General features: G+C 42.3%; 4 protein-coding genes across 6 annotated transcripts; 3 read left to right on the top strand and 1 right to left on the bottom strand.

The window, feature by feature from the left end:
• Positions 1 to 38464: 38464 nt before the first annotated feature.
• On the top strand, positions 38465 to 79939 carry Soat1 (sterol O-acyltransferase 1). Of its 2 annotated transcripts, XM_021660393.2 has the most exons (16): positions 38465 to 38627; positions 47060 to 47173; positions 52362 to 52420; positions 63944 to 64095; positions 65525 to 65584; positions 67788 to 67895; positions 68359 to 68641; positions 69384 to 69462; positions 70214 to 70295; positions 70701 to 70746; positions 72170 to 72299; positions 73757 to 73854; positions 75146 to 75244; positions 77029 to 77164; positions 77840 to 77985; positions 78628 to 79939. In XM_021660393.2, the coding sequence occupies exons 2-16, from the start codon at positions 47086 to 47088 to the stop codon at positions 78682 to 78684; spliced, it is 1623 nt and encodes a 540-aa protein (XP_021516068.1). In that variant the 5' UTR covers positions 38465 to 38627; positions 47060 to 47085; the 3' UTR covers positions 78685 to 79939. The 2 variants fall into 2 exon arrangements, with proteins under 2 accessions (XP_021516068.1, XP_060220474.1); XM_060364491.1 differs by lacking the exons at positions 38465 to 38627; positions 47060 to 47173; positions 52362 to 52420 and adding an exon at positions 57757 to 57892.
• Positions 79940 to 89613: 9674 nt separating this feature from the next.
• Axdnd1 (axonemal dynein light chain domain containing 1) lies at positions 89614 to 194854 on the top strand. Its single transcript, XM_060365089.1, has 24 exons — positions 89614 to 90265; positions 91240 to 91412; positions 91944 to 92047; positions 99539 to 99650; positions 103035 to 103120; positions 104809 to 104865; positions 105805 to 105907; positions 108004 to 108125; positions 110005 to 110145; positions 110801 to 110905; positions 119499 to 119619; positions 125101 to 125202; positions 126476 to 126639; positions 129353 to 129428; positions 131034 to 131268; positions 140037 to 140238; positions 149845 to 149938; positions 159210 to 159412; positions 161853 to 161949; positions 165846 to 165956; positions 182784 to 182971; positions 190849 to 190918; positions 192792 to 193149; positions 194495 to 194854. Exons 1-24 carry the CDS (start codon positions 90169 to 90171, stop codon positions 194563 to 194565), a joined length of 3192 nt encoding a protein of 1063 aa, XP_060221072.1. The 5' UTR covers positions 89614 to 90168; the 3' UTR covers positions 194566 to 194854.
• Positions 194855 to 197209: 2355 nt separating this feature from the next.
• Positions 197210 to 214483, bottom strand: Nphs2 (NPHS2 stomatin family member, podocin). Of its 2 annotated transcripts, XM_021660403.2 has the most exons (8): positions 214124 to 214480; positions 212041 to 212144; positions 208045 to 208117; positions 206065 to 206147; positions 203356 to 203559; positions 201656 to 201711; positions 200354 to 200432; positions 197210 to 199509 (listed from the first exon to the last, which is right to left on the bottom strand). In XM_021660403.2, exons 1-8 carry the CDS (start codon positions 214395 to 214397, stop codon positions 199231 to 199233), a joined length of 1152 nt encoding a protein of 383 aa, XP_021516078.1. In that variant the 5' UTR covers positions 214398 to 214480; the 3' UTR covers positions 197210 to 199230. The 2 variants fall into 2 exon arrangements, with proteins under 2 accessions (XP_021516078.1, XP_021516085.1); XM_021660410.2 differs by lacking the exons at positions 200354 to 200432; positions 201656 to 201711 and having other exon boundaries at positions 214124 to 214483.
• Positions 214484 to 221145: 6662 nt separating this feature from the next.
• Positions 221146 to 288022, top strand: Tdrd5 (tudor domain containing 5). The gene is made up of 17 exons (XM_021660251.2): positions 221146 to 221377; positions 221887 to 222279; positions 224685 to 224878; positions 233349 to 233432; positions 235005 to 235061; positions 238372 to 238525; positions 241234 to 241442; positions 242418 to 242638; positions 248841 to 249053; positions 249739 to 249805; positions 256728 to 256928; positions 262381 to 262518; positions 264904 to 265062; positions 277100 to 277282; positions 277713 to 277856; positions 281030 to 281240; positions 284481 to 288022. The coding sequence occupies exons 1-17, from the start codon at positions 221146 to 221148 to the stop codon at positions 284759 to 284761; spliced, it is 3141 nt and encodes a 1046-aa protein (XP_021515926.1). The 3' UTR covers positions 284762 to 288022.
• The last annotated feature ends 336 nt before the right edge of the window (positions 288023 to 288358 follow it).

The following is a 288358-nucleotide window of genomic DNA, read 5'->3' as shown; positions in this document are numbered from 1 at the left end:
TGATTACTTGAACCAACGTTAACAAAAGTGACCAAACATTCAGGATTGGTTGGGCAGTTTCCTTCAATCCAGGACTTGCCATGCTAAAGCGATGGAAGTCCCAGGTACAATACTGGGATGAGATGACCCTTCTGGCATAGCCCTGTAACACCTGTTCTATGAGGTCCAGGATGCCAAAACCAAAGGTTAGTGAAACCTCCATTGAAGGAACCTCAGATGAGTCACCGACAGATGAAAGAGCATCCTCATTCAAGAGTCTGCCCTTAGCAGTGCGGATATCACGGTCAAAACTGTACCAAGAAGCCAAGCGTGCTGCCGTGAGCCTGTAAACCCGGCACTTGGGTGTAAGAAGAAGAGCAAGACAAGGAGGTGACTCTGTAGTGGAGGCAGGTTTATTTTAAGAAAAGGTCTCTCGTCAGAAAAGGCCAAAGAGCAAATTTCTTTCCCAGGCTGGGGTTTTATCACGTTCGGGAGGGAGTGGGAGTCCAGTTCTGCCCAGTAGTGTCAATGTCAAGCTGGGCTGTGCAGGAATGGTATTAGTGTTGTTGACTTAGGGAAACTGAACTCGTTAGTCACAGGGAAGAGGAGACCATGGAGCAGCCATTGGGTTGGAATGGGATTGCCCCTGCACCTCTGAGTCATCCTCTTGTTCTCACACTTTGGGCATGGAAACACAGAGATCAGGAGTTCAAGATTATCCTCTGCTATAAAGCAAGTTTGAGGCCAGCCTGGGATCTCTGTCTCAAAGCAAAGCAAAACAAAAACCAAAGCAACACAAAAACTACATCAGAGATTCAGGTGGTGTGGCTTATGGTAGAGAGCTTGCCTGGTATGCTAGGTCCTGGGTCAGGTCATCCTCAACACTGCTAAGTAAAGAAACAAGTAAAAGTATCTGTGTTTGTCTTACTTTCATTTTTGTTGCTATGATAAAAACAAAACAAACTAACGAGCACAAACTGATGAAACAACTTCAGAGTGGCAGGAGAGACTGCTCCGGGTTTAGCTCTGGTTTGCCTCTCTGTGACATTTCTAGCACAACGCCATCCACCCTAGGAGCTGGAAGTCTGTCCAGCTGTCACTGGATCCCCTTCACAGAGATGATATGCAGATTTTGGGCTCTGGTGTTGTCAACAGTTTATTATAGATTCTACCAGGAGACCCAAGGAAATTGGGAATTTATAACAGTGTGCCACCACCACTTTTTCACTTCAATATCTTGAATGCCTAGAAAGAGTCAACAGCAGGTTTTTAGTTTTTTAAGACAATGTTTCATGTAACACAGGCTAGCCTTGAACTCTTAACCCTTCTACCTCCACCTCCCAAGTGCTAGTGTCACAAGTATGCACCATCAAACCCAACTCTCTTTTATCATGAGGTGGAAGCAGTGTTGATTTCATCATGACCCTCCTCTTTGGAAGAACTTCCGTGGTTATTTAAATGAGAATGGTCCCCATAGGTTTATATATTTGAATGCTTGGTCGTCAGGGAGTGGCACTACTTGAGAGTGACTGGGAGATGTGGCTTTGTTGAGGTGGGTGTGGCATTACTAGGGGTAGCCGAGGGGGTTTCAAAAGCCTAAGCCAGCCCTTGTGTCTCTCTCTCTCCCTGATGTCTGAAGATCTGGATGTGGTACACTTAGCTATCTCTCTATCTCTCTTGTCTGCCTGTGTACCACCATGCTTCCCACCATGATGAGATAATGGAAACCACTGAAACCGTGAGCCAGCCCCAATTAAATGCTTTCTTTTAGAAGAGTTGCTGTGGTCATGGTGTCTCTTCATAGCAATAGAACACTGACTAAGAAAACTTTCAGTAGTTTTCTCTGTAGTTGTGGTTGCAACTTCTGAGATACTTTTTGTTGTTGCTGTTGTTCTTCCTATCCTTCATGGACACATCTGTAATAAGTGTGAAGAGCATACTATCTTGGGAGGCTTTTTGTCATAGTTAGTTTTAAGTGTCGACTTGACACATAGGCACCTAAGAAGAGAATCAATATTGAGGTATTGCTCAGATCAGATTGGCCTCGGCATATCTGTGGCAGGGAGGAGTACTATCTTGATTGCTAACTAATGCAGGAGGAAGTGTCCATGGTAGGCGGCACCATTCCCTGAGCAGATGGTCCTGGGCTGTGTAAGAAAACTAGCTGAGCATGAGACAGCGAGTGACCCAGGGAAGCAGTCTCTTTCTCTGTGTTTTTTTCTAAGAGAGAGAGAGGAAGAGAGGGAGAGGACATTACTAAGAGAGTAACTGTGTGAATGAATGCCAAGAGTGAGTGAAGATGCCAGGTGGAGGCTGGAAGACAGCACAGGATCCCTTGGAGTTGGAGTTACAAGTGATTTTGAGCTGCCTGATGTGGTGCTGGGTGGGGCATGAGCTTGGATCCTTTCAAAGGGAGCACTCTTAACTGCTAAGCCATCTCTCCAGCCTTTTCAGGTCTGTGGTTTCTTTCTTTCTCTCTCTCTTTTTTTTAAGACTTATTTATTTATTGTGTATACAATGTTCTGTCTGCATGTACACCTGCACACCAATAGACAGCACCAGATCTCATTATAGACCGTTCTGAGCCACCATATGGTTGCTGGGTATTGAACTCAGGACCTCTAGAAGAGCAGCCAGCAGAAGTCTCTTAACCTCTGAGCTATCTCTCCAGCCCATTTTTTTTTTCAAAGACAGAGGTTCTCAGTGTTGCCTTGGCTGTCTTGGACTCGATTTGTAGGCCAGGCTGGCCTTGAAGTCAGAGATCATCCTGCTTCTGCCTCTCAGAGTGCCAGGATTACAGATGTGTGCCACTGCACCCAGCGTTTCTTCTGTGGTTTCTGCAGTCAAGTTCCTGCTTGAACTCCTGCCCTGACTTCTCTCAATAATGGCTTATAATCTGTAAGATGAAACAAACTCTTTCCTTCCCTATGCTGCCTTTAGTCAGAATGTTTTATCACAGCAAAAGAGAGGAAACCAGGACGCTTTCCTGGAGAATTTCCTCCTTGTACAAATGTGGAAGCTTGGCATGGTTAAGTTGGCTGGCCAAAGCCTTTCCATTCAGGTTTATGGGGTCCCATCCAGTCCCTCCCTGTCCTGCTCCCTTCCTTTCTTCTGGAGATCAGATCTATTTTGATTTATGATTTAAGCATGCTGAGCCCAATTCCTCCTTCTCCTCTTCTTCGATTTATTATATATATAGCATTGTGTCTGCATGTGTTCCTGTGCACCACAACAATCCTCTCAAAAAAATGGTGTTTTTATAATTTATTTTATTTCATGTACTAGTAACTATTCTCAAAATGATTTTCTAAACCTAGGGTTGCCAGATCAAATATTGAATGTCCTGTACTCTTACTTGCTAATTTTGGCAACTATGTCTATAAGTCACTTTGGAGACCACCTCCGTTGTTTTTTGTTGTTTTGTTGTGGTGAAAGGGTTAGACTAACTTTGTAACCTGTATGTCTTCTAAAGCCTATAGTTTTGAGTTTTAGGTTCAAGTTAAGCTAAAGCCTCTTAGTACCTTTCCAGAGAATGGAAAAATGTGACCCTATCTGTGAGGACAGAAAAAAAAAAGGAAGAGCAAGCAATGACCTTCACTCAGCAAAAAGATGGACCAGACCCTTGTCTTTGAGGTAGTGTTTCTTAGCAATGAACCCAGACTTCTTCTGAGTAGCTTTTGACCTCCAGCCAAAAGTTCGCAGCCCCTAATCTTCAAGGATGAGCTAACCACTCCACCTTCAATTGCAGCTGCATCCACACTTGGCAGGACTGGCCAAGCTTGAGCACCTAAGACTAACCAATTATCTTACTTTATAGCTTCCTCATCCAATCCTAAATTGCCAAAACTGCAACTTCAAATTTCCCACAATTTTTCTCTTAAAAACCTAAAGGCCTTTGTCTCCCGGTGGCACTCTGCTGACTGGCAGGGGTGACCCCATTGTGCAATGGTTAATAAACCTCTTGCTTTTGCAACGAGTCTTGGTCTGGGGGAGTTTCTGGGAAGGGCACAATCTTAAACTCTTGAGCTGTGAGACCCCAGGTCTTAGAGTGGTTTTTGTTGTTGTAGTTGTAGTTGAGACAGGGTTTCTTTTGTAGTTCTGGTCATCCTGGAACTCACTCCATAGACCAGGGTGGCCTCAAACTCAGAAATCCATCTGCCTCTGCTTTCTGAGTTCTGGGATTAAAAGCGTGGGCTGCCACTGCCTGGTGAACCCCTCCATTCTTTTCTTCTTCACCTCCTTCTCTTCTTCATCTTAATGCTTTATAGTGGACCCAGCTTCTTCAGTCTAATTGCCACATGGATATGTCGCTTGGATTACTTGAAATTTTTATTGATTCCATCACTGAAGGTCTTTTATATCTTATCCTTCAATGTCTGAGGTGCAGAAATAACAAGGTTGTCATACCCTGTTGTTCTGTAACAACTTTTTCCAAGATTGAAACATTCCCTCTTGAAGCAGGGAGGTAAAAAATTCAAAGTAGCTATAGGAAGTCCCTGAAACTGACCATATTTATTAGGCCCCTCCCTGCCAAAATAGACAATAAAAGCTGAGAGCCCCTCTCAGAAGGCATTGTGCTTCAGAGAAGATTCTCAGACAAGCCAAGCTGCAAAGAAAAATTCAAGTCCAGAGCAGCTTCCTGGAAGAAACAGAAACCAGCAGAGCTACCAGGAAGAGGTTTGGACCAGCGGAGTCAGTTGAAAAGGTCATGCTGAGCTACCTGCAGGCTGTGTAATCTCCAGGTTTCCAGCTTGTCTGAGCTGTCACCAGTGGTGGGCTTTGGTGATGCAGCTGTCTTTGAGTCATATCTGCCCCTGTAAGTAACCCTTTACCCATATTTCTATAAGTGACCCCCAATAAAACTCAGTGTGTTACCTACTTGGACTTTGGTGGTGTCCACACTGTCATTTGTGGTAGGCTCCCTTTCTGGGGTGAGTAGACACGTGTGTTGCATCTCCCCAAGAAACGTTTTATCATACAACACTGGTAAAATCTGTGATGCCTGTGTTTTCTTCATCCTCTGTAATCTTCTCTTCATCATGTCAATCCTCAGAGCCAGTTGCTCTCTGCCACATGCTTCTAGTTCATGCTAAGCCATGGTGACTTGCTGTCCTTTCTTTCTCCTTTGTCTCTCTTCCTTGTGGTCTCTCTGCCACCCGAAAGCCCATGAACCTTAGCTCTGCCTACCTCTTTTCTGCCCAGACCAGGCTGTAGGTGACTTTATTTAGCCAATCACGGATAATTTGGGAGGCAAAGTTTACACACCCTCACTTAGGATATGCAAGAATTTGCTGGTAGAACAATCAATTAACATTCAAATACATAAGTAGCCCCAGATTTGACATAAGCCAAGCTTGATCCAGACCAGGGTCACCTCTCTCACTATAAATTGCAGAAATTTAAGTCCCAACCGCAATCACTCCAACTTTTCCAACCTTCATGTGATGGCACTGGAGACCTGGAAGAGCTGATGACATGAGTGTGATCTGAGTCCAGTGGCCTGATAAGCAGGAGAGCTGATGGCATCATGGATGGCTGTAAGATGCCATGTGAGTGCTGGGAATTGAACCCTGGTTCTCTGCAAGAACAGCAAGTATTTTTAACTGCAGAGCCATCTCTCCAGGCCTCCTGAAAAAAGGTGTCGGATTCCTCTGAACTGGAGTTACAGACAGCTGTGAGCTACCATGTGAGTGCTGGGAACTGAACCCAGGTCCTCTGGTTCTCAGACTCAACTCCAACTCATTGTGTAACCAAGCTCAAGTTCCTGATTCCCCTGCTTCTACCCTCAATGCTGGGATTACAGGTGTGTGCCACCTACAACATTCACATAGGGCCAGGCCGATACCTACTCGGGTAGGTGAGTACCTGCTTAGCATGTGTGAGGCCCTGAGTTCAACAACCAGCACTGCTAAAACAAAACAAAACAAAACAAGCAAATAAACTCGAGGCAGATTAAGAATGATTGGCAAAACTGAGCAGTGATGCTCATACCTGTAATCCCAGCACCCTGGAGGTAGAGGCAGGCGGATCTCTGACTTTGAGGCCAGCCTGGTCTACCGAGTGAGTCCAGGAAAGGCTACACAGAAAAACCCTGTCTCAAAAAGCAAAACAAAAAAAGCCTGGTTGGCAGAATATGCAGGAGAGAAGGCATGAAGGTATTCACTTCTTTATGATCTCCACTCACGGGCTATTTTTAGTAGGGTGATATATAAATGAGGCATTCCATGATATTTTAAAGACAGATATTTTATTTTATGTCTGTGAGTGCCTAAATGTATGTGTGTGCACCGTGGGCATGCAGGTGTCCACTAGGCCAGAGGAGGAGGTTGGGCTTACTGAAACTATAGTTATAGGCAAGTCATAACCTGACACATGGGTGCTGGGAAACAAACCCAGGTCCTCTGCAAGTTCAGAAAGTGCTCTTAACCACTGAGCCATCTCTCCAGCTCCATAGATGGCAATTTCTTTTCTTTTCTTTTTTTGGTTTGGGGAGGGAGTCTGAGTGAGGGTTCTCTGTGTAGACTTGGATGTCTTGGACTAGCTTTGTAGAGCAGGCTGGCCTCAAACTCACAGCAATTGGCCTGCCTCTTCCTCTCAGAGTGCTGGGATTACAGGCATGGGCCACCATGCCCGGCTAGATGGTGTTTTGTAAACTCTTCAGGCCTTGTAAAAATACTAGCACTCTTCTTAAAGCATGCACTGTGGCAAGACTCAGTGTGTATTAAAATTCTAATCACCCCAAGCCCAGGCAAGCCCGGGGTGTCGGGTTGCAACAGTCTGTGGGAAAGGCTATTCAAGCTACAGTGGAAATGAATATTCCCAGAACCCATGGTGTTATCTGGCAGTGACCTTTCCATCCCTCAAAAAGATCAAACATGCAAATTTCTGAAGTCTTACAAAAGAGATCTATGTTGGAAGAGAACAGGTAGATGCCAGGGTAACGTGGGACTCTAAAAGCTCCTGATATTCTCTGAGTAAAAATTCTTAACAATTAGAGGAGTATTTGAGGGTCCTTAAACATTTGGGAAATGTTTGTCATGGGAAATGTTTTTCTATTAAAGTTGATAGGGGAGGCTGGAGAGATGGCTCAGTGGTTAAAAGCGCTGGCTGCTCTTTCAGAGGACTGGAGTTCAAGTCTCAGCACCCACATGGTGCCTTATAACCATCTGTAATTCTAGTTCCAGAGACTTCAACGCCTTCTTGTCTCCTCAGACACTGGGTGTGCACACAATGCACAAACATACATACATGCATGCAAATCAACCAATACACATAAAAATAAAAATAAATCTTACAAAAATTTTAAATGCTGATATGGGGCTGGGAATGTGGCTCAGTTGGAAGAGTCCTTGCTTAGCATGCCTGAAATTTCAGGTTCTATCCCTAGTACCTCACCAGTTGTCGGCAAGAAATACCTGTAATCCTACCACTCTGAAGGTGGAGGTTGGAGGAGCAAGAGTTCAAGGTCATCCTCAGCTACACAGTGAGTTCAGTGTTAGCCTGGGACACATGAGTTGGTGTCTCAAATAATAATTAAGATATGATTATATAGACAGGCGGTAGTGCATGGTTTTAGTCCCAGCACCCAGAAGGCAGAGGTGGGCAGATCTCTGAGTTCTAGGCCAGGCTGGTCTACAGAGCAAGTTCCAAGATAGCCAGAACTATACAGAGAAACCTGTCTCAAAAAAAAAAAAAAAAGATAAATTATGTATAACAAAGCTTTTTACTAAACTACACTATATAGAAGTTAACTACCAATACAGCAAAGGTTGTTGTATAGGAAAGTTCTAGATTTCCCCAAAACTTCTCTGTCCTGTTTTTATCAACCCCTCCCCTCCACGACCTCCCCACAGCAGTAACTGGTGTCTTTTTTTTTTTTCTTTTCTTCCCTCCCCCTCCCCCTTTTTCTCTATTTCTTGACAGGATCTCATATAACCCAGGCTAGCCTCAACCTCATTGTGTAGCTGAGGATAACTTCGAACTCCTGATCTTTTTGCCTTCACTCTCCAAGTACGGGGATTACAAACAGTACACCCACACCCTTTGCTTGATCTGTTTGATGACCCATGGTTATGATTTTTCCAGGTTATCATATAAATAGAATCTTACAGTATCTAAATGTAGAAATACGGCTTTTTTTTAATTTTATTTTAATTCTGGGGCTTGAACCTACTGCCTTGCACATACTAGGCAAGTGTCCTCTCCCTGTGCTGTATCTCTAGCCCTCTTATTGCCCTTAAAATGTTTTTCTTGAGACGGGGTTGCCATGGGTTGCCCTATCTGGCTTTGAACTCACTTGGTAGCACAGGTGGGTCTTGATTTATGATCTTCTCACCTCAGCCTGCTGAATAGCTTGAAGTAGAGGCCAGAGCCAGCAGGCCTAATCAGTCTTGCCTGTTTTGTTTTGAGAATGCCTTTGAGATTCAGTCATGTTATTCTGTGTATTAGGAACTGAACCGTAAAACTTCAAAATGGAGCTTTTCATTCCAGCACTTGGGGGGCAGAGGCAGGCTTTGTGAGTTTGAAGCTGAGCTGGTCTGCATAGCAAGTTTGAGGCCAGCCAGGCTACACAGTGAAATAGTACCTCAAAACAAGCAAACCAACCTGCAGAATGAGGCTATAGTGAATCATCAAATCTCTTGTTGAAAGAAAGAAAGAAAGAAAGAAAGAAAGAAAGAAAGAAAGAAAGAAAGGAAGGAAGGAAGGAAGGAAGGAAGGAAGGAAGGAAGAAACCAGCAATGGTAACAATAATACAGAATTAAACCTAAGACCCAGGGAGACTTGGTAGATAAAGGGCTTATCACACACTCTTGTGAGGTGTGTGAACTCTGGAAGTTCAGATCCCCAGAACTCACATAAAAGACAGGCATGTGTGGCAGACACCTTCAATCCCATTACTCAGGAGACAGAGACAGGTCCCCAGAGAAAGCTGGCTGGACTAGCTGCAGTTGGTGAGCTCAGGGTTTGTCAAGAGACTCTGCCTCAATGAAAAAGTGGAGAGAGGCTGGAGGGATGGCTCAGAGGTTAAGAGCACTGGCTCCTCTTCCAGAGGTCCTGAGTTCAATCCCCAGCAACCACATGGTAGCTCACGACCATCTATAATGGGATCTGGTGACCTCTTCTGGTGTTCAGGTATACATTGGATACATAATAAAAAATAAATAAATAAATCTTAAAAAAAAAAAAAGAAAAAGTGGAGAGAGATGGGGAGACAGTGCCAACTTTGGGTTTCCATAGTCAGGGGAGCATATAGGTACTCTACCCCTAGACATGTGCACCCACACATATGTGCACTTGTGTGCACACACGTACACACATACACAGAGAAAGGTAGGCATCAAGATCAGCTAGGTATTCTCTATCTTACACGGAAAGTGCCATACATTACTTTAGCATAAGGCCCCTGTTTCTCTCCCCCATGCTGTCCTCTCACACTCTACTTCTCAGCTCCACCCACCCTATAGTCTAGGGCCCAATCAGGAATGTTATCAACAGCCCAGACTTTTGTTTGGGAGTCTCCATCAAAGCTCTTGAGGCCAGGAGGACCTATCCAGCTATGGCGACGCTTTTATCTGTTCTGGAAAAAATAGCTACAGCCACGCATTGCTCAACAATGGGGAGGTGTGTCATTAGTTATCTCACTGTTATGCAAGCATTACAGGGCAGAACTGACACAAACCAAGACGGCCATTGTCAGTGAGGGCATGCAGTGAAACCACCACATTAGACCACTCCATGCGGACAAAGAAAAGTTTACTGGGGAAACAAACTGCCACTTTGCCTCTGAGAATGCAAAATGAGCAGCGTGGCAGGAAAGCAAAGGGATTTTATGTGATAGTCATCAGGGTTGGGGGCTTTGAGCAGATACATGCTGTTCAGATTACTCGGGAACTAGATGCCCTTACCTGATGTACTCGACCACCGGGGATGGATAAGGGAGGTTATGGTTTTCCCAGTAAGCAGAAACCCACCTTGTGAGATTCCTGAGGAAGGCTAAGTTGGAGTTTCTGTTTACCCAACAACACTCCTTCTGTTTACCCACCCAGAGTCCTCCTGTTCAGGAATAAGAGTAAGCAATGCTAATATGGTAAAGCTCAAGATTAAAATACAGTGGCCCCAAGTAAACACCGTGTGTTGTTCTTTACATCATTATTTGAAATGTCTTTTTTTTAAAAACCCTGCTCAGGGCTGACCAGATGGCTCAGCAGGCACAGGTGCTTGCTGCCAAGCCTGACAACCGAGTTTAACTTCTGGAACCCTCGTGGTGTAAGGAGAAAACCAACTCTCTCGGTTGTCCTCTGACCTCACACACACGTCATGGTATACTCCCACTCATCATATACACAACTAAGTATGTATTATAATATTTTTAAGCCCCACACCTTATCTCTGTAGGCAATTTTGGCTTTATCAGTTGTGTTGAAGTTTCTTGTCTCTTTTTGAGTTAGCAAGAAAGGCAAACTGTATCCTAGAATAGAGGATGTCTTTCCCTTTCTTTTTTTTTTTTTTTTTTTTTTTTGAGACAAGGGGTTCTCTCTATAGCCTTGGCTGTCCTAGACTTGTTTTGTAGACCAGGCTGGCCTTGAACTCATAGAGATCCACTTGCCTCTGCCTTCCGAGTGCTGGGATTACAGGCATGCACCACCACACCCAGCTGATGTCTTTCCCTTTTCATGTTCCCTTAATCTTCCCTGTCTTTTTATTCTGCCTCAGATACATACATACATACATGCATACATACATACATTCCCACATATATCTATAGCATTTAAATCTCTATATCTCTCTCTGTCTGTCTCAATATCTGTCTATATCATCCATATATCTATATCCACCTCTAGATAGATAGATAGATAGATAGATAGATAGATAGATAGATAGATGTCCATGAACTAAATAGTGTTCAAATAATACCTGTACACACTCATTTCTAGCTGGATCATCGTAACAGCAAAAAGTACAAACACTTGCAAGTCTATCAACAAATGACAGCTATATGACAATGAAAATATGCACTGATGGAAAGGAGTGAGGTTCTGATACACATTTCATCCAGGTGGATCTTGAAAACATGCTGACACCAGAAGCTCCGCAGTGCGTAGCTGTATTTACCTGACTTAGCCAGAAGCACTCGCGCAAACAGAAAGCAGATGAGTGGTAGCCAGAAGATGGAGGCAGCAGGGATTAGGCAGTTATTATTTAGTGGCCCAGGATTTCCTTTTGGAATGATATAAAATATGCTGGAATTAGAAGGTGACAACAATCATACAGCAGTATGAATGTGATATGTGCCACAGAGTTGAACACTTAAGAAAAGCTGTGTGTAATGGTGCATACTCTTTAATCCCAGAATTTGGGAGGCAGAGGCAAGTGGGGTTTTAGAGTTTGAGGCCAGCCTGGTCCACATAATAAGTTCTAAACCAGCCAGGACTACATAGTGAAGCTCTGTCTGAAAAAGGGGCAGGGAACAAAAGAGGTCACTTGTGTGCTACATGTATTTGGGGGATATGTTCATGTGGGTGCATGTGGGTACACACCACACACACACACACAAACACACACACACACAGGAATACATACCTCCCCCCACATGTTGTGGATATAAACAGTTTTTGTTTTGGTCTCAGGTGTGGGATGTGGGACTGATTAAGATGGTCCACAGCAGCAGACTGTTTGCCTTGTGCAGGCTCTGAGAGCTTTTTGCCCGCTGCAGATAGTTTAAATCTGAGGGCTCTGGAGAGAGAATAAATGGCAGAACTCAGAGTGTGTGGAGTTCAGAAAAAGAACAATTTCGCTCCTGCTTTCCCCTTGCTGCTCCTGGTTGCTGCTGTGAGACAAGACATTGGAGATCTGAAATAAGGACTGGATGGGCTCCAAGGAACCCAATGACCCTAACTAGCAGGAAGCAGCAAAAGAACTGTACTCCCTCTACTATGAACCCTTTCTCTCTCCTAACTGGTGATGGGATGTTGGAAGGGATTGGAGATGGAGTGGGGAGAAAAAGATGTAAGAAATGTAAATAAAAAGGTTTTTAATAAGATCTCCAACATGCATACATATAAAGATACACAGTAGAAGCTCTGTACATCATGAGCACACATTGTACCTGACCATGTATTGATGTAAGGCTCGAGGGATTTCAGCTGCTGATGTAATGTTGTTGTCACTCTTGTTTGTTTTACACTGTAAGCCTCAGTCTCATTAACACACTGTGATTTGGGTGAGACACCAATCTCTGCTCAGATTTATATCTTACAGTGATGCATTTATTTCATGTTTAGCAAAATTATGTTCTACAATCATTACATTCCTATTAAGGATGACCATGGTTTATAATAGGATTTGGGCCTTGCTAGGTCTGCTGGTTGGTTTGTTGTTGTTTTTGTTTGTTGTAACTTGTCTTTGTTATTTTGTTACTCATCCTCCACCCCAGTTTCATTTCCTATCTCTAGGTAGGAGAGAAAGAAGGATGGGAGAGAGAGAGATCTGAATCTAATTTCTCTCTTCTTGTTTCTTCTTTGAGCACCACTACCAACAAACCACAATCAACCCCCATGAACGACCAACAACCCCCAAACCCACCTCCCAGAGCCCTCACATTTATATATCCTTTGAAAAGTTCCCAGAATTCCAAATGTCACACAGTTTCAGAAACTATCTGCAGCTGGCAAAACCACGCCACTGCTAGAGCACGAGGTAAACCATAGTCAGCTGCTGCATGCAGTCCTAAGGAGTACCAAATTCCTACATGTGGCATAAAAACGAAAACATATTCTTATAATATTCATGGTTTTTTAAAGAAGCCAAAACTTCAGAAATCTCACTACGTTTTGTTGTCGGTTTTGACACAAGCTAGAATCTCCTCTGCAGAGGAATTGAGAACATGCCTCCACCAGACTGCCTGTTGGCAACCCTGTAGGATATTTTCTTGAATGATGATTGATGTAGAAGGGCCCAGCCCACTGTGGGTAGGAAGTCCTTAAGCATATAAGAAAGCAGACTGGGGAGAGGGCGGAGCCAAGATGGCGACTAGCACACACAGTTTCTGAGCGGTGGAATACCTGAACTTCTGAGTTGGTGAATGGAAGGACCTCTAACCCAGGAAAACAACAGGGAACATCGCAGGAGGTGAAAACTTTGGTCTCGGGTCACCCGGGGACTTGTTTGGGGAAGGAGAGAAATGATCCTTTGATCTTGCAGCACTCCCCTCCCCCAGACCTCCTTCCTCCTCGGCACAGTGGCACAGCGGACTCAGCGGACTCAGCGGACTCATCTTTCTCAGCGCAGACCTAACTGCCTGGGGTATACAGCCACTGAGGCGGAGCTGCAAGCCCTTTAGCGGCAGGCAAAAGCCAGCAGTAAGTGTCCCAGAGTCCCAGATTCGCGTGGCAGCTGCACAATCCTCCCAGGGTATGAATCTGCTAGACGCCATACTAGCTCCACAGGATCGCCATCACTAACGGTACGGCCCGCCCAATCCCACAGTGACCGAGAATACACTATATACTCACCAAAACCAGGCAGAAACGTCATACAGCCTGGACACACCAGGCGCTGGGCCTCCCAAGCTTGGAGAGCACAGTGAAGAGACCCCAGGACTTCCCAGAAAGCATCAGGACTAGCGACCCAGTCTCCAGTTACAGCGGGACTTGGCCGCGGAGCAGCACTGAGCTGGCGGGGCACAACAGCCCTCCAGTTTAAGACTAACCAGGGCCAAACCAGAGAACAGAGAGCCTGGTTACCCCATCCCTGCTGATGTGACCACCCTGAAATCTCCAGAGGCAGCAAGACCTCAGAACCTGGCAGTGACAGCAGCACAGAACTGAGCACATCAAAGAAGCAGGGCCAAACCAGAGAGCAGAGAGCCTGGATACCACGATCTCTGCCAAGTGACCTGCCTGTAAGTGAGTGCACCCTTGAGAATCTGCAGATCCCCAGATCCTGGGTCTTCTAAAACAGAAGCCAGGCATCGAACCCCCTCCCACCCACATACCCACTTTGGGAAACAGAGGGGCACTAGGGACATTGAAGTTCCTGCTCTGTGGGTCTAATTGAGGAATTAAGGCAGTTAATGCCAGAAATTGCGCTGCGATCATCATTAGCGCCTGCGACATATACAGTGCAGAGCCCCTCCCACACACTCAAGGATTCAACATTAGCCATCACTCTGTCCCCCGAGACACACGTCCACGCACACTTACACACACAGACACACACGCGCGTGCACACACACGCTTGCATTTGCCCCGTTTGCGCCTGCATACTTTCCTCCCACAGGTACAGCTAGTCCTCAGCACATGCTGAGAGTTCTCAGCTTCCTGAAGAACTCTCCAGATACCAGAGAGAGACAGCACCAGTCTGATCTGCAGAATCCAAAAACAAACAGGGAAGGTTTCAGATAAGCCAATGGCCAGGGGTAGGCGAAAGAACACTTCCAACATAAATCAGGACATCATGACTTCACCAGCAAACCCCAAAATCGATGGATACTCCAATTCAGCAGAAGCACAGGAAAATGATTTTAAAGCCATGCTTGCCCAATTATTTGAGGCTCATAAGGAGGAAATGAACAAGTCTTTCAAAGAGCTGGCCAGTCAATTGGAGGCAAAGAAAGAAGAAATAGACAATATCCTTAAAGAAACACAGGCAAACATAGACAAACAAATAGATACACAAGTAGAGGAAAAATTAGTGGCATATAAAAAGGAAATGAAAAAAAGAAATAGAGGCCATCGTAGAGAGACAGGAATCCAAATTCAAACACATGAAAGAAATGGTGCAAGGCATGAAAACAGAATTAGAATCAATAAAGAAAACACAAAATGAGAAAACCCTTGAGCTGGAGAACTTGGAGAAAAGATCAGGAACCACAAAAGTAAGCATCACCAACAGAATACAAGAGATGGAAGAGAGAATCTCTGGAGCTGAAGACACACTTGCAGAAATTGATACTTCTCTCAAAGAAAAAGTAAAATCAGAAAAGTTCCAATCACAAAATATCCAAGAAATCAAGGATGCTATGAAAAGACAAAATCTAAGAATAATAGGAATTCATGAAAAAGAAGACTCCAGGCTCCAAGGTCCAGAAAATATTTTCAAGAAAATCATAGAAGAAAATTTTCCCAACTTAAAGAAAGCGATGTCCATAAATATACAAGAGGCCTACAGAACTCCAAATAGACTAGACCAGAAAAGAAACACATCACGTCACATCATAGTCAAAACACTAAATCTACAGAACAAAGAAAAGATATTAAAAGCAGCAAGGGAAAAAGGCCAAGTAACATATGAAGGTAGACCTATCAGAATCACACCGGACTTCTCATCAGAAACTATGAAAGCCAGAAGGGCCTGGGCAAGTATCATGGAGACTCTAAGAGATCACAAATGTTAACCCAGACTGCTATACCCTGCAAAGCTTTCAATCAACATAGATGGAGAAAACAAAATTTTCCATGACAAAACTAAATTTACGCAATATCTACACAGCAAACCAACCCTACAGAAGATACTAGAAGGAAAACTCCAATCCAATGAAAACAAATTCACCCAAAAAAACAGGGCATACAGATAATATCCCAACAAAAATGAAAAAAAAAAAAAAAACAAGCAATGAAACAGGGTTAGATCACCGACTCCATTACAAAAGGAACTAACATGCATTGGTCACTATTATCTATCAATATCAATGGACTCAACTCACCAATAAAAAGACACAGGCTAACAGAATGGTTAAGGAAACAGGATCCAACATTCTGTTGCATCCAAGAAACACACCTATGCAACAAAGATAAACACTACCACAGAGTAAAGGGCTGGAAAACTGTTTTTCAAGCAAATGGTTCCAGAAAACAAGCTGGAGTAGCCATCCTAATATCTAATAAAATAGACTTTCAACCCAAGTTAATCAAAAAAGATAAGGAGGGCCACTATATTCTCATCAAAGGAAAAATCCACCAAGAGGACATCACAATCTTGAATATCTATGCCCCAAATACAAGAGCACCGACCTTTGTAAATGAAACATCATTAAAGCTTAAATCATACATTGATCCTAATACCTTAATAGTGGGAGACTTCAACACTCTACTCTCACCAAGGGACAGATCAACTAGACAGACACCAAATAGGGAAATAAAAGCACTCACAGAATCCCTAAATCAAATGGACCTAATAGACGTCTACAGATCGTTTCACCCAAACTCAAAAGAATTTATCTTCTTTTCAGCACCGCATGGAACCTTCTCCAAAATAGACCATATAGTGGGTCACAAAGCAAGCCTCAACAGATACAAAAAGATTAAAATAATCCCTTGTATACTATCTGACCACCATGGACTAAAGCTAGACATCAACAACAACAGAAACAACAAAAAGCCAACACGCACATGGAAACTGAACAACTTACTACTCAACGACAGCTGGGTTAAGGAAGAAATAAAGAAAGAAATTAAAGACTTCCTAGAATTCAATGAAAATGAAGGCACAACATACCCAAATTTATGGGACACATTGAAAGCAGTGCTCAGAGGAAAATTTATAGCACTAAGTGCCTGCAAGAAGAAATTCGTAACATCACATACAAACAACTTAATGGCCCAACTGAAAAACCTAGAAAAAAAAAAGAAGCAGATATACCCACGAGGAGCAGACGGCTGGAAATAATCAAACTAAGGGCTGAAATCAATCAATTAGAAACAAATAAAACTATCTAAAGAATCAATGAAACAAAAAGCTGGTTCTTTGAGAAAATCAACAAGATAGACAAACCCTTAGCCAAATTAACTAAAAAGCAGAGAGAAACTATCCAAATCAGCAAAATCAGAAATGAAAATGGGGACATAACCACAGACACTGAGGAAATCCAAACAATTATTAGGTCATACTACAAAAGCCTATATCCCACAAAATTTGAAAATCTAAATGAAATGGATAATTTTCTTGAAAGATTCCATCTACCAAAACTAAGTCAAGATCAGGTAGAAAGACTGAATAGCCCTATATCTCCCAAGGAAACTGAAGCAGTCATTAATAGTCTCCCCTCCAAAAAAAGCCCTGGACCAGATGGCTTCAGCGCAGAATTCTACAAGACCTTCAAAGAAGTGCTAACTCCAACACCCATTCATGTTTAAAGTCTTGGAGAGATCAGGGATACAAGGCACATACCTAAAGATAGTAAAGGCAATATACAGCAAGCCTATAGCTAACATCAAACTCAATGGAGAGAAACTTAAATCAATCCCACTGAAATCAGGGACAAGACAAGGCTGCCCATTGTCCGCATATCTCTTCAACGTAGTACTTGAAGTCCTAGCCAGAGCAATAAGACAACTAAAGGAGATCAAGGGGATACAAATCGGAAAGGAAGAGGTCAAAGTGTCACTATTTGCAGATGATATGATAGTATACATGAGGGACCCCAAAAATTCAACCAGAGAACTCCTTCAGCTGATAAACACCTTCAGCAAAGTGGCAGGATACAAAATCAACTCAAAAAAATCAGAAGCCCTCCTATATACCAAAGACAAAAAGGCTGAGAAAGAAATTAGGGAAACAACACCCTTCACAATAGCCACTAATAACATAAAGTACCTTGGTGTGACTCTAACCAAGCAAGTGAAAGACCTGTTTGAGAAAAACTTCAAGTCTCTGAAGAAAGAAATCGAAGAAATCAGAAGATGGAAAGATCTCCCATGCTCATGGATTGATAGGATTAACATTGTGAAAATGGCCATACTGCCAAAAGCAATCTACAGATTCAATGCAATTCCCATCAAAATACCAACTCAATTCTTTACAGACCTTGAAAAAAAGATTCTCAGCTTCATATGGAGAAACAAAAAACCCAGAATCTCCAAAACGATCCTGTACAACAACAGATCATCTGGAGGTATCTCCATCCCTGATCTCAAGCTGTACTACAGGGCAACAGTAATAAAAACTGCATGGTATTGGCATAGAAACAGAAAGGAGGATCAATAGAACTGCATAGAAGACCCAGAAATAAACCCACACACCTATGAATACTCGATATTTGACAAAGAAGCCAAATCCATTCAATGGAAAAAAGACAGCATCTTCAACAAATGGTGCTGGACCAACTGGATGTCTACATGCAGAAAAATGAAAATAGATCCATATTTATCACCCTGCACAAAACTAAAGTCAAAGTGGATCAAGGACCTCAACATAAAACCAGATACCCTAAATCAATTGGAAAAAAAAGTGGGGAACAGCCTAGAACTCATAGGCACAGGAGACAACTTCCTGAACAGAACACCAACAGCACAGGCTCTAAAAGCAACAATCAATAAATGGGACCTCATGAAACTGAAAAGTTTCTGTAAAGCAAAGGACACCGTCATCAAAACAAAACGACTGCCTACAGATTGGGAAAGAATCTTCACTAACCCTTTATGTGACAGAGGACTAATATCCAGTATATACAAAGAACTAAAGAAGCTGAAAAGCAGCAAAACAAGTAATCCAATTAAAAAATGGGGAACAGAGCTAAACAGAGAATTCTCGACAGAGGAATATCGAATGGCAGAGAAACACTTAAAGAAATGTTCAACCTCATTAGCCATCAGGGAAATGCAAATCAAAACAACCCTGAGATATCACCTTACACCCATCAGAATGGCCAAGATCAAAAACTCAAGTGACAACACATGCTGGAGAGGTTGTGGAGAAAGGGGAACCCTCCTCCACTGCTGGTGGGAATGTAAACTGGTACAACCACTCTGGAAATCTATCTGGCGCTTTTTAAGACAATTAGGAATAGTGCTTCCTCAAGACCCAGCTATACCACTGCTAGGTATATACCCAAAGTTTGCTCAAGTACACAAAAGGGATACTTGCTCAACCATGTTTATAGCAGCTTTATTTGTAATAGCCAGAACCTGGAAACAACCCAGATGTCCATCAACGGAGGAATGGGTACAGAAATTGTGGTATTTTTACACAATGGACTACTACTCAGCAATCAAAAAGGAGGAAATCATGAAATTTGCAGGCAAATGGTGGGATCTAGAAAAGATCATTCTGAGTGAAATATCCCAGAAGGAGAAAGACAAACATGGTATATACTCACTTATATAGACCTATAAGATATGAAAAACATAATGAAATCTATACACCTAAAAAAGAAAATCAAGAGAGCAGACATGGGGTAAGATGATCAATCCTCATTTAGAAAGACAGATGGGATGTGCATTGAACGTATGACAGGAGTCTACTGAGCGCATCTGAAAGACTCTAACTAGCAGTGTTTTCAAAGCAAAGACTCATGACCAAACCTTTGGCAGAGTACAGGGAATCATAAGAAAGAAGGGGAGTTAGTCTGATGGGGAAAGGATAGGAGCTCCACAAAGACCAAATATATCTGGGCACAGGGTCTTTTCTGAGACTGACATTCAACCAAGGACCATGTATGGATATAACCTAGAACCTCCACTCAGATGTAGCCTGTGGTAGCTCAGTAACCAATTGGTTTCCCAAAGTGAGGGGAACAAGGACTATTTCTAACAGGAACTCAATGACTGGCTCTTTGGTCTCCCCACCCCCCAAGGGAGGAGCAGTCCTGTTAGGCCACAGAGGAGAACTTTGCAGCCAGTCCTGAAGATACCTGATAAAACAGGGTCAGATGAATGGGGAGGAGGTCCCCCCCAATCAGTGGACTTGGAAAGGGGCACGGTGGAGATGAGGTAGGGAGGGAGAGAGGGAAGGACTGGGAGGGAATGAGGTAGTGGGATACGGCTGGGATACAGAGTTAATAAAATGTAACTGATAAGAAAAAAATAAAAAAAAATTAACTGTCAAAAATAAATAAATAAATAAATAAATAAATGAAAAAAAAAAAAGAAAAGAAAGCAGACTGAGCAAGCCGAGAGAAGCAAGCCAGTAAGCAGCATTCCTTCCTGGTCTCTGCTGCAGTTTCCTGCCTCCAGGCTCCTGCTCTGATATCCCTCGTTGACGAGATGTGATCTGAGAGTTGTAAAAGGAAACAAACCCTTCCCTTCCCAAGCTGCTTTTGGTCATGGTGTTCATCGCTGCAACCGGACTAAGACAATAGGGACAGTTGCACTGTGGGGAACTGTTTAGTCTTAGTAGCTCCTCACTGTCCGGTAACCGTTTTAACTTCTTTACACAGTGGCTTTGTTCCGAAAGACTGATGGCGGAAGCTGCTGAGAACCTGAGGCTGTGGAACCCACAGGGCACCACTCTTTGCTGCCTTCTGTTGGTTATCTGAACTCATATCCCTACGCTCACAGAACAGGCACTTTACCTATTGTCTCTCCCCAGACCCCTGCATAAGGATTTTATCAACTAAAGGCAATCTCCAGAAATAAGAACTTGTTTTATTTCTTTATTTTTATATTTATCTTATTGTATGCATATGAGCATTTTGCTTGCATGTATGTATGTGTGTCATGTGTATCCCTGGTGCCCAAGAAGAGCAGAAGAGGGCATTGGATCCCCTGGAGCTGGAGTCACAAATGGTTGTAAGCTGTTGGTCGTGGCTGCTGGGAATTGAATTCAGGTCCCTGGCAAGAGCAGCAAGTGTTACTAGCCACTGAATAATCTCGCTAACTCCAAGAAAAGGTAACCAATCATTAATTAGCAAACAGTATATCCCTAGGGGTTAGAGAGATAGCTTAGTCTGTAAAGTGCTTGCGGTGCCAAAATGAGGACCCAAGTTTGAGCCCCAGAAATCAGGCATAAAGTGGGGTGTGGTGGCACTAACTTGGAATTCCAGTTGCCGTGGAAGGAGAGATGAGAATCCCTGGGGCTTGCTGGGCCAGCCTGGTCTAATCAGTGAGCGCCAGGTCCCAATGATGAATCCTGTTTCAAAATCAAGATAGATAAATGCCTTGTCCTTTACACGCATGCTGGAAATTTGACTAGAGACCTGAAAAGAGTTTTGTGTTTTTCTTTTCTATATGAGTTTTGTGGCTAGAGTGCAGGAACACTGTATTAACCTCTCAACATATAATCACTATGTTAAGGTTAAATAAAGGGAACATTTATAGAGGAGAGAAATGAAGCAAATTTTATTCTTTGTAAGGAAAAAACAGTATGAATTTTAAGTGTGGTAAGTTTTTCTCATATCTGTTCTTTTGTACTTTTTTTTTTATAACATGTTGGCTCATCCTGTACTTTAAGGTCTCACAGGAATCAATCAGGGCATCTGTTTAGAGTGTCAGCATGACTAAATGTATAGTTTCACTTCAGAATGCTTCTAGCACTGCAGATGCTTGCTATTATTTTTTGGTATTTATATGCTCCTGAAGGCAGCGTGAGAAATGGTTAGGTGCCAGGCAACAAATTCAGTATTAAGGGTTCTTGATTCAGATGAAGTCAAGTTCCAGAAAAGAATAAAAACAGAAGAATAAAAAGGCTGGTGACGGCTCTGTGGTAAGGAGCTTGCCGACAAGCCGTATTCCCTGCATGCTTACGGTGAGAGGGGAGAACTGATTTCCCTTCACTGTCATCTGACCCCCACATGCATCCTAGCACATGCGTACAGAGAATGATAAACGCAATCCAAAATAGAAACTGTCTTTACGTCTGTGGTGGTTTGAGTGGGTATGCCCCCCACAGACTCATGTGTTTGAATGCTTGGAGTGACTATGAGGAGATGTGGCCTCGTTGGAGTAGATCTTGTTGGAGGAAGTGTGTCACCGTGGGTGCCGCACTCTGGGATTTCAGACACCGAAACAAGGCCCACTGTCGCCCATTTTTCTGTTGCCTGCCCCTCCGTAAGTGGAAATCTCAGTTCCTTCTCCAGTGCCATGTCTGCCCGGATGCTGCCATGCTACCCGCCATGATGGTAATGGACTAAACCTCTGAAGCTGCGCCAGCCCCCATTCAGTGTTTTCCTTTATAAGAGTTGCCTTGGACATGGAATCTCTTCGCAGAAATAGAACCCTGACTAAGACAGCATCCATGGTTGTACAGTCATCTGGGAACTGGCTGCTCTTGCAGAGGACTCAGGTTAGATCTCCATCACCCACATGGAGACTCACAACTATCTCTCACTCCAGCCCCCAGGTGATCTGAAGCCCTCTTCTGGTCTTTGAGGGCACTGCAGTATATGATGTAAGCAACACACACACACACACTAAGAATGGGGAAATTCTGATGTCCAGCCTCTTTGCCTTTCTGGGTAGGAATTGAGCATTTTAGCAAGAGTCCTCCCTCTTGATTAGTTTCTTTAGGTGTACAGATTTTAGTAGGTTTATCCTATATTATATGTCTATATGAGTGAGTATAAACCGTGTGCATCCCTCTGCTGCTGGGATAGCTCACTCAGGATGATCTTTTCCAGATCCCACCATTTACCTGCAAATTTCATGATTTCCTTGTTTTTCATTGCTGAGTAATATTCCATTGTGTAGATATACCACAATTTCCATTCCTCTACTGAGGGGCATCTGGGCTGTTTCCAGCTTCTGGCTATTACAAATAAGGCTGCTACAAACATGGTTGAGCAAATGTCCTTATTGTGTACTTGAGAATCTTTTGGATATATGCCTAGGAGTGGTATAGCTGGATCTTGAGGAAGCGCTATTCCTAGTTGTCTGAGAAAGCACCAGATTGATTTCCAGAATGGTTGTACAAGTTTACATTCCCACCAGCAGTGGAGGAGGGTTCCCCTTTCTCCACAATCTCTCCAGCATGTGTTGTCTCTTGAGTTTTTGATCTTAGCCATTCTGATGGAAAAGAGGGAGTCAGGAGCCTGACACAGAGGACCTCTGAAAAGCTCTGCCCTGCAGACTATCAATGTAGATACTGAGACTTATGGGCAACTGGGCAGAGTGCAGGGAATCTTAGGAAAGAAGTGGGAAACAGTAAGATCTGGAGAGGACAGGAATTCCATAAGGAGAGCAACAGAACCAAAAAATCTGAGCACAGGGGTCTTTCCTGAGACTGCTATTCCAACCAAGGACTATGCATGGAGATAACCTAAGACCCCTGCACAGATGTAGCCCATAGCAGTTCAGTATCCAAGTGGGTTCCATTGTGATAGGAACAGGGACTGTCTCTGACATGAACTGATTGGCCTGCTCTTTAATTACCTCCCCCTGAGGGGGAAGCAGCATTACCAGGTCACAGGAGAGGACAAGGCAGCCACTCCTGATGAGACCTAATTGACTAGGATCAGAAGGAAGGAAAAGAAGTCCTCCCCTATAGTGGACTTGGGGAGGGGCATGCATGCAGAGGGTGGAGGAAGGGAGGGAATGGGACGGGAGGAGGGAGGGAACCAAGGGGGAAGGGATACAAAGTGAGTAAAGTGTAATTAATGAAGAAAAAAAAAGAATGGGGAAATTCTATTTTTAATTAATCTGGTAACTGAGGAAATGCAAAGGGGCTGACATGGGATTTGTCCATCCGGAAGTCAGGGTCTGTATTGCTATGGCTCTGGCTTCTTCCCTCCAAGCTTCTGAAACAGATTGCGCTTTCTTTCCTTGTGTCATTAGTCTCTGGTGTTGAAGTACAGGAGGCAGAAGGAATGTTTTGATTATACAACAAGGAATAGGTTTGCATTAAGTCATCTCTTTGATTCTGGGATTCATTTGCCATCATGGGAACATCTGTGATTCATGCAGATGATTCTGACTCTAATATTGACACCAAGGGATGTTTTATGAACAGTTTTCTTTCCTAACTTCAACTATAAGAAAGTTATGAGGCCTTAATTAGGAGATTCTAATCTTTGAATTAGGGAGCGTTGTTCCTCGGGAGTAAAGTGAAGTCAGAGAGGACAGAGAGGAAGAAGAAGGCAAGTAGGGAAGAAGAGAGAGAAAGAAAGGGAGAGAGGGAGAGAAAGAGAGAGAGAGAGAATCTTGAGGTTTTTTTTCCTTAAAGATGGAGTCTTGCTTTGTAGCTTGGAGTTAATTCCTTGGCCTGGAATTAATTCCTCATATAGGCCAACCTGGCCTTGAACTTGTGCAGTTTTCCTGCCTTAGCCCCCTGAGCAGGGTGTAAAAATAAACTCTCAAAAAAAAAAAAAAAAAAGAATTGCAATGGGTAGAGATGGTCTCACTGGCCTCTAAAGCACTGTGACCACTGTATAAGTTAGGTATGAGACCACTAAGTACTAAAGCACTGGGGAAATAGCTCAGCCCATAAAGTGTTTGCCTTGCAAGTATGAGGACCTAAGTGTGATCACCCCAGAACCCATGTAAATAGCCTGGCATGGTGGTGTACATTTGCAGTCTCAGTGCTGGTGAAGAAGAAAGACGTGTATAAGTGGGATTTGTTGGCCAACCAGCCAAGCCTTCTAGCGGAGCTACAGGCCAGTGAGAGACACTGTCTCAACAACCCAAAGAAGATGGCTTTTGAGACCAACCCCAACACACACACACACACACACACACACACACACACACACACACAATCTTCTACGTGTTGGAACTACTGTGTAGCATCACTGAAAGCACCTGATTAAGAGTCTTGATATGAGTCCGGTCTGTTTTTATTAACTACTTGAATATCATTGGGTAATCCAATTAAACCTACTTGTTTTCAGTTTTTCCACCCCTAGAACCAAATGCTCTGGCAGCTGACTCCTGCAAGTGCCATCACCTTCTGGTGCAGCCAGCAGTCTTTCCTTTAGCTCTGACTCGTGTCTTGGAATCTTTAATCTTTACTGAAAGGTAATTTTGCCAAATCAACTGGGCTTGAGCATTTAGCAAAAATGACCTCTTCCATTGCACAATTGCACAATCAAACTGAGAGAAGACAATTAATGCTGCTGACATAGCCTTGTGTCAGACTCTTCTATAAAACATCAGGAGTAGGCTTGCTTTTAATTAGGATCGCCAGGTTTCTGCGGGCTGTCTGAAGGCACAGCTTCCAGAGCTGTTGTGATTATGTGTGTAGCCTCTCACCTCTCTCTCCTCACCTCTTCCTCCTTTCTTACTGTCGCCTTTGCCCTAACCTTAAGTGACTCTACTTTCTCAATACTTTACAGTGGCCCAACACCTACTTCTTCCTAATGCCTTCTTGTCTACCTTCCTGCTAGTCAGTGCCTGACATGGGTGTGGTGGTGTGTGCCTACCGTTCCAGGCACACACATTGCACCTTCAGCAGATGGTGGAGGCCAGACAATCAGGAGTTCAAGGTCATTAGCTGGCTACATATGGAGTTTGAGTCTCAGGACAGTGTTGTCGACCAGCTTTCCCCTCAAAGGGAGTAAGAGTTTATTCTGGAGCCAAATATAACTAATCATTTCTGGGAACACAAATTTAGGTTACCTCAAATCCCATCTTTCAAGGCTGTCATAGTTTAATGACGTCTTTATAGTAACAGAACGAAGAAAGTTATGAATCAAGACATTTAAAATAAGGGAAGGAGGACCTCCCCTATCAGTGGACTTGGGGAGGAGCATAGGAGGAGATGAGGGAGTGAGGGTGGATGGGGAGGGGTGTCGGGAGGGGGCTACAGGTGGGATACAAAGTGAATAAACTAATTTATCAAAAAATAAATTAATTAAAAAAATAATAGATAAAAATAAGTTAAAATGACATTTAAAATATACACGTTACATTTATTGTTATTTATTTATTATTTATATATACAAGTCACATTTATTTATTATTTATTCATTTGTGCTACATACCAAGGCATTCCCGTGGAGGAGGTGGTATGGAGTTGGTTCTCTCTCCCATCTGTGTGGGCACTAGGGATTGAGTGAACCTAGATCACCAGGCTTGGAGGCAAGTACCTTTATCAGCTGAGCCATCTTGCTGTCCCCAAGACAGTTAAAAGATAAATACTTTGGTAAAAAAAGAAAAGAAGAGGAGGAAGAGGAGGAAGAGGAGAGGACACGTTGGCGGAAGCTGCAGGTAGGCAGGTTGCAGTGGAAGTTGGAAACGTGGGCCGTAGGCATCAGATGCTATCTGACGACACTTCGATTTTTGCGTTGGAGGATGAGAGGGATGTGTTCCTACATCCCAAAAGACATCTGAGGAGTACGAAAAAACATACTAAGATTAGGATAGAATGGCAGACATGGATGGACCAGGCTGGGAACGTTTTGAGCCCTGCAGGGTGTCCTCTAGACTCAGCTGGGCCAGGTTCTGAGGTTTTGCTGAGTAATTCCTGGCCTGGTGTGCCGGGAATTACACTGCGGTTCACTGGAAGAGCAGCCAATGTTCTCCTAACCGCTGAGCCTCTGTATCAGTTTCTCAGAATTATGCAGTGTATTTTGATCATCCCTTCTTCCCTAACTCTTCCCAAATCTACCCCCACTCCCTACCCACCCAACTTTGTGTCCTCCTCCTCCTCCTCCCCCATGAAGAACATAATCCCAGGACTCAGGAGGCAGATCTCTGAGTTGAGCCCAGCCCGGTCTACAGAGCAAGTTCCAGGACAGCCAAGGCTACACAGAGAAACCCTGTCTCAAAAAACAAAACAGGGATGGGGTAGGGGGAAAACAGGGGTCATGGGGAAAGAATTGTGCTGCCCAAATATTCGTAGAACTGTCATCTCCTACTGAAGCATGGTCAACTTCTCAGTGGCTACACTCTTAGAAAAAACTCTCTCAAGCCAGGTGTGGTGGCACAGCCTGTAAACCCAACACTCAGGGAAGTAGAGGCAGCTCTCTGTGAGTTGGAGGCCAGCCCAGCCCAATCCAGCCAAGGCTACACAGAGAAAATCCTTCTCAAAACTGAAAAGAGAAGAAAGAAACAAAACCCTCTCCATTTCTTAGTAGCTAATGATTGTCAGTATCTCCTTAACTTCAGTGGGATTGCGTGCCCTACACCCCTTTTCATGGTGGGATTGGCTGACTTGGGCTTTTGAGTGTTTTGTACATGCTGTCATAACCACTGTGAGTTCACACGTGGAGCTGCCCTTCTGTGTCCAGAAAACGTTTTCATATAGTCATTCACCAACTCTGGTTCTTAAACTCTTTCTGCCCTCTCCTCTGAAACGATTCCTGAGCCCTGGATGCAGGCCATGGGCAGAATATATGTTTTGTTTAGGGCTGGGAGTTCTGCAGTTTCTTACTCTTTTCACACTGGCTAGCTTGTGGGTCTCTGTCTTAATCAGCACCGCCTGCTGCAAATAGAAGCTGCTCGGAGCATAGAGAGATGCATTCATCTATGGCTACCATACATTGCTAGTATTAGTGTTAAGGAGTGGGGAACACAGTTGCCTTGTGTTTGTGTTCAAGATAGCCAGTCAAATCCAGCATATTCTGCAAGGTCCCTGTCAGCTTCCAGCTCCTCTCCTGACTGGAGCTTTCTCTGACTCTTCTGTGTCCCTGCCGTTGATACTTTACCCATGCTCTTTGACTGTCTAGGACTATTCCTGTCTTTTCAGTGATGGTCGTGTACTCCCAGCCGTTAAGATTTAAATATGATGTGTCCCAAGAAAGGCTCATCTGTTGAGAAGCAACTGGATCCTGAGGACATTAAATTCATCAGTGAGTCATCCAATAATAGATTGATAGCTGCATGGGCTATCAGGGGATGGGGACTGGTCATTGAGGTCACTCACTGAAAGAGCACCTTTGAAAAGTGTATTGCCCTGGGATCTTTCCCATCTCTTAGATCCTGCCACCACCAGGAGAGCAGCTCTGGCTATGACAGACTGCCCCCCAGAGGGGCTCCCTCAGAGGCCCGGAAACAATGGATCCAGCTGTGGACTGTCATCTCTGGAACTACTGAGTCAAATGGATCCTTCCTCCTTCAAGCCGTTTCCTTGAGTATTTTGTCACAGCTGCAAAGAGACCACCAAATCAGTAAGTGTAAGGCAGGAGAGTTGGCCACCTGAACTGCACTCCAAAGCAGGAATGCCACTTTTCATTTCTTTGGTTCTCTGAACTCTCACCACTTACCTGGTACCTGGCATATTTTACTTTACATGGCAGCCATTTGCATATAAAAATGTTTCAAGATTAGCTGATACACTGCTTAAGGGCAGAACGGCGTCTTTCATCATCTTATTCCAGACAACATTAAACCAGTGTCAGGTACATAAAAGTCACTCAAGATATGGCCTGAAAGAACTCATTTGAGGAGAAAAATAACTCCCCTGTTGCAGTTTGTCATTTGAGGAATTTCCAGGATGAGTCTCAAAACTGATGGCTAGGATGGGCACACCTGCCTCTGTTTCTGTTTCTGCACTGTTTTCACCTTTTAAAATCTCACCTCTCACTCCTCCACCATGTTTCCTAAACCATAATTGACGCAAGAATGTCCAGGAGGTAAGAGAAAGCTCTCAATGTATTTTCCCAGAGATAAGTATTTACCCAGAGATTACTTTTTAGAAGGGGTGATTAAGATGTGTGACATTTGGCACAGTTAATGTGCTTTGCCAGATTTTTTTATTTGAAATATTGTGGCAGACCACCTGACTGTTCTAGAACATGAGTGCAAATATATATGTATAAATATATTTATATATGTATACATACTTATTTATGTACATATGCCTGTGTGTGAGGCAAGGCTCTTAAAAGATACTCTGGCATGCTGAATTCTTTTCTTTTTTTCCTTCCTTCCTTCCTTCCTTCCTTCCTTCCTTCCTTCCTTCCTTCCTTCCTTCTTTCCTACCTTCCTTTCTTACTTCCCATCTTCCCACCCTCCTTCATTCCTTTCTTAGGTTTTTTGAGACAGGGTTTCACTATAGCCCTGGCTGTCCTGGAACTCACTCTGTAGACCATACTGGCCTCGAACACTCAGAGATCCTCTTCCTTCTGCCTTCCTAGTACTGAGATTAAAGGTGTTTGCCACCACTACCTAGCTGTCATGCTTAAATTTTAATAATTATATGAGTTTTAATTGGTTTAGGAATTGGGTACTGTTGGGCAAAATGGTTCAGTGCTCTACAAGGGGATGAGAGAAGAAATGCTATTATTTATTTGTCTGGAGTGGTAGTGCATACCTTTAATTCCAGTACTCAGAAGGCAGAGGAGGGTTGGGATTTCCAGGGGAGCCAGAACTACATAGTGAGATGTTGTATCAAAAAAAAGTTTAATATGAAAATGTGCATGCCTGGGCTAGAGAGATGGCTCAGTGGTTAAGAGCACTGTCTGCTCTTCCAGAGGTCCTGAGTTCAATTCCCAGCAACCGTGTGTGGCTCACCACCATCTATACCCTCTAATGCCCTCTTCTGGCATTCAGGTGTATATGCAGATAGAGCACTCATACATAAAATAAATAAATCTTTAAAAAAAGAAAAAAGAAAACGTGCATGCCCTAACTTTGTTATAGTACATGTCCTTGAGGAGTGGGCAGATCCTGATACCTTAAAGTCCTCTGGGATGCTGGGCAGGAGTGGCACATGCCTTTCATCCCAGCACTCGGGAGGCAGAGGCCGGCAGGTCTCTGAGTTTGAGGCCAGCGTGGTGTACAGAGGGAGTTCTAGGAAAGCCAGGACTACAAAGAGAAATCTGTCTCAAAACACAAACAACTGAAGTCCTCTGGGGCACCTCCTAACATGATTCCATTGTTATTCTGTTGCCTTCAAGTTGCCATCTCCACATACCTGTTTTGATCTGAAGGTTCATAAAGGGATCAGATCCCTGACGTATTCCTTGGACTGCCATCTCTTCATTTCAGTGATAACTTCCTTTCCATACAGTTCTTTAGCTAGGGACATTAGGCCTTGATCCTTGAAGCTAGGAACCAACAGGCAGCCTCTCTGTCACCTAGTCAGGCTTGGAGGCTCACTTTTCTCTCTAGAAGAAACTTTTAAAGGTGAGGTGGCTCAGTGGTTAAGAGCATTTGTTGCTTTTTTTTTTTAATGACTTTTATGTGAATGAGTGTTTTGCCTGCATGCATGCCTGTGCACCACTTTGAAGCCTGGTTACCATGGAAGCCAGAAGAGGGTGAATGATCTCCTAGGACCCAAGTTATAGAAAGTTGTGAGTTGCCGGGTAGGTGGTGGGTGTTGGACCAAGGCCCTTTGGGAGGAACAGTGTTTTTAACCACTGAATCATCTCGCCAATCCCACATTTGTTCTTCTAGAGGACCCAGGTTAATCAACCCCAGTTGCCTAGTAGGAAATCTTGGTCAAAAAACTTTTTGGAAGCTGGGTGTGATAGCACATGTCTTTAATTCCAGTACTCAGGGAGGCAGAGGCAGGAGGATCGATGAGAGTTCCAGGCTATCCTGATCTACAAAGTGAGTCTAGGACAGCCAAGGCTACACTGAGAAACTAACCAACCAACCAACAAACAAACTTTTTTGAGGGAGTGGCTTGAAGGCTGGGTTTTTGTTCTCTATTCTAGGCATGCCTCGTACTATGTACCAGGCCTTGAACTTTGGAAATCCTCTTGCTTCAGCCTCCTGATTTCTGGGATAACAGGTATGGGCCACCATACCAACCACCCTTTATTCAAATTATTATTTTGTGTGTATGTGTGTGTGTAGGCTCATCTGGTATGCATGTGTGGAAACCAGAGTTCAATATCAGTGCTGAGTTGAACTCAGATGCTCTTATGTGTACAGCAATTCCTTCACCCACTGACCCTTCATCTCTCCAGCCCTCAGATTTCTAATAGATGGTTATTGACTATACTGTTAAAGTAATCAGAACTGTCACTTGGACTTTTGTTGGTAGTTGCCTTCTTTTTAAATATCTATTATTTCGTGTGTATGGTTGTTATGCTTGCATGTATGTCTATTTGTGTACGGTGCCCAAAGAGGTCAGAAGGTGACATCCCCTGGAACTGGAGTTACAGACGGTTGTGAGCCACTATGAGGATGCTGGGACTTTTAACACAGGCCCCCTGAAAGGGCAGCCAGTGCTCTGAACCTGTGAGCCATCTCTCCAGCCCCTTTCTTGGTATTAACAGCAGACTCCAGTGGAACTGAAGAGTAGACTAAAGGTCCCCATGGCCAGATGGTCTATTAGAATGTTGCAAAGAGGCTTGTATATAGTTTGAAGACTGGCTCTTGCTTTGGGTATGAGGTTTAACGTCTCCTCGCTTTCCACTCCGAAAGTCATCCCCAGACACACGAGTCACTATCACACAAGTCTCTCTCTCTGAGTGAATGGATCTCTCACCTATATCAGTCCTCCACTGTGCCAAAGAGCACAGGCAGCTTGATATTTGAGGTTGGGTAATTGTTCTCTATTGCATATGCATTGTGTGTCCTGAGGACAGGAGACTTGAGTTTCAACAGCTGTCACTCTTGCCTGTTGGATTCCTGAAACACACCATATCTAGAACACTTCAATTTTTTTTTTTTTTTTTTTTTTTGAGACAGGGTCTCAGGTACCGAGGCTGAGTTTGAACACTCCATGGAACTGTAGATGACTTTGGACTGCCAATTTTCCTGCCTCTACCTCCCACCCTGGGTTACAGATATGTGTCACTACATCAAGCTTAGAAAGCTTTCCGAGATGTACTTCCTGCTTCCTATATGCATGATTCAGTGACATCCAAACCCTATTTATGGAGCACCTGTCCTATTACCATGATAGATACCATATAGGGAGGGCAGTATGGGTAATTACATACCCTTTCTGAGAGAGAGGAGAAAGAGAGAGATAGAGAGTCAGAGACTCTGTGTGTGTGTGTGTGTGTGTGTGTGTGTGTGTGTGTGTGTGTAGTACGGGTATATGTGTGCCATAGTGCACAGGTCATGGTGGAAGTTAACCGGCTTGATTTCCTCCTTCTATCTTCTTGGAGACAGCTTTCTTTTGTTTATGTCATGCTACAGACTCCAGGCTTTTTAGTTTTGTTACCGTTTTGTGTGTACGAGTGTTTTGCCAGGATGTATGTATGTGTGTATCATGTGTGTGTCTGGTGCCTGAGGTTGGAGGAGGGCACTGGATCCCCTGGGGATAGAGTTATATAAGGTTGTAAGGTGTCTTAAGCACCGAGCCATTGCCTCAGCCACAGTGTGAATATTCTTACATCCTTTAAACGTTCTCACATTGGAGGTACCTCTCCAGTGTGAATTCTCTGAAGGGGATCAGAATGACAGAAAGTTTCCCCATACAATTCTCACACATGTGGACTCCCATAACTGTGGATTTTTTCATGTATTTATGGGGAAGGTTAGCCCATTTAGAGACTTTCCCAGAACTATGGACTTTGATGGATCAGGACTTGGTTTTTAGCTTGGGCAGGTGGTACTGTCTATGTGCTGAGTTTTACAGCCTGAAGGGTAGGTACTTTCATCACGGAGTCAGTTGTGCTAAGGCCTCAGGCCTACTTAGGTCTGGTGCTCTGTTACAAAGTGAGGGCCTTTCTTTCCCACATTGATGATTTATGAAAGACCTCTCTATAGTGTGAAGTTGTTCATTCTTTGAAAGGAATAAGAGGTGAAAGCTTTCACACACTGCTTAGTTCATAGTGTTTTTCTCCAGTGTGAGCCGTTCCTTGACTTTGATCAGTACAGAAATATACAGAGGCTTCATTATGGTGGTGTGTGTGTGTGTGTGTGTTTAATTGTTATTAGTGTTTTACCTGTACATTTGCGTGTGTACCAGGAGTGTGCTGGCTGACTGTGTAGGCCAGGAAGGCATGAGATCCCCTGGAACTGGAGTTTTAGATGGTGGTGATGAGCGGCCATGCCAGTACTGAGAACCTAACTGAGTCCTTGCAAGAGCAGCCAGTGCGCTTAACCAGGGAGCCATCTCCCCAGCCCCACCATTTGTTTTCTAATGTGGGTTAAGTTACTAACCAGCGCTGCATACTTTCAACCTAAAGACCTCTACTTCTTGCAAGATGAATCTGTTAGCAATAGGTCCTCTCAGTTTTGGATAATGTGGGAATGCATGTACATTTGAGGGTTGCTGTTTTGTTTTGTGGACTATAAAATTCTTGGTTGACAGGTATTCCCCCACCCTCCAGAAACTTGAATATGCCACCTGACGGCTTTCTGGCCCTGTTGGTTCTGAGGAGTTGTTAGCCACTGATCTTTTCATGGCTCCCACTAGGCTGTTGCTTCCAGGATTTTCTGTCTCATAAGGCTAACACTTTTAAAAATGCTGTGTCTGAGTGTTAAGTTTTTCCTATTCAGTATCAGGTGAACATCTTGGCTGTTTAGGTTCATATTCCTAATCAGATCTCAACAAGTTTCCAATTTTTATTTATTTATTTTTTTAACTTTACTATTTATATCATATTCTGCCTGTATGTGTGCCCGAATGCTAGAAGAGGGCACCAGACCTCTGTAAGGATGGTTGTGAGCTACCATGTGATTGCTGGGAATTGAACTCAGGACCTTTGGAAGAGCAGCCAGTTCTCTTAAACTCTGAGCCATCTCTCCAGCCCAAGACTGATGATTCTTTTACCTCGTATTTTAAGACATCTCTTTATAGAAAACAAGTGATATTTCAAGTTGACTGCATCACTAAGGAAGGAATGAAATTGTGTCTGACCTGTACTCCAGGTCCTATTGCCTTCAGTTGGTTGCATTCCTTCATTTAAAAGATTTATTTTTATCTTTTGTCCCTTTTTTTCTTTTTCTCCCAGAGCTGAGGACTGAACCCAGGGCCTTGCACTTACTAGGCAAGTGGCCTACCATGGAGCTAAATCCCCAACCCCTCCCCTTTTATTTTTTAAGTGAAACAATAATTTAATGATTTCTCTTTTCTTTTTATTCATTTATTTTTGTTGATAGGGTCACACTATGTAGCCCGGGCTAAATTGAAATGAACTCTTGTTCACTTTGGACTTGTAGCTCAGCCTCCAGGGTGCTGGCGTCACAGGTGTGATGCTGCACCTGGCTCATTAATTCATTCAGTGCATTCAGCATGTGACACATAGGTATTGTGTTAGGTGCTTCCAAAAAATATAAACAAGGTGCAGTCCTCCAGGAGACAACTGCACCCCCCCCCACACACACACCCAGGAGTTTTCAGGGTCAGTTGCGTTTATATCTACATTCTGGAGTATCTGGCAGTCTCATTTTATTTTTCTGTTTTTGGTTATTTGGTTTTTACTCTTACCCAGGCTGGGCTGGAACTCACCGGGTAGTCTGGTTACAGACTTATGGCAATCCTCCTGCCTTAGACTTCTGATTACTGGGATTAAAGGTCTGTGCCATCACACACCTGGCCCTCGCCTCGTTCTTCCCCCCCCCCCCCCCCAGACAGGATTTCTCTGTATAGCCTTGGCTATCGTGGAACTTGCTCTGTAGACAGGGCTGGTGTTGAACTTACAGTGGTCTGCCTGCCTCTGCCTCCTGAGTCCTGGGATTAAAGGTGTGTGCCACCACTGCCCTGCCTTGCCTCATTCTTGATGAATCTATTTTCTATATGCTTTACTATATCAATGGCATGCTTTCGAGGGATTAACTATTTACTTTCCATTTGGTATCATTAAAGGAGATATGTTTCCCTTAATGAACTAAGATGTTCAGTTTTCTGTTGTTTTGTTCTATTTTTCTTTTTTTTTTTTGAGAAAGGGTTCCTCCATTTCCTGGTTGGCCTGGGATTTATTATACAGACCAGAATAGTCTTGAACTACCTGCCTCTGCCTCCTGAGCACTGGGATTGAAGGCATGCATCAACACGCCCTGCTCATGTTCATGTATTTTTAAAGTCCCTTTTTTAAAAGCCATTGTTCTCTTCCTTCATATCAAAATTTAGTTGCATCTTTAATTAATATATTAACTGACTTTTATATTTGTACCTTTCTTTCTTCTTTGTTTTCTTTTTTCCTGGTTCTGGGGACTGAACATGAGGCCTTGAAATTACTTGGCAAGCCCTCTTTAGAGTCAAATTCCCAACCCCTGTACTTTTCTGTATTTGGCTTTATTGCCTGTAGTAAGTATGTATTATTGATATAACTAGAGAAAACATGAAGGCTAGATTGCCTCTTCTTCAATTCCTTCAGGTCTCAGGAGTGGAATAATGTGGTTTGAACATTAACCTGAGTAAAGGTTTTTCTTGCTTCTTCTCCAGGATGTATAGTCTTACTTTCAACCTCATTAATTTCTGCTGCCCTACTTTCTAAGTCAATATATCATTAGTGTCCACAATCAAAATACTATTTTATTTTGTCCTTTAAACACCTTTTAAATACCAACTTCCTTTTTCTCAGAGGCAGGCTCTCATGGAGGCCCAGCTAATCTCAAAGTCACTGTGTGGTTGGGATAACTTTGAATTTCAGATCTTCTTGCCTCCATCTCAATGCAGGGCTGATGCATGAGCACCATCATGGCTGGGGGGGTGGTGGTGGTGCTGGGGATCAAACCCAGGGCTTTGTATGCTGGGCGATCATGCTACCAACTGAGCTACATCTCCAGTCCTTTCCTCATTCTTTCTATCCTAGCTGGCTATTGTATAAGTTGGCTCTTTCTCATCTCACCTATATTACACATCATCCTTCTAATTAATCTACCCACCTCCAGCTGCTTCTCTGTCCAGTCAGGTCTTCTAAATCATGAGTCCTTCCTACCTTGCATCCATCGCTGGCTCCCTGCTGTCTATGAGAGTCTGAATCAGATTCTCTCAGACACACTGGCTTACAAATTCTGCTTTATCTCTTGTTGCTTCTCAGGAAGTGCCCTGTAGTTAAGGAGCCTCTGCTTCCTCTGTGTTTCATGGATCTGACTCTTCTTTGTCTTACAGAGTTGGACATTGTTTTCCCTCTATTTTGAAAATTCATCCTTCCTTTCCCTGACAACTATTCGACTAGTTAGAAAGCTAGGCTCAGGATGCCCCTTCTCCATTCTCTCTCCACTCTACCTCAGTCTATCTGATCTTACTAGATCCAGACAAACAACAGAGACAGTGGTTGCCAGGGTTTTTTTTTTTTTTTTCATGGAAAGCTTTGAAAACACGAACCTATTAAACACAATGACCCTATTAGGTAGGCAATGCCTTAAACTTCTTTTTCTTGTCCCACTGTTTCCAAATGTCCTAGTTAGCTATTCTCCCAGTGGACAGTCTCAGTCAACTTCATGTCCCTAGCAACTGGCTACAAGTTCTCTAAATGGTCTTCTTCTTCATCTTCATCTTCTTTGTTTTTTTTTTTTTTCTTTGAATATGATGAAATCGGTAGCACTTAACTAAGCCTTGATCTTAGGATTAGGTGATGGGCGATTTCACAGGCCAGTGTGGAAGACACTTGGATTCCAGCCAGAGTCTTTGGCGTTCCTCTGTCACCTCTGCTCTAGATGATATTGCCACCCTCCTGGTTGCTCAAAAAAGGTGACCTGTAGTTACCTTGTGTCTACCTTTCTTCACATCTGCACCTCAGGGGAGTTCTCTGAACTCTTTCATCTTTTATTTCCACAGCAACTACCCCACTCCAGGTAACTGCTACTATCTACACCATATATTTACCCAATAACGTCTTTGTTATCTTTGTTCCATTTCTATTATCCTCCAGAGACCATTCTCCATAAAACAGGTAAAGATGTAAAACCCTGAGATGAAAACTAAACAACACACACACAAATAAACAAAACCAAACCCAAAACAACAATAAAGCCCAGGTTGGGTGTGGTGGCACAGGGCTTCAACACCAGTGGAGGCAGGTGATCTCTGAGTTAGAGGGCAGCCAGCCTTACTACATAGTAAGGCCATGTTTTACCCCACCCCCAACACAAGAACTCCATATTTTCTTTCCTTTGCACTTATGAATAGGAATCCAAACAACAGGATTGGACCCCTACTCAAGGCTCCAGCCTCAGTGCCTCCTTGCCTCCCTGCCTCCCGCAAGTGTGCTCCAGCCCTCTGCTCCTCCAACCAGCCAAAGCTGTTCAGTATCAGTCCCTTCACACTCATTCTCCTCGGTTGGACCCTCCCGCCATGGCTGGCATAACTAGTTCTTTACTTGAGTCTTAAGTTCAGATCACCTTCGAAAAATCAACCCTGCCTTTGTCTTTACAAAATGTAGTGGTTAATTGTTATGTGTAATTTATGTCCTTAAATTCCCTGTGTTATTTTATGAAAACCTGGGAAACCTTTAAAATTATGTCACATCTATCCCTGTATTTTCTGTATTTTCTCCTAACACTGATCTCAACTTGCAATCATCTTATTTTTCTTTTCCGCTAGAAACACACACTTGGCAATTGCAGCAGCTGCTTCTGTTTTTATTCAAAGTTATGCCTTGAAATAATGGGACATTTCAAGTAATTTAAAAAGCGACCTTGAGAATAATCAAAAAGTGATGCAGATAGATTTAGGACCGAGATAAAGCAGTTTGGCCTTGGACTTCTCACAGACAAAGATGTGGGTGAACTTAGGGTAAAGGTAGGTGAAAGAGAAAGCTAAAGGAAACAGACTAAAGAGTTCCTGTCGGCCTGCAAAAATTGAACTTCAGATCTTCCTACCTTTGTATGTGTGTGTGTGTGTGTGTGTGTGTGTGTGTGTGTATGAGAGAGAGAGAGAGAGAGAGAGAGAGAGAGAGAGAGAGAGAGAGAGAGAGAGTCAGGCTCTTCTGGAACTCATTATCTAGACCAGGATGGCCTCCAACTCACTTGCCTTTGCCTCCTAGGTGCTGGGATTAAAGGTGTGCACCACCAAGCCCAGGAGCTGTGTTACCCAGCTCTGTATTTTTTTTTTTTTTTTACAACGAATAAATGAAACAAGGAAAAGGAAGTGTCTTCTATATCAGAGTCCCAAAAGAAGTGAATCCCTGAGTCCCAAATGTTCTAACTGGTGGGACAAGAGGAGGAAGCAAAGGCGGCTGAGCACTTTAAGTGCATCACCCAAACTGTTGGCAAAAGCATTAGTCACAGTTGTCCCAGAGGTGGCAAAACCTGGGTGCCTTTGTGCAGGGCACAGCACTCTGAGAAGTGCTGCCTGCCATGGGCCTTGCTTGAAAGGTCTGTGGAGGAGGCAGTTCTTGGAAGTCTCAGGCATTGGTTAAGGGAATCTGACTTGGAAAGTTATGGTCAACTGGACAGAGTAGTGACTGACTCAAAGATTAGCGAAGCCTGTTTAGCTGACTTGTTTTGCAGGTCAAGAGGGACTCTTCAGTCTGTTTCTTTTAGCTTTCTCTCTCACCCACCTTTACCCTAAATTCACCCACGTCTTTGCCTGTGAGAAGTTCAAGGCCTGAACTGCTTTATCTCTGTCCTAAATTTATCCGTATCGGGTTTATTTATTTATTTATTTATTTATTTGTTATTTAGACCCAAGGAGGCTTTTTAAAGTACTCGGTCATCCCATTACTTTAGCTGACTCATTTCTGTCTTAGTTTGGGTGTTGCTGAAAGACTCAGTTAAATAGAATTTAGACCACAAAGCGACTTACGACCGGTTTTCGGCCACCGCTTCTGTCTTGTTCCTTAAACGGTAGTGTCAGACATCCCTCGTCCCACGCCACCACACAGGCTGCCTTTTCGGACTCTCAGGAAGTTGACTGGGTCCCAGGTCCCCTCGTGGCTAAGCCGGAGGAGGGCTGGGGTGGAGCCAAAGAGCCAGGTGTCTGCAGAAGCCCCGCGGGTACCCGAGCGCCGGGGAGGGGGCGTGGCAGTGGGCGTCGCCAGGCGCCGCAGGACCACCAATGGCATCCCGGAGCTCGGGGCGATGCGCGTGACGCAGCCGCGGGCTGGGAGGTTGGGGCGGAGGACGGGGGTAGGGGCCGCTGCTTTATCTTCCTCCGCAGCGGGGCTGGCGGCGTTGCGGGCCGGCGTGAGCACATCCCGACGTGGCGACCTTCCCGCGGCCGCCCAACCTACCGCCTGGACCGCCGCCGCTGCCCTCCGGCCGCAGGTAACCCAAGCTTCCGCTCCCCTCCTCCTTTCCCGTCCAGGTCTGCCCCGAGCCCGGGAGGAAGGGGACTGCGGCGGCGGCGCTGCTCCGGCTCCGCGGGCCTGGCCTGGGCCAGACGGTCCCGCCGAGGCGCTGCCTGCTGCCGGGGGAGGGTCCCGCCGAGTTGGGAGGGGAGAGCAGGAAAGTTCTCCGCAGCCTTTCAGATGACTGGCAGCCTCTCAGTATCAGGGATGTTTTGGGGTCCCGTTGCATCTTGTGGGTCTCTCAAGCCAGTCAGTGAAGAAAGTTGAGGATTAGAAGTCATCGCATTCTTTGAAAGCGCATTTTTTTATGCGCTCAGGAAGTCAGTGTTTTGTTTTGTTTTCTGGTGGGAGCGGGAGAGGTGTCTGTGAGGGAAAGGCGGCACTGCCAGACACCAGACTCTGTAGGGGCAGGGGCTCCAAAACCTTGAGTCAAGCTCACGCTCTGTTTTTAAGTAGCAGCGGGGAGTTAAGTTTCTGCTTTTGATCTTAAGTGTTAATAGGCATGTAACTTAAGCGATACATACATATATGTGTGTATGTACATGTATATGTAGATGTATGTGCATATATACGTATATATATCACTTATATTAGTTATTTGTGAGAAATTACCAGAAGCTCCATTCTCTGCATTTTATATGAAACTAGGAAAACTTTTGCCACTTTTGATTTCAAACTACTTGCCTTCTTCGTTAATGCGGAATCCAACTTGAACATTTTTTCCCCCTATTTGCTTTCAATTGGAAAGTATAAATGAATTGCTAAAAAACCGTCAGCACAGGCATCCGGGAGCGGGGCTTGCAGAGAGCTCTAGTGCTGTGGACAGTAAGCAGAGGAAACGTGGAGAAGCACCCGGCTCATGGCGTGTCACGTGCTTGGAACTGGTCTGGGTTTCACGTTCTCTTAGGACTCAGCCCAAGCAGGGCGCCTGACTTCAAGCCTGGGCGGGTTCTCCAGGCTCCAGCTTCCTTTCTTGTCCCTGAAAAAGCTTCCTCTTATCTTCTAGAGAATTTCCCCCAGGCCTTTTTTTTTTTTTTTTTTTTTTTTTTTTGCCCCCTTCTCTTTCTCGCATTCCTCAAACCAAAGATCACTTCCCTGTGGGAGCCACTAGCCCTCTGTAAGGGGGCTCTTTACCGGCAGCTAGTTAATCATCTCTTGGAAGTAGATGCTTTCATTGTTTTCTAGTGGCTTCACAAAGCTAGTCTTTTTTTCTGCCTTCTCAGGGTCTGGCCCAGTACATAGCATGAACAGAACTAGAGTTGGAGGGCCAAAGAAAGAACTTTCAGAAAACGGTAACTAGGCAATGCCTGTTTTCCTATGAATTCCACTTCTCAGACGAGACTCTTAGGACTTTTTTTTTTTTTTGCCAAGTTATATAACTAGTTGTATTTAATCATTTGTAAGTAAAATAAACTTGGTTGTAAATAAAGTTCTCTTGTTCTTCAGTCTTGTTAATTGACCCAGTCCTGTTAGCTACATGAAAAAGTTGTAGGATAGGACAAACCATTTTTGGAGGGAAGAAAATGACATTATGCTTTGGATGTTAATTTCTTACTATCCCTCTCTCCCTTCTTTCTTCGGGCAGGATCTCATTTAGCCCAGGCTGGCCTGACACTGTGTAGCTGAGAATGATCTTGAGCCCCTGGTTCTCCTGCCTCAACCTCCCAAGTGCTATGATTATAGGTAGTCCTACTGTGTCTGGGAGTGTTCTGTCAATTCTATCCACAGTGGTTTGTTTTCCACTGAACCTCAGGGAGTTGGTCACCTGCAGTAGGTACCCAGTATTTATTTGTGATACGGATTTTTAGGTTCTTTTGAAACCTTTGTTAATGAGAACACTGCAGACAGGCTAAAGTGGACATTTCTCTGGGACATGATTCATTTGTTTCTCTAATTCCTTTTATTTGCTTTCTGGAGACAAGTTGGGTGCTTACCACAGAACGTTAGGTAACTTCCCTGTACAGATCGGTTTCTTCCATGCTTGTCTACTCAGTGTGTGTGTGTTTAGCTCGGAGGGTGGGGGTGGTACACACACGCCATTGTAGTGAGTATGGAGGGCAGAGGGCAACCTGGTGGAGTTGGTTTTCTCCTACCTTTATGTGGCTTCCAGGGTTTCAGCTTGGGTTGTTAGGCTTTCGTGGCAAGCATTTTTACCTACTTGGCCACCCGACCAGCCCCACTGCTTAGCTTTTGTCACCTAAAAGGAGGGTAGTTCCACCACACGGATCCTTTCCGTCTTTGTAAAGGAAGTGGAAATGTGTGGTGGCTCAGGCCTGCAATCCTAGTACTCTGAGGCAGAGGAGGCAGAAGTAGGCAGATCTGAGTTCCTGGGCAGCCACTGCTATATAATGAGTCTCAAAAAACAATAAGTGAAAACCCTAACAAACGGGCAAAAAAAAAAAAAAAAAAAAGAACAATAAGAGGTACAAGTGCTAATGAACTTGTGCCTAGCTCTATGGATGGTCCTTGTTTTCTCTCGCTGTTGGGCCTCTTGTGAGAACAGTCCTATGATCTGCTTTCAGTTCCTCAACACGTTTTGCAACCTACTCCAATACATTTGACCTTCCTGAAGCCAACTGTCCACATAGTTAGTAAAACACCCACTTTTAGCACGTCTCCACATTGTGAAATACCTTCCCCAAGTTCCACCCTCTTTTTTTAAATAACCCTTATTATTAAAACAAAAACAAAAACAAAACATTGCAAATACATAAAAAACGTCACACTACCCTTCTTTTTGTGTTTGTTTTCTACTACTGACCCCAGAAAATCCCTCTGAATCCTCTGGCACCCCCCCCCATCCTTTGCTCCTTTTTCTTCAATAAGATCTTTGCTTTTTGCCCTTTCGCTGTTAACTTTTTAAATACCCTGTAATACTGGGGAGCTTACATAACTGTCTCTAAGCTGGTATGCTACTATCTGCTGCTTACTATGTTAAATAAAATAGTAGCCTCGCTATTTCCTGGGGAACCTACCCGGGAAACTTCCTGAACTTGTGCCTTAGCCTTAGCTCTCTGTGCACTGTTGCAGCCCAGATCACTATCTTCAGCTCAGACTTGTGTGTTCACCTGACCTTTTATACCTTGGCTGGCCTGCAGGCACATAGTACTGCTCTTATCTATGCCTTCTCCTTCCAATAATTAGCATGATGGTATGCCTAACCTTTCTGAATTAGCATACTCACTTGGGATCTGTGAACAACTGCCTTTTGTGTAGCCAGCTACACACCTCAAAGACTGCTCAGAGTTAATCATTTGCGAAGTTATCTGATCTCCCTTATCTCTTCCCTCTTCATTTATTTTCCCAATAAACACATGTCATATGAGTCTTCAGGCTTTGTATGTGGGCTTATTGTTGGCACTGCTGATCTTGCTTCTCTTTAGCACAGCCCTCCCTTTGGTTCTGAGTTAATTTTCTTTGAGAACTGAACTGAGGTCCTCCCAGGTACTAGACAGATGAATTGTCATTGAAGTTCACTCTGAGCCCCCAACCTTCCCTTTTAACAGGTGTAATTCTAGTGCTGTGTTTGAGAGGGAGAAGAAAAGGAAAACCAAAAAGACTAGAAGGGGATGGGGGACTAGGGTTAGGAGACTACCCATGGTGGTCAATGGAGATTTATTTATTGTGTTCGTGTGTTCCTGTGTGTGTGAGAGAGACAGAGACAGAGTCTCATTATATAGTCTAAGGTGTCCCTAAACTCACGGCAGCTTTTCTGCCCAGCTTCCCAAGTGCCAGGGATATAGACATTCCCCATGCCCAATAGTGCTTTCCACCTAAGTGGCAGATGTGGGAAGTAATTGGAATTAGGTATATCATGATTCTAGAGCCAAATGGATTTGCCTTGGATTATAAGGAAAACTTACACTTCAAGGAGAAAAAACAAACTTGTGCTAGAATGGCTACAAGTCCTATCGACTGGGATAGACATGACCACAGTGGAAGTGGATAGAATGTCAGTAGTTCGGGCAGAGTGCAGGGAATCTTAGGAAAGAAGTGGGAAACAGCAAGACCTGGAGAGGACAGGAGCTCCACAAGGAGAGCAACAGAACCAAAAAATCTGAGCGCAGGGGTCTTTCCTGAGACTCATACTCCAACCAAGGACTATGCGTGGAGATAACCTAAGACCCCTGCACAGATGTAGCCCATGGCAGTTCAGTATCCAAGTGGGTTCCATTGTAATAGGAACAGGGACTGTCTCTGACATAATCTGATTGGCCTGCTCTTTAATTACCTCCCCCTGAGGGGAAAGCAGCATTACCAGGCCACAGAAGAAGACAATGCAGCCACTCCTGATGAGACCTAATTGACTAGGATCAGAAGGAAGGAAAGGAAGACCTCCCCTATCAGTGGACTTGGGGAGGGGCATGCATGCAGAGGGTGGAGGAAGGGAGGGAATTGGGACGGGAGGTGGGAGGGTACCACAGGAGGATACAAAGTGAATAAAGTGTAATTAATAAAGAATTAAACAAATTAAATTAAAAAAAAGTGTCAGTAGTTCAAGCTAGGGGTGGTGCACACCTATAATCTTAGCACTTGGGAAGGTGAGGCAAGAGGCTTGCTCACACTCGAGGCTAGCCTGGGCTATAGAGCAAGATGTGTTCCCTAAAAACAAAAGAATGTCAACATTTGGGTTTGGGTTGTGTTCAAAATGTCTGTTGAACACCTACTTTGGGTTTGCTCATCAAACCTTGGTGGGGAATACAGTATCAGAGAAGTAGCATGTAGGTATTCGGGAGTGAACCAGTGGTGGCTGAAGCATTAATAGTGTCTTTCCAGAAGATGTGATGAGTAGATGTTGAACTTAGAAATGTTTATGAAAGAATTAGTGGTGGAGAGAGAGAAAGTGCTGAGACAGAGACAGAGAGACAGAGAGTGTGTGTGTGATGATGAGTAGATGTTGAACTTACAAATAGTTATGAAAGAATTAGTGGTGGAGAGAAAGAAAGTGCTGAGAGAGAGAGACAGAGAGAGCGAGAGAGTGCTGAAGTATCTGGATTATATAGTAAAGAGCCTCTAGGGGAGAGAGGTAGGGACTGAGGAATGCTGGGAGAACCTGGAGGCCAGATCCACTTTGGTATGTTAAATAGGCACCTCAGCTGCTTGTCTCTGGTCTGAATCCCAGCATTGCCTTTTAAATTTTACTCTTTAAAAGATTGTGTGTGTGTGTTTGCTCTTGCATGCATACAGTCACCTAGGGTTTAAAAAATTTTTTATATTTATGCATACGTGTCTGTGTGTATATATGTGTGTGTGGGGCTCCTTTGGAGGTCAGAAGAGAGTGTTACAGGAGGTTCTGAGCTGCCTACCACACCCATTGTGGGTTCTGGGAATTGAACCTGAGTCCTCTGTGAAAAACAGCAAGTGCTCTTAACCACTGAACCATCTCCCCAGCCCTGGAGGTGTTTATTTTTATTTCATTTATTTTTTTAGACAGGGTCTCATTATATATCCTGACTGACCTGGAACTCACTGTTTAGACTCACAGAGGTCCACCTGCCTCCATATCCCAAGTGCTGGGATTAAAAAGATGCACCACCATTTCTGGCCTGTGTGCCTATTTTAAAGCCCACATTTTCCCCTCGTTAAACTCTCCTTTTTGCTATGCCAATGCTCTTGTTATTTCTGATTTATACTTCTATGTCAGGGTTTTATTGCTGTGAAGAGACACTCTGACCATGGCAACTCTTACAAAGCAAAACTAGCTCACAGTTTCGGAGGTTTACCCCATTGTCAACGTGGAAAACATGGCAGCATGCAGGCAGACGTGGTGCTAGAGAAGGAGCTGAGAGTGCTCCATCTTAATCCACAGGTAGCAGAAGGTGCCTGTCTGCCACACTGGGCATGGCTTGAGCATAGGAGACCTCAAGGTCCACCCCCACAGTGACACACTTTCTCCTACAAGACCACACTTGTTCCAACACGGCCACATGATAGTACCAGTCCATATGAACCAAGTATCCAAACACATGAGCCTGTGGGGCCATTCCTAGTCAAACCACCACAGCTTCCTTCACAGGATTCCTCAACCTTCACTCCTAGTTACCACTGCTCTGATTATTTCAGTGGGATAATTAGATGCTCGGCGGCTTCCTCTCAGACTGTTATATGGTTGATTTTCAAATCTCTATCGGTAGCCCAGACCAGATTGTTTCTGAGTTCCTCCTTTGCACACTTAGGTGTTTATGTGTTTGGTTTTAGGTTTAGAGTTACTCATTTTATCTGTGAGGTGTTCTTCCTGTATGCATGTGTGTGCGTCATATGGATGCTTCCCATGGGGTCGGAAGGGGATCTTGGATCCCTTGGAACCATGGTTACGGATGGTTGTGGACCACCGTGTAGGTGTTGGGGACTGAACCTGTGTCCTCTGTGAGAGCAGCCAGTCTTCTTACGCGCTGAGCCGTCTCTGCAGCCCTCATATCCAGCCTCTGATGCGAGTGTCGGGGATCTGAACTCAGGTTCTCATACTCGAACAGGAAGCATTTTACCCCCACACTTCCAACCCTCAGTTTTGGGTTAAATTTTGTCTAGAATGTGAAATAACGATCTGTCTTAGCCTTTGCTGGGTATCTAAAGGCCACAAGAAAGTTGGTTTTCTTTTTCTGTCACTGAAGTGTCAGTCGAGTTCTCCTCATCCTGTCAGTCATCGCTGAGAAGAGGACTGCGCATGACATTGTTGCCACAGACTAGAGTACCTGTGACTCTGACTCAGCTCATCTTTACAGCTCTCAGTTCAGTTTCCAGAGAAAAGACAAGTGATCTGGCGGGCAGGACTCTGGTGTCACCAAGTGTCAGTAGAGGAGGGTTTGTGCTTGTTTGTCTCTTTGATTGTGTGTATGTGTGTGGATATGTGCTATGTATGTACAGGTGTGGGAATAGGGTGTTTGGTTCCCTAGAACCGTCGTTGTGAGCTACCTGACGGGGGTTCTGGGAACCGAAATGTGTGTCTGGAAGAACAACAACCTCTGAGCCTTCTCTCCAGCCCGGAGAGTTCTTGTTTTTAACCCATTCTCATGCGTGGAGTGTTCATCCTTTAAGGCTCAGTCAGTGAATGCCTTTTCTCTTGAAACCATTATCTCGGTTAGTGATCTCTCGGTTAGTGATCTAGCCTCCCTCTGATCTCTTAATGTTTGCAATTATTACCACTGACTTGCTAATAATACTCTAGCATGTGGTTTCATGTGTGTCTGTTCCCAAGAGATGTAAAATTAACATCTGCCTCCAAACTGGATTAGTACCAGCATCCCAAGAAATGACTCCCTCAAGTGCACCTAGGTGGGTACAGAGAGTTTACCAGGGATTGCTTAAGGAGCTGTGGACGACTGAAGATGGCTGCGTGCCCCCTCCCTCCGTACCCAGCGGCTGTGTAAAGCCTGTAATAGTTGAAGGGAACCTGGCTTGAGAGCAGGGCCCAGTGTTAAGGCAGCAGTGTGTACAAGTCACACAGCAACTCTCAGACAATCACCGTGTATGGCGCTACAGGGGACTACAGACTCAGCGCCTGTAAAGCATAGACGAGCGCACAGAGGGAAGCTACTTCTTTGTGTTCTACGCAGGGTCTGCATTCTTGCAAGACACCGGCCCTGGGGAGGACGGCTTGTTTTACTACAGTCTGCCGTGCAAAACAGTTAAAGGGTGGCTTGTGAAAGATGGAGGTCCTCTGGCTAGGAATCAAAGGACTTAGTCTCATTACACATCTTTGTCACCTTCTGGTCTTCTTTTGTCTTATTTTCGTTGTTGTTTGGAAGCAGGATCTCTCTCTACGGCTATCCTGGAACTCAGGATAGACCAGGCTGGCCACAAACTCACAAAGATCCCCAGCTGGTATTAAGGGCATATGTCACTGTGCCCAGCTGTTCTGCTTTCGTTAAGTTTTCATGTGTCCAGTGCTTTGTTCGGCTAAGTTGTTCTTTGAAAATGGCGGCTGTATCTAAACAAAGAAACAAACAAACAGGGCCCTTGGAATGAGCCATCTATTTCGTAGGGGCTAATTTCTTCAAATTTGTTGTAATATCTTATACTAAAAAAGCTGCTTGAGATAAAATCAGAGAAGGACATTATACCATTATTAGTTTTTACTTCTCTTAAACACAGTTGTGATATGAAATTCAACTAGCCAGATACTTAGTTTAAAACTTTTCATTTTTAAATTAAACTAATCTTTTTTTTTTTTTTTTTTGTGATACTGTGGTTCAAATCCAGGGCATCAGCCATGTATACTAGGCAAGGGCTATACCCTAAGCTCCATTCCTCACCTTATTCAGATTTTTAATGGACACACTTATTCTGCACCCTTTTGATGTACACTGTGCACTGATCAGTCAGGACAAGTAGCTTGTCCACGGCTTGATCGCTCCTTCATGTTGGGAACATCCAGCATCTTAACCCTTGGCCCTTGCTCTTCTTTCCTAGGCAGCTCGACGGTGGGAGAAGAGAAGATGTCGCTGAGAAAACGACTGGCAAAATCTGGTGAAAATCCCGAGGAAGATGAAGCCCAGAGAAACATCTTGGACACACAGAGAAATGGTAAGGGTTATAATGTTTCCGAGGTAAATTAAGGAGCTTAGAAAGCAAGTTCACTGATCAAGGGCAGGGCTTGTAATAATTTTTTTTTTGTTACCAATCTGTATTGGTGGTTTTATATATCTAATAAGTTCATGTAAGTTAATGTAGTGATTGGCTGGAGAGATGCTTCAGTGGTAAAGAGCACTTGTTCCTGGTTGCAATTCCAGCACCCACATGGTGGTTAATATCTGTCTGTAACTCCAGTTCCAGGGAATAGGCCAGTGCCATCATCTGGCCTCTGAGAATGTACTGCATGGACATGGCACACAGATACAAATGGGACAAAACTTCTGTACACATAAAAGTAAACAAATAAAAATTACTTCAACAAACATTTCTGCTGTGTTTTAGATATTAACCATTCATTTAACCAGTGTAGACTACAGTAATTATTGAAATGACCTGCTGGACCCTTGATTACAGAAGTGATCAATACATGCGTGTTTGCATTTATGGAGCTTCAAGTTACATGAATGGCAGAGCCCTCAAAATCATGTAGAGTTGGGGGTGTACTTCACTGATGCCTTGGGTTTGTTCCCCAGCATAACCAAACCAAACCAAACCAAAAAGCCCCACATAATTAAATTACTACAATTAAGTATAATCTTATAAAGCTACTAATATTATAATAGATATAAAGAACAAAATTGAGTAGGGAGCAGGGCCTGAACTGGTGTATAAATCTTGGGAGAAAGGGAGAAACTGGGGCATTAATTATTTGTTAATGCGTGAAGAGTACGATGCAGCGCTTGTTAAAGTGGAGGCTTATGGGTAAGCGTGGTAGATTTGTTGGAGCTCCAATCCTCGTGATGCCATCTGTTGCATCAGGATGTTTACCTTTTGCAGTGACATTTGTATCGTTATCCTTCAGTAGGGTTTGAAGCCGAGACTTGTTTGGTTAACAAATAGGGAAGGACTTCCAGAGGCAGGTTGTCTTTGGCATCCTCAGACTTCCTTTCATAGAGGGGCTCTCTTTAACCTTTCCTGCTTCAAGTGTCAGCAGCCAGACTGCAGCAGGGCTGGGAGTGAGGCTGTTGAGTTGGCATAATGAGGTTTATCAACATACTCTTAACTATTTATGACATACTGCACGTGGTCGGGTTCTGATGTGATAGAAAGTGAAATTTATGCAAAGGAGGATGAGTCAGCATTGGAAAGAAGTATTCTCCTTCCCTCTGTTATTCGTGGTCTTGTCTTGGTGATAGCCTGGATTTCCACACATTAGTTTTCCACTTATTTATTTATTTTCTAAAGTTGATACTTCTTAGAGACCAGAAAAGTATTATCGATACTTTGCGTCATCATCATTACATATATTTCACTCTTTGAAAAAGCTGTTTTGTTTGGTCAAGAGTGTTTTTCTATGTAGCCTGGCCTCAGCCTCCCAAGTGTGGGGATTAGAGGCATTCGGCACCATGCCCAGTTTCATGCAGGCTTCCTGCTCGCTAGGCAAATAGTCTATTGAGCTAAATCGCCAGCCCGGAGTTGTACTCATTCTAGGTTTTAATACAGCTGTTAAAAAGTTAATGTTGTTTAGCATAAATTCAGAAGTGTGACACCCTCCTTGTCTGATACAGGTAATGCTGATCGGAAAACAAAGTGTGAAATCCGGATGAGTAGAATGTGACCTTTAAGTTGCAAGGACTTGCAGGCCTTTCAGTGTGGATGAGCAAGCAGGCCAACCTAGGAGCCTGTTGCTTCACCACCTCACATGTGTTATAGGATTCTTGGTGGTCCATATACGAGTTAGAATTTGAGGTACAGCTTTTATTTATTTAGTTGCCTGTCTTTTTTTTTTTTTTTTTGAGACAAGGTCTCATATAGCCCAGGCCAGCCTGGAAGTTGTTATGGAGTTGAAGTTGCCTTTGAACTTTTGGTCCTCTTGCCTTTACCTCCTAGGTGCTGGGATCATGGGTGTGCACCACCATGTCCAGCTTGAGACACAGCTTTTAGAGTGTGGCACATGTCATTTGGGGTATGAATGACAGTCACCCCTGAATGTACAAATTATCCAATACAGCAGCTTGAGATCTGAAGCAGAGTCTCCTGGCGAGACCCTGAGGTGTGAGGTATGAAAGAGCCTGCTGTTGGTGCTGATTGCTTCCTGTGCTCAGATACTCCTGCCGAGAAGAACTGACACCTAACTTCATTATGCTTCACCAGTCTAACTCTACAGATGTAGTGGCACACGCCTTTAATCCCAGCTCTCTTTGGTTGGACTGATACTCCAACCAAAGACCATTCATGTAGATAACCTAGAATCCCTGCACAGATGTAGCCCATGGCAGCTCAGTATCCAAGTGGGTACCCCTAGTAAGGGTTACAGGGACTGTCTCTGACATGAACTCAGTGGCTTGCTCTTTGCTCACCTCCCCCTAATGGGGGAGTACCTTACCAGGCCACAGAGGAAGACAATGCATGTAATCTCCTGATGAGACCTAATAGACTAGGATCAGAAGGAAAGAAAAGAAGACCTCCCTTATCAGTGGACTTGGGGAGGGACATGTGTTAAGGGGGAGGAAGGGAGGGGTTGGGAGGGGAGGGAGGAGGGAGCTACGGGGGGGGATACAAAGTGAATAAAGTGTAATTCAAAATTAAAAGAAAAAAAGAAAACAGGAAAAGGACAGAAAAAAAAAATTTTAAATCAGTCTGGCCTTCAGTAGGCAAGAAAAACTTGCTTGTTAGCTCCTGTGCATTAGCTAATTCTGTACTTGCTGCAAGCAGATATAAGAGCTGAAACCTGGAAAATGACTTGTCACCTTGTAGCACTGTGGGTCCTGGGAAACCAAACTCAAGTCTGCAGCTTAATAGCAAGTACCTTCAGCAGCTGAGCCATTACCATCCCGAGCTGATTTACCATGCAGCTGGTGACCCAGAAAACAAGTCTATAATATCTACCTTTTGGCAAAAGCATATTAAATGCAATATTGTAAAGCAATGTGAGCTTGATATTTGACCCAAGGTAAAGTCCCAGGACTCTAACAAGTCTTCGAGCTATTTTCTTTTCTTCTGGAAAAATTGTTTTCCATCATATGATGGCATATTCCATCATATGATGGCATATGCTTACCATCATTTTTCTTTATCAATTGAGACTCTATCTACCTATACATACATACACACACACATATTTGCATACATATAATAAAATATTCAAAATACACTAAATAAATAAATAAATATTTTTATTTTATTTACATTGCTAGGGGTCTAACTCAGGGATTTAGTCCAGGTATTCTACCACTGAACTATACTCCCAGCTCCTTAGCTCAAATATTAATTGTCACAGTTTCTTACACACATACACAGACACACACCTACCCCTGTCCTTCTGAGTATTATAATCCTGTTTGTGTACCTGTCCTCAGAGTCCAAAGGAAGAATTTCATGTCTACAAAGTAGGTTTGGAACTGAATAAATGGATGTCACCTATCTGACAGCATTGTTGTCACAAAAGTGCAGGATTATTAAGGGAACAGCAGAGAAAACCAGCAGAGAAAGAGTGTAACTCGGAGTTGTTTTCAACCTTCGAGGAATAGGCTATAAACTATTTTTTCTTATGGTGTGTGTGTGTGTGTGTGTGTGTGTGTGTGTGTGTGTGTGTGTGTGTGTGTAAACTCAAGGTCTGAGGACACCTTGTAGCAGTCGGTTCCTTACTTCAAGCACGTGGGTTCTGGGATTGGGCTCTGGTCCTCAGGCTTGCTGGCAGGCAGGCGCCTTTACCCCTGGAGCTATCTCAGCGACCAAAAGCATTTTTACCAGATCGGTGACCAGCCAGTTTTGCACAGCCTCGGAATAATGCTTAGATGTGGCCGATAGAGGTTTATCAGTGTTAGCCGACTTAACTCACGGCAAGTCAACATTGCACAGAGCCTAATCTCTTCTCCTCCTCTTTTTTTCTTTTGTCGTGATTGTCTTTCTGTATTCATGGCTGCCCTGAAGCTTACACCTCAGGAGGCAAAGGCAGGTAGGCAGAGTTCAAGACCTGCTTGGTCTACGTAGAATGTTCCAGGCCAGTCAGGGATACACAGTGAGACCCTGCCTAAATAAATAATTTATACGACAAGCTAATGTCATTGCCCCTGCTGCTTCTCTTACAGTCTGTAACCAGGAGGAGCTCCTTTGTTCTCGGAACTATTAGAATCATTGAAGACCTTGGCTCATTCCTTGACCTTCCTGGGAGGGACTGTACTTATCTGTTGGTAGTCTGGGAACACAGCTTGAGTTTCCTTTTAAACAAACACACTCGGAGGTTTTTGAGACAGCAAAGGTTTAGGTTTCAAAATCCACTGAAGTGTCACAGGTTTTCAGAGAGACTGGACATCTTTTGAAGGAGAGACAGACTCATTTTCATTCTGCTCCATTCTGTTCCCTTCCAGGACACCGAGGACGTGGCCATATGGTCCTTAACTGTAAGGTGGTATTCTGTTAGACTTCCTATTCTGAAGTGCAAACAGGCCCTAGGTTTTGGCGTTCTGTAAAGAACTAGACTTCGGGTCCTGCTCCATGACAGGAGAGCACGTGCTGTGTGCATTTGGTCAGGATTTGGTTGCTTGTCACATATTCCTCAGGGTTCTTGCTTCACCTATCCTTTGTTGTGTGGACTTGGACCAGCTTGCAATGAGTCTGTTTAGGATTTTTTTTTTTGAAGTTTAATTATGTATTAATGTGTGTGCATGAATGCACATGTGAGTGCAAGTTGGCTAGAAGAGAGTGTTGTAGGCTCCAGAGAAAAGGGCAGGCAGTTGTGCACAGCCTGACTTGAGTGTTGGGAACAAGCTTAGGTCCTTTGCAAGAGCAGCACGCACTCTTAAACACAGAGCCTTAACCCCTCCCCCCCCCCCCAGCCCCAGCAATGAACCTTAAAAGCAAGCCCTTTCATTCTTAATGTTTTATTCAGGATCCTCATAGTCTCAGGTAAAGATCTGTTCTGGGAGCTAATTTCTCACGTTGCCAGAGTGGACCCATAGCTGTCCGTGTGATGGTCTTAAATTGTCTGTGCTTCTTTTTGAAGGGCTCTGTTGTGTTTTGCATCATGATGTATGCATTCATCTTCACATTTGCTTGCTTTTGACTTAATGGTTTTCTGCTGCTTGATAATCAACTTAAAGCTGCGTTTTAAACATTCAATTATTTTTCCTTCCCTTAGGTCACATTACCATGAAACAGTTGATAGCCAAGAAGAGGCAGTTGGCAGCAGAGGCGGAGGTAAACATCTTTTCTTTTTTTTTTCCCCAGAAGCAGGAACACGGGGTTTTAGGTAAAGTAACATTTAAATATTCTTAATTTATTTAGTTAAGTTTTATTTCATTTTTTAGACAGGTTCTCATGTAGCCCAGGACTGACCTGGCGTTCCTGAGCCTCACATCTGTTCTTTACTTTATTACTGTTACTGTGACTGTATGTTGGAAGTCAGTCAGACAGCAGTTCTCTCCTTCTGATTGAACTCGGGCTGCCAGACTTGCCAGCCATCTCCCTGGCCCAGCCCCATTTTTGTTTTTATTTATTTTTAGTTTTTTAGATTTCCCCATTGAATCCAGGCTGGCTTGAACTGTGGCTCCTACTTCCACCTCTGCAGTGCCCACGTGCTGGTCCATCATCTTTCTTGTTAGAGTCAGTTGCCTTTCTCGTTAGCTGACATTGTGCCATGAACAGGAAAATAAGATCTGTCACTTTGTCATCCACGTAAGGACACACATTGCCCTTCTCTCTGGTTCAATCCATCAGAGTCATCATCCGGCTTTTACAAGTAAATCTCTGCAGTGAACTCCATGAGCAGCTGATTGTGGGCATGCTTGTGGCGTGTGCTTGTGAAAGTCCCTGCCATCTGCTTCCATTAAATGTTCCGAATCTAGAAGCTAGTTACCTGTCCGGGAAGGAGAAATCATTTTAAAAACTAGTGTGGAGTCATTTTAAGTGTGGGCAGACTGTCCTGTGAACCATGTAGGCTCAGCAGTGCCTATATGCGGTTTTCTAAAAATTTGTGATTTTAATTTGACTGTGTTCAACTTTTTCCTCTTCCAGTGAGATCACGGTTAAAGTTCACTGACGAAATTGAAAATATACTCAGTGTCCAATGACCTGTTTTAGTTTTCCAGTTCCCTTTCAAGGCCATAAAAATGTTATTTCCCTTTCTTGTAATTTGTTTAAAACATAGCACTTTCTTTAGCCTTGGATGATGCTCTCACCAGAAATATTAGTACAAGAACCTATTCGATTAACATTAATAGATTATTTTCCACACATCATACTCTGAGTCCGTGGTTCTCAGCCTTCCTAGTGCTGAGACTCTTTAATACAGTTCCTCATGTGGTGGTGACCACAACCATAAAATTATTTCTTTGCTACTTCATAACGGTATTTTGCCACTGATAGGAATCATAATGTAAATATCTGATATGTGACCCCTGTGGGGTCACAACCCGCAGGTTGAGTACCACTGCTCTAAGTGTATTTGTGATGCCTGCTAACTGCTTTATAAAGTGGTACTCAAAGAAGTTGCTAACTTACGTTTTATTTATTTTATGCGAGCGTGGGCGTGTCACAGTGAGTGTGGCGGGCAGAGGACTGTTGTGGGTTGCTCCCTCCTTCCATCATGTGGGTCCCAGGGATTGCACTCAGGTTTTCAGGTGTGATAGCAGCTGTCCTCACTGGCTGAGCCGTCCTGCTGGTCCAGTCAGTGCCTTTTCTAACTAGTACTTCATTGCTCCAATGAAAGGGCAACAGGAAGTGCAGAATTGGGGAAAGTTTCACAGATGTAAGTTAACTTTTTGGGCTTGGTTTTGTTATTTTGGGACAGGCTTTCAGTCAAAGGTCAAACCTCACTTTTTGTTGTTGTTGTTGTTGTTGTTTTTTTTGTTTTGCTCTGTAGCCTTGTCTATTCTGGACTGACTTTATAGACCAGGTTGGCTTCGAACACCCAGATCCGCCTGCCTCTGTCTTCTGAGTGCTGGTATTACAGGCATGCACCACAGCGCCCAGCTTCAAACCTCACTTTCTATTTGGCTATGCAGATCTGGCTATATTCTTCTGAATTTCCTTTCTCATTTTACTCATTTGAAAAAACTAGAGAGACTGTGCCCTTGGAATGTTCGGCCTTTCAGATAAAGATGAAAGAGCTGTCCAGGTTTAGTGTAGACTCACAGGACTTGGCCTCTTCGCCTGCCCAGCACTGTGCTCATGCTGCTAGGTTTTGGAATTTTTTTGTTGTTGTTGTTTTGTTTTTAAGACAAGAATTTTATTTTATTTTATTTTATTTTATTTTATTTTATTTTATTTTATTTTATTTTATTTTATTTTATTTTTTACCTTGTAGCAAGATCTTACCTTGTAACCCATGCTGGCTTTCAAACTTGAGATATTTCTCCTGCTTCAGCCTTCCAAGTGTAGGGATTGCAGGCATAAACCACCATACCTCACCTATTGTTCTAGTCTATTTTATGGTTAATGAAACCAAACCAAAACATCAAAACTAGTCAAGGGATAATGATTTGCATGACAGGGGATTGGGGAACACTTTTTCTGCTCTATTTAATATCGCTGAAATTGGAATAGATACACTGGGCTATGTGTACAATTCATATTCTCTCTTCTTCCTCTCCCTCTTTTCTCCCCTCCTCTCCCTACTCCTCAGGAAGCAGGGTCTCTTGTATAGCCCAGGCTGTACTCAAACACACCATGAGATTGAAGATTGTGTTGAACTTTTGATCTTTAGTCACTCTATTCATGGCATGTGACAAGTCTGGAGAGGAAACTTTAATCTTAGTACCATACAGAAATCAGCTTCATCTAGATTAGATAAGATTCTTTAAAAATGAAAAGATAACTGGGCACGATGACAAACACTTGTTAATTATTCCAGCACTTGTACAGTGGATGGAGGAGGATGAGGTGTTCAAGGTGTCAAGTTTGAGGCCTGGGCATGTAAGACCCTGTCTCAAAACAATGCTAACAACAAAACAACCAAACCACAAAAAGAGAAGGTGCTTTGATTTCTCCTCTGGTTATATAATACTTTTACTAAGAAAAAAATGCTCACAGTTTAAGATTTTATCCTATTGTTATATTGTAACACTGATTGGTTTTACGAGCAGAAGGAATATATTTTCTTACACACTTTCTTTTCTCATTGCAGAGAACCCCTAAGAGAAACATTATAAAAAAGAAATAGCTACCAATTAAATGCTTGCCACCAGGAGATAACATGTTGTCTTATTTTCTTCCTGACAATTTGTTTTTCTTTCCTGTCATGCACACAGTTCTGTGTAGATATGTGTGTAAAGCTTGCATCTCTCTGTATAGGGAGGATATGCACACACACACGCACATTGCTCTCTGTTTAGTTTCATACTGTTCTTAACATTTGTGCTTGTATATTACATATTTTAATGTGTTTTCATTTATAGTTCTTTGTGTGGATGTCTCATTTGTTAACTCTGAGGAATATAATTTTACTGCTTTTCTACTTCGGATTTTCATAAAGACTAATGAAGGAGTGGAGGAGGTAGATAAAGAACATGAGAAAGTGAAATATATCCCTTGGTGACGGGGTGTGGTAGCACATACCTATCATCCCAGAACTCACTAGGCTGAAGCATTTCAAGTTCGAAGTTATCCTGGGCTACACAGTAAAACCCTGTCTTTAATAATACTAAACAAACTAACAAAACATTTGGAAGGTAAAGATGCATAGGCTATTTAAGTGGATAAATATGTTTTGGCTTAGTGTGGACTGATACAATGACAATATTGTAGACTAAACTGGGTGATAGCCCAGTGTGAATAATGACACGAGGTCTCTATCTCAAGTGGGCCTTCAAGTCTGTAGGCAAGGATGACCTTGAACTTTGCTCCTCTGGCTTTTCTATCTTACAAATGATGAAATGTCAGGTTGACAAAGTCACGGGTGGTTTTTGCTGTGCCGACAGCAAATCCCAGGCCTCCTGAATGTTAGGAGCATTCTGACAACTGATCTGTATCCACAGATGCTCTCTGTCCCCTCTTACCTTTTGAAACAGAAGCTCAAACTGCTCACCTAGGCTGGTGTCAGACTGGAAGCAATTCTCCTATTCCAGCTTTCCATGTACTGGAGTTACTGTCCCGTACCACCATGCCCAGCTTGCAAACCCCTGTTTGCATTCAGTGATTGACTTAACTGAATAAAGCCTTCCTTTTTATCACATTACCTGTCATTTTCAGGCTACATGTACACATGGACTTTTTAATTCTTTTAGACAGGGTCTTTCCATGTAGCTCTGGCTGTCCTGGACTTGCTATGTAGACCAGACTGACCTCAGACTCACAGAGATCCATCTACTACCTACATCTGCCTCCCAAACACATTTGATATTTTGTAGTATTTTTTTCTCCCCAAAATTTTGGGTTTTTTTTTTCTTTATGGTACTGTTCATATATAGAAAAATATTTCAGATTGTTTGGTGGAAACAAACAATAGCATTGTTTAAAATAGATGGTTCATTTGAGCTCCAATACAGTGTGATGAAATCTGAGGTTGTGTGGACCCAGGTTTTCCCCAGCTCGACAGGTTCTGGGATTTCTGCAAATTTACCCGCTTCTTTAACTAACCCACTTCACTCCAGGCTGGGGATGGAACACAGGCCCTCTCCCCAGCTCAGTCAGATCTGTCACCGAGCCACAGCCCTAGCTCTTCAGTTGACTTTTTAAAGTTTAGGTTTCCTATGTGTAAAATAAGAGCTATAACACTTACTTGTTTAAAGGCTAGGGATACTACATAGAAGCCCCCAACAGAGATCATAGCAGCCACTTAATAAACAGCGGTCACGGTGATTTGTTTAAAATTCCTTTTCCCTTTAGAGCTTCCAGGAAAAAAAAAGTCAAGGTGTGGTGTTTTGTTTTTGGATTTAGTTTTATCAATTTTTTTAAACAAGGTTTTTCTTTGTAGTAGCCCTGGCTATCCTGGAACTCCCTCTATAGACTAGGCTGGCCTTGAACTCAGAGATCTGCCTATCTCTGGCCCTGAGTGCTGGGACTAAAAGCCTGTATCACCACTGCCCAGCTTTGACTCGTTTTTAATAACCCATTTTAATATTCTTTATAACAAAGTTTATCCAGGAGAGTTTGGAACTGGTTGGTTCCACAGTTGTTGGGAAATTACAAAGTCATTGAAGTTTCTTTTATGAGTGCTGGGCGCCTAATATACAAATAGAGGCGGTGTTTAGCTAGACATGGTAGCACATGCTAGGAGCACCCTAGGAGGCTGAGGCAGGAGGATCACTTCCAGTGATCCTGGTCAATCTGGGCTAGACAATGAGGCTCTGCTTCAAAAGACTAAAAAACAAAACAAAACAAAAAACCCAAACCATTGAAAGTTGGGAAGGCAAACAGAAAAAAGAGAGATAAGAGCTTTTCAAATGGAGTTAAGTACAATGAAGGAAAAGAACCAGGAGGGACTTTCCAGGGCAGACCACAGAGTCAGTGGAGCGGTCAACCCAGAACCCGGCCCTCCCTGTTCCTTGTGGTGCTTCTTTTGTCTAGAAGGGCCAGTTTCTGTTCTGCGCCACTGTGAGCTTGAAGGGTTGTCAGCTCTGAGCCAGGCACTGAGTCAGAAACAGAACAATTCCCAGAGTATGAGAGGCAGCGTAGAGTCAGAGAGTCAGCAAAATCTTCCTTAAAGCCGTCTTTGAAGAAATTGTGATTAAGGTATGTGGGTTTTTGAGTTGCTAAAAACCTGTGCCCGGATTGACTTGCTGTGTGCTGCTTTTCCCAGCCTACTTGGAAGTTTCCCAGCCTCTGAAAGAGTTATTCATCCACAGCCGCTGCTCTTTTCTCATTTCGGCACTTGCTCCAGGGTAGCTTCTTTCTGGGAGCCTCTCTGGAGGAACTGCCCTCTGAGTTGTGGGTCACAGCACAATTGTAAATCTGTGCCTAAGATGTCAGTCCATCCTTGAGCATCTGTCTCACCCTGAGCATGTGTGCAGGCTCCTAACCACAGGATCTTAGCTGTTCCCCATTCTTGGAACCTTTCAGGTGATCTGATTCAGCTGCTTGTTTAAAATAGATGGTTCATTTGAGCTCCAGAATACCGTGCATTTGTTTACTGGGTTTCTGTTTGTTTGCTTTTTGTTGTTCTGAAAGGGGTCTCATTCTGTAGCCCAGGATAGCCTGAATACATACAGAATTGTGCTGGTTTTTCCTTCCAGCCCCAAGCTCCCAGAATAAAGACTTGTGAAACCCAAAATGTATTTACAAATAGGTTGGCCATATAGCTAGGTTCTTCTCTGACTATCTCATAACTTAAAATAACTCATTTATTCTAATCTACATTGTGCCACATGGCTGGTTACCTGTGCTCAGGTACAATGCCTCTGCCCTCCTCTCATCTTCCTGGGTGATTCCTCCCACACCTGGCTCTATCCCAGAATCCTTTCTGCCTGCTAGATGTCCTACCTTCTGTTTCCTGCCTCAGCTATAGGCCTTTACCTTTCTATTGACAGTTGATGCTTCCGTTCAGACACAAAATGGTCTCTCTACACAGAATGGCCAGCAGTCCTCCTGCCTTAGTCTTCCAGATGCTGGGATGATTGCTAGATCATCTAAACTTTCCTTTTTAAGTCAGCGTCTTTCTTCCCCCTCTACATCTGTCCATCCCTTGGGGTCCATTGGCTGAGTGAAATTAATATGAACAGATACAAGTTTGAGAGACTGCACCGTGGCACTTCAGGTGACTCAGCTTTTATCCTGACTTCCTGTGCTCACATTTTGGATTCTAAAGAGCAACATTTCATGTGCTTGGGGATCTTGGAAGGCAGAGGACCCCTCTATTAGCTGTATCTTTCTGTTCCCTCTCCCAGAGGGGGTGATCGTGTAAGCAGTCGCTATTGTCCTCTCTGTGAGGATTTTTGAAAGGAGTTTAAAGAAACTGCGGTCCCCACAAAGGCAGTTTTTCTGGGTCCCAGCAGTTTCTGTTGTCTTTAATTCCTCAGAGAAAGAAAGACATTAAGAAGGAACATTAGGCACTAATTATAAAGCTGTATATAAGAAGTGTTTCATTTAAGTGATTATTTGGATTCCTGAAATCCAAACTTGAGCTCAGGGAGAATAAAAGGCAGGAGTTGATCCCGATGAAATGCTTTGTGTGCCCTTTGCCGTGTCAGAGAAAACTGGAAGCCTTCTACTTTACTCTGGCTGTCACCAGTACTGCCTGTAAGTTCTGTCTCATAGTGTCCTGCTATCTTGTTACTCAGGGTTGTCCTTTCTGTGTCACGCTGTTGATCCTCATTGTTACACAAATGCAAAGGTTCTATGTTCATCTGTCAGCAAGCAGTGGATAAGAAGAGCTGTGTCATAGCTAGGCGTGATGACACATGCATGTAATCCATATTCAGGAGGCTAGTGCAGGAGGATTGCCTTGAGTTTGGGGCTATCCTGGGCTACATAGCATGACTGTCTTAAAGAAAGAAAAAAAAAAGACTCATCAATTAAAATGATTACATATATGTACGTGTGTGTGTGTGTGTGTGTGTGTGTGTGTGATGTATGTGCATTGTGTATGTGTGACACTCCTGTGTGCCATGGTGCACATCTGGAGGTCAGAGGACTCAGTGCTTTTTTTCTACCCAGGCTTCTGGAGCATCAGACTTGGGTTGTCAAGCTTGCACTGTGAGCGCTTTTACCTGCTGAGCCGCCTCGGTGACTGCCTCCCCCACCCTGTAACTAAGAAGGCAATTATTTAGTTGACATTGAATGAATGAAGACCTGACATTTGTATAACGTTCTTTCCCAAGCTGCCATGCTTTTACTGCCTTGACTTGCTACTTGGGTATGTCACACTGGTGCCGGGGTGTGAGGAGTGCTGGCGCCTTCACCGTGTCTCAAGAGCTGGGCCTCTCTTCAATGCTGGTAAACGTTGGAGGCTTGACTCCAAGCACAGGGAATGCCGAGGCCTTGTGTGTGGTTCGTCCCCTTCCCCCATTCCTGACTTCAGCTCTTGGCACTTTCTGTTCCAACCATGAAGGACTCCATTCCTGATATTTGTAGAACTTACCAAGGCCATTGCCACACTGTCAACACCACAAGGACGGGTCCTAGTTTGTGCATTATTTACTGCCTGTCTAGTGCCTCAGATTGCCCAGAATTTGTCCTAGCCCTGGCTGATCAAAGGATCCTGCCCCTTCTCTTTTGGTTTTCTCCTTCCCCAGACAAAGCACTTTACTTTTTACAAAGTTTCATTTTCGGGCCTTGTGTGGTGGTGCATGACTTTAATCCCAACACTTGGGAGGCACAAGCAGGTCTTATATTTCCAGCCATATCATCTGTGAGAACATATTAGCACATTCTCTTTGCCCTTCATACAATTACGTACATAGACATTTTTAGGCTTAATTTTTTTTGTTGTTTTATTTACTTATATCTGTCTGTCTGTCTGTCTGTCTATCTCTGTCTGTCTGTCTGTCTGTCTTTTAAGGCAGGGTCTCACGTAGAACAGCCCAGGTTATTTTAGAGCTCACTGTTTAGCTTAGGCTGGCCTCTAACTCATTGCATAGAATATATAAATATATTCAAAGGCTGGGAAGTATTTGTCTTAAAATGTTAACAGCTGGCGGCCCCAAACAGTAACTGTTGTCTATACTTTTTATTCGTGTGTTTTTGTTTCTTTTTTTTTTTTTTTTTTTTTTGAGACGGGATCATCCTGCTACTGTTTCCTGAGCGTTAGGATTACATGTATGCGCCACTTCACATGGTTCTCCATATGTATTTTCATAAGATGCATTTACATATAATGTACACACACTCTTAAAAGTTTTATAATTATGTGCAAATATTTAGATGTATAACTATGTACACATATATTCGTATTTTATGATTCGCCAAGTACATAGTTATGGAGGTGGGAATAAATATCATATAAACAGCTGTGACACAGAATGGCATGCTTTAAAATGTAAATTTGTAAGTTCTACAAATATCAGGAATGGAGTCCTTCATGGTTGGAACAGAAAGTGCCAAGAGCTGAAGTCAGGAATGGGGGAAGGGGACGAGCCACACACAAGGCCTCGGCATTTCCTGTGCTTGGAGTCAAGCCTCCAACGTTTACCAGCATTGAAGAGAGGCCCAGCTCTTGAGACACGGCGAAGGCGCCAGCACTCCTCACACCCCGGCACCAGTGTGACATACCCAAGTATCAAGTCAAGAAGCTGGAAAGAAGGCTCGGTAATTAAGAGCACTTGTTACTCTGGCAGAGGCCGTGATTTGGTTCCCAGCACCCACACGGTCGTTCACAACCAGCATCACTGAGTTCCAGAGGATCTGATGCCCTCTTCTGACCACCACAAACACAGGGTGCCCAGGGTGCACATATACACACAGGCAAGGCAGATACGATGAATTGTTTTGTTTTTAGTGTTTTTGAGACAGGGTTTCTCTGTGTAGCCGTGGCTGTCTTGGACTCACTTTGTAGACCAGGCTGGTCTCAAACTCAGAGAGATCCACCTGCCTCTGTCTCCCTGAGTGCTGGGATTACAGGTGTGCACCACTGCTCCTAGCTAAAGGTGAATCTTTTTAAAAAGCTGTTTAGAATATCAATTGTGGGAACTGGAGAGCAAAGGGATATTTTTAGGGGGAAAAATTGGGGTAATTACATAATATAGATATAATGCATTGATTTTTTTGTTTTCTTAATAAAAATATTATAAAAATTGGCTCAAGTACACAACAAGGCTATTTACTCAGCCATGTTTGTAGCAGCTTTATTTGTAATAGCCAGAAGCTGGAAACAACCCAGATGTCCATCAATTGAAAAATGGATACAGAAATTGTGGTACATCTACACAATGGAATACTACTCAGCAATTAAAAACCAGGAAATCATGAAATTTGCAGGCAAATGGTGGCAACTGGAAAAGATCATCCTAAGTGAGGTATCCCAGAAGCAGAAAGACACACAGGGTATATACTCACTCATAAGTGGATATTAGATATATAATATAGGATAAACATACTAAAATCTGTACACATAAGGGAGCTAATCAAGAAGAGGACCCTGGGTAAGATGCTCAATCCCCATTCAGAAAGACAAAGAGGATGGACTTTGGAGGAGGGAGAAATCAGGGAACAGGACAGAAGCCTACCACAGAGGGCCTCTGAAAGACTCTATCCTGCCGGGTATCGAGGCAGATGTTGAGACTCATAGCCAAACTTTGGGCAGAGTACAGGGAATCTTATGAAAGAAGTGGGAGATAGTAAGACCTGGAGAGGACAGGAGCTCCACAAGGACAGCAACAGATCCAAAAAATCTGGGCCCAGGGGTCTTTCTGAAACTGATACTACAGCCAAGGATGACTCATGGAGATGGCCTGGAACCCCTGCACAGAGGTAGCCTATGGCAGCTCAGTGTCCAAATGGGTTCCATAGTAATAGGGACAGGGACTGACTCTGACATAAACTGATTAGCCAGCTCTTTGGTCACCTCCTCCTGAGGGTGGAACAGCCTTACCAGGCCACAGAGGAAGACAGTACAGCCACTCCTGATGAGACCTGATAGACTAGCATCAGAGAGAAGAGGAGGAGGACTTTCCTTATCAGTAGACTAGGGGAGGGGCCCAGGTAAGGAAGGGAGAGTGGGATTGGGAGGGGAAGAGGAAGGGAGCTACAGGAGGGAAACAAAGTGAACAAACTGTAATTAATAAAAATAAAAAATAAATTAAAAAAAAAGAATTGTCTCCTTTTTATTTTCTGTGGTGTGTGTGTGTGTGTCAGTCCAGGGTGATGTCATACTTGCTCTGCCTCCACCTCTCACTTCTACCATCGTGTACCTTTGATATTCGTGTCCTTTGTTAATTTACTAGATGGTTTCCTTTAGCATCCTTCCAGGAGACTTAGGTATGTCGTCAGGCATGGTGCCTTGTGGCTGACTCCAGCACTTTGGACATGAAGGCTGGAAGGTCAAGGACAGCAACTTTAGGCCAATCTGGGCTACCTGAGATCTTGTTGGGGGAGGGGGAGAGAAAAAAGGTGGAGGGCATACATTTTTAATGAGGTGTACAGTATTTCTTTGTTTTCGGTCACCATGTCTGAAACTACAAGTCAACCATAGAGATTATTTCTTCTGCTTTTACTCCATGAACTCACTTGTTTGGTGTGGCTTTCTATTGAAATATAAAGGAATCCCTTTAGAGAAACAGTAATGACCCACAAATGTTGTGATTATTAATATTTACTATTGATTTATCTTTTAGGTAATCAGCGGTTATTCCTAAACCAGCTGTATACCCAAGTCACCACACAGAAACTAGGATTTCTTTAATTAACCTAGAGCACAATGCTGGCCAATAGTTACTCCATCCTAAACCTCCAAGCCCGCATAGTTTCTTACCATTCAGGTTTCACCCATTATACTTGCTTTTAGCCATATCTTAGGTCTGGTTCATCTCTCCACGTGGTTCCAAGACCTTTCCTCCGGCTTGTTTGCCCCTCCCTTCTTTTCCTGTCTCTCCCCTCCCGACCAGGATGTCCCACCCTATTCTCTCCATTGCTCAGCATTGGGACTGCTTGTTTAATTGACAGTATAGAGAACAAATGGTGGCATGTTTACACAAAATTGAGACAGGTGATGCAATGTCCAGATTGAAACCAGAGAGTAGGGTAGAGAAATCAGCATTTGAGTGAACAAGGGTAAATTGTATACATTCCAAAAGAACATACCAACACACAAGCTTGTGCTGATGTTTTCCTTTGTTTGTTTTAAAACTTGAGGAACTGAAGCCGCTGTTTCTGAAGGAAGTTGGTTGTCACTTTGATGACTTTGTGACCAACCTCATTGAAAAGTCTGCATCTCTGGATAGTGGTGGGTGTGCTCTCACAACCTTCTCCATTCTTGAAGAAATGAAAAGCAACCACAGAGCCAAGTGAGTATGTGAGCTGTTGCCTCTCATGACATCCACTCCAGGATATGGAGAGTGGTCAGAATATAGAGAGTAGTGAAATGCCTCGGTCATGCTGTATCGCCACTTTTACTTTATATTTTAAGTCAGATTCTCACTCTGTTGCCTTGGCTAGCCTGGAATTTCCTGTATGGAGGAGGCTGGCCTCAGACTCACAGAGATCTGCCTGCTTCTGTTGCCCAAGTATTCGGATTAAAGATTTTTTTTTTCCTCTTAATATGGGGTTCTGCTCATTTTATTTATTATATAGCCTTAAATATTTTTTACAGTCGTTTATTTTGTATGTATGTATGTATGTATATGGGGAACATGAAATACATAGTATACATGTAGAGGTCAAAGGCCAGTTTTTGATTGTCAGTTCTCTCCTTCCACTGTGTGGGTCCCAGATGAACTAAGGTTGTCAGATTTGGTGACAAATCTCTACACCTGCTAAGACATCATCACACTGGCCTAGTATTGGGTTGTAATGTCTGTACGTAACCTTCGTAAACTGCGCTCCTCATGGTGAGGTTTACAGTACAGTTATTTTCGTGGTACAGATTAGTGCAACTATTTGTGAGATCCTACATCAGGGATTGAACTCAGAGCCTGGCTCCAGAATCCTTGCTTTCAACTGCATCATTCCATGCCTGCTGTACTGTATTCAGTGCCCTACGGTTCTATGCGTTTTCCTGATTGTTTGGTCGCCCAGAATAAGGCGGGAAGGTATCAGTGGCTGACGTGCTAATTTGCCATTCCGGGCGCTCTGCCAGTCCCTCCTAGAGAAGGGTTTTGAGAAGCAATAGCCAACAGCAGTGCCCAAAGTAAGATGGTGTGCAGGGTGCTAAAATGTGTGTTTTTATGACCCAAAAGCAGCTGATACGATCAGCAGGCTGTTGGGAGTTGATGCAAGTTCGTTAATGCTGGGAAGAGTTCCGTAAACATCAGGGCGGAAGGTGCTTCTGCCAGGCCCGAGTGCAGCCCTTGGTTTAACCTGGGAGGAGGAGAGAACTGACTCCTGCAAGTCGTCCTCTGCCTCCACACACATGCATGTGTCACTCTCCCCAAACTATGTAATAAGTAAACAGACGTCAGGGCAGTGTGGACACATCAGTCACAGTGCACAGTGTGGTGGGGCCGCACACTGCCGCAGGGGCTCCAAGGGTGGGAGGCCTGGTGCTTCAGCTGGATGTCTGACCTAACTCCTGCCGGAGTAAGTCTGCATGCACCCACCTCAGATCACCGTCAGGAGTGCTGAGATAACTCAGCTCTAGACTTGAACGGAGGGGGTCAGGGAATGTTAGTGAGCCAGTGCAGGTGCTGGTAAGCAAAGCACCCTTTTGCTCAGGGGATTAAGTGTCTTTTCATAGTCTCTTTACCTATGTTTTGTTGTAATTTTTTTCTTTTCCAGAGATCTCAGAGCACCTCCAGAACAAGGGAAGATTTTTATTACAAGGCGGTCTCTTTTAGAGTGAGTGATAAATTACTTTTGTTAATTATCAGTTTGATATAGGAAGGAAAAAACTGTCCTGATTTGTAGAATCTGTCTGTCTCTTTGTCTCTCTGTGCCTATATCTATCTATCTGTCTGTCTGCCTGTCTACCCATCCACTCATCCATCCATCCATCCATCCATCCATCCATCCATCCATCCATCCATCTATGTGTCTGTCTGTCTGTCTGTCTGAAGTCCATATCATTCATGAACTTGGGTGATGTTTTTCTGTTGCTTTTTGCCTGTTTTTTAGTTTTCTATCTGGCTTCTCTGGAAAAGGTAAACATAAAAACAGCTATCTGTCCTTTGACAAATTCTTTGAAGTTTTACTACAGAGAATTGTTTATCCAGAGGGCTAGAGCAGAAGTTGTCCACTTGGGGGGAGTTTTGGAATTGCTGCTTTCTTAATATGTATGAGTTTTCTCACCTCATTTTCTTGAGTGAGATTTTTGATAGTTTTCTCAAAGCACGTTTAAAAAACAAAAACAAAAAAACCCTGATTGTCTAACCCAGTGGTTCTCAATCTTCCTAATACTATGACCCTCTAATACAGTTCCTCATGTTGTGGTGACCTCCAACCATAAAATTATTTTCATTGCTATTTTATAACTGTAAGATTCTGAACTGTAATGAAAATATCTGTGTTTTCCAGTGGTCTTAGGCGACCCCTGTGAAAGGGTGGTTTGGCCTCTTAAAGGGTTTGTGGCCCACAGATTGAGAACCAGTGGTCTAATCTTTTTACTATTGCATGTTATGACTGGATTGTGATAATTTCTAAACCAAAACAAAAGGTGCACTTTGGATGGAAGATGGCGGCTTCTTCTTTGCAGCTGTGTCCACTGGGATATTGATGGAATTTACCTGCGTTAGGACAGAAGGTTGGGTTGGTGAAAATTGCAGCAGGTGCTATAATGTACCTTTGTTTAAAAATGAGTTTTGTTTATTAAGCAAAATAAGTTGTATAAGGTAAACGGGTATGGACTGCCTAGCCTTGACAAGAAGGCGGAGTCTGCTAAATTCTGTTTATGTTGAGACTGGATTGTGATAAACACATAAAATAGTTTAAAATTTACTTCTGGACAAAAATGCAGGCAACTAAAAGGGAAGAATCGTTATTTTAAACACTTTAACATAAGAATTGCGTTATTGAAAACTTAAGAAAATGAAGGGAGCTCAGTGGCAGAATGTTTATCTAGAAGCCCAGAGTTAGTCCTCATTAATGGGAAGGGAGAAAGGGAAGGAGAGCAGGAGAAAGCAAGGGAGGAGAGAAGAAAAAAAATTATCAGTTAAAATATACTTGAACTTTAAAAAAAGGTGACCAAAGAAATGGCTTAGCTAGATTTTTACTGGGTTTTGAAGATTCTTTGAACAGAGGCTTAAGAATGTTTTAGATCCTTCAGAGTTACCTGGAAGCTGCGCACACTTCCCAAGGCCAAGGCTAAAACCCTCGTTTCAGTTGGATTCAGAGGCGCTCACTGAGGATGAGTCACCCAGAAGGTCATGTCTGTTCAAACGCAAACAGCTGGGCCTGACGTACCATCAGTCAGTGGAGGAAGAAGACGGCCTTTGGGAATGGCAAAGCTTATCGTTGGTGGGTGGCAGCTGCTTACTGTCATGAGCAAAGGAACACACACTTAAGTGAGTTAGTAAAACCAGGCCTTCTGGGGGGTCTGAAATAGGGTCCATAGTGCTTCTTCAGTGACCGGCCTTTGCTCACACAGTGAACAGCCGTTGGGTTTTCTGGATGCAGAGTGTTCCTCTCAGAGAGTCGTGCTGTTTCCTGTCAGCCACTATCTTATTTGGAAAGAAAATTTAAGAATCTATTATTTTTTATATTTAATTTCTGTGTATTGCAGGTTTAATATTGTTCTGGTTTTGAGTTTTTATGTTTTGTTTATCTGGTTGGTTTTAGTGTTTTGAGACAGGGTTTCTGTAGCCTTGGCTGTTCTGGAACTCACTATGTAGACCAGGCTGTTCTTGAACCCAGAGATCCACCAGCCTCTGCCTCCCGGGTGCTGGGACTAAGGTGTGCAGCATCACTGCCCAGTTTTGGAAATTTTAAACGAGATTTCTCAAAGATTAAACATCTTATAAACTGCTTTAAAAAGTGTCTTTGTTGTGTGATGCATGAAATGAAATACAGATTATTAATTTATGATTTACTTGACATGCATTTACAGTGAGCTGTTTGAAGTGGACCACATCAGAACAATCTATCACATGTTCATCGCGCTCCTCATCCTCTTTATCCTCAGCACACTCGTAGTAGACTATATTGATGAAGGAAGGTAAGACAAGGGGCCAGGTGGCTAGTCGATGTGTGAAAACTTGATTGTTCTTATTTGCTTAAAAAATTATAATAAAGCTAATAAAATCTAGGACCCACAAGTGATAGAAAACATGAAATATTTCTTTCTCTAAAGATGCCTCAATTCCCTTAGTATGATTATCTCCAGTTGTAACAGTTTTCCAGTAATTGATACAACTTCATTCTTTAGACTGGAAAAAAATTGCATTGTGTATATAAACCATGTTTTTCTTACGCATCCTCCATTTGTGGACATTTGGCTTGGTTTAGTAACCTAGCTGTTGGAACAGTGCTATACTTGACACCCATGAACTTGATGTGTTAATGTTGCAGTATTTGGAAAGCCTGTGTATGGGTGGGTGTGGGGGAGAGGGAGAGAGAGAGAATTTTAAGTTCTGTACACTCATTGCATATTAAAGGTTCACTTCTTTTCTCCTTGACAGGCTGGTGCTTGAGTTCAATCTGCTGGCCTATGCTTTTGGCCAGCTTCCTACTGTTATCTGGACATGGTGGGTCATGTTCCTGTCTACACTCTCAATCCCCTATTTCCTGTTCCAGCGTTGGGCCCATGGCTACAGCAAGAGTTCTTACCCACTGATACATTCCCTTCTCCACGGCTTTTTCTTCTTAGTCTTTCAGCTTGGAATTTTAGGTTTCATACCAACGTACATTGTGTTAGTGTACACACTGCCGCCGGCCTCCAGGTTCATTGTCATACTGGAACAGGTAAGGAGTTGAGCGCTGTGCTAAGGGGGTGAGGCTAGGCCTGTTTAAGTAGTGACGGTGATGATTTAGTACTGCTGCTGTTATTAGCTGACGCTAGTGCTGGATCCATGCTTATATGTAGCTCAACACCACATGTGCACAAGTCCTAATTTTTCCGTCACCTGCTCCCAAATCCTGGGCCTGCAGGCATGTGCTGTCATGACTAGCTTTAGATTTGAAGTGTTTAACTGGGCAATATTTTTAAAAATTCATTTTTCATTTTTAATTATTCATTTTTATTATTTTATATTTAAAAATTCAGTTATCTGGACCTGAAATAGTTTATATTGAACTTTTTGTTTGTTTTGTTTTGTTTTTTGAGGCAGGGTCTCTTGACATAACCCTGGTTGTCCTAGAACTCACTGTGTGAACCAGGCTGTCTTGGATCTCACAGATATCCTCCTGCCTCTGCCTCCCAAGTGCTGGGGTTAAAGGTCTGTGCATCATTCTCAGCCCCCTTCAACAGATTTTTAACTTCTCAACTTTTTTTTTTTAATAAACCTATAATACTTCTGTTAGGTGCAAAATAATTAGAGTAATTACATGTCCTTCTTTGGAAACTTTCCCCCTTTTATAAAGCCTAACTTGAGTTAGTTAATGCAAATTGAAGTTCTTTTATGTGAATATTACTCAGTGCAGTTCTGGAGTTACCAATAGGAGACAAGACAGAGATAGGAAATTCACTTTCCCTCTTCTTTGGCAGATTCGTTTGGTAATGAAGGCTCACTCGTTTGTCAGAGAGAATGTGCCAAGAGTACTAAATGCAGCCAAGGAAAAATCAAGTATGTAACCTGTCACCACGAAGAACTATTGATAGAATATTTCACCCTTTGGCATACTGTGATGACGCTGCATTCTGTAAAGTGTATTTCATTTTAAGTGCATGGATGCATATCGATTTGGAAGATGCATTATTTCCTGAGTATTCTGTTTTGTCCTTTTTTCTGCAATGCAAAAAGTTTATCTTTGGACTTCTGTAGCGTAGCATTCACGGAATGTTAAGAGCCTCACTCTATCTGTGCCTGCTTCCTTTGCAAATCATTGCTTCTCACTCTAGAATTTCTATCTTAGTCACAGTAATGGCTTAGAGAGATGGACAGTACTGGGTTCATGAATATCAAGTCATTTTAGGGGACCAGAAAGCAGAACAGGAGCCAAGAGGTCATGCTGTCTTTCCCTGTTTGTTCGTTTGTTCTTTTCTTTCTTTCCTTCCTTCCTTCCTTCCTTCCTTCCTTCCTTCCTTCCTTCCTTCCTTCCTTCCTTCCTTCCAGTTTGTTTGTGTGTGTGTGTGTGTGTGTGTGTGTGTGTGTTTTGTTTTTTTGAGACATGGTCTCTCTATATAGCCAGGACTGTCCTGGAACTCACTTTGTAGACCAGGCTGGCCTCAAGTTCACAGAGATGCTGCCTCTGCCTCCTCAGTGCTGGATGTGCGCACTACCACTCCCCCCTCCCTGTTCCTGTTGCCTCTTTTGGCTCTTCTAGTTTGCTGGGAGACATCCAGGATCTTGTAATTCAATAGTGTTCCTTTTTTAGGCACAGTTCCAGTACCCACAGTCAACCAGTACCTGTACTTCCTGTTTGCTCCTACACTTATTTACCGAGACAGCTATCCGAGGTAACCTTGCAATGAGGAGGAAATGTGCGGAGCACCCGAGGTGCCGCAGTGAGGGGACAGCTTTGGAGGAGGGCAGTCCATACAAGGCTACAGGGAGAATTGAATGCCTCACGTGCTCATTCTAGCGGGCCAATCCTAATTAATGATTCTTGATAGAAGGATACCATTTTGTCATGATTTTGATGTTAAAATTTGTGGGGGGAGGTTGGAGATCAAATTCAAGGCCTGGAGGCTAAACTACACAGTATCCTACTAAGCTATTCCTCTAGCCCATGAATGCTGTTCTGTGTAAAAAAAACAAAACAAAACAAAAAACATTGTTAGGCGATTTATACTGTAGATAGAAGGACAACAGAAACAGTTCACTGCTTATTTAAGAAAACCTTTTTCCCTCTTTCTCTTTAGGACTCCCACTGTACGATGGGGTTACGTTGCTACACAGTTTTTGCAGGTAACTTTAAGAATGCCTTGGATGTTATTGATATATATACACTTATATATTTGTATATTTATATATTTTTATATATTTGTCACCCAGCTTCTTGCTGGGTGGTGATGGTGCACACCTTTAGTCCCAGCACTCAGGAGGCAGAGGCAGGCAGATCATTTGGTCTGAGGACAGTCTGGTCTATGGAGTGAGTTCCAGGATAGCCAGGGCTACACAGAGAAACCCTGTCTTGAGAAAAACAACAATAACGACAAAAACCAAATGGGCTTTAAAAACATGTATGATTTATCCTTATTTTATGTGAATTGGTGTTTTGCCTATGTGTATGTCTATGTGAGGGTGTCAGAAGCCCTGGAACTGGAGTTACAGACAGGTGTGAACTCCATGTGGGTGCTGGGAATTGAATGCAGGTTCTCTGAAAAAGGACCCAGCACTTTGAACCACTGAGTCTTCTCTGCAGCCCTGTAAATCTTTTTGAGACAGGATTTCTCTATTATGCAGCTCTGGTTGTCCTGGAGCTCACTGTATAGACCAGGCTGGCATAGAACTCACAGAGATGCACCTGCCTCTGCCTTTCAAGTGCTTGACTAAAGGCATGCGCCATCATGGCTGGCTCTTTTTTAATCCATTTAAAATGTTGGTTGAGCAGGGGCTGTGTCTTGTGCCTTTGATCTTAGCACTTGGGAGGTAGAGGAGGGGGATCTCTGAGTTCTAGTGTCAACCAGACCCTGTCTCAAAATTATTTTTTTTTATTTTTATTTTTTATAATGTACGTCAACAAGCAGTTCAAATCAAAAGCTTTTGTTAAGATGCCTTCTGAGCTGCCCTGATGCAGGTGATGGTAGGCGCTTTGCCAGCGTCAAAGGTCATTCTTGTCATTAAAAGAGAATATTTAAATTAAAGTAATTCTGTTTTGTTATTTCAGTAAGAACCTACATAGATTTCCCTTTGCCTTTCCTGGGTGGGGGTGCTATGTGTGTGTTTTATTTTATCCTCACTCATTTTGAGAATCATAAATCCCAGAAATTCCCATTTTAAATTCTGTTCAGGTCAAATACTCAGTTGTAAAATGAGTTGTCTTATTGTAGGCTTCATAAACATGTTCTTGGATTTAGATGCTATTTGGGCCAGGTGTAGTGACATGTGTCTATAAACTCAGGATGCTGAGGCAGGACAATTATTGAGTTTGAAGCCAGCATGGGCTACACAGTAAGACATGGTCTTCAGTAAATGATTAGGGAAAAACACAAAAACCCATGGCAGAAACGAAGCTTGAACATTACCTCTCTAAAGGAGTGTGGCTGTTGTATATACTGGGGTAAATGAAATATGTGTAAATACTAGTCAAATACCTATTTCTTTTGAGGGAAGAAATGCCCTTCCTCTTTCTTCACCCAGATGTCATGGTTTTCTTTGCTGTGTTCAGGTTTTCGGCTGCCTGTTTTATGTGTACTACATCTTTGAGAGACTCTGTACCCCGCTGTTCCGGAATATCAAACAGGAGCCTTTCAGTGCTCGGGTTCTGGTCCTCTGTGTATTTAACTCCATCTTGCCAGGTAACCTGGGTGTTCATTAATACATGTATGTAGTCAGGAAGGAAGCTGCTGTCTGCAGGTACCTTTAGTTCCCTGATTTTTCCTGTGAACTTAGCTGTAGATATGCCCATCCACCACTTCTCAGCATGCTCGAGAAGTGAAATGTCCCTCTAGATTCACTTCCAGCAGTGGGCAGTCCACATTTGTGTGTAGCTCCCTTTTCCTGTTAGGTTCTCTGGAGTCTTTTAGTCTCACCAGGCCATCAAATACCCATTGTTCAAGTGATCAATGATCCAGTGCTAAACCATGGCTTAGCCATTTCCGGAATGACCTCTAGGAGACTCTGGATGCTCTGGCCACATGTTGAAGTCTCAGTTTGCCACTCTTGCTTATCTTTCTGCGTTTCACCACTCCTTATCTCTTAGTTTGTGTACTTGTTTCTGGTCATACACGAGTTCCTACTGTGTGCCAGTGCCGAGGACTCAGTTGTGAGCAATGCAAACACAGTCTTTACTTCTGGAAGCTCACCCTGAAGAGCTTCCTTGACTTAACGTTCTTGTCTCTACATTTAGTGAAGTCTGTTGTTACCTTCCACCTTCCCTTCCTGTAACAGGAATAACTCCTCTGGGGTAACTTAACCTCCTTGGCTACAAGCTCATTGGAGATTAAGGATAATATTTTAAGATTTTTTAATTTATTTTTATATTATATATATATTAGTGCTTGCTTAATGTGCGTGCACTGTGTGCTAGCAGTGGCCTTGGAAGCTAGAAGAGCGTTGTCCGATCTCCTGGGACTGAAGTCACAGACAGTTGTGAGCTATCATGTGGGTGCTGGGAATAGAACCTGGGACTTCTGAAGAGCAGTCCATGCTCTTAACCACTGAGCCATCTTTCCAGCCCCAAGGATCATATTTTAAAGACACTTTCAGTTTCTCCTGTATTGTCCAGCAAAAACTTTATGAATCTTTTTTGAATAAGCAAATAAAATAGGTGGGCGTGCAGTGAGTATTTTACAATACAGTGTAGTAAGTGCTATATAAACAGAATAACTTTGTGGGCTCTGTTTCTCATATTAGTTTCATGTCTGTTTCTCATGACATTTGACATTGATCATTGAAAATATGCACAATTAAAAATTTTAATTAAAAAGTACTGCCTGGAGAAAAGTGATGGGAAGGTTTTCAGACAGAAGGACAGATAGAAAGGCCTGGAGTATTTTGGAATGGCAGAAATCACATTGTAGATGGTGTTTGCAGCCCCCAGGGGAGAGTGAAAGGGTTTTGGGCACCAAGTTCAGCTCTATGTCTAGGCTGGACCCATCTACCTTCTGTTAAAATTACATAGAAATAAATTATTTTAAAGTTAAAAAGTCACCCCGATTTCTAAAGTGTACTGTATCACTGCAGGCTACACAGGTCAGCGCGTTCATGACGGCCAGCTGTGGGAAAGCTCCTCAGTTGTCACTCTTGCTTTCAGGTGTGCTGATGCTGTTCCTTTCATTTTTTGCCTTCTTGCACTGTTGGCTCAATGCCTTCGCTGAGATGTTACGCTTTGGGGACAGGATGTTTTATAAGGTATTGTATATTTGCTCTCGTTTTTTCATATTCTGTATTTTTTTTTCCCTAATTGTATGTTTCTCTGTGTAGTTGTGACTGTCCTGGAACTTGCTCTGTAGACCAGGCTGGTTTGAACTCACAGAGATCCACCTGCCTCTGCCCCACAAGTACTGGGATTAAAGGCCTGTGCTGCCATGCCTGGCATTTCTAATAAATTTTGAAAATGTATTGGGGTTGGGGAGAGGGAACACACATGTACCACAGAGTTCGTGTGTGTTCCAGAGATGGAACTCAGCTTGTCAGGTTTGCCAGCAAGCCCGTTGACCTGCTGGGCCATCCTGCCGGCCCTCACGTTCCATTTTATCTCCATATTGTTAAGTGTGGAGTTTTGTTGACTAGTATTACCAGCTTTTTGACATAAATCCTGTGAGATAATTTTCTCTTCTACCAGTATTAGCAATTTTAGATCTGAAACCCTGACACATGTATAATTAATGTAACCCTCTGGCACCTGCTCTCTTTAGATAGGGGATGGGTGCTGGTACATATTCGGGAGGCTGAGGCAGGGTGATTACTGTGAGTTCCAGGCCAGCCTGGGCTACAGTAGAGTAAAACCTTGTCTCGGCTTAACTCCTTCCCACCTCCACAAAGAGCATATAGTTTCTGTTGGATCCCGTGACGATAGTGGTGGCTATGGCGGGAAAGTGTTTGTCAGAGGGCATTATGCCAGCCCCTTCACTGTGCATTTAGATTGGCTGTTGCATTTTATAAAGCGGCCCCAGCAGGTTAGAGCGCGCATGACTGCTGAGCAGCTCACAAGGGAAGTAACTTCCTTCCCTTTCAAAGCGGTTGTTTCTGCTTCAAACGGTATCATCAGGCTTCTGAAGCTGGCCTTGTCAAGTTCTGTTGTTTTGCCTTCAAGTCGGCCACTCCCTTCTCAAAGACAGGAAAGGTGGATGGTAAAGTTTAGATGTCTGAATCTGTGAGTCTTACCTTTAAATTGGGAGCAAGAAGATGGTCATTGGGAACACCATCTGAAGTTCGATTGTAGTGTGTTCTGTATCTTCCATCCTAGCGTGTTTGATAATGAGACAAAATGCACTCTGAGACTTAACCAGTGCATAGTGCTAACGCATGTTAGTATTGGGTACTAACCGCCCAAACGCCTTTTGGGATTTTTAGCATGTGTGTGTGGACTAACAATTTTATCATAATGTAATCCAGGCTTTGTATCGGGTGTATGTGCTCTTTGGAAGTGGTCAGGGGTTTTGCTGTGTGTATGATTTTATTCCTCCCCCTCCCCCCTCAGGACTGGTGGAACTCTACGTCCTACTCCAACTACTACAGGACCTGGAATGTGGTGGTTCATGACTGGCTCTACTACTATGCTTACAAGGACCTCCTCTGGGTAAGCAGCAGGACCTAGCTGGTGTTAGGTAAAATAGAGGGATGTTGAGGGGCCCAGAGAGATGCTCCGCGGTTAAGAGTGCTCGCTGCTCCTGCAGGGAAACCTGGGTTCTGTTCTCAGAAGCCGTGCGATGCCTCTTACAGCCACATGTAACTACAGTTCCAGAGATCAGAGATCCTCTTCTGGCCTCTGCCAGTTCTTGCGTGCATGTGGGACACGAGTATACACATCAAAACACAAGAAGCAAATCTTTACAAAAAAGTCTGGACATGGTGACACATACCTCCCGGTCCTTGGGAGGCAGAGGCAGGATCTCATGATTTCAAGGCCAGGCTGGTCTGCATCATAAGTTCCAGGAAAGCCAGCCAGAGCTACACAGTAAGGCCCTGTCTCAAAACAAAAGCCAGCCAAACAAACATGAAGGAGTTGGGGATTCTTTTACAGGCTTTGCTGCTCAGGCTGGAAAAGCTTGTTTAATTACCTGTGAAGAAGGGGTTATAGTTTCTGGTCCATTTCACTAGAAGTTTACATCTAAGAACCCATATGCTGTGACATGTACTGACCATGGAAACCATTATATACATTACTAGGACAATAGCATGCCTTTCTCTGGGCTTCACCACCTGGTTACAAAATTACAGTTGTGTGTGTAGGAGCTGAAGTGACTCCCCTTCCAAGGACCTTTGGGAATCTCATTGCTCACAGATAATCTCCCTCTACCTTCACACACTCCGTCTCTCACCCTCCTACACCGTCTCCCTCTTCTTCTCATCTCTCTCCCCTCCCTCTTCTTCCCTTTGTAGACCAGGCAGGCATAAAATTTGCAGAGATCCTCTTGCTGCTGCCCACCACACCCACTTTCACTTGGATTTGTTTCTTTGTTAAAAGTGATTTGCAGGCTGGAGAGATGGCTCAGCAGTTAAGAGCACTGGCTGTTCTTCCAGAGGACCCAGGTTCAATTCCCAGCATCCACATGGCAGCTCACAACTGTCTATAACTCAAGTTCCAGAGGATCTGACACCCTCATACAGACATACGTGCCAGCAAAACACCAATGTACATAAAAAAAAATTAAACAATTTTTAAAAAAGGAGATTTGGATTTCCATCTCTCCATCCAGAGGCGGGTTTCTGTGAGCCATGCGTTAGAGTATAATGTACTCAGAGTAACTAAGTTTAGTCTGTACTGCTGGCTGACACTGGTGTCTCTAAAGCAGTTTTCAGTGCGAAGCAGGAGGGCCATCCGCCTCGGTGGCTGACAGCATCCTAAGGAAGCAGTCGTGTGTTAGATTGTGAGCGCTCCCACTAACACTGAAGTCCCGCGTCGGGCTGAGGCACGCCTCTTAGTTTAAAGCCTTCGCTTTGGAAAGGGTGCCTGCCTGTCCTGTGTTCTTTACAGTGTTCCTCTGATGACTGAAATAGGAGCCTCGTGTGGTTCTGTGAGCATTTGGCAGGTGGAGGAGAAAAAGATCAGGCGTTCAAGACTAGCCTGCAGTATGTGAAACCTGGCTGAACAGCGTTTCTGGAACTCCTCAAAACAGTATTACAGTCTAGAAAGCTAGCCCCAGCACATGCGCCTTTAGGCAGGACACTTCATATCCAAACTAGAGCACTGAGCGTGTTCTTGTAATTATTTTAATAGTTAGATTAAACTAAGGAGTAGGCTTGGCAAGTCAAATATGATTAAGCAGGTACCTTTAGCACGTAATGATTATGTCTCATATTGTTATTGATGAGTACTGTCTTTTTTAAGTTACTAACTCTGATATTTTCTTTGTGCCTTAGTTTTTCACGAAGAGGTTCAAATCTGCTGCCATGTTGGCTGTCTTTGCCATCTCAGCTGTGGTGCATGAATACGCCCTCGCTGTCTGCTTCAGCTATTTCTACCCAGTTCTCTTTGTGCTCTTCATGTTCTTTGGAAGTGAGTGATTTGGTCTGCCGTGGATACTGGCTGTTACTCTAAAGGATAAAGGAGCCGGCCATGGTGGCACACACCTTTAATTCCAGCACTCAGGGAGGCAGAGGCAGGTGGATCATTGAGTTTGAGGCCAGCAAAGTGAGTCCAGGACAGCCAAGGCTACACAGAGAAAGCCTGCCTTGGAAAAAAAAAAAAGAAAGAAAGTGAAACAGGAAGGAAGGAAACTATGAAGTCACTTTAAAAAAGCTGGATGGTAATGCCATTTTAAGACAGTTTAGCAGGTGATCAGAATATCGACTTTGAATAATTATATGCAGTTGTGTGAACAGGTGTTTACATGCTGGAGGGAGATGTGAACTAGGTCGCCTCTCGGGGATCAATCATAAACACTGTCACTGTGCAACTCTTGAAAACAGGCCCTTCTTTGAGTGTGTGGAGAGGGGCTCGGAGTCACTCCGTGAAATGTATTTTCACTTGTTCTCAGCACTGTAGGCTTCCTGTTAGTTAGTGACTGCTAAGTGTCAATACTTGAGAATCATCTACTTTAGAGTAAGTGAGCAAGACACAGATGCATATGAATGGCCACTAGCTGGGACCCAGTCACAGCCTGGATCTAAGCCCTCATCCCTGGTGGACTACATTCTGATAACTGTATTTTTGTTCTCTTTCTAACTGCAGTGGCTTTTAACTTCATTGTCAATGACAGTCGGAAAAGGCCAATCTGGAACATTATGGTATGGGCTTCTCTTTTCCTGGGCCAAGGAGTCATCGTGTGCTTTTACTCGCAAGAATGGTATGCTCGTCAGCACTGTCCTCTGAAGAACGTGAGTTGGCAGCCTGGCTAGGGTGCTTGTCACCCCTGATGTGAGAGGGTGGGTGGTGTTACAGAGGGTGGTACAGTAGTGGAGAGCAAGGGAGAAATATCAGATAACTCTGAGATTGCGTTTCCCTTAATTTTACTACTATTTTCTTTCTTTTTTTTCCCTGTGGTTACACTCAGGTTTTGCTTGTTTTATCTTTCTGTTTTGGAAATATACTTCATCTCAAATTGGATCACTAACTTAAAACCTTAATTATAGTCACAAACACATGCTTTATTATCCTAGTCCTACCGCTATTTAGATTTTAGGCTAAAACCAAGTTTGGCTTAAATAAGCTGTCCTGATGCTACGAGACACAGTGCCTATTTACCGTTTAATCCGCGGTCCATGGAGCTGAGTGCAGTTTACTGAACTTCAGACACTTCTCAAAAAGCTTCTCTGTTGAATTAATTGGTGCTACTAGTAGAAAACATCTCAACACCTTTTGAATCAGAGTTTCTTCCACCTTAAAGGTCAGGCAAATGCTGGGAGGCAGTCTAGAGAAAGTACAGTATTTAGCGCTCAGCCAATATCTTCCCTGTGCCTAATTAACATGTACCATCGACATAACAATAAACAGTTCTTCTCTTATTTTCCCCATCATAGCCTACATTTCTGGATTATGTCCGGCCACGGTCCTGGACTTGTCGGTATGTGTTTTAAAAGCCCCGGCTCTCCCTCCTTTCTTGTCACTGAAGATTGGATATTCTTCCTGACTCTGAGCCAGCAGTCTTCAGCAAATACTGGATATATCTATGCCACGTTGTTTGGACACTCTGACCTTTCCAGATGGCTCACCTGAAGCTGGGCTCTGGGAAATTAACTTAATGCTATTCTTGTTTTGTTTCCTATTGGGGAAAAAGGAGACCAATAACTGAGGTAATGGCAGATTCTTGTGGGGTTATCTCAGCTCAGGCCTTGGTAGTTTTATCTGTTTATTTCCTTGATTCTATCCAACTAGAGACTAAACATATCTTGGCCATGAATTAGCCAAAACACTAGGAAGAAATCATTTCAGTACCTCTGGCTTATAAGTTTTTCATGTACACTCTTAGGAAGTATGCTAGTTAACTGTGCAATTGGGGAGAAAAATATATCTGTTATTTATGGTAGAAAGAGAAAATACCTATTTTTCAAAGATAATCTTGTTATGCATTCTGCTCATATCTTTTTTTGCTATTCTGTTTTGCTTTGCTTGTAGCTGGGAATGGAACCCAGGGCCTTGCTCACTGGCAACACACTGAGCCACACCCCAGCACCTACAGTTGTATTTTTGAAAATTCTGGTCTATTCTTCCCCCCCCCCCCCGTATTCTGTATAAGTTGTGATTTGTTTGAAACAATTAGCATTCTTTCAGCTTGAACTCAACACTAGTGCAAATTCAAAGGTCAAAAGTTTCCTTTTGAAACTTCAAAAATCATTTTAAAACAGATTCACTTAGCTGGTCATGTATTTTAGTTATTTTCTCATCGCAGTTCTATGGAAGATTTTATTATTGTTGGTTTTGTTTTTTTAGAGGCAGGGTCTTGCTATGTAGCCCAGACTATATAGCTCAGGCTGGTCTTGAACTTTCTGTGTTGCCTGGCTGGCCTTGAATCCCTGACCTCTTGCCTTGGCCTCCCAAGATCACAAAAGACATCACCATGCCTGGCCAAGATTTTTGTTTTAAAAACTCTTTTGTTATAACTTCTTTGAAGTTACTTAGAGATATCCTTTGGTACAGTTGCCTTATTGTTTAACAAGTAGTGACTTTCCTTGTTGTAGACTAGTGAGTCCATAATGGAAGTGTTAATCTCTCTACTAATAATACTGAAATGGCTACTAAGGATCCAGAAGCTGGCTTCTGGAGCATCTTCTCAGTCATTATACTTTAACAGTATTTTTAAAATGAAATAAATTACTGTGTGATCATTTGTAAGGACACGTACTCATTATGTGACATTTCCAAGTTCTGAGGTGCCCATTCCTCACCTGGTGTGGTGGGGGGACCCACTGTGCTTGTGTGCACGGGTCAGACCATATGCGAGGACCATGCATCAGAGGGGCATCGGACCTTGTAGCTCAACCTCCCGCCCCAGGAAATGAGCCTTACAAGTTGCTTACAGGCTGGTCCTGCGGCACAGCCATTGGGAAGCTTTGTGGTCTTCTGGCAACTACCCATGTGCATTTGGGAAGTCTTTTCAGAATGATTTTAAAAATCATGTTGGGTCTCACAAGAAGATAGGTAAAGCTCCTTTACAATCACTCTGAATTTGAACCAGCTATCTCCAGCTTCATTTCCTGCTTTAGTCACTACATTCCCAGATGGGCTGGGTCTGTCTCTGCATATCAGCTCCCACCTTCAGCACACAGGTCTTTTTCTTTTTTCTCTTCCCAAACAATAGTGTTCTGTATTGTCACAGAACCGTAACCCCTCAAGAAGCCTGCTGTGAATAGAGCCTGTTAAGTTCTGACGTGTCTTAAAGATCAAGCCAGTTACTTTGTTGTATAATGGCATTTTAAATATAATGAGGAAACAGTTTGGCCTGGGATTTGGTTATAAGCCAGTCTTCTGATGAAAGAGGATGGGATTTCAGAGTGTCTATCCCTTTCTGTGAAGTGCTATATATGCATTTTCAGGAAAGGGCGGTACTCTATAGCAGCTCTCGATTTTGCATTTGTTGGCCTGATGGAGACTGCTCTTCCCCAATACCCACTCTTCTTGAGACAAGGTCTTTCTCTGCAGCCCAAGCTGGCATGGGCCTCACATCCTCCTGCCTCAGCCTCCTCAGGTGTGAGAGTTGACAAGCATGTGCTGCCGCACCCAACAAGGCCTTTCATTCCGGATTAGTTTCCTCCCAAGGTTTTAGGTGATAATAATGAGTGTAGGACTGCAAACTAGTTAGAATTCTCAGAGCATCTTAAGAGAACTTCAGAAATACAGAGCCCTTAAAGAGTTGGGCACTTGAGTGAAAGAAGACTGGCTTGGCAACCATGACCACGTTGAAAAAAAAGGGAGCCTTTTTTCAAGCCATCTTCTGAACCCTTTAAAGAGAAAATAAAACCAAAACCTCTTGCTAAAAGTGTGTTCCAAGCAGGTTTGTTTATTATACCCTGTTGTGCCAATGGGTGAAAGTTGTTTTTTGTTAAGAATACTTCTTATTGTCTACAAAGTAGGGGATTAAGTATTAGTGACAGCAACTGTGATTTGAACTGACCGTATAAGAAAAACACTTTCTGTACAGTATTTCACTTACATTTAGATGTCTGTGTTGGTCCTTTATTACCTCTGTATTGGATGTTTTTATTCTCACTCTCACCTAGAAAGATAGGGGTCAAGTTTAGTGGTTTATTTATTTATTTGTTTGTTTGTTTTGGTGGTGTATTAAAATTGTCTGGATAATGTTCTTGTTTCATATTAGAATTTAGAACACCAAGGCTGTTTTTTTGTTGTTTGTTTTTGAAACAGGGTCTCTCTACATAGCCCTGCCTTGTCCATGCTGGCCTTCCCAACACTGGGATTAAAGGTGTCCACCACCATACCTGGCCGGGGCTGCTTTTAATTTGTCTGTAATTGCAGCATTTGCCAGTGAGAAAAAAATGTATGCTGTTATATTCAAAGTAAAAGTTGGTGATGATGGCAGGTTAAGAAAAATACAATGTGGAAATCTGTATTTGCAAACAGATTGTTACAGAACTAATTCATTTGTGCTGTGTTACTTGTTTTGAAACTTTTAAATTATTCTTATCTAAAAATTGAATATTACAGATTTTCTAGGCAGTTATATTATGTTTGGAAGTTACTCATTTTGTCTATATAGTCTAAAAAGATAGAATTTAGCCCAGCGGTGGCAATCCCAGCACTCAGGAGGCAGAGGCAGGTGGATCACATATGAATTTGAGGTCAGCCTGGTCTACAGAAGAAATTCCTGGATAGCTAAGGCTACACAGAAAGACCCTATCTTGGGGGTGGAGGGAAAGATAAAATTTATTAGTTGTCAAGAGAGCTCATTCCAAAAAAAAAAAAAAAAAAAAAGGTTTCATGTTTGTTGGGAGGGGGTGAAGCTCGAGCAATGGTTCTCAACCTGTGGGTCTCAGCTGCTGATGGAGGGGGTTCAAATGACCCTTCCACAGGAGTCACAGTAAACACAGATATTTACATAATGATTCAGAACAGTAGCAAAATTACAGTTACGAAGTAGCAATGAAAGTAATTTTGTGGTTGGGGGTCACCACAACATGAGAGACTGTATTAATGGGTTGCAGCATTAGGAAGGCTAAGAACCACCTTAATTAATGACATCATTTAAAATAAATGAATTGTGGGTAATCCTCCTTGGAGGGCCTCCCACTCGTGAATTCTTTCTTACCTTTCCTTAATAAATGTACGTTTACTCTGCTCAAAAGAAAAAAAAAGGTAGTGGGGAGAGAAAAATTGTTGGGGGTTTGTGGAAGTGCTTGCCTACCACACACAAACCCTTGATAGGCTCCTCCATGCAGCGGTGCCCGAGCCGCATGAACTGGATGCGGTGATACAGAACTGTGGTCCTAGCTCTAGAGAGGTATGGGAAGGAGGATCAGAAGTTCTAGGTTATTCCTGGCTGCCCAACCAGTTAAGGTTGGAGACTAGCCTGGGATCCAGGTGGCTGTCTGTCAGGCCCCATCACATAAACAGTATACCTACCCAGCTGGATTCCTACAGCCGGGCACTTACATCAGAGTGACCCGAGGGCAGAGCCGCCTGCTAACAGAACCAGGAGTTTCCTCATCTGTACGTTGAGGACGGTAACTACCTCATAGAAACAGCCTTACTATTTCCTTGTACTCCAGACAGTGGAAACCTAAGTCTGGACTGAACCTCTTAAAAACTGCAAGGTCCCCAGAAGTCCTTACTGCTACTCTTATATACGGCCCACCAGGGACTTGCCCAAGATGCAGCCCCCCTGCCTTGCCTCCTGAGGGTAATGGGCTGGAGCCACGCCTTTCTTGTTGTTTTAAACAGACACATGTTCTGTCTTTCCGGACTGCCCTTGGTTTCTCTGCTCGGCATTGGCAAGCTTCTAGAGAACACTGCTGCCGCTGTTGCCTACCCAGTCACATCAAGCGTTTACAACTAGTGTGCCTAGCTCATAGCCAGGTCTTAGCACTGCAGAGAGGAAGGAACCTAGTGAGGACTTCTGATGGCGTGAGAAATGCTGTATAGCCTTCGGAGGCAGGATCCAGAAGACCACAGCCTTGGGAATGCTGGGTCAGATGGTCCAACCTTAGAAAAAAAAATTTTCTTAGCTGAAGATAGCTCATCACTTTGATTACTTTGATTAATAAGGTTTAAGTGTCTCACTAATCTTATGCGTTAATTTCACAGAATTTTTTCTGGTACTATGTAGCAGCCCACACTGGCAAAGAAATCTCAGTCTCTAGACTGTTATGACTGTGACCTTGCAAGAGCTAGGAAAAGGTTTTAAGGAATTGAGCACGTGTTAATAACACCTGTGGAAGGGTTTGGTTGGTTTTAACGTCAATACAGCGTCTACCAGATAATGGAGTGTTAGAATGTTGGAATGAAGCATTACCTATCAGTCAAGTTTATATAGAAAATAAATATAGCTAGTTATTGAAACAAAGAGATAGGAGTCCTCTTTCATCCTCAGTTCAATAGGTGGCTGAGAAATCAGCAGATAGAAACAGACAGCTGTAAATTGGTAGGAAAGTTCTGGAGTCTTCTAAATCCTTAGTGAATTCCTTTTTTTTTTTTTTAAATAAAGCAGTTCATTTATTTTTCTACTTCTTTTCACTCCATAGACCAGGCTGGCCTCGAACTCAGAGATCCTCCTGCCTTTGCCTCCCCAGTGCTGGGATTAAAGGCTTGAGCCACCATGCCCAGCTCCCTTAGTGAATTCCTTTTCTTCTGTCAATCTTTTAAATTAATTTAGGCTTAAGAAAAAGAATGCATTATTTTCAGAAGTGACGCAGATTATTTTGTGTTTAAATTGGAAAATGCATGCATTCCCCCATTTCTTCCATGCTCATTCCCAGCTCTACACCAGGTCTCGTTCCTACTTCCACAGGCCCACTGGTAGAGCACCGGCCTTCAGGTGAGTGGAGGCCACACAGGGCCTTGTGCTGCTGTGTGTCTTATGGAAGGGCAGCTGTCCTGCGTTTGAATGCTGTTGAGGCAGGCGGCCCACACACCTAGTCGTGCAAAGGTGCAGTCTGAATGTCCATGTGTCAGTGTGAAGAGAGCCGAAGCCCTGTCTAGGCCTGCCATTTGGACTGTGCAGGAGCTGCCTTTGTGTTTGGGTCTGCATGTCATGGGTCACAGAAGTGAGAGCTGTTTTTAAAGTGTGTGTGTGTGTGTCTGTGTTTGTGTGTGTGAGAGAGAGAGAGAAAGAGAGAAATTAAAGGTAGCTTCTGGTTCATTTATTTGCTTTTCTTCGTGAATTTCGATTACCTATTCCTGCAGCTCCTTCATCACTAATAGGATGAATGCATCGCTCACATTCTTCTGAAAAGTCCTTAAATTTGGTGTTCATATACAAAATGGCAAAATACTGCATATGTAAAGAATGTGGGAAATCTTTAGAAAAAAAAAAAAACTTCAGTGTAGTGTTTGCTTATGTGTAGAGGTTTGCACCTGTGGGAGCATGGGGAGGTCAGAGGAGGACATTGTGTGTCTTGCTCTATAATTTTCTACCATAGTCCCTTAATCTGGACTCACCATTTTGATTACAAGGCTGGTCAGCAAAGCCGCAGTGACCCTCCTGTCTCCACAGCACTGGGGTTACAGGCAGATGGGGCCAGCCACACCCAGGTGGTGGTGGTGGTGTTGAGCTAGTTCTGTACTGAAGCCTTGGCTGGTCTGGAACTCCCTATACAGACCAGGCTGGCCTAGAGATTGGCCTGTCTCTGCCTCTCCAGTGCCACGATTAAAGGCATCCACTAATGGGCACAGCTCACGTCCCTGGGTACTAAAGCTGGTTTGCACAGCAAGTGCTTGTACCACTGGGCCATTCACCTAGCCTCTAATCCCTTTATTCAGTATCTTGATCAGTTAACAGCACGGGTATAAACAATTCTAAACTATAACCCCGCCCTCGGTACCGAAACAACAGAAAGCCCTGTTACATACTTTGACACATTACATCTTTGAAGGGTCCTCCCGCCCCAGTACACACAGGTATTGTCTAAAACATCTTTGTGACAGGCTGTGACGCCACCTTTGTACTGGACTGAGTTCCCAGTAACTGCTGGGAACCTGCAATCCCAGTAATCTGCTGTAACCTGTAGCTTCCCCTGCGTTTCCTCCCTGTTAAACTTTGTTTCCTGGAAGTAAACAACCACCACACCATCTTAGCCATCTTAGTTACACACCTTGGCATAGTACTGGCCTTTACTGTCAGAAGGCCAGAGCTGCTGCCTGAGTCTGACATTTGAAGACTGACTGAAGAAACTGCCACTGTAAAAGTCACTGCGGCTCCCAGCACCACTGCCAGTTGCTGCCGCCTCCAGTGCTCCCGTTTACAGCTGCCGCCCCCACATAGCTGCTGCCCTGCTTTCCATAACCCTGTCCACACCCATAGGCTCCCGCTATGCATATTCCTCCGGAATAGCCAAGGCCACATCCTCCACAACCACCATCGTTAGCAAGTCCATGACAACCACCTCGTTACCACCAGCACCATCACCACAGGTGCTGCCCAAACTGCCACAGCCAGAATCGTCATTACCATCAGACTTCCTTAGTGAAACCACCAGAGTTTCTGTTCATCAAACTTCCTTAGTGAAACCACCAGAGTTTCTGTAACCACTTTGACTTCTTTGACTAGAGGAAGCACTGGCTATCCCTTTGACAGAGCTGTCTTCATTTTGTTGGGTTTGGGGTGGAAGCCAAGAAAATTTAACTTCATAGACAGAAGCTTCAAATTCGAGCTTTATTTTCTGTGCGCACAGGGAGGTGGCCAGTTTGGGATCTGAACCTCATCCCCAAAGGCAAATTGTACATTTTTAAAGGATAGGAACACAAAGTGAGGGGGCCATGGGTTGGGCTTTTGCACTGACCAATCATACTTTGACACAAGGGGTTGAGCAAGGAAGTAAACAGGAGTGACTGGGCCTTTCCAGGTCCCCTGGTTTCAGGAGCCTTGACCCAGCTTTTTGCAGTTACATCCTCTCTAGGACTTTGGCCTGGAATTTAGAATGATAGGGGAACAAAGGAGTGGGCAAGCTCTAAGTCAAGACAGGCAACACATTTACAACTTGAGTGCTTTAGTTTAGATAATGGATAAAATGGCAACTTCCCTCTTTATATCCTTTACTGATTAACAGACAAACATGAAACATCTGAAGAAGCGGGGTAGGAGTTGGGTTCCTGGACCTGGGAATTATGAACTCAGTTTTGACCCTGCCAGCAGGATGGAACTTGTTCCTGAGATGGCTGGACCCAGAAAACTTTCTTAGTCATTCAGTTTTTGGAATGAGAGCCTTACCCAGGTCATCATGAGCATCAGAGGTTATGAAAGCAAAATTTCTCTTCCCAACATGCTGGCCAGTCATGTCACCAATTGCTTCACATTTTTCATGCTGTGCCAAACAATAGGAAGATGAGTTCTTTGGAGCTCTCAAAGCCACCCATGAAGATTTTTTATTTCACTTTTGAGTATGCACTAGGTCTTTGAGAAATTTCTCTGGGCAGTTTTATTTGGCCCCACCTGTGTGGCCTTGCATTCATGGCTTGTCAACTTGCTCCAGTATGTTGAACGTGACTTTCTAAAAGTCCTGGAGCAGTTGGTGTAGGAAATCATGCCCCCCACCCCACACATACACAGAGAGTGACTGCTCCTTTTTGTAGTGGCTCCTATCAGTCTTTTGAAAGCTCAGGTCCTCTGTGAAGAGCTTCCACAGCTGTTGCGCTCTTTGGACTAGTGCTCACAGCTCCTCCTCTCTGAAGAATTTTATTTTTTAAGATAGTCTCTTTGAGTAGCCTGAAGCTCCACCTCTGCCTCTGCCTCCCGAGTGCTGGGACTTAAGGAGTGTGCTTCTGTGCTTAAGCTGATTATTTTTACATAGGGTTTCGGGTCTTGACTGAATGTTCACTACTGCAGGGTGTATCTTCAAAGTTGATTGATAGCACCAATGCAGAGAACACAGCTTTGCACAAATAGGCTGATCTCAAGTTAAAATTCATTTGAGATTTCTTTTGTTCTTGAGACAAGCTCTCATGTAGCCCAAGCTGGTCTAGAATTCATTACATAGCTAAAGATGGTCTTGAACTCGATCCTCCTGCTTCCATCTCTCACGTGCTGGGGTTACAAGTGTGCTCCACCACAGTCAACCATTTAATGATTTTGTTCTTGTTAAAAAATTAAACTCAAGTCTGCAATTCTAACAGCAGTATTTAAAAAAATCAACGTTGTTGAGCTGGAGAGATGGTTCATCAGTTAAGTGGTCAGGCTGTTCTTGTAGACAATCCAAGTTTGGTTCCTAGAACCCATGTCAGGTGGCTCACAACCACCTGTTAACTCCAGCTCCAGAGGATCTGATTCCCTCCTCCTCTCTGAGAGCATCTTCACTCACATGTACACACGCACACATACATAACCTAAGAGAAACAAAAGTAAATCTATAAAAGTGAGCAGCCATGTGGTTGGCCACATGAACTTTCTCTTGTTATATTTACACACTGCTATGTCAGCTTCATAAATCAGATGCACAGTTGTTGACCTAGTTTCTTTTTATCAAACCTACTTTATTTAGGGTTCTTAAATGCTTCTACCCCCTTTCTAGGGAAAGAAGGTTAATGTGGACAGGGTTGAAGTTCTCTTTGCCACTTCCCACTGTAGGGTCCTAGGATTCTTTTGGGGGCGATTCCAATACCAGTTGTCAAGAAATTCAGAAGTCCAGGTAACCAGCAAGTCAGCAAACAGGAAATACAGCAGCAGGATGAACCAGGAGCAAGCAGTCTTCCTCCAAGCAGCCATGCCTTCTTCCTTGGGGCTATCATATTTGTACCCCTCAAAGTCCTCAGGAGTCAACTAATTCCATCTGGCAAAGACCACACTCTGCACAAGACACTTAACAGGTGTGGACACACTCCCCCTCCAACTTGGAATTATAACAAAAACATGTTTACATATCATAAACCAAAACTTCCACAACACACAATCCTGTTAACTTGAGACCAAAGGGATCCTAAACTTCCACAAATTGTTTTTTTATTTTTCTCATGCCGTCACTTGCTCCTGCATGACAACGAACAGCCATTTGGTTCAATAAACAGGCACATTTAATTTCTGAAGAGACTTCCTTGCACTGCAGAAATAGGTGGGACCGATCAGGACATAGAATGTAGAAAGTCATTTTGTGCCTGTTGCTTCTGGAGATGCCCCAATGGGAAGAATGTTGTCGGCTACTGATCTTGATGAGCTCCTACAATCCGTAGACTCCTTGGAGAGAAGGTGTCCTTGGTACTCTTGTGCTGCTACCACACACGATGGGAAGTCTGTGAAGAAGAAGACATTTACCTCACAGCTGTGGAGGCTGGGAAGCGCCAAGTGCTGGCAGGCCCAGTTTGGTGGCTCACAGCAATAATGCCAGCACTTGGGAGGTTGAGACCTGGGCTACAGAAATCCAATCTCAATCCCGGCCTGGGCTCCACCTCCCAAAAAAGGCAGGGTTACAGTAGACAGCTAAAGGGTCAATGCCACTGCAAGTGCAAATCAGGGCCCATTTGGTTTTTTGTAACCTGGAACACAATTCCTCCATTAGCCTAGGTAAGAAAATTCAGCTCGGACTGATGCTCCAACCAAGGACCATGATGGAGATAACCTAGAACCTCTGCACAGATGTAGCCCATGGCAGCTCAGTATCCAAGTGGGTTCCATAGTAAGAGGAACAGGGACTGTCTCTGACATGAATTAAGTGGCTGGCTCTTTGATCACCTCCCCCTGATGGGGCAGCAGCCTTACCATGCCAAAAAGGAAGACAATGCAGCCAGTCCTGATGAGACCTGATAGGCTGAGGTCAGATGGAAGAGGAGGAGGACCTCCCCTATCAGTGGACTTCGGGAGGGGCATGGAAGATGAGGGAGGGAGGGTGGGATTGGGAGGGGATGAGGAAAGGGGCTATGGCTGCGACACAAAGCGAATAAACTGTAGTTTTAAATAAATAAATGAAAAGAGAAAGAAAGAATATCCTGCTCAGATACTTGTCTTTTCCCTGCTGCTGGTGGAAACTGAAATAAGGTGACCATGAAATAATTACTGAATGCATAAAAGTTACTTGCACAACAGAACTAGGGTGTGTGTTAGCTTACTCCTCCTCCCCTCATTCTGAGACAAGCTTCTCACTAAGTTGTCCTGGCTAACTCAAGACTATGCTAACCTTGAACAGAGTCAAGAAAGGAAACAAGGACTCACTTCTACTTCAGCCTCTCGTGTGGGCGGGGGGCCCAGCCGCTAAGGGAGGGCGGGTCTGCGCTTGCGCAATCCGCAGCCGGAAGCGCGGCCACGAGAGACTCTCCCATTCCAATCCCACAACCGGATGAAGTGTTTGTCTTCCTTATTGCTACTACCCAGGACCACACGGAGACATCTAGAGAGTGTAGAGACTGTTTTTCTTTCTTTTATTTATTTGTTTTTTTTGGATGGCGCCGCCGGAGGCAGCTCGAACCACAGGTTGCTAGGACACGGGGGTCCTGCGTTGCTATGACGACGCAGGGCGGTTCAGGAAAGGGCCGGCCGACCGACGCCTGGCGGGAAACACAACTGTGGGCGCAGCCGTGGGTGTCCGTGTCTGCAGGCCTCTGCCGAAGGGACCGTGGGAGCCTCTCCCCACTCCGGGATGCTGGGCCGCGCCGACCCGCCCGTGGTCTGTAGGACGGTGGAGCCTGGCTCTGCCGGGCTGGGTCCCGACTCTGACCAACCCTGTACCCCTCCCTGTCACGTCAGGTTATCCTAGAGAATATTGAGGGCGCCCCAAAGAAGGGAGGCCATGCTGGATGAGTCTGAATTCTAACCTGAACACAGACGCTCAAGGGGTCTCTTCGTTCATTTGCTTTGTTTTGCCTACAGAATTACGGGGCGGCTTGAAAGTTCCAACACGATTTTGATTTGTTTCTGAATTGACTTTCTGGAGGAGTATTTCTGAGGGTGATAGCTGGCATTGTTCATTATGTCTTTCCACAAACTGTCGGACACTTCGCTGAACTCCCCATCGGCCCTTGAGGCCAAACGGTCAAAACTGAATGTTGTCAAGGAGGAGGCCGCAGGTAAACTTTAAAGATGCCACGGACAGAACTTTGATGGCCACTGACAGAACTCACAATCCATTCTCCCCTTCTCAGTCCAGCCTGGACAGTCACCAAGTCGGAATCCCGGTTCATCGTCGTTTAGATAGTAACAGCTGTATAAACACCACCTGTCTGGCTTCTTGCTTGGACTTTAAGGGAGCTTTTACAGCGTAGTAACGTGGATGAGATTAGCACAGTTTAGTACACTAGGCCTATTTGTATAAGATTCAAGAAAATTTCTGAGATTCCTTAAGATTTCCATCCTTGGGGCTGGGGCTTTGTGGCGCGCACCTTTAATCCCACCACTCCGAAGGCAGAGGCAGGCAGATCTCTGCGAATTTTGAGGCCAGCCTGGTCTACATAGTGAGTTCCAGGACAATCAGAGCTACATAGTGAGACCCTGTTTCAAGGAAAAAAAAAAAAAAAGATTTATGATAAATGTAGACCTTCACTAGAATAAGAATCAAGTAGTCATCCTTTCATCCTTGCTCATTGGACTGACGCTTTCTCCAGTCTTACTGTCACTTAAGGGCTTTTTGGCTTGTTTGTTTTGTTATTTTTTTTGCTACAATTCCAGCAAACCTTTTATTATTTAGGAGGTATGGATGTTTCAACTAAGTGACTTATACACACCATGCAAGTCCTCGACCCTGAGCTAGCTGCCTATTCTATGTTGAACAGGCTGGTCTCACTGAACTGTCCAGGCTGGTTGTACACCCACTCTGTGGCCCAAGCAATTTATTTTGTATCTCTCTTCATGTTCTCAACCCCCCCCTCCCCTCCACCTTCTGTGGACTGGAAGCTATTCTGTGTTTTAGGTATTACTTGTTGCTAGGCCTGTGCGTGAGAAGCTCCCTTCCAGTTAGAAACATGTATGAGATTGATGAGGCAGTCTGGGAAACTTTCCAGGCTCTAGAACACTCCACTAAAAGTTTTTCCTATTACTTTCTTAGGGTTTCCTGAGCTGAAGGAGAAAAAAGCCACTGTGGACCATCTCAAACCCTTTCCTACTTCCTTTAAGAATGAATTCATTCCCGAGGAAGTTCTTCTCTCTCTGAACTCTGCCGCCAGTGCTGGTCCCTGTCCTGAAAACTTACTGCCGGTTAAGAAAGCTAAAGCTGCAAAGGTTCGTATACATACACGAGAACGTCTGGGCTCGTGTTTGGGCATACTATTAGTTCATGTGTAGGTTTAGGCTAGAATCAGAGGACAGGTTTCAGGAGTCGGCTCTTTTAGCTGCTGAATTAGAAAATTGGAAAATTCAGATCTTGCTGAGCATGGTGTCTGGCACTGATGATTCCGTCCCCTTAGAGGCTGAAGCAGGAGGATTGCCAGAAGTTTCAGGCCAGACTGGGCTACACCATGAGACCTGTCTCAAAAAACGAAACCAAAAAAACCAAAGCAAAAAATCTGCAGGTCTTTTGAGCATGTTTGCATTGTGTGAGTATTTCAATAAACCTGTTTTTATGTAAATTTACCAGACACCTTATTGATGCTCTCTTAATAGTCTACTTTGCCTTTCTTTATGTTTTTTGAATAAACATTCTCTCTATAAAGCATTCAGATGTCCTTGATGTAAATATTCAAATTAGTAACATTTTTCTTTGACTAGAGTGCCCTCTGCTGGACAATTGTGGGTTTTGCTTTTATTCCACAGGGTGTCCTTCCCCGTCTTCCAGACCAAATCTGGCACCACCCTCATCGAAGGAATAAAGTCAAATACCTGATTGATCAACCTGTCTCCCTAACAGGAGCTGCAAGGTAAAGAAGGAAGAGAGTGTAGATGCAGATAGAATCATTTTCTCATTTTGTTTGATAGTCTTGGGATGGGGCAGTAGGGCAACACTGAATTATGGATTGTGAAACTTGCAGTATCACTGATAAGGGATAATTCTGAAATGATATATGTTCAGTTATTAGTAGTAACTATAGATGTTGGATGTTCATACTTCTGGTTCTTGACTATTAAATCTTTAAATATTTATTTATTTCTTTATTTATTGTGTGCGTGTGTGTGTGCGCGCGCGCCATTTCCTGTGTGAAATCAGAAGACAACTTGTAGGAGTCAGTTCTCTCCTTCCACAATCTGGGTTCTGCAGATTAAACTCAGGCTGTCAGGCTTAGTGACAAGCGCCTTTATCCGTTGAGCCTTCTCCCAGGTCTGGTTTGTTTTTTGTTCTTGTTTTGCATGCATTTGTAGACTTCTTTCTGTGTTTTCCTGTTTTTTTTTCCACTGTATTAAAAGGGACAATATCTAACAAACATAATGCCTTTAGTAATCTTGTATCTGAAGGTGTCCATGACTTTTGTACATCTTACAGGAAACATGATGTGGAAAACTTTGATGAATAGATTAATTTCCTGTTTTTTTTTTTATCTTGAGCTTTTAAAACTGTTTCAGATTAAATCACCAAGCACTTTTTACTATTTTGTATCATTTCCAAAAATACTCTGTCAAATTTTGTTCCATGATGATTGTGGTCTGTTCATTTGAAAGTATTTTCCACTTATCAAAATCTCCCTGCATGCCTGGCTTACATGCCATGGAAGGTTGTCACACTTTATCTTAGTGAAGTTTACTTTTCTTGTCAATGAGAAGAGACTAATAGAGTTGTTCAGTTTTATGTGTGTGCATGGATATTAGAAAGCAGAGATGAGAGGACGGGGGCCAGAACATATCCAACCATAACACGCTGTTTAAATGTGAGCTGTTATCGCTCAGCTGTGCCACAGTGTTACAAAGAGGGGCACAGATTTGGCTGGGTGGCTTTTGTGTCATGCGCCTTCTGTGTCTTCAAGAATCTGTTTTATGCCTTCAGATCACGGTTCTAATTACCAGTATAGTAATTAGCAGTTTTAAGATGTTTGAAGTGCTTTGAAAATTTAACTAGTTATATCTGAATGTGGCAGTAAACTGACACTAGAGATTTTAATGTTAAATGATTTCTAAGTGGAAATTCTTAAAATGTGGACATCAAGTAGTAGCAACCCCCAATCCTAGTAACCCCAGGACCTGTGAATACAGATCACAGCATCCCCAGTCCTCACTGTAACCCCAGGACCTGTGAATGTAGATCTTACAAGCAGAAGACTTTGTAGCCGTTGTGAGGGTTAAAGACAGAGAAATTATGTCTGTTGTTAGTGAGCCCAACAAAAACACAGGACTCTGAAAGTAGAAAAGGGAGGTGATTGAGAGGGTCAGGAGATGAGACCAAACAAGGATGGCAGAACTGAAGAACACAAGTCAAGGATTATAACTGGATACTAGAAGCTAGGATTTCTAAGGACAATTTAGCAGATACCAATCAATGAAACAGTCTCAGTCCCAATGAATTCTGTCAACAACTGGATCAGGTCTGTTTTCAGGTTTCTCTTTCTGTGATAAAACATTGTGACCAAAATCAGCTTAAGGAAGAAAGGGTTCATTTCATCTATAATGCTCAGGTCACACATCACTGAGGGATGACAGAGCAGGAACCTAGAGGCAGGAACTGAAGTAGGGATCCATGGATGAAAACTAATTACTGCTTGCTCCCTGTGGCTTGTTCAGTTTGCTGTCTTTCTTCTTGTCTTTCTTTTCCTTCCTTCCTTCCTTCCTTCCTTCCTTCCTTCCTTTCTTCCTTTCTCTCTCTCTCTCTCTCTCTCTCTCTCTCTCTCTCTTTCTTTCTTTCTTTCTTTCTTGATACATGGATTCTCTGTGAAGCTCTGGCTGTCTTGTAATTGGCTCTGTAGACTAGGCTGGCCTTGAAATTACAAAGATCCGTCTTCCTCTGCCTCCTGAGTACTGGGATTAAAGGCATGCACCAGTTTGCTTTCTTATACACTCCAGGACCACTTGCCCAGGGGTGGCAGTGCCCACCTCAATCATAATCTGAGAAAATACCCTACTGGCTATCTGATGGAGGCAGCTCCTCAACTGAGGTTTCTCTTCCCAGATAACTGTAGCTTGTGTCGAGTTAACAAAACGAAACAGAAAAGTAGGCAGCATAGGCACAGGCATGGCTCTTCCAGGTGTCCACACCACGTGTCCATCAGTGGCTTGATTTTGCACTGGACCTGCACACACAGGACATGACATCACAACTGGTAGGGACAAGGAGTGTCTTCAGAACACAGTAATAAGATGCAAATGAGAAACCATGTAGCCTCCAAGAACCTTTTCTGATGGCCCCGTTAGTGTTCAATGCAAAAACTAAATCTCAGAATTTTAAGTAGGAAATGATGAATGCAGAAAATTAACTGCTACCAAAATTGTTGAGGCCAGCAAGATGGCTCAGCAGATAAAGGCACTTGTCTTGCAAATCTGGTAACTGGAACTACTCCATGGGTTAAGGAAGAGAACTGACTCCCCAAAATTGTTCTCCAGCTGCCAAATGAGTGCTCTAGTATCTCTGCGCCTACCTTTGCCCCCTCACGCCTCCCTGCACACATCCCCACCAATAATATAGTAATATTTCTTTTGAGATATGGTCTTGCTGTACAGCCTTGGCTAACCTGGAACTCACTATGTAGATCAGGCTAACCTTGAACTCACAGAGATTTGCCTGCTTCTGCCTCCCAAGTGCTGAGATTAAGGTGTGCCCATCACACCTAGGTAAGAGTGTAGATGTAGAATTGTGGTTGTGTATTTAACTAAAGAGGGAGGATGGATAGAAAAGCTGGTGCTTATGTGAATGTAGTGGGTGCTGCTCCCAACATGGATGTGATGTTCAGATGACCAGCTTTAAGAAGATTTACACATGCTTCCTGTGAGCAAAGGGAAACCTTTCAGTTTTTTTTTATTAAAAAAAATAAGTTTAATCAAACTCATCTTGTTCAGTAATTCCATTTATCACTGAGTCATCTTGCCTGCCCTAGATGATCTTGAAAAAATATTATTATATTTTCTTAAGTGTTATGGTGTGTGTGTCAGCTTGCATGTGGTGTTTAGAGGAAAATTTTGTTCAGTTGATTCTCCTCTTCTACCTTTATTTGGGTCCCACTGATCATGTCTTCAGGCTTATGTGACAAGTGTCTTTATATTGTTATAAATGAGTGGAAATCCCAACCATTCTATTTTACCAATAAAGGCTCAGGAGCCAGGTGCTGGGGTGAAAACTTGCTAGCTTAGCAAGGCAGAGAAAGCACTTAGCTGATCTTCCTACTCAGCTCAGAAGGAAAAAGCTTTTCTTTCGCAGCTCAGCTGACAGTCCAGGAGGAAAAGGCCAAAAACCCGAGGCCAAAGGCTTCCTAGCTCAAAGCTCAAAAAGCCCAAGAGCTAAAGCTCAAAAGCACCAAAGGCCAAGGAACTGAAGAGCTGAAGAGCTGAAGAGCTGAAGAGCTGAAGAGCTGAAGAGCTAAAAGCTAAAAGCCAAGAAATGGAGAGCTAAAGCTCCTTCTATTTCTCCACGCTGTCTTAAATACCCTTCAACGCAAAGTCCCTCCTACTCTTTAACCCCTGGCAACTGGTTTCTTGCTCTGCCTCTTGACCTATAGTTAACTTAATAAATCCTGTGTACAGAAAGTTTTATCTTAAAGGTGTGTGCTAGGGCTGGCTGAATCACACCATTATCACCTGTTTAACAATAAACAGAATATTATTGGAATAAAGGTGTGTGTTAGGGCTCAATCACACCAAACAAGAAACAGGTTTTTACAGTTCATAGTTCTGGGGTTCACAGTGGGATCAAATATCCTGCAACATCTTTACCCACAGAACTGCCTTTCTGGCCCTCAGAATCTTTTTTTTTTTTTTTTTTTTTTTTTTTTTTTTTTTTTTTTTTGGGAGATCTAACAAAGGAGTGAGGCAATTATTTAAAGGAAAACGAGAGTGCTGGCACTTTGATGAAAAGGGAATAGATATCTGGCCAGCGAAATCAAGCCCTGTCCTCTGCAGCAGCAGCAGTATGGAGGAGAGAGACTGGATAGTAGGAAATCAGGCCAAAGTCTGCCTTAAAGCTGGGTGAGGGGGTGGAGACATATGAAATGTTACACATTTAATACATGATGCCTTAGGAGGGTAAGTTTGACAGACGTGTATAAGACATACCCTAGAGACCTGGGAATCCACATCAAAAGGAATGACAATTTGGACTAGAGATTTGCTATTGGCAAGAAACAAGAGGGCTAGCCACTGTAATGATAGGAGGGTGACTGCAGAATTAATCAGTGTTAGCAGTAGATTGGGTATTGAGGGCAAAGGACAGGGAGGGGTTGGTTATTGATGCTGAGACTTTGATGACAGCCTTCATGAACAGAGGAGAGTGGAACAGACTGCAGATTCTTCATCAGTGAAGACCGTGTAGAGCAGTGGTTCTCAATCTTCCAAATGCTGGTACCCGTTAATACGGTTCCTCATGTTGTGCTGACCCCAACCACAAATTTATTTAATTGCTACTTCATGACTATAATTTTGCTACTGCTTTGAATCATAATTTGAATTATCTGATATGCAGGATGTCTGACATGCAAACCCTGTAACAGGGTCATTTGACCCCTACAGGGATGGAGACCGATAGGTTGAGAATGCACTGGCTTAGAAGAAAGTGCAGGACACAACTTTGTGGGACATTTCTAGAGGAGGATGAGGACACAGAAAGTTCCAAGGAGCAGCTGCTGGGGTAGACAGGAGAACCAAGAGTGTTACAAACACATGGAATCCAGGAGATTGGTCTTACACAGAGGAGTAGTCAAGTCCTGCATGGTTTCAGAAGGGAGGTGATATTTCTTCTGCAAGGTAATATCAGGAAGTTTGAGATTTAACAGAAAGATATAGATGACAGTGTTGTTGATTATTAATATTTATTATTGATTTATCTTTTAAACAGTGGTTTTTCCTAAACCAGCTGTATACCCAAATCACCACACAGAGACTAGGTTTTATTTAATTAACCTAGAGCACAATGCTGGGCAATAGTTACTCCATACCTCCAAGCCCGCATAGTTTCCTACCATTCAGATTTCCCACATTATACGTGCTTTTAGTCATATCTTAGGTCTGATTTATCTCTCCAAGTCCTCTCCTGCCCTTGCTGATCTCCCTCTCAGACTCACTTCCTCTCACTTCCTTCTCCTCCCTGGACCAGGATGTCCCACCCTATTCTCTCCATTACTCAGCATTGGCTAGTTGTTTTAGTGACAATACAGAGAACAAATGGTGGCTTGTTTACACAAACTTGAGACAGGTGATGCTTAGAGTAAGCATCACAATGCAATGTCTGGATTGAAGCCAGATAGTGGGGTAGAGAAATCAGCATTTATGAACAAGGATAAGATGAATACATTGCATATGCATAAGAACATTATACCAACATGATAGAGTCCAGCTAGCTACATCATGATGACATAATAGCAATGCTTGGTCAAGGACGATTTTTAGAATGGAAAAGACTTATTATGGATGTACTGGCTAATCTTTGTCAGCTCATCCTGAGCTAGAGAGACCTGGGAAGACTGACTCTTAGTTGAGGACTTGCCTCTGTCAGATTGGCCTGTGGGCATGTCTGTTGTGCATTTCCTTGATGAGTGATCCTCCCACTAGAACCATCGCTGTCCCTGGGCAGGTGTTTGAGGTAGAACAATCCATGGAGAGTAATCAAGTAAGCACAGTTCCCCTCTAGTCCCTGCTCCAGTTTCCTTTGATAATGCTTTGGAACCTGAAAGCCAAATAAGCCTTTTCCTTCCCCGGTGGTTCTGGTCAGTATTTTATCTATTTTATCACAGTGTCATAAAGCAAACCAGAACAGGAGTGTCTTAGTAGAGCGGTTTTCTACATAAGTTTTCAGTAGTGGAATGAGATTCTGGGGCTGTGGACCAAGATGGACTCCAGCACACAAGTGGCAGGAATAACTGTGGGAAAAGAGCTAATTCATCCGAGGTTGAAGGGGAGGAAAGAGTTGGTGACCTGAATGAGAAGAGTGTGGTGGACAAGAGGGAGAATGTGAGCTTACTCCTGTCTAATGCCTCAGTCTTATATGAGATGGGAAGCATGGGCCTAGGTGTTGGCAGGTTCACCCTGTGAAATTGGAGGGCCTCCATTCAATAAGCTGGTGCAGGATGCTAAATCCCTGGACACCAACCAGGTGTGTGGTAGCAGACTCCAAAGCTGTGACCCTTCAGGAATGAGCCTCACGCTGCTCTCCTAGGCTCCACCCCTCTGCTGGCTTCACTTGCTTCCTCAGCTCTGCACATGAGGTGATGCTGCTGTGATTTAAGCGGCTCTACCCAGAGAGTTGGATCAAAGTACTGTCCTACCTTAATTAGGCAACCTTTCCTGGAAACTTAGGCATTTTCAGAGGAAACTGGGCCTGGCTGTGATCCCTTAAGTGTCCTTACATGGCAGTGATGGTGCTAAAAGTGAAGAGTGAGTCCATGGAAATGAGAGTGTTACAGTTTCAAAGTCTCTCTAGACGGTTCAGGGGCACTGCTGCTATAATTGAATTCTCAAAGAATATTTGGTTGGTAAATTGCTATCATCATTCTAAAATAATGGACTTACCTTCTGACACAGAGATGTGTAAGGGTCAAAGGACATTTATTTATTCAATGACAATCACACTTCTATTTTCCCATGTTTTAAAGTAATTTTTAAAGACTCAGATAAGTAGGGGGAAAAGAGGTAACAAAAGCTGTTTTTCTGACCAAAAGTCACTGTTTTACCTACTAGTAGGAAATGTGTGTGGCTGTATACACTCTTAGAAAAATCTACTTCTGAGACTCATAACCAAACCAAACCTTCGGCAGAGTACAGAGTGCAGGGAATCATATGAAAGAGGGAGTTAGTATGACCTGGAGAGGACAGGAGCTCCATAAGGACCTAATATATCTGGACACAGGGGTCTTTTGTGAGACTGTATCTCCAACCAAGGACCATGTATGGATATAACCTAAAACCACTGCTCGCATGTAGCCCATGGTAGCTCAGTATCCAAGTATGTATACAAGGACTATTTCTGACATGAACTCAATGGCTGGCTCTTTGACACTCCCCCCACACACCTGAGGGAGGAGCAGCCCTGCTAGGCCACAGAGGAGGACTTTGCAGTCAGTCCTACCTGATAAGCTAGGATCAGATGAAAGGGGAGGAAGTCCTCCCCTATCAGTGGACTTGGAAAGGGGTAGGGAGATGATGAGGAAGGGAGGGTGGGATTGGGAGGGAATGAGGGATCGTGATACAGATGGGATACAAAGTTAATGAACTGTAACTACTATTTAAAAAATAAAAATTTAATTAAAAAAATCTACTTCTAAGACATATTTTTCTTAAATTTTAAGGGATATTTCTTTCCTGTATAACGTTTCCTATGTAAATGGAGAGGCCAGAGAGAAGAAGCTTTGTCCCCCAAGTACCAACAGGCCACCGGACAGTGCCATGGTGCCTCACAAAGTGAGTACTGGAGGAGGAGCGTTCCCTCCCTCTTGGCTTTTTAAGGTATCTCCCTAAACTATAAAGTAGCACCCAACTGTAGCAACAGCCTGCAGGTTTCCACCATCTTCAGCTACATCCTAGTTATTTCTTTACAATAGCATTTACTGGGAAAAGATCAAAGATATTCTAAGCCATTTTCCAAACCACAGTTAACTGTTGTAATGAGTATTTACTGATTTTAAAAGTACAAAATACGCCAGGTGTGGTGGCGTATGCCTTTAATCTCAGCACTCAGGAGGTAGAGGCAGGGAGATTGAAGTGAGGCTGTTGTGCCTACATCTCGAGACCCCGAAAGACCACCAGGAACATGAATCTGATACAAACACATGAGGGTTTTTATTTAAGCTCAAGTTCGGGCCGTCAATTGTCCCTGACATAGCAGTTTAGAAAGAGCAGCCCCGAGCCTTAGGAGGGCAGAGTTTTTAAAGGGAAAAATTGCAAGCAGGGAATTCCAAGCCTTGGTGTTACAGGAATGGGTAAGAGGGAGTGGGTAGATTGACCTTTAATGTGATTGATTTGGGCCAACTGGCCAAACCGCAAGAGGGAAACAGGCTATTGAAAAGGAACATCTTGACCTGGGCAAGACCAAGAACTGTGTGTACTTTTATTTCATTGGTTGGCTCCAGGTGCAGGGCCTCATTATTCTTGCCAAGCTCCTCCTGTGATTTTTCACTTGCTAAGTTCCTCCTGTGGAATTTTTACTTGCCAAGTTCTTGGTTAGGGAACTTGGGTCACCTAAATGACAGGGCCATTCAAAATGGTGTCTGAAAAACAAGATGATGTTAGTTCTGCTCTTGCTGTCTCAATGCCAGCCTCCTCTACAAAGTCAGTTCAGGACAGCCAAGGCTACACCTGAAACCCTGCTCAGGAGTGGGGGGAGTACAAAATCAGAGAAGACTGGGTTCTCCCTCCCCAGGGAAAGTTCACACAGAGAGTTGTAGATGATGGCTTTTCTTTCTGTCATTCTTCTCCTCCTTTCTCCTCTTCATCCTTTTTTTTTTTTTTTTTTTTTTGAGAGAAAGGGGCTCTCTCTATGTAGCCCCAAATATCCTGGAACTTGCTATGTAGGTTGAACTGCTAGAGATCTGCCTACTTCTGCCTCCCAAGTGCTGAGGGCATCTTTCCCGTTACTCACAGTACAGGTCAGGCCACTAGTTACCTTCTCCCTTTCATTACAAGCCTTGGCAATAGCATTAAGTTTCCCGCTGCTCTTTTTCTCTCAAACTGTACATCTTCCCATTTTCCATCTCTTTCTGTCCCACTTGCTCATTTTTATCATAAGAATGACTAGATACAACCACATGACAGAGTCAATTAGGCTGTCTTGAAACCTCCTCCACTAAAGAAATAGTCCACTATTTCTTAATTTGACCTCTTAAAAGAAGGGTGGAAAGAAGTCACGGTCTTTGCCAAAGTATCCCAGGAGTGGTCTCTAGCCCAGTTGCTAACGTTAGTCCCTCTAAAGCCTTTTGATCTGGTCCTCCATGGTCCTCATTACTGTTTTTCAAGCTTCTACTGAGACAACCTGCTAAAGCTCCACTTACAGTATTCAACTGTTCCTACGTTCCTTTGAAAGGAAACATGGTCAGGTTTCACAGCAATAGCCTACTCCCTGGTTCTAACTTATGTCTTAGTTACTTTTCAGTTGCTGTGACAAAACACAGTACCAAGGCAACTTATAAAAGATGGTGTTAATTGGGCTTATGGTTTTAGAGGTGGAGCATGGTGGTGCTCCATGGCAGTGCTCCATGGTGGTGGGAATAGCTGAGCATTCACATCTGATTCAAGAGCAGGAGGCAGAGAGAGGGCACAGTGGGTGGTGCAAGTCTTTTGAAACCTCAAAGCTGACCCACAGTGATATACCTCCTCCAATAAGGCCACACCTCCTAATCCTTCCCAAATAATTTTACCAGCTGGGGACCAAGAGTTCAAATGCTTGAGACTTATAAGAGATATCTCATTCAAACCACCACCATAAGAAGAAGAACAAACAGTTAAAGGATTTAGGATTATAGTTGGGCTTCCATACCCAAGTATATATCCATGCCACCAACCACAAGTGGAAAATGTTTGCAAAAAGTTGTATATATACTACACAAGTATAGAGGTGTTCTTGTCACTATTCTAGAAATCATTCAGCATGATGACAAGATTCTTGTATGCAGTATTATAGTAACTGAGAGTCAATATAACATAGATAAGAGATGTATGTAAGGCTTATGTAAAATTTGAAACTCTCATGTTTTGGACTTGAGCAGCTAGATCAGTGGTTCTCAATCTGTAGGTCATAACCTTTGGCAATCCTCTATATCCAAAAATTATTTACATTATGATTCATCATCTTTTACTTTTGAAACTCTAAAGCTGACTTACCCCCACCCTCCAGTGATATACCTCCTCCAATAAGGCTATACCTCTTTCTTTCTTTCTTTCTTTCTTTCTTTCTTTCTTTCTTTCTTTCTTTCTTTCTTTCTTTCTTTCTTTCTTTCTTTCTTTCTTTCTCAGGGTTTTCTGTATAGCCTTGGTTATCCTGGAACTTGCTCTCTCTGTAGACCAAACTGTCCTTAAACTCACAGAGATCTGCTTGTCTCTGCCTCCAGAGTGCTGGGATTAAAGGCATGGGCTACCACTGCCCCGGCTTGTATTATGGCTCGTAACAGTAGCAACGTTACAGTTATAAAGTAGCAACAGAATAATTTTATGGTTGGGAGCCATCACAACATGAGTAACTGTATTAAAGGGTTGCAGCATTAGGAAGGTTGAGAACAGCTGATCTAGGTTTTAGTATCTTTGAAGGATCCTAAAATTAGTCCTTCTTAAATACCAGGTAATGCTTATACCAGAAGAAAAAAAAATCTGTCCTCATATTCATGCTTAGTTTTACAATGTACAACTTAAGACAGTTTTGGGCCTATGCTATGACCCACATTACTAATATTATTTATCTTATCAACATCTCTCAATTTAAAATGAGGCATGCTAGTGCATGCCTTTAATCGCAGCACTTGGGAGGCAGAAGCAGGAGGATCTCTTGGTCTACAGAGTGAGCTCCAGGACAGTCAGGGCTACCCAGAGATATCCTGTCTCAAAACCAAACAAAAATCTCTCAACTTAGAGTTGGGCATGGTGGTACACACCTGCAAACCTGGCTCTTGGAAGCAGAAGCAGGAGGACAGCCAGGAGTTCCAGCCAGGCAGGGTTACTATGGTGAACCTGCGTCAAGAAAGCAACCAATAAACCCAACATTAGCAGCGCCTTACTTAATAATAGTATCCTTTTGGGATAAGGACTAAGTAAATAAAGTTTTTCTTGTACTAACATATTCATCCTTTTCTTTATAAGCAGAAGACATTAGCGGACACTTTGGTTCCTGAAGAATTTCATATTGTGTCAAATACAGGCGTTGTAGGTTTGGAGTGTTATGATGAGTGAGTACTATGATGTTTTGTTGAATATCTGACATGCATTGCTTTCTCCTTCTCATACTTAAAGAACCTGAGAAGAGCACACTCATTTCCCTAGTGTGGTAAGGAAATGTTTCAGTGAGCTGCCCTAGTACAATTTAGGAAAGATTAAGACAGAAACAAAGACAAGATAACCTAAGGAGATGGACCTGAAGAGTTTGCGTCTCTCTCTTTCATTCCGATTTTCTTCCTTTCTTTTTCTTTCTCCTCTTCTTCTTTCTCCTGTTTGTTTTTAGAGCAGAGTGAACACAGATTAGTTAAGGTAGAGCAAGAAAGGACTCCTGATAGTTAGGGGGACTCCAAGGGAGAAATACAAGAATTTTGGATGTTCATGATTAAATAGTTCTATAGCTTTTCCCTCTTAATTTTTAGGATTTTAAGAAGTGGAACATGGGGAGGCTCTTCTTTCCTGAGGAGTAGGGGAGGGGAGATGGGAAGAGGGAGGGTAGGACCAGAAGGAGAGGAGGGAAGGGGCTATAAATTAGGATGTAAAGTGAACCAAATTAATTAATAAAAAAGAAATCTTTAAAGAAATGGACCTTTAGGTGGGCATGGTGGTGCACACCTTTAATCACAGCACTTAGGGAGGCAGAGGCAGATGGATTGCTGTGAGTTTTAAGGCCAGCCTGTTCTACAAAGTGAGTCTAGGACAGCCAACCCTACAGCAAAACCCTGTCTCAAAAAACAAGACAAAACAACAACAACAACAAAATGACTTCTGTGTGGTGGTATATCCCTGTAATCCCAACACTGGGAAGCTGAGGCAGGAGGATTATAAATTCAAAGTTATTTTTCTTTCCTTTTTTTTTTTTTGGTACTGGGACTTGAATGGAGGGCTTTGTACATGCCATCAAGGGCTCTGTCATTGAGCTATGTTTCAAGCCCACTCTGCCATCCTTGAAAATGTCAAAAGGCACTGCAGTTGTGTTGTTAGCTGCATTTGTGTGTGTGTCCATGCGCATGGGTGCACATCACAGAACAGTTTTGGAGAGTCAGGTCTCCCCTTCTACCACATGGGTTCCAACATCAAACTCTGGTTGTCGGGCTTGGTGGCAAGAACCTTTACCCATTGAGTATCTCAGAGGCCTTAAGAAGGTCTCATGTAGCTCAGGTAGATCTCAAAAGGAGGTGAGCTTAAACCAGTCCTCCTGCCTCTGCCTCCCATGTGGTGGGAGTACAGGTCTATGTCTTTGTTTGTTTGAATGAATCAAGGAAATTTTTGTATTTTGAGATAACAAAAATGGAATTAAATATCCTTTATGAAAAGTGTTCATAAAAATATATGATTAGTGTCATAGTATTTCTGTGTGGATATTTATGGATGATTTTGTACGCACAAAAAGGACCTTAAAAATATTGTCCACGCTTCTGAATTCCACTGAAGCCTTAGCTTTCTCATGTTATTTTTTCCATCTCTGTTCCTCAAACGAGTTACCAGTAATTTTTCTCTAGAAAACATTTTTAGTTTAGTGGAGAATGGCTCTCAGGAACCAAGATGCTGGGTGGTTGGTGTGCTAACTAACTGATCAATAGGCCAGGGATTATCCTCTCCTCCCCCCTCTTCCCAGGGCCTCCTTTTTTTTTTTTTCCTCTACTGTTCTATACACTTCATACCCAGAATGTTTTCTTAACATTTTTCTCATTTGTTGCAGCAAATACACCACCCTCCTCACAGACAGTGAGAACAGGCTGTTGCTCTTCCCATCCATGTAAGTACAGTTGACTTTCTAAAATATTGGAAAGAGTTAACTGCATACACATATGTTCTTTTTCTTGGTATTTTATGACGTAAAAACATTCAAGTCACAACAGAGACCCAGGAAGGTAGCAATTGCCCGTAAGGCTATCATTTAATTAGCTGTGTTCCTGTGAGCAATTGTATATCCAAATAGTATGCATAGCAGAATATGTGCTTTTATATTCTGTACATCAAGTGTTAGACTCTCTCTGCATTGCCGTGTTTCTTTTGTCTTTTCTCACATTTTGAACGGCCCAGGGTTGAAGCTTGATATTTTTGGTTCCCTCCTTTTCCCTGTGTTCTTGTCTTCTCATATGTGGTTACATAGGGGTGAGGATTAATTAAAAAAAAAAACAAAAACTATTATTATTATTGTTTTTTGGGACAAGTCCTGCCTGTCCTGAAACTCACTCAATAGATCAGCCTAGCCTTGAACTCAGAAATTCATCTGCCCTTGCCTCCTGAGTTCTGGGATTAAAGGTATAGACCACCACTGCCTGGCAGAATTATTATATTTTTATGAAAAAATTATATTACTTGCATTTTCATTGTTTTAAACTCTGTTACTGACATACCTATACCACTAAATATATCTGGGCCTAATCCTTCAAATGTTCCTTAATATTCTATTGTACGTTTATTTCCTGAAACAGTATATATATATGTATACAAAACTTTTATTTACATTTCTTTAGTTTGGTTTCACAGATTCTGCTGATAGATCTTTTTGTTATTTTGTTATTATTATTATTTTTTTCCAGAGCTGAGGACTGAACCCAGGGCCTGTGCTTGCTAGGCAAGGGCTCTACTACTGAGCTAAATCCCCAACCCAACATTTTATGTTTTTATTGTCTTCTGAAGATGACATGATGAGTTGTCATTTACTGAAGTCTGTCCCTTCGATCTTTAGGAAACCTAATAAAAGAATAGAAGTGGTCCAGCTGAGTAATGTGATGGATGCCATGCTGGAGAGGGCTGGAGTAGAAAGTGAGAAGCCTATAGGGCCAACCAAGGTAAGTGCCAGTCAGAAAAACCCGTGGCTGACAGTGTGTGCTTGGGAGGCAGAGTGCTTGGTAAGGAATCTGACTGCCATTTACTAGTGGGTAGCGTGGGTAAATCTTCTCACGTCTTTGTACCTCAATTTCCGAATCTATTGATTAGAAGTAATAATGGTACCTGCCACGTGGGGCTGTGAGACTGAACGGCATATCAAAGTTCTTTGAAAGGGCCTGATGTGGCAAACGCTACACCATCCACTGTCAGGATAGTTACATGTTGTTTGGTCAAGGGGATGTGTTCCGGGAGAGGCATCATCAGGCAATGTCATTACTGTGCAAACATGATAGCATGGATTTAAGTGAACCCAGACACACAAGCCTAGGGGCATAGTCTGCTACAACTCCACAGGTAGTTGTGGCACATTGGTGAGGATCTTTATCCAAATGGAGAAGGCCAGCAAAGATAGCAGCTGATGGGATTTTCAGTTCCATTCTAACCTCTGAGCACCACGCTAAAGACCTGGTCTGTTGTTGACTGAAGCATTGTTATTCAGCATGAGACTATGCTGTTACTCTGTTTCCCAAGGCTCCATGCATTGACCTTATTACTTAGTTTTATTTTTAATGAACATATAATATTTATACGTATTTATGGAGTGAAGTGTAATATTTCCTGATACAATATGTAGTGATCAGATGAGGTAATTTGAATATCCTCTAATATTTCTGATTTCCCTTTTCTGGTACATTTAAAATCTTTCCTGGATGGTTTGTTTTGAAATAATTTCAGGGTTGCCTTGAATGCACTATGTATCAAGAGGTGACTTTGAACTTTTGTAGATGTTTGTAGAATTTCTGATCTTCCTGTCTCCATCTTCCAAGGGTTACAAACCAACACCAACAGGCCTGGTTCATGTGGTGTCTGGGACTGAACCCAGGGCTTTATGTGCACTGTACCAACTGACTCACATCCCTCCCCATTCTCTTGGTTATTCTGAAATATGTAGCTGGTTGTGATGGCATAGGTCTACAAGTTTTCTTAGCACTTGAAAGTTGAGGCAGAAGAATTTCAAGTTCCAATCTAGCCTGGGCTAAATAGCAAGTATTTGTCTGAAAATAAACAAACATGCAAACAAAAAACCGAAAAGAAGGCTGATAAAAAAGCTCCATGGGTAGAGGTACTTGCCCTCAAGGCTGGTTTCCATGTATCTGGTCACTATAAGATAGGATTATTTCATATTCAGATTTTATAATTCACCGGTTGTCCCTCTGGTGGTTTTATAAGCTATCCCGCTCAGTCCAGGATCCCAGGGTACTTTCAGTTGTTGCTGCTTTAGATAGCTTCAGCCCAAACAGCTCACCAGTATTTCTTTGCTTTTCTTGCCCTTGATACCCTGCCATTCATAGGCTAGTTTGTTTATAGAATCTGCCCCAGTTTTGGTTTTTCTGATGGAGACTCAATATCAGAATCAGGCTTCATTCTGGTAGGTATAATACAGAAGTGGTATTGATATTTTCAGTGCATCTCATGAAAGCATTTGAAATTAGCTAGATTCTAAAAGTCACTTCTGGATATTTAAATACATGATTGAAAACACAGTAAGTCAGCCAAGTGTCTACTAATGGTGCTCGCTTTCAGCATAGTTACTTTTTTCTTTGAGTGTCTCAACATTCGCTTTTATTTTCAGTTGACAACAATTTCAAATTTCAGATCTTCAAATATCAGTACTTAAAACTTCAAAACATGGCCAACAAGAACATTGTTTAAAATATGAATTCACGTTCACTATTTAGTGAAAATATTCCATTTGATAGTTATTCTTCAGTTAATTATTGTACATAGTACTATAAGAAATACTTAAATGGCATTGAAGACTCTAATTGTATAAAGTGAATGACTCTTGGCTACTGTCAAATTTTTATAGTATTTTGCTAAAAAGGAAGTGATGTATATTAATCATCTTTTCTATTGTAATCATATATCTAATATAAAGGACCATTATAAAGGAAATAAGTCTATTGTTCTTTATATTTGTAAGCATATTTACTTTTTAAAATGATTTGGATGGTACCTTGTGATAAGCACTGCTTATCTGCTTTTCCTCTGGTAGATGCACCAAATACTACACATATTGAAGAAGGAACAGACCATTTACAACACAATCTTTCATGAGCTAATTCGACAAGTCAGTGTGGACTGTGTAGATAGAGGAGAGCTACTGTCAAAAATCAGGTTAGAGCTGTTAATGGACTGCTCCAGGTTCCTCATCTCAAAAATTTTAATTATAATCACTAGTCCATATTAATTACTCAAGTTAATAGGAGTCACTGTACTATTGTCATACATGCATTTTAAAAAATGTGTTTGAGCTGTACTTGTATGTACTTTTGAGAAAGCTACAAGAGTATCTCTATGGAACTAACTTGTGTTTAGTTTTAATTTTATAGGATAATCTTCCTCTTGGCATAAGCTCTTGGTAAAAGTCCAAGCCTTTGTTTTCTCACTTGAGTGAAGAGAATAGCTTTTATGTACATATTCACTCATAAACTAGTGATTTTGTTGAGTCTCCACTCTGTATCAGGGATTGAGATGTTTGATAGGATGGTGGAAAGATCTAACTGAACAATTATTGAAACAGAGTCTCATGTAGCTCAGGCTGGCCTCACACTTGTTATACAGCCAAGGCTGGACTGGAACTCCTGGCATTGAATGGCTGTGGTGAAATTTAAACAAGAATACAGGGATGTGAGTGAATATAGGCCCAATGGGTAAAGTGCTTACCATGCATGCCCAGTGACCTGAAATCCCTAACAGAGGGAGAGAACCAAATCCAGAAAGTTGCCCTCTGACCTCCTCATGTGGCATGTTGCCCACATACCTGTGAGTAAATGCAGCCCTATTTCAGAATAATAATGACTAGATTAAATTTTAAAATGGAAGCAGAAATAGGTGCTCAATATGTGTAGCTATTAATGGTGAAGAGGATAAATGCTATTGTTTCTATAATAATCCTTCTTAGGAATTCTGTTCTGTTCAAATTTCTGAAAGAATACATTGGCCAAGTAGTTTATCTGTGTTTAACATTCTTTGGAACCAGGGGAAGTTGTAAGAGCTTTCTGAACATCTCTTTTTTAAACACAGGATTTCACTCTATTGCCCTGGCTGGCTGGGCACTTGGTATGTAGACCGGGCTGGCGCAAACCTGATGTTAAATATCTACTGAAAGATGTGCCTCCTGGGACATCAGAGGAACTGGGGTTAAAGGAATGCACCATCATACCCAGCCTATCTAGTTCTTAAAAAATTATTATTGTATATGTGTATCATGTGTGTATGAGGGCACAAGGAGGTCAGAGGACAACTTTGCAGTTAATTCTCTCCTTCATCTGAACCCGAGTCACTGAGTTTGTGTGGCAAGTGCTTTCATCTGCTGAGCCACATCTCTGCCCCAACAAGTGCCCCTCTAGTGTGAGGTATTAGTGTGACTTTCCCTTTCCTGAGGTCTGATTTGTCTGAGAAAGTTGTGGCAAAGCCATGAGAGCCTGGTTAGGGTTAGAAGAAGAGTACAGAGAACACAGTGACGAGTGCCAAGTTGGAGTAACAACAGGACAGCAGCCTACACCCTCAAGCTCCAAATAAAGCCAAAGGTAATGAGACAGAAGAAGTACAGGGCTGATAGCAAAAGAGACAACTCTTTCAGATGAGAGCATTTTACCCATTTTTAAATAGTTGCTGTCTTTTTACACTTAGTCAGTTTGAGGAAAGTGTCATCTATGAATTCAACTATATAAAAAATCTCTATTCAAGGCACTCTGGTTACTAATATAAAGGTAGATATGTGTCATGGTTCCTCTCTCAAAAGAGTTTGTAATTTAGAAGAACTAAAACATGTCCTTATTTTGTTTTAAGTCTCAGACATTGCTTATATTCCCAACAGCTGTGCCATGTCTCTGCTTCTAACTCAGCATGGTTGTTCATTCTCTGTGTGGGTGCTATGGGAGGAACCTGGGTTTGTGTGTGCCTACTGGCTATTCATTTTCCTAACATCACTTTCTCACTTGCATGTTTCCCACTTCTCTTCTCTCTCCCTTTCCCTTTGTTTCTCCTGCAGAGACAAATACGTGCAACTGCTGGACCAGATCGCCCGGCAGATGATTGACTTTTACAAGGACTTGGTGACTCAGCGCATGATGGACCAGCGTATCCTAGAAGAGCTGTACAACTTCAAGAAAGTGATCGAGGAGCTGACCAGGTGAAAGCCTCGAGGCGCCTCTGTACAAAGCAGACGCCAGAGCCTGTCTTCACCTGCACTGGATGAGAATTAGGAGAGGCCTGGTTGGAGGGGAAGGCTCCTTTGCCTTTGGTGCTTAGCAAGAAAGCCAGGCAAAGAATGGTTCCTCATTTCAACTGAAAGCCAAATTCTGCCTGTATTTGATAGAGAAGAACCTGTTCTACATTATAGATACTTATCTTAAACGTATGTCCAGAGCACTTCCATGGTTGTAAGTGCTAATGTTCAAATTCCAAAGACAATAAATACAATATAGCAATCATGGCTAACGGGCTAACCTTGTGTCAAGATGACTAGTGGCAGGAGTGAAGAGCACAGGCTAGGCAGGCCAGAGCCGGGTTGCAATGCAGCATCTGCCTCTGCTGTGTTCACGATGCCCTGCCACATTGCTCTGCCTTTTCCTGCCAGCCCAAGTTCATTGCCAGACTTGAGATTCCATTCTGGATGTGCACTGGTGGTTTTGGTTTGGCTTATGGGGTAGCAAATGAAGAGAGGAAGATACACAGTAATTGAGATTATGTGTAAATCTGATTTCTAAGGGGGAAACCTTTTGGAAGTTTCCAACTCTGAATTTGAAATTTCTTTGTTCTCTCCCCCCCTCCCCCCCGTCCACCAGGGAACTTTGTCTGGTTCAGGCCCATGATAAGAGATTAACAATGGAAGCAGAGAGAGCCCAGAAGGACCTGGCAGAAGCTCTTTTGGCAGCAGAAAAGAATGCCAAGTGAGTTGGTCACGTTTATATTACTTGATAATGGAAAGGGGAGACACTTAATCGGTTTGCTTTCCTGGGCCTCAGTTGGCCTGTATATAAAATCCAGGTGGCCACCTGCTTTTTAGGGCTATTATGAAGGTTAAAAGTGACAGTACAAGAGAGCCCTTCAGGTGTCATCTCTTGAGTCGGTGTCAGTTAATGAAACCTTATAGGGACATGCCATGTTTGTATCCTGCCTCTGACTATTCTGACATTCTCTGCACAGGTCACAAAAGGCAGACAGTTATGACAGGAACCATATCTGTGTCTGTTCCCTGTAATATAATAAAAGTATTAATGTGGCTGTGCAATATTATGAAAGTATTTCTTACATTCCAAGAGACCGGAAGTTTTTCTGGACCTCAGGCTAGAGTTAATAACACTCCTTAAAGTTGATATCATATGGTGTGTCAGCTTCTCAGTTTAACTTCGGTTTACGAGAACATGTAACAATGAACCTCACTTGCCTTGGATTTCCTATGTAGTAAGCTTTTACAACTGAAGCTGATGCACAACTATAATCTTAAATGATGTGTTCTTCCATGCCCCGATCCAGAACAATGCATGGATGTTGTGTTACCATTTTCTGGAAACACCTAATACAGAGATTGAAAACAGTCTTCTGACATGAATATCACTTATGAATGTTGGTTAATAAACATTGCTGTTAAGGTACTGCTTGCTGTCTGGGTCACTTGGGGCTAGCTAGAGCCAGTGACTTAATTCCTTGTAAACCTCTGTTAAATATTTTTGTGAAGTAACCTGTTCCTTTCGCATGTGATGCTGTCTGTGCTGTTCAATAAATACAAAGACATTTGTTAGGGACAAACACACACACACACACACACAATCAGAGACACACACAGACATACAGACATACTGACACAAACACAACAGACAGACACACACACACATATGGAATACACAGACACAGGGACAGATTGACAAGACAGTCTTCAGATGGACACAGATTCAGACTCGTGCCACAGACAGAGAATGGGACTCACAGATTGCATGAGGGAAAGAGTTAAATCTGGACTTGCTCTTGGTTAAATGACTCCAAAGGCAAGTGTTTTTATTTCTTTCCTTCATATGACACAGATACATTATTGGTGACTCAGAACCACTCACTACTGCGTTTAACACAATTAAAGCTAGTAAATTCACTAAAGCTAACAGTGTAAAATGCTTTTCTCATTTCCTTTTGTAAAACTTTCAGTTCTGGGGAATCTAGCTAATAACTTGTAGCTAGTAACTCAGAAAAATTTCAAAGGCCAGCTCCAATGGAGTTTTTAGTTACATAAAATCCTTCCAGTTTTTTTCCCTTTGTAATATCTTACCAACAAATAGGTATGGTTCAACTAGGTGGAATGGCCATTTCATTTTTCTTTTGGAGAATGTTGACAAATTTTTAAACAGACTTCACTGCTCAAGATCATGTAAAATGAGGAAATTCATAGTACTTGTCTTCATTTACATCTTTATTCTGAGTTTTTAGAATAGTGCCTGTAAAATAATAGGTAATAAGTAAGTGTTTAATAAAGATATAAATTCTGGTTATAACTATTGTATTGCTCTCCTGGGTCCCGTATAAGGTTTAGTAGAGTAATATGTGATTATTTGTCTGTATTCAACATCTTGGGTTTTAAAAATATGTCATATTTGATGAAAATGAAAGCATTTTGTAAAATGCTTATTGAATTTCATAAATAAAAAATAACACTTGAAAACAATTACTAAAAAAAACCAAAAAGACCTTTCAGTTTTTTAAATGAAGAAAATGTGTGCATGTGGTGCATATGTCTGTGTATCTGTGATTACGTGTGTGTGTCTGTGACTACCTGTGTGTGTCTGTGACTACCTGTGTGTGCATGCATGTGTATGTATGTATGTATGTATGTGTCTGTGACTGCATGTGTGTGTGTGTGTGGAAGTCGGAGGTCAGTGCAGCTTCTTCCTCTATTCCTTTCCACCTTTTTTATTTTGCTTTTTATCCGTGCAGGTGTTTTGTCTGTATGTGTGTCAGTGTACCATGTGTGTGCAGGGCCTGTGGGGTCTAGAAGAGGGTATCAGATACTAGAACTGGAGTTACAGATGGTTGGGAGCTACTCTTTGAGTGGTGGGAACCAAGCTCAGGTCCCCTGGAAGAGCAGCAACACTCTTAAGTCTGTGCCATCTTTTCAGTCCCCATTTTTCCTCTTTTATAAATTAGGTTATTCATTCTCTTTACAAAATAGAAAGGCAAACACATTGTTAAAGTACAGCTCCACAAATTTTTTTTGTCTTTACCTGTGTGACTTTTCTCTCAATTATTCTGAGCACACGGAAGAAGACCTAAAGTGGTAGTTCCTTACTTATACCAATAATATAGTTCCATGTCTCTGGACTTAAGTTCTTTTTTTGGGGGGGAGGGTGAGACTGGGTCTCTCTGTGTAACCCTAGCCTGTCCTGGAACTCACTTTGTAGACCAGGCTGGTCTCCACAGAGATCCACCTGCCTCTGCCTCCTGAGTGTGGCATGTGCCACCATGTCTGTCCAAATTTTAATTCTTGTAGCAAAGTTACTATCAGTGAGGAGAATGCATTTGCCACTGTCTTAGTTAATGTTCTTTTGTTGTGAAGAGACACCATGACCAGAGCAACTCTTATAAAGGAAAACATTTAATTGGGGCTGGCTTACAGTTCAGAGGTTTAGTTCATTATCTGGGTGGGAGGCATGGTGGCATACAGGCAGATATGGTGCTAGAGAAGGAGCTGAGAAGAGAGCAAGAGACTGGGCTTGAGCATCTGAAACCCCAAAGCCCACCCCCAGTGACACATTTTCTCCAACAAGGCCACACCTACTCTAACAAGGTCACACCTCCTAATAATGTCACTCTCTGCACCAACCATTCAAATCTATGAGGGCCATTCAAACCACCACTGCCACTTTGGAACTTCTGTGTTTATTCTTTTCATCGTATTTACTGTGTGTGTGTGTGTGTGTGTGTGTGTGTGTGTGTGTGTGTGTGTGTGTCTGTCTGTCTGTCTGTCTGTCTGTCTGTCCTGAGAGTTGAAATCAGATTTTCAGGCTTGGCAGCAGGCTTACCTGCTGAGCCATCTTGCCAGTCCCCTTTCACCTGACAGTCCCAACAACTCCAGGTTGGTTAAACTCAGATGGTTTTTAATTCTGGGAGAGTCAATGGTATAAATTAAAGAAAAAGTACATTCTGCCAGACATGAAAGAAAGAAAGAAAGAAAGAAAGAAAGAAAGAAAGAAAGAAAGAAAGAAAGAAAGGAAGGAAGGAAGGAAGGAAGGAAGGAAGGAAGGAAGGAAGGAAAGAAAGAAAGAAAGAAAGAAAGAAAGAAAGAAAGAAAGAAGAAAAGTGTGTCTTAAGTTAGAGTTACTATGCTATGGTGAAACATCAAGACAAAAGCAACATGGTGGTGGGGAGGCAGGGAGAAAAGGGTTTATTTGGCCCAAATATCCAATTGAGAAAACCCAAAGCAGGAACTCAAACACAGCAGGACCCTGAAGGCAAGAACTGATGCAGAGGTCACGGAGGACTGCTGCTTACTGGCTAACTGGCTCTTGGCTCACTCAGTCTGCTTTCTCATGGCGTCCAAGACCATCATCCCAGGGATGGCAACTCCACAATGAACTGGGTCCTTCCATATCAATCCCTAATTAGGAAAATTTCCTGTAGGCTTGCCTACAGCATTTTCTCAATTGATGTTCCCTCCTCTCAGATGGCTCTAGCTTATGTCCAGTTAACATAGAAAGTAGCCAGGACAAGGTGCTTAATTATACATAAGCCTTTGGGTGGCTGGGAGGGAGTTTCTTTTTTTTTTAATGTTTTTAAATAAAATTATTTTTTATTAATTACAGTTAATTAATACCATTAATTATTAATTAATACAGTTAATTACAATTAATTATTCACTTTGTATCCCAAATGTAGCCCCCTCCCTCATGCCCTCCCAATCCCACCCTCCCTCCTTCATCTTCATCCATGGTCCTCCCCCAGTCCTTTGATGGGGAGGACCTCCTCCCCTTTCACCTGACCCTAGTCTATCAGGTCTCATCAGGAGTGGCTGCATTGTCTTCCTCTGTGGCCTGATAAGGCTGCACTCCCCTCAGGGGGAGGTGATCAAAGAGCAGGCCACTGAGTTCATGTCAGAGACAGTCCCTGTTCCTATTACTAGGGTACCCACTTGGACATTGAGCTATCATGAGCTACATCTGTCCAGGAGTTCTAGGTCATCTCTATGCATGGCACTTGGTTGGAGTATGAGTCTCAGAAAAGATCTCTGTGCCTAGATTTTTTTTTCCTCGCCTTCTGGAACTCCTCTACCCTCCAGGTCTTTCTATCTCCCCCTTCTTTCATAAGATTTCCTGCACTCTCCCCAAAGATTGGCTATGAGTCTTAGCATCTGCTTTGATACCCTGCTGGGTAGAGTCTTTCAGAGTCCCTCTGTGGTAGACTCCTGTCCAGCTCCCTGTTTTCTCCTTCTTACAATGTCCATCCCATTTGCCTTTCTAAGTGAGGATTGATCATCTTACCCAGGGTCCTCCTCCTTGCTTAGCTTCCTTAGGTGTACAGATTTTAGTATGTTTATCCTATATTATATGTCTAATATCCACTTATAAGTGAGTATATACCATGTGTGTCTTTCTCCTTCTGGGATACCTCATTCAGGATGATCTTTTCTAGTAGGGAATTTCTTTTAATCTTGACCTAATTATATGATTTAAGATTTTATTGCTCAAGAAATTGTCTCTTGTGCCAATGAGTTCAAGGCTCTTCCCCACTTTTTCTTCTAACAGATTTAGTGTGTCTGGTTTTATGTTGAGGTCTTTGATCCACTTGGACTTTAGTTTTGTGTAGGGTAATAAATATGGATCTATTTGCATTTTTCTGCATGTAGATATCCAGTTATACCAGCACCATTTGTTGAAGCACCATTTGTTGTCTTTTTTCCATTGTATGGTTTTGACTTCTTTGTCAAAAATCAAGTATCCGTAGCTGTGTGGGTTTATTTCTGGGTTTCTATTCTATTTCATTGATCCATCATTCTCTTTCTATGCCAGTACCATGCAGATTTTATTACTATTGCTCTGTAATACAGCTTAAGATCAGGAATGGAGATACTTCTAAACAATCTGTTGTTGTATAGGATTGTTTTGGCAATCCTGGGTTTTTTATTTTTCCATATGAAGTTGATAATTGTTCTTTCAAGGTCTGTAAAGAGTTGTGTTGGTATTTTGATGGGAATTTCACTGAATCTGTAGATTGCTTTTGGTAGGATGGCCATTTTCACTATGTTAATCCTACTGATCTGTGAGCATCAGAGATCTTTCCATCTTCTGATATCTTCTTCAATTTCTTTCTTCAGAGACTTTAAGTTTTTTTTCAAACAGGTCTTTCACTTGCTTAGCTAGAGTCACACCAAGGTACCTTATGTTATTTGTGATTATTGTGAAGGGTGTTGTTTCCCTAATTTCTTTTTCAGCCTTTTTGTCTTTTGTATACAAGAGGGCTACTGATTTTTTTAAATTAATTTTGTATCCAGCCACTTTGCTGAAGGTGTTTATTAGCTGAAGGAGTTCTCTGGTTGAATTTTGGGGGACAGTCATGTATACTATCATATCATCTGCAAATAGTGATACTTTGACTTCTTCCTTTCCAATTTGTATCCCCTTGATCTGCTTTAGTTGTCCTATTGTTCTAGCTAGGACTTCAAGTATTATGTTGAAGAGATACGGAGAGAGTGGGTAGCCTTGCCTTTTCCCTGATTTCAGTGGGCTTGATTTAAGTTTCTCTCCATTTAGTTTGATATAGCAAGATATAGGCTTGCTGTATATTATCTTTACTATGTTTAGTTATGTGCCTTGTATCCTTGATCTCCCCAACACTTTAAATATGAAAGGGTGTTGGATATTGTCAAATGCTCTTTCTACATCTAAGGAGATGATCATGTGGTTTTTCTCCTTCAGTTTGTTTATATGATGAATTATATTGATGGATTTCCATATATTCAACCATACCTGCATGCGTGGATTGAAGCCTACTTGATCATGCTGGATGATATCTCTTTTATGTGTTCTTGGATTTGGTTTGGAAGTATTTTATTGAGTATTTTTACATCAATGTTCATAAGAGAGATAGGTCTGAAGTTCTCTTCTTTTTGTTGGGTCTTTGTGTGGTTTAGGTATCAAGGTGACTGTGACTTTATAGAATGAGTTTGGGCTTTTTTTTTTTTTTTTTTTTTTTTTTTTTGCAAGGGAGACATTTGAACAGAACACCAACAGCACAGGCTCTAAGAGCAACAATCAATAAATGGGACCTCATGAAACTGAAAAGCTTCTGTAAAGCAAAGGACACCGTCATCAAAACAAAATGACAGCCTACAGACTGGAAAAGGCTCTTCACAACCTATATCTGACAGAGGGATAATATCCAGAATATATAAAGAACTCAAGAAGTTAAACAGCAACAAAACAAGTAATCCAATTAAAAATGGGGTACAGAGCTAAACAGAGAATTCTCAATAGAGGAGTATTGAATGGCAGAGAAACACTTAAAGAAATGCTCAACTTCCTTAGTCACCAGGGAAATGCAAATCAAAATGAACCTGAGATTTCACCTTATATTCATCAGAATGACAAAGATCAAAAACTCAAAGTGACAACACATGCTAGAGAGGTTGTGGAGAAAGCAGAACCCTCCTCCATTGCTGGTGGGAATGTAAACTTGTACAATCACTTTGGAAATCAATCTGGTGCTTTCTCAGACAATTATGAATAGAGCTTCCTCAAGATCCAGCTATACCACTCCTGGATATATGCCTACATGCCCAAAATATGCTCAAGTACACAACAAGGACATGTGCTCAACCATGTTTGGAGCAGCTTTATTTGTAATAGCCAGAAGCTGGAAACAACCCAGATGTCCCTCAACTGAGGAATGGATACAGAGATTGTGGTACATTTACACAATGGAATACTACTCAGCAATTAAAAACAAGGAAATCATGAAATTTGTGGGCAAATGGTGGGTTCTAGAAAAGATCATCCTGAGTGAGGTATCCTAGAAACAGAAAGATACACATGGTATATACTCACTTATAAGTGGATATTAGACATATAATATAGGATAAACATACTAAAATCTGTACACCTAAAGAAGCTAAACAGGAAGGAAGACCCTGGGCAAGATGATCAATCATTCAGAAAGGCAAATGTGATGGACATTGGAAGAGGGAGAAAACAGGAAACAGGACAGGATCCTACTATAGAGGGCCTCTGAAAGACTCTACCCAATAGAGTATCAAAGCAAATGCTGAGACTCATAGCCAAACTTTGGGCAGAGTGCAGGGAATCTTAGGAAAGAAGGGGTAGACAGAAAGACCTGGAGGGGACAGGAGCTCCACAAGGATAGCAACAGAACCAGAAATCTGGGTCCAGCAGTTTTTTCTGAGACTGATACTCCAACCAAGGACCATTCATGGAGGTAACAGAACCCCTGCTCAGATATAGCCCATGGCAGCTCAGTATCCAAGTGGGTTCTCTAGTAATGGGAACAGGGACTGTCTCTGACATGAACTCAGTGGTCTGCTCTTTGATAATCTTCCACTGATTGGGAAATAGCCTTACCAGGCCACATAGGAAGACAATGCAGGCAGTCCTGATGAGACCTGATAGGCTAGGGTTCAGAGGGAAGGGGAGGAGGACCTCCCCTATCAGTGGACTTGGAGAGGGGCATGGGCGGAGATGAGGGAGGGAGGGGTCTACAGCTGGGATACAGAGTGAATAAACTGTAATTAATATAAAAAATTAAAATTAAAAAATGTTATTGCCTTACAGTTTGTTAGGCTGTAGGCCTTAAACAAAGAATCCTATGAGCAAAGAAACAATGAAGATTAACAATGAGCAAAGATTGACAGTAAAACTACTGCCTTATTAATACTTGCATTCTGAATTCATAAAACTGTTTTAAAAACTGTGAGTGAGCGGGTGTGTGTGTGTGTGTGTGTGTGTTCATGTGTGTGTCTGTAAGCACACACATGTGGAAGTGAGAGGACAGCTTCTAGCATCAGTCTTTGCCCTCCACCCTGTTTGAGCCAGGGACTCTCATTTCTGCCACTGTGCTATATACTCCAGGGTAGCTACGGAACAAATGTCCAAGCAGTTCTCCTGTCTCCGCCTCCCATCTCACCTTAGGAGTGCTGAGATGAGATGCGTGCTACTGCATCTGGCTCTTTAATGTTCCTGGCGATGTGAACTCAGGTAGGTCATCAGGCGGCCAGTGCTCTTATTCCCCTAAGGGCTTATTCTGAAATTTTCATTGGATACAGTGGTATTTAGAAGGTTACACTGGACTTAGTGTTTTCATCATGACTACCATAATATTTGTAAATCAAATGTGAACTTTTAAATTTTACTCTAAAAAGCGTTACCAATATGTCCAGCAAGTAAGTATGCCATAGTTAACTTATGATGAGGCTTGAAGGAACAGGTTGTTTATTTTCATAATAAAGACATTTTTAAGTATCTAAGTAGATATATCTTCATTTTCTTTCAGAATAGTAGAAGACTACCATGACTTATATACATTACAGAGAGGAAGGATGGAGAAAGATATTAAACTGTTAATGTCAGAAAGAGACATTTGGAGCTCAGCCACATATGAACTGGCTCTAAAGGTTTGTTCCTCTGGAATTACAACTCAGACTCCTATATTAACTAAACTTTCATTTGATAATTCTTTTTTTTTTCTTTTTTTGTTTTGTTTTTGCTTTTCAATCCAGGGTTCTCTGTAGACTGGGCTGGCCTTGAACTCACAGAGATCCTCCTGCCTCTGTCTCCCGAGTGCTGGGATTAAGGGTGTGTACCACTACCACATAGCCCATTTGATAATTTTTAATTAAAACACACAAAGGGTAAAAAAAAAAGAAGGTAAATATTTATTGATAAATAACATGGTTTTGTGGGCACTGAAAGATGGAATGTTTCTTCTGTTGGGTAACTAGCTATTGTGAAATTCAGGACTGTTTTCTTCTTTAACCAAAACCTATAAACTATGACTATAAGTTCTTTTTTTTTGTTTGTGCATATATTAAAACTTATAACTTTAATGTATGCCAGTTTGTAGATATAATGTACATTAATTCCCTAGAAAAGGTAGTATGGCCAATATGTACTAATTCTAATGTCTATAAAAAGGAACTCTTATTGTTTCATCTCCTGTGTGTCACTCTGGTTATAGTACCTTAGCAAGTGAATCAAATGAGGGAACCCTATAGAATATGGAAATAAAGCTTTATTGTGAGAGCAGATCCCACAATATTCTACAATTGAAAAATGTATGTATGTTTTGCAAATAACGCTGGTCTAACATGTAGAAAAATGCAAATAGATCCATATTTATCACCCGGCACAAAACTAAAGTCTAAATGGATCAAAGACCTCAACATAAAACCAGACACACTAAACCTCTTAGAAGAAAAAGTGGGGAAGAGCCTTGAACTCATTGACACAGGAGACAACTTCCTGAAAAGAACACCAACAGCACAGGCTCTAAGAGCAACAATCAATAAATGGGACCTCATGAAACTGAAAAGCTTCTGTAAAGCAAAGGATACTGTTGTCAGAACAAAATGACAGCCTACAGACTGGGAAAGGATCTTCACCAACCCTATATCCAGAGGGATAATATCCAGGATATATAAAGAACCCAAGAAGTTAAACAGCAACAAATCAAGTAATCCAATTAAAAAATGGGGTACAGAGCTAAACAAGAATTCTCAATAGAAGAACATCGAATTGCAGAGAAACACTTAAATGTTTGACGTCCTTAGTCAACAGGGAATTGCAAATCAAAATGACCCTGAGATTTCACCTTACACCCATCAGAATGGCCAAGATCAAAAACTCAAGTGACAACACATGCTAGAGAGGATGTGGAGAAAGGTGAACCCTCCTCCACTGCTGGTGGGAATGTGAACTTGTACAACCACTTTGGAAATCAGTCTGGTGCTTTCTCAGACAATTAGGAATAGTGCTTCCTCAAGAACCAGCTATACCACTCCTAGGCATATATCCCAGCACTCACTCAGGAGACAGAGGCAGAGAGAGAGGCAGAAGCAGAGAGGCAGAGAGAGAGAGGCGGAGAGGAGGCAGAAGGCAGCCGCAGAGGCAGAGGCAGAGAGGTAGAGAGGCAGAGGTGGAGGCAGAGGCAGGCAGATTTTTGTAAGTTTGAGGCCAGCTTTGCATAGCAAATTCCAAATCAGCCAGGGTTGCATAGTGAGACCCTATTTCTAAAATTAAAAAAAAAATTAAAAATTCCCCACAAAGATAAACCTAGGACTGGATGGATTCACTACCAAATTCTACCAAACATTTAAGGAAGAGCTAACACCAGCATTCTTCAAACTATTCCACATAATCTGGAGGGAATGACAAAACCATCGTCATCCTACAGCTGCCTGTGTTACCCCAGTACAAAGACTAGATGAGGACACAGTAGCAACAACTAAACTATAGGCCAGTTTTCTTGAAAACATAGATACATAACTTAATAAAACTCTTGAAAATCATATTCAAGAACACACTAAAGTTATAAATATGACCAAGTTGTGCAATTTCTTTCCCTTGATTCAAGGTTGGTTCAACATATACAAATCAACAAACACATAAAGCATATTAATAGATGAAAACCACAGAGTTATCTCAACAAACACAGAAAAGGTATTGGAAAAAGTTCAACCTCTCTTCTTGATAAAAGTCCTCTGCCTGAGAGGCAGTGACCACCTTTAATCCCACTGGGAGGCAGAAGAAGTAGGTGGATCTCAGTTCAAGGCCAGCCTGGTCTACAGAGCAAGTTTCAGGATAGCCAGGACTCACGGAGAAGTCCTGTTTCAAAAAACCAACCAACCAACCAACCAACCAACCAACCAACCAACCAACCAACCAACCAACCAACCAGTAAAAAGTCCTCAAGAGACAAGGAATAAAAGGAACATATCTCCTTCCTGATTAGCTTCCTTAGGTGTACATATTTTAGTATGTTTATCCTATATTATATGTCTAGTAACCACTTATAAGTGAGTATATACCCTGTGTGTCTTTCTGCTTTTGGGATACTTCACTCAGGATGATCTTTTCCAGTTCCCACCATTTACCTGCAAATTTCATGATTTCCTTGTTTTTTATCGCTGAGTAATATTCATTGTGTAGATGTACCACAATTTCTGCATCTATTCCTCAACTGAGGGGCATCTGGGCTGTTTCCAACTTCTGGCTATTACAAATAAGGCTGCTACAAACCTGGTTGAGCAGATGTCCTTGTATACTTGAGCATCTTTTGGATACATGCCTAGGAGTGGTATAGCTGCATCTTGAGGAAGCGCTATTTCTGTCTGAGAAAGCGCCAGATTGATTTCCAGAATGTTTGTACAAGTTTACATTCCCACCAGCATGGAGGAGGGTTCCCCTTTCTCCACATCCTCTCCAGCATGTGTTGTCACTTGAGTTATTCATCTTAGCCATTCTGATGGGTGTAAGGTGAAATCTCAGGGTCATTTTGATTTGTATTTCTCTGATGACTAAGGATGTTGAACATTTCTTTAAGTGTTTCTCTGCCATTTGATATTCCTCTATTGAGAATTTTCTGTTTTTAGCTCTGTACCCCACTTTTTAATTGGATTACTTGATTTCTTGCTGTTTAACTTCTTGAGTTCTTTATATATACTAGATATTAGCCCTCTGTCAGGTATAGTGTTGGTGAAGATCCTTTCCCAATCTGTAGGCAGTCATTTTGTTTTGATGACAGTGTCCTTTACTTTACAGAAGCTTTTCAGTTTCATGAGGTCCCATTTATTGATTGTTGTTCTTAGAGCCTGTGCTGTTGGTGTTCTTTTCAGGAAGTTGTCTCCTGTGCCAATGAGTTCAAGGCTCTTCCCCAGGACTCTGAGTAAGATGCTCAATCCCCATTCAGAAAGGCAAAGAGGATGGACATCGGAGGAGGGAGAAATCAGGGAACAGGACAGAAGCCTACCACAGAGGGCCTCTGAAAGGCTCTACCCTGCAGGATATTGAGGCAGATGTTGAGACTCATAGCCAAACTTTGGGCAGAGTACAGGGAATCTTATGAAAGAAGTGGGAGATAGTAAGACCTGGAGAGGACAGGAGCTCCACAAGGACAGTGACAGATACTAAAAGTCTGGGCACAGGGGTCTTTTCTGAAACTGATACTCCAGCCAAGGACCACTCATGGAGATGGCCTGGAACCCCTGCACAGAGGTAGCCTATGGCAGTTCAGCCTCCAAGTGGCCTCCATAGTAATGGGGACAGGAACTGTCTCTGATATGAACTGATTGGCCTGCTCTTTGATCATTTCCCCCCCGAGGGGGGAGCAGCCTTACCAGGCCACAGAGGAAGACAATGCAGCCAGTCCTGATGAGACCTGATAGACCAGGATCAGAGGAAGGGGAAAAGGACCTCCCTTTTCAGTGGACTGGGAGAGGGACATGGGTGAGGAAGAGGGAGGGTGGGATTGGATGGGGAGGAGGGAGGAAGTTACGGAGGGGGACACAAAGTGAATAAACTGTAATTAATAAAAAAAAGTCTAAAAAAAAAAGGAACATATCTCAACATAGTAATGGCTATCCAAACTTTAAATGGGGGGAAGCCAGAAATGATTTCCTTTAAAATAAAAAAGGAAGATCTGGAAGTATGGCTCAGTCAGCATAGTGCCTGTCATATAAGCATTAGGATGAGTTCAGTTCCCAGACCCATGTTAAAAATCCAGGTGTTGTCTCATGGCCCCAGGTGCAGCACAGGCTGGGGGCTGAGGCAGACAGAGCATGCTGGCCAGCTAGTCTAGCCAATCAGTGAGTATCAGGTCCAGTGAGAGGCCTGTGTCAATAGATAAGGTGGAGGCGCAGGAGGGATGGGAAAATGAAGGGAAGTGATTGGCACAGAAGCCTGATGACCCTCAATTCAATCCGCAAAGCCCATATAAAGATGGGAAGAACTAACTCAAGTTGTTCTCAAACCTGCACGTGCACCCCCACACCCCTTACACCCCTCCCCCCACACTGGTAATAATGTATAAAATTTTATGAAGTGGTAAGCTAGAGAGCTACCAAGGAAGATATCCCAAGATAGCCTATTTTCATAAAGGAGGTCTTATGAAGGTACCCAGGACCTGTTTCCTGAGTCACATAGAGAGAGGATGGGATTCCTGTCCTCTGCAGATGTGTCTGCCAGAGGAACACTGACTCACCAAAGCCTGCAGCAGGCTTGTGTTCACTGAGTGAGTGCTGTGGGTAGGGCTGCTGCTCTTCCTCAGCCAGCTACTTCAGCTTTTGGGTGAGTCCTCTGTTTGGGTAGCCATGCATTGACAACAGTGTTCAGCACTTCTTCTTATTTTTTCTTTTCTTTTTTTAAATTTTTCTTTATTTGTATGTGTGTGTGTGAGAGAGAGAGAGGCAGAGAGACAGACACACAGAGAGACAGAGATGGGAGAGAGAGAGGCAGAGAGACAGCATGCATGTTACTGTGCTTGAGTGGAGGTCAGAGGCCTTTGGTTCTCCACTCCCCCCCTACACACACACACACACACACACACACACACACACACACGCTTAAGCAATAGGATGGCTAGCCTGAAAGCGTCCAGGGACTTTCCTGCATCCCGTCCCCACCATTCTGTAGGAGCACTGTGGCACAGAAGTGTGCTACTGCGCCAGCTGTGCCTCGGTTCTGGGATTTGAAGTCAGGTCGTCACACATCACCTCGTGGGCCATCTCTTCAGCCCCAGCGTGGCTGCTTTTCCATGGATTGTCTTTCTCACAACAACTTTCAGGTGTCCTGTCGTCATCTTTGGGAGGTGCTGACGCTTGCCCAGTGTTAAGCGTGGTCTGAATTCTCTTCTCTGGTTGGCAGCTTATGCTCTTCCAGCTTACCCAGAAGTCTTGAATTGTAATTTGAATACAACTTGAATTGTGCTTCTAGTTCAATAGTTTTAGAAATATGTATATTTGTGGTTCAAATTACTCAGTTAGTAAAGAAATTTTGATGAAGTAATGACAATAAAAATTGATATGTAAAAACATTACAAGTAAATAATGGTGTTTAAAAACTTTTAGGTTCCTGATTATAGTACTTTTTTTTATTTATAGGTAATTGAAAGAAATAGAGTCATAATGGCTAAAAAACTCTTCCTCAATGAAAAAGGCTGGAATAAATATGCTAAGCATTTCAATATAATGCTGTCAACTAAGGTAAATCCCAGTTTACCTAAGTCAAGGGTAAAATGACTGTAAGTGTTATGTGTTGAAGCCATAGTCTTGGCTTTGCTAAATTGAGTACAGTTCTATACCAAATGCTTTATTGTGGGTAGAATGAAAAAAAATATAAGGGAAGAAATAACTCTTAGTTACATTGTCTTCCATTGTAATCGAAACAGTACATCTAATAACACTCCAGAGTTTCAGAGAGTTACTCATTTGTTAATGCTTAAGCTAAAATAAAAGTAAGAGGCAGTGCTTGGGCATGCTGCTTATGCCTGTAACCTCGAAATGCAGGAGGCTGAAGCAGGAGGGTCACAAGTTCATGGCAAGCCTGGGCTATAGAGAAAGAGAGGAGGAAGAAGAGGCAAAGGTACACGAAGAGAGGGAGGAGAAAAGGAGATACTACTGATACTTTCTGAAACGGTTTTAGGAGAAAATTTATTGATTCCCCCAAGGGATAAAATGAACTGGCACTTCCTGCATTTTCACCAAGTCAAACCATCTACGCCGGTCATGAACCTCCTCCCTTCTGCGCCCAGCAAGTGGATTTATTAAGGAAATGTGAGAAAGACTGCTGGAGAGCAGGAAGGACTCTGAGGAAGGACCAGCTTCCATTTGACTTTATTTTAAATATTTATTTTTAAATGTATGTGCACGTATGTGTGCCTATGTGAGTTTATATGTGCCATGTGTGTGCAGGTGCCCTTGGGTCAGAAGAGGTCATCAGATCCCCTGGAACTGCAGTTACAGGCAGTTGTGAGTCCCCAGAGATGGATGCTGGGAACAGAACTCCAGACCCACCCCCTGCAAGATTAGAAAACGTTCTTAACTCCTGAATCATTTCTCCAGCTCTGTCATCTCACTGTTAACGTAATCCTCTGAGATATATATTAGGGCCTTTATTTTATGGATAATAAAAATGAACTTTAGAGTAAATACTGTCACTGTCTAGAATTCACATTTGGTTCTGCTTGGCTTCCCAATTCTTGTCTTTGCCAGTGTGTCATTCTGCCCCTGCAAAAATCCTGTGGGAAAACTAGGTTCCTGTTGCAAAGAAAAAAATTCTTGTCCCTAATAATGTGTACCACGGAAAACCCATTACCATAGTGTCAGTGGTGGTATTTTGAAAGAAAAATATCTTTTCAACCTTTTGGCCTACTTCCTGTGAATTATTCTAGTAATTTGATATTAATACAGGTCTGGTACATGCCAATCAATGTTTATTTATATGAATAAACAAATACTTTGCTTCTCTGCATTTCAGGACACTGGAGACCTTGAAATGCTGCAGAAGTTGACAGAAAAATGGAAAAGGTTTATGCATAGGTTTAAGCAGGATGTGGAAGCCACAGAGAAGACTATTACAGATATTTCCCAAACTGTGAAAGCTGGGATTCTCAAGTGGCAGCAATTCTTCAAAAGTAACGTGTGAGTCTGCAAGAGTCTGCTTTTCTGACTTTGTTACATATGTCTGTTAACTCAGCCAACCGAATCGTTAATTACCCTAACACTGCATGTGGGGAGGTGAGAACACCCGTTATTGGCTCAGAGTGCTGTTCTTCAAAGCATCTGGGCCTTAAACCTGAATGCTTTCCAGTGCTAAACACCCAGCAGTCCTGATACCCTGCCACACTGCTGCTGCCTTCATTCAACTCCAACTCTTTGACCCTTCCTTCCTTCCTTCCTTCCTTCCTTCCTTCCTTCCTTCCTTCCTTCCTTCCTTCCTTCCTTCCTTCCTTCCTTTTTGCTTCTTTTTTCTTTTTTTTGGTTTTTTGAGACAGGGTTTCTCTGTGTAGCCCTAGATGTCCTGTAACTTGCTCTGTAGGACAGGCTGACCTCAAACTCACAGAGGATCCAGCTGCCTGGGCCTCCAGAGTGCTGGGATTAAAGGCATGTGCTACTGCCTCCATGGCCTGATCTTTTACATTTTATTTTTATTTGAGTGTATATATGTGTGTATCTCTGTGTTCACACAGTATGTGAGTGATGTGCATGTATGTGTATGTGCCCAAAGAAGCCAGAAGAGGGTGTTGGATCCCTTGGAGATGGAGTTCTAGGCAGTTGTGAGCTGTCTCACTTGGGTCCTCTGGAAGAGCAGCAAGTTTGTGTGTGTGTGTGTGTGTGTGTGTGTGTGTGTGTGTGTACAGGCATATGTGTGCCACTCACATACATGCCTGCAGAATTCAGAGGACAATCTTCAGACATTCCTGTCTTTCTGCCTCATTTGACATAGGGTCTATGCCATGTAAGCCCAAAAGCTTCTGGATAATCTCCTGTCTCCATTATTCACAGGCAAGCTGAGATTACAGACAGTTTTTGCTAATACTTCCAGCTTTTATGTGAGCTTTGGGACCCACTGGTTATCAGGTGTGTGTGTCAGTGCTTTTCCCCCACTGACTATTTCCCTAGCCTAGAGCAGTCTGAAGGGGGAAGGAACCAGCAGTAAAGTCTGGGCGGTGAAATCATTTCTACAGAGAGAAGGTTAGTGGGAACTTCTACTTTAGATGCAGACCGGGACTAGAGGCTCTCTGCTCCCATCACACACGTGACTCAATCACTGCCTGTTTCCTGGCACTTGAATTCTAGCCCAAAAGCAGTGCAGAAGAGTGATAGTTAACCTCTGTGTGACTGCATATGGAGTCACTCTGGAATCTCCTGGAGCATCTTGGGATGGAGTTTCTGGAGAGGTTCAGCTGAGGATAGAAGGCCTGCGTCGTCATCCCATGAGTGCATTGTTGAAGAGAATCATTGAAAACACATTTCTATTTCAAAGTTAATGTTGTGGGTTCAGTTTTTCACAACCCTAGAAGACTTATTAGAGGTGAAGATTCTGAAAGCCAAACCTGGTGTATGTCCTAGTGGCTTCGAGGAGCCAACAGTGAGGGAGCCCAGATGTCATTGTCTTTGTTCTTCAGGAACTTTTTAAGAATAACTTTATCGCAGTGTTTGCATCATATTTGGTGTACTGAACAAATAAACTTTCCAATTTAAACAAACAAACAAATAAACAAAAAACAACCAAGAATAACTTTTGTAGGCTAGCTATGATGATTTTCACCTGTAAGGCCTCATGAGGTAGAGGTAAAAGATCATGAGTTCAAGGCCGTCCTGGGCTTCTTCGTGAGACCCTGTTTTTCTTTTAATAGTCTTTAAGCAGTCACTTGTAGGTCTTCATTACTAAGCATGCCTGCTTTTCTGAGTTCCAATTTTAAAACTCTTTGACTTTTCCTCAATTCTCTCTCTTTTTTCATTACTAATCAAAAGCTTAAACATACTTTTCCTGACACTGGACCTTGTCACTGTTCTTCTGAAGATACTGTCTTGTCCCCTGCGCCCCATTTCTAGAACTGTTTGATAATCTCCATGCCACGTTCCTAAAACTTTTTCTTCTCTTCTTCATCTTCCTCCTGTAAGCAGCTGTTGGGGTTTTCTGCTTACTTGCTCAGTTGTTTTTCTTTCAAACTGTAATAAAATTATCTTCAAGCTTCAAAAAAATTTTTTGTTGTTTAAAAAATTCAATAGTCAGGTAGTGATGATACAAACCTTTAATCCCAGCACTTGGGAGGCAGAGGCAGGCAGATCTCCCAGAAGGAGACCAGTCTAGTCTCCAGAGCAAGTCCCAGGATAGCCAGATTTACACAGAGAAACCCTGTCTTGAAAACAAAACAAACAAAAACCAAAACATTAAAAAAATAATAAGTAACAGTATAAAACAATACAAATAAAACAGCTTTCTCCTTGTACACAGAAACAAAAGAAAAGTTCCCGTGAAAAGTTAAGACTCCTTACCTACTGTTTTAGTTATTGTTAGGCTTCTTGTCTGTTCATGTTATTTGTCAGTCGTATTCAGCAGAAATTCGTATGAACACCTCAGTCTTGAGTTCTCAAAATGAGAGCTCATTCTTTAAAGAGATACTCTGAAGGCTTCAAGCCCTGTACAACTTGGTTAGCTAGGACTAGAATTTGTTATTTCTAATTATGAATTTGAAGTAAAATGCCCATGAGGAGAGGCTGGGCCTGGAGGCCATGCTGAAAGATGGCAGAGGTAAAAAGTAATGTTGCTGTTTATGTGGGGACTCGTGATTTCCTTTGTGTATCCCTTGTTCTGAGACCTTTCTTGCTCTTTTTTTTTTTACCCTAGCGGAAAAGATATTGTAATCCCTAATAAGGCAAATCCTTTCAAAGCAGTTTTCATAGAATTCAAGGAGTTTCACAAGGTAAGACTTTCTCAAAACAGTCTGGTAATACGACTGCTGGTGGCAAGTGTGGTGGCTTCCCCCACAGCTGAGCCATACTTCATCCTTTAAGATGGCATATCAAGGTTTGTGAATGACAGAAAAAAATGAAAAGGAAAAATCCAGCAAGACCGCTGGGACCTGTAAAATATGTTTAAATGTGTGTCAGTTCTGTTCCAGATTTGTTGGCTAAATGAAGTCAGGCTGCATGATGAGAGTGGCTTTGATTCCTAGCTGAATTCCCATTTTAGGTATTGGTTCTGCCCCCTTATATATAGCTTTTGTATAAAGGACAAATTAGACTTTTAAAGTTAATTACATTTTTATAAATCATGGGAAAATATAACATAAAACTTACTGCCTTAGCCATTAATGTGTGCTTGTTAGTTCATGGAGTACATTCATACTGCTGTATGCTTTCCAACTAAAATACTGCTCCTAAGCAGTAGCTCCCAGTGTTTGCTTTTCCTCAGCCCCTGATGAGCGTTAGCCTACTGTGAATTTGACGATTCTAGTGTTTGTTCACCTATGAACGGCTTATTTCCCTCAGCAGATTGCCTTCAAGGTTCATTCATGTTTCAGGATTAACTCCATTTTTAAGGCCAAGCTTTATTGTGTATGTGCCATATATATTCACTTCCATACATTATTTGGATTTTTTTTAAGTTTCAAGCTTTGAAATAAATTTTATTAATTAAGTCACTATTATAAGGGCCAGAGATTTGTTATAGTACCACTGTAACACATGCAAGGCCCCAATTCAAGCCTTACATACACACACGCACACACACACACACACACACACACTCTTTCTCTCTCTCTCTCTCTCTCTCTCTCTTTCTCTCTGCTCTTATGTTATAGTAGTGGGACATAGGAAAATGTATAATGACATTCAATTAATTTAAGAAGAAATATAAAATTCATTTCCTAATGAAATATCATACAGAGCCCAAGAGATTGTGTATGTGTGCTTTTGAGACTAGGTCTCAAGTTGCCCATTCTGATCTTGGACTTAAGATGTAGCCAAGAACACTTTGGAGTTCCTCCCCCTGCCCCCTCCCCCCCCCCCGCCTCCCGGTGCTGGGTCTCCGGGTGCACACCACCGTGCCTCTCCATTTCCTGTTCTTCTGGAAAGACTTGATCATAATAATCTTAGGACTGAGGGTATCTACCTTTCTATAGATAGTAAATTTTAGTGATTGCTTTTATTTGGCAGTTTTGACATGTATAGCTAAAACTGAAAAGTAATTTATTAGGAATAATAATAATTCTTATTTAGTTTATTAAGTCTGAAAATGTGATTCATACATTATCTTTTTCTTTCTGATAGCTCATGAGGGAGGTTTTATGATCTCACACATTCCAAAACTGAAGCTTAGGAAGATAGCTAAGAGGATTATCTGTGGATGGCAAACGGCAGAATCAGAGTTTTAGCCTGAGTGTGTCTAACCCAAAATTCTTACAAGAAGTGTACAAACAATGAAATAACCCATGAATCTCTAGAATGACTGAGAATCATGGAGGGTGGCGGCTCGGGACAGATGTCGATTAATAATGTACTGTTCTCCTCTCTACTTCATTTTCTAGTTGATGAGTGAGCAGAAAGAGCAGTTCACAGGGAATGCTCTGGTGGCCAAATATGACCATCTCAAGATGATCAAACGCTTACAGGAAAGCTGGACAAACGTTGCGTTTGGGGTATTTAGTCGCCATAAGAATTCAGATGGGATGTTGCCATCAGAGTACCAATACATGGAAGAAATAATAAAAGCCACAGGCAACCTCTACAAGGAATATGAGATAAGAATAAATGGTGACAATGGTAAGCAAAGCAAGGAAAAGGAGATTTCTCAGCAGTGTAAAGAACCTTAACCGTAATTACACTGTTGAATACCACAATTCAAAGAGTTCATTAGAAATTAAAATCTAACATATGAATACAAACTCATAGTTTTAAAAATCAAGCAAAATAAAGCGTTGAGTGTCATCTTGCTGAAATACAGTTTCATATATAACAAGGGCCACGGGTTTAAAATGTGACTACAGCATACACAGGCATGTTCACCCACTTCCACAGTCAAGTTCACAGTATTTACGACACTTTACTAGCACTCCTGAATCCCGCCTCCTTCAGTTCTTCCTCTTTATTCCCTCATCCATACCCAGTCCTAAAGCCACTTTCTGTCCCATACAGTTCCATTTGGGCTTTTCATATGAAAGAGAAACGTGCTTTGTGCCTTTTCAGGTTTCTTTCCATAGCATCATGATGTGTTTAAGGGTCATCTATCTTTACAGCATGTATCAGTCTTTTATCCCCGCCCCACCCCCCATGTTGAGGCAGGTTCTGTCTATGTAGCCCTGACTGTCCTGAGAGCACTATGTACACCAAACTTGCAGTCTTCATGCCTCCGCCTCTCAAGTGCTGGGCTTACAGTTATTTTAAGGCTGGCCTTCCATCATTTTATGGCCAGATAAGTGGTCAGATGCATTGTATGTAGACATCTTGTTTTGTAGATGGTTTCAGCTATTGATACACATTTGGGTTTGTCTTTCTTTTCTGTTTTCATATATTTTGGAGGGAAGTCCTGGCAATTTGGCAGCTCTATGTTTAGCTTTCTGAAAACAGGCGGACACACATTTATGTTTCTCAAAAGCAGTTTTGAGGCTCTGATGTTTCTACTTCCTTGGTGCTACTGTGGCCGTCTCACCATTACAGCGGGTGTGAAATACTGTTTCGTCATGGTCTTGATTTGTAATAACAAATGTTTTTGTGAGGCTTCTTAGCTGTTTGTCCACCTTCTTTGGGAAAGTGCCTGCTCAGTGTGTGTGTGTGTGTGTGTGTTTCTTTTATCATTAAGTTGTAAGAGTTCTTTTGTTCTAGGTAATGTTCTCAGGCATGTGAATTGCAAACATTTTCTTCCATTCCGTTTTCAAGTTCCAGTTTGTTTTGCTTGGATGTATGTCTGTGTACCACATGTTTGCAGGGACTGCAGAGGCCGGAAGAGAGCATATGAACCCCTGGAATAGGAGCTACATATGGTTGTCAGTTGCCATATGGGAATTGAACCTGGTTCCTCTGGAACCATTGAGCTCTCACCAGCCCAATCCTCATATTTCTTTGTTGAGTCATTTTGTAAAATAGGAAATTGGAGTCATCAGTCATTGCTTTGGAATAGCCTTCTAGTTTGGCTTTGTATGGTGCGGTTCTCTGTTACTGAGTGACTATCATTGCCATAGATTCTTCATGGCTTGACCCTTTTATTAAATATAAGATCTCTGTGTCCTATTTATAAAGAGAAATCTTTAATTTTGTGCACATGGAAGGGTGCATATGATGGGGGCAATAGATGATTAGCTGCCCGCCATCATGCCAGGAAACCCAGGGTGAGGGAGATGATCATCAAATCTACCTGTGGGTTTTCAGTTAGTTTCTTTCAGTCCAGGTCCTATTCCCACTTGTGGTTATGTGTCAGTGTATCTGTCTCTTTTCATGGATATTTTTCATGGATATTTGAATATTTTTTAACCCTAGTCAGAAACCAGGAATTGTTTTAAAATTCTAATTTCCTAGCCAGCTTATTGAATGTATGTCAGCTAGCTTTCACACTCTGGCCTAGACACTGTCTCCCAAGGGAGTGGCTAAGGCGGAGCTCTGATAACTACTAATGGAACCAAGAACCTTCTGAAAATGTTCTGGGGAAGAACCAGTGTCATCATCACTAAGTGCCCAGAAATGTTATTCGAGATCTATTCCTTTCTGGGAGATGCCTACAAGATTACAGCCATTATTTACCTTCATGGAGCTTTTGCGATATCTCTCTGACAGTTAGCTGTTCCCTTTGTTTACTTTATAGTTGTTGAGATGCTTTACTTAGTGTTCATGCTATTTCCTTGTATCTGTATATACCTCTTCCCCTGTAACTAGTGCTTGTTAGGTGACATGCTCTCAAGAAACATGTTTAACTCTTAGCCCTTAAGTAAGCTAATAGTAGGAAGTGAAAGGGACCCAAAAAGTACATTATGTCTACATTCATCAGATTAGGTATTTTATGGAAGACGGTTGATGAATCTTTTTCCATTAAGAAAGCATAAAGGCTGGGGAGCTAGCTCAGTGCTTCCTGCATGGCATGAACACCTGAGCCCACAAGGCCAGCACCAGCGTTAGAAAGCTAGGTGTGGTCAAGTGTGCTTTTAATCCCAAAGCTGGAGGCCAGAGGATCCCAGAGTTTTGCTGGCCAATCTGTCTAACCAACGTGTGAGCTCCAGACTTAATAAAAGACCCTGTGTGAAATACATAAGTGGAGAACAGTTGAGGAGGGTGCCCAGTGTCAGCCTCTGACCCCCATGTATACACACAAACATGACCAGACCCCCCCCCATTCGTACCTGCAGGTGGAGACTGGACACATCCTAGTGCCAGATGGCTTACTGCAGATGTCTACCAAATATTTACTATTACTTTTCTATGAAATTATTTCAGCATATTAAAGAGGATGTAATTCTTTCAAACTCATTCTGTGAGGCCACCCTTATCCCGATATGCAAAGCAGGAAACAAACAAAAAGAAAGCTATAGATCCATATCCTTGATGAACATACATGTAAAAATCCTCACCTGAATGCTGTCAATATGAACAACAGCACATTAAAAAATATTAGTTTGTTTGTTTAACATCCAGACTGCAGTTCTTCCTGCATCCTCTCCCTTCTGCCCCTCCCCTTCCCCATCCACTCCTCCTCCATTTCTCTTCAGAAAAGGACAGACCTCCCATGGATATCAACCAGCCAAGGCCTATCAAGTTGTATGGTTTTGGCGTCTTTGTCAAAAATCAGGTGTCCATAAGTGTGTGGGTTTATTTCAGGGTCTTCTATTCGGTTCCATTGATCCACTAGTTGGTTTCTCTGCCAGTACCATGCAGTTTTTAGTACTGTTGCTCTATAGTACAGCTTGGGATCAGGGATGCAGATACCTCCAGAAGATCTTTTATTGTAGAGGATTGTTTTAGCGATTCTGGGTGTCTTGTTATCCCATACTCCATTTTTAATTGCATTGTTTGGTTTGTCATCTGTCTTCTTGAGTTCTTTATATATTGTATACATCAGCCCTCTGTCAACTGTGACTTGTTCAAGGTCCTTCCCCATCTGCAGGCTGCTGTTTTGTCTATTGTCCTTTGCCTTTTTTCTTTCTTTTTTTTGAGGCAGGGTTTCTCTGTGTATCCCTGGCTGTCCTGGACTCACTTTGTAGACCAGGCTGACCTGGAACTCACAGATTCGTCTGCCTCTGCCTTCCAAGTGCTGGGATTAAAGGTGTACCACCATGACTGGTTTGACTTACAGAAGCTTTAAAGTGTCATGAGGTTCCATTTATTAATTGTTGATCTTAGTGCCTGCATGATTGGTGTTGTGTTCAAGAAGTTGTCTCATATGCCACTGTGTTCAAGGCTATTCCTCAGTTTCAGATTCATTTACATATACGTATAGACCCTTGGGAAAGTAAGATAGAAAGATTGATTGAGCCCAGAAGTTCAAGGCTTGCCTGGGCTACATACAACAGTGATTTAACATGTTTAAGTACAATTCAACTCAGAAAGGCAAAGATGGCTTAACATGCACAAATAAACCTTTACAAAATACCACTTCAACAGAATGAAGAACAAAACTTTGTAATCATCTCAGTATATGCAGAAAAAGCATTTGATAAAATTCAATACACCTTCTTGATAAAAACAGAAGGGATATACTTAAATAATAGAGGCTATATATAATAAGGCCAACTGTTAGCATCATATGGAGAATACTATATTGGAGGAACAGTTGAGGTTTCACCTGTAAAAAAAAGTGATGTCTACTTCCACCCAAATAATACCACAAGGCCTAGTTAGAGTATCAAGGTGGTGCATGCCTATAATCCCAGCACTGAAGGAGGCAAAGGCAAGCAGATCTCTGTGAGTTTCATCCCAGCCTGGTCTGCAGGCTACACAAAGAAATCCTGTCTTGAGAGAGACAGAGAGACAGAGACACACACACGGAGAATTAAGTAAGAGAAGGAAATAAAATGCATTTATATTAGAAAGGGAGGAACTCAATTGTCACTGGTTACAGGTGACATGAGTCTATATATGGAACACGCTAAGGATTCTACCACAAAACTGATAGAGCTAATAAATTCAACAGCTTCAGGATACATGAACAGCAACATTGCCCCCCCTCCTCCCCATACCAGATAAAAATAGCAATCCCATATTCAGGTGCTATAAAAAGTAAGTGAAACCATAGAACACCAATGAAGGACATTAAAGAGAGCACAAAGATATGGAAATACATCCCATATGTTCATAGATAAGAAGAATATGTTAAAAAAATACCCATGTTACTAAAAGTCTCGCCTTCTGTTCCTCCTGCCCTCATGGGCTGGTGGGCAACAGTCCTCCCCAGGGAAGAGGAAAACCACACTAAAATGCTTATGGAATGACAAATGTATATTGAATAGCAGCAGCAAAATAAAACTCTAAAGAAGCAAGGTAGTCCTAAGCAAAAACTTCAAAGCAGGAGTCATTGTACTACCTGATTTTAAAATGTGCTACAAAGCTAGTCATTTAAATCAGCGTGCATAAGCATATTGTGAGGCTGAAGACCCTGAATCAGAGTGGCAAGGGACAGAAACAGATCTCCAGGACATTTTTCTCTTAAAAATGAAACTCTAACTATTAGACAACTCCTCGTTTCCCTCTGTCCCTCATTCCTGGAAGTCACAACTCCACCCTATTTCCATGAATCTGACTGCCCTTGATGCCTTAAGGCAGTGGTTCTCAGCCTTCCTATGGAGGCCTTTCCCTTTTTTTTTTTTTTCCTCTTTCCTTTCCTTCCCTTTCCTTTCCTTTCTCTTCCTTCCTTTCCTTCTTCCTCCCTCCCTCCCTTCTTTCTTCCTTCCTTCTTCTCTTCCTTCCTTTGGAGACAAGATCTCTTTATTAAGTAGGCTTAGTTTTCCTAGAAATTGATATGTAGACAAGGCTGGCCTCACATTTAGAGATCCTCCTACTGGGATCAAAGGTATGCATCATCACAACCAGTGGTTGTCATTTCTTCATGACTTTAGTCTGTGACTGAACAGTAACCAGCCTTTTCCTTTTATGTATTTGGAGAAAGACCTCTTTCTTGTAATGTGGCTACTTCCTATATTTGTGTGTCCCTCTTTTCTATTTCCCCTCTTTAGTACTTCTTTAGTAGTGGGTTGCTGCAGTTTCTCTCAGTTGTTTTGTTTTGTTTGTTTGTTTTTTGTTTGTTTTTTGAGACACCATCTCACTATTTAGTCCTGGCTGGCCTGGAACTTGCCATGGGACCTTGAACTCTGATAGCTCTACCTGCTTCTGCCTCCCCAGTGTGGGGACTAAAAGTATGCACTACACTCTGCTCTCTCTTCTGTCTGTGTGCAGGAATTACAGTATGAAGAGACCTTCATTCAGGGCTTCCTCTAACCTGCTGCTAGACATCCACTGAGTTCTTCACTTCCGTTATTGCTTTTGTTCAGTCCTTGAGGTTATAAACTTATAAGATTTTCTAGTTCTTTACTAAGAATTTCTATCTTATCATTTATTAACTTCAGTCTCTTTTTTTCAGTGCTAAGGATGAAACAGAACCTTGTATGTGCTAGGCAAGTACTCTACCACCAATCCTCCTCCTTGGCCCTAATAACTTCCAAATTTTTTCCCCTTTTTTTTTTTTTTCAATGCAGTTTATTCAGGAACCTTGAACAATCATCTGACCCTGGGGAAAGCCAGCCCACAGCTTAAATAGCCTCTGGGTAGCCAACCCCAGCATGCCACGTGGGCAATGCAGATAGGTCCACATACATGGAAGCAAGCCAGATCATCGGCCTTAGCCAAATGTGGAGTTGTTCGTGACAGAGAGCACTCACCATCGGGAAGGTGGAAGGCGGAAACCAGCTCCATCTTTAAGGCGCGGCATTACGCAGCTCTCTACAATTCCCCCTTTTTGTTTTAGACGCATCAGGCAAGAGTATAGGTCTGATCTCTGATATTAGAAATAAATTGTGACTTTGTACTGATGTTCATTTAGGTGTTATCCACCCAAAGAGCATCAGACCCGTCCGATACCTTTTTCTCAGAGGCGGGACATTGAAAAACTATGGTAATCGGGCCTCATCTGTTTCTCCTTTAGGTCTCTCAAAATTATTTCTACTTTGTCATAGTTCTGAGCCAATTCTTTTTGTGAGCCGTATTCTGATTGAATATTCTAGACAGACAAAGTTCTAGAGGTGATCTGAGACTCTGCTGCCAATTTAAAATTGTTCTTGAGTGTTACAGCACCCCCTCCCACATTTAGCAGGTCATTTAGGGCTAAAGCAGACCACCTTAATTTAAAGAGCCTCAGTTGAAATGAAGTTTGTCTCTAGGTGTCTCAGGGACTAGTCTATCTTTGTCTCACCATTCTTTCTAAAGTGTGGTGGTTTGGGGGTTCAGTGGCATGATCTGCTTCTTAGTAGATTCTGTTTGTAGACCAACCTGGCCTCAAACTCACAGAGATCCACCTGGTTCTGCTTCCTGGGTGCTGGGATTAAAGACATGTGCCACCATGCCCAGGCCCCAGTAGCTTCTGAAGTCTAATTTATCCCCACTCTTCAGAAGATTCACATGGGAGATACTGAAAATCCATTCTCCCAAACCCATGGAGATACTAAAAGCTCATCAATGTATTTCTACTACATTATGTATTCTTTAGGAATCCATCCCAGTAAAGGATTATGATTACACTAATCCATTAATGGCATTGTTGTTCAATGTAGAACTATAGAAGGAAATACTCCCTTATTTTCTAGAGAAACAATAATACAATTTTTAAATTAAATGGTAATACTTATAAGAGTAGATAGTGAGCAAGAAAAAAAAAATGAAGTAATAGGTTTAAAATAAAGAAAGCAAAATGATGGACAATTCTCAAGTCCGTTTGAACATTTCTGGTTACTTATTGATTCACTGGTGAAGGCAGTGGGAATGTTTCCCTTAAGGATGAAAGAAAAAGCTGGCTTATACTTATTTCTCTGTGTGGCTCTAGGAAGGCAGTATTTTCACTTCATGTTTCAAAAAATGAGATGAGACACAGAGACAGCATTTTTTTTTTTTTTTCTGTAACCTCACAGTGAAGTATCCACTGGATTAACAGTGGGATCCAGGTTCTGTTCTTCAGGGGCCTTTGGGGTGTAGTGGTTGCCCTGGCTAGAAACTGTGGACATTTTGAAGATCTGGTCAGTGACCCAGGAAGTGGCTTCAGACCCATGTCTACTCTCACCTGACATTAACCATCCCAGAGAGAAGCTGCTCATCATCACTGCTGTCTTCAGACAGAAAACTATACTTAGTAATTTCTGGATTCAACGCATTTGATTCTCCATGGACAAAACAAGAAAACTAGAATACAAGCTCATCAAAGAAGCCTCACACTGGCCACACAAGCGTTTATTTCAGTTTTTACTTGCTTTTTATTTAGGAATTGAAGGGCTCTGGTAGAGCCAAGCATGCCAAACATAGCTCTGGCAGGCCTTGCCCTTCCTCTGTTCACTCTGCCTTGCTAAACTATTAGCTTATCTTCCTAAAACCATCTCTCAAGGTCTATTCTCTTATTTGTCCACTTCCACCTCCTGAGGCTGACCACCAAGTCCAGCTATCAAATCATTGACGTCTAGCAATCAAAAGCCCCTTTGGCTCATCTAACTAACATCCCCAATTAAAATTAAACACCTCATTCTAACACAGGGTTTCCCCCTTTACCTTTATAAGCTGCTATTTGCCTGTATGCCAAGTCTGTCTCCTCTCCATCCAGAGGTAGCCCTTTGTCCCTTGAGGTAAATATTCCCCCCACCTTGTTTCTTTTCTCCCCCTGTTGGTATATTTAAAAATCTCTTTTATTTATATTTATTATATATTTTAATTCCTATTCCACTCCAATCCCTTCCAACACCCAACACCAGGTAGGAGAAAGGGTTAGTGGGAGAGGGGGAAGAGTTTTTCTTACTTACTTCCTGCTGGTCAGGGTCGGCAGGTTCCTTGGAGCGAGTCCAGTCCTCATTTCAGTAGATCTTCATTTTCTTTTCTTACAACAGTAACTAATAGCAGCAAGGGAGAAGCAGGAGCAGCCTTGTTCTTTTTTCTCCACTCTGGCATTTATTCTCTCTCCAGAGTCTTCAGATTCAAACTATTTGCAGCTGGCAAAGAGCTCCTCTCAGAGCCCGCATGAGGCATATAGTCTGCTGCTATGGACCAGCTGAATCAGTCACATTCTATGCCTAGGACCAAAACAAAAACATGTTTATATCCACAACATCCCCCTCTCTCTGTCTCTTGTCTTTGTCCCTTATTCCCAGCACTTTGTCCTTCTGGAGCAAATAAATCTCCTTTATGCTGAGAACATGGTCTTGGGAAGAGGGGGGCGCTGTTTTGTGCCAATTCTGGTCCTTTCAGAAATGAGTCTTTCAAGACAAAAGGAGGTCTGTTCTTGCCTAGATTTTATAATCTAGTATTGAAATGGTGATACCACAAATAGTTTGGTAATGTTTTTTTTCCCCTCATTTTTCTAGGTATGTCTAAAATTCTTCCAGTCTTGGTTACTTCTCTGGACACATGTGTTTACAAGTTTGAAAACCTTCTACATTATTGTAATATACCCCATGAAGAGTGGTCTGAAATTGATGAAAAAATCAGTGAAATGAAGTTGCAACTGGACATACTGTTAAACATTGTTAGTAATATTGCCCAATACATGAAAACAGATTCTGGCACGTAAGTTTCCAGGCTCTTCTCCTTGGGGAGGATGTTTCTAAAGCAATTTAATGCAATAATTCAGTTGTTTAATTGCACTTATAGATGTGGGCAACTATAGTAAACTTTAATTAATTTTTCATTCTTCTCAAAAAGAAGCTCTGTATGTCATAGTGAAGTAAGCTTTCTGTTACTGCCATGAAATACCAGTGGCTGGACTCTTTATGCAGAAAAGAAGCTTATTTTTATTTACAGTTTTGGAAGTTGAAAGCTAAATAGCATGGTGCAAACTCCGTTGAGGTGTCAGAACAAATGACATCATGGCAGGAATGCATATGGGAGGGAATCACATGGCAAGCCAGAGGGATCCTGCTCATTCTTTTCCAGCAACCCCTTTTTGTAAGACCTACCCAGAATCCCCTGGGAGTACCCCAGTGACATAATTACCTCCTAGTAAGCCCTACTCTTTAAAAGTTTCATGACCATGTAAAAAGCTAAGCTTCCAAAACATGAACCCTTGGACAAAAAAACAAACAAACTAAACAACCAAAGTATACATCCTATGTAGGCTACATCTTTTCCCTCACCTACAGCTCTGATCAACACTAATATGCTTTTCATCTCTCTGTATTTCTCCATTATAAACAGTTTGTATGGAAGAAACACTGGCTGCAGAAATAATCACCATCAAATGTAGGCCCACTATCAAAATACAGTAGTATTTAAAAAATCATCTTGTAAGTGCCTCACCTTAGGAGAAGGTACTGATAGTATTGTGTACACTGATTAATAGTTGTTGCTATATTTGGCAGTGGGAAGGAAAAAAAAACAAGAAAAAAAAATACTAGTAAGACTAGTATTAGTATTGGAGAGACAGAGAAAAGCTAGAGAAGGAAGACATAGAGGGGAGAACTGTGATGCAGAGGAGGAGAAGGCCATTTTGGCTGAAGGTTGGTTGACAAGAGAAATATGAGGAAGAAATCAGGTACTGATATTCTAAACTCTCAGAAGGCTGAGACACAGAGATGCTGCAGACCGCATATCTTGTGTTCTTTGGGAGAGGAAAAGGAAAAAGAATGCTAAGGGTGTCTTAGACACTCTTCTACTTCTGTGAAGAGACACCATGACCACAGCAACTGTTATAAAAGGAAGCATTTAATTGGGGCTGGCTTACAGTTTTAGAGGTTTAGTCTATTATCATCATGGTGGGAAGCATGGCAGCCAGCATGGCACACATGGGGATGGAGAGCTGCATCCTGGTCTGCAGGCAGAGAGGAAGACATTCTGCTTGGCAAGGGAATTTGAAACCTCAAAGCCTACCCCAACGGAGGCACTTCCTCCAATAAAGGCACACCTCCTAATCCTTTCACTGCTTAGTGAAGCATTCAAATGTATGAGCCTGAGGAACTTTTCTTTAATTAAATTGATTGTTCTTTGTTTAAGAGCATTGCTTTTTTTTAAGGCAGTTAAATCAGCTAGTAGACCATTTTTAGGCTCTTTTTCTTTCTTTTTTTGAATTCAAATTTTCTTTTTTATATTAATTACAGTTTATTCATTTTGTATCCCAGTTGTAGCCTCCTTGCTCATTCTCTCCCCATTCCACCCTCCCTACTTCATCTCCTCCCATTCCCCTCCCCCAGTCTACTGATAGGGGAGGCCTTCCCCCTTTTCCATCTGACCCTAGCCTATCAGGTCTCATCAGAACTGCCTGCATTGTCTTCCTCTGTGGCCTGGTAAGGCTGCTCCCCCATCAGTGGGAGGTGATCAAAGAGCAAGCCACTGAGTTCATGTCAGAGACAGTCCCTGTAACCCTTATTAGGGTACCCACTTGGATACTGAGCTGCCATGGGCTACATCTGTGCAGGGGTCTTAGGTTATGTACATGAATGGTCTTTGGTTGGAGTATCAGTCTCAGAAAAGACTTCTGGGTCCAGATATTTTGGTTCTGTTGCTCTCCTTGTGGAGCTCCTGTCCTCTCCAGGTCTTTCTACCTCCCCCTTTCATAAGATTCCCAGCACTCTGCCCAAAATTTGGCTGTGAGTCTCAGCATCTGCTTTGATATTCTATTGGGTAGAGTCTTTCAGAGTCCCACTATGGTAGGCTCCTGTCCTGTTTCCTGTTTTCTCCCTCTTTCAACGTCCATCACATTTGGCTTTCTGAGTGAGGATTGGTCATCTTAGCCAGAGTCTTCCTTCTTGTTTAGCTTCTTTAGATGTACAGATTTTAGTATGATTATCCTATATTATATGTCAAATATACAATTATAAGTGAGTATATACCATGTGTGTCTTACTGCTTCTTGGATATCTCAGGATAATCTTTTCTAGAATCCACCATTTGCCCACAAATTTCATGATTTCCTTGTTTTTAATTGCTGAGTAATATTCCATTGTATAAATGTACCACAATCTCTGTATACATTCCTCAGTTGAGGGGCATCTGGGTTGTTTCCAGACTATTATGAATAAAACTGCTATGAACATGGTTGAGCAAATGTCCTTGTTGTGTACTTGAGCATATTTTTGGGTACATAGGCATATATCCAGGAGTGGTACAGCTGGATCTTGAGGAAACAATATTCCTAATTGTCTGAGAAAGCACCAGATTGATTTCCAAAGTGCTTGTATAAGTTTACATTTCTACCAGCAATGGAGGATGGTTCCTCTTTCCACATCTTTTTCAGCATGTGTTGTCACTTGAGTTTTTTATCTTAGCCATTCTGATGGGTGTAAGGTGAAATCTCAGGGTCGTTTTGATTTGCATTTCCCTGATGACCAAGGACGTTGAGCATTTCTTTAAGTGTTTCTCTGCCATTCAATGTTTCTCTATTGAGAATTCTCTGTTTAGCTATGTACCCCATTTTTAATTGGATTACTTGATTTGTTGTTGTTTAACTTCTTGAGTTCTTTATATATTCTGGATATTAGCCCTCTGTCAGATATAAGATCCTTTCCCAGTCTTTAGGCTGTTGTTTTGTTCTGACAACAGTGTCCTTTGCTTTATAGAAGCTTTTCAGTCTTATGAGGTCCTATTTATTGATTGTTGCTCTTAGAGCCTGAGCTGTCGGTATTCTGTTCAGAAAGTTGTCTCCTGTGTCAATGAGTTCAAGGCTCTTGCCCACTTTTTCTTCTAAGAGGTTTAGTGTGTCTGCTTTTATGTTGAGGTCTTTGATCCACTTGAACTTTAGTTTTGTGCAGGGTGATAAATATGAATCTGTTTGCGTTTTTCTAGATGTCCAGTTAGACCAGTACCATTTGTTAAAGATGCTATCTTTTTTCCATTGTATGGTTTGGCTTCTTTGTCAAAAATCAAGTATCTGTAGCTGTGTGGGTTTATTTCTGGTCTTCTATGTGATTTCATCGATCCACCAGTTGGTTTCTATGCCAGTACCATGCAGTTTTTATTACTATTGTTCTGTAGTACAGCTTGAAATTAGGGATGGAGATACCTCTAGTTGATCTGTTGTACAGGATTGTTTTGGCAATCCTCAGTTTTTTGTTTTTCCAAATGAAGTTGAGAATCATTCTTTTAAGGTCTGTAAAGAGTTGTGTTGGTATTTTGATGGGAATTGCACTGAATCTGTAGATTGCTTTTGGCAGGACAGACATTTTCACAATATTAATCCTACTGATCCAAGAGCACGGTAGGCCTTTCCATTTTTTGATATCTTCTTCAATTTCTTACTTCAGAGACTTGAAGTTTTTTTCAAACAGGTCTTTCACTTGCTTGGTTAGAGTCACACCAAGGTACTTTATGTTATTAGTGGCTATTGTGAAGGGTGTTGTTTCCCTAATTTCTTTCTCAGCTCTTTTGTCTTTCATATACAGGAGTGCTACTGATTTTTTTGAGTTAATTTTGTATCCAGCCACTTTGCTGAAGGTGTTTATCAGGAGTTCTCTGGTTGAATTTTGGGGGTCACTCATGTATACAATCCTATCATCTGCAAATAGTGATACTTTGACTTCTTCCTTTCTGATTTGTATCCCCTTGATCTGCTTCACTTGTCTTATTGCTCTAGCTAGGACTTCAAGTATTATGTTGAAGAGATACGGAGAGAGTGGGCAGCCTTGCCTTTTCCCTGATTTCAGTGGGCTTGATTTAAGTTTCTCTCCATTTAGTTTGATATAGCAAGCTACAGGCTTGCTGCCTATTGTCTTTACTATGTTTAGGTATGTGCCTTGTATCCTTGATCTCTCCAAAACTTTGAAAATGAATGGGTGTTGGATTTTGTCAAATGCTTTTTCTGCATCTAAGGAGATGATCATGTGGTTTTTCTTCTTCAGTTTGTTTATATGGTGGATTACATTGATGGATTTCCATATATTCAACCACCCTTGCATACCTGGATTGAAGCCTACTTGGCCATGGTGGATGATTATCTTTTATGTGTTCTTGGATTTGGCTTGGAAGTATTTTATTGAGTATTTTTTTTTTTTTGCATCAATGTTCATAAGAGAGATAGGTCTGAAGTTCTCTTTTTTGTTGGGTCTTTGTGTGGTTTAGGTACCAAGGTGACTGTGGCTTCATAGAATGAGTTTGGTAATGTTCTTTCTGTTTCTATTTTGTGGAATAGTTTGAAGAGAATTGGAGTTAGCTCTTCTTTGAAGGTCTGGTAGAATTCTGTGCTGAAACCATTTGGCCTTGGGCTCTTTTTGGAAGGGAGACTTTTGATGACTGCTTCTATTTCCTTGGGGGATATAGGACTATTCAATCTTTCTACCTGATCTTGACTTAATTTTGGTAGATGGAATCTATCAAGAAAATTGTCCATTTCATTTACATTTTCAAATTTTATGGTATATAGGTGTTTGTAGTACAACTTAATGATTCTTTGGATTTCCTCTGTTGTTATTTCTGTCTGTTGTTATGTCCCCCTTTTCATTTCTGATTTTGCTGATTTGTATAGTTTCTCTCTGCCTTTTAGTTTGGCCAAAGGTTTGTCTATCTTGTTGATTTTCTCAAAGAACCAGCTCTAGGTTTCATTGTTTCTTTGAATTGTTTTTTTTTTTTTTTTTTTGTTTCTAAATGATTAATTTCAGCTCTGAGTTTGATTATTTCCAGCCGTCTATTCCTCTTGGGTGTGTCTGCTTCTTTTTTTTCCTAGGGTTTTAGGTGAGCCATTAAGTTGCTTGAATGAGATGCTTCGAATTTCTTCTTGAAGGCACTTAGTGCTATGAACTTTTCTCTTAGCACTGCTTTCATTGTGTCCCATAAATTTGGGTAAGTTGTACTTTCATTTTCATTGAATTTTAGGAAGTCTCTCATTTCTTTTTCATTTCTTCCCTGACCAACCTGTCTTTGAGTAGAGAGTTGTTTAGTTTCCATGTGCAATGCGCATATGCAGGTGCCCTGAATACCTCAGTGGCGCACGGGCCTGTCGTACTGTCTTCTTGGGATTCAGATCATTCTGGGCTCTAGGAACTGTTCGCCTGGACTCCACTGGGAGACCCACAGAACAGGGCTTCAATGCTGAGATGCTGTCCCAGGATCCCTATATTGCCCACAGTGGGGGTGTGGGTGGAAGGAGCTGATGTCTGTGTGCTAACGTAGAGGGACGCTGGATCTGAGGCCCTGCAAGCACTCACTTGAAGGTGCACTCACTCGCTCCCAGGCCTAATCTGAAAGCACAGGGACTTCTCCCTGTTCTCTGCTCTCAGATTTGGGCCTGCAGGGGCTAATGAGAGTGTAGGAGATCTGTCAGCTCAGAGGTGTCCACTGTTTGGCCGCTGGGCAGGGAGGCCTGTACTTGAGGCAGCTGCCTCTGCAGTCTCAGTCACAGAGCACGGAGGCTCCTGCTTGGACTAGCTGCTGCCCCCACGTTACCACAGCTCTGGGATCCAGCCTGTGCCGGTTAGGTCATGGAGCACAGAAGCTCATGTTTGGGGAAAACACTGGGGCCTCAGCAGAGCAGGGAGGCCTGCCTTGGGGCAAAGGGAAGTGCAGGGGAGTTGAATTCACCATTCTCAGTCCCTGGAGATGTCCACGAGTGGGACCAGGATCCAAACTGTCCCAGCTCACAGGTGGTCTCCTCTCGCCCAGGAAGCCTCAAATGTGGATGTTCAGGCTTCAGCTGCCCCTCCACTCACCAATTTCAGAGTTTCGGACCCTGCAACCCCCAGATACAGTGCACTCTGGTCACCGCCATCTTGGACCACCAAGGATGATCTTTTCAAGATCCCACCATTTGCCTGCAAATTTCATGATTTCCTTGTTTTTAATTGCTGAGTAGTATTCCATTTTTTGTTAAGCATTGCCTTATGGTGGCTATCATTGGGAGAAAGGAGACAGACAGTTGATAGCCCCATGGGCTTCTTTTTCTTATGAGCCAAATAAGCAACACAGGCGCAGACATCTGGATCTGAGATATCTGCCAATAGGACCCAGTGCAAATTGGAGCACCTCATTCCAGATTTCTAAGCCTTCCTTTTGGGAGGTTTTTCATCCTCTAGATTTCAGTAGCACTCTTAAGGGTGCAAATTTGGAGATCTCTCTGATGTGATGTTGAACTGCCCGTAATTAAGGGGGAAGGAGAGTGATCGAGACTTTTATGGTCTCTGGAACAATCAGTTCAAGCAGCTGAGAGGCTCATATACACAAATATACACAAAAATAAAATTAAGTCTTTAAAACAGTTTAAATATATGAGCCTATGGGGGCTATTCTTATTCAAACCTCAATAGGGGGATGAGGGCCAAAGACAGCGAAAGTCAGAACTGGCCTCCTTAACTGACACTGAGCATTAACTAAAGGGAGTAACTGTGACGGAGATGGCTGAGTGAGAGCACACAGGGCGAAAACAGTCTGCCCTGCTGGATGCTGTGTTCCATTTCCTATGTGAGCCTTGGTTGTCCTTCCCAGGCTTCCTGAAGCCTGCTGTACCTCTGAATGACCCTCTTCTCACCTGGGCATTTTTCTTTGGTCAGGGAGCGGAGCTTCACAGATCGAGGGTCAGATATCTTGTTGCAAGTGTCCTGCCCTTAGGTGGTCATTCAGGAATCTTGATTCTAACCTGTGTTGAAGCTCCCCCACAGGCTTTGTCTCTGCTTGAGTTTCCATGTTGCCGGTTTCCAATCTAAAAGAAGACTGGCCTGGATTCATCACGTAGTCCCAAATTATTTGCTCTGAATTTCCAGGAGGGCAGTTCACAGAGGGTTCCAGGCTCCAGGATACCAGTTCAGCAAAGGGGTTTTTGAAATGGCATTCCATAGCCAGACCAGCCTTACAAAATCCTGGCATCTGCCTCTGCAGGTGCCCCTTACACATCCTTATTTGGCTTTTCTCTCTTCTGTTCTCTAAAGTATCTGTTGCGGGAAACACTGGGCAGATTTTCTGAGCTTATACTGAGGTATGTTTCCACATCTTGGTTAGCACTCCTCACTGAGGGCCAGTCCTGCCAGGACAGATTCTGGTATTTTTCTCATGTTTTGTAAAAGTTATCAATTTTACTTTGCTGTCAAATCTAGAAATGCCAGCCACCAGCCACCTGTTCTAATAACTATTAAATATTTATCTCCACTGTATTCCCTGAGGAGTCTGGAAGACCCTGCCTGCATATCTAAATCTCAAAGGTTATACTACTTCCTTTAAAAAAAAATTTTTTTTTTTTTTTTTGAGACAGGGTTTCTCTGTGTGACCTTGACTATCCTGGACTCACTTTGTAGACCAGGCTAGCCTCAAACTCACAGAGATCTGCCTGCCTCTGCCTCCCTGTGTGCTGGGATTACAGATTTAAAAAAGATTTAATTTTATGTGTATTGTTTTTTTCCCCCAAATGTATGCCCATGGGCCTGGTGCCTACAGAGGCCAGAAGAAGGCATCAGATCCCCTGGAACTGGAATTACAGATGGTTGTGAGCCATCATGTGGGTGCTGGGAATTGAACCTGGGTCCCCTGGAAGAGCAGCAAGTAACAGCAGAGCCATCTCTCCAGCCCCAGGTTCTGCTACCTTTTAATGTTACTGTATGGAGAACAAGCTTCTAACACAGTGACCTTGGAGTGACACATTCCAACCACACCTGAGCCACAGCCACATCCCCATCCTTTGTTTCTGAAAGCCAGCACCTGTATCCCTTCTCTCATTTCTGAATGTAGCCATTGGACCTTGCCTCTGCTTTTCTTGGTACATCTAGTAAGTGTTTATGAGGTAAGTTTGAAATAAAAAGGTACTTTTTTGAAAACGATGAATTAATTAGGGTTTCTCTTGAAACTAAAAGCAATGACTACAAGCAACTTGGAGAGGGGAGTTTATTTCAGCTTACAGTGGTTGTCCTCCTGGAGACATTTGGGAAGAGGGACTCTCAACTAAGAAAATGTCTCCATAAGACTGTCCTGTAGCAAATCTAAATAGTGTATTTTCTTAATTAATGATTGATGTGAGTGACCCAGGGAGCAAGCCAGTGAGCAGTGTTCCTTCACAGCTTAGGTTTCAGTCCCTGCCTGCCTTTCCTGGATGATGGGCTGGAAGCTGAAATCAGCTCTTTGCCCCAAGTTGCTGTTGGTCCCAATGTTTTATTACAGCAAGAAAAACACTAACTAAGACATCCTTTTCAAAGAATCAGCCTTTGGGTTAATTGATTTTCTCTAGACTCTTTCTCTACTCTGTGCTATTGATTTCTATTACAATCATTATGATTTCCATAATTTTGCTTTTTTATTATTTTTGTGTGTGCTGCACTCTCCTCCTCCTGTTGCCTTGCACACATTAGGCAAGCATTCTGTCTGTCACTCTGCCCTGCCGTCCCTTCCCATAGTATTAGGGTAAACTGTCAAGTCATGGATTCGAGATCCTTGTTGTTTCTTAATATTTTATGCCATTAATTCCCCTCAATGGAATTCTTTGTTATGGTATGGTCTCTTCACTTGTGTTAGCCTCAGAGAACTTGGTGATTAATCTTGAATTAGTATTTATTGACCTACTCATCATTTAAATGTCACACATTTGAGTTTCTCAAGTCTTTCTGTTGTTGACTGTAATTTCATTTAGTTGTGTTCTGTTGTTTTGGCCTTTAAACTGAGGCTTGCTTTGTGACACGGCATCTCCCTGAGTTTATGCTGCTTGGAGACTGCCAAACCTTCTGTGTTAATTGTTGTCTTTCCATAAAATTGGCTCATTTTCAGCCATTGATTCTTAAAATTATTTTCCCTTTTCTTTCTCATCATTTCTAGAAGCTTTCAATAATTTAGTTTCTCAAAATTAACTCTCATCATTTTCATTGGGGAGTGGACCATGCTGATTCTGCACACTGTCATGTTGGAAGCCAATCATTAAGAGGGTTTTTAATTGATTAGCATTACACAAGAAGGTCCTCCTAGTCTAGGAGTGAACAGGCAGGTGAAGGCATGTTAACAGTGGAAAGAGAATATTTCAGGTAGAATGTACACTGTCCTAAAGTCATCTGACAGTTGACATCTAGGAGTTAGGAAGGCTCTCTCAACTTAACCAGTGTATTAAATCAAGTAGTTCAAGGCTTTGAATCACTTTTGCCTAAGTTCTTAAAAACTTCAAACCCTATCCACCACCATCTGCTTTCCATGTCCTGCTAAATAAATAATTTTCCTCTCACTGATGGTGACTTGTATAGTCTACTCAAGGCTCTTGTGTTTATTATTCCTGTTTTTCTTCTGCAGACCACTCCACGAACATATAAATGACATGATTCGACAATGGCTTTTTAATATAAACAGTGAAATCACCAATGATAACACTGAATTCCTTCGCCACGTACGTATTTGTTTGGCTTTTCAGGATTCTATTTTGCTTTGGTTGGTGATTTCTGTTAAGAAAAAACAAGCCCAACTGAAGCAGGCAGTGAGAAGAGCAAAATGGAAGCTTATTCAAATGATTTTCAATGGAAAATGAAAACGTTTTGCAGAGTGTCCTACTTGCTTTTGGGATCCCCTGTCTCCTCCTTCACATGATAGGACTCAATATTTGTCTTATGACATGAGGAAGAACATTCTACCACTTTTAAAATCTCAAGGCATTGCTACAGCTAGCCTTTCCACAATATGCTCTGTTTATCATTATTGAGATCCATGGAATCAAGTCATGGATTTGAGAACCTTGTTGTTAGTATTTTATGCTATTGATTCCCCTCAGTAGACTTCTGCATTATGGTATGGTCCCTTCACCTGTGTTAGCCTCAAAGTACTTGGTGATTAATTTTGAGTTAGTATTTATGGACCCACTTGTCATTTAAATTTACCAAGATGGAGCTGTAAACAGCTGTGGATTTACAAAATGTCCTCTCTTTAACATTATTTCATTTACTCATTATTTCTCTCTCTCTCTCTCTCTCTCTCTTTCTCTCTCTCGTGTGTGTGTGTGTGTGTGTGTGTGTGTGTGTGTGTGTATGTGTATGCCAGTGTGTGCATGTGTGTGCAGGTATGTGCCTGGGTGTGTGGGTGCTGGCAGAGGCCAGAAACATCAGATCCCCTCCCCCCCAACTGAATTTGTAGCAGATTGTCAGTCACCTGATATGGGTGCTAGAAACTGAGTTTGGGTCCTCTGCAGGAGTAGCATCTTACTTGATCAAAACGATTCACTAACAGGATGCATGTGCTTGCTGAGCACTGTACTTCCCTAACATTGACCTAGAGAGGGCATCACTGCTGGGATCTCTGTGCCCTCCACAGCCAGCAGAGTAATGATCTATGGAAGGAGAAAAGGCAGTTGGGTTCAACATAACTAAGTGGCCAATGTTGGTTCAAACTTCAGGAGTCTGACCCTGAGTGGTTTATTTTAGGCATATGTAAATGCAGCACAATTGGGTGAAAACTTTTCTGGTGATAATTAACTCAGTCCTATGTGTACAACAAAGCATACATAAATCTCTTTGAGGAACAAAGTAAGCTAAATAAAAGGCAGATGTGACTGTATCTGAATTCTTTGTAAGTACATGTGATATCTTCCACGAGATAGATTCTATAGATTGATGGAGATATGCGCATGAGGAGGGGAGGGTCTGGGGGTGGGTCCAGTATGGTCTCTGGTCACACACACAGCACAGAGGTCACCAGGCTAGAATGCACAGCTGCTCCCCGTCTTCTGGGTGGGTAACAGGTGTTGCATTCCTTCCCTTGAAGAAACAACCCCGTGTGCTATACCATTCCAGGTTCCACCCTAGTGCTTATGTGTGAGCACAAGGGCCTCCGTGCCTCCTATACATTAGCACCCTTATTTGTATATCATGTTAACTTTCCACACAACCATCAACCCACAAACTCTGGAAAGATATGTCATCAAAGGTGATATGATGAGGAAGCTGTGGGCTGCCACATTATACTGCCTCTAACATATGTCCCAATCCCTATTTCCTTCAATAAAGGGTCCTGTGGGGATCCTTTTCAGTTATTTGTAGAGCACTAAATGCCTTAGGGCACAATTTGGCAACTTGAACTTTAATGGCTTAACACCCTTGGTCAAGATAAAGAAGCAAAAATGAGTTTAACACACAATAGTGAAAAAAGAAAAATAGGATTACAGTAGCTAAGTATATGAATTCTTTAAGAATTATAGGTTGTTAAAGGTTGGACATGGGTATAATCATTTCTTTTTTTTTTTTTTAAATTTTTCATCAATTACACTTTATTCATTCTGCATCCCCCCATAAGCCCCTCCCTCCTCTCCTCCCAATCCCACCCTCCCTCCTCCCTCTGCTTGCATGCCACTCCCCAAGTCCACTAATAGGGGAGGTTCTCCTCTCCTTTCTGATCTTAGTCTGTCAGTTCACATCAAAAGTGGCTGTATTGTCCTCTACTGTGGCCTGGTAAGGCTGCTCCCCCCCAGAGGGAGGTGATCAAAGAGCAGGCCAATCAGATTATGTCAGAGGCAGTCCCTCTTCACATTACTATGTAACCCAATTGGACTCTGAACTGCCCTGGGCTACATCTGTGCAGGGGTTCTAGGTTATCTCCATGAATAGTCCTTGGTTGGAGTATGAGTCTCTGGGAAGTTCCCTATGTTCAAATTTTCTTGTTCTGTTGCTCTCCTTGTGGAGACCCTGTCCTCTCCAGCTCTTACTATTTCCCAGTTCTTACCTAAAATTCCGTTCACCTGCCCAACAGTTGCCCATCCGGCTCAGCATCTGCTTTGATAGTCTGAAGGGCAGAGGCTTTCAGAGGCCCTCTGTGGTAGGTTCCTAGGTTGTTTCCTGTTTTCTTCTTCTTCTGATGTCCATCCTCTTTGCCTTTCTGGATGGGGATTGGACCTTTTATTTAGGGTCCTCTCTCTTGCTTAGTTTCTTTAGATGCACAGGTTTTAGTGGGTTTGTCCTATGTTGTATGTCTATATGAGTGAGTATATACCATGTGTGTCTTTTTGCTTCTGGGACAACTCACTCAGGATGATCCTTTCCAGATCCCACCATTTACCTGCAAATTTCATGATTTCCTTATTTTTCATTGCTGAGTAATATTCCATTGTGTAGATGTACCACAATTTCTGCATCCATTCTTCAGTTGAGGGGCATCTGGGTTGTTTCCAGCTTCTGGCTATTACAAATAAAGCTGCTACAAACATGGTTGAGCAAATGTCCTTTTTGTGTACTTGAGCCTCTTTTGGATATATGCCCAGTAGTGGTATGGCTGGATCTTGAGGAAGCGCTATTCCTAGTTGTCTGAGAAAGCGCCAGATTGATTTCCAGAGTGGTTGTACAAGTTTACATTCCCACCAGCAGTGGAGAAGGGTTCCCCTTTCTCCACAACCTCTCCAGCATGTATTGTCACTTGAGTTTTTGATCTTGGCCATTCTCATGGGTGTAAGGTGAAATCTCAGGGTTGTTTTGATTTGCATTTCCCTAATGGCTAGTGAGGTTGAGCATTTCTTTAAGTGCTTCTCTGCCATTCGGTATTCCTCTACAGATAATTCTCTGTTTAGCTCTGTTCCCCATTTTTTAAGTGGATTACTTGGTTTGCTGCTTTTCAGCTTCTTTAGTTCTTTATATATACTGGATATGAGTCCTCTGTCAGATAAAGGGTTGGTGAAGATTCTTTCCCAATCTGTAGGTGGTCGCTTTGTTTTGATGACTGTGTCCTTTGCTTTACAGAAGCTTTTCAGCTTCATGAGGTCCCATTTATTGGTTGTTGCTCTTAGAGCCTGTGCTGTTGGTGTTCTGTTCAGGAAGTTTCCCCTGTACCAATGAGTTCTAGGGTATTTCCCACTTTTTTTTCAAGCCGATTTAATGTGTCTGGTTTTATGTTGAGGTCTTTGATCCACTTGGACTTCAGTTTTGTGCAGGGTGACAAGTATGGATCTATTTTCATTTTTCTACATGTAGACATCCAGTTAGACCAGCACCATTTGTTGAAGATGCTATCTTTTTTCCATTGTATGGTTTTGGCGTCTTTGTCAAAGATCAGGTGTCCATAAGTGTGTGGGTTTATTTCTGGGTCCTCTGTTCGGTTCCATTGATCCACCATTCTGTTTCTATGCCAGTACCATGCAGTTTTTAAAACTGTTGCTCTATAGTACAACTTAAGATCAGGGATGGAGATACCTCCAGAAGATCTTTTATTGTAGAGGATTGTTTTAGCAATTCTGGGTTTCTTGTTATTCCATATGAAGTTGAGAATTTTCCTTTCCAGGTCTGTAAAGAATTGTGTTGGTAATTTGATGGGCATTGCATTGAATCTGTAGATTGCTTTTGGTAAGATGGCCATTTTTACTATGTTAATCCTACCAAGCCATGAGCATGGGAGATCTTTCCATCTTCTCATATCTTCTTCTAATTCTTTCTTCAGAGATTTGAAATTTTTTTCATACAAGTCTTTGACTTCCTTGGTTAGGGTTACTCCGAGGTACCGTATGTCATTTGTGGCTATTGTGAAGGGTGTTGTTTCCTTAATTTCTTTCTCAGCCCTTTTGTCTTTTGTATACAGGAGGGCTACTGATTTTTTTGAGTTAATTTTGTATCCTGCCACTTTGCTGAAGGTGTTTATCAGCTGTAGGAGTTCCCTGGTAGAGTTTTTGGGGTCACTCACGTATACTATCATATCATCTGCAAATAGTGATAATTTGACTTCTTCCTTTCCAATTTGTATCCCCTTGATCTCCTTCAACTGTCTTATTGCTCTAGCAAGGACTTCCAACACTATGTTGAAGATATATGGAGAGAGTGGGCAGCCTTGTCTTGTCCCTGATTTCAGTGGGATTGCTTTAAGTTTCTCTCCATTCAGTTTGATGTTGGCTATAGGCTTGCTGTATATCGCCTTTACTATGTTTAGATATGTGCCTTGTATCCCTGATCTCTCCAATACTTTGAACATGAATGGATGTTGGATTTTGTCAAAGGCTTTTTCAGCATCTAGGGAGATTATCATGTGGTTTTTTTCTTTCAGTTTGTTAATATGGTGGATCACATTGATGGATTTCCGTATATTGAACCACCCCTGTATACCTGGGATGAAGCCTACTTGGTCATAGTGGATAATATCTTTGATGTGTTCTTGGATTCGGTTTGCAAGTATTTTGTTGAGTATTTTTGCATCAATGTTCATAAGGGAGATTGGCCGGAAATTCTCTTTCTTTGTTGAGTCTTTGTGAGGTTTAGGTACCAAGGTGACTGTGGCTTCATAGAAAGAATTTGGTAATATTCCTTCTGTTTCTGTTTTGTGGAATAGTTTGAAGAGAATTGGTGTTAGCTCTTCTTTGAAGGTCTGGTAGAATTCTGCGCTGAAGCCATCTGGTCCTGGGCTTTTTTTGGATGGGAGACTTTTGATGACCGCTTCTATTTCTTTGGGGGATATAGGTCTATTTAGTTGATTTACCTGGTCCTGGTTCAGCTTTGGTAAGTCAAATCGATCAAGAAAATTGTCCATTTCATTTAGATTTTCAAATTTTGTGGCATATAGACTTTTGAAGTAAGTCCTAATGATTGTTTGGATTTCCTCAGTGTCTGTAGTTATATCCCCCTTTTCATTTCTGATTTTGTTGATTTGGGTGGTGTCTCTCTGCCTTTTAGTTAGCCTGGCTAAGGGTTTGTCGATCTTGTTGATTTTCTCAAAGAACCAGCTCTTGGTTTCATTGATTCTTTGAATTGTTTTATTTGTTTCCAATTGATTGATTTCAGCCCTGAGTTTGATTATTTCCAGCTGTCTACTCCTTCTTGGTGTGTCTGCTTCTTCTTTTTCTAGGGTTTTTAAGTGAGCCATTAGGGTGCTTGAATGAGCTGTCTCGAATTTCTTCTTGAAGGCACTTAGTGCTATGAACTTTCCTCTTAGCACTGCTTTCATTATGTCCCACAAGTTCGGGTATGTTGTGTCTTCATTTTCATTGATTTCTAGAAAGACTTTAATTTCTTTCTTTATTTCTTCCCTGACCCAGCTGTCATTTAGTAACAAGTTGTTCAGTTTCCATGTGTGTGTAGGCTTTTTGTTATTTCTGTTATTGTTGAGGTCCAGCTTTATTCCATGGTGATCAGACAAGATACATGGGATTATTTCAATCTTCTTGTATCTGTTGAGGCTTGCTTTGTGACCCACTATGTGGTCTATTTTGGAGAAGGTTCCATGAGGTGCTGAGAAGAAGGTAAATTCTTTTGTGTTTGGGTGTAAAGTTCTGTAAATGTCTGTTAGGTCCATTTGATTCATGACCTCTGTCAGAGACATTGTTTCTTTGTTTAATTTCTGTTTGGTTGACCTGTCCTTTGTTGAGAGTGGGGTGTTGAAGTCTCCCACTATTAATGTGTGGGGATCTATATGTGCTTTAAATTTTATCAATGTTTCTTTCACAAATGTGGGTGCCCTTGTATTTGGGGCATAGATGTTCAGGATTGTGATGTCTTCCTGGTGGAATTTTCCCTTGATGAGTATGAAGTATCCTTCCCCATCTCTTTTGATTAATTTTGGTTGAAAGTCTATTTTATCAGATATTAGAATGGCTACTCCTGCTTGCTTCTTGGGTCCGTTTGCTTGGAAAGTCGTCTTCCAACCCTTTACCCTCAGGTAATGTCTATCTTTGTGTCTTAGGTGTGTTTCTTGTATGCAACAGATTGCTGGGTTTTGTTTACGTATCCATTCTGTTAATCTGTGTCTTTTTATTGGAGAGTTGAGTCCATTGATGTTGAGAGAGATTAATGACCAGTGGCTGTTAGATCTCTTGATTTTGATGTTGGCTGTGGTCATCAGGTTGTGTGCTTGGTTGCTTTTTGTTTTACTGAAGTGAGGTTATTTATTTCCTGTGTTTTCTTGAATGTAGCTAGCTTTCTTGGGTTGTATTTTCCCTTCCAGTGTCTTCTGTAATGCTGGATTTGTTTGTAGGTATTGTTGAAATTTGTTTTTGTCATTGAATATCTTGTTTTCTCCATCTATGAGGACTGAGAGTTTTGCTGGGTATAGTAGCCTGGGCTGACATCTGTGTTCTCTTAGGGTCTGCATGATATCCGTCCATGCCCTTCTGGCTTTCATAGTCTCTGTTGAAAAGTCAGGTGTGATTCTAATGGGTTTGCCATTATATGTTACTTGGCCTTTTTCCCTTGCAGCTTTTAGTATTTTTTCTTTGTTCTGTATACTTACTGTTTTGATTATTATGTGGCGGGAGGATTTTCTTTTCTGGTCAAATTTGTTGGGTGTTCTGTAGGCCTCATGTATTCTAATTGGCCTCTCCTTTAGCTTGGGGAAGTTTTCTTCAATGATTTTGTTGAAAATATTTTCTGGGCCTTGGAGAAGGGAGTCTTCTTTTTCCTCTATACCTATTATTCTTAGGTTTTGTCTTTTCATATTGTCTTGCATTTCTTGGACGGTCTGTGTCAGGAATTTTTCGGATTTAACATTTTCTTTGACAGATACATCGATTTCTTCCATTGTATCTTCTACACCTGAGATTCTTTCTTCCATCTCTTTTAGTCTGTTGGTTATGCTTACCTCTGTAGTTCCTGTTTTCTTCCCTAGATTCTTCCTTTCCATTATTTCTTCCATTTGTGTTTTCTTTAATTTTTCCAATTCTATCTTCAGGTCTTGAGTTGTTTTGTTTACTTCCTTCACCTGTCTGATTGTACTTTCCTGTTTTTCTTTTAGTTCCTTCAACTCTGTTTCTATCATTTCATTCAGTGTTTTAAGCATTTCCTTTCTAAAGGCCATAAACTGTTTGGCTGCAGCTTCCTCTATTTCTTTACGGATGGCAATATTCTGTTTGAGTTTATCTTCCTCTATGTCTTTACGAATCTTATTTGTTTCCTCTGTTATCATCTTCATGAGCATACTTGTTAGGTCATCTTCTTGGATTTCAGTTATGGTGGGGTGTCCAGGGCTACTTGCCCCTGGGTAACTGGGTTCTGGAGATGCCATATTGCTCTGTCTTTTGTTGCTTGAGCTTTTACGCTGGCCTCTACCCATTGTGTTACCTTAGGAGTTTGGGGTTATTTTCTGGTGGTTCCTGGGGATCCTGTGGTGGAGAGAATATCCTTTGCAGAAAGCTGGTTTTTCCTGAAGGATGTCTTCTCAGCTTTTTGGGTATAGTCCCTGGATGGCTGGTGTTTTTTCAGGAGTTGCTCACCTCAGGGATATAGACCTGAGTGGTAACTGTGGTCTTTGTTAGTCGAGAGGGTTCTCCTCTCACCCAGGGAAGTCCTGAGGGCAGCTGCCCTGTTTCTGGGTTTCTTGTTGCAAATTTAATGATCAGCTGCTGTGACCCAGTTGGACATCAGGCGCGCCTCAACTGTTTGTGCTTGTGTCTGGAGCACAGCTGAGTGCTGGCGCCTCGGCCCCACTAGACTGCTAGACTTTTTCTAGGGAAGGATTGGGTGATTTAGATCAGTACAGTTTCCTTCCTTCCCCGTGGATTCTCTGGAGACACGGACTCCTAGTGTCTTTTTTTGCCCTGGTGCACACTGCTCAGTGTCCGCCAGCTGGCTGGCCACAGAAATTTGCCTGTGCCTGGAGCACAGCTGTGTGATGGCGGCTCAGTCTCTGCCAGCTGTCTGGTGTGCAGAAACTGCCTGTGTCTGCCTTTGCGGCTTTTGGGAGCCTGAGTGGCTCCCTAAGCTGGGTAATTTTCCGGGGACCTTTTCAGGTTGGGGGTGAGCTGAGTGCTCTGAGATCAGACCCGTTGTTTCTATCTCCGGCGGCGAATCAGGCGCGCAGGCAGGCAGGGCTCTGTGCCGGAACCTGGGTCTCCGGCTCTGGCTCCGGGCTGGCTCCTGGGGTGCCCGTGGAACCCACCCGAGTCTTTTCCAGGGGATGTCTGGGTGACCTAAGGCCGGTCCCAATCGTTTCCTGTACCCTGGGGTTATCTCTCGACTGAAAATTCCAGTCTCTGATAGTGTGGTGCCCAAGGTTCAGTCTGGGACCGTGACCAGAGACACTGGCTTGTGGCTCTGGGCTGGGGCTGGGGCTGGCGGCTGGCAGCCAAGCCTCTGGCGGAACCGGGATCTCTTCCGCGGTTAGCCGGGTGAGTTAAAAGCTGATTGAATCCCCCACCGTGGGGTATCCTCTCACCTGGGAAACACAATGACTGTGTTTTATGGCCGAGAGTTCTGATTGCTGTTCACAGTGCTGATCCTGCTGTGCTGCTGCTCAGAATGAGAGTCCTCCCAGCGCCGCCATCTTGCCCCTCCCCGGGTATAATCATTTCTAATGTTTTGTTTTCTTTTTATGTGTGAGTGGTGTGTATGTGTGTGTATATGTATGTATGTGTGTATATGTGCTTTAGGTGTATGTGAGCATGTGTGTGAAGGCCTGAGACTGATGCCAAATAACTTCTTCAATAGCTCGTTTACCTTATTCATTGAGGCCAGGTCTCTCAGCCAAGCTCAGAGCTGACCTGCATGGCTAGTCTTGCTAGCCAACTTGCTTTTGGGATCTCCTGTCTCCTCCTTCCAGGACTGGAATTACTGGCACACAGGCATGTCCACCGAGCAATGTCTGAACTCTATTGCTAACAAGTGATGTAAAGGCTTTGTCAGTATTCCCCAACCCCCTTCTTGATTTTATTATTTAAACATGATTTAGCTTTTGTTGTTTTAAAGTGGTTGTTTAGATTGTAATCATTTCAACAGATGGATGACCTCCATATAGCTATGATCCAGTGGATGGTAAATATGCTGACCATAATGCTTCCTGACTTTCATGACCGAAACACTCTCCCAAAGCTGGAGGAGGATGAAACTCCTGAGAAACGTGAAGTAAAAATTGCTGAATTAGAGTTTAATGGAATTTCACTGGCCAAGCGGTTGGCACGATACACCGGCTACTTGAACAGGTGACACCTTCTGGTCCTGCATTGCTGTCCATTTGAAGGTTAATGCATGTAAGGTAGAACGGATATCAAGGTAACAACATTAGGGGTTATTTTAAAACCTTGAAAGAAATACTAGTCCAAGGCAGGAGGGTTATGACTTTAAGGCCAGGGTGGCTACATAACAAAATTCTGTCTCAGAAAAGAAAGAAATCCTAGCTCAGGCTTTCAACTTGCTTCAACACTGTGTTCAGTGGAAATACAGGATTCTTTTGGGAAAAGTGTTGGCAGAGGGAGGATAGGAAGTATACTATGTAGACTTGAGTGTTAGTTTTTAAAAATGACTGGCTCACTTCCACTTTTATGTGTACTGGGGAACAATTAAGATGCTTGCAGTTGTGGGGCTTGGACGATGGCTCAATGGGTAAAGTGCTTGTCACATAAGCACTGAGTTTTGTCCCCAGTACCCACATAAAAGACAAGCATTTTGTCTGTCCCTAGTTCTGGGGGCCGGGAGAGCCAGAGGTAGGCAGGTAGATCCCTGGAACTTGCTAGCCAGTTGGTCTAGCCAAAGAGTAAGTGCACATTCAGCAAGAGACTCTGTCTCAAAAAGTAAAGTAGAGCACAATAGTGGAAGACACCTGACATGAACCCCTGGCTTACAATACCCCCCACAGAGAGAGAGAGCGAGCAAAATAAAACAAGATGCTTCTAAGTCCATGAAAACTTGAATTTATAACTTTTGTGTGTTTCACTAAAGACTCGCCAATTGTCTTTTATAAAACTGAAAAAATAAAAAAGCAAACACCTGCCCTGAGTGTGGTGGCTCACACCTATAATCCCAGCATCCAAGAGGCAGGGCGAGGCAGATCTCTAGTCTAATAGTGAGCTCTAGGGCAGCTGGATCTACATGAAGAAAAGTTGTCTCAAAAAGCAAAAACAAAAACAACAAAAACCAAACCAACCCAACCAACCAAACAACAACAACAACACAAAAACCCAAAGATAACAACCAAAAAAATCTGGGTATGGCAGCACATGCAAGTCCTTGCATTTGGGAGATGGAAGCAGGAGGATCAGGAGCTCAAGGCCAGCCTTGGCTACACAGTAAGTCTGAAATTAGTTTGGGCTACATGAAATGCTGTTTCAAAAAGAAAAAGAAAGAAACAAAAAGAAAAACTATCTGAAAAGTTAGAATTGCAAAGCCAGAAGATTCACATCAAGTAAAGATGAGGCATGAAAACTGTAACCTGTGGATTAAATTGCGATTAAATTGTGGATTAAATTGCAAGTGGTTACTTTTAGTTTTAGAAACAGCTCATAAAATCAAGCTGAATTTGCCTTTTATTTCAACTCAAGTTTACAAATGTTCTGTTGGTTTGAAGAAAAGAAATCCCAATTGTTCAATTTTACCAATAAAGAGCCAGATACTGAGGTAAAAGCCTGTCAGCTCAGAGAGGCAAAGAAAGCACCCAGCTGACCTTCATATTAAGAAAAGGAAAAGGAAGAGGAAGAAGAAGAAGAAGAAGAAGAAGAAGAAGAAAAGAAGAAGGAAAAAAGCCCTTCCTACTCAGTTCACATCCCAGAAGGAAAAAGCCCTTCTGCTTCTCCTCTTAAATACCCTTCAACTCCTCAAAGTCCCTCCTGTTTAATCCCTGTAAGATGGTTGCTTGCTCTACCTCTTGACCTAGTGTTAACTTTATTTAATCCTGTTTACAGAAAACTCTTGGATTAAGGGTGTGTGCTAGGCTGAGCCACACCACAAGTATTTGTTTACAGTAAACAGAAAGCTCTAGTATCAAAGACTGAGCCACACCACAATTAGAAACAGGTTTTTCCAGTTCACAATCTCCGGGTTCACAATGGGATGAAATACCCTGCAACAATGTTCAGAAGTGAAAGGACTGTGGCAGGAAGGTGGTAAGGGTAAGAAATTATTAGCAAGGACAAATTACTGTCCCAGTGAAACTGATATTTTATGGTAAATTGTCATCATTAATGATAGTGGATTTTAAGCACTTAAAGGACCAGTAATGAGTAGATCATACTAGGAATATTAGCTTCTCATTACTATAATAAATACATGAGATATCAATTTGTAAAGAGAAAAGTTGTTTCAGCTTAGAGTTGAAAGTGTCCCAGTTCATGACTTTTTGGCCCCAGAGCTTTGGGCCTGAGGCCAGGTGGTAGGTACAACACCATTTCAGGAGGCTGTGAGAGAACAACTTCCTCATTTTATAGCTTGGAAGCAATGGGACAAAGAATGGGATAAAACGGCCCCCTCCATGGGTGCACCTCCAGAGACCTGCAGCTTTCACTACTCCCAATAGGACCATCTTGGGAGGAGAGGATCAGGTCTCTCCTGTGTGACCCTTTGGGGGTTACACTCATCCAAATCACAGAACTGAGCTCATGTGAGCTCACTGTCACTGTCTCATTTCTCTCTCTTTCCATCTCTCTCCAGTTGCTGCAAAAGCATGGTAAGAGTCATGGCTCTGACGAGAGCTGCTCACTTACAGAAGAATCCTGCTAAGGATCTTCAGGAACTGGAGAGGATGAAGGTAAGGATTTTTTTTTTTTTTGTCTTAGCTTTGCTTTCTTTGTTTTTAGCAGATTTTCCAGGTCAAAACAACTGTACATATTTGAACTAAATAATTTTATAATTCTAAAATATTCTTGTGGCCATTAAAACACTCATTATAATAGACGTAATGAAATATCTAATATTCTCAAAGTTTGCACTCCTTGTTAATTGACTAAGTGGTTGTTCTGAGACTCACTCAAATTGCTGATTTTATAAAAAACCCATGCTTTTTTAGTGAAGAATAGCTATCTTCTTCATTTGTCCTCAGTGTGATTTGAAAGGAGGAAATATTTGGCTCATGGTTTCAGTTAGGGTTCAGCTGGTTCCATTGCTTTGAACCTGCACTGAGGTAGGGCATCATGGCAAAGGGATGTAAGAGAACAGAAATGCTTATCTCACTGTAATGGGGGAGCAGAAAGAGACAGACAAGAAGGGGCTAGGGACAGGACATATAAAGACAGAACCCCCACTTTTGGAACCATGTCCTATGTTCTATTTGTTAGTATTTAGGCAGCCTGCTTCTGTGTTGCTTAGCAACCTATGATGTCATCATGTGGTGCTAGTCAAGTAGCCACACCTGGCAGGTGTGGTTACATTGATCCTAAAAGGACCAACTCACCACTTTGTCTTTCTCTTGGCTCTTGCCCTCTCCTCTCTTGCCTTCTCCCCTTTCTCTGTCGGAGCACTTCCTCTCTTCTCCCTATCATGTCTCTCTCTCTCCTTCTCTCTCTCTCTTCATCTCCATCTAATAAACCTCTTACATATAAAATCTGCTGTGTACGTCATCATTTTCATTTGGTCCTAACACTATTAGCTCCTTCCTCACAAACTTCTCAATGGATTAACCCATCCACAAAGTTGGTACCCTCATGGTATACTTCTCAAAGGACCACTAGGTCAAAGTCAAGTCATGAGCTGTTTAAGGGAACACTTCCTACTCAAAGAGTAATGCAAGTATTTTACTGTATGGATATACATATATGCGCACATGTCTTCATGTGCGTGTATGTATGTATATATATATATATATATATATATATATATATATATATATATAAAATTTATCCATTCTCTCTTGACGGACACCTAAATTGTTTCCAGCTTTGATTATTAAAGGCAAAGCTTCAATGCACTAATCTTTGAACAGACATTTACTCTTTTCTCTTGGAATGGGATATGCATGTTTCCAAGGTGACTGAATCATTTTTACACTCCTGTCAGCAATAAATAACAATCATTTGTTTCACAACCTCACTGATAGTTGATATAGCCCCTATTTTTTCCTTTCCTTTTAAAAAATCTATTTATTCATTTTACAGCCTGATTGCATCTCCCTCCCACCTTTCCTTCTAGTTCCACTCTTCCTTTTCCTTCCCCCTTCCCCTATTCCTCAGAAAAGGGGAACACCCCCCTACCCACCCACCCCAGCTCATCAAGTGGCATCAGGACTGAGCATGTCCTCTCCCTGTGGCCTGGTGAGGCAGCCCTGCCGGGGTGCAACCCCTGTTTTAAATTATGGACATTTTAGTATGTGGGAAGTAATAGGTTATCATGGTTGTATTTAAGTTTCCTTAATGACGGATGATGTTGAATTTCTTTTCTTGTGCTTATTCTTCATACATATGTCTTTGGCATATATAAATCATTGGCACACTCATGTTGGAGCTCTTTATATGGGCTGAATCTTATATCCTATGTGTAATTTTAAAATATACCCTCCAGCTTGTGGTGTTTCTTGTCTTAACAGTATTTTGAGGGCTGAGCAGATGGCTCAGCAGGTAAAGCCCTTGCTTGTCCATGCTTGAGAGCTGGAGTTCAGACTTCCAGAACCCATGCAGATATCAGGTACTCATGGCAGCCTGCCAGCAACCCCAAAGCTGGGAAGGCAGAAAAAGGAGATCCTTGGATCAAGCTCTTTAGTTGGACTGCTGAATCGGTGAGGTCTGGACACTGCCTCAACATGTAAAGTAAAAGAGCAATAAGAGGAAGGAACCAGATACCAACCACTGGACTCCACATATCCACATATGCACATAAACCCACACAAACATATGAGCCCACACACATGAAAACACATATACAGACATGCATGTCACACACACATACAAAAATGCATGCTCCATAGAAAGATACTTTGAGAGATAGGAAATTCTTAATTTTGATGATAATCTAACTTTCATTTTTTGTTTTTGTTTTACAGATCTTGCTTTTTTTTTATTTCTTCAAAGAAGTTTTGCCTAGCAATACCATATAGATTTTTTTCTCTCATTTTGTCTTCTAGATATTAAATAGTTTTAAGCTCTATTCTCAGGTTTAGCATCCTCTTTGAGATAAATTTCTAAAAAACACCTGTGTTGCCAGGCATGGATTAAATTTCTTCTTCTTCTTTTTTTTTTGGCATCTATGTATCTGATTATTGTGGTGCCATTGTTAAAGCCTGCTTTTTATCAGGCGGCCCTGGCATCTTGGTTGAAACGTCTATTGAACATGTATGTGGCTATTATTCTGGATATTGTATTGTTGATCTATTTGTCAATATGATCACCATTACCAAGCAATCGTCATTATTTTTATAATAAGTTTTGTAATCTAGTAGTATAAATCCTTAAAATTTGTCTTTTGCCAGGTTATGTGGAGGCTGGTTATACCAAGTCTTTTGTTTTACCATGTGAACTTTAGCTTTTTGATCTCTTCCAAAGGTTTGCTGAGTTATTTATTTGGATTACAGCTTAACTAGTGATCCGTAGGAAGAGGACTAACCTGCTAACCACCTTTATCTTAGGATCTGTCAACACAGTGTATGTCTTCACTTAAGTTTATTTCACTGAAATTTTGTGATTTTTCAGCATATAGTTCTTACTTTCATCAAATTTATCCCTATTTTATTTTGGTGCTACTATAAATATTCAGTATTTCATACTGAAAATCACATGAATATTTGATTGATATTGATATATGCACAATGCTTAGAAAAGAGTTTAGTACAGAGCTAAAAACTGTGAATGAGTTTGCGATTTCTATCTGTTGTGAGACAGACAACATAAATATGTCTATTTGCTCCAGATAGGGAGACCACACAGACCACAGTAATGATTATACCAATGTCCAGTTTGGTGTATCAGTGAGTTTTATTGGGATTACTTACAGGAATGTGAATAAGGGGTTACTTACAGGAACAGTCCCTCAAAGGTGACTGCATCACCAAAGCCCAGTCCAGCATGGGTGAGAGCTCACAAACGCTGGAAATCTGGGACACACTGCACAGCCTACAGACAGGTCAACAGATTGGAGTTTCCTTTGCAGGTGGCTCAGTTGGTCTGAACCTTTTTCAGGCAGCTCAGCTTGTCTCTGCTGCTGGGCTTGTCTGAAAGTAACTCTCATCAGGTTTTATTATTTATATACTCTTGGAGAAGGAAGGAAGAGGGCTAGTGAATATAGTCAGTTTCAGGGATTTCCTGAAACTGTTTTGAGTTATTTCCTGTATACGGAGCTTCCCTGCAGAATGGGATGTTTCAATCTTAGAGGAAACTCTCACACAAACTGTTGTTACTAGCAAACAATCACATTGGCATGGTCAGTTACATAAAATTTATTGGGACAGATCATTTGTTAGTTAATCCTTCTGTATCTGGTTTTCTGGTACCTCACCACACTTTATCCTATTACAACCCAAATCATAAACCCTGTGAGTGAAGGATAATGTGATTTAGGCCTACATTTGTAGTAAGATACTTCTGTGCAAGACTTTGAACTAACTGGACAGAAAAAAGTTACAGAGGAATTGTGCTTAGCAGGTCAGTGGAGTCAATGAATGACTTGGTACAGTTTTTTTTTTTTTTCCATGTGTAGTAATTATGCTTTATCTCTTCCCAGAGAGAATGTTATGATTGGATCAACACATGTTCATACCTCCTTTCTGATATGAAAGGCAGGAAAATATTATTGCTGACATTTGAGGAAGCAGAGGAGCTGCTTGGGGAAGAGGTATTTATTACATGCTGCTATCATTGGATTGTAAGGAAATGAATGGAATAGTCGTTAGTAAGGTCATATTCAGGTTCTTTCTGCATCTCGGTATGTAAATTGCAGCATCTTTCTGAAATTGCTGTTCTGCATCCTTACTATTAGCCACTACAGGAAGGGAGTTTGTTTCTGATCCAGAGCATCAGCAGCTCTTCCTCAGACAGTTTAAAATAAATTTTGGATTTGTGTGTGTGTGTGTGTGTGTGTGTGTGTGTGTGCGAGTGTGTGCGAGTGTGCGCGTGTGCGTGCGTGTGTGCGTGTGCATGTGCGTGTGTGTGCGTGCCTGCCCATCCCTGCACCTGTGCCTATGTCTGTGGAGGCTGGCGTTATATACAGGTCTGTGCTGCCTGACATGGGTGCTGGGAACTGAACCTGGGTTCTCTGCAAGAGCAGCAAGTCCTCTGAGCTGTTGAACCATCTCTGCAGCCCTTGCTGCAGGTGACATGAACAGGTGACCTTGAATCTACCTCTTATTTCCTCTTTTTTCTTTCTCTCTCTCTCCTCTTCCCGCCCCCCATGAAACAGGGTCTCACTGTGTAGCTCTGGCTGACCTAGAAATCACAGAGATCTGCCGCCTGTCTCTGCTTCCTGAATGTTGGGATTAAAGATGTGTGCCACCACTTCCGACTCAAATCTTAAGGGAAACTGACTTTCAGATAATAGTTCCTCAGACCCATCTGCTTCTGTATATACCCTTCCTCCCTGTGGCCACCAGGGTTATGTTCTCTTGAGTATTTAATCTGTGGAATATTTTTTCTTTTTTATATCTTTTTTTTAAATTTTTACACATTTATTAAGAACTGCAAATTAATAACTTACTGAACTCATAGTTTATTCTGTTCTATTTTTTTTCTTTTTTTTATTTTTTTTTATCAGTTACATTTTATTAACTCTGTATCCCAGCCGTGTCCCTATCCCTCATTCCCTCCCAGTCCCTCCCTCCCTCCCTTATCTCCACCGTGCCCCTTTCCAAGTCCACTGATAGGGGGGACCTCCTCCCCATTCATCTGATCCTGTTTTATCAGGTATCTTCAGGACTGGCTGCAAAGCCCTCCTCTGTGGCCTAACAGGACTGCTTCTCCCTTCGGGGGTGGGGAGACCAAAGAGCCAGTCATTGAGTTCCTGTTAGAAACAGTCCTTGTTCCCCTCACTTTGGGAAACCAATTGGTTACTGAGCTACCACAGGCTACATCTGAGTGGAGGTTCTAGGTTATATCCATACATGGTCCTTGGTTGAATGTCAGTCTCAGAAAAGACCCTGTGCCCAGATATATTTGGTCTTTGTGGAGCTCCTATCCTTTCCCCATCAGACTAACTCCCCTTCTTTCTTATGATTCCCTGTACTCTGCCAAAGGTTTGGTCATGAGTCTTTGCTTTGAAAACACTGCTAGTTAGAGTCTTTCAGATGCGCTCAGTAGACTCCTGTCATACGTTCAATGCACATCCCATCTGTCTTTCTAAATGAGGATTGATCATCTTACCCCATGTCCGCTCAATTGATTATCTTTTTTAGGTGTATAGATTTCATTATGTTTATCATATCTTATAGGTCTATATAAGTGAGTATATCCCATGTTTGTTCTTTTTTATATCTAACAACTTCCCAGTGGTCCCATCTATTCTATCTGATAATACTTTATAAACATGGTAATTTCACCCATTCTAAAAACATGTTCGTGGTGTTTTTTTTTTTTTTTTTTTGCCTGATTTCTCTCCTTCCATCATAATCACTTTTTAAAATTTATTTATTTATTTATTACAATTTATTCACTTTGTTTCCAGCTGCAGCCCCCTCCCTCATATCCTCCCCATGCATGCTGCCCACCCTCCCTCTTCTTCCCCTATGCCCTTCCTCCTAGTCCACTGATAGGAGAGGTCCTCTTCCCCTTCTATCTGACCCTAGCCTATTAGGTCTCATCAGGGCTGGCTGCATTGTCTTCCTGGCTGCTGCTCCCTCAGGGGGAGGTGATCAAAGAGCAGCCACTAAGTTCATGTCAGAGACAGTTCCTGCTCCCCTTGCTAGGGAACCCACTTGGAGATGAGTAGCCTATGGGTTTCCTTTGAGCAGGGTATCTAGGTCCTCTCCATACATGGTGCTTGGTTGGAGTATCGGTCTCTGCAGGACCCCTGGGACCAGGTTTTTTGGTTCTGTTGGTCTCCTTGTGGAGCTCCTGTCCCCTCCAGATCTTTCTATCTCCCCCTTCTTTCATTTTCTATCTCTCCCTTTTTTCATAAGATTCCCTGCACTTTGTCCAAAGTTTGGCTATGAGTCTCAGTATCTCCTTTGATACCCTGATAGGTAGAGTCTTTCAGAGGCCCCCTGTGGAAGGCTCCTGTCCTGTTCCTTGTCTTCTCCTACTTCTGATGTCTATCCTGTTTGCCCTTCTGAGTAAGATTTCAGCCTCTTCACTAGGGTCCTCCTTGTTGTTTAGCTTCTTTAGGACTTTTTTTTTTTTTTTTACCTAAGTCCTAATGAATGCTGAGCAAGCTGAGTCATAGCCCCTGGCCCACAATGAGTCCTGTTAAAATTCTAAAGCTACTGTGAGGCTACTGCTCTAGAATATTCAGTCCTCCATTTAACCTGGCTCCTCTTTAGCATTTGGCTCTGTTAACTGTTCACTCTTTTGGTAAACTCTCCTCACAAGGTAAAAGTTCCCTGGATTTTATCCTCTTTGTGTCTGCTTATCCTCATTTAGTTGTCTACCTCTGTGTGTGACATGTTGAGACTCTGTCCTTAAGATGTGCTCATTACCCTTTCTGCATCCCTGTACAGTATTATATTCATCCAGTTTCTTGTGTGTTGAGATAGGGGTGTCTTGTAGCCCAGATTAACTTGAACCGTTCAGGATAGGTTGCCTTGAACTTGTGACAGTCTTCCTTCATCAGCGTCTGAAGTTCTGGGATTACAGGTGTGAGCCATTATACCTGGCTAATCCTGTGGTTCTAATTACCATATGCTTACCAATAATCTCAGATCAGTGCACACTGATTGTTCATTAACAGCCTTATAGTCCTTCAGTCCCCGACTGAAGGGCATTTACCTTGGTAAACTCTGAAGAAGCTTCTGTTGCTATGACAGCCATACCCCACAAGTATGCTATGATGGCATGCATATTGATGCCCCTTGGTCTGAAAGAAAGGAGCTGTTTCTATAACAACATTCAAAGGACTTTAAACATCACCTTTTAAGAAATTGTGCATCTTCAACAAAACCTTTCTATGTTGACCAGATCTTGGTCAGAATTATATCTGAATTAACCACTGAAAGATTTCATTGACACTGTAAATCTTAAAGTGCAGTATAATTCTAAAAAAACTCGCTGTAGTAGCATAGTCATGATTGTAGTTACAAACTGAATCTAGGAGAAACATTTAAGTACACAGAATCAACTGGGTTTGGTGACAAACATCTGTAATGCCAGCCCTTCAGAGGAAGAGGTAAGATGGTCAGGAGTTCAAGGTCATCTTTGGCTCCATAGTAAGTTCTAGACCAGCTCATACTACAAAAGACCTTATACCAAATAAACAATAAACACATAAAGTTCTTTAAAAGTATACATGTTCATAGAGATGTGAACATAGATGGAACCTGAAGATAATTTAACTCTGCCTTACACTTCTCTGATTGGTGAATCTTAAAGGACTATCCAGACTTGATCACAGTGGTTTGAATATCTGATGACAGAGATGCTTTCAGAAATGATCCGTGTGGTATTGATGAGCTGTTGAGCTTCAAACATTAGTCTTTCTACTGAGACAAGTCTGCTGTGTCTCCTTGTATCTTTTCCTACCAGCTGCTGATCATTCCTTTCTTTTAATCCTCCAACTCAATGCTGAGTTAATATCTTTGACATACTATTTCCAATACTTGGCCATATTCAATCAAAGTCTATTTCTGAATTTTCTATTATTTTTTCTTTGATCTGATTATTCGTGAATCATTACTATAACATTCCATTTTCATTTCATTTCTTTTTAAAATTTAAATTAATTTTTTTCTTCACAATTTATTCATTATATATCCTGATTGAAGCCTCCCTTTGTCCCCCCTATCCCACCCTCCCTCCTTTCCCCCATGCCCTTCCCCTAGTCCACTGCAAGGGGGAGTTCTCCACTATTACCATCTGCCCATGGCGTGTTAAGTCTCATCAGGGCTGCCTGGATCCTCTTCCTCTGGGGCCTGGCAAGGCCGCATCACCAGGGGCAAGTGATCAACTCAGTCAACTGAGTTCATGATAGAAGCAGCCCCTGCTCCACTCACTCAGAGATCCACATGGAGACTGAGCTGCCAATCAGCCACATCTGAGTAGGGGGTCTAGGTCCTCTCTATGCATGGTCCTCCAATGGTGCATCAGTCTCTGCAGGACCCCCAACAAGATGGGACCCTACTATAGAGGGTCCTCAGAAAGGATTCACCCAACAGGGGATCAAAGAGGTTCCTGAGACTCAGGGTCAAACTTTGGGCAGAGTGCAGGGAGTCTTATGGAGGAAGAGAGGGGTGAGACAGAGTGACACGGTGGGGACAGGAGCCCCAAGGGAAGACCAAGAAAACTAAAAGATCTTTTCTTTTTTTAAAAATTTTATTTATTTATTATGTATACAATGTTCTGTTGGCATGTACACCTGCACACCAGAAGAGGGCACCAGATCTCACTATAGATGGCTGTGAGCCACCATGTGGGTGCTGGGAATTGAACTCAGGATCTCTGGCAGGGCAGCCAGTGCTCTTAACCTCTGAGCCATCTCTCCAGCCGCATTCTATTTTCTTTTTCAGATTCATTTCTATTTCTAAAATTATGTGTGTGTGTATGTCTGTGTGTGGCACATGTGTAAGTTCAGGTGCCTGTGGAGGCTGAAGAGGGCATTTGATCCCCTGGACCTGGAGTTACAGGCAGCGGTGAGGTGGTTAGCATGAGTGCTGCTACAAACTGATCCTGGGTTCTCTGAAAGAGCAGTAACATCTGCTCCTGACTGCAAAGCCATCTCTCTAACCCCACACCACAGTGCTTTATTACTGATATTTTAGGATCCAAAAGAACCAGCCTTTCGCATGGATTTTCAATTTTTTTCAACATTTCTTGGCTTTTCTTATTTATTCTTTATGTAACTTTATAATCTAGCTCTAGAAAAAATGATTTTTTTAAAATTATAATGTTAAGTTTATATATTAACTGAGAACAGACAACTTTCTAATTCTGAACTGTCTTATCCAAAAACATGGAGTGTGACATATACTTTATGCTTATAATTTTGCTAAATAATTTGCTCACCTTGAATATTTCTTAAGTTTATGTCTGAACATTTTATTTTGATGTTTTATAACTTTTGCATTGTAGTTTTATATGCGGTGTGAATTTACTCAATTATTATTTTTAGTTTCTTTTTCATTTGGTTTTCTTTCTGATTAATGTTGATATAATGTTCTTTTGGAATGTATGCAATTTACCCTTGTTCATCCAAATGCTGATTTCTCTACCCCACTATCTGGTTTCAATCAAGACATTGCATTGTGATATTTATTTTAAGCATCACCTGTCTCAAGTTTGTGTAAACATGTCACCATTTGTTCTCTATATTGTCAATTAAACAACCAGCCCCAATGTTGAGCAATGGAGAGGATAGGATATTGGTCTGGAGTGGGAAGAAGAGGAAGAAAACAGGCAGGAGAAGAGGAGAATCTGCAGGAGAGGTTCTTGGAACCATATGGAGAAATGAACTGGAACTAAGATATGACTAAAAGCTAGTATAATGGGTGAAATCTGAATGGTAGGAAACTATGTGGGCTTGGAGGTTTAGGATAGAGTAACTATTGCCTAGCATCGTGCTCTAAGTTAATTAAATAAATCCTAGTGTCTGTGTGGTGATTTGGTTATATAGCTGTTTAGGAATAACCACTACTTAACTAAAAGATATAGCAATAGTAAATATTTTAACACACAATAGATTATTTAGATATTTAAAGTCATCTACAAAAATAGTTTTTATGTTTTTTTTCTATCAATTTTGATAACTTCTTTTTTTTTGTTTTGTTTTTCGAGACAGGGTTTCTCTGTGTAGCTCTGGTTGTCCTGGGACTTGCATTGTAGAACAGGCTGGTCTTGAACAGGCAGAGATCTGCCTGCCTCTGCCTCCTGAGTGCTGGCATGTGCTATCACTACCCAGCTCAATTTTGATAACTTCTAATGGCTTTTTAACTGTCTACTTATGTTGAATTTTTCATATTCAATGTTAAATAACAGAGATAGCAAGCAGACTTTTTTGTTTCTTTTTAAAAGATATGGTGTGTGTGTGAGAGAGAGAGAGAGAAAGAGAGAGAGAGACAGACAGACAGAGAGCAAGAGCACGCAGGTAGCTTTTGAAGGCCAGAAGAGGGCAATGGAGCCCTCCAGCAATGGAGCTGGAGTTACAGGCAGTTGTGAGCTGCCTGAACTGAGTGCTGACGTGTTCCAAATCCCTGAGCTTTTTCTCCACCCCCCCTTTTTGTTTCTAACTTTAGCAGAAATGCTTATAATGATTTTCTTTAAGAATGATGCTGGAGGCTGTGTCTGGTGGTGCATGCTTTTAATCCCAGAGCTCAAGAGATAGGCAGATCTTTCTAAGTTCTGCATAGCAAGTTAATTCTAGGGCAGTCAGAAGTGAATAGCTTTTACCTGTCTCAAAAAGCAAACAAAGATAGATAGATAGATAAATAGATAGATAGATAGATAGATAGATAGATTGATAGATACTGGGGAAATAGGAAACAACATCTGTAAAAATAAAAAATAGATTGACATAACAGTTAATGTAATGTTCCTTCAAACATTTCAGCCTTTTTTTTTATGGAGACACTTTTTTTTCTGCCTTATCCTTTAAAAATTTTTGTTCGTTTCTTCTTCATCATCTTTTAAATTTTATTTATATCTTTTTAAATTTTTTATTTTATTCATTACAACTTCACTTTGTATACCAGCTGTAGCCCCACACTCATCCCCTTCCAATCCTGTCTTCCCTCTCTCTTCTCCCTCTATGCCCCTTCCCCAGCCCACTGATAAGGGAGCTCCTCCTCCCCTTCCATCTGACCCTAGCCTATCAGGTCTCATCAGGAGTGGCTGCATTGTCTTCCTCTGTGGCCTGGTAAGGCTGCCCCGCCCCCTCAGGGGGGAGGTGATCAAAGAGGCAGCCACTGAGTTCATGTCCTCCTTCTTTTTCTAATTTTAATTTTAATTTCTTTTGGTAATAACAGCTTATTCATTTTGTATCCCAGCTATAGCCCCCTTCCTCATTCCCTCCTAATCCCATCTTCTCTCCCTCATCTCCCCCATGCCCCTCCCCAAGTCCTCTGATAGGGGAGTTCTCCTCCCCTTCAATCTGACCCTAGTCTATCAGGTCTCATCAGGACTGGCTTCATTGTGTTTCTCTGTGGCCTGGCAAGGCTGCTCCCCACTCAGGAGGAGGTGATCAAAGAGCCTACCACTGAGTGCATGTCAGAGACAGTCCCTGTTCACTTTACTAGGGAACCCACTTTGATACTGAGCTACCATGGGTTACATCTGTGCAGGGGTTCTAGGTTATCTTCATGCATGGTCCCTGTTTGGAGCATCAGTCTCAGAAAAGACCCCTGTGCCCAGATATTTTTAGTTCTGTTGTTCTCCTTGTGGAGCTCCTGTTCCCTCCAGGTATTTCTTTTTTCTTTTTCAGCCTGTTTATTGTTTATTTTTTTAAATAATAGTTACAGTTTATTAACTTTGTATCCCAGCTGTATCCCTCTCCCTCATTCCCTTCCAATGCCACCCTCCCTCCCTCATTTCCTCCTTGCCCCTTTCCAAGTCCACTGATAGGGGAGGTCCTCCTCCCCTTTCTCTGACCCAGGTTTATCAGGTATATTCAGGCCTGGTTGCAAAGTCTTCCTCTGTGGTCTAGCAGAACTGCCCCTCCCTCTGGGAGGGGGGAGGTCAAAGAGCCAGACATTGAGTTCATGTCAGAAATAGTCCCTGTTCCCCTTACTAGGGTACCCACTTGAATACTGAGCTACCATGGGCTACATCCATGCGGGGGTTCTAGGTTATAGCCATACATGGTCCTTGGTTGGAAAAACAGTCTCATAAAAGACCCCTGTGCCCAGATATATTTGGTCTTTGTGGAGTTCCTGTCCTCTCCATGTCATACTAACTCCCCCTTCTTTCAAATGTTTCCCTGCACCTTGCCGAAGGTTTGGTTATGAGTCTCAGTATCTGCTTTGGTACACTGCTAGGTAGAGTCTTTCAGAGGCCCTCTGTGGTAGGCTCCTGTCCTGTTTCCTGTTTTCTCCTTCTTCCAATGTCCGTCCCGGTATCACTTTCTGAATGAGGACTGAGCATCTTGCCCAGGGTCCTCCTCCTAGCTCAGCTTCTTTAGGAGTACAGATTTTTATAGGTTTATCCTATATTATATATTTAGTATCCACTTATAAGTGTGTATATACCATGTGTGTCTTTCTGCTTCTGGGATACCTCACTCAGGATGATCTTTTCCAGTTCCCACCATTTGCCTGCAGATTTCACGATTTCCTTGTTTTTAATTGCTGAGTAGTATTCCATTGTGTAAATGTTTCACAATTTCTGTATTCATTCCTCAACTGAGGGACATATGGGTTGTTTGCAGCTTCTGGCTATTACAAATAAAGCTGCTATACACATGGTTGAGCACATGTCCTTGTTGTGTTCTTGAATATCTTTTGGATATATGCCTAGGAGTGGTATAGCTGGATCTTGAGGTAGCACTATTCCTAATTGTCTGAGAAAGTGCCAGATTGATTTCCAAAGTGGTTGTACAAGTTTACATTCCCACCAGCTGTGGAGGAGGGTCCCCCTTTCTCCACAACCTCTCCAGTTTTTGATCTTAGCCATTCTGATGGGTGTAAGGTGAAATCTCAGGGTGGTTTTGATTTGTATTTCCTCGATGACTAAGGATGTTGCGCATTTCTTTAAGTGTTTCTCTGCCATTTGATGTTCCTCTATTGAGAATTCTCTGTTTAGCTCTATACCTCATTTTTTTAATTGGATTACTTGATTTGTTGTTGTTTATCTTCTTAAATTCTTTATATATTCTATATATTAGCCTCTGTTAGATATAGGGTTGTTGAAGATCCTTTCCCAGTCTTTAGGCTGTCGTTTTGTCCTTTGCTTTACAGAAGATTTTCAGTCTCATGAGGTCCCATTTATTGATTGTTGTTCTTAGAGCCTGATTGTTGGTGTTCTGTTCAGGAAGTTGTCTCCTGTGCCAATGAGTTCAAGGATCTTGCCCACTTTTTCTTCTAAGAGGTTTAATGTGTCTGGTTTTATTTTGAGGTCTTTGATCCACTTGGACTTTAGTTTTGTGCAGGGTGATAAGTATGGATCTATTTGCATATTTCTACATGTAGACATCCAGTTAGACCAGCACCATTTTATGGTTTTGGCATCTTTATTAAAAATCAGGTGTCCATAAGTATTTGGGTTCATTTCTGGGTCTATTCGATTACATTGATCCATCATTCTGTTTCTATGCTAGTACCATGCAGTTTTTATTATTGTTGCTCTATAGTACAGCTTGAGATCAGGGATGGAGATACCTCCAGAAGATCTTTTAATGTAGAGGATTGTTTTAGCGATTCTGGGTTTCCTGTTATTCCATATGAAGTTGAGAATTTTTCTTTTAAGGTCTGTAAAAAATTGTGTTGGTAATTTGATGGGAATTGCGTTGAATCTGTAGATTGCTTTTTGGTAAGATGGCCATTTTTACTATGTTAATTCTGCCAAGCCATGAGCATAGGAGATCTTTCCATCTTCTGGTATCTTCCTCTATTTCTTTCTTCAGAGACTGAAAATTTTTTTTTCATATAAGTCTTTGACTTGCTTGGTTAGAGTCACACCAAGGTACTTTATGTCCTTTGTGGCTATTGTGAAAGGTGTTGCTTCCCTAATTTCTTTCTCAGCCCATTTGTCTATTGTATATAGGAGGCATACTGATTTTTTTGACTTGATTTTGTATCCAGCCACTTGGCTTAAGATGTTTATCTGCTGTAAGAGTTCCCTGGTAGAATTTTTGGAGTCACTCATGTATACTGTCATATCATCTACAAATAGTGATATTTTGACTTCTTCCTTTCCAAATAGAATCCCCTTGATCCCCTTTAATTGTCTTATTGCTCTAGCAAGGACTTCAAGTACTATGTTAGAGAGATATGGAGAGAGTGGGCAGCTTTGCCTTGTCCCTGATTTCAGTGGGATTTATTTAAGGTTCTCTCTATTTAGTTTGATGTTGCCTATAGGCTTTCTGCATATTGCATTTACTATGTTTAGGTAAGTGCCTTCTATCCCTGATCTCTCCAGAACTTTAAATCTAAATGAATGTTGCATTTTATCAAATGCCTTTTCAGCATCTAGGGAAATTACTCATGTGATCTTTTTCTTTCAGTTTGTTTATATGGTGGATTACATTGATGGATTTCCATATATTGAACCACCCTTGCATACCTGGGGTGAAGCCTACTTAGTCATGGTGGATGATATCTTTGATGTGTTCTTGGAGTCAGTTTGCGAGTATTTTATTGAGTATTTTTGCATCAATGTTCATCAGAGAGATTGGCCTGAAATTCTCTTTCTTTGTTGAGTCTTTGTGAGGTTTACGTATCAAGGTGACTGTGGCTTCATAGAATGAGTTTGGTAATATTCCTTCTGTTTCTAGTTTGTGGAATATTTTGAAGAGTATTGGTGTTAGCTCTTCTTTGAAGGTCTGGTAGAATTCTGTACTGAAACCATCTGGCCTTGGGCTTTGTTTGGATGGGAGACTTCTGATGAAAGCTTCTATTTCTTTAGGGGATATAGGACTATTTAATTGATTTACCTGTTCTTGATTCAGCTTTGGCAAGTGGAATTGATCAAGAAAATTGTCCATTTCATTTACATTTTCAAATTTTATGGTATATAGGCTTTTGAGGTAAGACCTAATGATTCTTTGGATTTCCTCAGTATCTGTTGTTATGTCCCCCTTTTCACTTCTGATTTTGCTGCTTCGGATAGTTTCTCCCTGCCTTTTAGTTAGTTTGGCCAAGGGTTTGTCTATCTTGTTGATTTTTCTCAAAGAACCAGCTCTTGGTCTCATTGATTTTTTGAATTGTTTTCTTTGTTTCTAAATCATTAATTTCAGCCCTGAGTTTGATTATTTCCAGCCGTCTATTCCTCTTGGGTGTGTCTGCTTCTTTTTTTTTTTTTTTTTTTTTTTTTTTCCCTAGGGCTTTTAGGTGAGCCATTAAGTTGCTTGAATGAGATGTTTCAAATTTCTTCTTGAAGGCACTTTAGTGCCTTTCTCTTAGCACTGCTTTCATTGTGTCCCATAAGTTTGGGTAAATTGTGCCTTCATTTTCATTGAATGTTAGGAAGTCTCTCATTTCTTTTTTCGTTTCTTCCCTGACCAAGCTGTCTTTGAGTAGAGAGTTGTTTAGTTTCCGTGTGTATGTAAGATTTTTGTTATTTCTGTTGTTGTTGAGGTCTAGTTTTAGGCCATGGTGGTCTGGTAGTATACAAGGGATTATTTTGATCTTGTGTCTGTTGAGGCTTGCTTTGTGCCCGAATATTTGGTCAATTTATGAGAGGGTTGCATGAGGTGCTGAAAAGAAGGTATACTCTTTTGAGTTTGGGTGAAAAGTTCTATAGACATCTATTAGGTCCATTTGATATAGGATCTCTATAAGTGTCATTATTTCCCTAGTTAGCTTCTGTCTAGATGATCTGTCCCCTTGGTGAGAGTGGAATGTTGAAATCTCCCACTGTTAAGGTGTTGGGATCGATGTGTGATTTAAGCTTTAATAATGTTTCATTTACAAATGCAGGTGCTCTTGTATTTGGGGCATAGATGTTCAGGATTGTGATGTCCTCCTGGTGGATTTTTCCTTTGATGAGAAGAAAGTGCCCCTTCTCATTGTTTTTGATTACTTTTGGTTGAAAGTCTGTTTTATTAGATATTAGGATACCTATTCCAGCTTGTTTTCTGGGCACATTTGCTTAAAAAGCATTTTTCCAACCCTTTACTCTGAGGTAGTGTTTGTCTTTGTTGCAGAGATATGTTTCTTGGATGCAGCAGAATGTTGGATCCTGTTTCTGCAACCATTCAGTACATCTGTGTCTTTTTATTGGAGAGTTGAGTCCCTTGATGTTGATAGATAATAGTGAGCAATGAATATTAGTTCCTTTTTTTTTTTTTTGTGGAGTTGCTGGAGTTACTGTGTTTCAATGTTTGTTTTCTTCTAATTTTTGTCATGAAGTTATCTATATCCTGTGTTTTCTTGGGTGTAGTTGATTTTGTTAGATTGGAGTTTTCCTTCTAGTATCTCCTATAGGGCTGGGGTGCTGTGTAGATATTAAGTTTAGTTTTGTCATGGAATATTTTGTTTTCTCCATCTATGGTGATTGAAAGCTTTGCTGGGTATAGTAGTTTGGATTGGCATCTGTGTTCTCTGAGAGTCTACATGACATCTTCCCAGGCCCTTCAGGCTTTGATAGATTCTGTTGAGAAGTCTGGTGTGATTCTGATAAGTCTACCTGTATATGTTACTTGGCCTTTTCCCCTTTCTGCTTTTAATATTTTTTCTTTGTAGATTTAGTGTTTTGATTATGATGTGACGTGAGGAGTTTCTTTTCTGGTCTAGTGTATTTGGTGTTCTGTAGGCCTTTTTTATGTTTATGGATATGTTTTTCTTTAAGTTGGGAAAATTTTCTTCTCTGATTTTTTTGAAAATATTTTCTGGACTTTGGAGCCTGGAATCTTCTTTTTCGTCTATTTCTATTATTCTTAGATTTTGTCTTTTCGTGGCATCCTTCATTTCTTGGAATTTTTTTGGAACTTTTCTGATTTTGCCTTTTATTTGAGAAATGTATTAATTTATATAGGTATATCTTCGGCACCTGAGATTATCTCTTCTATCTCTCATATTCTATTGGTGATGCTTTGTGGTTCCTGATCTTTTCTCTAGGTTTGCAACTACAGGGTTTACTCTGTTTTCTTTGTTGATTCTGTTTTCATGTCTTGCACCATTTCCTTCATCTGTTTGAATGTGTATTCCTGTCTTTCCATTATAGCCTCTATTTTTTGTTTGTTTCCTCTTTATATGCCACTAATTAATTGTGCCTCTACTTGTGCCTCTATTTATTTGGCTGTATTTGTCTGTATTTCTTTGAGAGCCTTGTTCCTTTCCTCTTTATGTGCCTCTAATATCTGGATAAGCCCAGAATTGAACAGAATTTCCTGTGTTTCCAATGAATTAGCATGTCCATTGGTTTTTGGGGTTGCTGGTGAAATCATGATGTCCTTATTTTTGCTGGATGTGTTTGTAAATCGACCCCTAGCCATCAGCTTATTCATAACCTTTGCTGTTTGTTTCTGGAGTCTGTACTTCAGACTGGGTCTGTCTTTCTCTGGTGTCTGGAGTATTCTTCAGAAAGATGAGCGAGGTCCACTGGTTTGAGAGTGGATGTTGCTGTTTCAGCTGTTGCTAAGGGAGGAAGGTCGCAGGCGCACACGTGTGGGTGAGCAAGTATGGGCCTGTGTGTGGAAGTGTGCCTTGAAGGACAGGGTGCTAGAGCGTCTAGACGCCTGGTATGTGGGGCTTAAGCACAGGATGGGTGCAGTTGCTGGCACTGTTCACAGGCACAATGCACATGTGCAGGTGCCCTGAACACCTCAGTGACCTACAGGCCTGTCATACTGTCTTCCTGGGATTCAGATCTGTCTAGGCTCCAGGAACTGTTTGCCAGGACTCCACTGGTGTACCCACAGAACAGGGGCTTCAATGTTGAGAACACTGTCCCAAGAATCCCTATGTTGCTCATAGTGGATATGTGGGTGGGAGGGATCCAATGTCTGGCTGCTAGTGTAGAGGGACCCTGGATCTGGGGTTCTACAAGCACTCACTTGTAGGTGCACTCACTTGCTAGCAGGCCTAATCAGAGAGCACAGGGGTTCCCCCTCTCTCCACTCTCAGATATGGGTCTACAGGGGCAAATGAGAATGTGGGAGATCTGTCAGCTCAGTGGTGTCTACTGTTGGTCTGCTGGGCAGGGAGATCCTTATTTGGGGTAGCCACCTCTGTTGTCTCAGTCAGGGATCATGGAGGTTCCTATTAGGGATAGCTGCCACCCTACCATTCACAGACTTGGGAGGCTGGTACAGCTGCCCGCCACTGCTGCAGACCAAGAAGGTCCATAAGGTCACCTGCTGAGAGGCCCTGGGAAGCCTGTACAGTTGCCCGATGCTGTGGAACTGGGAGGCCTCCTTCTGCTGGGATTAAAGGCATGCATCACCACACTGGGCTTCTCTGGCTACTTTTTGTATTCAGCATTCTGCACCCTCACTCTGATGTGTATGGACAATTTTTTTTTATCAGTATTTGAATACTCCCCTTTCAGGCATTGGACACTGTTAAGGCCTTTTCATTCTGGGCTCTCCTGCTAGCTCTCAGACTTCTGGGGCTACTTATGGGATCTTTTTTCTTCTCTACAGTTTTATCTAACTAGTTTCTATCTTGGACCACTCCACAAATTTATGTGGAAATGTGGTTTATTTTCTTAGCTTGAATTAAATGCATATAACTTAAATATTTAGCCCAAATTGGAATTGCTAGACTCCAGATGCATTTACACTTAGCCATCTCAGTAGTGCCTTGAACACAGAGCACACAGCCTAACCAAAACTTATGTCACTCCCAAACTTGCCTCCTCAACCTTACCGTTATCTCTGTGAATGGCATCACCCTCCAGGAGTGGCATAAGCCATCAGCCATGTGTCACTCGGGATGCACCTTTTTCCTAACCATTTCGTTTCCATCTATTGGCGAGTAAAGAACCACCTCTTTAGTACCTTCTGGATCGCCCTTTTCTTTACCTCTACAAACAGTGTTTACTCTCTCCTTGGATTTCTTCCTTCCCTTCTTTTTTCTGACCTGTTTTCCTATTGTGAGAATGATTGCTTTAGAATTTTTTTTTTCAATGCAGTTTATTCAGGAACATTGAACAATCCTCGGACCCCGGGGAAAGCCAGCCCACAGCTTAAATAGCCTCTGGGTAGCCAACCCAGGCGTGCCACGGGAGCAATGCAGATAGGTCCACATACATGGAAGCAAGCCAGATCCTCGGCCTTAGCCAAATGTGGAGTTGTTCGTGACAGAGAGCACTCACCATTGGGAAGGTGGAAGGCGGAAACCAGCTCCATCTTTAAGGCATAGCATTCCGCAGCTCTCTACAGTTCCCCCTTTTTGTTTTAGACGCATCAGGCAAGAGTAGAGGTCTGATCTCTGATATTAGAAATAAATTGGGACTTTGTACAGATGTTCATTTAGGTGTCATCCACCCAAAGAGCATCAGACCAGTCCGATACCTTTTTCTCAGAGGCGGGACCTGGGGCATCAACCCGCATGCAATCAGACATGCTCTTCTCTGGGTCCAAAGCGGCTGACCCTGAGTGCAGTGCTTAGCCTCGCATCCTGAGCGTATCATTTTAGCTTTTTATGGTATCCAACCATGCTTGGGGAGACTGTCCTGCTTCAATGGCTGTAAAGGCCTGAATGATCATGGCTGCATCACACTGTTGTGAGACTCTAATCTTGCATATATACCACAGGCAAACCAAGGAGACCAACACCAGAAGGCCTGCTAACACTCCCATGCCCGCCCATTCCTTCAGATGATTCATGGCTGCAGCAATCCATGTTGATAATCCTGTGGCTAGTCCTGCGTCCACTCCGGTAGAATTTACTGTGACAATGGCCACTCTCAGCTGCTCCATCGTAGTATCGAATTCTCCAGTCCAATTACCTAAAATATAGCTCGACAATTGTTTAGACAGATTTGCAGCACAGGAAAAATTCTCATGTTGTATGCTAGTGACACAAAGTCCAGCATACTTTCATTGACAGCCAGGTTGAGCGATTTGCCATAGGGTATCAATTTGCTCCTGCAAGAGGTCAATCCTCTGATTGAACACCATCAAGCTTCCTTTTAGTTGAGCATTAATTCCTTTATGTACAACTAAGGCATGAGCTACATTGGCTAAATGATTATTCAGGGTCTGAGCAGTCTGCCCAGTATGACTCATGGCTAATGCCCTGGTGATTGCTTTAGAATTTATAGTAGATCAATTAAAAATGTTTTTCTGCCTTTTGGATGTTTCGTTACCTTTCAGATACAATACAGTCTGCTAACCTGACAGTTCAGTCCTATGTTATGGTTGTGTCTTTTGGGTCCATTTGTCTAAAGGTTCTGTCTTATGGAACCACTTTTCTTCTCAGAACCCCTCTGTACCTTCTTCTTTTCCCTTTTCATACTACAAGAAAAAGTACTCTGCTGTTATTGCCTCCTTCATGACTGGCCTCCTGCTACCCCTGTCTACTATGTATTGTGGGTTGGATGTTCCTGATTCATGCTCCACCCATAACATTGTGTTGTCTGCAAAATGGTGAGCTTTTCAAGGACAGGAACCACTCTTAGCAAGATTTGTGGGTTTTTTTTAAAGACTTTATTATTTTAATTATTCATATGTGTGTAGATTTGTGCACATACCTGAAGAGGCTGTCAGATCTCCCTGGAGTTGTAGTTCCAGGTGATTCTCTGAGCTGCCTGATATAGACATTGGGAGCAGTATGTGCTGTTAACCATTGAGCCATCTCTTTACCCCACCACCCCTGTTTGTGTTCTTATTGATAGCAGAATACTCAGTTGTAGGGTTAGTGCTCATTTACTATGAAATTGCTAATATTTATATATGTGAATTACATTTATAATACTGTTATATGCACAGGAAACTTCAAAAATGATTTCTGACGCAGAAAAACCTTTTATTGATGAGGATCCTGAGGACAAAATTGAGTTTAAAAGGGTTGTCTCCCGAACAAAGAAAGAAGAGGCAGAAACACCAGCAGAAGAGGAAGAAGAAGAAGAAGTTGTAGTAGCAGAACAGGTGAGATCATTTGCTGGGCATGGTGGCAGGTGCCTCTAATCTCAGCTGCCTGGAAGGCTGGCACAGGACTCAATTGAGCCTAAGAGTTCAAAACCTGGCAACACAGCAAGACCAAAACAAAATAAAACAAACAAAAAACCAAGAAGACGAATAAAAATGATGTGTGATTACTTACCATTAGTTTCCCCCCTTCCTTCTTTTCAAGGACTAAAGCGTTAATAGATAGGGAGGTGGAAATAGGTCTCTTAGAGTGAACGCTTCGGCCTCCCCCTTTCCTCATCTGAGCATACTCAGCCTGTCCTCATTGTTGTGACTTTTTTTTCTTAATCCAGATATATCCCATTAGCTTCATTCATCCTCCTCTTACTAACAGCGTCACAGCCACCTTACATCCTACTGCTCTTTCTTTCTCCCATCGTTGCTAGAGTTTCCAAAAGGAAGTTTAATTTCCCTTCTCCTCTGCTTCAGCTTCCCTGCTGTGCTGCCCTTTCCTTTTCCTAGTCTCTCACTTTTCTCCTCTTACTCCGAGTCTCCCTAGTCCTGCTGAGGAATTTGTTGCAGTGAAAACCCAATACAACACAATAACAGCTACCAATAACTGAGTGTAGATTATGAGTTTTATGCTGTGCGTGCTGCAAGCATAAGACAGGGCATACATTGCCTCATGTATAGACAGAAAATTTAAGCTCCAAAAGGTTGACCTATAATTTCAGACCCTATAATTTCAAGTGGAAGAATCAGCATTCAAACCCAGATGGTCACGGCAGAAGAGCCCCATTGATTCCTATACTGCCTGCTCCTGTCTCCAGCTCAGAGCCCGTGCTTACCCAGTGCTCTCCGCACTTCTCAATTTATGTCTCTACAGATGGTTAAAGTGTTGCCATAGAGGCTGGCAAGATGTCTGTCAACCTGAGTTCTAGCCTCAGAACCCATATAAAAGTGGAAGGAAAGAACTGACTCCATGGAGAATTTGTATTCCTTCCTTTATCCATGCATATTGCTTTGACCCCAGACTCTATTTTATATCTTCTATTCAAAATAGAGGCAGGAGGACAGAACAGAATTGTGCAAATACCCAGCCCTCTGTTTTCAAGCATTTGCTGTTTTACTTTTGGCAAAGTGTTTGCTGTATGGAAGGCCAAATACTTTCCCATTTACTTACAGAGTGTGTTAAAGCTATGACCATCTTTGATCTTACTTCAGGCCCTTTCCTCTCTAATTCACATGCACCTGTTCAATCTTCAAACATTTTTTTTTTCCTGTGAGCTGGGCGCCCTTGCGTGTGCACACAGCCCTTAGAGATGCATCTTTATGATAACAGCCACTGTGTGCCTTGATTGTTCATCTTATTATCTGTGTTTCCTGCTGTTCTGAGTTTCTGTATTAGTCAGGGTTCTCTAGAGGAACAGAACTTATAGAATGAATATATACGCACAAATATATATTTATGTATATATGTCTGTATATATGGTTGTGGGTAAATATTAGAGAATTACATATATGCGTAAAAGGAACTTTTATTCTCCTGTGGTAATTGTTGTCTTGGAGCATTACTGCCTCCTTCAGCTAACTAGGCCTAATCCTGGAAGCTTCTAGCCCTCCATGCAGTCTAACCAAGGCCTAGAATTTTTTTTAGCCCCTGAGTCTTACTGCTTAATAAGATCACCCTTCGTTGTTTTCACTGAGCTCTGGGCTGGCAGGTTCAACTCAGCTGTTTTGGGTCAAACTCCTCTCCCAGCTTACTGATTCAATCTGGCTTTTCTCTTGGCCTCTGAATTGCTCTGCCGGGCTTCAAACTCTAAAAATCTGCTTTCATCTACTGGCTCCTTCTCATTCTCTGGCTCATTTGGGCTTCACCCGAGTTCTCTCTCTGTAACCTGCCTCTCTATTACTGTCCTGGTAAAACTTCCTCTTTTCTCTCTGCATTGTCTCTTAGGTAAGTTCTATTTCCTCTTCTCATGACAATTAGGCATATTATATTTTGTCAAGTCTTTCTCTGATTAGTCACTGTTTCTTCCACTCAATTAGACATCGCTTTCAAACATGGGTGCTTCCTTCTTCAAACTAACTTTACCTTCACTGTTTGAGATTAAAGGAGTGTACCACTCTGCTTTTCTTTCCCTGAAACTTGAGTTCAGGCTGGCCTTGAAGTCAGATCTGCTTGCTCTGTCTTCTGGATTTTAAAGGTGTGTTTGTATTCCAGCCAGATCACAGAGAACTAGAAGATCTTTGGATGTGATCTCTTGCCAGAACAGCCATGTTCTGAATTAACATCCCTTTACTTCTATGACTTATTTTTTCATCTTGACTTCATTTTAAAAATTAAAAAAAAAACAAAACAAAACAAAAACCAACAACTCATTCTCTTTCTTTCCTGTGTCTCTGTAGGAAGTTTATTATAGTATAATGGTAGACATAAGCAGCTCTTGATTGACTTCTACCTGTCTGCAGAGCCGTTACTTTAGGAGTCTGTGGTGAGCTACATTCCACTCATCTCCTGAAATTTGGTGCTACATTATGTGTATGTTCAGATACACACACACACACACACACACACACACACACACACACACACACACACCATGACTTATTCGAATGGTTTGTAGGCTGTGTCCAACAATGGCTATCTATCAATGGAAGGTCCAAGAATCCAGTAGCTGTTTGTTTCGTCATGTTTCAGCCAGTCTTCAGTATATGCTGGAATCCTAAGGAATGGACTTGCCAGAGTGATGGCAAGCAGGCAGAGAGAGAAGCTTGCTTCCTTCTATGGCCAGCTGCCAATAGAAAGGACATGTCAGCCTATAAAAATGACATATTTAGGTGTGACCCAGATTAGAGAGTGGATCTTTTCACCTCAACAGATCTGGATTAAATCTGGTTCTTCCCACAGGCAAACCAAGGAGACCAACACCAGAAGGCCTGCTAACGCTCCCATGCCCGCCCATTCCTTCAGATGATTCATGGCTGCAGCAATCCATGATGATAATCCTGTGGCTAGTCCTGCATCCACTCTGGTAGAATTTGCCGTGACAATGCCCACTCTCAACTGCTCCATCGTAGAATCGAATTCTCCAGTCCAATTACCTAAAATATAGCTAGACAATTGTTTAGACAGATTTGCAGCACAGGAAAAATTCTCATGTTGTATGCTAGTGACTCAAAGTCCAGCATACTTTCATTGACAGCCAAGTTGAGCGATTTGCCATAGGGTATCAATGTGCTCCTGCATGAGGTCAATCTTCTGATTGAACACCATCAAGCCTCCTTTTAGTTGAGCATTAATTCCTTTTTGTACATCTAAGGCATGAGCTACATTGGCTAAAAGATTATTCAGGGTCTGAGCAGTCTGCACAGTATGACTCATGGCTAATGCCGCGGTGGTAGCTCCAACAGCCGCCAATGCCAATGAGATGCCAGTAACAATGGTGGCTGTAGTTTCAAGATCCCTTTTCTGTCTGAAAAGAGTCATAGCGTGAGGGGCATCAACGGACACAGGCACCCAGCGAGGTATGCGAGTAACCAGGGCCTGTGGTATATATGCAAGATCAGAGTTTCACAACAGCGTAATGCAGCCATGACCATTCAGGCCTTTACAGCCATTGAAGCAGGACAGTCTCCCCAAGCATGGTTGGCTACCATAAAAAGCTAAAATGTTACGCTCAGGATGCAAGGCTAAGCACTGCACTCAGGGTCAGCCACTTTCGACCCAGAGAAGAGCATGTCTGATTGCATGCGGGTTGATGCCCCAGGTCCCGCCTCTGAGCAAAAGGTATCGGATGGGTCTGATGCTCTTTGGGTGGATGATACCTAAATGAACATCAGTACAAAGTCCCCATTTATTTCTAATATCAGAGATCAGACCTATACTCTTGCCTGATGTGTCTAAAACATAAAGGGGGAACTGTAGAGAGCTGCGTAATGCCGCGCCTTAAAGATGGAGCTGGTTTCCGCCTTCCACCTTCCCAATGGTGAGTGCTCTCATGAACAACTCCACATTTGGCTAAGGCCGATGATCTGGCTTGCTTCCATGTATGTGGACCTATCTGCATTGCCCACGTGGCATGCTGGGGTTGGCTACCCAGAGGCTATTTAAGCTGTGGGCTGGCTTTCCCCAGGGTCAGATGATTGTTCAAGGTTCCTGAATAAACTGCATTGAAAAAAAAAAATCTGGTTCTTCCCACTTCAAACGATTTAATTAAGAAAAACCCATCACAGTGTACCCAGGTGTTTGAGTATTGGTCAATTCAGTGCAGTCAAGGTGACAACCTAGAGTAGCTATCACAATTTTAGAGGTCTGGAATGAATTTCTTTGTTTTAGTCATAATGTGCTCCTCCTGCCCCCGCCCCTCCATCCTCATCTTTGTCAGTGTTTGGAGCAGGCCTTCAAACATTGTCTGCTGGGTGGAGGCATGGAGAGCCGACATTTCAGACAGGGCTCTGGGCGGCCTGCTTGCTGTGTGTCACACACTGGCTGGCTAATAGGCCCTTGGTTTGTTTTTGTTTTATTTTGTGCTCTAGGAACCTTCGACATCTGCACCAAGATTCATTAGATACATTGGGAAAGATGAAAATATTCATTGCAAAATAATGTTCGAAGAAGATATATTTTCATCCTGGGTATGTTACTAAAACTCAGCTAGGAAATTCAAAACTACTTAACAGTATATTAAATTGTTAACTACATAATAATATGGGTCTAATGTAGCTTTTAGTTTCTCTCAGGTGACTCCTGGTTAATGTACTTGTCAGATTTTTTGTTCTTCCAGTACTACCTTTAGAAGACTCAAGTTTCCATTTTGACTTTACAAAACAAACAACAAAATTCTCATTCTCTTTCATCTGTGTCTCCATAGAAAGTTCATTTTAGGACCATGGTAGATATAAGCAGCAATCGACTGGCTTTAAAAAAAATTATTTTTATTTCATATGCTTTGGTGTTTTGCCTGCATGCCTATCTGTGTGAGGGTATGAGTTAGAGTTTTGACCTGCAATGTAGAATGCTGGGAATCGAACCCAGGTCCTCTTGTGCTGCCCAATGTCTGCTTCCTACCTTGGGGTATTTGGGCTCATTGCGCACGGAGCTGGCCTAAAGGAAGGGAAGCATGGCGGGTGGATGGGTGCGATATAGAATATTGGTTGGCAGTGAGGTTGAAAGAAATAGCCTTCTCAGGAGACAGCTTCAGTCAGACTGTTCAATTAATTGGAGTGAGGGAAAGACATTTAAACATTTGGGGATTTAGTAAAGGCTTTGGAGGTGAGTGTACCTCATTGCCAGGGCCAAAGTGTTGGGATTGCCTCATCGGCATGAAGAGGAATTCCAGGTGCTTGTTGGTCATGACCTTAGAAGGAGAGGGGAGGTTTAACCTGTAACCTGGCCTGCCACCTCAAGGGTGGCGGGTGTTCGGCTACATGTGCTGAGACATGCAGGCTCAGGGCAGGGAGGAACAGTCCTACTCCTGCCAGACTCAAAATGAGATTTTCAGGGTTTGGACATGCCTCAGCCTCATTCTTGCTGCAGGTTGGCTCCCCCCGTGGCACAGCTCCCTGTCCCCACACTCTTGATTGGCTCCTAGCTCTCTGAAGAACACATCACTTTAGGAGTCTATGGCTGGCTGCATTCCCTCAGTCTTGTGAAATCTGGTGCTACACTTTGTGTCTGTTCAGACTGTGCATTTTTTCTGGGTTGGGGGAAGAAACATACACACACACACACACACACACACACACATATATATATCAATCGGGAAATTAGGAGACTTTCAGTCGTTAGTCAGTGTGATTCATTAGACTGGGAGGTTGCACGTGGCAGTGGGGAGCTGTGTCACCATAATGGTGGATGGCAGCTAGAGCACTTAGGTGGAGGTTAGGCCTAGAGCAGAGGTGTTTGCAGTGAGTTTAGCCAAGGACATTGTAGACAATAAAATTCACCAATGGTAGAAAGAACTTGGGTAAGTCATGTAGGGCCAGTTGGGGTGAGGGGAGAGCAAGGGGGATCATAAGCACATTTTCCCAAATTGGAGCCCTGTGAGATATTTGAAATAATGCTCTGTCTGTCACCACAACTCTGAGGCAGATTTAAGAAGTGACTGTATCTTAAGACATGTTCTTTAAAGAGAAAATGCAGAACCACCTGCCAGTCCCAGGTGAAGCTGTTCTTCTTTGAACTTGATTCCCTGCAGTGAAAACCCTGCTGTTCCATCCAGAGGAGGCATTGGATTTAGGCTTTGGAGACAGGCAGGAAGTAGAGGGATCTAGAAGCTTGGGGTCAGGGGGCAAAAGTGAAAACCATTGGTATGGGACTCACGGCTCTGGGACACCAGCTGTGTTAGTGAGCTTCCTATCCCTGTGACACAATTTTGCTCCCGGTTTCAACCCATCATCTCTTGGTTCCAATGTGCTAGTGCTGTAGTGAGTGAAACAGTGTGGCAGGAGCATCCAACGGTACAGGGCTGCCCTCCTCAGTGGAAGAAGAGGGAAAGGGAGAGAGGAGGAGAGGAGGGAAGAGGGAAAGAAGGAAGAGAGGAGAAGTGGGAGAAAGAGGGAAGAAAAGGAGGGAAGAAGGGAGGGAAGGATGAGGGTCAGAAAGGAGAAAAGGGGGCCAAAATATACTCTTCAAGGTATGTCACGAGTAGCCCAGCTTCTGAAATTTCTACAGCATCCCATCCTGCCACCAGCTGGGAACCAGGCCTTTAGTATATGGCCATTGGAGGGACATTTCAGACCCATTAAGCAGTACTGACTTGCCTCTCCTCCCTGGGAAAGGTTACTCTCATTTCAGCATCTCATTACAGAGCAGTCAGCCCAGACTCTGAGACTTCAGACCAACTAGTGGGGATCCGGAATGTTTCAACTCAGCAGGCGCTATCGTAGGGCTATGCTGTCTCCCTGTGCTGCTGCTCAGCTGTGTGAATAGGGCTGTGTTGTAGCTCAGCTACTCTAACCAGCAAGCAACACGTTAAAAACAGGCTACATAAGGGTCATCTTACATTCTTGGGTCCTGACTGTCCATAAAGAACCATAGGCATAGAACAGGTTTTTCTGGATCATATGTGAACACCCTTGGGAAGACAACCAGGAGACAGATTTGAGCTCTGCAGCATTGTCAACCCAAGACAGACATTCTCCCCTCACCTCTCATTTGGCTGGATTTTCCTACCATAATGCAGTGACTGATTTACCCATTTGATAACAACAATAGGAAAGGGCCTTTAAAATAGATGGCTCCAGAACAGTGTGTCCAAAACAGATAGGGCACAAAATCTGGCAGGGAGTTTGGTGCTCAGAGCTGTATCCATCCATAAGCAATTGGGCCTGGATCCAGACCTTTTCAGAGGTACTTCCAGGCCAGAGATGTTAGTCTAGTCCAAAGCCCCTAGGAAATCTGGAAAGAATGAGCCCCAAAAGCCAAACATAGACTTGTTTCAGAAAGAGACTGTCTTAAAGCTACAGCACATGGGCCTAGGAAGGAAAGTCCAAGCGCGCTTTTACAAGTAGTGCCTCACGTTTATCTCTGTCACACACTCGTGCACAAGAGTGTGAACGCCGGAAGGAGGGCTCGAGTCCAGCAAGGTGTTCCGGGGAGTAGTGCTGAGCTGCCCTGCTGCATCTACGTGCACAGACCCCGCCCCACACTTTCCCTGCCTGCCTGGCAAGAGCTACACTTTCAAGCAACTATGACATTTCCTAAGGAATGGAAACATTTACTGGATTTTGCAATGCTAGATAGGCAGTGAAATTATTAGCTGTGGATTATTAATAATTAACTATGGACTGTTTTCCTTCTTTAACTTAATTAGAGAAACATGTTTTTACTCTTCTTACTTTTTAAGCATTTACACATTTCCTTTTGTTACTGTTTCTCCTACCTTTTTTCCCCTACACTAATGTTTTTCACATCTACCTGTAGTTTTAATTTGAAATCTGCTGTGCTTTTTTTGACCACAGGCAGTGTCTGTGGACTATTTGGTATTACAGTTGTGAGTAATCATCCACTAGATAAATATGAGTAATAGAAAAAAATATTCTAGACAATTCCTGAAGACATAGACTACTAACTTTTGGGACTTTCAGGTCATTCACCTCATATTTTCTTTGTCAGAGAGACGCAGCTAAACACACTATATTGGAGCCAAAGTATGTTGAAGTAATGGCTGTCATCGACAATATGCAGGAAAAGCTAAAGTAAGTATAGGTACCACAATAGTACGAGGATAAACACTGTTGGCCAGAAGCTTGGCTGAGCAGGCCACACTTCGTAGCTTACTTTGTCCTGCTTGTTTTGGTCTCACTGGAGGGATGAGTATCTGAAAAGCCTTGGCTGGAAGTAGTGAACTGCACTGCTGTAGTAAGAAAATCTTTCCTTAGCCCATAGTGGAGATGGTAGCTGGTACGTATATTTGCAGCGTGTATGTACGTCAGGATGGGTACGAGAAGCCATTCAAGTCAGCGCATTTGTAGGAGATGACTTAGGAAAAGAACGGAACTGGAGAAAGTATTGTGCTTGAGAAAGAATGTTAAGTCACCCAGGGTTCGGAGGACAATACAGTCAAGATGGCTGACCAGTCTGAGAAGAATCTGCCATACAGATATGATATATACCCTACATTTAACATTTTGTTACATTTATTTTGTGTTCATGTATGTGTAAGTGTGTATCTGTGTGTCTATGTCTGTATCTGTTTGTCTATATGTGTATGTTTGTGTCTGTGTATATATGTATGTGTGCATCAATGTATGTGTATGTATCTGTGTGTCTATATATGTGTATGTCTTTGTGTGTATATGTGTGTGTATGCTTGTATGTGTATATGTTATTTCTGTGTAGGTTTCTGTCTATGTGTGTATGTGTATTATGTGTGTTTGTGTCTATGTGTGTGTATGTGTTGATGCTCATTTTTAAAACTATTTTATTTGGGGCTCCTTAAAGACTTTCCCTTCCAACCCCCCAACACTAGGTAGGAGAGAGAAGGTTAGTGGGGAGAGCTTGCACAGACCCCTTTACTTCTCTGGCTGTTTAGGGTCAGTAGGTTCTTTGGGGGCTCTACCAGTCTCTGTCAATGGCAAATGCAGCCAGCAGTCTCTTCCAAGCTGCTGCACCATGGTCTCTCCAAACTGCCACATGACACATGCTATCCTTCCTCTCTCTCTGGGACCTCATACTTCTATCCCTCAGAGTCCTAGCCCACGCCCCCCTCCATGCTGCACAAGGCAGGCTGTTACCAGCTGGCAAAGACCATGTGAGGCAATCATCAGCTGTGACCGAACTCAAGCCCAAACTAAAATCCCACACTTGGGATTAAAAAAAAAAACATATTTATGTAACATGGCTAAGTTTTTAAAGAAACCCAAACTTTCCTTACACGTATATGTGTGTGTCTCTCTCTGTGTTGCATGTGGAGGTCAAAGGGCAGCTTCCAGAAGTCAGTTCTCTCCTCCTGCCATGTGGGTCTAGGGGTTGGACTCAGGTCATCAGGCGTGGCAACAAGAGCTTTTATTCACCGAGCCCTATCACCAGACTGAACATGTACTCTCATGTTAGAAAGCAGATCTCAAACTGGTTTTCTTGATTGGGAGCTCTGGTTTTAGAGGTGTTAGAAAAGCAGGGACATTATTTTCTTTAGTTTGTTGAGTTCTACCAATTATGTGACACTAAAATCAGCTACTGATGAGGATTCTCTGGCTATTGATAGGGAATTTCCAATATCCCAAAGTCTGATCTCACTAAGAAATAGGAACTATGCTGTCCTCCTAAGTGACAGTGTAATTGTAGCTGTCATCTAACCCCTAGGCCTTCAGGTCTCCACTCAATTGCTGATCCCCCCACTTCCCATGTTGGCACTCTTCAGATAGGCTCTTCTTCTCTCATGGCAGTTTTCACATGAGAGTCTGTATGAAGGAAGCATACATTTTCACCCCTCTCTGTTCTGTTGTTTCCATGGACTTCATCCACGCAGAGAGACTGACAAGAGAGCCAGAGACGCAGAGGAGAAGTTTGAAGGGGTGAACGAGAAGCTACATTACACCCTCATAAGAAACAATGAACTGGAGAAGGAACTGGAAGAAATGTCCAAGAAAATCAAAAGGGGGTCAGGCTCCAGGGGGGAGGAAACTGAAGGGAATGATGATGAAGACAATTCTGAACAAAAGGAAGAAACCTCAGGAGAGGTACAAAAGGAAGGGAAAAGGTCCCCAAAAACTGCAAAGAAAGGTGAGACTTGCTTTTGCATTTTTATGATGAAAACTTGACTGCACCACAAATATTTCAAAAGAGCATGATATTTTACACGTACTCATTTGCTGCGGAGAAGTGCCACACGTACACAATACACGTGTACCTACTCCGCCATGTGTGTATGCGTGCACACACAAACACATACTAATAAAGTTTTAAAAGGGAAAGATGGAGGATGATACCTGATATCACTGTCTGGCCTTCACACATGCAAGGTGACCCCCCCCATGAATGTACCGTACGCACACACACACACACACGCATGCACACACAACTTACACATGCACGCACCATACAGTACATACACTGCACATGCTTGTATACAACATACACAGGCACACACATGGAGGGAGCAACAGAATTCTGTAAAGATACTGGTGAGGAAAGCATTTAAGTCTGATAGCACATGCAGCCATTCCTGTGAAGCTTGTGTTTATTTTTATCTAATAACTTCATTCTGAAGGAACTGTATGGGCATTGTGGTGTGTACCTGTAGTCCCAGACACGCAGGAGGCTGAGGCTAGAGCATTGCTTTCATCTCATGAATTTGATACCAGTCTAGACAAAAGCAAGATACCATCTTAAAAAAAAAAAAATATATATATATATATATATGGGTGGCAAGATGGCTTAGTGTCTAAAAACACTTAGGCACAAGACTGATGACCTAATTTCAATCCCTAGAACCCATGTTAAGGTGGAGAGACAGAACACCTTCTACAGTGCTGTCTTCTCACTTCCACATCTATACCATAGCAATACACTTCCCTATGGACAGGCACACACACACACACACACACACACACACACACACACACAATACAGCATGCAAACAAAGGTGAAAAATTGTGAGGGAGAGATGACACCCACCCTCCCAGGCTGACTTGTTCAGACAGTCTCTGTCACCTTCCCCTCACATTTAATCACCTTTTAATGTCCATGCTAGTGAGGGCAGACTTGATGAACAGCTCTGTCCCCATCCCAGAGCTGCATCTCATATTTGTGTTTAAGAGGCTAGAGATGGGGGGAGGAGACAGCAGAGGACGCAGGAATGAACAAGCAGCGTGCTGAAGACTAGCTCTGCTCCAGTGCTCTCTCCTTTCTTACGAGCAGTGTAACCCCTTATCCCAGGACCTAGAAATCACACATAAAAGTCGGGAAACATTCTGAACTTGATAACCAATTTAGAGTCATTAGCTACATTAGACTTACTCAGGCCAAATGGAATTTAAAAACTGTTTTTTAAAGTTAATAGCCTTTAGTGTACATGAGAACTCAGTCACTAACAATATGGTAAAAAAATGTCTTTTTGTCGTTTTAGTACCACAATACAAGGATGATCACCCTGCTAAACCTGCAGGACGGGGTAAACCTAAGAGCAAACCCAAATAGACTCCCTAGAGACTGAGGTTCACAGTGGCTGTGCACCAGAACCTGCATAGGTATTGTTGAGCTGTGGAGATGACACGCAGCTCGCATGGATGGACTCCCTTAGCAACAGCTGTTAGAAAAGCCACACCATCCAAGTCATGAACGTTTCACTTTCAAGCATGGCAGAGACCATACGGAGTCAGTACATGAGTACACTTGCCACATTAAAAACAGCTTAAGAGAAATTATGCTGGCCTCTTCAGTCAATTTCCGAGAGCACCGTCAAAATCGTTCACTTCTGTGAAGAAGATGATGCTGTGGACTCAGCGCAGGAAGGAAGGAATGAGAGGCTTTGTGCTTCGACTCCGCAGAGGGGATTCTGCGCCTCTGCTCAGATTTCAGCCACAGATCCACAGATTGGTGTCAGGCACTCTTACACTCTCTCTTATCTTTGTAATAGTCCTTTAAACAGGTAGGGGAGATACTGTTAACCCCATTTCTCAGAAAGCGGGACTAAGTCCCAGGGTGGTTACCCATCCTAAGCCCAAAAAGCCAATCAGTATCAGCTTCCCCAGCTGGCTGGATTTGTCTGGACTGCCCAGCCGTGGCCCCCATGGCTTCCTTAGCACATCTCTGTCTTGCTGCAGACTCACCAGAATATGTTTTCTTTCTTTGGCGGTCTCATTCATCTGCTCTTCTTGTGTTCCTGACTCTGTACAGCCACGGGAGATGGTATGCTCTGTAAAAGTAAAGCTGTGAGCGACAGACATTGTGGCTGTCACTCTGTAGGCCTCCTTCCTATTCTGCATCTGGCCCGCTTGGTCTGTGTGTCTCTCTGGCTCCAGCTGTAACCGGGAAGCTTGCTGCATTTGTTTTAGTTCTACATAGCTGGTGTTCCTTTGGCCTTCTCTCCTAGAATTTTAGATCTTTGCCTGACCTTTCAGCCACAGAAACCCACTGACTCCAGAGTCCCAGCCTTATTTACATTGAATACCCAAGCAGGCTTGAGGGATGGGTTCAATATTGCTTAGTTACCTATGCCTACTGGACAGAATCAATAATACTTTGTGCTCACAGGAAAGAAAATATTAAATCCTTCGGACAGCCAGGTGTGTTCATGACCCAACTGACAGCCATCGCTAAAGCTTCCACCTGCTTGGTCATAGCCCTGCTTTCCTGTTTCCAAAGGACATCCCTCGATGACACTGGCAAATCTGGGGGATTTTTAGTTTTACATGATTGTGGAATAATTTTTAATTTCTACTACATAGGAATGAATGGGCATTCCCATGCAAACTGCTAGATTTCATCTGTGAATACAAGCGGCTTGTCCCTCCAAGTGTGTCAGATCCTATCAACACCATCAGGCAGAAGGTGCTGTGTCTACTGCTAACCTTACAGTGGCATGTTTGGCATCCAGGACTTTATTAGTTGGTTGTAGGCCACAGAAACCCATGTTTGCAGACTCATTTATCAGGAGGATTTGGGAGGGCTCAGGGGATTGAAATCTTTGAAAACTGGGCTGGGAGTAGACAGTGACCAAGCACCTTTGAAAGATCACTGCTGTAATGATTCTTACCACCTTGTTGTCTTACAACACTGCAGTGTTACTATGAAACAAACTCCTTTCAGTTTCTTTCATCTTTGCCTTATTCTGCCAAAGTCCCAGATTCCCCAGAAATAGAAAGTCTGTCTCATGGTCAAAGGCCCCATCATGGATAGACCAAGGATTCTGTTCTAGTTTCCTTTCTGTTGTGCTAAAATACTGACCAAAATCAACTTGAGTCGGGGATGGTGGAGGAGGGCCAATTCTAGCTTATACTCAATTTCAGAGCCCATCACTGACAGAAATTAGGGCAGGAGGCCAAGCAAGAACTTGAAGCAGAAACCATGGAGGAATGGTGCTTGCCGGCTTGCTCACTGACTTATGCGTAGCTTGCTTTCTTACATAGGGAGGTACCCCCTACCCAGGGAATAGTGCTGCCCACAGTGGACTGCGCAATCAATTCCACCACCCACCCACCCCCGACATACACACAGGCCAATCTGATCTGAGCAACCCCTCAGTTTAGACTCCCTTCTTGGCTAACTCTAGGATGTAAAGTTGACAGCTAAAGTTAGCAAGACGGATGTTTTGTGGAAAGTTTTACAGTCTTTCAGACTTTGCTGTACTTTCTTAGGTCTCTCAAGCAATGTTGAAGGGGGAACTCTTTGTTGTTCATGCCTGGCATCAAGCTGTTGAGGCCACTTGTGTAAAGGCTGTCAGAGGGGCAAAGATAGCCATGTGACCTCATCTCTAGCAGAGAAGAAACTGACTGGCTGTCCTGTGGCTATGACAAAGAATTGAGGAAAATGACTTAACAGGAAGATAGTTTGTTGGCTCCTGGTTTCAGTTCAGGGCGGGCTGGTCTATTTCGGCTCAAGGTGAGGCAGAGTATTGTGGTGATGGTGGGGGGGTGCATATGGTAGACACCGCTCATCTCATGGCAAGCAGGGAGCAGAGAGTAACTAGAAGGGGCCATTGACAAAATACAGCCTTCAAAGGCATGACCTCATCTATCTACTTCCTCTAGCTAGGCTTATCCTTCCATAAGTCACCATTTCCCAGTGGAAATGGAAGTTGGTTCATGTTGTTTGTCACAGAAGTCAATGCAGAAACAAGAGCTGAATCATAAAATCCTACTTTATTCACAGAGCAAGCAATCTGAGATGACAGCAGTTTAATAGCTCAGACCCATCTTCAGTCTGATCCCCAACAGCTTATACGGGGAGAAGTGGAGATGGTTAGGACAAAGGCAGTCAGCCAGCCATGCTAGACTCCGGGCGGGAGGCCAGCCACACTTTTGAGATGTGTGACTGATGTCTACGTTTCTCTTGTTATCATTCCTTTTATTTCCCCCTCATTCTGTAGGTTTCGGCTCATACACTTCTTGAAACTCTAAGTCAAGTTAATTTCTGTTGGTATCAACAGTGTTCTCCTCCAAGGAGCACCTGGGCCATGGAGGGTCTCTAACGGGGAACAAACCATTAGCAGTATATGTAAGCTAAGCTATAAATACTATGTATGTGAAGATTATTTTCTACAATATTGCATTCAGGTGTACCTTTAAAAGACAGAGTATGAACGTGCCCACATCTGTTCTATCATTCTTTGTTGTCAGTAGTAACTCTTATATCCATAAAATCTGTATTACATAAAGGATAACATCCTGACACCTGTCCCTGGTTGGTTATCAGAATAATTTCTTACCAATAAGAGAATTCTCTAGCACAAAGTTGTATACACTGAAATATATTGTACATGACAACACGCAGTTAGGACTTTATTTGAAATTTTCTCAACTATGCCTGTGCCTGGAACAGATGTCATAAACAGAACACAAGCAGGACTCAAAGTTAGAAGATATTAGGATTAGGTAACCATATATAATAATCATTTATCTGTATCCTCTAGGCCAGCAGTTGTCAACTCCTTTCACAGGGGTCGCCTGAGACCATCAGAAAATATAGATATTTATATTATGATCCATAACAGTAGCAAAGTTAATTATAAAGTACCAATGAAAATAATTTTATGGTTGGAGGTCACCGCAAATTGAGGAACTCTAAAGGGTCAGAGCATTAGGAAGGTTGAGAACCACTGGTCTAGGCTTTACTTTTTCAAATGCTGGCACAAGTGACTCATTTGTTTTTGGCTTGGAGACAGGGCATTGCTATGTAGATGTGATGGTTAGTTTTGTTTGCTAACTTGATATAATAACCTAGAATAACCCCAGAAGAGACTGATGATGGATATTGACGTTAGTTTGTCCTGTGGGCATGTCTGTAAGGGACTGTTTCAAGTTAATCACTGTGGGAAGACCCAGCCCATGGTAGGCGACACCATTCCCTAGACCCAGAGCCGTGAACTGGAGGAGCAGATAAACTGAGCTGAACTCATGCAACTAAGCATCATGTAATTTCTTTCTGCACTTGACTGTGATGTGACCAGTTGTTTCAGGTTCCGGCCTGCATTTCCACATATGCTAAGTTGCTTCAAGCTCCTGCCTTAACTCCCTACGGCGATGGACTATAACCTGGAAATGTGAGCTAAAATAATTTTTTTTCTCCTTTTAAGTTTCTTGTTGCTGGAACATTTTATCATGAAACAGAAATGAAACTAGAACAGAACTGGTTCTGAGGAAGTGGGATTGTTACCATGACAAGTCTGGCTAAGAGGCTTTTACACCTTTGGACAACATATTTTGCGAGAGTTTGGAATTTTAGGCTGGAAAAGTTACAAGCCAGCAGTTGTGCTTAGTGGGAGTCTGGAAGAATGCCAAAAGGAGAGGCCTCTAGGTGCTCACAGAGGGGCTGCAGGATCTGCAAACCCCTTTGTTGAAGGAGCCAGGTGACACGAAGTGGAGGATATTTGAACTAAGTCTTCAGAAATCAAAATCGAACCACGTGTAGATTCAAAATTCTAAATCTCCTTCCTGCAGTTACTATGAGATAATCCACCTGTCGTTAGATGCCTTCTCTGCCACTGTCATTTCACTGTGTTCTCATCCACGTGGCCATCTTGTGACATCATACATTCAAAAGGCATCCTGTTTGGCAATCAAACAAGGGCAGGGAGGACTGAATGCCTCACTCAGGGATATGGCTTTATATGGCAGATTAACATTGCTTTTTGCCAATGCACCCCTATAACATAGGAGAGTCCTTCTTTTTGGGATTTAGTGGTTCAACAGGTTTGGAAGAATTTGGGTAGTTGATGCTTCCTTGTGCTCTGCTGCTAGGAGGAGACAGAAGGTTTAGCATGTCAAATGGTAAAGGCAAAACCACAGTGGACGGCTTCTCTGTGGACAGTGACTGAAGAGCGTGCAGGTATCGAAGCTGAACAGCAGCAGGGGTGCCCGACAGAATCTCAGCTGCCATCCTCAGGGACTCAGAAGCAGCCTTTTCCCCTTCTGCAGCAATCATCTACAGAACAGACGCAAAGAAAAGCAACGTGATCATGCTTCTTCATTTCATGAGGGCTTTAAGTGCTTGTCGTTCAGTGTGGCCCAGAAAGCAAGCTCCACACGTCTACTCAGGGGCAGGCATGGTTAAACTTGGGGCATTACCCTCATCCTCTCCCTGACAGAGTATGAGGCATGGGCAAATAGATTAAACTAGCAATCAAAATGTAAGGTGGATTTAGTTATAGGTCATGACCAGTATAGATGGGAGTTTAGGGGTACTGTTAATATATGTATGGTGGGCTTAAAAAGCTTGCCAAATGGAGGACAAGTTGGTTAGAGTCCTACCTTGGTCAAAAAGAATGGGTAAGCATTTCAGAAAAGAAGGCTCTTGGCCCCCATCTCACAGATGCTACCTAATGTTGGGCACAGACGGCTGATTCAGAGACCTAGATGCAACTGCGCCTCAAAGGCCTCCCCCCCTCCTTAAGAGTTTTTGTTGTTGATCATTCTGTGCGGTTAGAGTCTTTTTCTTCACCCACTCAGTTATTTGAGAGGAATCTGCCTCTCTCCATCCTTTCATTATCCTCAGGATGTCAGGGCCACAGTTATCTAGGGAAAACGCAACACAGGATGGGGAGGATGGTGTGGGAGGATTTCAAGGAGAGAGGGTAGAAGCAGAAGAGGAGTGGGCATGTTAGCAGGAACTCTGGGGAGTGGCTGAGGTGAGTCCTGTGAACACACTGTCAACAGTGGTGAGGACACGGCTGGATTCTGCTCAGTTCCCGGACCGATGTGGACCACTGGGTTCCCAGATGCTTTTCAAGGGTTTGTCCAGGAGGATGAAGTGCTCAGGAATGGCTCACCCGCACTTTGGCCTGTCTCTGCGCCTCAGCTTCCACAGCCAGAGAGTGCTGAAGCCCAGCCGGCAGCCTTACATCCTTACTGAGAAAGAAGACAGTTACACAGGTGTGTGCCATGACCTTAGCAGCCATGGCATCCTCACAGACTTGCCCCTGTCTACTGTTGTTTCACAAATAGAACCTACATATTCTATGTATGTGGGTATTTTGCATGCATGTATGTCTGTGCACAATATACATGCCTATTAGCCATGGAGGCCAGAAGAAGATAACTGGAGTTACAGACAGTTGTGAGCTGACTGGTGGGTGCTGAGAATTGAACCCAGGCCCTCTGGAAAAAACAGACAATTCTCTAAACCACTGAGGCATCTCCCCAGCTCTGAACAGCAAATTCTGGATAGACAGATAGAGCTGTTTTACAGTTCGGAGGTGGAAGATAAGCAGGGAAGATCACATCTGGGGCCAGCGCCATAAGTGCAGGTATAGCTACTTGGAGGCTGTATGGGGCTGTGATATTCTAATACCATGGGCCATATTTTATGTTCACAATCTGTGCTCATTTTTTCTCACTTAAAATTTCGTGTAACTCCAAGCTGTTGAATTTTAATAATGAAAAACAACTTTGAAGATCCATACAACTAAAAACAAAGATCAGAATTATCCATCTAAGTATAAAAGAAAACTGATTTTGAGGAGAAGAATGAACAAACAAGAACAATTCTAGTATTCAGAATTAAAAAAAAAAAACAGAAAATTTCGTTATAGCACTTTTCATTAACAGTTTGTTTTTATATTAAGGAATGTAAAGACAAAATTTTGTGTCATCATACAATGGAATATTATTTGACTTGTAAAATGTAATGAAATATTGATGCATGCCACCCCATGGATGAACCTTGAAAAATTAGGCTAAGTGAAAGAAAACCAGGCAGAAAAGCCTTTATTCTGTGATTCCATGTCTGTGAAATGCCCAGAAAATAGGCACACCCACTGAAAGAGAGCTTTGGACTGAGGTGAAGGGACTGGGGGTTCTTGCTTGTGGGTTTTGGAGGGCGATGGAAATGTGAAGTTAGACACTCGAGGCTAAACTCACTAAGCTAATGCCAAAACATGATAAAAATGCTAAGCTTTATGTAAAAAGACCTCTTAATGCATAATTGGAAACCGCAAGGACAGTTTGCTTAGATGTTGTAGAATTGCATCTTGGCTATGAGATGTTGGGTCATTCTTCTCTAGTATCTATGAGACTACAGTTTTTGAGATATATTTTCAAATATCATTCTTGCTGGTTACTTTCCTACCTACATTTCAGTCCTCTCCACTTTGATCCCCCAAATACAGGTCACTGAATCCAAGGCAACCTATGGAGGAAAGAGTTGAGATTAGGGTGAGGCCTGCCTCCTCCAGGTAGGAGAAGCCCTCCTGTGTGCCAGGGCCACTGTTCTGTCCATGGAGCATGTCCTTTCATAGGAAACCGCTTTTCAATGTCATGTCTGGGACAGAGCTATTTAATTTTCACAGTGCTCTTAAATAGTCACTGTGGATCTAGAGATGATATAGGGTCCTGAATAATGGCCCCCAAAGATGGTCCCCTAGGAACTGTGACTGCTGCCCAGAGCATTTTTAGGATGTGCTTAAATCACAGGTTCCTGAAGGATATAATCACAAGTGTGTTCATCTGGGGGAGGATTTGACTCTAGAAGAGAAGGTGATGTAATGAAGGCAGCTTGGACATCAGTGACCTGGCCTTTATTCCTCAGAGGAGAGGGATGGACAAGGAAGAAGCTGAAGGGAACAGTGGGGAGCATGCTGTTCAAATGTCAGTGTAGGAGCTCCTGCATGCCTCTCATCTTTATCCCTTTCCAGCTTCTCTGTCTTTCCAGCTCCTTCACTTGTCCTCAAGATAAGAATACTAGGTCTCAGCAACACCCCAGACCTGTCACAAACCTTGGAACACTGCATTTTGTTTTCTCAGGGTCTACAAAGTAGTCACGGTCGGAGCGTTTGGTTCTTGTTGTTCCCCCATTGCACATCCTTCTTTCTAACCACCTCCCAACCCACTTTTGATGTCCCCATGACTTCTGTGCTGGGCTGAGTCCCTGGTGGTAACTGCCACTTGACTGCTCAGCTGCCTGCAGCCCTGCTTTGCTCTCTGTCCTAATAAGCTCTTGTTGGTAACTGAGACATCTAGCCAGGCTGTGGACAAGACTGCAGAGCTAACTGCCTGGGGATGCAGGAGGACTACTTAGAAAGGATTTTCCTTTTTCATTTTGAGGTGTGTGTGTGCATGTGTGTGCACCCACGTTTGAGAGTTCGAAAGCCTAAGGTGAGTTTCTCTATTTTTCTCCACCTTATTTCCTGAGCTGGGTCTCCCATTGAACTGGAAACCCATGAGTTGACTAGACTATTTGAGAGCCCCCAGATCTTCCTGGCTCTGCCTTCCCATGCTGGGTCACACTATCACACCTAGTACATGTGTACTGGGGTCCAGACTCACGACCTCAGACTTGCACATCAAGCACTTTTACCCCCGAGCCATTTCTCCAGCGGCAGTTTCTACTTTCATTCCCTCCTCTAATCCAAATCTATAAGTATGAACAATTGGGCAGTCAATCATGAAAGGGTGCATGATATCTGGTCTCTTAAAGTCTTACTTGGATTTACCATTATTTACCTTTGGGCACATTATGCTTATCTCCCCAGCTAGATGCAGTACCTGGGAACCATGCCTCCTCATCTCAGTACATGGTCATCAACCATCCTGCTCACCCCCACCAGCCCTACCCTTCCCACCTATGGCGACTTCAAACACCATGCTGATATTTCACAGTGTGCTGAGGGTCACTGGGGAGTGACCTTAGGGAAGGGGGGAGCAAAATCTGTCCCCCAAGCTAATGATGTTATTGACTGACTGCTCCCCAATGAATAACATCTTGAATGGCCAAATGCCTTGCACACGGCAAGTTTAACAAATGACCAATTCATCATTACACTCATCGTGGTACCTTTACATCTTGGGCAATGCTCTTTCTTTCCAGGAGAATTTCAGTGAGGGATCTATGCGCCAGGAGGCGCTTCATGGTGGTTTGCACCAGGAACTGGATGGCTTTGGACACATGAGCAAGACTGCTTAGAAGAAGAGAGGCGTTTTCCATGCGGTAGTAGCAGACAGCATCTATCTCCATTATAAACATATCTTTGGTTACCACCTAAATGGAAGAAAAGTTTGAATGCAGGTTGGATTCCTTCCTATGTGGGAGAGAAACTAAATACATTTAAAGTGCATTTCTAGGAGTAAAGTTATAGTAGGGGAAAACAAAAGAGTAACAGGAGACTGATTCTTTATTCAAAATTAACTTTTTTTTTAATGCATGAAGATTTTAATGAGCATGCTAAAGAGTCAGAGCAATGCTTGCCTCTTGGAGGAAGAGAAAGAGGTAAGGAGGAAAAGTAAGCATTTTGAAGGGAAACCATTTACTTTTACCAAAAGAAAGAATGGGAAAGAATTTTGTACAAGGTGGGAGGCACTTGGAAAAGGCTTATAAACCCTTATCTCTGATAGAGAAATAGGGATGTTGCCTTTGCTTTGCATTTTCCAAAATTTTAAATTGTGGTAAAATGTATAACATAAAATATGCTACCTCTGGTCTAAATTCAGTCAATATAAACACCACCCTTAGTGTGGAGTTTAGTGGTTCAATCAACCTCTAGGATGCTATTTATCTCACAAAAGTGAAATCAAATCATCATTGCCCACTCACTTGCCCAGAGCCCCAGGAACCAGCATCCTTTCTGTCTGTGTGGATGGGCTACTCTAGGTACTTACTGGATGCAGATCGCAAGGCTACTTGGATTTGTGATTGACATTCCCGCTTAGCACAATGTCCTCAAGGTTCATCCATGTTGTATAAAACTTGTCAGAATTTATTTCCTCTTAAAGGATGAACAGTATCTAACTGTAGGATACATACCACACTGTGATTATCTACTCGGCTATCAGTGGACATCTGGCTGCTTCTAGTTACATTTTCTCTTGAGATTTCTTTTAATCTTTAAATTTTATTATTGGATATTCATGGGTATTTTTTCTACATGTATGTATATATACCACTTATGTACAGTGCCCTTGGAGGTCAGAAGTGGGTGTTAGATTTCCTTGAACTAGAGTAACATGGTTTTAATCCTGTAGGTGCTGGCAATTGAACCTGGGTTCTCTGGAAGAGTAGTCCTTGCTCTCTCCAATTCATGCTTCTACTTTTAAAATATTTATTTTTATGTGCATGTGTATCTGTGTGAGTCTGTGTATGTCTGTGTGTTTTTGTGTCTGTGTATGTATATCTGTGTGAGTGTATCTGTGTGAATGAGTGTGTTTCTCTGTGAGTGTATGTCACATGTATGTGGGGGCCCACAGAGACCAGAGAGTGCACTGGATCACTGGGAGTTGGAGTTATGGGCAGCTCAGGTGCTAGGAGCTGAACTCTGGAGTAGCAGGTGTTCTATTAAGCCATCTCTCCTGTCCCTGTTTCTACTTTTTCTTACTATGAACATGGAGAAAAAAATAATTTCTCAAGATCTCTTCAATTCTTGGAAACTTCTAGCTTATAGAAAATTTTATTTTTGAGTTGTGAAGAAGTCATCTTGCTGGGTAACTGCCTCCTACAGTGTGGCACCATCTTACATCCTGACTGCGGTGGCTGCACCACCATACAACCCACCTGCGTGATGGCACCATCTAACATCCCACCTGCAGCGGGTGAATTCCAGTTTCTCCATGTTCTCTTCAGTATTTGTCACCTTCTCTTCCCCCTTTGTCATATTTTCCTTTTGGTTGTGAGCCTATCCTTTCATGGCTGAGCCATCTCTCCAGCCCCTGTTATATATTCTTAATGGCAGCCTTCATAATAGGTGTAAAATGATTTGCATATCCCTAATGATTAGTGATGTTGATCATAATTTCATGTGTTTGTTGGCCATGTGGGTATCTTCAAGTTTTTCATATACATTCTTCAGAAAGATGTCTAATCTAGCCTGTGTAAGTCTGTGTTCTCCAGAACAATAAAACCAATAGAGTGTGTGTGTATGTGTGTGTGAGTGAGTGTGCATAGAGCTAGATTATTTTTAAAGGATCAGGTCATGAGATTATGGAAGTTGATAAGGCCAAAATTTTGAGTCTGGAGACCCAGAAAAGCATTTATATTGCCTCTAGAAGAAAACTTTTCCCCCTCAAGCCAAAGTAATTTCTTTAAAAGGTCCAACTAATTGAATTGAATCTCACCCACATTACCAAGGGTAAACTGCTTTATTAAAAGTTTGCTGATTTAAATATTAATCTAATCCCCCAAATACCTGCATAATGACATTCAGGTTTGTTTAACTAAGTATAGGCCAAATAGCAGAGGTCTAGCCTAGCCTAGTTAATATACAGATTAACTGTTATAAATTCCTTTGTCCATTTTTAAAGTTAGGTTATGGCTTTTGTTGTTTTTGTTGACCTGAATGAACTCTTCTATAGCCTATATATTAAAATCTTATAAATTATTTGAAAATGTTTTTCCATTACACAAACTACCTTTTACTCTGTTGATTATCTATTTTGATGATTATGCTTTTAAGTCTGCTTCTCTTCTTTCCTACTTTTGAGCACAGTCTTGGGATTGAGTTGGATAGTAGACCATGGAACTGTCAAGAGAAAGCAACTATACTATGTAGCTTACCTCATGGAAAGGTATCTCCAAGGTCTGGAGACGGAGGTCAACCTTGTGGTAGGTATCCAGGCAGGGCAAAAAAAAGAACAAGCCTATAAGAGGTTGTGAGTAAAGAAACAGGTGAACAGCAGGTACGAAGATTGCTGGAGATTATCTCTTCAGATTGAGGCTGCACTGCTCTTCTTAGCCTCTACCACCCACAGACCACTGGGTAGCATCACTGTACCTGCAGTACTGTAATGGAACTCATTATTCAACGGGGGATGCTTTTGAAGGCAAAGGCAGGATACATTACTAAAACTAAGTTGAGCATATCAGGTATAAAGAGAGATTATTCCAGAAAACCAGACCACCTGGCCACTTTCGGCCTCATATTGACCATTCCATTGTCTTATAGATCTGTCTCTCCACTAGATTCAAGCTCTGTAAGTGTGTGCATGAATGTTAACCTTGATGTGTCTTAGAGCCTTTTAGGTACAGTGTAAAACTGTTTTAATCTGTGAATGACTGGTGCACTGACTTAGAGCTGACAACCTCTACGTGTTACTTCTGAAAATGTGAGTCCCAAGATCACCAGACAGCAGCTTTGTGCTGGCTAGTTAGTCCTTTACCCCAGGTAGCACACATGCTAAATATTCAGTACCTATAGACTGATTAGCTGAGTGGTTCCTAAAGCCCCTTAGATGATTTAGGACTGTGGTGGTTTGTGTAAGAATGGTCCCCTAGGCTCATATACTTGAATGCTTGGTCACTGGGGAGTGGCACTATTTGAAAAGATTAGAAAGATTAAGAGGCATGGCCTTGCTGGAGAAAATGTGTCATTGTGGGTGGGCTTTGAGGTTTCAAAAGTCCATGCCAAGACCCGCTCAGTCTGTCAGCCTCTCTCTCTCTGCCTATAGTTCAGGATGTGACTCTTAGCTACTGCTCCAGTATCTGCCTGCATGCTACCATGCTCCCCACCATGATGATAGCAGACTAAGCCTCTAAAACTGTGATCAAGCCTCCAACTAAATGCTTTCTTTTATGAGAGTTGCCTTGGTAATGGTGTCTCTTCACAGCAATAGAACAGTGACTAAGACAGGGGCCCTTCAAGAGCCACAGCTTCGTGGAAACTAGTGCCACCTCACAGTGCCAAGGATGTGTTGGGGAGCAGCCAGCAAGAACCTTTTCTTGCCCCAACAGAGATGGTTCCTAAAAACCAGGGCCATTGCCAAGATGTAATATATCCTGGAACTCTAGAGTCTGGTTCTTTATTATGTGGACTTGTATATTGGATTCTAAATCTTGAATCTCTGATATGTCTCCTAGACTGATCTCCATTTTTTACTTGTTCTTGCAGGCATAGCTGAGAACTCAGACCTTCTCAGTATATGTACAGTGTGATTTCACTCTTCTGCCTTCTTGGATGTCTTATATCTCTAAATCTAAACTACTAGACTTCGCTGACTAACCATTCTTCTATCTATATGCCTTGAGTCTGGTTAGACCTCCTCTGGAGCTTCAGGTCCTAGCAAGCAGAGAGCATGCCTTATTCCTCTAGACCCTGATAGTTCACTGTCTGCAATGCTAGAAGGATTCAGTCTAGGCCTCTCCTGCCAACTGAAAACATTTGTTATTAGATGCTGGATTTTGCTTGCCCTCCATGATTTAATCTGATCAGCTAGCTCAGATTTTCTCTGAGAAGGATTCTGACTATACACACACTGTACTCAGACCAGTCCTTAGCTGACTTGCAGTTCCCCCTAGACTAGCCCTAGGGTGGGGGTCTTTCCACTCACTGGTCCTTCCTCTTGGCCACCTGTAACCTATTAGTAATGCTTTCTGAGGAATTCATGGCAACCTGCCCTATAATTAACAGACTGAAATACAGATATATTAAATCAAATAACTTCATATAATCAAATATATAGATAATAACTATGTGTGGATTAAAGAAATCAACTTTTGGGGTGGGATAAAATTTTAAGAAGCATGTTAGGCAATTCTTACCAGGACCTTTGGCTCTTCCAGGAAGCAGATGTCCCAGTCGGAATATAATTACTCTTTCATACTCTTGTACGACCTAAAGGGAAATGCAGTACTTTCAAATGATTTCAAAGGAAAAAAAAAAAAAAAAGGGCCTCAAAAGACATTTGCATGAGAATGATTCTAGGTTACAGAAATCTTTTGTTAGCCAGGTATGGTGGTGCATACCTTTAATCCCAGCACTTGGGAGGCAGAAGCAGAGGCAGGCAGATCATTGTGAGTTCGAGACCAGCCTGGTCTACAAAATAAGTTCCAGAACATATTAAGTTAAAAAAACAAAATAAAACAAACTCTTTTGAGAACTAAGAACAAGCCCAGGTATGGTGATTCATACCTAGTATCTCAGCACCTGCGGGAGGCAGGAAGATCCCCGTGTGGTCACATAGCATGTTCCAGGACAGCCAGTGCTACACTGACTTTGTCTCAAAAGGGGGGTAGAAGCTGCAGAGACTGTCCAACGGGTAAAGCGCTTTCTGCGCAGTGTAGCAAGGACCTGAGTTCGAATCTGTAGACCCATGGAAAGCTGGACATGGTAGTGCACGTCTACAACCCCAGTGAGCCCACAGCGAGCTGGGGGGAGGGGCACATGAATCCCAGGAAGCTGGCTAGCCCGATGTGCACAGCCAAGCAACAAGAGGTCTGTCCCAGGTGGACGGTGAGGACATCTAGGTCATACACCAAGGGGAAGCGGTCCCCCATCTCCCTCCTCACTCACAGAGAACAGATTCCTGTTAACGTTTAATGTTCTAAAACACACAGTAAGTGTAGACACTAGTGAAAAAACATTGACTGTTAATGAAACTGTGCTAGGAAACAACCGTATGCCAACAAATTAGCTTAGAGGGATACAAAGTACGCAAACTCACTCAAAATGAAAATCTGAAGATATTCAAATACTAAGTTATTGTAAACTTCCTACAATTACAGGACCCCTTGTACACTGCTGCCAGGAATGTAATGGTCCCCTCATTATGGAAAACAATATGAGTATTTCTAAAAAAGCAAACAAACAAATCCTACATCAGAACATACATACAAAGTAAATGCAGTCAGTTTTTGAGACAGGGTCTCACTATGTAGTCCTGGCTGGCCTGGAACTTGCTATATAGACCACAATGGTCTTGAACTCACAGAGATCCACCTGCCTCTGCCTCCAAGGGCTGGTATGGAAGTCAGTGTCTTGAAGAGATACACAGGTGCACATTCATTGAAGCATTATAACAATGACCAAGATAGGAATCAACCTGCTCATCACTAGACAATTTTATTTTTATTTTTAATTATTAAATTTGTTTATTCCTTTTTACATCCCAATCACAACCCCCTCCCTCCTCTCCACCTGGTCCCACCCTCCCACTCTCTTCCCTCTTACCCCTTCTCCTCAGAAAAGTGGAGCCCCCCTCAGACATTTTTAACACACACACACACACACACACACACACACACACACACACACACACCAAAGAAGGGGACACACTGGAGATGTTATTTAGCCTTAAAGAAAAAGGAGGGACGATGTTAAGTTAAATGAGCCAGACAGAGAAAGAACCAACATTGCACATTCCCACTTTATGTGGAATCTGAAAATGTTGAGTTCACTGGAGACAAGAGCATGATGGTGGTTATCAGAAGCTGGGGATGAGGGAGCACGAGAGATGCTGAGCAAAGGGGAAAGGCTCCTCCAGCAGATGCGTGAATCCTGGGATCTAGTGGATGATATGGTGACTGGATTGTATTTGTATAGCATAATGCTACATTTGAAATTTATTAAGAGAATCAATTGGTCTGAAGTATTTTGCCTCACAAAAATCTTAAATACAGTGCTGCCTATGTTAGTGTGATTATGGTAATATTTTCAAATATATATGCATATAAAACATCACACTGTGGCTGGGGTGGGAGGTTGGTGGAAAAGTTCTTTCCTAAGACCTACAGGCTTGGATTTGATCCCTAATGACTAAAAAATTTTCACAAATTCTTCCAAAAAACATGAGGAAAATACCAATATATTCTCTGAGGCTAATCTAATGATTCATGAAGAAAAATCACAGATATCATTAAGAAAACTATACAACTATCTCCCTTTTGAGTACAGGTGCAAAAAACCCCCCATCTTAAAGCCAGTAACCCAAATCCAGTAGATTTTACCTTATGACCAAGTGAGGGTGAGGGTGTGTGTGTGTGTGTGTGTGTGTGTGTGTGTGTGTGTCTGTGGAGGTCAGACGACAAAGGACAATCTTGGCTGTGGTTTTTCAGTCACCATCTACCTTGTTTTTATTAGAGTTTCTCTTTGGCCTGGAGCTCACCAAGCTAGGCTAGTCCGTGAGAGAGCCCCACCATCTTCATTCCCCTGGGCTGGTTAGCTTTATAGCCACTGACATAAGCCAGAATCATTTGAGAAGAGGGAACTCCAACTGAAAAAAATGCCCTTACCATATTGGCCCATGCACAAGCCTGTGTTCCATTTTCTTGATTGATGATTTGTCAGTGTGAGCAGTGCCCCCCGCCCTGGGCTGGGGATCCTGGGGGCTATAAGAAAGCCAGGCTCAGCAGGCCACAGGAGCAAACCAGTAAGCAGCACCCCTCCACGGCCCCTGCGATAGATCCTGCCTCAGGTTCCCGCCCTGTTTGAGTTACTGTCCTGACCGCCTTCAAAGATACACCGTGATATGGAAGCCCAAGTGGGAGTAAACTCTTTCCTCCCCAATTTGCTTTCGGTCATAGTGTTTCATCACGGCAATAGAAAACCTAACTCAGACACCTTCCTAGTGCTAGGGAGAATTTACAAGTGTGCAGTATGTGCCCCCCTCCCCCCTTCCACAATCAATCTCAGCTCTGCGAGCTTAGGCAGCAAGCACTTTACCAACTGAACTATCACCACAGACCCCCAAGCTGGATGTTTTTAAGACATCCTAGAATGAACAAATGATAATACATCCAATCAGTATAGAATAAAGACCAGACAGTACATAAAAATTTCAATAGATGAAAAAAATACCATGTGATACAATCCAATGCAGTTTGGTGGGAAGAGGAGGAGAAGGGGTTGGGGAAAGCCCCTGGATGATGTGAGGACTATGACAAGCAATGGCCCTGATTGCACCTACAAGTGTCCATCCACAGCCTCACTCTTCGCTGGCAGCTTTAGCCAGTGTAGAACAATGGCTGGCAGGGCTGCGGGGGCCTGACCCTTCCTGCCCACCGTGGGACTCTTTGAAGCGAACTTTGCTTTAGGGTTCCCTTTTAATCAGGCTGTGGCTATTTGCGAGCTGCACCACACAGTCTGGGGTTCTTTCTGTCCAACTCTCCCACTTCTTCTATCTGAAGTGTCAAACTATGTCACTAAAGATGTCCCCTGTCTAGTCTTGTTCTTTCTCCTCTACGTCCCCTGAGCTTCAAATTTCATCTCAGCATGTGCTTCCTGAGTGTGCCCAGGTCTTCATTTTCTTCTGGGATTAGTATGTGTAAAACACTTGGGGACCAAAGATATTTTTCTCTCCTGGTCTGGAGAAGCTGCCAGGGACTATTCCCTGTAGCGTCAAAGTAGATGGTCTGATCTGGGATGCCCTTTGTGTCACTGGACATGGACAAACTAGAAGAAGCTTCCGAAGGCTCTCTCAGTCTAATAGGTGTGTGTGTCCCTGTCCTCAGACAGACAGACAGACACACACACACACACACGATTTGCTAACATATTGTCCTAGCCGGGCAAGAAGACCTACACCAATACTGTGCATACAGGAAGTGTAAAAGTGAAAGCAGAGTAAATCCTGGAGGAGCACAGGGCAGGGGGTAGCGGGCTGGGAGAGTGAATTACATGGTTACACTGAGCCGGGTCTTGAAGGAAGCAGAGCTCTCCTGGAAGGTAGGCATCAAACACAGACCGACAGCCTGGTCTACGAGAGACAAAAAAAAAAAAAAAAAAAAAAAATCACCTCTTGGGTTCGAGTAGGAACTCACCTTGATGCAGAACCAGATGGAGAAAGGGAAAGTGATGACGATGAAGAGCAGGGAGGCAAGGACAAGAAGCCACTCACAGGCTCCTAACCCAGAGGCCTTGACACCTAGGGAAACAATTACATTGAAGCATTACCATATTTGTCCAGCAGTACTTGTCAGTCTAGTGCTTAGTGTCAGAGTCAGAACAGTTGGAGACATGTCTGAAAAAACTGGGATGAGCCAGACATCAGAATGATCAGAGTTCCCAGGTCTTGGGTATTGTCCATGTGAAGGATTGTGTGGGCAGATAGAAGGTGGAATAAACCGGCAAGGGGAACTGGGGGACCAGGAGGCCAGGGAGACCAGTTGGCTCCAGTTCTAGTTCCATCATTTATGTCCACGGCTGACTTTTAAGCAGGGCAAGAACCTCTTTACACCTACTTTCTTCACCTATATAAGGGGATGTTAACTGATTACTATCTCATAACAGCTAGTCCATGAGCTACATCTGATATAGCCAGTACAAGGGTGAAGCGGCACACACATGAAGCTCGTGCCTGGCATGTCTCAGGTTTCAACGTGTGAAGTGCCTACAAGTTCCTGGCACTGCCATGTCTGACTTTCTTCCATCAGAGCCCCTTTGCTGGAGTAAGATGTTCTGCAGTCTTTGGGAATCACCTATTTGGCCTAATATTAGCTTGTCTCTGTAAAAAAAAAAAAAAAAAAAAAAAGGTGATAATGGAACAGTGGCACTCCACATTCATGATGCTTCGACTCAATGCCAAAGACTCTTCAGAGAACATGTAGGCTTTCAGGAGTGGCACAGGTAAGGTGTCCCTCTGTTTGGACTGGGAACCTGCTTTTCCGCCTTTCTAGCATTACCCAGATCACCATCTAAGCCAACCCCTCAACCCCTATTAATTGCTCCTCTAGAAAGTTGTGCCCAGTGCAAGCACACTATTTAATTTCTCAAAGCATCTTCTCTCATCTGTGATGTGTAACTAAATTACTCAAAACCAAAGCACCCAGTGTGCGCTTGCCATAGAAAGGGCTCCAGAAATGGGGCTGCCTCGCTTGCCTACTTCCCTGCTGGCACACTGATCTGGCACACACTAATTTTTATCTCTGTAGCACTGAACCCAAGAACCTCTCCTAAGGACTAGGGGTTATCAGGCAAAAAGCATGAGCAGCACAGTCCATCCACGCTATAACCCAACTGCGGGAGGCTTCCACAAAGAGTGGCGCTCTATGATCCAGCAGACACTGCACTGCTGGTAACTAGGAAATGTTGATTCTCCACGTGCCAGCAGACAGCAATGTAGCATGTTGGTCCTCGCTTTCCTCAAACATCTGCTCGCCTTTAATTCGGGCGTAATGATTCTTTTCCTTACATGTGTTATGCAGAAGTTTGGAAGTGGGGACGTTTCTCCCTAAGAGTGAAGGCACCCCAGGAGGTAAAAGGAACCCCTCTGTATCCCTTCCTGTAGTGAGCGGTGTTCTTTCCGCTTGCGAGGATTTAGCGGAGATTGTGCGGAGTGCGTTGGAAGGCTTATTTTATTCACATCCACCGCAAGAAGCACATTTTGTAGTCACATGGTCGATAAGAAGGGTTCTTTCTGTGGTCACACTGCGGGCAAGTGTTTGGCTCTTCGACTGGCTCCACTGCCTTTGCCTTTATGGGGGGGGGGGGGGAGAATGGATCGGAAGAGGCCATTCCAAAGAAAGGTTAAAATACTCTTAGACTTAAGTCTGATAGGCGATGAGGGAAGAGGAGGCACACAGTTGATGCTCAGAGCATCATATTAAGTGTCCATAGGTGCGTGTCCACAAAAGCCAGCACTGGTTCCTTTCTTTGCACGTTGGCTGGTCCTCGACCACTCTCTCTCTCCTAACTCTACTGGCAGCTAGGGACAAACGATTAAGCTGATGTTACTGTTTGTATTCCACCTGATGCACTCTGTTCACCACTCGCTAATTCACGTCTTTCCCCGGAAACTGGAATCTCTGCTGTCTGGCTTTGCCACAATGGGGCAACTCACTGCACTCGATCGCATCTCTCACCTGCTTCCCACACCCGTCCTCTGGTCGGATCTGCCCTCCATACCTTCCTCTGGTCGCTCGCTCTCCAGCAGCGCCACCACTTCGGTGCCCTCTTCACCGGAGCCCCGAACCTCGTCCACGTCCACTACGGTGGCGGCGGGAGCTCGGGGCTCCCCCCGGGTCCCCGTCCGGTCGGCGCTCCGCCGCTCTGACCCAGCCTCCCGGCGCACGCGGCCTCTGCTGCCCCTCTCGGCCTTCGCCCTCCTGTCCTCCCTAGAGGAGGACCTACCACCCCGCCGCTGCGCCTCCCTCGAAGAGCTCCGCGCCCTGCTGTCCATCCTCAGCGCAGCGGGAGAGCCCCGGAGCCCGCGGCTAACACAGTCGCCGCCCCAGCTTTCTGAGCGCCCGCCGAGCGACCCCAGGACCCCGAGGACCTTGCTGCCGGAGGGAGGTGCGAAGGGCGGGGCCTGAGACGGCCCTTCCCACCCTCAACCCAACTGCAGAGATCTCGCCGGAGGACCTCCAAGATCGGGTGCGGAGCTCTACGAGGACCTGGGTGGGAGAGTCCCGGTGCCAGTCCACCCGCCAGGCCCGCGAGCTAGGGAGGGGAGGCAGCTCTGCTTCGGTGGCTTAACAGTAGGAAACAGGACGCGTGGTACCGGAGGATCTGCTTTAATTTCTGTGTTAGAAAGGGTCGCTTTTCTTTCGCAGGTCCTGTGCCCGTGCTTTCTTGAAGGCTGGGGTTCAGCGTTTCCAAAGTTCCCCGGCTAAGCTGCTTCTGAATGCAGAGGCAGGAGCTGCCTCACCTTTTCTGGGGGAACCTGACCCTCTAGTTCTCTTGTATTCCCCCGTTTCTGTCTGGAACAGAAGTGTGTCTAGATAACTTTTAAAGCAAAGTTTACCATTTTATTTCCATAGTTAGAACCCATGCCGATAGAAATGTTTATTTATTCTTTAGTTTTCAGTATTTCACACATACCTTTTTCAAAAACTTTTAGAAAACTTTAGTGATGAGAACTTGAAGATCAGTTTATATTGATCTTGAAAATTATTGTTTTCTCTAGTATGTCCCAGATAGCCACAGGAATGCAATAAATATTTAGTAACCAAGTAACCTAAAAGTAAGTAAATTTTTGACCCTGGGTTTTAAATTATTTTTTTTAAAGTTATTTGATGCATGAGTTTTTTGCCTGCGTATATATCTGTGTGCGTTGTGCATGCCTGGTTTCTGTAGAGGCCAGAAAAGGGCATTAGATCCCCTGGAACAGAAGTTACAGACGGCTGTAAACCACCATGTGAATACTGGGAATTGAACCTGGGTCCTGTGGAACAGCAGCCCTGCTCTTAATTGCCTTGACATCCATCCTGCTCTTGACAATGATTTTTACATAAGCTACGTGAGAGGGCAAGTATTTAAAAATTCTGGCTCAATATTTCCCACCTAGAACACACACACACACAAAGTTCTGTAGCCATCTTTGGTTCACAGAGAGAAAAGGACTATGATTTTCTTCTCCATATCTAAAGCAACACAAGTGCCTGCTTGCACATTGGATGGGGTTACAAATGATGAAATCTGAAAAAATGCATGAAGGTTCACGATAAAATGGCTGGTTCAGCGTTCTGGACAGTGGAGGAGTTGGGGAGGGCAGCGCAGTCAGCAGCGAGTCCTGCTAGTCAGCTACTATTACAGTGAGGCTGATGCTTTCTTTCAGATTCCTTTTTAATTAAAATGTTGCTCATACCTCAGCTGAAACTATTCTATATAGCCGTAAGCGTTCAATACTTCACTCCTCGTTTGCGTTTGTTGAGACTGCCATCTAGAAGAATAGGGCGAGGAGAAGGAGGGGACACTGTTGCCTTGTGGGCGAGATCACAGAGCCTGAGTGTACGATCCCACACTTACTGCCTGCCTTCACATTTGATAGCCATGTAAACGAAGGGGTGGACATATATCTATGCAGATTATTTCATGGAACAGAAACAATTTATTGGCACTAGGTGAAAGTTCAAATGCTACCCTTTGGGACCTGGCGGCTACAAAGATGTGTTGTTTGACTTTCTCAGTTTTCAGATGTCAGGTTGACCAACTGTGGGAGAACAGTGGGGTCTAGGGAATCGAGGATCAAAGCCGATCCAAGGCTTTGGAACAAGGATGGTGTAAATTTAGAAAATACTCCAGAAGAAAGAAAATCAGACGATTTTAAAGGCACGTGCCACCACTGAATTTTATTATTTATACAGTATTCTGCCTGCATGTGTGCTTGCATGCCAGAAGAGAACACCAGATCTCATTATAGATGGTTGTGAGCCACCATGTGGTTGCTGGGAATTGAACTCAGGACCTTTGGAAGAACAGCCAGTGTTCATTAACTTCTGAAGCCATCTCTCCAGCCCGAGACTGCACTTTTGTCCCTGGATGAACAAAAGGCAGAATTATACTAAGTGGTGAATTGTGGAGGAAAAGGTAGAAAAAAAAAGGCTAATGTGGATTGTTATTCAAGGATTTGGCTACAAATAAGAAGCAAGAAAGAGATATAGGTCAAGAGAAGGTTTTTCCCCCTTCCTGGCTTGCTCTTCCTTTCTATTCAGGATAAAAAGTATCAGAGCGAGTCTATAAAGAGATGGAAACACAGAATTGTATAGTGATAACCAAGGAGTAGATTGTGGTCCTACAGGTGCTTTGGGATTAGAATGAGGAATGGGAAAAAGCACCTCCAGTCCAACACACATTTACACAGAGACCTGAAGGAAAGATATGGGAAGGCCAATGCAGAGGCCTGGGGTAGAGCTGAGGTATATATATATATATATATATATATATATATATTTTAGTTGTCATCAGGTGGTAGGGTAATACTAGGTTAAGATGTCTACGACAGATGTCAAAGTCTTGGGGTAATTGTCAACAGTCTTGAACCTAAGTATCAAGTGGCCCAAACTAGGCATTAATGTTCAAAAGCTTGGGAAGCAGGAATAATAATGTACTGAGTCAAGCATGGGCTTCTTCTATCCTCTTCAAAATGTCATCCAAGGCCGAGATTGTAGCTCAGAGTACTGTTTGCTCAGCACGCACAGAAGCCCTTGTTTCAATCCCCAACACTGTCAAAACAAACAAAAAAAACCAACCAGACAAAAAAATTCCAGAAACTTTTACTGACGATGACGTTCTTAAGGCAAGAATGCTTGTAGGAGCAGCTGCAGTTGAGATTCACTCCCAGATTGCAAGCAGTGCGGGGAGGATACCAGATGGAGGCGGTTAATTACCGGACAACAAACAGGCTATTGGGCATGATAACAGGGAAAGAAAGCAAGAGGTGGCCTGACCTACGGAGCTGTCTGGTGACCTCAATTGTAGGACCCAAGAAATGAACTCTACATCCACTGAGACTAGTGTGTAGCAACAAAAACACACTAGTAAAACAGGTTTTATGTGTTTAGAATAGACACTTCTCACGTCTTGCAAAGATAAGACTTTTTACCCTCTTCTAAGCACCAACTCCAGATTCCAGATCCACAGCCTTTAAGTGAATTCCTCTAAGATTGAAACCTTCTCTCTTGCCTGGAAGCCCTTTAAACAGGAAGCTAAACAACTCGAATAGCTTCAAGGAAGTCCCTGAAATTGACCAAATTCATCACACCCACACTCCCACCTGTCAGAGTAGGCAATAAAGACTGAGAGTCCATCCTAGACCTTACTCAGCCAGGCTGCGAAGAGGACTGACACCATACCAGCTGCCTGAAGGAAAACAGAGGCCAGCATAGCTGCCTGGACCAGCTGAGTCACTTGGGAAGTACAGTATAACCCGTTGGGCTGCCTCCAGGATGCGCAGTGTGCTCCAGGCTCCCAGCTTCTGTGAGCTGTCTGTCACCCACGGTGGGGCTGGCCTTGGTGATGCAGCCGTCTTTGAGTGATTTCTATTCCTGTATCACCTCATCCATCTTCCTGGAAGTAACCCCCAAGAAGACTCAATGGTTCAGCGAGTTGGCTTTGCTGGTGTCTGCACTCTGGTCTGTGGTGGCTTCCTATCTGGGTCGAGTAAACGCGTGTGTGGCATCTCCTCAAGAAAAGATTGTCTCACAACAATGGCAAACATACACCTCCGGCTTTCCTCAAAGACCTTGACAACTCTTACAGCTTTTCTACAGAAAAGAAAATACTCAAACTTGCAGTGATCACTATTTGCCAGTTCCAAAATTTATAATAATTGCATTCGCTGTATGACATCAGTTTTATGCTTATTTGGCTTAGGAGATAAATGGCATTTTGGTCCAGGTTCACCTTTGCATCAAGATAGCGGAACTGAATTTATCATCTAGTTATGAGTCTTAGCTGTCAAGTAAATTGCTGGAATAAGTAACTTTAGCAGTGGGAATTTCTACACTGGCATATTCAATCATGGCGCAAGGCATTTTGTGATAGGAAACATTAAGTGGCCTGGAAACAAGTACATTGGAAGCAGTTTCCCTGGAGATCTGCCGCAGCATCGCCGCAGGGAAAAGAACCAGTGAGACGGTTCCCACGCTGTTCCCAGTTACAGCTGTTCCCAGTTACAGTCCGGGGGATGCAACTCAACGCAGAAACTCCATGCTGCCCGTGTCCTCTGCGCTCCTCCCTTCAACAACCTTTTCAAGATCCAAATTTTGTTTCTGCTACCTGATAGTTGACCAACTTCATGCAGCCTAGAATCATGTAGAAAGAGAATCTCAATGAAGTACTGTCTAGATCAGGTTGGCCTGTGGGCTATTGTCTTAAATTTGGTTAGTTGACCTAGGATGACCCATCCTGAATGTGGATGAGCTCTGGACCATATACAAATAAAATCAGTCATCATTTAAACATGTATTTTCTCTCTGCTCTTGACTGCAGATGTTACAAGCCGCATTAAGTTTCCTTCACTGACTTCCCCAGTAAGGGATTGTAACTTGGAACTGTAAGCTACAGTAAACCCTTTGACCCTGGTTGGTTTTTGGTCAGGATACTCTAATCACAGCAACAGAAATGGAAACTAGAATATTATCCATGAATCACTGCCACACCCTGTGTCAAAGCCGCATCGTAGTCCCAGTCCTTGGTAGAGGCAGGAGAATCTCATTAAGTTTGAGGCCAGCCTGAACTGCGTAAGACCCTTTCTCAGTGAGTAGGAATAGAATTAATCTTTGCAGAATACCTGGTACTCAGTATGTTACCTTTGGTTATCTCTGGTTATTGGCTAGGAGAATCTGGGATCAGAAGCTTTTTGTAGGAGTCATTCAGCGGTATGTTTTCTGAGCCTTTTATGAAAACATTTTAACTCTACTCGTTTGATGTTGGCTTGCCAAGAACAGGGATATCAGATTCAGCTGGGTAGATTCTGCTTGAATGGCCGCCTAATTTCCACTGTTTTATAGATAGCTGAACTCTCTTGATTCCTTTTCTCCTAGGCTTTATTTTAGAAGGTTTTTAGTTAGTCTGAGGACTCAATGGGCCTTTAGAATATGAAGATATGTTGCTTCTAAAACTTCATCATTGAAATGTTGCAATATATGGGTCCATTTTTCATCTCAGAATTTTCTTTTCTGTTTGCTTATCACCGCTTGGCTATAAAACGAATATATATATCTTTCCTAGTTTCCGTTTTTAAGAGATTGTTTAATATTCCTCGTTCATTGATGAAACATTTTGTTCCCTTGAATTCTGCTCTTATGCAATCCAGCAGGGTCTCCAACTAGGACTTTTTCCTCTCTCCGCTTGCTTCCCAGGGTCTCCAACTAGGACTTTTTCTCTCTCTGCTTCCCAGGCGCTAGGCTCAACAGCTATGCATCGCCTCACCCGGCTTCCGGTCTCTTCATCCGAATCCTTTGACAATCTTTTCGTTTGTCCAGTCCATTTACGATTGCCTATTGTTAAGGAAAAGTTTTCATACCACGCATTTCTACTTGCAAGTTTTTGAGGACTCTTGCCAATGTAGTTTATTCTGCAAATCCAACAAATATATCCAAATAAAATGATCCTCTATTAGTCTCCCACTTCTCTGCATTGCATCTGGAGAGTCCTTCACTCATTCCACCATTCCTCCCTCCCTCCATCCTTCTCTCTCTTCTAGGCGTCAAAGTCGCATCCAGCTCAGCAGCAATTCTCAAATCAGAACCACGTCGCTCTTAATTTCTCCCCCCCCCCAAATAATCGCAGACCCTCGGCCCGAGCACGTGTTGGCGTCTTCAGAGGCGGGGTGGAGGGCGTTGGTCCGGGCTCGGCCTGCTCAGCAGGTGCGTCCGCCGCGGCTCCCGCCTCTCCCGCAGGTGCCTGGGGGCGGGACGGCCCGGGCGGGCACAGGCAGGTGTGCGGGTGGGGACGCGGGGAGGCCGCGGCTCCCGGAGGAGGTGGGCGCGGCGGCGCGCAGCGGCGTCCCGGAAGGGAGAGCAGCCTCGGCCGCGCCCGCACGGCGGGGCTCCGCTAACCGTCACACCGGCCGCGCCCCCCTCGCGTGGAACTCGGCGCACGGGACCCGACGGGCCGCGGTGCGCAGGCGCGCGACGCCGTCTCCAGCCCGGCCTCTCCGCGGCCCTCCCGGAGCGCCCCGGACTTGGGCGGCGCGCAACGGTAGCGCGGGTACGGCGGGGAGCGAGGCCGGCGAGCCGCAGCCGAGGTAGCGGCGGGCCCTCGGCACGGGAGGGCCAGCTGGGGCGGTGAGGGGCGCCGGTCCGAAGGAGGGGACCCCCCATACACACACTCCCGCCGCCGTCCAGGAGGAGCGAGGAGATGGGGCGGCCTGCGGTCGGTTCGGGCTTCTCCGCGTCGCCCCTTGCACCGAGGCCTAACACCCTTGGTTCCCAAAGAGTAGCCCAGAGCCCAGCTGATACTGAGCTGCCTTGGGGAATGGCACCCCCCAAAGAGCTTCCTAACCAGCCAGGCCCAGCTGGCACTTGAGAGCAGCCAGAGGCTAGATTGGGAGCGCTCAACCCGACAAGCCGAGCTTTGGGGTTTACTTGGACTACCCTCACGGTATTGCTTCAGCCTTACCGCCTGTAAACCTCACATCCGAGTTGTTATATTCCATGGCTGATCTTTAAAGGGTTTGTTTGTTTGTTTTGTTTTATAGCACAATGTCTGAACAAGAGCGTATACAGGACTGTCTGAGGAAAGAGATAAGGTCACTTCTTATTTCCACTAAGGATGGGTTGACCCCACAGCAGCTGGAAAAGGAGTACCTTCTGATGGTTGGCAACCACCTACCCCTCCGAATCCTTGGGTACCGGTCCACTATGGAGCTGGTGTTGGATATGCCGGATGTGGTTAGTGTGTGCCCCTGTGGGGATGGTACTGTGATACTGAAAGGTAGGTTTGTACTCTTTATAATTAAAACCTACCACTCAGTACAGAATTGTTCTGGCTCTGCGGTTATCCTGGGTCCCAGGGCAATGGATTTTAACCGGGGTGGTAGTCATAGTTGTGGGTGAAGTGAGAGCAAAAACAAAATGACCCCTAAAACTCCCATTCTCTAGAAGAACGGGTATTCACAAAATAATACATTTGCGCAGTTTCAGATTACAGCCCATTTTAAATTTCACGAGGCACGAAAATGCCACTGTAGGCAAATGTGTTCCTCTCAAGAGCCTTAAAACTTCACCAATTAGCAGTAACGGCACATCTTCTTGAGGAGTTAGGAATTAGGAAGCCATTGGTCAAAATGTAAAAAAATGGTGGCACCGAGAGCTTTGTGTTATGCTACCATAAACAGCTCCCTGTAGAGTTAAAAAAAAAAAGCCAATGTAATTGCAGAAAGAACGGATGAATGGAGTGTGTTTTTTACCTGAAAGTGATTACCAACCCCCGTATCTCCTCAGCCATTCCAGATGAATCCACCAAAGGAATAGCAAGCTTAGTCGCAAAGCAGAGGAGGAACCACAAGGTCCGAAACTCCATGCAGAAGGGGAGAACCGGCATCTGCTCCAGCCGGGTGCCTTACCGTGGAAGAGTGCCCCCCATACTCCCAGCAGTTGTGAAGAGTGAGTTGAAAGACCTTCTGGCCTTGTCTCCTGTTCTCCTTTCTGACTTTGAAAAGGCGTTTGCCAAGCGTTTCGGACGATCATTTCAGTACATGCAGTATGGATTCCTCTCTATGTTTGAAGTGTTGAACGCGGCCTCGGATGTCATTTCTGTAGAGCAGACCAGAGCAGGTTCTCTGTTGACACTGAAAAAGAGTGTATCAGAGGAAAAGCAGAGAGGTTGGCCAGCAGGTAAGCTTGTCAGCATTTACAATTGTGTCATGTCCACAGACTCTCAAAAATATGGTCACCAAAACAAGACCTGCACATAGACAACAGCAGTTGATACTTCAGCATGAAGGGGACAGCCCAGAAGGCTCCATTCACCCCAAGGTGAAGAGCTACAGGCAACTAATGGCTGCTGAGAGAGGATCAGTCTTTTCTAGGGACCAGCCCTATGATGGGCTTTCTAAGCCCAAGCAGTGAGCCCTAGGTAGATTGATATGTGAGCAATGCCAAATGAACTTAGCAGGCTGTATTAATACATACATGCATGTAACAGTAATTGAAGAGGTTGCAAATTGGAGAGGGAGGTGGGGACGTGGGAAGAGTTGGAAGGGAGAGGGAGAAGTGGGAATGGTATAAATACAACACTCACGTATGAAATTCTTAAATTTAGAAAAAAAAATAGTTGTAGGGCTGGGGAGATGGCTCGGCTGGTAAGAGCATTGGCTGCTCTTCCAGAAAACCAACACTCAGCACTCACAGGGCAGTTCACAACTGTCTGTAATTTCAGCTCCAGAAGACCTGAGCCCCTCTTCTGGCCTGTATGGGCACCAGGCATGCGTGTGTTACACACATATACATGTGGCAAAAAGAGATTGTGCTGTGGGTGAGCAAATGTTAATTGAAAGGTTAAACTTCGTGAGTTTTTTTTGTTTGTTTGTTTTCAAGTTAAAACCTGTCTGCCACTTGCAAGTTGAATAATCTTAAGCAAGTTAGTTAATCTGCATAAGCTTTGGTCTCCAGATCTCTGCAGTAGATGTGATACATGGGGTTTGGAGTTGTGCTGAGGACCTTACGTGAGACAAGGTCTGTAGAGAACCTGGCATTTAGTAAGTTCATACTGCGTGGTGGATGAGGATCAAGAGTAATGTAATCATCACCCTAGACTTAGGGTGTGTACACTGAGACTGTGCCATGAATTTGCAAAGCAGTGTTTTAACCAGTGGGTGATGTAGGTCTATAAAGATATAAGAGTACGTTGTGGTCAGAGAAATCTCTGGGTGCAGCGAGTGTTGAGGGCGGATAGCCCTCAACCTTGCCAGTGTTCTTCCAGGGCTAGGACGCAGGAAGACTCACGTGCCATTGAGCCTTCAAAGGGGCCAGGTATAGAACTCAGTGGCAGAGCACTTGCCTAGCGTGTGTGCCAGGTCCAGGGTTTGCTTGTGAGCAAATCCCATGTTCTGTAAAGCAGTTTGCCAGCTTGTGCCGAACAGTAGGAGTGGCTGTCCTCTTCCAAGGATTGCCTTGTTCCATTTCCCATCCATGGCTCCTTCCCCACCTCTGCAGATAGCTCAGAAGTAATTCATATATTTGGTAAGCTTGATCCTGGCGGAAGGAAAGCACTAGACCCTGATGGCTTTCAGGGATACATGTCCCCAGACTACAGAATACAGTCTACAGAATACAGTCCTCAGTAGAGAACTTACATTTTAGGATCATCCAATGATCCTAGTAGCGTTTCCTCCTGTTTTTCCTCACACCCACATAAGAAGCATAGCTCTGTGCAAACTTCTCAATTGGACACTCTCTGGTCTTTGAAATGACAGACATTTTTTTATTTATTTTTTATTTTTATTGTTAGTTACATTTTATTAACTCTGTATCCCAGCTGTATGCTGCTCCCTCATTCCCTCCCAATCTTACCCTCCCTCCCTCCCTCATCTCCTCCCTGCCCCTTTCCAAGTCCACTGATTGGGGAGGACCTTCTCCCCTTTCATCTGACCCTGTTTTATCAGGTGTCTTCAGGACTGGCTGCAAAGTCCTCCTCTGTGGCCTAGCAGGACTGCTCCTCCCTTGGGGTGTGGGGAGGTCAAAGAGCCTGCTATTGAGTTCCTGTCAGAAATAGTTCCTGTTCCCCTTACTATGAGAAACCAATTGGTTACTGAGCTACCACGGGCTACATCCGAGCAGAGGTTCTAGGTTATATCCACACATGGTCCTTGGTGGAGTGTCAGTCTCAGAAAAGACCCCTGTGCCCAGATATATTTGGTCCTTGTGGAGCTCCTATCCTTTCCATGTCATACTAACTCCCCCTTATTTCAGATGATTTCCTGCACTCTGCTGAAGGTTTGGTTATGAGGACAGACATTTTTTAATTTTTTTTTTCCCTTTAAAATGTTTCTTCACAGTTATATTCAGGTGACCTTCTATGGAGTCTCAGAGAGCAGCAATCTTTTCAGTAACATGGTTTCTTAGTATTTTTTAAATAAATGACTAATCACTTGCAGAGTATATAAGTGTTATTGAATATATATGGCTTTTTTTTCCTTATTTTTATTCTAAGTTGAGGGCTCTTAGCTCATGGAAGTGTTTTTCTCTAAAATCCCTGGCAAATTGCTAGTCACTGTTTGTTTTTTCTTTCTTCACAAAAGGTAAAATTTTTACGCAGCCATTTAGAATGAAACAGCAGGGGTCATATTCTACAGGATTCCCAGTAATGAAGACACGCTTTGCACAACCCACTTCAAACATGGAACCACCAAAGCAAGTGCTGAACATGGAGAAGATGCCCCCGTTCAGTGCACTGGAGACTGCAAGGCTGAACCATAGTGAAAAATTAAACCAGGTGAGGCGCCCGAGTTCAGGGGTAGACGCATGCCGGAGTACGCATTTGAGTTCCGTGGTGTTGTCACTTAGATCTGATGGGAAAACCGACCTCTGAAGAGTTGAAGCCTGGAGCTGGTGGGGGCTAGGTGTACAGTCCTGAAAAGTGCTGGCTGCTTTAGCAGAGGACCGGGTTCAGTTCCCAGCACGTAGTTGCTCATGGCCTTTGGAACTCCAGCTCCAGGGGATCTGAGGCTGTCTTCTGGCTTCTGGAGGCACCAGGCCACAGAAACAATTGTGAACATTCATCTGTACACCTAAAATAGTAAGAACAGAAGGGGTTTTTTTTTTTCCACTTATTGATTGTAGGCATAGCCAAGTCTCTCCTGTGGTTGCAGAGACTAGTAAAAGGAGGTGGCAGTTTCATCAGGTGCATAATTTCTGGCTTTTTTTTTTTTTTTTTTTTTTTTTTTGGTAGATACCTCCATGTCCATATCTTCAGGTCCAGCTTCTGTTTAATATTAAGTCATTTGATTTTCTGCTGGAGAATATACAATACTAGATATATGTTAGGTTTCTTTTTGTGTTCATAGTTGCCATTTTGTACATTGTCTTTGAAAAGCCAGAGTCATTTTCTCTTTACAAAATTGGGTTGCCATTTTATTCAAATGGAAGAATTCAGTACATTCTGGGTATAAGTCTTAGCATGAACATGTAATGCAGACATTTTCTCATGGCCTATGGTTTGACTCTCTAATTTTTTTCTTTAGCTTTATTTATTTTATTCTACGTTTTGACTGGATGGATGGATGTGTGTCACGTGCACGCCTGGTGGCCATGGAGGCCAGAAAAGGGCATCAGATCCCTGCAACTGGAGTTTCAGAAGGTTGTGAGCTAGCAGATGGATGCTGGGAAATGAACCTGGGTTTTCGGCAAGAGCAAATGCTTTTAGCCACTGAACCTTTTCTCCAGCCCCACTCTTCCTTTCTTAATTTGTTTTTTGTGAAATTGTTGTCCTTGATTCTGGCAATCTAATTTTTTCAGAGTTTTCTCACATGGTTCTTGTTTATCTAATAGATCTTTGCTGAATGCAAAAGAACAAAAATTTCTTCTACATTTTTCCTAGAATTTTTTGAGATTCAGGTTATATATTTAGGTGTAGTACCAGTTTCAAACTAATTTTTATGTAAGGACCAGGCATGACGTGACGTGTTCCTGCTAAGGACAGGCACTGCAGCGCTGTCTGCTGGGCAGGCATTCTTTCCACCGCGGCTGCTTCATCACTGGCATTGTGTAGTAGCTTGAAATGATAAAATGGAGTCCTATAATCTTGTTCTTATTTACAGCTGTTTTGGCTAGACTACATTTTTACATTTCCATATATTTGATTGTATATAAATCTGCTAATTAATTTTTATCAAAACAAAGTTTCATTATTTTGATTAGAATTGCATTGGATATTATAGATGAATTTGAGGAAAAATAATACTCTTCTATTAAGTCCCAGAATTTAAGAAAATGGAATGTCTCTTCATTATTTTCATCCTTAAATTCTTACAACAGTGTATAGTAGTTTTCAGTGTATGTGGGTTGCATAAATTATATTAAACTTATTCCTTACTTTATTTTTATTGTATTAAATATATGTGTGTATGTATGTTTGTTTGTTTTGAGACAGGGTTTCTCTGTGTAGCCTTGGCTATCTTGGACTTGCTTTGTAGATGAGGCTGGCCTCAAAGTCACGACTGTCCACCTGCCTCTGCCTCTCTCAATGCTGAGATTAAAGGTGTGCTCCACCATTTCCAGCTAAGATGATATTTTAAATTAATCATTGCTAACATATAACTTGTGTCTTAGAACCTTGATTTAAGGTACTTAATAAACTTGGCTTGACTATCCTCATCATCCTGGCAGCCATTTTGTAGGGGTGAGGCTTTTCTCAAATTTCATAATGCCATCTGGGGGAAAGGACAGCTTTGCTTCTTTTCAGTATATCTGCCATTTCCCCCTTACACTTAGGCTAGGCTCTCTATTATGAAGAGAGATGGTGGGAATGGGAATTCTTGGCTTGCTCCTGACACTGGTGTGTGTGTGTGTGTATGTTCAGTCTTTGAACATTCACTCTGATATTAGCAGTAACCAGCCTACCTTCCTTCCTTCCTTTCCTTCCTTTCTTTCCTTTCCTTCCGTTTTTCAAGACAGTGTTTCTTTGGCTGTCCTAGAACTCACTCTGTAGCCTGGCCTTGAACTCAGAGGCTCAGCTGCTTCTGCTGTAATTTCAGGCATGTGCCAACACGCCTGGCTCACTGTAACTTTATTATGCATGTGGATTCTCCTTCCTGAGTTGAGGAAGTTCATTCTTTTTTATTTTTAATTATACTTTATTTACTTTGTATCCTCCCCTCTAGTTCCCTCCCTCCTCCCCTCCCGACCCCTCCCTTCCTTCCCCTTCTCTACACACTTCCCTCCCCAAGTCCACTGCTAGGGGAGGGTTTATTTTTCTTGTGATGCTAGTCTGTTAGGTCTCATCAGGACTGGCTGCATTGTCTTCCTCTGTGGCCTGGTAAGGCTGCCCCCCCCCCCTCAGGGGGAGGTGATCAAAGAGCAGGCCAATCAGTTCATATCAGAAGCAGTCCCTGTTCCCATTACTATGGAACCCACTTGGACACTGAACTGCCATGGGCTACATCTGTGCAGGGGTTCTAGATTATCTCCATGCATGGTCCTTGGTTGGAGTATTCTTACTCTTACTTCTTGAGAATTTTTTTATGGCTGTATGTTATTTGTCACGTTTCCCCCTTCATTTGTAGAGATTAAAACTTTGAAAATCACATTAAAAAATAAGCTGACCACATATGGCTAGATTACTGCTCCTTAGCTACTGTGGAGTGTTCTCGTTACATGTTACTGTGCTCAGCTTCTAGTACTGTTACAGACTTTGGTCTGTATACTCATAAGGTATAGCATCCTATATTTTTTTATAATGCCTTTGACTCTGAAGTAGCATATCGGCCTAAGAAATGGGCAAAGTTCCCTATTTTTTATTATAGTAGTTTACAAAGCATTTTATCAATTTTTAAAAAATATTTCACAAAATTTATTAATGCAACAGATTAGATCTTGAAATTTCTTGGTGGAAACATTTTTTTTAAAGTGGACATTTAGTTTCTTGAACAAATGTAAAGGTTTCTTTTAAAGAGTAACCTGGGCATTGGTGGCACACACCTTTAATCCCCGCATTGGGGAGGCAGAGGTGGGGTCTCTATGAATTGGAGGCCAGCTTGGTCTATAAGCGTCCAGGAGAAACCCTATCTTGAAAAAAGGAACTCAATTTGTCTATTCCTCCAGCTTGTCATTTACTGGAATAAAGTTCAAGGTGTTTTTTTAAATTATCAGTTTTGAAGGTCTACATGATGACCTTTTAAACACACACACCCTAACCCACTCATACCTCAAACACACATACCTACCCTGGTCTTATTAAAAAGCTCCAGCTTTGGGGCTTTGTTGCTCTTTCTTTACTTCTGTTTTTTTTTTTTTTTTTTTTTTCCTGTTTACTTTGGGTCAGTTTTTTTAATCTCCTATTTTTAAATGTTATTTTGTATGTCTGAGTGTTTTGCCTGCATGTATGCATGCTTGCTTGATTCTGGAGTGGAGTCCACAGAGGGAAGGCCGCACATCCCTCACCTGGAGTTAGAGACAGGTGTGAGCCTCCATGCGCGTGCTAGGAACCCTGTCTCGTCCTCCGCAAATGCAGCCGGTGCTGCTGACAGTCTCTCCAGCCCGGTTTCCTCTTACGCTTGATAGTTGACTTGTTCCTTTCTTTCTTTCTTTTTCCCAATTAAACATTGAAGGCTATGAGTTTTTTCTAATATTGTTTTAACTATGTCACGTAGATTTTGGTGTATTTTCGTTCTTACCCAGTTAAAATATTTTCTGATTTCTGTTGTGGTTGTTTTGTTTTGGTCTCATGGACAGTGCTGTTTAATTTCTAAGTAACTGGCTTTTTTCAGAGGTTTTATGTTGTATTTTAATTCTATTATGATTAGAAACTTAGGTTTTATTTCTTACAAAGATAATGATACTTTATGGCTCTATATTTATTTTGATAGATGTTTTATAATTCAAAAAAAGGCATTACTATATTTTGAGTGTTTTGTGCCACCTAAGTCAAGTTAAGTAGTATTCAGAATTTCTGGGTTTTTGTTGTTGTTTTCGTTTTACTGGTTTTCTGACTTTTCCATGAATTACTAAGGGACAAGTATTGAAATCTTCAAACATAGCTGCGGGCTTGTCTGTGTTACCTTTTCGTTTGGCCATCTCTTTTGGTCACTGTGAGCATCTTCCAGCTGCATGTTTAGGATTGCTGTGTGTTCTACAAGCCATTCCACTTTGTCACTGTAGCTGACTTGTTCATTAATCTTCGTCCTGCAATTGTCATGAAGTCCTGATGTTTTTGTCCTTATTTTTCTTCCCTTTCCTTCTGGGATTATAATTCAAAAGAAGTACAAAGGGGTACAGTCATACCCATTTTAGGGTCTTGCTATTTTTACAGGTCACTGGGGTTTTATTCTTTTCTTAGTCTTTAATCCCTCCCCCTGTGTCTTTGTCCCCCATCCCCCACCCAACCTCACCCCCCATTGTGTTTTATTGTGAATATTTTTCTCTTGTTGCCTTCAGAGGCACTTATCTTTTATATTGCAGCTTTTTATTAGGTGTTGACCATTGTAAACTTTTCATTGTCAGGGTTTGGTTTTTCTTCGGATACGAATCAATATTTAAGAAGCAATTTGACAACATGGCCATTTAGAAAACAATGATAGTAGGTTATTTTAATGATTTATTTAGTCACTTTACAGCCTGATCGAAGCCCCCTCCCTCCTCTCCACCCAGTCCCACCCTCATATCTTCTTCCCCCGTCCCTCCCTTCCCTTCTCAGGGAAGCGTGGGTACCAACCCACTCTGTCACTCAAGTCACAGCAGGACTAAGTGCATCCTTCACCCACTGAGGCCTGACAAGGCAGCCCAGCTTGGGCAAAGGGATTCGAAGGCAGACAACACCTTCAGAGACAGGCCCCTGCTCCACTTGTTAGGGGGCACACATGAAAAACAAGCTGTACATCAGCTACATATGTGTAGGGGTCCTAGGTCCAGCCCATGCATACATTTTGGTTGGTGGTTCAGTCTCTATGGTTGACTCTGTAGGTCTTCCTATGGTGTCCTTGACCCCTCCAGCTCTCTCAGTCCTTCCTCCCACTCTTCCATAAAACTCCCTGAAGCTTGGCCTATTGCTTGGCTATAGGTCTCCGCATCTGTTGCCATCTGCCACTGATGAAGCCTCTCAGAAGACAACTATGCTAGGCCTGTGTCTGCAAGCAGAACAGGGTCATTAATAGTGTCAGGCTGGCTCTCTTCCATGGGCTGGGTCTCAGGTTGGGCCAGTCCTTGCTTTCCCTCTATCTCTGCTCCGTCTTTATCCCCACACTTCTTGTTATGCAAGACAAATTTTGGGTTGAAGCTTTTATGGGTGGTTGGTGTCCCCCTCCCTCCACTGGAAGTCACACCTGGCTATAGGAGGTGACTATTCCAGGCTCCATATTCCTTAATGCTAGGAGTGTCAGCTAGGGTCACCCTCATAGACTCCCAGGAACCTCCCAGTCCCAGAGATGCCTCCTACACACTCCGATTTCTGTTTTCTCCTGGTCCTCCTCAACCCCCAGTATCCAGCCCCCTCTCCCCACAACTGGTCCCCTCCCCAGTTCCCCTGCCTACTCCCTCTCCACCCAGGTCCTTCCCTTCATCCACTTCGGATGTCTATTTTATTCCCCCTTCTGTATGAGGTTTCGGCATCGTCCCTTGGCTCCATCCTTGTTTCTTGTCTTCTCTGGGTCTGTGGCTTGTAGCATGGCTATTCTGTACTCTCTGGCTAATGTCCACTTACAAGTGAGCACATACCATGCATGTCTTACTAGTTCTGGGTTACCTCACGCAGGATGATCTTTTCTAGTTACATTTTCTATCATGCCTGCAAATTGCATGATGCCTTTGTTTTTTTAATAGTTGAGTGGTATCCTATTGTGCAGATATACCACATTTTTTCAACCATTCTTGGGTTGAGGGTTGTTTCCAGTTTCTGGATATTATGAATAAAGCTGCTATGAACATAGTTGAGCAAGTGTCTGTCCTTGTTGTATGGTGGAGCATCTTTTGGGTGTATATCCAGGAGTAGTATAGCTGGTCTTGAGGTAGGAGCTATTCCCAATTTGCTGAGAAACTGCCAGAAATTGGTTGTGCAAGTTTGAACTCCTACCAGCAGTGGAGGAGTATTCCCCTTTCTCCACAACCTGAGATGTCATTTGAGGTTTCTTTTTTTTTTTTTTTTTATCTTGGCCATTCTGACAGGTGTAAAACAGAATCTGAGTCATTTGTTGTTGGGTTTAACAAAGTAAACCCAACAGTTTGGACAGTTCAGGTAGCTGCTATGGACTAAATTGCTATATATTATTCCTCAAATGTTTATGTTAAAGCTCTTTTAGAGATGAGGCCTTGGTGAGATAGAGTTTGATGAAATCTTGAAAGTATATTCCTTTTGATAGAATCAGTGTTGTTATAAAAGAGGTACCTTAGAGATGTCTCACCTTTTCTGTGTAGACATTTGAAGAAGGGCCACATGGCCACACAGTGAGAGAGGTTGGTCAGGTACAAGCCCAGAAGAGAAGCCTTCCCAGGAACCAATTGGCAGGCAATTTGACTGTAGATTTCCCAGTCCCCAGAAGTGTAAGACAGTGCATTTCTGTTGTTGGAACATTTTGTTATGGTAGTCCAGACAGACTAAGATGGTGGGGTCCAAAATCCCAAGTCAGCCTCAGTCTAGGGATGAATAGGCCCTACCACTGAGGTGGCATTTGATACTTCTACTCAGTGAAAAGTTACCTCGTAGGCACATGTGAGCTCAGGGCATTGTCTGGTCTATTGCTTCTTGTTTCTCCAGCCTGTAAGACCTTCCCTACTTGTACAAATCAGTACTCATCTACAGCCTTGAGGGGGGGCCGTTGTGCATATTTCAGACCTGTTTCTCTGTAGTATTCATTACCACTGAGGCCTCTCGATATTTTAGCATCCTTGTTGTACCTAAACTCCCATGTCCTCAGTTCATCGGGCCACCTCCTGTTACCTCTGCTATGCTGCAGGCTGAACATTGTCCAAGCTCATCTCTCAGTTCTGCACTTCTGTTTCATGTATCCCCAAGTTTCTAGTTGCTTAGGGCAGAAGGGTATAAGCCGTATAGAAGTTTTAATTGAAGGTAATTATTTATATGTGGTGGTTTGAATGAAAATGGCCCCCATGGGCTTATAAGGAGTGGTACTATTAAGAGGTGTGGCCTTGTTGGAGTAGGTGTGGCTTGTTAGAAGTGTGTCACCAAGGGTAGGCTTTGAGGTTTCAGCAGTTCAAGCCAGGCCTGGTTGTTCACTCTCTCTTCCTGTTGTCTGCTGATTCTGATGTAGAACCCTAAGCTATCTCTCCAGCACCGTATCTGCCTGAGTGCTGCCATGCTGCACATTCCCACCACGATGATAATGGGTTAAAACTCCATGCTGTAAGCCAGCTCCAGTTACATGCTTTCCTTTATAATAGTTGCCATGGTCGTGGTGTCTCTTCACAGTAATGGAAACCCTAAGATACTGTAGAAACCCGAACTAAAGTAATTACTCACAGCAAAATGTTAACTCCTCCTTCTTTCATAATAAATTCCTTAGATTCCTCCTGTGTAATTTTTTTTTCATAGCAGTTGAGGTTATTTTTGTAGAAATTGCTTCAGTTTTAGATTTAAAATTGTGTTTATGTGTATATACATATATACACCTGGAAATACAGCCTGTGGGCGTCAGCTCATCCTTTGCTTATAAAAAGGAACTTTTCCCTATTGCTCTTTAAAACAGGCCATTCATTCCATTGGTGCCCTATGGAATTCACACTCCTTCCTACCTTTCAGAAACCTTCTAACAGCCCGTGCCCCTCAGGCATTAGGCAGTCACTAAGTACTTAGTAAGTACCAAATACCTTTAGAAAATGAATGACAAGAATCCGTTCTGGACAAGAGTCTCTGATTAACTGAACACTGTAGACCCTGTAACAGATAATGCTCTTTATGTTTGAATATTCCTCACTGTCTAGTTTAATAAAAATTTCATTTACACATTTGATAGAGTATAAAATCTATCAGTGCTGCTTAATTTTTTTTTTTCTTACTTAACTAAGTGTGTGTGTGTGAGTATAGTCATGTGAGTGCAGATGCCCAAAGGCTGGGAACTGGACTCCGTTCCTTTGCAATAGCAGTAAATGCTCTTAACTGCTGAGCTATCTCATCAGCCTGCAGTGCCATGTTCTAAGAGCAGGATTTGACCCATTTGTTTGAAATACATTTCCTTTTATAGATTGCTTACATTTATCTTTGACTTTTTTAGTGATTTCACTTTTTCTTTTATGCACAGTTGGAGAACACATTCAAATCAGTCATTGCACAAATTGGACCCGGTGGCACTATTGATCCAGACCTAAAACACAAGATAAAATTTGTAAGTATTTTTCATTTCTCAGAAACAAAAATAATTGGTTTTCGTGTGTGGTTTAATTTAATTGCCTGCAGTAACTATTAGTTTTGTTTTAAAAAAATCGATAAACTAATTTTAAATAAAGCAATAAAAAAGCTTATCCTAAAAATTTTGATGGGAAATTGTTTAGAAAGTGGTTCTTCCCTTCATTTCCTCCCTTGCCCACCAAATCACTATTGACAAACAGTCCCGGCTCTTTCCAGTTCAATTTTCTGTCCTGCATATGTAACGTTACTACAGATAGTTTGTATACCCCAGTGTTTCTATACTCCCCACGTTTCACCCAGGAGAATCTGCGAGGGATTAAAGTTTGAGTTGCTTTGGACCTTGGCTACTTAAAAAGAAATCTGCAATTGAAGTTCCTTGAAGTATAGGTTGCCATCAAAGGCACTGAAAGGTTAATTTATTGAGGATAAAAATTACTATAAGCCAGGATAGTGGCTAACACCTTTAGTCCCAGCATTTAGGGAGGCAAAGGAAGGCAGATCTCTGTGAGTTCGAGGCCAGCCTGGTCTATCTACAAAGCAAGTACAGAACAGCCAAGGCTACACAGAGAAACCCTGTCTTGAAAAACAACAATCAAACAAACATGAACTAAACTGTTATTCTCTGAAAGAGTTGTTCTGAACAAACAGACACTTCTGCAGACAGATTTATTTCCAGCCACATTTTAAGTGATAGCAATTTTACATTAGCTGCTTTTTTATGTCCTTAGTACTGATTCACATTTTCCTATGTTTGGCCTGTTTCATTGTTTCGCATTATTAGTATATATAGTATACACAACCCCTTAGTTGTGTATTGGCAGTGTGGTCTGCCTTGAGGACTTTGGTCCTGACCTGCGTAAGAGAATGCCATTATACCTCTGCTGCCCTAGCTTATCCCACTTCAGTTACTACGACTCTGGTGGGAGACAGGTAAAAACTGACACTCAGGCAGCCTTCGCTTGCTGTTTCTGAAACTTGAACAAGTATCTAACTTAAACAAACACTTGTTTGTTCAAGGCTCTTCACAGTTAATACAGCACCCCCAAAATAGAGAAGTATTCGTTAATAAAGGACTCATTAAACTAAGGATTATCTTGCAGCTCATGAGGAAGTTCATACATATCTTCGTTCCCCAAAGCAGTGTGCCCTTCACAGATTGCTGTACCTTAGACAGGGTTTGCACCATTACTGGCACTGTCCTTTCCTGTAAAATGATGAGTAATGGAGCATGTATGTACATTCTTGAGAAAGGGTTATTAAGTGCAGCAGTACTTGCCTCTTGGTCATGAGACTTTAGAAGAGTTTTTATATTTTCTTTAAATATGTGGATTAGAATTTTCTATAAAATGTATCTGGAAGATTTAGCAAAGCACACAAAGTTTTTTATATTGTATTGGAATTAAAACAAGCCCACTTGTAGGGACTTGTAAAAATTATGCAAATGTACAAATGAAATATTTATGATAATATTTTAAAAAATAAAAGCCAATCTTAATATTTTATCTATTAATATTCCAATCTTATCTGTGTTTCATTTTCTGTTGATTAGGTTGTATCTAAGTTTCCACAAGGTTTGTTTATTTCTAAACTGCTTGGAGAATTTGAGGTAAGATACCAGCCTACTCTTTGTACTGCTTAGTTGTCTTATGATAGACAAATTTTGCCATTACTGCAGGCTCCTCAAGCGTGCTTTTAACATTTAAACTACTTTGTTTTGTGTTTTACTGTCTTTTTCTTTATTATGATAGTTAAGGATGTGGTTAGTAACAAATATTTGGCTATGGATAGGAAGAATATTTTTACTATTATTATAACATCATTGAAATGATTGACATTTTTGTAAGTGTGGCAGTACCAAGAAGAGATGTAGGAAAACAGAACACCTCATATACAGTATTGATTTTTATATCAGGTAATGATATCAAGAATGGAAGTACTATAAAGATATTTTGGATAATCAAAAAATAGAGAAGTGTAAGTGTATTGTAAAAAAAAAAGTAAACAATATACTTTAGGCTAAATGAAATTATGCCAGATTAAAACTTGAGTCCTAAAGAAGAGTTGAAGAACAAAGGATATATTAAGCATGTAGATCTCTAAAAACCTGCTGTCCTTCACCAATTAAAACTATTTAAAGCAAAAATGACGGCCTGTAGCTGGGTTTATAACATGAAGATGATGTAATACACACGAAAACTGTAGCATAACAGAGTGTGCAAATTGCAAATTCTTCTGCTTACTGTGACATGACTGAGAAGGTAAGGGTGTAATTATAATGCTCAGAACAACCACTGAAGATGCAGATAGCCACAAAGCTAGCAGATAAAACCAATTGTATAAATACATGCAATAAACTCAGGAAGGTAGGCAAAGAGAAGAGAGAAACAAGGTGCGAATGGGAAGATTTGCATGGGGTCACCTGAAAGTAAAGGTGGGAGAGGAGAACAGGGAAACACAATACAGATAGGGTAACTTGTGGAGCATGGTAGCTCTAAATCTAGAGATATATTTCATGAATGTAGATGGACTAACTGCTGTAATTAAGACAGCCTATGGGAGCCCAGCTGTAGTGGCGCATGCCTTTAATCCCAGCACTCAGGAGGCAGAGGCAGGCGGATCTCAGTGGGTCTGGTCTATAAAGTGAATTCCAGTGCAGCCAGGCTGTCTCAAAACACTAAAACAAAAACCAAAAAATGACAACCTGTGGTATAGGATGAGAAACAAGAGCTGATTGTGTGCTGCCTGTGTAAGTACAATGCTCATGTGTGAAATTCTAAAATAAAACTTAAAAAAGATTCTAAAGTTTTGGCAATGAAAAAGGAATTGTAGAGAGTGAAGATAAGGCAGGAATAAGATTGTTTTTTCCCAAATTATTTCATGTAATTAAAGTTAACAAAATAAAAAACCCTAAGTAAATAAATATGAAATGAGATGGGTTCACTGAAAAAGATGGAAAAGATATAGCATGCAAACACTGCAGTGACTTTAGAAGAAAGGATGTCATCTGGGGTAGGAGACATCCCATAATGGTTTAGGGTCAATTCTTTAGGGAAACAAAGTCATAAATGTGAATTCGTCAAGCTGGGTGTGGGCACACCTTTAATCCCAGCACTCAGAAGGCAGAAGCAGGCGGATCTCTTAAGTTTGAGGCTAGCCTGCTCTACAGAGTAAATTCGAGGACAGCCAAACTATACAGAGAAACACTGTCTGAAAAACACACAAACAAAAATGTGTGTTCACCTAAGAAAATGTTGCCTATACTGAAATTTGACAGAACATTAAGAATTCTATAAATAAAGTCAGAGATTTTAATATCCTTTCACCAATAAATCACAGAATGGCTCTTTTAAAACTAAATTATTAGATATCTTATAGCAGGGTAGTGTACAAAATAAAAAGAGCAATATTCGTTTTATATGACTGAGCAGAGAAAATAAGAGCCAAGGATTTTTTTGGAAATTAACTTGGAACTACAGGGATTACCAGTCAGGAATTCAATGAACCATGAGTCTTTCCCCAGAAATCTTCTGAGACTGAATTTTAAATAATTACCAGAGAAACATTAACATTGCCAAAATGAAACATTACAGAATGAAACCAAATGGCAATTTGAAGGAAGAGGCTTAGAGTCCGCTCCAGTGAAGTATAATTACATAAAGGGGTAGAGGAAAGGGTGAACATAACCCAAAGATTTTGTTTTTACTATATCATGATGCTACTGTTACTCTGAAGCTATTGTTCTGTAATGTGGCATGGCACAGAGGAATAAGTGTGAGATAACTATACATACAAGAATATTCTGATTGCATAAGTTGAACCTTGATTATGTCAGTAGATCAGTAGGAAAAAGCTAAAGACTAGGCTCACGTCAAAAGGACTTACAAATCTGTTTCAGGCTTTAACTGTAATGGCTGGAAGCCTGTCAGATATTTCATGCTGTCAGTTCATACAGTTACAAAAGTTACCTAGACAACGTGGAACCGTCCCTCTTGAAGAATGGCAAGCAAGGGTTATATAGGGCGGGAGGGAGGGCCCGAGTGGCAGAGCACTTAACCTGGCATGTGCAAGTGGCCCCTGCAGTCCTGCACACACGACTGTTTACGATGATGTTCCTAAGCAGCCGAATAGCTGGGTGACAGCCGTGAAGAAGGGAGGTGGATACCTAACAGGTGTCCTCCCACTAAGGAATTGAATGGCAGAGTAACACCTAACACTTTCAAAGGAAACAGCTCTGTGCCCCATTTTAGAACACACAGAATCATCAGAGCCTTGTCAGAGCAATCGAGCTGAGCGTGAGCCTGACTTACTTGCCAGTTTTCAGGAAGTGGTGTTTGTCATCTGGTAAATATAAGAGACTGGCGAAAATAATAATCCTGTAATAGTGTATGTGCATATATTTGAAAACATATGTCTAAACCCCGAGACTTGTTTTTGCTGAATACTTACATGGACCTTTTGAATATACTATTAACAGTTATTAATTTGGGGTCTGGAGAGGTGGCTCAGGGCCTGAGTTCAGTTTCCAGCACCCACATCAGGCGGCTCACAACTGCCTATGCCTCCAGCTCCAGAGGATCCCACACTGGCTTCTCGGACCACTGGTACACATACCCCATGCAGACACAATTAAAAAGATAAAATCTAACGAAATAAAGCAATTACTCATTTGTATTTCAGTCTTCACCACCCTAGTTTTATGTTCAGTTAAATTATGTTTTCACAATTAACACAACATAGTTATTTCAAAACTATTAGACTGATAAAGGAAAAGACGTTTTAATATTTAACGTGTGAAGTAAATTAAAGATACTAATTCTAATTTGCTGCCACCCCTTCCCTCTACCAATTTAATCAAAATTAAAGCCTTGCCCAACATATATCCAGAGTTTTCATACTTTTTTTTTCTTCTATGACAGCTAATTTTTAAGGAGCAACTTTCACCAAAACAACTAGGGTTCTTAAATGTGACAGAGCTCGTTGGCGCTCTTAGTGACATTCTCCGAGTTGAGTTCAGTGAGGAAAAGCAAGACTTGTTAGTGTTTGACGCCGACCTGAAGCCTGGGCCACCTGGTGAGTTAACAGGCTACAATACTAACCTCATTTTTAATTGTTCTTTTCAGGGCAAGCAAGCATTAAGAGTCATCATTAGAATCACGTGATCCAAACACCGCACATGAAATGTTTGGAGAATGACCTTCTTTTTAGTAAAGTTAACCCATATTTAGTGTAAAAACTTTTTATAATTTAACATATTTGTTTGTCTGTTTGTTGAGACAGGTGTTTGTTCCATAGCCCAGGCCTGCCTGGAACTCACTCTAACCCAACTGCTCTCAACCTCATGGAAATCCTCTTGCCTCAGCCCCCTTAGTGCTTAGATTACAGGTTTAAGCCACCGTGTCCAGGAATTTTTTCTTTTCTTACAATTTGTTTTGTGTGCATGGGTGTTTGGCTGCATGTGTGTCTGTGTGCACCATGTCTGAGCAGTGCCTACAGAGGCCAGAAGAGGGACAGAACCCCGGAAACTGGAGTTCTAGACAGTTAAGAGCTCCCACGTGGGTGCTGGGAGTTAAGCCCAGGTCCTCAGGAAGAGCAGCCAGTGCTCTAACCACTGAGCATCTCTCCAGCCTGTTATTTTCCTTATTGTGCAATCAGTAATTCTGAAGGAATACTTCTGAATTGGTGGTTTGATAAGTAATGCCTGTCAAGTTATGCAGCAAAAGCTTCTTACAAACACTTGGAGAGTCGGAATATATGAAATATGTGTGAGGAACGTACGTGTATGAGGAACCTACGTGTATATTTTTACAGTAAATAAGCCCCAAACCAAATGTCCTCTTTTTCTTTTCTTTTTTCATTTTTTCCCTTTTTTATTGTTTTTTGTTTTGTTTTTTGAAACATGGTTCTCTGTGTAGCCCTGGCTGTCCTGGAACCTGCCCTATAGACCAGGCTGGCCTTGAATTCGGAGATTCACTTTCCTCTGCCTCCCAAGTTCTAGCATGAAAGGTGTGTGCCACCACTGCCTGGCCACTGTTTTTCTATTTCTGTATTTACTTTAGGAAACCACATTGCATCTAGGGCATTATCTTTTTATCTGTTTTGTTTTTAGCCCACTTTGTTTTCCTTTTAGACTTTTTATTGAGATAACTTCATATTACCATGTAGGTAGATTCCCATGTCTCTATTCAGTTCCCTCAATGGGAACATTTTCCGAAGGTGTGAACAATATGGTACATTTAATTTAAAAAGTGTGTGTGTGTGTGTGTGTGTGTGTGGTGCTCATGTGTGTGAGTGCTCTTGGAAGCAGGAGTATAACCTCAGGTGCTATTCCTGAGGGGCCACCATCTTTTTCCTTATTTATTTTGAAGGAGGGTAATGAGTTGGCCAGGAAGCCCCAGGAAACCTGCTGGTCCTGCTTCTCCAGCACTAGGATACAGCATGCACACTCCATGCCTGGCTTTTTTTTTTTTTTAAATGTGAATTTTGAGGGGCCAAACTGAGATTCTTGTGTTTGCAAGGCAAGACTTTGCTTACCACCCGAGCTCTTTCCTTGCTCAAGCCATTCTGTAAGGTTTAAAAGTGGTTCTGGTGGCAGTCTACTTTTCCATATTCTGCCACTGATGGATGGCCAAGATGTTGCGCCTTTAAGGATATCTGGTACTGGCTATTGTTGTGGCTCATGGATGTCCCAGCTGGACAGGACTGTTTCCCTCTTGTGGCAGCTTAAAACCCAGTAGCAGGGTACAAGAATCCTCTTTCGAGTTGTTGGTCAGGGGAGCCAAAGAGATGACCAAAACAGTACAGGCTTTTACCTTTGGTTGCCTTACAGAGCTTGAAGAGAAGTCCCTGTTGCTGAAGAGACTACATACTGTGAATGTAGGAGTTAGAAAATTGGAGTTAGATCTGATCTGAAGTCATAAAATTTTTTGTAACCACAAAAGCTCTTTAAGCCATTCAAACAACACAGATAGTTAATGCCTATAGCTTTAATAAGTATATTTCTCAACCTTTTATAAATTATATACTTAATTATGACAATTTTATGTAAAGCATTATCACATATTATATCTTTGCTTTTTATGTTAAATATATTGTTTTCCATATTGATAGTTTTTTCATTTTTACCTTTTTATAATTCTTATATATTTTATTTAACCAGTATCCTATTGGTAGACATTTAGATTGTTTCCATTTTTACTATTATAAATGCATGGTGATTAGTATTTTTAACTTTTTATTATTTATTTTGCTGTTCAGGAGATGAAACTGAGGCCTGCATTCATTCTAGGCAAATAGGATTAGTTTTTTTGTGGCAGCATCTTAATGTTCTTTGGAGTTTGTCTCTTTAGGAGCCAGTGTAGTAATAGATACGAGGAGTCCTGTGATGTGCAAGCCTCAGGTACTCATCATACGTGCATAAATTTCAATAAAATACGTGGTTGATAAATTTTCTAAGAGTTAAGGCATAGATTATGGAATACTAAAAATTATGTACATTGCACATTAAATAACTGTTCATTATTGTACAGTTAAAGGAGAAACCGGAAATCAGGATGTTGAGAAAGTCGCTCATCGGAGTTGAAGGTGTGCCAGCTCCTGTTTTCCCATATGAGAATTTAGTCTGTTTCTCCTCTAGAATATCTGTATCTTCCCATCTGTGAAATCTGCAAGGACAAAAGAGCATTGCTGGGGCCTTGCTGGTCCCTGTCACGTGGGGGCTGCCTAGAGGCAGTGGCTCCATAGTGTAACGAATCTGCTGTTTCATATCCTGGCTGTTTCAGGTGGAATGCTTTCATCAGTCAGAAATTCGTGTTTAGTTCAACTAGACAAGAAAATGGAAGCCAATGCGTGGGTCTCCAGTCCCACTAGAAATGCGCTGTCTACTGTAGGAGTTAAGAAGACTACGTGGGATTGCCCTTTGAAGAACCACAAGGAACCAGAACAGAAGATTTACAAGAAGCCTAATCTGGTGGTGAAGCCTTTACAGCTGGTGAGCGAGTAGCGTGCTTCATTGTCTACCAGGCACAGTAGCCAAATGAATGCTTCTTTCAACCAAAATGCTCTTTAGGAAAAAAAAAAATATTTCTAGGAACATCATTCCTTGGAAGAGACTGATTCTTTGGTCCAGTACCACTGTATGTGGCATTTCCTCTCGTTTTCAGTTTTTCATTTCCCGCAGCCTGATTTTAAAGCTTTCCAGAAGGTTAAAATTGAATTTCTCTCCTGATGGCAATGTTGATTTCCATATTCCCCAGACTCAGGGTGGAGCCTTGAAAGCCTCGGGGCTTCAGAGGGTGCAGGAACCCTGCTCTGGTCTAGCCTCCGCAGTGGTCACAAATGCCTTTGTAGCCATTCTCACTTACCTGCTTCATTTAGTCTTTCTTTTTTATTACATCCTCCTCACACATTTTTGTGTTTGAATCTCCTGTTCTGACTTTGTTGTTAATAAGGAATTAGTTTTTGTTCCTCACAGTAGCTGGCTCTTCAGGGGAGTGAGCAGTTTGAGAGCCAGCATGTTGTAGTTTCTTCAGGCCAACAGAAAGGCCTAGAGGAAACAGCACATGTTGGATGAAAGTGCTTGCAAAAGCTTTTGATGGGAAAACGAGTCTGAATTTGATCCACTTGAAATTACCTTTTACTGCTGGTAGGGTTAGGTAGGAGGAGAACCTACCTTACTCCTACTTGAATATTTGAAATGTTGTGTTGCCCATTTTGTTGAGGGCATTGGCCCAATGTTTTGATAGAGTAGCACTTGAAGACTATTCTTAAATGGTGCCTGTACATGGAGCTCCATTCTAACACATCTGAGTCATAATCCATGCTTGAGCCCAAGAATCTTCTGTAATTTCCCAGGCGACTGTAGTGAAGATGACTCATGAAATACAGTTTAAGAGATAGAGTCACAAGATTTGATATGTCTCTCAAAGTTTTATATGATTTCTTTCTCTCCCTGCATTCCCTGTAGCAAGTGGAAACAAACAAACCCCAGCTCAGCTTGTCGGTGGCAATTCACGACATCCCGCCAGATGCTGTACGTGCGAAGAAATTATGCAGACTCCCACCGTTAGATACCAGCACCCTTGTGGGGGTCTTCGTGGAATATATAATCTCTCCCAGTCAGTTCTACATCCGAATCTACAGCAGAGACTCATCAGAATTACTTGAAGACATGATGATTGAAATGCGGTAGGAGCCTCATGCTTGCATTGTGTTCCCATTTATCGTTACTCATTAATTGCCAGGCATTTTGGTCTCAGGATTCCTAAAGTAATGAAAAGCTTTTGCTTGCTGATGCTTATCAGATAGAGGCTTAAACTTCAACATTTTTAAGTATCTGTTGTAAAAAAAATCCACATGTGGCATGGTGACATGATAATAACATTTTTATGAAAAGTAACTTTCTAATCCAAGCATGTACAATAACACTTCATAGCCATATACAGAGTATTTTCCAAATTCCTCCGTGGGTGCCAAAACTATAGATTGTACCAGACTGTTTCTGTGTATGTATACTGTTTTTTGGTATATATACTTCTATATATTAAAATTAATTCATGTATTAGATAGAGTTAGAGAGCCATAAAACAAACAGTAAGATAGAACAGTTATGACCATATGCTGTGGTAGAAGTTGGACTGATAACGACATGATGCGTAATTCATGTAGCTTGAAGGCACTCACCGAGCAGTGAGTCACACACTAGGCTGTGCAGGGTGGGAGGGTGAAGAACTCAGGGCTACTTCGTACAGCATGCAAGTTTGAATTTATGAATTATTTATTTCTTGAATTTTCCATTTAATAGTTTAGTACTGTGGTTAATCTTAGGTAACTGAAACCATGGTAACTGAAAAAATGAATAATGGAGATACTTGCCTGCCTTATAGATACATAACTAAGAAGAGAATGTTTTAATAGCCTTTTTGGAAAATTGCTTTTTGATAATGTCAAATATTGACAAATACTTTATAAAATTAGTTGCAATTTAGAATCTGAATTATGTGCTGTTATTTTAAAATTGATTGGTCTGTGTTAGCCGTTTGAAAAGACCCAGGACAAACCATATAATTGCAGGCCCCAGTACCAATTAAAACACAGGGTGGTTTGTTTCATTATGAATTTCAAGATAAGTAATTGCAGAGCATTTAGGCAAGCATGGGGCTCCTCTGAACATGAAAACAGCCCTGATTGAATTGTATCTATGTGTAGCTTTATAATGTCATGTTTTGATCATTTGTAAAATACTGCTTTACTGAATTATACAGCTCACCCAAATGTAGATATGTTTCATTTCACAACATTGGAAGAGACAAAAAACAAAAACCCACGTTCACTGTGTAAAACGGTATTAACCTGAGATCTGCCTGTCGGTGAGGGATTTGTGGGTGTTGAAATGAACTTAATCTCTGTGAAACAGCCATGCTCTTTATTACTGCCGATGCAATCAGAACAGCATTAACTTTCAGTTTGTTGAATGTCACACTTTTATAAAATCCTGAGTCCTACTTGAAGGTGTGAGTTTTATCATTGAGAATATATAGTCTTAGTTGTTGTACTTGAAGTGAAGTTTTGGGAAGGTGTATTTCAAATACTCTGTGTTAGTGTTATAGGTCCGGGATCATTCGGAGACTCACCAGTCTGCTGGTGAAGACATTTTGACAAAGAAGGGGCTTTGTTCAGATACTAGCACCAGAAACTTACAGCACCAGGACTGTACCAGAGAGCACTTTCAAAAGGCATTTCCGAATTACATTAGTCAGGGGCTAATGCAGTGTAAAGGCAAAACTCAGGAGGCTGCCTACTTCCTGCCTTCATGCAGTCGAGGGCAAGGACACATACTGACGTACTTCTGCCTACCTGTAACCAGGCACATATCCAGCCTATGTGCAGTCATACATACAGCCTTCCGACGTGCAGTAGCGGGAGGCAGGGGAGGCAGCAAGCAAGCTTACAGAAGTGAAAACACAGTTTTTAATCTTTAGATCAGGCAATTACAAGAACTGCCCTAGCATTCCAGGAAGTTATCTGTCCTTGGGCAAGTGGAATTTATGGGTTAGAGGCATTTTTGTTTCATAGTTCTCTTAAGCACAGTAATTTTAAACTTTAAAACATTATCTTTGCCATCGCATGAGTAGTTTTTATTTTTATTTATTTATGTTTTTATTAATTACAGTTTATTCATGTTGTATCCCAACTGTAGCCCTCTCCCTCATCCCCTCCCAATCCCACCCTCCCTTTTTCTTCTCCCATGCCCCTCCCCGAGTCCACTGATAGGGGAGGTCCTCCTCTCCTTCCATCTGATCCCAGCCTATCAGGTCTCATCAGGACTGGCTGCATTGTCTTCCTCTGTGGACTGGCAAGGCTGATGATCAAAGAGCCAGCCACTGAGTTCATGTCAGAGATAGCCCCTGTTCCCCTTACTAGGGAACCCACTTGGACACTGAGCTGCCATGGGCTACATCTGTGCAGGGATTCTAGGTTGTCTCCATGAATGGTCCTTGGTTGGAGTATCAGTCTCAGAAAAGAACCTTGAGCCCACATTTTTTTTTTTCACTCCTTGTAGAGCTCCTATCCCTCCAGGTCTTTCTATCTCCCCCTTCTTTCATAAGATACATGAGTAGTTTTTAAGTGCAAATGGTGTTACATTTAAAATCAATTAGTCATTGCTTTTTTTTTTAACTTGGGTTTTGGTTTGGTTTGGTTTGGTTATTTTCGACATGGTCTCACTATTATGCCAGGATGACCTCAAGCTCACAGAGATCCTTTTGCCATTCATCTCCCAAGTGCTGGGATTATGCTGCTGTGCTTGGTGTGGTTATTGTTTTCTTTCTTTCTTTTACTCTGTTATGTGTCTGTGTGGAGGTGTGTGCATGTGAACACAGGTGCCTGTGGAAGTCAGAAGATAACTAGATAATCCAGAGTTCTATGTCCTGTCCAGCGGGAGTTCAACGAGTTCCTAAGGAGGGGCGAAAAGAATGAAGCAGAGACAAGGAGACACAAAGAATGAGAGCAAGTCTATAATCTGATCTCGCTCTCGTTTATTTGAAAATTTTCACACAACTTTATAGGGAGAAGGCAGGAAGGGAAAATGTGTCAGCAATATAGTTTACAAAACATAACAGGGTGATTAATGATGATACAGAACACCGCAAGAATGTTTACTAAAAGAGATACTACAAGAATGTCAGCGAAGATATCTCAAAATGTCTAGCCTGACACACAGATGTCTCATAGGTTCCGGAAACGTAAATCTCTCAGCTACGACCTTGTTGCAGCTGTCTGTAACTTTCCACTAGCTGGCCTTGGCTCCCGGCAGTGAAGCATTTAGAAATCTAGTTCAGTGTTAGCCGCTGTTTGTGTATGTATGTATATTCGTGTGTTTAAGTATACACATGGGTACATACGGAGACTAGAGGACAACCTTGGGTGCCATTTCTTAGGCGCTGTCCGTGAATATATATGAATTGGAAGCTGTAAGATGAGTTCTTGGAGACAGGCTCCGTGAGACTGGAGTTTGTTAGGCTGGGCCAGCTGCCAGCAAGCCCCACAGACTCACAGGTCTCCGTGCTATCAGTAGAAGCGCTTGCTGCTGCCCAAATAAGCACTTTACCGTCCGACTGGCTCCCCGGCCTGGGTGTCGCTATTAAACTGTACCTGTTCGGCGTCTGGTTGCTGAGGCCCTGGGACTGCAAAGACACGTGTGTAAGGTGTAGTCTTTGTGTGAGCACACTAACGCTGGGGACATAACCAGGGGATAAATGGGGTCGAGTGGGAAGCAGCACTTCTGGTTGGGAAAGCTTCGTAGCTGGTATTTGAGCAAGGCCTCAAATGCAAGGTTTGGCCCGTCGACACAAGAGTGGGTATATTCTGGCACTAGGGTCAACATTAATGAAGTACTGAATGGTGCGCTTTGGGAACAAATAAAGTAGAGTTAGCGCTAGCTAACTGGGAGGACTGGATTTGAAACTGGAAGACAGATGTAAGGGCCAAGTTGTGAGCACCACAGGAAGGCATTGCTTCAGACAGAAATCACTGAAGCCTCTTTTCTTAAAGGTTGGGGGAGGGCCTTCTTACAGTTTGGATATGAAATGTCCCCAAAGGCTCATGTGTTAAAGGCTTGGTCCTCAGTGCACTGTTCAGTGTTTAGCTAAGTGACTGGATCATAAGGGGTCTGACCTGATCAATGGATCAATCCATTGGTGGCTGCATAATTTAGACATTAGTGGGAGGCGGTATATAGTTGAGGTGGGGGTTAACGAGAGGAGCTAGGTCACTGGGAACGTGACCTCGTCCGCTTTTCACCGACTGGCTACCATGAGGTAATAAAAGCTCAGGCTCACCATGTGCTTCCCCTCAGGTTCTGCTTCGCCATGGTGAAAACATAACCGAGCAACCATGACCTGAAGTCCCCGAAACTGTCTTTAGTTGTTTGTTCTGGGTATTTTTGTCACAGTGGGAAAAAACTGATCAGACAACAGATTTATAACGATAACTCCATTCATAGTATAGCAGATGAATGAGGTGAAGAAAAGAAGGTCGATAAACAGGCAGGCCTGTGAGAGACTGCAGAAAGGAGCAAACCAGGGAGAAAGCAGGAAGGTAAAACAGTTGATAAGAAAGGGAATAGAAAGAATTGGGGAGAGGATATGAAATATTTTCACAATGAAGACTGTTGGCTTAGAGATTGAATAGGTATGAGAAACTGCATCTAAAGTGAGCATCAGACAGTTGGCAGTGCAGTCGTGGCAGTCTTAAGATTGTGTGTAGCCATGGTCTCTTCCGGAAATAGTACCAACAGAAACGTGCACGCAAACGTGGGTGCTCCGTGGTGTTAGGGACGTTGGTGTTTTCTGTCTTCTGGTCCAGATAACGTGTTGCCCACTTTGGATGTAGCTTGCCATCACCTGCTAGGTCCCCCTCATAGTTAGTGGGAAGGAGAGGAGAGATGTAGAGGGTACGGGCTATATCGTTGCTTTGGAAGACACAACTTGAAGTTTTCACATTTTAATATTTAAAAAATTGTGATAAAGTATACAGTAATTTCAATTTTGTGTGCTTTTTCCTAGATCCTATTAGCTAGAACTTTTTATTTAAACAGCCACACCTAGATCTTGTAAAGTCCATATGGCTAGTTAAAATTAGATATTTATTAAAATATGGGATAGGGGAAAAAATGAGTAGAAGAGAGGACATTTACAGCATGGCTTCCAGACAATTGAAAAACCAAGCTTTGAAGTTTAGCATGCAGGGTCTTCTAGGGAGAGGCCACCCATAGTGAAATGAGATGTTATAAGAAAGAATGGCACGACTTGAGTGCTTCTGAAGCCTCTGCCCTCATACCTTCCACCTATTTTAACTAAGATTTTGCTGTTGTCTCCATCTTCATCAAAAACTGAAACTCAGAAAGGTACCCCCACCAATCTTTTAAACAAGGGAGTCAGGAGTTGAATTTCGGTTTCTAGTTTAACAAAGAACCCATCTTTTTAAGGTGGAGCCTACCTAAAGACAGGAATAAGAGAGAATTGTGGGGATGGAGTATCCAAGAATGTGAAAGGAGATAGGCTGAAGAGAGACTCCAACATTTGGGAATTAGCAAGCCATCGATGCTTTTTTAAAGGAATGGTTTTAATTGAAATAGAATTGAATCATTTTCCCTCCTCCCTTTCCTCCCACCAGCTCCTCCCTGAAGCCCCTCCCACCCATCTACGGCTCCCTTTCAAGCTGATAGCCTGTTTTCCTTTGCTTATTATTGTTGCTTGCCTATGTATCACAAATATGTACAAACAGTTTGGTTGGTTGTATTGTTTCAGAGCTGACTCTGCACTGGACAACCAATACTGGGGCTCATTACTGGGAGAGGCCAGTTCCCCTCCTCCCGGTTGTTATTGGTTGCCTGCAGCTCTTCGCTCAGGGGTGAGCCCCTATGAGCTTTTCCCTTTCCACATTAATATGTCCCTTGATACTGCCATTGTTCTGGTCTTGTTTGTTTGGTCATTTTTAGGTAAGACTGATTCACAGCAGATTTCCTGGTGTTCTGGCTCTTACAGTCTTTGTGTCCCCCTCTTCCAAGGTCTTCCGTGAGCGATAAATGCAGGAAATTATCCATTTAAGGAAGTTCTGTGGAATGAAGTTAGATTATATTCTATTCAGAGAATAAAGCGGACAATGTCTTGTGAGATAAGAAGTGTGTAATTTTCACACTTAGAAGGAGGTTGTTGATGAAAAGAAAGGATTTGTATAAAGGGGCATTAATAGGCATTGACAAATCAGAGCATATTAGAGTTTTTACTTTTTGCAAAGACTTTATTATTATTTATATATCATCAATAAAAATGATCTTTTTTTTTTTTCTCTTACTCTTTGGGTTTTTCTGTATTGCGGAATTCTACAGGCGCTGTTACTCTAACCAGCTGGTTTCTGATCGGTACATCATGCCAGAATATTTTATCCAACCAGGACATCTCTGCTGTGTAAGGATTTCTGAGGACAAGTGGTGGTACCGGGTTATTATCCACCGAATCCTCGGGAAAAAGGAGGTTGAAGTGTTCTACCCAGACTTCGGAAACATAGGAACAGTCCAGAAGTCCTCGCTGAGGTTCCTCAAGTGAGTTTAATTTAGCAAGAATGCTAGAAAAATGAAATTTTGAATCATGGAACTTTAGGACTGGGATCTTTTGTCTCTTGCCATGTTCCATGCATCCTTCTTTACATCCTTTATCATAGAGTATATTTGGCAGGTGATCATTTAATATCTTTTAAAAATATGTATCTTTACTAACTGTATGTACATGTGTGATCAGATACTCAGAGGGGCTAAAGCTATAGGATTCCCTGGTAGTTGTGAGCTGTGAAATGTGGGAGCTGGGAACTGAACTCGGTCCCTGCAAATCCTGCAATCCTGTTCATTACTGAGCCGTCTCTTCCAGCCCCTCACCACTTACTTTGATGGATGGACTACAGCCTCTCTTGTCTTCTTTCTCTTGATTATTAATTTGCATGGACCATGAGAATAAATTTATTAAGAAAACAACTCAGGGTCATGCTAAGAGGCATACTGATAGGCCAGGGAGCTGAACAGTTCCTATTGGTGCTTTTATATACATGGTGCTCTTCAAAAACTTACTACGTTTTATAATTTATTTCTTAAATTACTTTCAAAGTTCAAGTCATTAGCCTAAAGTGTCGTAAAGGAATTGAAATGGTCTGAATAACAGAACAAGAAATGGATCAGAAACTCAACAAATGCAGTGCACATGCATAATTGAGTAGTCACGTTTGGCTTTCTGCAGATGCTGCTACACGAAGCTCCCAGCTCAGGCTATACCTTGCTCTTTGGCGTGGGTGAGGCCAGCAGAGGTATGTTTGCTTGTTTCTCATTGATCAGCAAAGATTTGGGTGCTTACTTTGTGCCAGTAATGGGTCTGAGTTCTCAGGACACAGAAATAACATGAGAGAGATGACTGTGTGTCATACGAGAGATAGACTTCTGGGCAGCATCTGCGTCCTGTCAGATTTGCTGTCGCTTGCTATGGTATGCGGGAGCAGCAGAGGGAAGTGTGCCTATTTTTGTTCAGACAAATCAAGAAAGGCCTCCCCCAAAGGCAAAAAAGAGAAGACACTGCAGGCAAAGGGAGGGTAGTACAAACACTGAGACATTTTAAGTAGCTCTTGTTGGCCCAGAATGTGGTTGATAACTGGGGTGGATAATCCGTAAACCAGTATCAGTCAGGCACTATCAAATACTGTGCGTCATCACACTTGGTGTACTTACAAATGACTTGCAACACGGTAGTTTATACCAGAGCCGACACAGACGTGCGCAGTGTGTTGTGCGGCAGCTTCAGTGTTGCCAAGCAACAGCGGTTTCTGAGGTCCACTGTACTCTGAGGGGGTGCTGTCGGGTGGGTGCTGTGGAAACAGGGCTGTGCTGGGCGTAGTCGCAGACGCGCAGTTTTGCTCTTGGCTTCTTTGACGGGCCTCCATATCTACGCACCTGCCTTGTGCCCGTGTGCTGGCTCTACTGCTACACTTCTGTGGAAGTCTGGTGTGCTGACCTTTTCAGCATTGCTCTCTGGGCTCAGGGTTGCTCGGGCCAAGCGGCCCCTGCGTGCTTCCTTTCAAGTGAATTTTAGGATTTTTGTTTGTTTGTTTCTATGAAGAATATTATGGGATTTTATTGGGATTAAACTGAATCTGTACACTGCTTTTGTCAAGATGGCCATGTTCAGAATATGTGATATATTCTTCAGAGTAGTAGGAAGATCTCTCCATGTTCTGTGACTTCCTCGTTTCTTTCTTCAGAAGTTTAAATTTTTCACATTTCTGGTTCTATTTTTTTCCTACATATTTTTTTTGATGCTACACTAAGTAGAAGTGTCTCCAAGAGCTCTATCTTAACATGTCTTGTTATTATGTAGAATTGCTACTGAATTTTATAATTGATTTTGTTTCATTCCACTTTATTAATGGTGATCAGTTCTAGACGTTTTCTAGTGGAATTTTGGGTCCTTTATGTAAAAAAGTCATAAATCCTTAAATTTGACTTCTTTGACTATTTCTATTCCTTTAATTTCCTCCCCTATTTCTCTAGCTTAGACATTAACCATTGTGTTGAAAAGGAATGGAGGTAGTGGGCAGCCCTGTCTCTTTATTGGTAGTAATAGTATTGTTTTGAGTGTTTCTTAGGATGATGTTGGCCCTAGCTGGCTTTATCCTGGAGATGAAGGGATGTATCAGCATAAATATAATCAACCTTATAAATGAACTTAAAGACAAAAACCATGTGAGCACCTCAATAGATACAGACAAGGCCTTTGATAAAATCCAATACGTCTTCATGAAAAACGCCCTGGAGTAAGAGCAGAGGGACTGTCTCACCATACTAAAAGCTATATGTGACAAGCCTATAGATATCTTTACAGCGTGGAGACCTTCATGGTGGTAGAACTGAACACCATGGAAATAAATGATAATTCAAGTTGCTTTCTCTTGTCTAGTTAGTTACCAATCACATATTGGCACAGACTAACATGATAATTGGCCTTATAATTTAGACATGAGAGTTTAGCTTCTCATGTTGGATCTTATAAGAAAAGTGAAGCATCTGTGATAAAAGATAACAGTGATTCTAAAGGGTGCTACTAGAAGAAATTCAAAGTGGAAATAATGTTAATAATGTTAATGTTAATAAGTTAGTAAGAGTTTAAGTTGCTTTTCTAATGTACTGCACATTAATTAGAACAAACTTCTTAAACATAATTGTGAGGAGTGCTTCCTCTTGGAATTCACCTTCCTGGCTGATGAAACAGCCTTGGTGGTCTGTTACCATTGCTATTTTAACATAGCATAGATGCTCTGACTTGCAGTCTGTCTTTTTTTAACTTTATGCTTGTGGATGTTTCGCCTGAACATGTGTATGGGTAACAATTACATATAGTTCACACAGACAGCAGAAGAGGGCATCGGAACCCCCAGAACTGAACTTACAGGTGATTTTAACCTCCTTCTGGGTGCTGGGAAATGAACGAGGGTCCTCTGCAGGAGCAGCCCATGCTCTTAACCACTGAGCCATCTGTCCAGCCATCAATTTGTTTCTTAGTATAGATATATATTATGTGATATTATGTTTTGATAATAGTTATAAGCCTTATTACTAAGCTAAAATTATTGGTTACAAAACTAATGGTCACTAAGATAAGCTGTTAGAACTTTTTTTAGACAAAGCCAGAAATTAATTCATCTTTTTCCTCATGAGCTGTCTTAGGTTACCTCATAGTTCATGACCTAGGGGTTCAGTTGTGTGTGTACGTGTGTGTGTGTGTGTGTGTGTGTGTGTGTGTGTGTGTGTAAGCATCCTGGCAAAGCATTGGGCATTAATGTGTTCACTATATTAAACAAAATATATACAAACCCTTTCATCTTAGAATTACTATATTCTTGAAATAAAAATAAATAATAACGAAGTAAATAAAAATGAGCATCATTAGGATGGGGCCTCAATTATTCTGTTCTTTCACCTCTTATCTACTGATCCTTCTTCCTTTAACTAATACAGATGGAGCTCACACCATTCACATGTCCTGTTCCTCTCTCTTCCTTCTCTCCCTCCTGTCTCCTTTCCTTTTCTCCCTCCCTCCCTCTTCTCCATCTCTCCCTCTTTTCTCTTCTGTCCCTCTCTCCCTGTCCCCCATCTCTCTCTCTTCTTTCTTTCATTCCATGTGTGAGAGAGAGGCTTACTAGCCAGAACTATGATCTCAGTAGGAAATGAAACTTTTCAAACCTTGAGTTTAGAATTTTAAGAATGTAGATTCATGAAAAACTAATGTTCGTGTTTAAGCGATACAATTTCTGTCGTTTTATTAGATCTATCCAATTTTATTAGAATGTACATATTAAAGTATTAGACCTAAACTAGTAAGATACTCAATTCTCTTATCTTACCTTAAAAAATCTTATTTAATGGAGCACAGCATAAAAAATGTGACACCATTGTATCTGTAAATCTTAACAAGCCCTCACATATCAAGATTGTATTAACAATTTTACAGATATAGTTATTTTACAATATCTAACATAGTATATTTTTGTCAAAATATTTATTTTGTGTAATTTGCTTTACATAGTACCTTAAAATACGAAGCTTGTAATTTTCGAGTAGTTTGATGTGTGTAGCATGATAAATCGTGTGTTGTTCCAAAATGATCTCTTACACAAAAATACATTTTTATGCTATGTAGTGTAATGAAAATTAACACAGTGGTAAAGTGGATATTCAAGGAATACCTAGTTTCTCTCTGTATATGATCTAATATATAATATGCGGTTACAATAACGTTTCCTTGAAGGAATGAAAGAAAATGAAACACTAAAATTTTAGAAGATGTTTATTTTGTTTTCTTAGAATTTTTATCATCTTCAGAAAAATTGTTATTTAAAAAATTGGTTATAAAAATTATAATAGTGGAGCACATGTCTTTAATCCCAGCACATGGAAGGTGAGGCAGGTAGATCTCTCTGAGTTCAAGGCCAGCCCGGTCTACAGAGTGAGTCCAGGATAGCCAGGGCTACACAGAGAAACCCTGTCTCAGAAAAAAATTATAATAATGTCTATTTGCATCTAATTAGGTATTTCTCCATGGCTCATCCATCCCCACTCTGCCTGGGAACAGCTTTCCTGTACTTGAGCTGTGTTAGTTAGCACTTTATCTCCTGAGGTCATGAGGGGTAAAGGTAGTGAAGTGTGTCAGAACCCAACATTACTTTGTGCTACTTTTTGCTCACACGCTAAGAGGTTGAATGCAGGGCCTCACGCGTGCTGAGCACAGGCTGCTGCTGAGTTACAGCCCCACCTGTGGCACTTACCCTTGTGTTCACCAGGTGTGAGCTCCAGGTTGGCGCTGTCTCCTTGTTTCACCGAGGTTATCGCTAGACCAGGTCTCCTTCCTTTTGGAGAAGGCCCTCGTCAGTCTGGTGGGTTTTCCTTTGAAACTCCTGGGCCATTGCTTTGTCCTCTTTGTCTTTAGCGGTTTTAAAGATTTTTCCATTTGTCCCTTACAGTAGCAGTATGTGTTTGGGTGTAATGTGATACGCTTATGCTTACTTGTGCATGTGAATTTTTTATTTAACCAACTTTGTTCATTGGACATTTAAAAATCTATGGGTTATTCGTTTCGGTTAAACCTTGTGAATTTGAAGCTGTTATTCTTTGATTATTGCCTATGCTCCATATTCATATTTTATTTCCTTTGTTTCTGTCCCTCTCTTTCTGGAACAAAAATTAAAAGTGTTGAAGGTAAGTTTTTCTTCTAAATCTTTTAGATGTCTTCTGTATGTCCATGTCTTTACATAGTAGGCATTTTTTTTCTAAGTTATCTTCCACTGTAATCCCATCTAATCTGCTACTGATTCTATGAAGGTTTTAGTTGTTGTTAATTGTATTTTTACTTTCTGAAATTTAGTTCAGTTGTATCATTTTTTTTAATGTGTGTGTGTATGTGCTTGTGCACACACAGAAGCAGGGGTAAGAGTAGGACAACCCACAGCCACCTTGTGTGACCCATGGTTGAACTGGGGTGGCAGGCCGATGCACAGTGCCTCTACCACTGAGACATCTTGCCGGCCAATCTGTACCAACTTTTGTAGGTCGCTGATCTCTAGAAGAGTTTCAAACTGAGTTGGGTAGTTTTTGATGTTGTTGTTAAGCGTAAGGTTAGCTTTATAATTGGTTTAGAAATGAAAATGTTCTGAATTTTAGGGGGAGTTTCTTTCATGTGGTTTCCACTTGTTCTCAAAATAGTTCATTGTTTCTTCAGGTATTATTTTAGGTACATTTTTACATTTTCATTTAGTTGTGAGTGTATGCACACACGTGTGCCTGAGTGTGTACGTGCGTGTGTGCATGTGTGCATATGCACACATGGATGTTGGAGGACAACTTGTGAGCTTTGGGCCTCTCCTTCCATCATTTGGTCTTGGAGAGCAAAGTGATTGTCAGGCCTGAGGGCAGGTGTTTTCTCCTGTGGGGTGACCTCAGATGTCCCACCCACCTGTCTATATCTTTACCTTTGTGCTGCTGCATCTTGAAAATTTGTGTCAGGGTGGTTAGGTGACGCCTGTTTCTAGGAGGTTTTGTGCTCGCTTGTGCCACGCGCATATGCCCCTGCTATTCTGTAGTGTGCTGCTGCAGGTTAACAACTCAGAGACCGGCACACTAGTCTGGTGGTGTGAAAATGGAGCTACGACTTCCTGTGAAGTTTAGTACATTCGCCTCTTTTTTTCCTGGGAGTGTATCTCACAGAAGTCAGCTTACTGAAGGAGTTCCCTAGGCTCCCGACCTTTGCAGGGCCTGGCTTTTGATGTCTGTCCCGTTAGGACCACCAGAACTGTAGTTCGTATCTTCCCAGATCGGCAGGAACTCTGAAGGCCAAAGCAGATCCTACTCTCCCTTCCATTTTGGCATGACAATTTGTTACCAGCTTATACGTTCATTGACCTTTTGTGATATATTAAAATAATATTTTACTTAGAATTTAAATTACTTTCCTCTGAGGTTAGCCTAATAATCTTTAACTGGCTTTTTTTGTTTTGTTTTGTTTTGTTTTTGTTCTCAAGATAAGCTTTCTTTGTGTAGCCCTGGCTGTCCTGGAACTCACTGTGAAGACCAGGCTAGCCTCAAACTCAGGGATCCACCTGCCTTTGCCTCCTGGGTGCCAGGATTAAAAGTGTGCATGTGTGGCTTTAACTGAATTTTTTTCTTTCTTTTTAAAATGAGAGTTGCTCAGTAGGTAATTACTTAATTTTTTTCTAAAGCTTTTTATTTTCTTTATAAATTAGCATATAGTATATAAAATAGTTTCATTTATGACATTCTCATGCATACATATGCTTTTAAACCACATTTGCCCCATACTTTGTTTTTATTATGAGACTTTATTGTATTTATATGTGTGTTTATTGGGTCTCTAACATTACCCCTTTTGTTCTTATGCCCACCCTGGATTCTACACCTTAGAGAAAAACATGGAGCACTTGTCTTTGTGAGATTGTGCTAATTTACTTAACGGGATGTTTTTTGCGTCCATCCATCTTCCTGCAAACTACATAATTTACTGTTTCTAGGTGCTGACTAAAACTCTGCTGTGCCTGTACAGCACATTTGTGTCATCCCTTCAGGAGGCACACGGCCTCGTAACCTCACTGCCGTAACACACTGTGGTGACCATGTGCATGCGCGCACCTGTCCCTGGAGGACACGGACTTTGATTCTGCGTGGATACCTAGATGCCGTGTGGGTGGGTCATGTAGAATTACCATTTTCACCTTTTGAGGAATCCACACTGGGTTAGTCCAGTTACTCCATGGGGTTAACTGGACAAATCCGCACCCCCAGCAGCAGTTACAAGGGCTTCTTTGTCCTGTGTCTTCTCCAGCACTTGTGGTTTTTCTGGTGATAGCTGTGTTGACTGAGGGAAGGTAGAATCTCCATGTAATTTTCATTTGCATTTCTTTGATGGATGGTGTTTTATTCATTATAAATAAAACAATATTTCTGAAAATGAGTTTTTCATTGGATAATTGTTTCAGTCATGTTTATTTCATAATTTTTTCTTTTTAGTTTCTCATACCCTAAAATTATATATATTTTACATGTTATTCTAGATTTCTAGGATTTTGGTTTTTTTCACTTAAAACTCTAGTTCAGTAGCAAATCACTTTGTATATGATTACTATAACTCATAATATATACTTGTTACATAAGTATATCTCTGTTGTATTTTAGGAACACTGGACATCCAGAGCTATTTTGCACTTCCAGAAGCTGTGTGGTTTGAAGCCATTAGTGGGGGTGGTGGATGAGTATATAGATGGAATCCTTAATATTTTTCTTTGTGATACATCCTCAAATGAAGATGTCTATTTTCATCATGTCTTGAGGACAGAAGGCCATGCTATTGTATGCCGAGAAAATGCCCCATCCAAGGTAGAGTGCATATTTTGTTCAACATGTTTGTTTCAATGCCATAGGATATACAACAGTTTAAAATGGGCAGTTACTAATTTACTCTTCGATGTTAAAGTTATTTTTATAAAACCGTGTTTGTTTCTCAGTTTCTCTCTTAACATGGATATCAAAGAAATAATTGACTCTTTTATATTTGTTTAATAATAAGCTTCACAGCACAATAACTGAGCAATTATTATTTATTCTATTATTTATCTGTTATTCTATTTTTTAACCCCCTAAACTAATCTGGTTTCCTCCCAGTGTATATCCCAGAGACACTTTGTAGCTTTCCTGATCCAGCTCCTTCTCCTGATGACTCTTGGACCTCTCTCTTAGCTCAATCCCCTACGTCTTCTTCTAACCCAATTTTCCTGGCTGGCAGGAAGTCAAGACCTATTCTTTCCCCTGCTCAGAGATTGGCTGTAAACTGCTTTGTTGTCATATCAGGGGACAAATAGCAAGTAGTGTTTACATAACATTGAGACACGAGTTTCTCAGAATAAGGACTGCAACCAGATATGGGCGGGGGGCTACAAAAATCACAATAACCTTATGCTTGTATCTCCCCCTTTAGTCTAATAAAAAGCTCTTTCTCTTAAAATAATAAATATGTAATAATAATTATGAAAGTTACTAGGTAAGATTTACATTTGTTTATCTAGTACTCTTGGATAAAGTACTATCAGTTTCTATCATTCCTAAACAATTTAAGTATAACAGTGAGAGTATAACTGTCTAGACTTAAACCCCATCAAAGACTTAAGAAGGAATAAATATTACCTAAATATGTAGGAAGTTCAGGTAAGCAGCTTCCAAAAGTATAGAAATGACAGAGATATTTGGCTGCTTGGACAATCCCCTAACATTTCTCTGTAACACTGGAGCATCATCTTCAACCATCTGGTTCAGAATATTTGACAGAGTTTTCTGTGAAGTGGGAATTCCAAAGGACTTATCCACCTTGTCCTTGAAAAGTTTGGCAGTTGACTCTCCTGCATCCATTTGTCCAGTTTTGGACAGTATTCTGTCTGTAATTGACAAAAAGGCCTTTTCTAACCAGTGGCTAACTTGCCACATATGAAGCCTTTGAGGCTGTTTGAAATAGAATGGGGTTGCTGCCAGGAGCCAACCTGTCTCATTGTCAAAAAAAAAAAAAAAAAAAAAAAGACTTAGGTTAATAAAATCTTTAAATGCCATATTCTGAAGATCTCTGAGATTTTGAAGACCGTGTATCTATTCTGAATTGTTTTTAGTTACCTTTTAACTTGTCAATCTAGGAAACATTTTGGAATTAACTAAAGTCTAACATGACCATGAGTTTGGTTGTCTGATTATTACTATGCATTTCCTAATTATCCTAAACAGTTGGTAATAGCAGCTTTCAAAGGACTAGAACTTAGCACTGCAGTTTTAAGAATTGCATAGGTACAATACCGTAGCATGTTATAACCAAATATAATCTTAAATCAGTACCAGTGTAGAAAGATTCTACCAGTGTTAAGATTTTTGGATTACTAATGTTCTTTGGTCCAAACACAGATTCAATAATGTATCATTTTACTTATCATTCCTATAACCTACTCCTTTAAAACAGTAACAAACATCTATTACCCATAGAATGACCAAAACCCATCCACTGCCTCTTGGAAATTTAGGGTGTAGTTTTCTTAAATTACTTCCTGCTGACTTGGGACGTAGTTCTTCTTTTTGGCAGCCCAAGAAATTTGAGATACTGTCCAGTCTTAAGAAAGCTAGCTGTAACTTTTGCTGTTTAGTCTCTAAATGCTGAGAAGGTTCTGAGCTTAACTCAAGTCCTGACTAGAAGAGTTTGTGATGCTGGACAATCTATCTAGTTGTTTGGAAGTTGTCCTGGATACAGATTTTCAAGGAACTAGTTGTTGAGGTCGTCTGTGAGGCAGGACCACCTGGGCTACTTATATTTTTTGGTGAATGGTCCTCTTCCTATGCAAAATATATAAACTGTCAAAACTATTACACATTTTGTATTAATATGTATATTGGCTGTGTGCTGAGCAGTTCAGTTGAAGATGATTCTCTGCTTTCTGTTTGAGCAGGTAAAGCATTTGCTTTTCTGTGTAAGTTAATTTGGACTGTATAACCAAACTAAAATAATTTTAAAATATGCCATTTAAAAATAATTTCAAGATAAGTCATGGGGCTTTTATAGCCAAAGATTTATTGGCCATATATAGCTGAAGACACTTTCATGTCTCAGTCAGTCTCAGAACTGTTCCCATGGGGAGGAATCAGCAAATTATGTTACCTGGCCTGATTTAAACACATATATGGGGGTTAGAGAGATGGCTCAGAGGTTAAGAGCACTGACTGCTCTTCCGAAGCTCCCGAGTTCAATTTCCAGCAACCACATGGTGGCTCACAGCCATCTATAATGAGTTCTGGTGCATAATGAGATCCGGTGTATACATAATAAATAAAAAATTTAAACACGCACATATATATCTTTCTGTGACTTCTATATTTAGGCCTTACTTTTTCGAGTTTCTCTTTTGGTCCTGTGTACTTTGCTTTGCCTGAGACAATGTCCCACCTCCTATGTGCTATGTTACATACCTTTCGAAGTGGCCAAGTTGGATTCCCGGAGTCCTGTGAAGTTGTACATTGGCTCCTGTATCCATAAGCCTTTAATTTTATTCTCATCTACTTGTAATTTTAACTCTGGTCCCTTACATTTTATAGCATTTTGCCAAAATACTTGTTTTTTGGTCTTTCCTGAGTTTTTTGTTCTACCTATTGAAGCTTCTCTGGCTTTGATATCTGGGTTGTTAAGGTCTATATTCAGAGCAGTGTTAATTTTTCTGCAGATGAATTTTTTCTGCTGTTGACCTGAGGTGGCTGATTTGAATTTGGTATTGGGGCTTCTTGGGGAAGTTCTTGATAAGGAGTTACCTTGTTTGTCCCTTGTTGATGTCCATTCATCAGTCCAGTGTCGCCCTTTGCCACACCTTCTGCATATTCCAGAAGGCTAGGGCCCTGTTTTTTGTTTTGTTATGTTTTTTAACCTTTAGAAAAAACAATTGTTTCTAGGAATGCCTTGCTTACAATTTTTTTAAATGACCCTGTTTTCCATAATTAAAACATATGGGAGTTTGGTTATCTTTAAAACCTCCAGTGGTGGCTTCCTCATACAAGGTTGAAGAGACAGCCTCTGTTATACCCTACCTATGGGCAGGTTGGACAGTTGGTAACCATCTTCGATAACATCTCTTCATATTTTTATTAGAGATATCTCCTCCTTTACAGCCTCTCTCTAAAGTTTAAGGAGTGTTTATCCGTGTTTTCTATTGTTGCAATCCATCTCTTCCCCATAAGTTCATGGCTATATCTGCCACATATGACCTTAGTTTTCTTATTTGGCCTTCTGGTCCTACACATTTAAGGCATTCTGGACTTTGTTTTACCTGTAACAATGACCCAGTTACTAAGAAGGTGTGTAGATACCCTTTGAAGTAGCCAGACTAGATGCCAGGAATTTTGGGAAATTATTATGACCTCTCCCCAAGTATCCACTAATCCTTCAATCTCAATGTCACCTAACTATAATTTAATTTTGTCATTTATAGTAGTTTGTCAAGATGTCTTTTTTTAATCTTTATCTCTTGTTTTATCACTAGAAACATCTTTATCTCCATTAAATGGTTTGTTTAATTTTCAGTAGTCCTATTTGTACTACTAGGCCTTGAATTTTCTAGTTTTTTTTTTAGAATAATTCTTTTTTGGCAGACAGGAAGTGAATGGCTCATGTTTTCTGTCAGGCCTTGAGCGAAGCCCCTTAGTCATTTTCCAAAATTAAGGAATTGCCTCGGGTATTCCTGGATGACCTGCATTCATCAGCCATATGACCGTTCCTCCCACATCTACATTTCAGAGGAAATCTTTTATCCGAATTATCCCTATTATGAAGAATTTATCCTTAGGAACTGTTTGCTCACAGTCCTTCAGGGAGTGACTTGATTTTTCTCAACCATGGATATGGGCATTTTGTGTTTTAATGTCTCCTGTAGCTGTTTGTCCAACCATAACTGAATCGTGACCATTTGTTTCTGTGTCTGTAGTAGTCATGAAGAGGTATGGATCTTGCCCTCAAGGGTCTAATAATAGCCCTTTGCATTCACCATTCGTACTCTCAGAAGCTAGAGATCCAAGCAGAACTTCTCTAAAATTTGGATCTGATATTGTTCTATTGAGAGCTTGAGTTGATCTCTGTGAAACGTCAGTGAAAGACTCATTTGAACCTTGGGTTATCTTTGTAAATGATCCAGTTTGTCCCTGCTGTTCAGCCTTGTCACAAGCATTTAAGGCCATTGTACGGCATTGTTCTAGGACAGCATCATCAAGAGTAATCCGTCCCCTTAATTCAGAACACCGACCTTCACCTGGTCCTTGACAGGATCAAGGCCTCCAGTCCTGTTTTGTTGTCCCATAAGTGAAGCCTCATCTTCCCACCATGACAGCCACTACAATTTAGGGCCAGTTTCTAGACTGGCTGTCATCAGGTCGCTCTAGTCTTTTGGAGTTATATGATGCTGTGTGAACCAGGAAGCATTTGTTTAACATATGGTGAGTGTAGGCCATAACTAGAACCACACAAATGATTGAGACTCTTTTATGTTTGTTTCATAATAAGCTTCATGACACAGTAACTGAGCAGTTATTACTCTGTTCTTAACCCACTAAGCTAATCTCCCAGCGTACATTCCAAAACTGCTTGCATTTTTTATTTTATTTTATTGATCCAGCGACTTCTGACATTTCTCGGATCTCTCCTGTGGCTCAATCCCCTACTTCCTCCTCTAACTCCTCCTCCCATGGCTGGCAGGAAGTCCAGCCCTATTCTCTTCCCTGCTCAGCGATTGGCTGTAAGCTGCTTTATTGGCATACCAGGGAACAACTGGGAAGCAGCATTTATACAACGTTGAGACAAAATTCTCAGACCAACGGTTGCAACCTGATACGGGGGCGAGAGTAGAGAAAGAAGTTTTTGAATTATACAATAACGTTATGCCTGCCCTTCAATCCTAGAGATGTCTGTTAGGTTCCTGACTTCTTAATATAGAGCATCCTCTTCATTTGCAAGTAACTGTTGAAACCAGGTCGTTACCACCAATAGACAACTCCATATTTTGCTAGTTATTCTTTAAATCGTTGACAAAAACTTGTGTTTAAAACAGGTAATTCAATTTCTCTAATCCCAGAGTATTTAGTTAACTAATGGTTTCCTAGAGAAGAACACCTACATTTCTCATCTTCATGCTATTTTTGTAGCTAAAGAAGTATCAATATGGAATTTTCACCTTAGTAATGTTAGAAAATATGTTTCAGTGCCATTTCAAAGTGCCCGCTTGTTCACCTTCTCTAATTGATTTTATAATTAAATGCTTTATCCTAGGGCTTCAGAGATCTAAACCCATTAGCACTCTACACCAACTCCAGTGGAGTGCCGGGTGATGGGGTCCTAACAGAGCTGGGGCACCCTGCTCAGCAGCACTATTTTAATGAAGACAGGGAGATCCAGCAGCAGTCCAAGGTGAGTGCACCACACAGCCAAGGAAAACGCTTTTCAAATATAATTACTCTCATTAACAATAGTTGTGTCCTCGTTTTGTAGATAGATGAAGCTTTCCAGGCAGAAAATCGGGGAATCTTGCACAGTGACAGTAACAGTGACCTTGTCTCTCTTTGACAGTTTAATCCTTTGCATTCATTCTATTTCCTCCTGAACATTTCCTCTTATGCACCAAATTTTCTTGCTTCCTCTGTGTGGCTGTGGTTCCCCACACTGATTATGGCAATGCCATCCTTTTAAATATATTTTTATTGCATTTATTTATTGTGTGTATGTGTGTAGGCACGTGCATGTCCCAATGCACATTTGGAGGTCAGAAGAAAACTGTGGGAGTTGGTCTTTTCTCTGTACCATGTGAGTCCCAGGATCAAACTTGGCCTGTCAGGCTTGGTGAAGAGTGCTTTTACCCACTGAGCATCTCGCAGCCCTCCATGCCTGTCTTAATGCTCCTGTGCTACTCGGGTTATTTTTTGAGTGATCTTTTTTCATACTCTGTAAAAAGAGCCGGCTCTCCCCACCATGGTAATGATAGTATTATAATACTCTTTCCATTAACATGTATTACTCCAGCTCAAATAAGACTGGAAACAGTTCTTGAGCTAGTGGAGCACCCCAGGCACTGTTTTAGTGCTCCCACAGTAATTTAGTCTTCAGAGCTTCACTGCTCAGGCCGTTGGGCACGAAGGGAAAGTGAAGCGAACAGCAAGAATGGAATGCCTCGTGAACAGAGTAACATACTGCTCCTCTGCCTCTGGCACCCCAGCGCAATAGAGACTGGACTACGAAGATTGGATGCTTTAAATTTAAGAGTAAATGTGTTTTGTTTGCTGGCAAAGGTCTTGTGTGTGTGTGTGTGTGTGTGTGAAATGGAATATAAACTATCCTTTTGTGTGATAGGTACATCTATGTTGGAGATGGTAAAGCCTTTTAAATAAGTATTTACAGGCTATTGAAAAAGAGTCAAAGGCAAGGCCATTTGGACCACTATGATTTTAACTTCTTTTGGAAAGTACGGAAGAGTTAGCCGAGGGTGGGCAGCACATACCAGTCATGCCACCACGTAGGAGCCAAAAGCAAGTTTGAGACTTGCTTAAGCTCCATAGCAAGACTGTATCTCAAACCAACACACAGAGATATGAAAGGCTCCTGCTGTGTTTCAAAGGCAATAGAAAAAACTTAGCTTTCTGGTTATTGTTAAAATGAGTTTGGCTTGGGGCTGCATAAATTGCTCAGTGGTTAAGACCACAGCCTGGGTTTGGTTCCCAACATCCACATCATGGCTCAGCACTGCCTGTAACTTTAGTTCCAGGGGCTCCAATTCCCTTTTCTGGCTCTTCAGGCAAAAAGCATACAATACAATCAAAACATTCGTACACATAAAATAAAAATCATTAAAGTTTTTGAGTGATGCATTTACTTTATGAACGTTGTGCCCGTGTGTAAGTAATGCGGCACAGTGTGCGTGCCCGTGAGATCACAGAGAGCACTGGACCTGGAACTGGAGTCATGGATGGTTGTGAGCCACCGTGGGGATGCTGGGAATCAAACTTGAGTCCTCTGCAAGAGCACATCTCTCCACAGAGCCATCTCTCCAGCCCCCTAAAATTGTTTTTAATTAATTTGGTTTGTTTGGCCTGTAACAAACCTGAATCTTTCTTAATCATTTTTTACTGCACTGGAATAATTGCATTTCATTGTTCTTAAAGAGTGAATTTAATTTGTTGTTTAACCTTTTTAGAATGTCTTATTATCTGTTGGAATCTTCAAATAATCTTAGTTTGGTTCTAGAAATGAAATCCTGCCTTTTGTGCAAAAGAGAAAAACATAGATGTTCTGACTGTGTTTTGACACAGCAGAGCTTCTGTGTGCTGGCTGCATGCACATGGCTGCAGGCTCAGCCTCTTGCTCATCCCTCCTGGTCCTGAGTGTCCTCACAGTGGCCATCCTTTTACTGCATCTCTCAGACATCCTTCCTGGAATGTGCATGGTCTGAGGGTGTGCTGGGAAGACCCCACGGCCATTGCCATGTGTCTGAGGGTGTGCCGGGAAGACCGCACAGCCATTGCCTGGTTGTGTGTTCTCCTCTAGTTCTAGTTGTTGAGATCTGGAACCTTTGGGTTCTTCATGGTTACAGGCTACCTAGTAGACACTTGATACTATGTAGTCAACAATGTTTGTTTCCTGACTTAGTTGAACAGAGGGGTGAAATTAAAAAAAAAATAAAAAGAGGAACACTTATGTGCATGTGTGAACTGTAGTGTAAAATTTCCACCAAAATGTAGGTTTGGAATGCAGGTTTGGAAACAGCATTAATGTAGAAAATGATTTCTCTTTTGTATCTACTAGCAAGGTATTAATGATGAAAACTCTGTAAATCACCTTAAGTCTGTGTCCAAAGAACTGGTAAAGGATTCTCAGTTCACTTCACTGAAAGCACATAAGAACTGTGACAACGATCCCCAGTGGTCCATCATGCAGTCCAAGGATTCGAAGGAAGAGAATGAGGTAAGAAGTGGTTTTGAAATTCAGTTAATCCAGTCAGACTTAAGCCCCACTGCCTCCATCTGCGAGGACCACACTGGCGCTGACTTAGAAACGGCCTCCTCGATAGTCCCCAGGACCATGGCTGTGGAACAAAGCTGATCACAGGAAAGAAAAGCAGGTGCATAGGTTACTGTCCCAAGACGGAGTCAAGCATGGCAGCATTAGGAGCCTTGAGAAGCAATATTAGGAAAATGCATCAGGAAATATTTTTGGAAGAATATGTTTTTATTTTAAAAAGTGTTTATATGCATATAACATAGAGTCCTTCATGACACCCACATTTTCTTTTTTCTAAAACAACCATTTTCATCTTGTTTAGCTGTTGTTTTGAAATTTACTTCTAATTATTTCATTAATAATGTGTTTATTATTTCCTGATTTTTCAGTTTTAAGTGTCTTTGGATTTCTTGGCATGAAAAATATTTTTTTATCCCTTCACACATAAACTTAACCACCATTCTCCTCCCCCACCATCTGTATATCAGACTTCCATTAGATTGCTCAGTATTTCACTGTAAATGCTGTTTTCTGCTGAGCCAAATGGTGTGCTGAATAATTTTCATGTATGCATTTAAATAATCTTTTTTGTTTATTCTTTGAAATATTTTAACATATGTTTTTATTATATTCTTTCTCCTCCCCAAAGACCGCCCAAATCCTCCTTACCTAGGCAACCTCATGCTCTTTTTTGCTCTCCTAAAAGAAAATGGGCTCTAAATTGTGTTGTCCAACTATTCGTGAGCCTGGGCGCCTGGGGTGTGGTAACACGCTGCTGGAGAGAGCGGATTTTCCCTCTCGTCCCTGGGACGAGCTTCATGGGTAGAGGGAGTTTGTATCCGCCTTCCTTCCTGCAGGCCAAGACTTTGTCTGTTTGAGCTTGTGCAGGTCTTTCTCATGCTGTCATGTATTTTATGTTGTATTTCTTTCTTTTCAAATTAATTATAGTAACATGGACTTTATTTTGTTGTGCTTTTCTGTCAGTTTTGATACATGTACAGCTTTATGTATTCAACACAACAGAGAGGATGCAGAATAACCTAACACCTGAACCCCCATGTGCTTCCCCGTTTCACTCACAGTTTCTCATTATGACCCGTAGAAACTGTCGTTTGTTTTGTTACTCTAATCGGTCTCTTTCGGGGCTAGCTCATCAGAGTACCCCAAGAGTTACATTTTTCATTTAGCATACACAGTAACACTGAGTACGTTACATGCATCCAAGTTGTTGATAGTTCAAAGCTTTTGAGTGCTCAGTGGTATTTAACTGCATTAGCTATACCACAGTTTGTAAATCCGTCCCTAACCAAGGATCCTTTGAATTGTTCCCAGCGTTCATATGGGGTTTGTTTTTGTTGTTTTGTTTTGTTTTTCATGGACCTAAGTTTCATTTACACAGGAAACAGTGCAGAAGCGTGACTGGTAGGTTCTGGGCAGTGTTTAGCAAATGCCCTCCAGACAAGCTGTACATACCATTGCGTGTTCCCACCACCAGTGTAAGTGTCCTGGTGGCTCCGTGTCCTTGCCAGAAGTTGCTGTTGCCGCCAGTTTTTATTTGAGCTATTCCGACGCGCATGTAGTAAAACCACAGAATGCTTTTAATTTTTATTTCCCTAATGACTAAAGATGCTGAACATCCTTTCACGTGCTTACTTGGTAAAATGTCTGTTAATTTTTTTGCCCATTTCTTTCCATTATTTGTTTCCTTACCGTTTAGAGAGATCTCATTCTATATTCTAGGTGTTAGTTTCTGTCAGATACATGATTTTCACATATGTTCTCTCATTTGTAGCTTGTCTTACCATCTCTCAGACGGAAAAGGTTTAATTTTAGAAAGTTCAACATGACAGCTTTTTTCTATTAAATTGAGTTAATTTTTAGTACAGGTATGAGAGTATTCATTTTGTTATACATGGAAGCACAGTTGCTTTAACATCATTTTGTTAAGAAAACATCCTATTTTCACAGAATTGCCTTTAAAGCTTTACTTAAAAAAAAGTTGGTTGTTGGTTTGTATAGTCAATAGCTACTCTTGAGTTCTCTGGTGAGAACAGTTGAGTCTCCAGTGATCTGTAGGTCTGTACATTTTCAGTATCACTCTATCTTGATTTCCTTGCTTGGGTTTATAATAAGCACCTGTTTAAATCAAGTAGTATCGGGCTGAAGAGACAGCTCAGCAGCTAAGAGCACTTGTTGCTCTTGTGAGGACACAGGTTCCTTTTCCAGCACCTGGTGACTCACAGCTTTCATTCCCACTCGCTTCCAGGGCATCTGACCCCCTCCCGGGCTTTGACAGGCATGATGTGATGTGCATAATGCATGTAGGTACTCACACAAACAGATTAAGACAGTCCGGGAGTACGAGCGCTCACATTTTATCATTTTAAAATTATTGTTAATAGTCTTTTAAACTTTAGAACCAGTGCATCTGTTCTGCATTTTGTTTGTCATTCTGTGTTCAAATTTATTTTTTAATTATTTCACTTTTAGCATTTAGTTTTTTTTTTTTTTTTTTTTTACTAATTGTTAAGGTGGAGGTTTAGAGTGTTGGTTTGAGAACTTTTTCCTAAGATAAGCATCCGTGCTGTGTGTCTGTGTACAGCTTAGCCATGCTGCACAAATTTGAATGTGTTGTTACTATTTTCAGCGAGGATTTTTTCTTTTTTTCTTTTTTGTATTAATTAGTTAATTCACTTTGTTTTCCAACTGTAACCCCCTCCCTCATCCCCTCCCAATTCCACCCTTCCTAACCCTCTTCTTCACCCATGTCCCTCCCCCAGTCCACTGAGAGGGGAAGTTTTCCTCCCCTTCCTTCTGATCCTAGTCTATCAGGTCTCATCAGGACTGGCTGCATTGTCTTCTTCTGTGGCCCAGTAAGCCTGCTCCCCACTCAGGGGTTCGTGATCAAAGAGCAGGCCAGTCAGTTCATGTCAGAGACAGTCCCTGTTCCCATTACTATGGAACCCACTTGGACACTGAACTGCCATGGGCTACATCTGAGCAGGGGTTCTAGGTTATCTCCATGAATGGTCCTTGGTCAGAATATCTGTCTCAGAAAACACTCCTGTATCCAGATTTTTTGGTTCTGTTGCTCTCCTTGTGGAGCTCCTGTCCCCTCCAGGTCTTTCTATCTCCCCATTCTTTCATAAGATTCCCTGCACTTTGCCCAAATTGTGGCTGTGAGTCTCAGCATCTGCTTTGATACCCTGCAGAATAGTCTTTCAGAGGTCCTCTGGTAGGTTCCTGTCCTGTTTACTTTTTTCCCCCTCTTCTGATGTCCATCCTCTTTGCCTTTCTGAAGGAGGATTGAGCATCTTAGCCAGGGTCCTCCTTCTTGATTTAGCTTCCTTAGGTGAACAGATTTTAGTATGTTTATCCTATGTTATATGTCTAATATCCACTTATGAGTGAGTATATACCCTGTGTGTCTTTCTGCTTCTGGGATACCTCACTCCAGATGATCTTTTCTAGTTCCCACCATTTGCCTGCAAATTTCATGATTTCCTTGTTTTTAATTGCTGAGTAATATTCCATTGTGTAGATGTTCCACAATTTCTCTATCCATTCCTCAGTTGAGGGGCATCTGGGTTGTTTCCAGTTTCTGGCTATTACAAATAAGGCTGATACACACATGGTTGAGCAGACGTCCTTATTGTGTACTTAAGCCTCTTTTGGTTATATGCCTAGTGGTGGTACAGCTGGATCTTGAGGAAGCACTATTCCTAATTGTCTGAGAAAGCTCCAGATTGATTTCCAAAGTGGTTGTACAAATTTACATTCCCACCAGCAATGGAGGAATTGTTTAATTTACAAGTATTTTGAGATTTTTTTTTCCTTTTTGATATTTTCTGTGTAATTTATCATGATCTTGGGGCATACTTTGTAAATTTCAGGTCTTTACATTTGCTAGGATGTGTCAACCTGGGATGTCGCCTTTGGCTAATGCCATGTGCCTTAAAAAGAACGGATACTGTGTTTGGCGCTGGAGAGTTCTGGGAGTGCCAGTAGACCCAGTTGGTGGTGCTGCTGTTCATCTCTGTCTTCTGGATCGTTACAGCTTATTAGTTCTGTTGATTACTGGAAAGAATGTCTCCAACTCTCCTCTGGGATTTTGTCTCTTTCTCCTTTTATTCTGTTGTAGTTTGAGCCTCTGTTCAGGTGTTGTCATTTAGGATTATGTTTTTTTGGTGAACTGACACTTATCCTTAGGACGCTTATCCTTTTTTTTTTTTTTCAATGAAATCTTAAAGAGTGTTTTCTTTTTCTTTTTTTTTTTATTTTTTGATTTTTTTTATTTTATTTTTCTTTATTAATTACTCTTTACTCACTTAGTATCCCCCCCCATGGTTCCCTCCCTCCTTCCATTCCAATCCCTCCCTTCCTCCACCGTCTGCATGCATGCCCCTCCCCAAGTTCACTGATAGGGGAGGACTTCTTTTCCTTCCTTCTGATCCTAGTCAATTAGGTCTCATCAGGAGTGGCTGCCTTGCCCTCTTCGGTGGCCTGGTAATGCTGCTTCCCCCTTAGGGGGAGGTAATTAAAGAGCAGGCCAATCACTTCATGTCAGAGACAGTCCCAGTTCCTAGCACAATGGAACCCACTTGGATACTGAACTGTCATGGGCCACATCTGTGCAGGGGTCTTAGGTTATCTCCATGCATAGTCCTTGGTTGGAATAGCAGTCTCAGGAATGACCCCTGTGCTCAGATTTTTTGGTTCTGTTGCTCTCCTTGTGGAGTTCCTGTCCTCTCCAGATCTTACTGTTTCCCACTTCTTTCCTAAGATTTCCTGCACTCTGCCCAAAGGTTGCCCATAAGTCTCAGCATCTACATTGATAGTCTGCAGGGCAGAGCTTTTCAGAGGTCCTCTGTGTCAGGCTCCTGACTTGTTCCCTCTTTTCTCCTTCTTCTGATGTCCAGCCTCTTTGCCTTTCTGGATAGGAATTGAGCATTTTAGCAAGAGTCCTCCCTCTTGATTAGTTTCTTTAGGTGTACAGATTTTAGTAGGTTTATCCTATATTATATGTCTATATGAGTGAGTATATACCATGTGCTGCATCCCTCTGCTTCTGGGATAGCTCACTCCAGATGATCTTTTCAATTTCCTACCGTTTACCTGCAAATTTCATGATTTCTTTGTTTTTTATTGCTGAGTAATATTCCATTGTGTAGATATACCACAATTTGTGCATCCATTCCTCCACTGAGGGGCATCTGGGCTGTTTCCAGCTTCTGGCTATTACAGATAAGGCTGCTACAAACATGGTTGAGCAAATGTCCTTATTGTGTACTAGAATCTTTTGGATATATGCCTAGGAGCGGTATAGCTGGATCTTGAGGAAGCGCTATTCCTTTCTTTACAGTTACTGTTTGGCACAGAAGCCTGCATGTGTAATGCCAGGAAAGTCTGTTGTTTGTATGTGTGCAAAGAATATTTTTTTCCCTTCCTTTTACTTCTAGCCTCTTTAGTAATTATTTTTGATATTTTTTTGAGATTTACTCATTTTAAAAACTTTAGTCTGATTATCTTTAGACTGTTTATATTTACTGTGATTACCATATTTTGATTTGGTGTTATATTTTTATTAGTTATTCCTAACTCTCATGACTGTTTGCCCTTCCCTTCTGCAGTTTTGATTTAAGAAAATGTACTTATTTGTGCTTCTATTACAGCTATTTGTATCATTTTTAAGTGCTTGGTTTAGACTTTGACTTTTTACATTGGATTCATATGGTAATTTATTAGTGAATTGCATGTAGATATTATTTAGTATGTAGCTGTTTTACCACCAGATAAATCATTGACCCCTTCTTACCACGTTTGTACTAATCTTAAGTATCACATCCATATAGACTGAACACTGACAGTATTGTATTTCTTTCTAAAATGTTCAAGAGGAGAATAGTGCAGTATATTTACCCCACTTCATTGTTTTCCCCCAAATTAAGTTTCCTTCTGATTTCATTTCCTTTCTGTCCAGAGAGCATCTTTTATGCGTTCTTCTAACTTGGAGCTGCTGACACTTCTCCTTTCTTGGCTGAGAGTAACTTTCTTGGTTGTGAAGACTATGGCGGACGTGAACGGCGTGCTCCGCAGACGCGGAAGTCTCCCACAGATTCCTTCCTTCATGACCTTAAACTTCATTCTGCTGGTTCTCAGTCCGTGTAGTTTCTCATGAAAAACTCATAGTCATGAAATAATTTTTCTGTGGGCAATATGTCATGTTTATCTGGCTATCTTCAGCAGTTTCTGAGTCTTCAGCAGCAGGCAGACAGATTTCTTTAAGTTCAGGCTGCTTCCCGTCTCATACCTTTACCTTTCACTGAAGTTCAGAAGTTCTAAGACATAGTTGCTTGTTTGTTGGAAATACTGTGGGCATCCTTTATTCCAGGTGAGTTGTCTACCACCAGCTTCAGGCCCTGCCCTTCAAGTTCATTTCCTACGTTGTAATTTCCTGTATTGTTGATTATACAAATACTAAATATCAAAATCCTGAGCTCCTTTTAGGGTACTTTCCCCCAAACTCTTTCATGTGTTGTTCAGACTTGATAATGTGTATGGATTTGTGTTCAAGTCCGTTCACTCTTTCCTACTATAGTGAGAAAATGGTCAGCAATCTCAATGAACAACATAAAAATGGGTTTGGATATGAAATATCCCAAAGATTTCTGTGTGGAGACCTAGTCTTCAGCAGGTGCTGTTGTGAGAAGAGGGAAATTTGAGGAGACAGATTAATTGGAGGAAGTCAGGTGTGTGTGTTGGGGGTGTCATTGAAGGACCTTAGTCCTTTACCACCTCTCCCTCCCTCAGGTTTTTTTGGCCAGTATGAGGAGAGTCTTTGGTGCTTTGAATGAAAATGGCCCCCGAAGGCTCATAGATTTGAATACTTGATTACAAGGGAGTGGCACTGTTTGAAAGGATTAAGACACGTGGCCTTGGTGGAGAAAGTGTGTCACTGGGAGTGAGACTTGAGGTTTCAAAAAGCCCATTCTAAGCTCAGAGTCCTCTCTTCCTGATGCCTGAGTATCTGAACGTAGAACTCTGTTGCTTCTCAGTGAAATAGTGTCCCTTTCAAGAATTGCCAAGATCATGATGTCTCTTCAGAGCAATAGAACACTAAGACAGTAATAATTCCCCAAAAGGAATCATCAATTCAGGGCCAGAAGCCGTGGCAGTAGGCAATAGGCCTAAGGCAGAACCTAATGTTACTTATTTTCTGTTAAATGGACATAGTATTGAACAGTTCCTAACAGTTTTTCTCTGCCACACACTTCTCCTGTGATGTCTCTGCGTCATGGTAGGCTTCAAAGTGATGGATACATTGTCCCTTAAGTTGTTTTGCCTCAAGTATTTTGTCAAAGTTATGGAAATAATATAGAAAACTGATGCAAGTATGAGGTTGTTGCTTTGATTCTGTGAAATTGTGGTTTAGATGCCTTTGCAATCACTGCTTTGTAGGGGGAATTTTTGAAGGAGGCTAGAGAAAGACAATGCTGCAAGCCAAGCTTAGTGCTTAATTATGACAGATGCTTAGAAGACCAGCATGCTGGGAGCATCACCCAGTGAAGGCTGTGCTTACCAGGTGTGATGGCTCTTCCAGGTTGTCTACTTGACTGCATCTGGAATTAACTAACACCCACATGACTGGCTATGCCTGTGGGGGATATTTTCTTAATTAAATTATTTGCAGTGGGAAGATACACCTTTAATTCAGATCTTCTGAGGTAGGAAGATTCACCTCTAATCTTGGCCACACCTTCTGCTGGCAGCCTAGATGAAGGACATGGAGGAGGAGAGTTGCTCCTTGTCTGTTTGCTCTCACTCTTCCTACAAGTGCATTCCTTCGCTAGCATGAGAACTGACTTCTTTAGGATTCTGGGGTATAATGAAGGCCAGCTGAGACAGCCAGCCTCATGGACTAAACAACTGCTAGATCCTTGGATCTGCTGTTTGGCAGCCATTGTTGTACTGGCAGGACCACAGCCTGTAAGTCATTCTGATAAATCCCCTTTCTCTTATTTCTAGAGAAAGTCATTTAACTTCTGTTCCTCTAGAGAACTCTGACTAATACCTTAGGTTTCAGACAGAAATGAGAACTCAGCTGGGAACTGGAATACAGGCCATTCTGCACTTGTTCATGTTCTGTGGTCATATGAAGCTAAAGGGAATACACTGGCTTACATGGTAAAGGAAATTTCAAGGCAGCATAAAAGTCAAGCTTTGGCATGGATATCACTAGTGGCTTTTAGCTAGATTTATAGTGTGAATTGTATACAAAAGACAGAACAAAATTTTTGAAAAACTTGTAGACCAGAAAACAATCTGTCTCCTTCATTCTTTCTCTCAAAAAAGAAAAAAATGTATGTTTGATAAAGATCTTAGTGACGTTTAAAAAGTGGGATTTGGGACTTCACTGGTATGTGAAGCCCTCCTGTATCGCCTCTGGCAGCAGACTCTATGAGGGGCTCATGTGCTTAATCTAAGACTGTAACTCCTAATGCGCATCCTCCACCTATCCCCTGGAAGGAGAGAAATCAGAAACCCATTCCTAGGATTATCGAGACCATCATCATCTCTTTCATTGCTGCTCTCTTTTTTGAATCTGAACTCCGGATACTGTTCAACTGTTTCCATTTTTTCCTTTTGTTCTCTTTGTCTCAGGGCAGGGCTCTGTGTTAGGATGCTCTGACCTGACATTGACATGAAAAGAATGCTAGAGGCCATTGTGACTTCCAGAAAACTGGCAATAGGAGCTCTTGGTAAAGTCTTTTATAATAATGGTTTGATTCTTTTTTATTTCAAGAGAATCATTTCCCCCCAGTGTATGCTTTTTTTTTTTTTCCTTTTTGCCCACTTTCTTACCACTTGTTGTAGATGGCTTATTTTACATTCATGTAGACTATGGAACAAGTTTGTTTCAATCTAGTAAACTGAAAATTATTGCTTAAAAAATAAAAAGTAGTTCAGAATGCAGCTGGAGGCCAGAGAGAGCAAGCAGAGGAGAGGCACTGGTTATGGCTCATAACTTTAAAGAGGAAAATAGTTGTCATGTCTGCTTGCGTTATCTGGGAAGCCCCATGTACCTGAAATGTGGATATATCTGCTGCTTCCAAGATACTGACTACTTGGAGATGAGTCCCCAGGGGGAGGGTAGACTGTGCCCCACTGCTCTGTGGTCTCTGATAAGAAAGATGTCTCACCTGCTCTCCAGCCAGGTGTCTGGTTGCCAAGATGAAAAACCTAGAGCCCAAATATGAAGACATTTCAAGTGAACATGACCTTGGTGTGGACAGAGTTAGCAACCAGCTCCTCTTTATCCTGAATAATGTTCACTGTGGGTTTGAGAAGCAAGATCAGAAGGAACATGTTGAGAGATTTCATGTCTCCCCTTGTATCCTGGAGCCCAGGACACCATTACTCAGAGGTAGTTGTGAGAGACAGCAAAGAATGGGATACAGGCATTTTCAAAGAGTCCATTAATTAGCAAGAGCCCACTGTGCTGTTGAAAGAACATGAATTCTGGACTGTGGCTTTGAGGAATTTTGAGGTGTAAACTACCAGCTCCCTTCAAACCCTTGGCTGTACAGAGTTAAGGTTTTTCTTGACCTGCTAATGAAAAATATCTTCTGAGGTACTGGCAATGGCTTCAATATCTTCGTGTTCTTTAAACTTCTGACCAGGAACTGTTTTGTTCATTCTTTGCTCCAGTAGACTGCCTCAGGATGATCATGGAGCCCTAGGTATTGCTTCTGTGGTGAGTCGGGCATTTCTAGGCTCCCAGTTAACCCTAGACAAAGAAAGTAACCCTTTGAGCACAAAACCTTACAGGGAAGTAGCTGTGTGATCATAACTGTGGCTAAGAATTTTTGTACTTGGTACAAAGGCATTGCAGAACTATGTGGAGGGCATCAAGAATACTGATTAGTTAAGGAAATTGCATTTTTGGGATATAAAGTATCATTGTTTAAATTGCTGTTCTCATTCATATCTTGTGAGCTTTTAGGTGAACTTCTAGTGTTTTCCTTTTTATTTGCTATGATACTCATATTTTGAGGAATAAATAAAAATTTAGATATTAAAACAAAAAAAACTAGTTAAGGTCTGGAGAGATGGCTCAGTGGTCAGAGCACAACTTGCTCTTGCAGAGGACCTTAGCTTGGTTTCCAGCACCCATATAGTAACTCACAACTCTCCACAACACCAGTTCAGTATCTGATGCCCTCTTCTGGCCCCTGGACACATGTGGCGTGTGGTACATATATACATACAGGCAAAGCACTAATGTGCTTAAAATTTTTAAGTAGTTAAGGCCTTTGCATTAGGACAGCAGATGTTTCACGGGGATCAGAAATACACATACACACATATATACACAAACAAAAACAACAGGAACAAAAAACCCTGAGTTCAGCCACCTGGGTAGTCAGTGGCCCTGTCTACTTCTCCACTGATGACAGAACTTGACATTAGATTCTACCATCACCCACTGGGTAGTTCCTTTTCAGGCATACAGAATGTGAGCGTTACAGAGTCATGGAGCCTTTCATGGTCTCAGAGGAAAGCAGGCAGTATGGCGAAGTCCCTGTGCTAAGCTCCCATAGTGCAGTGCATTAGCCTGAGTGAAGCCAGAGTCACGGTGGAAACCTAGGAAGTTAGAGGTAGCAGCACATGGGATAGGTACCTGAAGAGAAGAGCTATAGGCACCAACCAAAGCACAGCAGGCTGCCACTAGACAGGGAGTGAGTAGGAGTGGGTCGTCAGAGCCCTTGTTCCCTGCATACAGAATCTGCTGTTTGCCAGGCTGGTTTTGCTACTGTCCTTTCTTGATAATTCTCTTACTACTCATTTGGAATAGAGGCTTTAACCCTGTGCTTGCTGCTACAAAGTGCATCATTTTTTGTTTGATTTTTGAGGATCTCACTATAATCCTCTGGTTGGCCTAGAACTCACAGAGATCCACCTGCCTCTGGTTCCCAGGGGTCACGGCTAAGAGTTTCCCGTGGGTTTTTGAGGAGAGTTTTTGCTTGTGCTTTTGAACAACACTAGAACTGCCAAGGCTTTGGGACTCCTGAAGGCAGACTACCTATGGTTTTGCACAATATATACATGAGACTTAGGACATTTGGATCTGAAATGTCCCTCAGAGGCCATGTGCTAAAGATTTGGTTGCTCATGCGTGGATTATTGTGAGGTGGTGGAAGTTGCGAGAGGCGTGCTTTCTTGCTTTCCCTCTGACTTCTTCTAGCTTGCGTAGACCGTGTCCTCTGTTTCTGTCTCCCACTGCCTGAGCACATGCCGGGCTCAGGTCCACATCTATAGAGGCAGCTGACCATGGGCTGAAACTCTGAAACCCTGAGTCAAGAGAAACTTTCCTTCCCTTTGAAATGTTTCTCTGAGAAATTGTTTGCACGACGGAAGCTGACTAAGTTTAAAAACACACACACACATACACAGTCATCCTCTTTTATTCCACGTTGCTTTACTTTCAAAAAACCCCTCTGGAGGAGGCTCTGGTCTCCAGCAGATGGAAGAGTTCATGGATATCCTGGGGCAGGATATCTAGAGACACAATTGCTTCTTACTTTGACGTTAATCTCATGCTCTGGTTTTCATTCCCCTTTACTCTCTTACGTTGAAGAACTTTGTTTCTGATGTTTTTCTCTTTAAAAACTCTTGAACTTTATATATCAGTCTGGTTGCTTCTCGGTTTTTCTCAGAAGTCTGTGATCAGGTAGGACCCTTGATCAGTCATGACGCCTGCTTTCCTACATCCAGAAGATTACTTCATCTCCTCTCCTGACCTCTTTATCATGTACATATTCTTAAATATCTTTACTTTTATTTCTGTGGCATTTCAGAGTTGGGAAACAGTAATAAATTATGTATTAAACTTGTGTCTTTACTCGAGGCCAGAAAAAAAATTACCCATTTAAGTTGTAAAATGTGTTATATGTTGGGAAATAAAAATAAAAGTACTTCTTTGTCTTCTGATACATTCCAGGATGAGATCCCTACTGGAATGCCTTGCCTGGAGTCGGTGACCATAGGTGATGATATTTGGGATGAGAACTGGCTACCTCTACAGGCTAAAATGGGGAAGGGAGGAGGCCCTGCCTCCCATCTCTTTACTTCTAGCCTTGTTGGGAAGAAACCATATCAGACACGAGGTGAAATGACACAAAAGGTTAGCGTCTTGGGATAACAAACAGCAAATCACTAAAAATTGAAATCTAGTAGACCAGGCTTTCTAGAAAGTTGTACATGGCTAGAATTCAAAAGGATTTGTCAGGCTGTAGTTCAAAGGAATCTGTCAAACTATAATTTAAAAGAATACATGACTTTTTAAAAAGTACACATGTACTACTAGATGCTCAGGAAAAACCTAGGCTAGGACAGTGGTGTAAGTGCCACAGTGCTGTATTTATGTTCGTGAGACCCAAGTGGTGAAGACATTTGGTATAGACTTTGAGGGAAGGAGTCACTGAGACAGAAAGCCAGCACATCCTTTCTGTCATTAAAATACATTGCTTCCTCGCCACTACTTATCTTGCTATCTTGCTTTGAGATCTTGTGCCTTGGTATCTTGATGTACTGTTGCATTTTCTTCTTTATAGGACTGGTGTTTTTCTACATCTAAAGATATATGGGATGATTCGTGGCAGCCTTTAGGCCTCACAAATGACATGAAAGGAGGAATTCAAACACCAGAAGGGCCCATTGCTCAAGAAAAAAATACTGGCACAGCTGGAATTCGCAAGGTAAAATCTAACTGGCATTATTGTGAGTTACACGATTAATCTCTTTCATTCTTAGAGACTGTGCTTAATGTAAGCCATTCTGCATCAGCTGATCAAGACAGCCACCCACAGACATACCCATTGGCCCATCTCATCCTAGAGGACTCTAGGCTGTGTCCCCTGACAAAGCTGACTAGGACAGTTGTAGCTCACATTTGTCCTTGTTCCATATTCCTCTTGGGCTTTTACTCCTCAAGACCTTTGATATAAGTTGAAAACCTGATGAGTTTGTTTCCTCCTTGGTGAGCCTCAGACTATTGTCTGCCTTTTAGCCAGCCAGCTGTGCTCTCTGTGGGTTAGACCCTCACTATGAGTTTGCAACTTTGGATTCAGAAGACTTGTGGGAGTTGTGAACAGGGTGTTGGGCTGTTCTCTCGTCCCTGTCTCTGGGGTGTGTCTGTTAAGGCCTGGATGGTTAGACTCAGTGTCTGACCTCTCTCAATAGCCCATGAAACTGCAGCTTGTGTTTGGACCTCAGCCCCTATCCTGATTGGAGACTGCCTTGGTTAAAATGCTGAGAGGACTATATGGAACCTGCTTTGTTTTCTCTAAATTTCCCTGCCTGCCTGTACCCCAGGACTTTCAAATATTATAAAATCTAATTTGTCCATAGTTTACAATGCAGTGAAACTGAGGGGCACCTTGTTTAGAATTGGAAGCCTTACTAACATTTTTATAGCTTATATCTTCACAATAAAAGGAATCAGGGTTTGTAAATGTGATGTCTGATTCTCCTGGAGCTTTTAGTCGCCACACTGTGGGCCTTTTCAGTTAATGACAGTTAAGTTCCCATTATTGGTCTGTAAGGAGCTGTGAACCAAATGGTAATTAGGAGCTCTCTGTAGTCAAATATCTGAGCTGAGAGCTGTGACTTATCTCTATGATCTCTTTTACTAGTAAAAAAGATAACATTGTTGGTGTAGACACTTACTAATTTCCTGCCACTGTCAAGTACAACCTTATCTGTTTCATCTTTCCTTAGAAGTACTGTTATCATCATTTTAAATGAGAAAATAGAGACATAGATTAAGTTGCCAAAGGTTTATCCTAAGTAATTTGTCTTAGTCACTGTTTCATTGCTATAATGAGACACCATGGCCGAGGCCATTCTCATAAGAGAAAGCATTTAACTTGGGTCCTGCATCCAGTTCCAGAGGGCTGGTACTTAACATCACAGCCGGGAGCACGGTGGCACACAAGCAGGCATGGTGCTGGAAAAGTAGCAGAGAGGGCTACATCCTGATTGGAGGCAGAGAGACACACACAGTTGGCCTGCTGTGGGCTTCTGAAACTTCAGAGCACGCTACCAAGGCCTCACCTTCTAGTTCTTTCCCTACAGCTCATCAGCTGGGGAATCAGTCCTGCAGAGACACGAGCCTCCGGGGCCTTTCTCACCCCACCTGCCACGGTGGCGCAGTGACTCCAGAACGTTGTGTTTGGCCTATAGTAAGCACACAGTAGTTTATAAAAGTGATAACGTTGGTAGCAATGGCAATGTTATTAATAAATCCATGGGCTAGGAACTCGTACACTGGGGAAAGTCTTAATTTTAATCTGCTTTTAAGAAATTGTAACAATTTGAAGATAGGCAACTCTGTGAAGGGTTTCTGAAGTAGGGAATAAGTTAGATTATGAAAAGTCAGACCTGTAGTCTAGACTTCCTATTGAGGTCATTTACAAAAAGTCTACAAGGATAATCGTGGCTAATTTCTAATGTTGGAGTGTAGTCACTAAGAAAAAATATCAGTAATGTGTGAGGAGACTGTACAGTCACTTCAGTAAACCTTTGAAAATATTGCCCACTCCTGTGGACAAGGTGAGGAGAAAATTCGATGCAGAAGTTTGCCTCCTGGATCAGCGTCAACGGAAGGGCTGTGTGCAGCAGAAGGAAACGCTGTGTGCTCTGGGAAACGCATGGTATGTTTCTCTCCAGTAGAAGGAATGACAGTGCTCTGTTGCTGGGAATTGCATGTAGGGGTTTTTTCCCTCAAAGTAGCATGTATCAGGGGTGTGGTCTCTAGCATGGCAGCATTAAAATGCTGATGCTTAGTAGGTATAATTAGACCTAATTACATCCTAACTGAGGATACTACTCTCAAGTTGTATGTATAATATTGCAGATAAACATATAAATATATATATTGTGTATAATATATATATACACACACACATACTTTGGTAGACTGCCTTCCAGAGGTCTGATGCTTGTGTCTACTGAAAGAAAAGTTACCGTAATAGAATGAGGAACCACAGCATATATGACGTTGACCCAGGGTTTTAGAAAACAGTAAGCTTAGGGTAGAGTCAAAAGCATGTTGCTCTTTTCTCTTCTAAAATTGTTAGTGCAAGTTCAGTCTGGGGCTCCATAGCCCTGTTCTGCCAGGAACCCTGCATCCCGTTGTGAGATGTGTGTGTTGCAGATTCTGGAAAGGTTCAAACTCTTGACAGGAAAGTATCCAGGCTTTCCTCCTTAATGCTGAGAAAGAAGGGCACACCTTCCTTTCCTGTGCTTAGCTGCTAATTTTGATGCACATTACCTTAACTTGGTTTCGGCTACATCTGGCATTGTTAAGCCTCTTACTCCTTTCTGAATCACAGTCTTTCTTGTGAATTTGTGATACCATTCTTTTTCCTCCTAATATCTAGCATAATTTCCAGGCTGGCTGGCTGTAGAGTTCTGTGCTATCCTTTTACTCTTTGCCAAGGTTTTCATGTATCTTAGGCAGATAACCTGGTAAATATAGAATAATTCCATGTTTGACATTTTGAGAAACTGCCAGGCTGTTTTCCATCATGGCTGCACCTTCTTTCTGTCACGTTCGCCATGTTGATGTTATTTAAAGTTAACACCACAGAAGGTAACGGTCCTGGCCCGACATATGCTGTGCGCTTCAGCACTGGGTGCGTGGCAGGAGAGTCTGGCTGACTGTGTGGCAGCACGCCCTGCCATCCACACTTGTTCACAGCGATACCAGTGAAGATTTCTTCAGTTGAATTTTGAAATTTCATGAGAATATAAAAGAGGGTGCTGTTTCCAGAGTTTTCATTTTGATCTAAGTAAACAGATACAAAGGGGTTGATTCCTGTACTGACAGCCACTTTTCATGCCTCTGCCCGTTTCTCCCATTTTGCAGCATCCAGACCTACAGTATCCCTTGGATTCTTCCACACTGCCCAGACTGGAAGAGTTCTACATCTCTCTCATTAAGTCCCAGCAGTCGGCAGAGGAGGGCCAGGCGGACCCAGCCAGCGCTCAGCCCCTGCCCCCGCACGGCCAGGTGTCCTCAGCAGTGCCCATTTCAACTCCTGCGGTGGTTGACTCTCCAGAAAACCACTCTGGCTCCGGTAGGTGTGTGTGTCCTTACGTCTGCTCAGTTGACATGTGGGAAGTTGGCCATTTGGCTAACCCTTCATCTCTTTGTGAACAAACCTTGAAGACCAGCTAGTGCTACCACTTCAAGTTCTCACCTGAGTTTTGAGCTCAGGCCTCTAACTCTGCCACTTTGTTCTTTCTTGCAGCGTTTGCAGGGACTTTACACTTATATGAAATTTTCAGTACATCGTTCCTCAGTTTGGCAACTATTCAGTCATGATGTTTCCATTAGCCTGAAAAGTCTCCTTGTGCCTCTTTGCAGTCAGTCCCTGCATCATCTTGTTGGCTTCTGGCATGTCACTGTGCTTTTTTACAGTTACATAGTATGTAGTTTTCATACCCAGCTTCTTTGCTGTATCATGGAGAGTTTTGTTTCTATTGGCTATTTATTTGGAAGTGATTTTGCTAGGGCATATATTCACTGCCTGCGTAGCGTTTTAAAAAAAATTACCAAAATGTGTTCCACAGTGGATACATTATTCATGTGCCCACCAGCAAGGTATGAAATTTGTGATTATTCTACATCTTAGCCACCAGATGCTATTTTAAAATGTTTTTTTAAACTTTGCTTATCTAGTGGAATGTGAAAAGCTATTATAATTTTAATTTGGGTCTCTCTGGTTCCCATATTAGCCATCTTTTCTGTGCTTATTTGCCATTATGGCTTCTTTAAATTGTTACTTAAGTAAAATCTTATAATAGTATGCTTCCATCCCAGACTGTTAATATATTTTACTTTTATGTTTTATGCCCATTATCCATTCTTATTTTGTTTTTAAAGGAATTAAAAGATAAGAAAGCATTTTCGTTTGCTTACATATTTATCTTTTCGAGGACCCTTGATTTCAAACTTTCAAACTTTAAATAAGAGCTCCCCAGATTTTTTTCTGGAAAGAGTCAAGAAAACAGGACTAGAGAGTGGTTGGTGATAGTTTATGCCCTTGACTGTGGTCCCAGGCACCCTCTAGTCCCTGGCATCCCCCAACATACATATTTCATTTTTGTGGGCATAGGACCTGTACTAGGCTACAGAATAAAAACAGTTGTAAACAAATGTTAAATGAAACTCTAAAACCACAGATCTGGAAGCATTTAAGTACTGTCACTAGTTTCCTGTTAGTCCTCCTTTTTAAAGACTGCATCGCACATGCCGCTGGATGTCCCGAGCTCACTGCCGGCTCTTTCCTCTCAGCCTTGCTCTCTGTCTGTCCTGGGTCCCAGCTGGTACTTTGATCTCGGATACTCTGTTCTTTATCTCAGTTGTTTGTCATCGTGATTACATTTGTCTTTCCTCTTAACTCCAGAGAGTGTCTCAGCACCTGTTTTGATGTATTTTCTTCTGTGATTCTTTCTGAAATGTATCATCTGTGTCCAGTCTGGATCCGTTTATTATTTTCTCATGATTCCAAATCATACTCTGCATCCGTAAATAGCAGACATTAAATTTCACGTTGTCTGGATTCCTTCCTTCTGTCCTTCCTAGGGATTCAGTTCTCAACAGTGGTTTCACACCTCTAGTGAGTTCCCTCGGGAGTCACTCAGCACAGTGCCCAGCGGAAGCTGCTGTTCCTGTGCGTGCGTGTCCACTTTTCTAACTGTGCAAGGTGGAAGGAGAGTAAATATGATCGATTCCTGCTCTCTGCTACCGCTCTCTGTAACCATGTCACCCCACCCCCTTCATACATCCGTGTCTTTTTCTCCCCAGTGAACTTCACTCCAGCCTTTGCCCCCACACTCTTAAGATGAGCACCCTGGGCTATGCATGCCAACACACCATGCGACATACCTGGCCAACAAATGCTCACTGAAGACACCTTAGCTCAGACTTGAGATGAGGTTGTTGTGAATTGCAGTGTTTTTACTGTGCAGAGTTTTCTGCTCTTAAAGAAACATAATGGATTACGAAAAAGGTGGGGGCTGGGAGCTGGCTGTAGCATGGTTAATAGAGTGCCCGCCTCATGTGCAAAAGCCCTGCCTTCAATCTCCAGCATTCCTGAACCTCACAAACCCATAATCTCAGCACTCAGAGATGGGGCAGGAGGACCAGAGTTCTGTAGAGTGAGTTCCAGAGGGTAGAATGTACATGTGATACCCTGTGTTCAAACAAACAAAAACCAATACACCAAAATGGTTCAGTTATAGAACATGACTTTTTATTTACTACATTTCAATTGCCCTTCCTTAAAAACCATCGAAGTCTCGGCTTAGCATCTCTTTGGACTGGATTGCATTTGAATGTTTGAGTTATCGATGAGGTTCATTTTTTAAAATTGAATGAATGTTGCCTGTAGGATTAGGGTAGAATTTTCCACTATTTCTGAAATGGTTTTAAACATATGCTTCTCATTTTGTAGTACATTTTGATGAGAGTGTTCCCAGTGTTGATAACTGAAAAGCATTGAAGATGCGTGTATCCTCATAGTATCAGATCCTCAGCCAAGAGTCAACCCAATCCGTTGTGTAAAAACTAGATCTGTCCATCATGTTAGTATGCAAATTTGATTTTGTCTTTAGTAATCAGTAAAACCACATGTGTATCAAAGAAGTTTTAAAAGTAACTTTGATTCATCATTAGTAAACATTGATTTACATGCCTGTTTGATGTACACCAGGCCAAAGGGGTCTGCCGTGGGAAAGCTGCCCTGGTCTAGCTCGTCCATCTCAGAATGTCTAGCGTCCACATCCTTGGTGGCTAGAAGCCCTGGAGTGTTAGTGCTCCAGCATTTCGTTCTGTTCACACGGGTGCTCCTTCTTACGTGAATCAGTACGGAAGGTCCGCGTTAGCAGGCAGTCTTTTCCAGCTTGGTTCTGACTCTGCAGACTTGGAGTAGAACCACTTGGCAGGAAAGGATGTCTGTAGAATATTATTTGCTTTGTGCTAGAAAGAAGGAAAGGAGCGTATCAGCTCTTCTATGGGATCTGAACTTCATCCAGTTCATTTTCTGACATTCCCAAAATACCTTCTTTTCCTCGCTCACGTTTCTCCCTCTCTTGGCCCTCAGTCTGATAAGTGTTATTTTATGATAATGCAGGATCCCCGTGTTCACGTCCTTCCTATCCTTGGCTGTTTTCTGAGTAGCATCCCTCTGACTGGTGATTGTCACAAGCCAAAAGAGGCTATAACACATGTTGGTAAAGAACTAGACTGAGAGAAGCAGGCAGTGAGTTGGAGAACCTCTTGAAAGGACTCTTTTGTTTTTTCTCTTTTTTAGTGGAAAGCTCTCCAGGGAGTCTAAAGAATGAAGATTTTTCTGGTAGCCATGCTGACACGGTGGTCAAGGACAAGAGTCAAGGAGCCATAGAGCAGCTCTCTTTCATTTTGTCCCCCCAGCACCAGACTTCACAGAAGCTCTACATTCCTCGAAGTACAGCCACGGCTGTCTTGGGAGCTGCCGCGCGGTTAGCCACATCCAGGAGCCTCCTGCACTGGTACCCCAGTGTGAAAGGATGGAAGCTTGAGGGACAAGAGGCGAAGAAAAATGAAGTGAAGTAGCATTGGGGTAGTGATGGATTGGTCTTTCTGTATGACCATATGCTAGCTTTGTTTTGCTAACTGACCACTTTGATGTGTAAGTATTGATATTTTATGTTAATTTTTATTTTTGTTAATTATTTTACTTCACTTTGAATGGTTTGGTTCACTTTCGTTTTAATGAAGTGGTTTAAAGGAGTTTGTGTATATGTTTCTGTTAGTGTTTTTCTTGTACATATCATGACTGATAAATGAAAATGGAAAAACTAATGTTTTGTGATCTGTATTTAGCAAGACAAGAAGTATTTTCACGTCCCTGTCAAACAAGGGCCTCTCCAGGCCTCTAGGCAAGGACTCTTGAGCCCAGTCACAGCATCTGGACTCAAATGCAGGACCACATGGCCAAATCTGCCAAGTTTTTCTGCTTGCTCGTCCCCTCCTTGAATTGCATTTGTGTAAACTTCCCATTGTTGTTTAAAGCTAGGAAATCCCTAGGGCCTTCTCATTTCATAGGCTGCAGGGTTAGCTGGGTGGGGCTTGCCCAAGAGCGCACCACTCCCTTTATTCAGGTTGGCATCAGGCACTTCTAGCTTCTATGTTTCTTGTTAGTCTTTTTCTCCTTCAACTTACAGTTGGTGCTTCTCTTTGACCTACTTGCTCCTTTTCACAGTATAGATCCGCGTAAGAGTGATGACTGATAAACCCCCCCACACCGTCAATAGTAGGCTGTCTTCAAATCTCTGCCACCGACTTTAACCCAAACGCTTTGATTGAGCCTCAGGACAGAGCAAAACTCAGCCACGTTTTTTACTCAAATATTACAAGAATGGCTTCTAAACCAGCCAGTAATATTCTTTCCCTGTGAAACCTCTTGAGCTGGGCCTGCATAGCCCACATCGCCCTCAGTACCACTGTCTTCCATGTTCCTACTAGGATGGCCATTAAACCCCCTCAGAGTGTTAACTGCTTTTCTAATCCAAAGTCTTGCATGTTCCTTCAAACAAATAGTTTGGTGTGGGCTGTCATAGCAATTCTGTAGTCACTGGTACCAGCTTCTGCCTTGTTACTGTTCTGTTGTTGTGAAGAGACACCATGAAAAAAAACTCTAACAGAACATTTGAGGACTTGCTTACAGTTTTAGAGGATTAGTTCATTATTATGATGGCTGGAAGCAGACAGAAACACACAAGGCCTGGTATGGGAGTGAGCTTTTGAAACATCAAAGGGACATACTTCCTCCAACAAGGCCACACCTCCTAATCCTTCTAATCTTTTTCAAACAGTTCTACTCCCTAGTGAGTAAGGATTCAAATATATGAGCCTAGGGGTTGGTGGGGCAAGGGGAGGGAGGCCCATTCTCATTCAAACTACCACACTGAGTTTCTTCCTTTAAAACTGCAAGTCTCAACAGTATTCTCCACATCCCCAGCGAGTTGTTCTGAATTTGGGGCAGGGTCAGTCTTACGGTATAGAAGCACTCACTCTGTCATGAGAGGAAGGCTGAATGGAAGTCCACATTTGGTCAATGAAACTGTCCCCCTCTGATAGCAACCAACCAGTTGTCAACTCTACCAAAATAAACTGCTCAACCTTTTATTTGTAAGTTTGACAAGCTTATAAGCAAAAACCAACTAAGATAGAATTAAGTGTACTAAAGCCTTGTTCCTCATTGTTTTGAAAATGGCCAGCAAGACACTTAGCAACCATCTCCAACTGGCAACTCTTAGCACACTTTGAAAGAAGCCCGTGGAGTAGTTATGCGAGTTAGAGTGAAGAATGGACCTTTAGCAGACATGTGCCTTTTGCCTACTTGGCTTTGACTGGAGTAGCCATTATGTCAGGCTCTTTACCTACCTTGTCTCCAAACATGGGCCTTACTAGGTAGTTTTAAATAGCCAGAGAAGCAAACTTGGTAGATCATTTGAAAAAGAACAAATAAGTTTCTCTATATGACCAGGGGCAACAATAAGAAAATACAGAAAAGGAAGGTTGGCATGGTGGTACATGCCTGCAGTCCTAATACGTGGGAAGCTAACCAGCCATAGCAAGACCCCGTCTCTGTAACCAGGTAGGTGGCAGGGACAAGGCGACGAGAGTAAAGACGTGTACAAAAGATGGAGATGCAAGCAGAGTGGCTTTTATTAACAGCCAACTCCCGTATAAAGAGATTCCATGTAGTTTTAAGAGATGGGCTCTCTAAACATCATGCTCCTGAGATGTCAGTTGTTCTTCAAAAGGCATGGCAATGACTAGAGATTTCTGCCTATACTTAATTCCTCTAACCTAGAGATGGAGAATTAAGAGCATTTTTGTGTAGGAAGAACCTTGGGTGAGAAAATGTGAAGCCTGGGCAGACTGGCTTTTCCAGAGTCATAGAGCTTAAATGCCCATATCTCCTAACTTCCGGCTCAGTGCCTCTCCAGAGCAGAAACTTGCAAGTTCCTCTTACGTACTTTAAAGGATTTGTGCCAGAAGACACAGTTACAGTAATGAGTCCAAATCAGTGTGATTTTAATAGCCAAAGAAGAACTTTGACATTCATAGGCGATGGCAGCCGGCCCACGAGGGCCTCATATTCTTGAACGTAGATAATTCAAGTAACGATGAGCTAATTGAACAGCCAAAGTATCTAAAAAGGGGGTCATAAGAAATGGGAAACCAATACCTCATAGAGAATTCTTTGTAGAACTGTCTGTTAGCATTTGTATTTTTATCTTTTTGGAATTAAACTTCGATACAGAGAGAACCACGAGTGGCATCGAGTATCTTATTCATAATTAGGCGTCATCCCCGAGACACTAAAAATAGTTCACTTCCTACACCTCACTCAGATCCTGACAGTTTTCATTTATCAGGCAAAATGCATGGCTGTGTCAATAAATCTGTCCGTATACTTTGACATCAGAATCATTCCTAAAGGTGTCATTTTTCTGACAAGGCTGACAATTGGCCCGGCAAGGTTTTGATACTATTGGCTTACCTGAAGTTCTTCAGACACTGCTATTTTAACTAAGTACACAGAAAACACGAACTGTTCAGTTAAGGACTTTTGTAATATTTAGTAACATAAGTAATGTGTGTCTCTTTCCATGTGAAAATGGATTCTTGGTCTTACATCACATTTGCCTTAGACGCCTTCTAAGCCTGGTGTGGTAGAGCATACCTATCATCCCAGCCTTTGGGAGACCACAGCAGGAACTTCACTGAGAGTTCAAAACCAGCATGGGCTACATAGTGAGCTCCAGGCAAGCCTGAGCTACGAGTGAGACCTTGTGTTACGACAGCAACAAATCTTTCTACTGGATATAAGTCTTGCTTTCTGTTAAAATACCTTTAATTTAAGGAAAATGAATATAAGTAAAACTGATTATTGCTTAATTATCTCTGTTTTCAACTTTGGTTGCATGATAGACAGTGCGATCAAAGAAGGAAGATTAGCTTAATCTTTGGAGCATGTAATAGCATTTTCTTTAAATATTTATGGAGTCCAGGTTTGTTTTGTCAAAATGTCTAGATGCTTATGTTTTTGTGACCTGACTATGTGACCCAGATAACTTCAGTAAAACACAAAGTTTACGTAGTTAGAAAGTAGCCATGGCCTTCTTGTTGACTAAACTG

This window comes from Meriones unguiculatus, chromosome 11, assembly GCF_030254825.1.
Source record: "Meriones unguiculatus strain TT.TT164.6M chromosome 11, Bangor_MerUng_6.1, whole genome shotgun sequence".
Lineage (NCBI taxonomy): Eukaryota > Metazoa > Chordata > Mammalia > Rodentia > Muridae > Meriones > Meriones unguiculatus.
The sequence above is the reverse complement of the archived record's forward strand: the minus strand, read 5'-3'. Positions and strand labels throughout refer to the sequence as shown.

Excerpts from the sequence above, each read along its gene's own strand:
- Soat1 (XM_021660393.2), top strand. The coding sequence starts at position 47,086 with ATGTCGCTGAGAAAACGACTGGCAAAATCTGGTGAAAATCCCGAGGAA. Across the intron at positions 64,096-65,524 it reads AAAAGCAACCACAGAGCCAA|AGATCTCAGAGCACCTCCAG; the intron begins GTGAGTATGTGA and ends TTTCTTTTCCAG. Across the intron at positions 70,296-70,700 it reads TACCGAGACAGCTATCCGAG|GACTCCCACTGTACGATGGG; the intron begins GTAACCTTGCAA and ends CTTTCTCTTTAG.
- Axdnd1 (XM_060365089.1), top strand. The coding sequence starts at position 90,169 with ATGTCTTTCCACAAACTGTCGGACACTTCGCTGAACTCCCCATCGGCC. Across the intron at positions 149,939-159,209 it reads ACACTGAATTCCTTCGCCAC|ATGGATGACCTCCATATAGC; the intron begins GTACGTATTTGT and ends TCATTTCAACAG. Across the intron at positions 193,150-194,494 it reads CCCAAAAACTGCAAAGAAAG|TACCACAATACAAGGATGAT; the intron begins GTGAGACTTGCT and ends TTGTCGTTTTAG.
- Nphs2 (XM_021660403.2), bottom strand. The coding sequence starts at position 214,397 with ATGGACAGCAGGGCGCGGAGCTCTTCGAGGGAGGCGCAGCGGCGGGGT. Across the intron at positions 206,148-208,044 it reads TGGAAGAGCCAAAGGTCCTG|GCTTGTTCTTTTTTTTGCCC; the intron begins GTAAGAATTGCC and ends AACCTCTTATAG. Across the intron at positions 201,712-203,355 it reads GCATTGCCCAAGATGTAAAG|GTTGCCTTGGATTCAGTGAC; the intron begins GTACCACGATGA and ends TTTCCTCCATAG.
- Tdrd5 (XM_021660251.2), top strand. The coding sequence starts at position 221,146 with ATGTCTGAACAAGAGCGTATACAGGACTGTCTGAGGAAAGAGATAAGG. Across the intron at positions 238,526-241,233 it reads CCTGAAGCCTGGGCCACCTG|GTGGAATGCTTTCATCAGTC; the intron begins GTGAGTTAACAG and ends TGGCTGTTTCAG. Across the intron at positions 277,283-277,712 it reads GAGGTGAAATGACACAAAAG|GACTGGTGTTTTTCTACATC; the intron begins GTTAGCGTCTTG and ends TCTTCTTTATAG.